This window comes from Mus musculus, chromosome 15 (assembly GCF_000001635.26).
Source record: "Mus musculus strain C57BL/6J chromosome 15, GRCm38.p6 C57BL/6J".
Classification (NCBI taxonomy): domain Eukaryota; kingdom Metazoa; phylum Chordata; class Mammalia; order Rodentia; family Muridae; genus Mus; species Mus musculus.
In genome coordinates, this window is record NC_000081.6 from 66,655,614 (window position 1) to 66,874,647 (window position 219,034).

The 219,034-nt window shown below is 44.8% G+C and overlaps 2 protein-coding genes across 8 annotated transcripts, besides 1 other annotated feature; one reads left to right on the forward strand and one right to left on the reverse strand.

Annotated features, from left to right (window-relative positions):
- The first annotated feature begins 15,140 nt into the window (after positions 1-15,140).
- On the forward strand, positions 15,141-195,108 carry Tg (thyroglobulin). 2 transcript variants are annotated; one of them, XM_006520745.3, is made up of 48 exons: positions 15,141-15,248; positions 15,696-15,804; positions 16,750-16,847; positions 17,762-17,965; positions 18,299-18,458; positions 22,419-22,525; positions 23,158-23,301; positions 23,499-23,684; positions 26,203-27,300; positions 28,024-28,611; positions 29,643-29,882; positions 33,182-33,319; positions 33,660-33,737; positions 34,276-34,388; positions 36,672-36,774; positions 37,634-37,834; positions 39,129-39,338; positions 40,483-40,637; positions 40,855-41,011; positions 42,827-43,042; positions 49,592-49,741; positions 52,260-52,430; positions 59,458-59,574; positions 61,515-61,630; positions 64,037-64,145; positions 69,477-69,668; positions 73,903-74,070; positions 78,937-79,002; positions 79,610-79,684; positions 80,637-80,774; positions 81,800-81,976; positions 83,486-83,597; positions 85,091-85,170; positions 85,873-86,016; positions 93,118-93,183; positions 102,258-102,392; positions 103,805-103,969; positions 108,652-108,874; positions 110,506-110,599; positions 112,923-113,082; positions 117,666-117,868; positions 171,650-171,814; positions 172,786-172,953; positions 182,329-182,510; positions 183,672-183,779; positions 191,443-191,577; positions 193,828-194,018; positions 194,876-195,108. In XM_006520745.3, the coding sequence occupies exons 1-48, from the start codon at positions 15,179-15,181 to the stop codon at positions 194,992-194,994; spliced, it is 8,304 nt and encodes a 2,767-aa protein (XP_006520808.2). In that variant the 5' UTR covers positions 15,141-15,178; the 3' UTR covers positions 194,995-195,108. The 2 variants fall into 2 exon arrangements, with proteins under 2 accessions (XP_006520808.2, NP_033401.2); NM_009375.2 differs by having other exon boundaries at positions 15,157-15,248; positions 193,828-194,015.
- Sla (src-like adaptor) lies at positions 125,206-176,216 on the reverse strand. Of its 6 annotated transcripts, NM_009192.3 has the most exons (9): positions 175,957-176,216; positions 156,916-157,184; positions 145,818-145,915; positions 138,068-138,167; positions 136,612-136,698; positions 134,069-134,172; positions 131,424-131,555; positions 127,996-128,143; positions 125,206-127,142 (listed from the first exon to the last, which is right to left on the reverse strand). In NM_009192.3, exons 3-9 carry the CDS (start codon positions 145,876-145,878, stop codon positions 126,929-126,931), a joined length of 846 nt encoding a protein of 281 aa, NP_033218.1. In that variant the 5' UTR covers positions 145,879-145,915; positions 156,916-157,184; positions 175,957-176,216; the 3' UTR covers positions 125,206-126,928. The 6 variants fall into 6 exon arrangements, with proteins under 6 accessions (NP_033218.1, NP_001025012.1, XP_006520731.1 ...); NM_001029841.4 differs by lacking the exon at positions 156,916-157,184; XM_006520668.3 differs by lacking the exon at positions 145,818-145,915 and having other exon boundaries at positions 125,251-127,142; positions 175,957-176,176.
- Positions 168,688-171,549: an enhancer, noted in NCBI's record as "VISTA enhancer mm104". NCBI's record gives its function as "enhancer in: heart[7/7] | melanocytes[5/7] | liver[3/7]" and the evidence as "EXISTENCE:transgenic organism evidence [ECO:0001131][PMID:17130149]".
- Positions 195,109-219,034: the final 23,926 nt, after the last annotated feature.

A 219,034-nucleotide genomic window follows, 5' to 3' on the forward strand; every position in this document is an offset into this window, starting at 1 on the left:
TAGAAGTCCTTAAAGAAAAAACAGGAAAACACATCCAAACAGGTGATGGAAATGAACAAAACCGTACTAGAACTAAAAAAGGAAGTAGACACAATAAAGAAAACCCAAAGCGAGCAATGCTGGAGATAGAAACCCTAGGAAAGAGATCTGGAACCATAAATGTGAGCATCAGCAACAGAATACAAAAAATGGAAGAGAGAATCTCAGGTGCAGAAGATTCCATAGAGAACATCGGCACAACAATCAAAGAAAATACAAAATACAAAAGGATCCTAACTCAAACCATCCAGGAAATCCAGGACACAATGAGAAGACCAAACCTACGGATAATAGGAGTTGATGAGAATGAAGATTTTCAACTTAAAGAGCCCTCAAATATCTTCAACAAAATAATAGAAGAAAATTTCCCAAACATAAAGAACTTTATATGCCCCAGTACAGGGGAACGCCAGGGCCAAAAAGGGGGAGTGGGTGGGTAGGGGAGTGGGGGTGGGTGGGTATGGGGGACTTTTGGTATAGCATTGGAAATGTAAATGAGCTAAATACCTAATAAAAAATGGAAAAAAAAAAAAAGAAAGAGATGCCCATGATCATACAAGAAGCCTACAGAACTCCAAATAGACTGGACCAGAAAAGAAATTCCTCCCGACACATAATAATCAGAACAACAAATGCACGAAATAAAGATAGAATATTAAAAGCAGTAAGGGAGAAAGGTCAAGTAACATATAAAGGCAGGCCTATCAGAATTACACCAGACTTTTCACCAGAGACTATGAAAGCCAGAAGAGCCTGGACAGATGTTATACAGACACTAAGAGATCACAAATGCCAGCCCAGGCTACTATACCCGGCCAAACTCTCAACTACCATAGATGGAGAAACCAAAGTATTCCACGACAAAACCAAATTCACACAATATCTTTCCACGAATCCAGCCCTTCAAAGGATAATAACAGAAAAGAAGCAATACAAGGACGGAAATTACGCCCTAGAAAAAGCAAGAAAGTAATCCCTCAACGAACCAAAAAGAAGACAGCCACAAGAACAGAATGCCAACTCTAACAACAAAAATAAAAGGAAGCAACAATTACTTTTCCTTAATATCTCTTAATATCAATGGACTCAATTCCCCAATAAAAAGACATAGACTAACAGACTGGCTACACAAACAGGACCCAACATTCTGCTGCTTACAGGAAACCCATCTCAGGGAAAAACACAGACACTACCTCAGAGTGAAAGGCTGGAAAAAAATTTTCCAAGCAAATGGTTTGAAGAAACAAGCTGGAGTAGCCATTCTGATATCTAATAAAATCGACTTCCAACCCAAAGTTCTCAAAAAAGACAAGGAGGGACACTTCATACTCATCAAAGGTAAAATTCTCCAAGAGGAACTCTCAATTCTGAATATCTATGCCCCCAAATGCAAGGGCAGCCACATTCATTAAAGACACCTTAGTAAAGCTCAAAGCACACATTGCACCTCACACAATAATAGTGGGAGACTTCAACACACCACTTTCATCAATAGACAGATCGTGGAAACAGAAACTAAACAGGGACACAGTGAAACTAACAGAAGTTATTAAACAAATGGACTTAACAGATATCTACAGAACATTTTATCCTAAAACAAAAGGATATACCTTCTTCTCAGCACCTCACGGGACCTTCTCCAAAATTGACCATATAATTGGTCATAAAACAGGCCTCAAAAATACAAAAATATTGAAATTGTCTCATGCATCCTATCAGACCTCCATGGATTAAGGCTGATCTTCAATAACAACATAAATAATGGAAAGCCAACTTTCATGTGGAAACTGAATAACACTCTTCTCAATGATACCTTGGTCAAGGATGGAATAAAGAAAGAAATTAAAGACTTTTTAGAGTTTAATGAAAATGAAGCCACAACATACCCAAACCTATGGGACACAATGAAAGCATTTCTAAGAGGGAAACTCATAGCTCTGAGTGCCTCCAAGAAGAAACTGGAGAGAGCACACACTAGCAGCTTGACAACACATCTAAAAGCTCTAGAAAAAAAGGAAGAAAATTCACCCAAGAGGAGTAGACGGCAGGAAATAATCAAACTCAGGGGTGAAATCAACCAAGTGGAAACAAGAAGAACTATTCAAAGAATTAACCAAACGAGGAGTTGGTTCTTTGAGAAAATCAACAAGATAGATAAACCCTTAGCTAGACTCACTAGAGGGCACAGGGACAAAATCCTTATTAACAAAATCAGAACTGAAAAGGGAGACATAACAACAGATCCTGAAGAAATCCAAAACACCATCAGATCCTTCTACAAAAGGCTATACTCAACAAAACTGGAAAACCTGGACGAAATGGACAAATTTCTGGACAGATACTGGGTACCAAAGTTAAATCAGGATCAAGTTAACAATCTAAACAGTCACATATCCCCTAAAGAAATAGAAGCAGTTATTAATAGTCTCCCAGCCAAAAAAAGCCCAGGACCAGATGGGTTTAGTGCAGAGTTCTATCAGACCTTCAAAGAAGATCTAATTCCAGTTCTGCACAAAATATTTCACAAAATAGAAGTAGAAGGTACTCTACCCAACTCATTTTATGAAGCCACAATTACTCTGATACCTATACCACAGAAAGATCCAACAAAGATAGAGAACTTCAGACCAATTTCTCTTATGAATATCAATGCAAAAATACTCAATAAAATTCTCGCTAACCGAATCCAAGAATACATTAAAGCAATCATCCATCCTGACCAAGTAGGTTTTGTTCCAGGGATGCAGGGATGGTTTAATATACGAAAATCCATCAATGTAATCCATTATATAAACAAACTCAAAGACAAAAACCACATGATCATCTCGTTAGATGCAGAAAAAGCATTTGACAAGATCCAACACCCATTCATGATAAAAGTCTTGGAAAGATCAGGAATTCAAGGCCCATACCTAAACATGATAAAAGCAATCCACAGCAAACCAATAGCCAACATCAAAGTAAATGGAGAGAAGCTGGAAGCAATCCCACTAAAATCAGGGACTAGACAAGGCTGCCCACTTTCTCCCTACCTCTTCAACATAGTACTTGAAGTATTAGCCAGAGCAATTCGACAAAAAAGGAGATCAAGGGGATACAAATTGGAAAAGAGGAAGTCAAAATATCACTTTTTGCAGATGATATGATAGTATATATAAGTGACCCTAAAAATTCCACCAGAGAACTCCTAAACCTGATAAACAGCTTCGGTGAAGAAGCTGGATATAAAATTAACTCAAACAAGTCAATGGCCTTTCTCTACACAAAGAATAAACTGGCTGAGAAAGAAATTAGGGAAACAACACCCTTCTCAATAGTCACAAATATTATAAAATATCTTGGTGTGACTCTAACTAAGGAAGTGAAAAATCTGTATGATAAAAACTTCAAGTCCCTGAAGAAAGAAATTAAAGAAGATCTCAGAAGATGGAAAGATCTCCCATGCTCATGGATTGGCAGGACCAACATTGTAAAAATGGCTATCTTGCCAAAAGCAATCTACAGATTCAATGCAATCCGCATCAAAATTCCAACTCAATTCTTCAAGGAATTAGAAAGAGCAATCTGCAAATTCATCTGGAATAACAAAAAACCTAGGATAGCAAAAACTCTTCTCAAGGATAAAAGAACCTCTGGTGGAATCACCATGCCTGACCTAAAGCTTTACTACAGAGCAATTGTGATAAAATCTGCATGGTACTGGTATACTGACAGACAAGTAGACCAATGGAATAGAATTGAAGACCCAGAAGTGAACCCATACACCTATGGTCACTTGATCTTCGACAAGGGAGCTAAAACCATCCAGTCGAAGAGAGACAGCATTTTCAACAAATGGTGCTGGCACAACTGGTTGTTATCATGTAGAAGAATGCGAATCGATCCATACCTATCTCCTCGTACTAAGGTCAAATCTAAGTGGATCAAGGAACTTCACATAAAACCAGAGAAACTGAAACTTATAGAGGAGAAAGTGGGGAAAAGCCTTGAAGATATGGGCACAGGGGAAAAATTCCTGAATAGAACAGCAATGGCTTGTGCTGTAAGATCGAGAATTGACAAATGGGACCTCATGAAACTCCAAGGCAAAAGACACAGTCAATAAGACAAAAAGACCACCAACAGATTGGGAAAGGATCTTTACCTATCCTAAATCAGATTGGGGACTAATATCCAACATATATAAAGAACTCAAGAAGGTGGACTTCAGAAAATCAAATAACCCCATTAAAAAATGGGGCTCAGAACTGAACAAAGAATTCTCACCTGAGGAATACCGAATGGTAGAGAAGCACATGAAAAAATGTTCAACATCCTTAATCATCAGGGAAATGCAAATCAAAACAACCCTGAGATTCCACCTCACACCAGTCAGAATGGCTAAGATCAAAAATTCAGGTGACAGCAGATGCTGGCGAGGATGTGGAGAAAGAGGAACACTCCTCCATTGTTGGTGGGATTGCAAGCTTGTACAACCACTCTGGAAATCAGTCTGGTGGTTCCTCAGAAAATTGGACATAGTACTACCGGAGGATCCCGCAATACCTCTCCTGGGCATATATCCAGAAGATGTCCCAACCGGTAAGAAGGACACATGCTCCACTATGTTCATAGCAGCCTTATTTATAATAGCCAGAAGCTGGAAAGAACCCAGATGCCCCTCAACAGAGGAATGGATACAGAAAATGTGGTACATTTACACAATGGAGTACTACTCAGCTATTAAAAAGAATGAATTTATGGAATTCCTAGGCAAATGGATGGACCTGGAGGGCATCATCCTGAGTGAGGTAACCCAACCACAAAGGAACTCACACAATATGTACTCACTGATAAGTGGATATTAGCCCAAAACCTAGGATACCCAAGATATAAAGATACAATTTGCTAAACACATGAAACTCAAGAAGAATGAAGACTGAAGTGTGGACACTATGCCCCTCCTTAGAATTGGGAACAAAACACCCTTGGAAGGAGTTACAGCGACAATGTTTGGAGCTGAGACGAAAAGATGGACCATCTAGAGACTGCCATATCCAGGGATCCACCCCATAATCAGCTTCCAAACGCTGACACCATTGCATACACTAGCAAGATTTTATCGAAAGGACCCAGATGTAGCTGTCTCTTGTGAGACTATGCCGGGGCCTAGCAAACACAGAAGTGGATGCTCACAGTCAGCAAATGGATGGATCACAGGGCTCCCAATGGAGGAGCTAGAGAAAGTACCCAAGGAGCTAAAGGGATCTGCAACCCTATAGGTGGATCAACATTATGAACTAACCAGTACCCCGGAGCTCTGGACTCTAGCTGCATATGTATCAAAAGATGGCCTAGTCGGCCATCACTGGAAAGAGAGGCCCATTGGACACGCAAACTGTATATGCCCCAGTACAGGGGAATGCCAGGGCCAAAAAAAATGGGAATGGGTGGGTAGGGAAGTGGGGGGGAGCGTATGGGGGACTGTTGGTATAGCATTGGAAATGTAATTGAGGAAAATATGTAATAAAAAATATTTTTAAAAAATAGTTGCTGCCAGAGTGTGTGAAGACAAGAAGCCATATAGTTAAAGAGAAAAATCTTGCTCTCCACATTTCCACACTAGGAAATGTGCAAGACCTCAGAAAAGGCTCTAACTTATAAACACAGAAACTTATTTAAAAGGAAAAAACCCAAACAGAGAAAATAACTGAATGGGTCCCTTGATCCCTCAGAGCAAAATCCCAGGGAGGTGTTTCCTAGAGTCAGCACACAGATGCTGATAGACCTGTTGTTCAAGGAGTCTCTCCGATGGACCACTGCATGAGGCTGTGAAGGAAAGATAATGGAGACCCCAGGATTGTGAAGATTCCAGGGCTGTGGGATCTTGTACTGAGGAAAGATTCGGGTATGGAGTAAACTTGCCCAAGAGAGATGTTATGTGTGCTAGAAGCAGCAAAGCTAGAGGCCCCGTTGGAACCTACATAACTACATCATGAGCCTCAGGTGCTGGTTATGGATCTTCATAATTTAGTTTTTTGCCTGGTAAATTTGAATATTGCTATTGGTCTGACCATTCCTTGTTTGTCTTCAACACCCCCTTTTGGAATAGTAATGTTTCCTTTTTACAATTATATATTAGAATTTTGTAATTTGGTTTTTCATTGTACTGGGGTTAACAGTTAAAATAGTGCTTTTGGTCTCAGAAGAAACTTTAGATATTTAAATTGTGTTGGAACCATTACAGATTGTTGGGACTTTTGAAATTTGATGCAATGCATTTTCCATTATGAGATGGCCATGAACCTAAGTGAACAAAAGATAGAAGGTATGACCTAAATGTGGATTGTTTGAGTGTCAACTTGACAGTGAGGTGGCTTGCAATAATTTATGCTGTCACCATGACAAGACCAAGAATGACTGGAAAGAAACCTCTGGGTATATGTTTGAGGGATCCTTTTGATTAGGTTAGTTTCAGGTTGGGCCCTAGACTAGTTAAAGGGGGAAAAGGGAATTGATCAACAGTATGCATTTATTTGTCCACTTCCTGATTATGACACAGTTTTAACAACTGACAAATATTTCTCCCACCAAGACTTCCCTATCCCAATGGACTTCCTCTCAAACTGTAAGTGAAACTAAACCCTCTATCCTTTTATCAGGTTTATTTTTATTAGGTTATTTTATCATAGCAATGGTAAAACCAATGCTATTGTTCATTCCTGATTATGTAGTTTTTGAAATTATTCTCTTATTTCCAATTTTAAAGATTTCACTACTAGGAGTAACCTAGTAACATTGCTGAAATTGCCCATAAACCACAGGTTAGTTATGTGTACCCTAAAATTTACACAGTACATTTTCTCTTACTAATGTATATACAATTAGTGACTTAGCATAGGCAAAAATATCCAGTTATGGATGAAGATGGGAAGAGTGGACATCCTTGGTTTCTTTCTTGCAGGCAAAACGTTAGTCTTGCACCACTGAGTGAGATATCCGAAAGTTTTGGTATGTGCCTTTTTAAAACTAGGATTTGAAACATTTCTTTTACTTCTTACTTTGGTGAGAATGTTTTATTATGAAAGTTGGATTTATGTAGTTGGACTATTTTGATGTTGAATTTCAAAAACTGTCCATGCTTGTCTTTATTCTCATGTAAATGGTCATATCTATTTGCCTTTCATCATGATGTATTTTATGTTGTAATACTTTTAGAGGTTAAACCAACTTTGCACTCTCAGAATCAATTCTACTTGGTTATTATATATAGTTTAGTTTATAGAGTCCTTTTTAATTATACTACTAAGAATAATGATTCTATAATAATGAGAAATGTTGTCTTCCTTATGTGTTTAGCCTTAATAACAGGAATTAACATTAGATGAAATATCCCCTTTTCCTCTGCCAGTGCCTGACAAATAGAGATGGCTCACAGCCATCCATTGGACAGAGCATAGGTCTCCAGTGAAGGACAGAGAAGTGGATGCTCATAGCCATCCATTGTACAGAGCACAGCATCTCCAATGAAGGAGCTAGAGAAAGTACACAAGGAGCTGAAGGTGTTTGCAGCCCCATAGGAGGAACAACAATATGAACTAAACAGTACCTCCAGATCTCCCTGGGACTAAACCACCAACCAAAGAAAACACATGGTGGGACTTATGGCTCTAGCTGTATATGTAGCAGAGAATGGGCTAGTCAGTCAATGTGAGGAGAGGCCCTTGGTCCTGTGAAGGTTATATGCCCCAGTATAAGGGAATGCCAGGGCCATGAAGTTGGAGTGGGTGGATTGAGGAGCAGGGGGAGGGGGCGGGGACAGGGAGTCTTCGGAGGGGAAGCTAGAAAAGGGGATAACATTTGAAATGTAATAAAGAAAATATCTAATAAAAAAGAAGATAAAGAAAAAGAGAAATATTCCCTTTTCTATTTTCTGGAAGACTTTAAAGCCCATCTTATTTCTTTCTTAAATGTTTAGTAGAAGTCACTAGTGAAGCTGTTAGGATTTCTTTTTTTATTTTTTTTTTTTCCTTTTTTTTTTCTTTTTTTTTTTCCATTTTTTATTAGGTATTTAGCTCATTTACATTTCCAATGCTATACCAAAAGTCCCCCATACCCACCCACCCCGACTCCCCTACCCACCCACTCCCCCTTTTTGGCCCTGGCGTTCCCCTGTACTGGGGCATATAAAGTTTGCGTGTCCAATGGGCCTCTCTTTGCAGTGATGGCCGACTAGGCCATCTTTTGATACATATGCAGCTAGAGTCAAGAGCTCTGGGGTACTGGTTAGTTCATAATGTTGTTCCACCTATAGGGTTTCAGGTCCCTTTAGCTCCTTGGGTACTTTCTCTAGCTCCTCCATTGGGAGCCCTGTGATCCATCTATTAGCTGACTGTGAGCATCCACTTCTGTGTTTGCTAGGCCCCGGCATAGTCTCTCTTTTTTTATTTTATGAAGAGTTTTAAAATGTTAGTTCAGTTTTATTGGTATGCATCTATTCAAAGTTCCAATTTCTTCTTTCCAAACATATTTTACTTTTACTTGTCTATACATGTGTAAGTCTGTGTGTGAGTTATGCATGCATAAGTGCTAGTGCCAGCTGAGGCCAGGAGAGGGCATCTAAAACTGGAATTATCGGAAGTTATGAGCTGCCAGAATTCCGATGCTGAGGCATCTCTCCAGCCCTATAATCTCTTCTTTGAGTTTGAATTTGAAGTTTGTATCATTCTATAAATTTATACATCCTACCTGGTTGTCTGCATAGCTACCTTAATAGTTTTTATGAATGTACTTTATAACTACTTTAGTTTAAACCTATCCTTCTTATGTAGTGATGTCCTTTTTTTGTGCTTGATTTTGTATCAAGCTGTGTCTTCCTTTTTCAATAGTCTTAGATGACCCCTGTAAAATGATTATTCCACCCCAGAAGAAGTTGAGATGAGACCCACAGACTGAGAACCACTGGACCTAGACACTTCTCAAGGTTGTTTTGTTGTTTTTGTTTTTTTGTATGTTTGTTTGTTTGGTTGGTTAGCTTTTGTCTTAGTCAGGGTTTCTATTCCTGGAAAAAAACCATCATGACCAAGAAGCAAGTTGGGGAGGAAAGGGTTTATTCAGCTTACACTTCCATACTGCTGTTCATCACCAAGGAAGTCAGGACTGGAACTCAAGCAGGTCAGAAAGCAGGAGGTGATGCAGAGGCCATGGAAGGATGTTACTGGCTTGCTTCCCCTGGCTTCCTCAGGCTGCTCTCTTATAGAACCAAGACTACCAGCCCAGAGATGGCACCACCCACAAGGGGACCTCCCCCCTTGATCACTAGTTGAGGAAATGCCTTGTAGCTGGATCTCGTGGAGGCATTTCCCCAACTGAAGCTCCTTTCTCTGTGATAACTCCAGCGGTGTCAAGTTGACACAAAACTAGCCAGTACAGCTTTTTTAAAGGAGATCTGCAACCTTGTAGGTGCAACAACATTATGAACTAACCAGTACCCCGGAGCTCTTGACTCTAGCTGCATATGTATCAGAAGATGGCCTAGTCGGCCATCACTGGAAAGAGAGGCCCATTGGACATGCAAACTTTATATGCCCCAGTACAGGGGAATGCCAGGGCCAAAAAAATGGGAATGGGTGGGTAGGGAAGTGGGGGGGGGGAGGGTATGGTGGACTTTTGGGATAGCATTCTAAATGTAATTGGGGAAAATACATAATAATAAAAAATATTTTTAAAAGAAGCTGGTTATTTATTCTATTTTTTCTGTTGTTTTCCATTTATTTTTTCTCTGCTATTTTTTTTCTTTTTCATGGCATTCATTGATATCCTCTTTTTTTAACCCTTTGAGGTAGAAGCTGTGGTAACCAACTTTAGCTCTTAATTCCTTCTATTTTAGGCACTTAAAGCTATGAATTTCCTTTTAAGCTCTGACTGACTTGACCACATACCACAATTTTTATAAATCACATCGTCATGTCAGATAGAGACGGACGCTTCTTCCATCCTTTTGGAATAGGAATGGAAACTTACAGTATGGTGAATTTAAAGTGAGGAACACTAATGTGAGACCACAGAGAGACCCATAGAAGCAAAGGAGGCAGCACCCACATCTGCACTGTTGGCAGACAACTGTGGTGGACCATGACTCAGCCATCAGATTGGATCCCCTGTCAGAAAATAAATGACTGCTTGTGCTCAGTTTGCTTTCTCCTTTTTATTCAGCCTGGATCTTCAGCCCATGGAATGGTGCCGACCACATTTAGGGAGGGAGGTTTTCTCAACCCAGTTAACCCAATCCCCTTCACAGATATCTCCAGAGCTCCGCTTCCATGATGATTTTTAATCTCATCAAGTTGACAACCAAGGTATCCACAACAGAGTTAGGAGGCTACTTAAATTACTAGAGCACAGGCCAAGTCTTCTCAAAAGTCAAAGGAACCGTAATGAAAAATAACATGTCAGAGCCACAGCCATCTCCTGCAGAGAGTAATGGAGCAAAACAAATGTTATAGACCTAAAATGACTGACCAAGGTTGAAGAACTCCATCTTCAAGAGCATCAAACATTTGTCTTCAGAGTCTCTTTGATCTGAGAGTGACAGTCCTACGTAAAACACTCGGGAACACGTAGCAGGATTCCTGAGGTTAAGGTCTATAAGAGTTGTAAAAACATCAGAGCCATATAGTCCAAGGTAACAGCTAACATGGAGCATGGATTCAGATGGTTACCCATGGAGCTAGTGAGAGAAAAATTGCTAAGTACGCTCATTTTCACTCTAGCTCATGGTGTTCTGAGAGGAAACAGAAATCAAAATGCTGGAGGCAAGGAAATTAACCTTTAATCACACTGATTTGGGAGGTTGTTACCACTAAAACCTCTATATTTGCAGGAAATGTATTAATTAATTTATAATCATATCATCATAAGAGATTATTGAAATAGTGCCAGCGTATGGTCATTGTATGTTTAATTTTTAAATTCAAATTAAGATATTCCTGGTTCTTGGTACAATGAACTTTTTTTTTATTCCTAGTCTATGTGGTCTTGCAGAAAATGAATCACTTAACTCTTTGTGAGCAGGACTCCTCCATCCTTGTAGTGGGGAAGGGCACAGCCTCTCTACTGTCTGGTGAGATTGAAATTTCTTGTTCCAGTATTCAGTGATCTGGCAGAGTTGAGCATGGGAATTCAGTCTTCCTCTGCCCTCTGTTAATGCCCCCCGGTAGGACACTCAAGAGTGTTCTCCACATGGTCCTGGCTGGCACCATAAGGAGATGTCCTGGATATTTCAGGGTGTGGAAAGGTCTTGATACTCCTCTAGACCCCTTCTGATACCACCCTGGTGGAAGGTGAGAGTGACATCAGTCCCCTGAGGACTCCACTGATACTAGAGAGAGGGGAGTTCTGACTGCTGGCTGGGTGAACATTCTGACTCCTCCTGTGTACTCAGACCCAACTATAAAGAGCTTTGGGGAACTTCTCACAGAGTAGCAAGGGTGGAACCAAGAAGTACTCCTGACCCCACACTTGGCTTTTGATGGCTCAGGGCCAGGGTAGCTGAGTGTAGTTTTTCTGTGATGGATATTGTTGCCAAGAGCTTAATTTCTACAAGTCACTTGCCAGACTGGCTCCTATTCTTGAGATCTTGGTTTTTGGAGTTTTTTCTGATTGGTTGTTCAGATTTTATCTGTGTCCAATGACATTGGTAATTTGCAAGATTTTCATGTGAGATTGAAATTAAAACCAAGGGGTTTGCTCCCACATGCTCCTCTGGTTGTAAGGTAGGTGGCTCGTCTTCTTCCTCGATCCCTCCTCTTTTCTGTGTCCTCTTATGTTTGTTCACAGGTGATGTCCACAGCTTAAGACACTCTTAGGAAGGATAGAGAAAACCATTTCTACCCCATCTCTCTGGATATAGAAATTGAGTGCAAAAAAGTTTTATTTCCCAGGTGACTCAAGAGAAGGAAAGATGTGGCTTTGAGAACAGTGTGGATGCATGAGAAAGAAGTAAAAGCTGTCCTAGAGGAAGCATAGGCCCAGCAATATCAATATTGTGGCAGACTGAAGTAGGAAATAGAGGGCTAGTAAGCAGTTCCCTATGAGGGTTACAGGCATCAGTGGACTCAGAAGTGAAGGTGTGTGATGTGCCATTTGTAATATCTCCCCATGTACCATGACTGCATTTTCCTTATATCTTCAGCATATCTGATTATGCACAGAGGCTCTGTATTATGGAAGGAATGAAACAAAAAATGTAAACTAATCTGTGGCATTCAGCACCAAGGAGTTCCTGTGCCAGTGAGGAGGAGCCCTCTACTAGAGTGATGGAGGTCTTAGTCGTACATGGAAGCTGATGGAGTTACTGTGGAAGCCATGTTCTGAGTCTCAGTGGAGAAAGGTACAGCAGAGGTGAGGAGCTGAGTCATTGTGAGGAGACAGCTTCACATGGGGGATACTGAAACTCCTGTTCCACTCTACTGCTTAGGTAGAGAGAAGCCCTCTTCTAGTGGGGCAGACTGAAGCCCACACTGTTCCATCCAATACTGAGCTCACACTACCCACTTCAGTGGTCTGCCAAGTGAGTCTGGGTGGAGAGCACCTGTCTCTCTCCCCCAGATCCTCTTTATTCATGGGCTGTGCCCAAAGGTCCTAAAGCCCCAGATCCAGTGGGGCAAAGACACCTCAGCAAGGAACAGGCCCTACACTCCACTGCTTCCCAGGATGAAAGCCAGGCACAGTGACTAAGCATTCAGCCTGCCTTAGCTAACCTGGGGCATGGTGAGAAGCAGGGGGAGCAGTGGGTCTGTGACAAACCCCCTCACCACTATATTCAACTTTCGAAGCTATCTGGTTTGAAAAATCCACAAATGGAGTCATGCTGGACTTCCCAGAGTTGTGCTGCTCTAACAGAAAAGGCGCTGGTGGCCATCTGAACAAGGGGTCGTCAGGGTTCTTACAGCATGGGCAGCAGACTCTGGGTGTGGGGAGTTCTTCCTCCTGAGTTTCAGGATGTACAACGCATCTCCTTAAAACATCTTTGTTAGAAAACTGTCTTAGGTAGTTGTTCTCCCTCCAACTTTCCCGGGTGACAGACCTTCCTGCACTGGGGTTTCCTGAGCACCTGAGAGTGAGTCTCTATGCTTGGTAGTGAGGTTTGAATTTTCTGACATTTTCTAGGGCTGTCTCTGAAGCTGGTAAAGGAGATTCCATGAGCTTCTGGCAGCTGCTCTTCTGCTTTGCAAGACTACAGCTGTGAGGATCCAGAGATGAAGAAAGGGGAGCATGCAGGGAACAAAGTAGGGTGGGGGCTGCCTGTTAGGATTTCAAGGAATGGCCATGAAGAAGAAAACTAGGAAGGATCTCAGGCTGGCAAGCACAGCTAAACCATCAGTGTGGAAAGTTAAACAAGAATGGTCCAGGGAAAGGGGACCTGACCCCCGTGGAGGAGACCTGCATGGAGGCTAGGGAATGATGGGGGAAACCCCAAAAGTGCCGTTACCTAGGAAGGTGGCAAGGAGCAGGGTTTCTTACCTGACTTAACTGTATACTCAGTTTGTCTCATGACCAGAGCATGTTTAGGTATTTTGGAGTGATTTGTGAGCCCCAACTTCAAATTCCTATGTTAAGCCTTCCTTCTGCCACTATTTGGAGACAGGGTCTTGACACAACAATTAAACTAAAATAAGGATCTTTAAGGTAGTCCACAACCTAATGTTTCTGGTGTTTTCAGGAGTAGAGGCTGGGACGCAGACATACAGAAGGGAAATGCCACAACGAAGACAGAGATTGCCTGGCACCCATAAGCCACAGAGAGGAGACTCAGAAACAAACCCTGACACCTTCCTTTCAGTCTTCCAGTCCCCAGAGCTCTGAGGAGAACCTTGGCCATTGTGTAAGCCACTAAATCCACAATACTCTGTGATGGCAGCCCAAACCAGCTCGAATGGTTGACAATTTGGGGCATTTATGTCAAGCTGTGAAAGCCATAGTTAACCTGCCTGGTCTCTCCAACATCCCCTCTTGGTCTCTATCCAGTGCAGTGTGAGCCCTTGGTGTCTTCCCAGTGGGAGACAGGATCTCTTCCCACAATGCTGCTTCCTTTTCTTAAGGATACCATTATTCAGACTCTGTGCCCCTCCTCCACTCCACCCTTGAGACATCATTCACTGGCCTCTGCCCTTTGTCCTGCCCTGTGTTCTGTGTATTTGTCGTTGCCCCGCATAATGATGCCCTTTGCACATTGAGAAAGTAATAACAGCAATGGTGATGGTATGGACGAGCCGCCTTCCTCAATTCTTTGTTTGCTCCCTTGAAGAGAGCCTGCAGACAAGTAGGTATGCATGGCCACTATCTTCTCAGCTTCGTTTAGAAGAAGGACACCTCCTTCTTCTCAGGAATAATGGTCATTTTCATACATTACACAGGGGCAGCTGAGAAGGAGAGAAGCTGATCCTGACAGTGCATGGACATATGGGCCTTATGTGTGAAAGAATCCCACTGCCTGCCTCTGCTAGCTTGGCTTGGCAGGGTTAAGTCCTCAGAAAAGGGGGACTAGAGAAAGGTGTGCACATATACATGTGTGCTCATGCATGCAAGAGGTATACTTGGATTCCTTCAGTACGATTCTGAATTCAATATTAATGACAACAGAATTGTCCTGTTTTGTTTTCTGCCATGGCTTCATTTTCTACAGTATTACCTACAGATATTAGGCTTTAAACAGAAGGAAGGAAGGAAGGAAGGAAGGAAGGAAGGAAGGAAGGAAGGAAGGAAGGAAGGAAAGAAGGGGAGAGAAGGAGGAGACAGTGAGGGAATCAGGAGGAAGAGGAGGTATTTTATCTTCCACAGTTTTATGATCGAACTTCTGTCACTCCTAAGGGTACAGAACCCTGGCATTTGCCTGTAAAAAAAAGTTTTAATGCCAACCTCACATTTCTTGTCCCCATAGACTGGAGTGGTCACCCTACTGACCACTTGAGTATTCTTAGTGGGACCATACTCAAGAAGAAGGAGTTCCTGTGACTGGCAGAGAAAACAAAGTGAGCCACTGCCCTGTCAAGTGTCCTTGAACAGGAGAGCACTGCTTGCCACTGTGCTATAAAGGCTCCCTGATGAGTAGACTCAGATGGGACATTGCTCCTACCCCTTCATCCCAGTAGGGGACAGGATGACGGCCCTGGTCTTGTGGGTCTCTACTTTGTTGAGCTCAGTCTGCCTGGTAGCAGCCAACATCTTTGGTAAGTTTGCTAATGCTGAGGCTATGAGTTTGAGGAGGGAGGTTTCAGTCATATGGTTCAGCTAGGCTCTGGCCAGGGCCCTTAAGCATGCCTGATCTCATCTAACCTCACAAATGCCCAGAGGCTAGATATTTGCTCTTTGCTGCTCAGATGAAAGAGGTTCAGAGAGATGAGCTGAATCGCCTGAGGTCCCAGAGCTGGATATTGAGAGTAGTGATAAAAAGCTAGGAGAATGAAGACATTCCCATCACCTCCCAGGAAAGCACAAATGATTAAATGAGCTAAAAGTATCCTGGGGATGGAAATAATGGTTTCCAGTAAGACTGGGAAGGTGAAGACTGTAAAGTAAAGGTGTCTGTGTCAGGGGTGGGAGTGGGGTACGGGTGTAGGACTGGGAGGAAAGGGGCAGACCTGTACCCTTCTCACATATCACTTCCCTTCACACAGAGTACCAGGTAGATGCACAGCCACTCCGCCCCTGTGAGCTACAAAGAGAGAAGGCCTTTCTGAAGCAGGCTGAATATGTTCCCCAGTGCTCTGAAGATGGAAGTTTCCAGTAAGAGTGGCTATATTAGGAGCTCCAGGGTCCTAAAATACCCTGGAGAACCTCTCACATCTTATCCCTGTTATCCCCAATTGTATGGATAAGGTCCTCAGACTCCTGGCCTATGTTGTCATTTTCCGGGGGGAGGAGCTCCTTCTCTATCCTCCCATCTAGGTATTTTGTTGGAGAGACTCTCCATTGAGGGGCTCTCCCCCAATTCTTGCTGAAACTTTATCATAATTGCTTTACAACATAGTGTGTATGGCTTTTCATGAGAAAGCCCAGATAGAGGCAAGGGTGCTCAAGGCCCCCAACCCCCAATTCTCTGGTAGGGCAAAACAGCAACTGCCCCTTACTTGGGCAACCCAGTTTTCATACCTTGCCTGGGCTGCTAGGCCATTTCCCTCCAGGGAACTCTTCTTTGAAAGGAGCTTTTGCAGGTACCCAGACAAATCAGAGGTCCTGGGACTGTATTCCTCCCTGTAGATGAGACTATCGTCTAAATTCCTCTTCTCTATGGTGCAAGAGACCTTATTCCCCTCTGCTGTGGAGTTACATGCAGAGTCCTCACCTCTAGCTATGGAATACTCTTCCTGCTTCTGTATCTTACTCAAGCTTCCTATAGGCCCAATCTGCTGGCTAATGCTAGTCAGAACCACTGAGGATTCAAGATTGTGAGGGAGGAGTTAAGAAGTATGTACGCCTCCCTTTTTTGCCAGCGTTGTGTATGTTTCTCTCTGAAGTTTCAGGCCTGCCTTGTCCCCAGGAGGATCTTTTGTCTCCCTAACCACCTTCTACCCCAAGCCACCCTGCAACTCGCATTGCTGCCTCTCCTGCCTTGTGTGATCACAACTCTGACTTTCCTGTATGACTTGCTAGACTTTGGCCTCACTGAGCTGGAGCCAAAATGTGGCTTCAGAAAGGCTATATGGTATCACATGATATTTCTCTCTTCAGGACAGTCCAATGCCAAAATGATGGTCAATCTTGCTGGTGTGTGGATTCTGATGGCAGAGAAGTACCTGGCAGCAGGCAGCTGGGGAGGCCAACAGTTTGTACGTAACAAAGGAGGCACCTAATGGAAAAGGGCTCATTATACTGGGGCACCTCACATCTAGGGACAAAAACTAGACTTAAGTAAGTGAGTTGGGCAGTCGCCCTAAGGGCTGCTAGCTTCTCATCATTGAATATGTAGAAGGTCCAGTTTCCTAAAGACCACTATAAAAACCATATGAGACACTTGAGCCTAGCCAGTAGCTAGCAAGTACTTCCCATGAGCCAGCCACTGTGTCCAGCACTGAGTCAATTATGACCTGTAGTTGTTGAAGGGTTCCAAGCAAGATCAGCTCTCAGCAAAGTTTTATCCTATGGTGAAAGCCAGGCTTAAGGGGATGCTCTTTTTCAGTGGGTAGGTGATAGCTCTATCTGAGTCTTTGGTTTTATGTGACCAACAGAGTTGATTTGGGGTCCCAAATGGCCCTTCACACTCTAACATCATGATCTTAACCAAAGTCACCTGTTCTCTCTGATTCACACACAACCAACCCCAATCTGCAGATTGAACAGAGACCCTGACTCGCCCACGTTAGGATTTGCAATATGATAAGCTCGGTACGTGGTAACTATTGCATATGAGCAAACACAGAGTAGCTTTTCCTCCCACCTCTAGAGGGAGGCAGCTGCCTTCTCACTGGTAGAAAGGGTGAGAAGTGTTGAGTAGTGAAGCAACTTTTCAGGCCACACAGGCAGCCCACCCAGAAATCCTGATTCAGATGCTCGGTTAACCCTACAGTGCCGGGGCACTAGTGAGAGCCATTCCACTCTGACTCAGGTATCAAGATGGCAGAACCTTCTGAATGTCTGGCCGAGTGCTCCTCAGGGAGAAAGGGTCCCCCTGGGCTCAATCCTGATCCTGCAATCCTTCGTGCTCCCGAACAGCCCTCCTCAGATGCTTCTCTTTGTGCCCCAGGTCTGTCCTTCTGCCAGCTACACAAGCAACGGATCCTGCTGGGCAGCTACATTAACAGCACCGATGCTCTCTACCTTCCTCAGTGCCAGGATTCAGGGAACTATGCACCAGTGCAGTGTGACCTGCAGAGAGTGCAATGCTGGTGTGTAGACACAGAGGGGATGGAAGTGTATGGCACCCGCCAGCAGGGCAGGCCAACTCGGTGTAAGTATCATTGTCATAGGCACTAGAATCTCTGGGTGGGCTACAGTTTGACACCCCACAAATCACATGCCTCACAGACACAGAGTGCCTGGCCTTTGATGGACAGGAAAAATGTCACAGAGGCAGTTGCATGACTTTTGGTCATCCCACAGATCATTGTTTGCTGGCTGACAACTGTAAGCCCAAACACAATGTCAACAAATGCTTGTGACCCTCCAGTAGCCTATTTGGGGCACTGGTGGGCTTTCATGGGTCACATGGGTGGTGGCATAAGTACCTATAATGTACCTATCCATGCGTAAGAACTGAACAGCTTTGCATGAAAATGTTTAGGTCCAAGGAGCTGTGAGATAAGAAACCGGCGTCTCCTCCATGGAGTAGGAGACAGGTCACCACCCCAGTGCACTGCAGATGGGGAGTTTATGCCTGTCCAGTGCAAGTTTGTCAATACCACAGACATGATGATTTTTGATCTGATCCACAACTACAACAGGTAAAAGGGGACTGCTTGCTGAGGGGAGGGTCACTTGGGGGGGGCATTGGGTCTTCAAGATTATGTTTGCATCAGGATCTGGGAGTGTCATGTGTCACATGCACCCTTGCCCTCATTTGTCATTGATGGGAACGTTCAGCCTGTTGGCAGCACTGTTAACAAAGCCACCTGGGAATGGCTATTGAAATTACAATTACATGCTCTCAGTCAGTGTTCTATTGCTGTGAAGAGGCATCATGACCATGGCAACTCTTATAAAGGAAGGCATTTAATTGGGGGCTTGCTTATGGTTTCAGAGGTTTAGTTCATTTTAATCATGGTAGGAAGAATGGTGGCATGTAGGCAGGTGCTGGAGCAGTAACTGAGAGATATATACTGATGCATAGTCAGAGAGAGAGAGAGAGAGAGAGAGAGAGAGAGAGAGAGAGAGAGAGAGAGAGAGAGACTGAGAGAGAGAGAGACAGAGAGAGACAGAGAGAGAGAGAGAGAGAGAGAGAGAGAGAGAGAGAGAGAGAGAGAGACTGAGAGAGAGAGAGACAGAGAGAGACAGAGAGAGAGAGAGAGAGAGAGAGAGAGAGAGAGAGAGAGAGAGAGAGAGAGAGAGAGAGACTGAGAGACTGAGAGTCTGGGCTTGGCAGAGGCTTTTAAATCCCCAAAGCCCACTTCCAGTGATCCACTTCCTCCAACAAGGCCACTTCTCCTAATCCTTTAATAATGCCATTCCCTGGTGATCAAATCTATGAGCCTATGGGAGCCATTCTCTCTCAAACCACCACATAAGTGTACTCTGTGCCTCACCAGCCCATCAAGCAATGAAAACACGAGAGTGCAGAGAACTACATATCTGGGTATTGGCTGTGTTGTTCTCCATCCTAGCAGAGAGCTGAGGAGAAAAGTGACCACTCATCAAACAGGGAGAACAGCTGATTAAAAGTAATATACCATAAACATTTGTATAGCTGCTCAAATAAGGCACCAAAGCTGGATAAGTTGCCTTGAACAGGGTTCCAAAGTCTGTCATACTAATCCAAACCAAATGGGCAGTGCAAGGGTAGAATTTAGTTATTTTTTAAAAAGGTAGCAAAAAGGTTTTTTATATGTACACACATGTGATCCTATGATCAGATGAACATGTGATCCTATGATCAGATGAACATGTGATCCTATGATCAGATGAACATGTGATCCTATGATCAGATGAGTACGCTAGGTCTGGGTAAAACCAAAAGCAGAGATTAATGTGAAGGACAGCGCAGTTGTTGAGGGCCACTTGGAGATAGGGGCTGCAGTGGAAGAGTGGACAGAAAGAGAATCCTGTCAAAGGGGAAAGAACCTATTAAAAAGCATGGTGTGATGATATGCATGCACTTCTGTAAGTTCAATATTGTGTGCATTTTTTAAGGACTTTACTGTTTAAATAACAAATATAAAAGAAATATCTATATACTTTGACCCAAAATGATATTTGGCTACCCTAGAGTACCCAATGATTGTGAAGGGCCATGCAGCCTTTAAATGACATTAGATCATTTTGGAGAGAGAGACGGGGGGGGGGGAGAGAGAGAGAGAGCGAGAGAGTGAGAGAGCACTAGCTTGTATGAACACTGCTGTGGATTCTTTGGGAGAACCTGAGCCTCCATGTGGCTGCCTTCCAGAACAGCCAGTTTCTGAGTGAGAAAGAATGTTCCCATGTGTTGTGCCAGAAGGGTCACAGACCATGCCCCAAGTGCTGGTCCCACAGACAAACTTGATCTGAGTTGCATAATACCTTAGAAGCCTGGCGTTTTCATTAGATCATATCCTGAAAGGTTTTCACAGAGCTCAGTATCAGTGATCTCATACATTCAACCTAAACACAAAATGCAGAGTATGGCTATAAATACTGAGGCTAGAGGTGTATGAATTTGTTTATGTGGTCAAGAAGCCAGTCTTTAGCTACCTGCTTTGTACCAAACCCTCCTGTGTCCTAGGTCCCTGGGAGTTTGGCTATCCCACTCCTGCCAATTTTGTCTGTTCCCAGTACAATCCTGCCCCATAGCCTTTGCCTCTGCCACCTGCAGTCTTCATCTGCCACTACTTTGCAAGGTGACCTGGTCATTTATCTTCCCAGAGCCTCTTCAGTGTTCTCTGCTGGGAAATGGAAGTTTGTGCTCTATTTACTAGGCCAAGATTAAGCTCTCCTGAGACTTCACTTATGAAACCACTGAGAATATGTATCATCCCAACGTGATCATCTGCAAGGAATTCTCGTGCTTCACCCAGTTTTAGAACATGTAGGTTAGATTCCCCCCACCACCTGGCGACTACAGATTAACTTAACTGGGAGCACGGACCATCAGGCAGCCCGAATCACCAAATGCTCCTCTACTCTGTGCAATCCAGGCATCTTCAGTTCACATCCAACTGAATGCTAACTGTATCCAAGGAGTTTTAGAGATTTCAGCTTTAATACAGACATAATTAGAAAGTGTAGTTTGGAAGACTTTAAAGAGCTCACCCTGGGAAGCATGGTAGGCTTTAGAGGTGTCTAAAAAATTGTTGCTTGTTTGTTTCATTTGATTCATTTCTCTTTTCACACAGCATAAGGCACAGAGTCTTCCACACCCTAAGTTTACAACCCCAGTTTAGAGATTTGATGGATGCATCAAAGACCTTTACAGGGGGGCAAATTGAGATTGAGGCTCAGTTCACAGTTAATGCCACAAGAGGGCAGTCTAGTTAAATAAATGTTGAGAATCAAGTATTCATTGCTAATGCAAACAAAAGCACTCAATTCTGAAATAGGATCCCAATCTCTCTCTCTCTCTCTCTCTCTCTCTCTCTCTCTCTCTCTCTCTCTCTCTCTCTCTCTCTCTCTCTCTCTCTCATCTTTGAACAAATTCTGCCCTAGAAAGGTCATGGGAACGATTGGGTGGTTGATTATCAAAAGCCCAGGGGTAATCAGGAATTTTCTGTTACTATGTAGATCTGGCTGCCCCAGGTCCAGTGACTCCTTTGAACCAGTGGAAGGAGCTGTGAAATGCACATGGAATAGGTCCAGATTACCCAGGTTGACAGATATAGTACGGGACAGCCGGTTGCAGCTGGGCTTCAGCTGCGCAATTTTGTTCTGTATGTCCTTGACATTGCCTCAAATATTTGAAGGCCTGGATGTAGAGTGAGGATTCGCGTTGGTAGGGCATTGCATAAACACCACCAGATGCCTGCACTTTAGAAAGGGTTACCTGGGCTAGGAAAGGGCAGCGTGGGTCGTGGGGTTGCACCCTGAGTTCCAAGTTCTGAGGGAGATGACAGTGGCTCCACATAGAGGAGGGGATAGCACTTAGGAGGTGGAGCTGTATTGGAGGCATGTCTATCACACAGAACTTTGGAATGTGGAGAAGAAATGTCTAGAAGAGCAGAAGAGTAGAGTCAGGGATGACTCCTTTCCGAGTAGATGGTTGAAAATGTACTTGGGAGGGAAAGCTTTGCAGACTTATTTCCAGGGGTCTTAGAGATCCGGGGACCCAGGGGCAGTCAGTCCTTCCCAATCCCCTGTGAGGTCTTAATATGCAGTGCGATGATTTGTGCTATCTGCAGACTGGCTTTATAGACCAGGCTGGCCTCAAACTCACAGAATTCCGCCTCTGCCTCTGCCTCCACTTAAGGTGTGTGCCACCACTGCCTAGAGAACTTTTAAAAATTATATAGCCCCTATATGTGGGGACAAGACAGATGTTTTCGTTTCTACTTTTGCTTATGATAGCACTAATTTCCACACAAATCCACAGCCTGCAATAACGGACAAGCAATATGGCTAGTTGGTAGGTGACAGCTAAGCATGGTCTAGCCTTGCTTTGGCTAAGTAAAACCAGAGCTGGAAAGAGCTGAACATGCAGCTGAGGACTCTGCTACACTGGCTTCAATTGAAGATGACTTGTATTTTATGAAACAGTGACCACGCATCTTCCTCTCTGACAGGTTTCCAGATGCATTTGTGACCTTCAGTTCCTTCCGGGGCAGGTTCCCTGAAGTGTCTGGGTACTGTTACTGTGCTGACAGCCAGGGGCGGGAGCTGGCTGAGACAGGTAATCAGCCACACTTCTGGCAATGTGAAGGGATCAAGTGTTATTCTTTGACTCTGGTGCCTAAGGCAGAAACTGCACTGGAGTTCTACATCCTTGCTAGGTTGCTATGGGTGTGAAAGAAGACACAGCTTAGCCAGCTTTCATCTGCTGCACACTGTTGAAGCTTCTGCTTGCTTGTATGGTGCCGTTGCCGGCTGAAAGAGGTGCCCACCTTGCTATGTGGCAAGTGGAAGACAGGTCATGCCATCAGACTCATTCTCTAGGTAGCTTTCATCTGTGCTGTCAGACCAGCACAGCTACGACAGCAGCGACTTTAGGAACTACTAGAGTATTATTCCAGGCATATCCAACCTATGGCCCAGGGGCTGCATCTAGCTTAGCAAAAGATATGACCCTACAAAAATCACAAACATATTTAACATGTTGTTGCTGTTTGCATTGTTATTATATGTGTTGCATGAACTTTGTAGGTGATGACAATTTGTAATGTCTAAAGAATGGCTATGGCTGGACCCATTGCATAATGCTGCTTATGTAGATTCTGACCTTTGACATCTGTCAGCTCAGCTAGGTTAGAGCTTTATTTCCTGAGGAGCCAATCCCTGAAATGCTATCTATCTACATTTGCTCAGGACTGGAATTGTTACTGGATGAAATTTATGACACCATTTTTGCTGGCTTGGACCAGGCCTCGACCTTCACTCAAAGCACCATGTACCGGATATTGCAGAGACGATTCCTGGCCATCCAATTAGTCATCTCTGGCAGATTTCGGTGTAAGTAACTAGCTAGCAAGAGGCATGTACTTCTACTGTGAAATCGAGTGAGGTTTTGGGGTTATTTTCATCTGCATGGCTGTTACATCAAAGTAAGTTTAGGGAGTTAGCTCTGAGGCAGCATACATTCATGCAGGCTGTGAACACACACACCTTAATCACTATGAATGCCTCCTTTGCTGTGTGGTCTCTTCTAGGCCCCACTAAGTGTGAAGTAGAACAGTTTGCTGCCACCAGATTTGGTCATTCTTACATCCCGAGATGCCACAGAGATGGTCACTACCAAACAGTACAGTGCCAGACAGAAGGGATGTGCTGGTGTGTGGATGCCCAGGGGAGAGAGGTCCCTGGCACTCGGCAGCAAGGGCAGCCTCCATCTTGCGGTAAGTTTCCTCTCAGGGGTAAACATTCTGCTCTCCTGAGAGCCTGTTACTGTCTCTGTTTCTTCACATCAGTCTCTCAGGAGCTCACTAATCAACTACTGACTGAATATCCCCCAGAGGTCCTTCAAACTGTGTATGAGTGAAGGCAGTCTGCTGCTATTAACTTGCAGTGAGCTTTTGGTCTTGTGTCAGATATAGTTACTTTCTCAAAAATCCTAAGGAATACCAGGGGACTCATAGATAACGGAAAAAAAAGAGAGCTGAGTTTTCATGTCCTCTGGATGGAGTGTGCACAGGCAGCCGACACGGCCCCAAGGGAAAGCTTGTTAGGTCTATTTGAAAACACTGAGGAAGGCTTCATGGGTGAGGGACAGTTGCAGAGAGTGCCTGTAACAAAGGCTCTTCCTATAGGCTCTGAATCTGCAAGGATGGTAGAGACAATGTTGGAGTACAGAGCACATGTTGTGACACGAGGGAAAGGCAGGATGGAGCCAGAATGTAGCCCTTCTCATTACCCAGGCTTGGGCTTCATGCTGGAGGGTGGTGAGGCTGATATGAGGCCCATTCTGGAGAAGCCTGTTGGACTGCATGTGGGATATACGCCTCCTGGCAGTGTGAGGGAGGAGCTGGCGGAAGCTTTGGATGTGAGATAAAGAAAAGTGTAAGGCCTTGCATTGGAAGTATCTGAAACCACCACCCAGTTACATCAAAACCTAGCGAATATTGAACCCCGAGGACCTTGGGTGAAAAGGAAGAGCCATGGCTTTCCCTTTCCGAGTCAAAGCAGGAACTGATGAATGCTTGGGTGGGTTTGGGGCTTTCACTCTTTCTCGCTGTCTGATTTAGTAGCAGCACTTAACAAATACGTAGAGGGGCTCAGTTCTCAGCATGGAAAGGGAAGTGAAGCTGAACACTCATTTCCTCAGTGCTCCTGTGATATCAACTACAGGACACAGTGGCCTTGCTGAGGGTCTGTTCAGCTTTATATGTGTGTGTGTGCACACGCACGCACACACACACACACACACACACCTCTACATGTTCCAGTTCTTTCCCTGTTGCTTGGTTACAGAGGGAAATTGGCTGGCTTCCTTTCTGGCATCTGTGTGAATCCAAAGGAAAGAATTATTTTTACAAGCTGAGAGTGGGGTGGCAGTTTAGAAGGTCTCCTAAGATTTGTGGGTTTGTGGAAGAGGATGGAGCTTGCTTACGTCCACCTATGTGAAAAGAGCCAGATGATGCCTGAGTTATTCTTTCTCCCAAGGACACTTACTCAGAATGTCTTGGCCATGCACAGTTGACTGAGTCGGTTAGGTTACCTTTTCACTAGCAAATCCACAGAAAGAACAAAGAAACACAAGGGGTGCTACAACAAGAGTGCCTGCCGGGTCAGCACTTTAGTGTTATAATATAGAAAAGAAGACAATACTGGAATATGCTGTGGTTTTCATGTTACACATCACCATAGAGAAAAATATCACTTATGTAAAGCACAGCTAGCATTGCTGGTACATGTCTCATTCTGAAAGAGACTATAAACTGGACACCAGAGGAACCAGAGAGTTGCAGGAAGAGCATATGGTGAAGCATTGAAGTCCATTGAGAGTTCCAGCAAGAGAAAGCTGGGAAGCAGAAGCCTAGCAACATAAATAGGACTTTGTTAGCAAACTGGGCTCCTAAGGCTGCCAGAACCAATCGCTATACAGTGGATGCCTGCAACAGCAGAAATTTGTTCTCTCACATACCGGAATTCTCATGCTGGAATTCAGAAGTCAAGGAGGGGACAGGGCCATCCACACTCCGTTTGGATATTGTGGTTGGCAGTTTCTGGGATTCCTTGGCTTCATGGCTGCATCTATCATGCTAGTCTGTGTGTCTTGACCCTCATGTGGCCTCTTTGCTGTGGCTCTTCTTACAGAGTCACCAAACATTGGATTTCTAGCCCACCCTAGTCTAGACATCATCTTAATTTGATTATGTCTACCAAGACCTTGCTTTCAATTCACATTTAGGGACACCCCCCAGTAGAAAATGTCCTTAGGGGACACTATTCAGACCAACACAAGTGTGGCCAGCTTTTCAAAAAGTGGGCTGGTATCTCATAGGCTTGCTGTAGGAAAGCATCAGTCTGGTTTGAGGTAGCCAAGTGGTCATGGGGACAGAAATACTTACCCTCAGAACTAGCCTCAAGGGGTAGCACAAGGGAGAAGGGAAGGCATATGTGAATACAGAAAAGGCATGATCCAGGTGGTAATGGCCCACGCTTTTATTCCCAGCATTTGGGAGGCAGAAGTACGTGGATCTCTGAGTTCCAGGTCAGCCTTGTCTACAGAGTTCTAGGACAGCCAAGGCTACACAGAAAAACAAACCAAAACAAACAAACAAACAGAAAAGCAAATGGTCCACAATGTAGGTGTGAAACATTGAAATCTTCTTACCAGAGGCATGTGGACATGGTGGAGGAAGGGTCCGGAGAACTACTTGTTCCGCTAACTATGGTTTTAACTGTTTCATGCAGCTGCAGATCAGTCATGTGCCTTGGAAAGGCAGCAGGCCTTGTCTAGGTTCTACTTTGAAACCCCAGACTACTTCAGTCCGCAGGACCTTTTGTCTTCAGAGGACAGGCTCGCTCCTGTGAGTGGTGTCAGATCGGACACATCCTGCCCACCCAGAATCAAGGAACTCTTTGTTGACTCTGGACTCCTGCGTTCGATAGCTGTGGAGCACTACCAACGGCTTTCTGAATCCAGAAGTCTACTAAGAGAAGCCATCAGAGCAGTTTTCCCCTCCCGGGAGCTGGCAGGGCTTGCCCTTCAGTTCACCACCAACCCCAAGCGACTCCAGCAGAACCTGTTTGGAGGGACATTTTTGGCGAATGCTGCCCAGTTTAACTTGTCAGGAGCCCTTGGTACAAGAAGCACATTTAACTTCAGTCAGTTTTTCCAGCAGTTTGGTCTCCCAGGCTTCCTGAATAGAGACAGAGTTACTACTCTTGCCAAACTACTCCCTGTGAGATTGGACTCCAGTTCTACCCCAGAAACTCTCCGTGTGTCTGAGAAGACAGTTGCTATGAATAAACGAGTTGTGGGTAACTTTGGCTTCAAAGTCAACCTACAAGAGAACCAAGATGCCTTAAAATTTCTCGTTTCTCTCCTGGAACTTCCAGAATTCCTTGTCTTCTTGCAGCGTGCTGTTTCTGTGCCGGAAGATATAGCGAGAGATTTAGGAGATGTGATGGAAATGGTGTTCAGTGCTCAAGCCTGTAAACAGATGCCTGGGAAGTTCTTTGTCCCATCATGCACTGCTGGAGGAAGCTATGAGGATATACAGTGCTATGCTGGAGAATGCTGGTGTGTAGATTCCCGAGGCAAAGAACTTGATGGCTCGAGAGTCAGAGGTGGACGCCCAAGATGTCCCACCAAGTGTGAAAAGCAGAGAGCTCAGATGCAAAGCCTCGCAAGCGCTCAGCCCGCCGGCTCCAGCTTTTTTGTTCCTACTTGTACTAGAGAGGGATATTTTCTGCCTGTCCAGTGCTTCAACTCAGAATGTTACTGTGTGGATACTGAAGGCCAGGTTATTCCTGGGACTCAAAGTACAGTTGGAGAAGCCAAGCAGTGTAAGTCTGCTGGGTATTTAACTTAAAGGTACTTGTGTTTTTGTTTAGACTAGAACTTGATACATTGTAAGAAACTGAGTTTGCTTATGACTAAAGAGCAAACCAGGTAACAGGAAAGGTACTTTAGCTAAACATTATCCACAGAAACCTGGACAGTATTAGCCATTATAATGAGCAGATAAAGATATTTGCTTGTTATTAAGAAAGTGCATATACATACCTGGGCTGGGAAGATGACTCAGCTGGTAAAGTGCCCGCTGCACAAGCATATGGACCTGAGGTTGCATCCTCCTTAAATCTCATCGAACCGTGTGCATCTGAAACGCCAGTGCTGTGCTCAGGCGGATGGCAGAAACAGGTAGAGCTGGAGCTTACTGGCCAGCCAGGCTGTCTTAATTGGAAAGCTCCAGGCTTAGTGAAAGATCCTGTCTAAAACAGTAAGATATAGAGTGACGGAGGAAGACATCAGCCTCTGCCCTCTACATATTCACACACCTGCTGAAACACACACATACACAAATATATAACATACATGTAACGGAAAGTGCCACATAAACATTTCTGCAGTACTGGCCGTGATGGTAACTGGGGTAGTCACCAGATTGGATGCCTGCCATTCATTCATTTAGGCCTTTAAGGTTGCTCAGACTGGCAGTCAAGCAGTCACTTTGATCTTTCTGTCTTATTCAATTTATTAAATATCTGTCCCTTGTTCTCCACCAGGTCCCAGTGTCTGCCAATTACAGGCTGAACAAGCTTTCCTTGGGGTAGTAGGGGTTCTGCTCTCGAACTCCAGCATGGTGCCCTCCATCTCCAATGTCTACATCCCTCAGTGCAGTGCCAGTGGCCAGTGGAGGCATGTGCAGTGTGATGGGCCCCATGAGCAGGTCTTTGAGTGGTATGAACGATGGAAGACTCAGAACGGTGATGGCCAGGAACTGACCCCAGCCGCACTGCTAATGAAGATCGTGAGCTACAGAGAAGTAGCTTCCAGAAACTTCAGCCTCTTTCTTCAAAGTCTCTATGATGCTGGCCAGCAAAGAATCTTTCCAGTGCTAGCACAGTACCCATCTCTTCAAGATGTTCCACAGGTAGTGTTGGAGGGAGCCACAACTCCGCCTGGGGAGAACATTTTCCTGGATCCGTACATCTTTTGGCAGATCCTAAATGGTCAGCTCAGCCAATACCCAGGTCCCTACTCAGACTTTAACATGCCTTTGGAACACTTCAACCTCAGGAGCTGTTGGTGTGTGGATGAGGCTGGCCAGAAACTGGATGGTACTCAGACTAAGCCAGGCGAGATCCCAGCATGTGAGTTAACTCATGTAGAGTCCCAATTTCATGTTTGCTTTGAAAAAGCTTTCTTGTGGGAAAACCTTGGTAAAACCAGGGCATTTCTGGGAGTCATCTCAACACTTATCTGTCCATTCATCCTTCAGTCCATTCACACCTATCCACCCAAGCACCCATCTAACTATCAATTTGTCCATCCATCCATCCATCCATCCATCCATCCATCCACCTACCAACCCACCTACCTTTCTCTATCTGTCCATCCAAGAGATAGGTGATCCAGATCAGTATTTGTAGGATGAGACTGTCTAGCAATTCTGAAAAAAACTGTTTAGTGAGGAACTTGCTCAACTATTATGACTTCTGCAGGCCTCAGTTTCTCATTTATATTTTGGTGTCAAAGTTAGTTTTAATTGTCAATTTGGGGAGTTATCTGGGAAGACAATATCACTTGAGAATATTTGTAGATCATATTGGCCCATAGATAAGTCTTTGGAAGTATTTGCTTGATTACTAATTGGTATAGTATAACCCAGCCCACTGTAGACAGTACCATTCCCTTGGCAAGTAATACTAAACTATTAGAAAACTAGCTAAGCATAAAGTGCTTGCTATCTAGCAAACAAAATCCTCCATGGCTCCTGTTGCATCTCTTTGGCTCTGAAGGAAGTTCTTTGGTCTGAGGCAATGCCATGTGAAATATCTGGGCTTCCTTCATGTTCCTGTTTTAACTTCCTCTAATGATGGGCTGTGGCCTAAAATGGTAACCAATTTAACCCTTTCTTCCTTATGTTGTTCTTTGGTAAAGAGAGTGTGTTAACAGAAATGAAACTTGGACTTGTGGGACCAAGGGTCTTCTTAAACTGGTACCCAGATTAAGTTAGATCCTATGAATATACTCAAACTGAGTCTGGCATGGTGTGAACATTGCATATAACCAGTCTTCTGCAGGTTTCCCTATGCATACTGAGTGAATGAGGTCCAAGAAGACAAAGCAAAGAGACCTGGACTTGGTACTGAATCTACCTATGCTCTTTGTATTATCTTAGGTCCTGGCCCATGTGAGGAAGTGAAACTTCGTGTCCTGAAATTTATTAAGGAAACAGAAGAGATTGTCTCAGCCTCCAATGCTTCTTCATTTCCACTGGGAGAGAGTTTCTTAGTGGCCAAGGGAATCCAGCTGACCAGTGAGGAGCTTGACCTTCCTCCCCAATTCCCATCCCGGGATGCTTTCTCTGAGAAGTTTCTACGTGGGGGTGAATATGCCATTCGCTTGGCTGCTCAGTCCAGTGAGTGTTGCACTGAAGATTCTCTCAGCATCTTTTTGGGGGGAAGCAATAGCTTGCATCTGCCTTTCCAGGACTTCATTTGGTTTCCATGAGCAGTCAGGTTCCTGGAATGGCAGAATGGTTCTGTGACTCTAGCCAAAGCGTTACATAAAGGATTCATGATCCTTCAGCAAAGCCCATGCGGGGCTTTACATTGTGTACCCCAGATGGCACGTGCAGTCCACGTAAAACCTTAGTCTTGTTAAAAGGTCCCATGTGCTCTTAACCCTTGACCTGTTTTAAAGTTACCTTTCACTCCCAAGTGTACAGGGAAGGAGAAAGAACATGACCCTCTTTACTGAGAACCCATTGCTCCTTTGACCTCAGGGAATTATGAGAGCAGGTCCCAAAGGTTTGTATCACAGTCCTCTGGTTTAGCAACAACCACACAGTGTTTTAACCTAGCCCATGACCAGGTAACTTGCATGCCAAATACATAATTGGGTCATTGTGTTAATTCTGTTAACATTTCAGAAGAACAAAGATATAATACTACCCATGATCCCTTACGCAGAGAAGTTGAACCCTGCCTTAGTCACTTGCCCAGGTTTACTCCTCTACTTGCTGTGGAAACTGGGTCAGGAAATCTAGTAGTCTAGCTCATACAGCTAGTGTCCTGTGCCCTGTCCACCAAATATGAAGTCAGTGCGGAGACCTAGCTCAACTGAGTGGTATCCTTCCTCTGTCTACAGCCTGCTCTTGCAAGAGGCTCTGACCTGATGAGTTTTCACTGACCCCACCGCAACAGAATCTGAGATTCATCTCTCTCTGAGCCTTGTCTGAGCCCCCATCCTTCTCAGTTGTCTCTGGGGTTCTGGGCTGCACCCTCCTTGCCTGACAACTTTTATGTGGCATCAGAGTGAATTCCCTTCAACAAGCTGGAACCTCCCTGTCTTCCCTAGTGGTACCTGCTGCTGGCTTGGGAATGGTATCTTTCTTCTAACCTCAGAGGATCTCACAAGTCAGTCTGTTGCTGCCACTCTCCCTCATGCCAACATCTCATGCCTTCCTCACCTTCCTTTACACTGTGCCCTGCTCATCTCTCACACTGCTGCTCTTTCTCTCTCCTTCAGGAGCCTGGGGGATTCTCCTTTTCAAAGGAAAGCAGTTATTTAAATCCTGGGCCTGGGTTGAGTCTGATATACTCAGGAGGAGAAATGATTCTGCCACTTCTGTAGTTTGGATCACTTTGATCAGCACAAAATGCAGAGGAGCTGCTGCTGCCATAAATTATCTCTGTGTGACATGGTGACATTTTTCTTTAGCAGAGACCAGTCTCAGGAAGCTCAGAAAGTCCCCCCCCCCCCGCCCCCGTTAGTTTCATAGTCTGGCTCTGCAGGCCTTACGCTAAAAAGAGGAAGACTCTAGAAACAGGTAGTCAAACTGTTCTTTGCCTGGAAGTTTGGGGATTTTGGTCCCAGACCAAGGCAAGATTAGGGGGCCACAAAGCACATTTGGCTGGTAGAACAGGGTGACAGTGTCTATAAAATGATGAGCCAGGAAGGGATATGGGCGACAACACAACGCATGTCATCTACCACCTATTTTATTATAGTATAATACATACCCTGGTCAGCACTGACTACATTTTACTGATGAGCAAGTGCTGCATCAGGGAGGTAAAGTAAGCTGCTCCTGATCATACAGCCAAGAGGAATGGTACCAGGATTTACATAGAAACTTACCAGCTTTGATAGCTCCATGCACAGCACCAGGCTGCTTCAAATGTACATCCTGTCTATATGCTGCATGTCTGTCTCTTCCCGGAACCATGAAGACCATTTGTGATATGCAACAGGTCGGGAGGAACTTCCCAAGCATGCAGAAAACTACAAAGGCTACACACAAGAGGTGGTAATTCTCTGGGTACCCAGGAAAGGCCACAACCTGGTTATTTGTACTAGAAAGGTTAGAAGCCAGACAGGGAAAGTGGTTGGGAGAGAAATCACAGCACTGTCGGAGGGTGGCAGGAACCTAGGGTGAGAAACTGGGAGACCCAGACTCAGTGGCTTTGGGCTCTGGCCACTACTTACTTTTCTTTGCCCTTCCTCTCATGCATGTATACATGGCAACATTTACTTCAAACCCTTCTCTTCCTTCTCCCTTTCTTTCCTTCAATTGCTCACTTTTTCCTACTTGTATATATACTAGGGCCTTATATATATTAGGCAAATCCTATTCCACTGAGCCACATACCCAGTTCTTTTTACAATTAAAAACAAACAAAATTTGAGACTGTATTTTATTAACTTTCCCATACTGCCCTTGAGTTCACTCTGTAGCATAGCTCTGGCTGGCCTCCAACTCACGATCCTCTTGCCTTTGTTATCCCAGCAGCTAGGATTACAAGTGTGTCCCATCATGCTTGATCACTTCTTTCTTCAGCATACATTATGAGCCAGGTTCTGGGGTTTTTTTTTTGTTTTTTTGTTTTGTTTTGTTTTTTTTGCATGTAAAATAAGCATGACTATCTGTACCAAGGATCCTAAATGTGATCTCAGAAGAGGAACACACATACGAACTAGATCAGTACATGTGTGATGTACTGAATGGTGGTAAATGCTGAGCAGAGGAGCCATGCAAGGATAGGAGAGATGCGGTGTGTCAGCCTCTGGGGTCAAAGCCTGCCCCCCATGTCTTCTTGGGAGATCTTGGCCAAGTAGTCATCTGTTTGCCTCAGTTTTGCCACTGGTCAGATGGGATGCTGATACCTCACAGGGCCATGGGAAGGGATTAGTTAGTCCTTTCCAGGTCATGTCCAGTCAGCAGCTCTGAAAGGCCACATGTATCCCCAGATAACTAAGGGACCCAACACAAAACCATAAGGCTACTCAAAGCATTATGAGACACATGTGACTTTTATTTTTGTAACTCAAGTGTGTAGTTCTTGAGACTGAACTTTGTAGATGACAATCTAGTGTCCCAGTGTCACAAGGTTGACACACTTGGTATACAGCATACTTTTAGATGCTGATGATTCTTTTCTAGAGTAAAGTGAATCCCAAGGGCGTGAAGTCATTTACCAGCCTAATCAACTCTCTATGAAATTACCACGCAGAGCAGTAGCGAATTCATTGCAGCCTAGAGATAATTTTTACAGGATGATCTTCTGAGTGTCTACCCGAGAGGAACACTTGTCAGGTTATAAGAAGGCTGTTTTATATGGGTACGAGGGTATATTCAGGGGCATTCTCAGTGCATCTCAGGACAGAGCCCACAAGGCAGCTATCATACTGTCCTTTTTCTCTCCGTGGCTCTAGCCTTGACTTTCTATCAGAGTCTCCGTGCTTCCCTGGGAAAGTCCGATGGAGCAGCCAGTCTTCTGTGGTCAGGGCCCTACATGCCACAATGCAATATGATTGGAGGCTGGGAACCTGTGCAGTGCCATGCTGGGACAGGTAAGGAGACTTTGGGAGGGCACATGAATATTTAGAGGAAAGATCCCATCAGCGGGAGGCAAGTGGTCCAGATTATTGATCTTCTTTAGCAACTTGGACAAGCCCTTGCCTTCTCAACTACTAGCTCTCTCCCCTGTGTTATGGAAGCAGGGGCCTTCACCTTGAAAGTGAAATTCCCATTTGCTGGAAATATTAGATGCTAAGTCCTATGATAGTGGACAGTGTAAGGCAGGGGGCTGGGCCAGACAGGCTACCTTGGCGGCATTGCTATGAACGCAAAACAAGTTTTGGGAAAGTCCCCAGCATCTTCCTGCACTTATAGTTTATGGCTCTTTTCCAGGACAGTGTTGGTGTGTGGATGGAAGGGGAGAGTTCATTCCAGGCTCGCTGATGTCACGCTCCTCACAGATGCCCCAGTGTAAGGAAAGCCCATGGGAGTTTTCAATCTAACCTCTAGAATGGAGTCATTGATCCTGGACCCAGCTTGGTCATGCAACTGAGAGGGACTCTAGGGTCTAGTCCTTCAGACCAGTTTCTGAGAATACCTTGGATACATTGTTTTAAGTCCCCAGGTCTGGAGCTCGGGATGACTTCAGACCTTCCATTGTAGTACTCTCTCAGAGGGTATATCAGTATGGGCCAAAACTGGTGACAGAGATTGGCTCTAATCCCTGTGTTCTGGCTCCTAGCAGCTCCAACTGTAATTATATGACTATTTCATGTGTATTCTGGCAGCCTAGCCTCTCACTGAGGGTCAATCTTGGATTATCAATGGCCCACTTGATACCTCAAAGCCAACAATATACCCCACATCTGTCCCTGAACTTCAACCTGCTTTTCCTGAGGTTGGAGCTTTGTGGAACACAAACCTACTGGTCTGAAGTCTGTCATTAGCTAAGGCTGTCCACCTCCTCTTAGCTTTACAGCCACTTGTTCAGAGGTCCTCTCATCCACAGGTCCCACAAACTGTGAGCTATCCAGAGCAAGTGGGTTGATTTCTGCATGGAAACAGGCTGGACCCCAAAGAAATCCAGGCCCGGGAGATCTGTTCATACCAGTCTGCCTCCAGGTAAGCCCCTGTGTATTCAGGAAGGATCCAAGGGGGAAAGGGGGCACTGACACTGGCCTCCTCTGGCTGAGCTGAGGGTAGACTTTGAAGAGTTCTGGTTTATTCTCCTTAGTCCAAAACTTACAGGGAGTCATGGCTGTCCTGGTTCTTCTAGACATGGATGTGGGCCACTGGATAGTTTGCTTAACTTCCTAGTCCCAGTTATGTTTGGTTTTAAACAAAGGCCTGGGCAACATTCTTCTTTTATCTAGTTCTTGGATTATCTTGAGACTCGGAGGACAAATCCATCACCAAATCCTTTAAGGCTGATTAGTACATGTTTCCCTATGCCACCATGCTTGCTCCATTGGTTCACAACTTAAAAGAAGGTATCACCCTTGTGGCTCCGAGCTCCTCTGCTGGCAGTTCATTGACTTGCTAACATAAAACCCCCAGGGAATGAATTTGTGTTAGTTATCAAGTGAATAACATCCTCATGTCTGTATTCTCTCCCTACAAATGGGTTGGTGACCCTGCCACTTGCCCTAGTTAGCTCCCAGGAACTTTGTGAATAGCAGATGAAACTGGCAGTGTAGAAACTCACGGAGACATGTGGTGTGGCTATCACGAGGGTCCATGCATGTGCTCCTCATAGTAACTGGTAGAGAAATTTGCCATTACAGTTCAGTATTTTATATTGGTTGACAAACCACCTTTCCCTAGAGACAAGCCTGCCCAATGTCCTCGGTATGGCTCTTCTCTGGAAAAAGAAGATGCAGGGCTGTAACTTCTGAGGGCAGGGAGGATGAGTCTGGCATGTGACCCAGGGGTTCACAGCTTGTATAGCTTCCTGCCAGCTATGATACTGATAAACAACAGTCAAGACCCTCACTACCCAAACTGCTATCTGTATCTCTGGCCTCCCTTTACCTCCAAAGATTGGTAGCTGACAGCTAGACTCAATTTGGGTGTCAATCAATGAAGAGTGGCATTCTCGATTTTAACTTTCTCTCATAAAGTTCCCTCAGAACTTCACTTGAGTTTGAATATTACCTCTGCAACTGACCAGTTGTGTGGCCAGGGACTGACATCTGATCCCTCTTTCTCTATGTAGAATGATGAGGGCAGCAGATTCCCCCCACCACCTTTCTGAGTGCTTGTGGATTCTGTGACTCAACGGGGGTGAAGGTGTTTGTGAGCATCCTAGAAATGTTGGGTAAATCTCATTGTTTTCAGACAAGCTGTAGCATAGCATAAAGCTAACAAGTATCAGCTAATAAGGCAGCACTCAACACACTCAGATCGAGCTCAGGGCTTTGTGTTGCAGAAGTAGGACAGGGGACTTAATTGCCAAAGGAGTTCCTAGAGTGAGTTATTGTATAAAGTGCTTGCCTTACATACACAAAGACCTTTTCTTCATCCCCAGAACCCGTCTAGCCAAAGCTGAACATATAGTACTGTACTTATAACACTAGTTATAAGCAGATAAGCAGATACCCAGGGTCCCTGGTCAGCTAGCCTAACCTACTTGGTGAGTTCTAGGTCAATGTATAATCTAAAATAGTAGGTGAATGGCTCTTGAGGAACAACTGAGGCTGTCCTTTGACCTCCATGCACACACAGATACATCTTATGCATATCTACACTCATGTACGTACACACACACACACACACACACACACACACACACACAGAGAGAGAGAGAGAGAGAGAGAGAGAGAGAGAGAGAGAGAAACAATCTAGCTCCAGTTTCCTGACCTTTAGGTGGGGAAACCGAGGCCTAGATTGTTGAATTGTCAGGCTATAAACCCTGCTGACACAGGACAGGTCAGGAGACGATGAGCCAACATTGATAGCTCCTGTTTATGGGTCCCCAACAATAGGTGGGGGTTGGCTAACAATCGAGGGGCATACCTGCATTACTAATTACAGGTACTTAGGGCTTTTTATATGTTCCATATTAGAAGTCCTTCTTAGAATTTGTGGAGCTGGTTCTGGTCAGTGTGGAGTTAGATAGTGTGGGCATGCTGCAGCTCTGCTACTGTCTAGCTCTGGGACATTGCTCCACCCCTCCCATCTCATAAGACCCAGTTTCATCTGATCTCAAATGGCAAAACTTGTCCTTGCTTGGTGGCCAACATTCCAGAGAGTGAGACAGTGACCTCTTCATGAACAACTTTCTTTGTCTGGAGAAATTGTCACCACTTGTTTATGAAGGAATATTTTTGAAAGACCTTCTTCTAGCAATAAGTGAGAGGTAAAATCTGGCTTATACTGAGAGGAAGGATCATGGTTTTATTGCAGACGGGAGAGTATGTCAGGAAGCAGACATCAGGGACAGGAACATGGTGTGTGGATCCAGCCTCAGGAGAAGGGATGCCAGTGAACACAAATGGCAGTGCTCAGTGTGAGTAACCATTTCTCCTCCTTGTTGCCCTAAAGCCTCCCAGGTGAGTACTGGTCACAGTCCCAGCTCTGCCACCCCCAGAGCTAGGACACAGCTCCTGATCCAAATGTGACCCGGTTTTTCCCATCTAGAGCACAGGCACTCTTCCTACCTTGAAGCATCTCAGAATAATCAGTATGGCCAGGAGTCTGCTGTGCTCTATAGCCAAGAATCACTAGTGGCTATCATTATCCAGCATCTGTCCCTGCCAAAAGAGGCATTGGCACTTTGAGGGACACTGGCTGTGCAGCTCTGAGGCACTGCATGCTCTGCCTGGCTCTATAGTTCAGTGTCATGTGCTCATGTTCCCAAGACCAACCCTGGGCTCTTTACCGTGGCTCAGGGTTCCCACATTAGACTCCTGTGGGTGTGGCCTTTTGGAGTCCTCTCACACTGTTATTGCTTGCACCTGAGATCTTGTAGCTAACTGTAGTTAGCACTTAAAGAGAGGGCATATTTCCAGACTTTTGTTCAGTGTGACCCAAATGCCTAGAAGTTATCTACCTTTCCCCACGCTTCTTTAACTGATTCTCGAAGACCTCCAGCAGTGTGCTGGAAGGTTTCACAGGGTTCTGGTTGCTGATTCAGGACTGCCCCATGGCTCCATATTGCACCCTTATCACCCTTCTCTCCAGTGGCTCATCTCTGAAATCTCCTGAGAGGGTCTGAGGCCTTCCAGGGTAGGCAATGGGAGAAACAGAGCACAGGTACCTTACAAGCAGCTGCCTAGTAGGGCAGGGGTAGCAGAAAGGCGTGTGACAGCTGCTCCTGGGCTGGGACCAAGAGCAGGGCATGATCTCCTTTTCTTGCCTCTGGACAGGTCCTGGCCTCTGTGATGTCCTCAAGAGCAGAGCCCTGTCCAGGAAAGTGGGTCTTGGCTACTCTCCAGTCTGTGAGGCACTGGATGGAGCCTTCTCCCCAGTGCAATGTGACTTGGCCCAGGGCAGTTGTTGGTGTGTCCTGGGAAGTGGAGAGGAAGTGCCAGGGACCCGTGTGGTAGGCACCCAGCCTGCCTGTGAAAGTAAGTCTTGAACTGCTGGAGGTACTGTAGGCCGAAAGCCTCAAGCTGTCCTAGGGGGTCTCTGAGACCCTGGACTGATGGAACGAGAGTGGGCAGGATATTAAGACGATTGATGTGGTGGGGAAACTAGTGTGTGCACTTCCAAAAATCATAGCCTGGCCTGGAAAGTGAGAAGATCCCCAGGAATCTATTGTGGTAGCTCAGTAGAGTCTGGCCTGGTTTTCTCTATTGTCCCCAATCATGTGATGCATAATCTTTATTTATAATTCAGGATGTTACTTGAATATCAAGTACTGACTTATCCATCACATGAGCACATGTAAAAATAAGAAAATGTATTATTATATTTTATAATAAACTCAATAAAATCCTGCCATGGAGGCAATGCCTGTGAGCCCAGCACACCCTGGCAGGTGGATCACCAGTTTGAGTCCCATTTGGGTGAAAAAAAAAAAAAAGCAGTGCTGTACCTAAAACAAAATAAAACCCAACCAAACGAAACCAAAATATAAAAAACAAAAACGAAAACAAAACAAACAACAACAACCCCCCCCCCCAAAAAAAACCAAATCGATGTTCTAGCCAAGGACACAAAGCTAAGAGCTTAACAGTCACCTTGATGACTGAGGTGTCCTTCTACTCTGGGCTGTGGGTCTATACTAGGAATCTTTGGAGAGCCAAAGTTCTCACCAGACCCACAAGCCCATCTGTATCTCATACAGGGGCAGACTGCTTGGGAAATATCCTGAAAGGAGGTGACATCTTCATACCCCTGTAGGAATGGGAGGACTTTGGGGAACTCTTAGTGACTGAGTATAGATGGGGACTAGAAACTGCCCAAGTTATCAGAGAATCCCGAAGTGCTCTGGAAATCTAACTCTTGATTAGGTGCTAGGAAACACTGCTCATTCAAACCCAGCGGAGGGGAGCAAACTTGGAACCTTCATGTCATGAGGCCTGAAGTTGGCCAGGCTCAGTTCTGAGTGTTAAAGTGGGAGTTGTAGTGGACAACAGCTGAACTGTGAGCCCTGAGGTACAGAGGATGGTGGTCCCTGGATTTGTAATGTAGCTGGAGGTGCTGCTTACGACTCACCTTTTCTGCCTGTCTGGTGAAACTGAGAGACAGTGGACTTATCCAGTGAGGAGTCATAGAAGGAGGGAAAAGAACTAGGCCCTGACAGAGCAGGACACAATGAGAAAGGGCTTGGGGAACAATCAAGGGAAGCAGATGGGTAGGCAGAGCTGGGTTTAAGTCTGGGAGGTACCCATGCCTCTTCTCCATCGCTGCTCCTAGGCCCACAGTGTCCACTGCCATTCTCTGGGTCAGATGTGGCTGATGGAGTGATCTTCTGCGAGACAGCCTCTAGCTCAGGAGTGACGACTGTTCAGCAGTGCCAGCTGCTGTGCCGCCAGGGCCTCCGGAGTGCGTTTTCACCAGGGCCACTGATTTGTAGCCTGGAGAGTCAGCACTGGGTGACACTGCCACCACCCCGAGCCTGTCAAAGTGAGTAGCACTGGGGAGACTCATCCTTCACTCTCAGGGCTATTGTTAGAGACTTCCTGCCACTCAAGTACAGCCTTTTCACGTCAGGTGATCAGGGTTGGAGAGCTGGTCACATGGAGCACTGCTTCTAGACAGAGCAGACTAGATTTTATTGGTGGCTCCATGAGCCAAATGACATATGGGAAAGTTGACATTTTTCTAGGTTCCTTGTGGTTACTTGGACTGGGAACATATTCAGCTGGTGGCTGCCCCTGCTGCTGAGTTAGGGACCATATATAATGTGCTCTGAGCTTCCTGTGTACCTACAGTGAGCCCTAACCTCTCCCCACATTCACCTTGCTCTCCGTGGAGAATGCCTGGTAGGGGAGAGGTCCAAGACCTCTGCCAGGTGAGCATCAGTATCTCGAGTAAATGCAGGACTCTTCCTATGTGCAGTTTCTTCTGTTGTCACAGAGAACCCAGTCAACTCAAGTAAAGACAAGCCCACCTACACATGTAGTAGTGTTGCGGTAGCATGGGACATAGCATAGCCAAGTCAGACTGTGAGTAGCCCCAGATGAACTAGACAGCTGGCACCTTATACTTGACCTTCCTGGGGTCAGTGGTAGGAAAGGTATCTGACGTGGAGACCCACATTCTGGGACTGACCTACATCACAAGACTGTAGCTGACTGCCAGAGTGCCCAGGATAGAATTAGGGTTATAGAGGATTCTCATACAGAAAACGTTTATGATGTGGTTTGAACAAATATGTGGCCTGCCCCTTGATTATGACAGAGTGGTCCCAGCTGAAATTAAGACCAAGTCAACCTTCATTCAACACTGAGCAGCATTAGAGAGCATCCACTCCTATCCTGCTGAATTATGTGAGGTGATGGTATTTATACGCAAAGAAGTATGGGAGACTTTCCAGGGAGAATGTCAGAATCCCTATGAAGAGGCAACTTGATTCAGAGAGAGGAGCAGCTCTCAGCTTGCTGTGAGGAGGCTCAGTGATTCAGAGTTAAAGCAGTGAACCAGAAAGCCAAGGTTTATGTGCTTATGCTAACTTAGGAGGGACTATGCAGAAGGGAAAATAAATCCCCAGGAAGAAATCCTACAGACCTATTGCCCCAGCCCACTGACCTCTTGTGCTTGGCTGCAGGGCCTCAGCTGTGGCAGACCATGCAAACTCAAGCACACTTCCAGCTCCTGCTCCCACCAGGAAAGATGTGCAGTGTTGACTACTCCGGCTTGCTGCAGGCCTTCCAGGTCTTCATACTGGATGAGCTGATAGCCCGTGGCTTCTGCCAGATCCAGGTATGGGCCAGCCTTTCAATCACTGAGGGCTTGGTCTAAACTCAGCATCATTGTCAGGGAGCCTCAGATTGGGAAGAGGCTTTTTAGTACCCACTCTTCAGGAGCAGGACGGTGGAAGATTGCAGGAAGTAACATAAGCCTGGCACTCCTCACACATACGTGATATCAGCAGCTTCTTGTTCTATGTTCCTAAACCACGATGTCTCTCTCCATGCAGGTAAAGACATTTGGGACCCTGGTTTCCAGCACTGTCTGTGACAACTCCTCAATACAGGTGGGGTGTCTGACTGCAGAGCGTTTAGGAGTAAATGTCACGTGGAAGTTACAGCTTGAGGACATCTCAGTGGGCTCACTTCCAGATTTGTACAGCATTGGTAAGTTTACCTGAACTGCTGCCTTGAAGATGTTGGGCAGCCTCATCAAGCCTCTGGCTCCCCCTACAATGAAACTGAGGAAGGCCTAGTCTATTCTCATAATAACACAAGGAGAATTCTGTTTAGCCCTTGTAAAGAGCTAGTTGCATATGAAAAAGTATGTAAAAGTTAGATTGCCTGGTACTGGAATCACAGGTGGTTGTGAGCCACTCATTATGGGTGCTGGAATTTGAACTCTGGTCCGCTGCAAGAGCAATCTGTACCCTGAATCCACTGATCCATCTCACATGGGCAGCACAAACAAACTAGTTTAATAGATAATTACTAGATAATCAATAGATTACTAGAAAAAACAGAAGACATGAAACTGGGGAAGTGGGTGGATGGTGTGGGTGTTGGGTTAATCTGTGAAGAGTTAGGAGGAAGAGTTGTGGATGATATGATCAAATTATATTGTATGAACATCTTATAGAGTTAGTAACCATATATATACATGTATATGTATATATATGTGATATATATATATATATATATATATATATATATATATATATATATATGCCAGTGGAGTTCTGGTCAATAGGGCTAGATAGCACCATAAACAACAGAAAGCCTAAAGACTTTTATATAGAGGTGAGGTGGATAGATAGAGTATGAAGGGAGACTGGTGGAGAAAGGAGTCCTCATTGGCTTACAATTTATATACCACCCACTTCTACTGAGAAAATGTCTCAGCATATTGCCCCTTTAACTTTGACAGTGTGATAGAGACAAATTGAGTGACCACAAATGCCTAAAAAGAAAGGGCAAAGTGAACTGTGTGAGAGCTACCATGAGTGTGTGCCTGTTTTCTCTGAGCTTTCTGGTAGGGTGGGGAATAACCCACACATCTCTAAGTAGGGTCTGGAATTAGCTCCTGCCTCTCCTCTGTCATTCAGTGGCCAGACACCCAGTAGTAACCCAGACTACCTGGTACGTGACCTCTGTTCTATGAGTTCTAAAACAAAAAACAAAAAACCAGAAAAAAACATGTCTGGAGAAGAATCTGGGAGGCTACAAGTCTGTCATTCTATTGACTTTCTGATGTCACCTTGACAATAATACACTTAGCATTTTGGATCAGTGGTTTCCATTTGGGTCAGCCTTCCTCTGAAAAGGCCTGGATAATTTGGGAGTGTTTGCCCTTGTAAAAGCATGCGATGTCTGTCCCAGCTTCAGTGTGAGAGCAGTGATGACTGTGGCATCAGGCCAAGCCCAGTTTGCCAGTGGGAGGTTGCAGCATGGATGATTTCTGCACACAGAGGTCTGCCCCAGCTCCTTACAAGGCATTCTTCTGCTTTCCCCCTTGGGACTCCATAGCCTTCCACATATTTAGCAGAATAGTAAAAGCTACATTCCCAACAGAAGGGTATGCCTTTCTTGTGCATGGTCCTTCCACATACACTACCCTTTGGGATCCTTCCCACCTGCAAACAAAGCATTCCTAGGTCTTTCAAGCAAAGGCGCACACTGAGACTCAGAGGTGTGGTGTGGATTACCTGAATAGTGCACCCCAGATCATGGTAATGCGTATTCTGAACCAAGAGGGGTCACTTTGGTGCCACAAAACCTGAGACTTAGGTTAGAGTTTTACTTGTGTGTGTGGCTTTGAGCCATCCGTTCACATTCTCTAAGCCCAGTCTGTCCTAAAGAAAGAATTTGTGATGTTCATGTGTCCTTTCTGTCAAGCCATTCTAGGCAGCCACACAGCAGCTATTCCCTGTGCCGCTCAGGAGACGATGAGATTATGCTCTCTGACTGGTCTCTGTCTTACAGAAAGGGCGGTAACGGGCCAGGATCTCCTTGGGCGCTTTGCAGATCTGATCCAAAGTGGCAGGTTCCAGCTTCATCTGGACTCCAAGACATTCTCAGCGGACACCACCTTGTATTTTCTCAATGGTGACAGCTTTGTCACCTCTCCCAGGACTCAGCTTGGATGTATGGAAGGGTTCTACAGAGTCCCAACCACCAGACAGGATGCTCTGGGCTGTGGTAGGTATTAACTTCCCTCTAGACTAAGGTATAGAACCTCAGGAGGCTTCAGGAAAGGCCACTCTACTCTGGGGGAATCATCAATGCATTAGTCAATAAGTATTTTTCTGTCCAGTTTTCAAGGGAATCAACTCATTAGCCGTCACTGTATCAAGGAAGGAAGGAAGGAAGGAAGGAAGGAAGGAAGGAAGGAAGGAAGGAAGGAAGGAAAAGAAGCCAGTGTATGACATTTTCTGTTAGTTCTTCCTCAGCTTGAATATGGTACTGGGATCCTTGTGAGAAGAAAGCCCATGTCTCCCCTATACCCTGGCGTGACATTTCTTGGTTTTATTTTGGCAAGATGTCATCTCTCTCAACCTTTACATAACCATTTGACATCCCACTCTACTCTCATGGAGATGAGACCTGCTACAGGTTGACTTGACAGGTCTTGCTCTTGCCCATGAGCATCTTTGAAGACCATTTTCATGGGACTGCAGCTACAAAGAAAATGGAAGATGTGTCAGCTTCCTGTCACTCTCTTTATTATCACTCCTGACTCAGTTTTTTTTAAGTAGTTCAGGAAGTTGAATTGTAACATGGGTCTCCTTGGCTAAAAGATTTCAAGATATCTTCAGGATTTGTTCTTCCTAAAGGCCCTGAAGGGATCTGATTCCATCAATTTCTCAAAGTCAGACACATTCTTTGGCTGTAGAATCCCTCTTTCATTGTCAAGGACAATGTGCCATTTAAGAGCAATTTTAATGACCTACAGCTGGATACTCCAGGAAACTTCCACAGCTGTGTGGTCCATCTATTTTTATTTAAATTCCACCTATAATTTTAATTCCTGTTGGCCACATAGCTAATATAACAGCTTCCAAGGATAGGGATGTGGTGGTGTGTGGGTAAGGTGGCAGGATCATTGTTCCATCATGAAAAGATTCAAAGGTTTTATGATGGGATGGAAGCTTACCTCCTACATGGAGTGAATTGGAGAGTTTTTATTGAGCTGAGAAGAGAATGCTTTCTGTTATTTCCCTCCTAGTTATATTAGTTGCAAGACAAAGCTAGACTTTCTAAAATCCCTGCCAAGTGAATTTGAGCTACATCCTAATCCCAGCACAGAGTACAGAAGCATTGCCACTCCCAATTGGTATTTACTGCAGATATTACACTCTACATTGTGAGTTTGCAAGTATCTATTTCACAGGACGCCCTGATGGCAGGGCCTTTCCCCACCAGACAGTCAGAAATAGAGGATCTGTTAAATGGACTTGTACAGCTTGAACAAGCTGCTTCCCAAAAGGGGCTTGAAGTCACCATATCCAGTATCAATGGGTGAGGAATTGTAGCTTGTCTTGGGACAGAACGCGTATTTTGTCTTTCCATCTACTTAGAGCTACCCAGACAGGAAGATGAGAAGTGAGAGAAAGAGTGGATGGTGGCATCTGCTAAATGGAGTCCCAGAGAGGGCATCTCATACATGCCAGCCACGGGGTTCTCAGATTTGACTATGCAGTGTCCTTAGCTACCTGGATGAACACCATCGAGTTGGTGTGTGGATATATATATATGAGGGAAACTGAGAATCCAATTGCAAGTTTCTTCTGGAGTGCTTAGTCAATAGTGACTCTAAGCTCCTATCACCAGGAGATTGGGGGTTAGATAGGATGGCTTTGCCTAAAGGAAAAACTCTGTGTGGATCATGTGAGGACCTGATATCAGAGTAAGAAGGGCTTCAGCAAGCCCTCTTGAAAAATCCAGAATGGTGCCTGGGGAAGAGGTCTAAGATCAGGCTTTGCCCTATGCTTTCTTACAGCCCTTTTCTGTAAAGGTCCAGAACTTGTGGCTTTCTGGGACATTCAGCCAGGTCTCAATAGTTGAATTTAGTCACTGTGGAGAGTACAATGTGATTCAATTCTAATAACCATGGATCTACTGAAGCAGAAGGCCAGCCTCATTTGCTCTACATTCTGCAGTTGAGCAGCTTCACTTCAGCTCTGTCTATATTCTATCTCTCGATGGCTGTGCCTCCTTCCCTTGTCACAAAGGATTTCCCACCCCACCATCTAAGCTTCCAACTTTCTTCAGACTGAAAGACCCAGAATGAATTTACAAAGGCTGCACGAAAAGACTTGGGTTTTCTGCAGTATCTGTGCGTCTGTGATTATGTCTGAGAAGCCCCAGTGAATTTCTTGTATGTATGGAAACTTGCTGACGTTTCTGTAGAGCTGGGTGTTTCCCCCACTCCCTCCTGTGAGCAAGCTTTGGAAGCTGAGGCATACAGCTCTATATACACTTAGGACATGGCCTTTAGAATCAGACGTGCCTGGACTTGAGTCCTGGCACCAGCAGCTTTTTGTCCCTGGAACCACGGAGGTCATTTGTCCTCCCCTAAAAATCCTGAACTCCACGATGTAGAGTACACCGCTCTGCCTGTGACCAACCCTCAGTGAGTACCCCTGATTTTAGTTGGCAGTGCAGACATGTGATCTTGGCTCTATCTGCTTCCAGAGCTTTGGTCCCACCCTGTGCATCACACCTCTCCCTTCTCAAAAGGGGAGTGCTAGTGAAATCATACCATCTAAGATTCAGGCTTCTCCTTCTTGGCTTTTCTCCTTCTAAAACACATCTGGAACACAGCTGTGAAAGCTGTGGAGCTACAAGGCAGAACATTGTCCTGGGGAGATGAAGCAGGTTTTTTTCTCTGTCATCTCTGAGGTCTGATGTAAGTGATTCTTGGTTGTGCAGTGGCTTGGGTGAGAGGAGCTTCCCTTTCTTGTAAATTGTATGGACATGGTCATTCTGACCCTGGGAACTGGTGCTGCTAGGGATAACAGGAGAAGAAGCTTTGCTGTGGTTTTCTCAGGACATGTCTGTTCACTCTCTTGTCTCTCTATATTTTGTGGCTCCTGTGGAATTCCCTGCTGGAAGCTTCCATTAGAAGGGATTACAGAAAGATTGTCAAGATTTTTCATTTTTCCTCGGTCTGACATTAATTTCCACTTACCTACAATAAGTTCATTTTCCCCCTCTCTACAAATTCTCATAATAGAACTCGTTCCCTGTGGACTTTCTTATCTGGCAGATATGTCATGTCTTTCCCTTCATCCTTTCCTCCCTTACCCCTTTTCATTCATCTGTCATCCACCCACCTAAGCTTTAAAAATCTAGTTATGTACAAACCCCATACCACAAGTGCAGAGCAGCAAAAATTTTCATGGTACCACACATGACTGGACCATAGGACTGTGGTATAAAGTGCTGTTTAAGGCAGGCAGAGATACATGTTAGTGCAGCAGGTGCTGTGTGGGGTCTGAAAAAGTGAGCAGGAATTGGTGTTAAGATAGGCAGATGGGATCAGGCTCTCTGTCTCTGTCTTTTTCTCTCTGTCTGTCTCTGTCTGTCTCTGTCTGTCTCTGTCTCTCTGTCTCTCTGTCTCTCTGTCTCTCTGTCTCTCTGTCTCTGTCTCTGTCTCTCTCTCTCTCTCTCTCTCTCTCTCTCTCTCTCTGTGTGTGTGTGTGTGTGTGTGTGTGTGCATTTATGTGTTAGGAGCACCAAAATGAAGGCTATTGCAGAAACTGGATGGAATAGTAAAAAAGCAATGAGTGTAAAAGCCCACTGGCTTTATGAGACAATGCCATGATTTCTATTGCTGAATAGAGTCTGTAGGGGAACATGGCAGGAGGTGACCCATCAAGAAAGATAGGATTCTGAGAAGTATAGACACAAGTTTGAACCATCAACAGAGCACCACAGAAGAATTTTGAGCTGGAGAGTGACAGAACCAGAAAGACTTGACAGGACTTATATGAACTTCTTAAAAGGTGAAGTATTCTGATGTCTCCCAAAGATACTTTTCCTCTTTGCAAAAGTATGACCTGTCACTGCTGGGGTTGAAAGAAAGATTGGCGGGAAGAACAACAAAACTCAAAGCCTTGAAAGCTCTAAACTCAAATGATCAACTCTTGTATTAAATAGAGGAGGCACTTGTCACAGCTATTAGTAATTCTGGCTGGTGGATTGGAAGGTGAAAGTGAGCATGCAGGGGCCGTGGAACACGTACACTTTCTGGTCTTGAGAGGAGCCACGTGCTCAGGAAAGGATGATGGTCATCAAGGTGCTGCCTCATTATAATCTACAAAAGTACCCTTTAGATGGAAAATCTCTTTACATCAGGGGCAGTCACAGTGGTGAAGGAGCATGCGTAACTTCTCAGACTGACAGGAGCCTGTGGTTTGATAGCATCTCTCCAGGTCTCACTTTCCTGTCTTCATCGGGACTCTGAATAAAGATAGCAGAGCCGATTACATTGGCCAGGAAGCATTAGTTTCCTTTGGCCCCAAATTTACAGATACTTACTTGAAAAAAAAAATTGTCCCAACCAATCATTATCAATCTGACTCAAAGAAGTAGTGGAACTGGTGCTCAGAGAAGGATACTCACTGATAGCGTAGACTGGAAAGTACTACACAGTTTCCAAGATGTGGCTGAGTTTCTGATTTACTCTGAGATAGCAAGAATGCATGCAGACCAAGGATAGTAACTCCCAGAGCATTGGCTCCATCTCACTGTGTTCCACCTTGCTGTGGTGACTTTTTTTTATCTTGCTGCTAAGTCAGAAAAGATGCCCTTCTCATAGGGCTGTGAGACAACACATGAAAACAGCTGGTGCTGTGCCTGCCACATGTCATAATTTCACCCTCTCCCCTTCCAGGAGAGTGCTGTAGCAAGTGATGGCTGAGCACTCCAGGCCCAACCTTCTCACCAGTAAGATGGGAATAGATACTCATTCTTAGTGGTAATCATAGAGGAATTTAAGTCCACCAATTTTGCTACTCTGGCAAGGGACCACATCCAAAGGTCTAGGCTGTGTGATCTGGCTTGAATGCCTACATGTCTTTACTGCATAGCTTCAATCCCAAACAATGAAGGTAAAGTTAGTTTGTATAAGGATCTCCCATTTTATAGGGTAAAACTCAGTTGTTGAAATTATTTGACAAATTATTATGACTACAACCGTGACTAAGAAGGGAAAGGGAATAGATCCTCTATGTTTTTCAGAGCCAACAGAGTCAGGGTGACCAATTCATGCATTGCTCTACAATGGATCTCCTGAGGGCTTTAATTTTAATACCTTGTAAGATATATATCTTTGTAGTTGGAATTCTGGTTTCCTAGAATCCCACTGCCCAATTAACGTGTATACCCAGTAAATACCTATTATTTTTACTTTTAGTGAAGTCCTTCCTTGTAGCCACAATCAACAAGAGAAATTAGAAGGGACTGAAGATGTTAGAGCAACAGAAAGCACTTGATACCAGCAGATCAGCAGTGTAACAGTAAGATGCTGACATCCAGCAGGGCAGTGGTGGTGCATGCCTTTAATCCCAGCACTTGGGAGGCAGAGGCAGGTGAATTTCTGAGTTCGAGGCCAGCCTGGTCTACAGAGAGAGTTCCAGGACAGGCAAGACTACACAGAGAAACCATGTCTTGGAAAAAATAAAATGAAATAAAATAAAATAAAATAAAATAAAATAAAATAAACTATGCTGACATTTAGCATGACAAATTAATGAGAGATTTTATCCTCAGAATTTGGGCTTTCTGAGTCAATTAGAAACCAAAAGGTCCAATAGCAAGAACCACTTTTAATGTAGTCTGCTGGGTGCTTAATTTGCCCATCCTTGTCCAGTATAAGTAGCACTGTTAGTGACTGACCCACAGGGACATTGGCCATAGCAGTCAAATGAGATGGCACTAAGTTTTAGAATTACTGGGATTGACTCATTGAGAAAGTAGCATTTGCACAGAGTTGGCTACAAAGAAGGATGACCTTAAAAGTAAAAGTAATTGTTACTTGCTGAGGGCACGCATGAGTCTGGCAGTAGGTTAGATTCTGTATGTGTATGACTACTATCCCCCAATAAGTACTGTGGACTCCATTTCACACAGGATAAAAAATAAAAATGACTTTAGGGGACCCTAAGAACTATACAGAAAGTGGGACTTCACTCAATCTACCTACACTTTCAACTCTTCATCACATCCTTAGATTTGGGAAGCTATGTTTGGGCCTCATTTGTCTCCAGAAAAATCCCACTGTCTCCAGATTCATCTTCTGTCATGCTCATCTCCTTTGCAATCTCAGCTCTGGCTTGATTTGGCCTTTCTCTTGCCATTACACCTTTGTACTTGCTGTCTATACTGTTTGGTGCTTGGCTCCCTTTGCCACTCGAGTCTCTAGTGTTAACTTCTCAGAGGCTGTTTCTTTTTAATGCGCTCCTAGCTTGTCTCCTATTTTATTGGATCCATCCACATGTAAAGATTTTGTGATGATTGCTACACAAGTCCTTAGCTTCTGAAGAGAAGACCCTACCTGCTTTCTTCTCAGCTAGCTCCTTAACTTTTGAGCCCAAGGCTGCCCACTTTTCATTAATTTCTAGGCTGATTTTTTTCTCATATAAAAATCCTAGGCTGATTCTGGAGTTCTATAAATACTCTAAACCCTGTCTTTGGCCATAACACTAGTTCTCACTCTGTTGTCATCTTTCTTTGTGCCCCTAGTGAAATGCCCTGAAGGAAGCTTCTCTCAGGATGGGCGATGCACTCCCTGTCCTGCTGGCACCTACCAAGAACAGGCAGGCAGCTCAGCCTGCATCCCATGCCCAAGGGGCAGAACAACCATCACCACTGGAGCTTTCAGCAAGACCCATTGTAAGTTCTTCTTGGACCACTCTGAAGGAGAAGCCTTCCCCACACAGAGGGCTGTAGCACAGCTGCTCAGCATCAGTGCCAGAGATGTTTGAAGATATATCTCTCTTCACTCTAGAAACTATCTTACAGCAGCTGGATGCTGGATAACATCTATACATACCCCACATCTGCCAGAAAACAACAACAGCCTCTACTCCAAGTTGTGACAACCAAACAGTTGTGACAACCAAACTTGACTTCAAGCATTACTGTTTCTTGGGTGGTGGTGGTGGGGAGCAAGACTTTCCAGTGTTGGGAACCACTAGGTGATCAAAGGCCGTTTTCTGTGAAGGCCAAGCTCCTGCCAGGCTCCAGGCCAGGCATGTTACCTGCAAAATCTCTTTCACTCATCCCAACTCCTCTTTCAGGTAGATAGCAAGACCCACTTTTTTTACAGATAAGATGAAGGCTCAGATAAGTGAGATTACTTAGCTGGAGCATTGAAGCTACCTCAGCTGACTTTTGACCTTAGTTTTGCCTGATTTTGAAACTTCTGACTTTTGTAAATTAACCTTATCAGAACCAGAAGTGGAAGACGTTCCCCAACCCTACTCATAACCACTGTGTAACTCATGGTCAGTCTTTTCTGACCCTGTGCTGGCCACACACACATCTGCTCTAGAAAGGATCCATGCTTTGTGATAAATCTTTTTATATGAGTTTGTAATTATGTCAACACAAAGAAAATTTTTATTGTTTATAATGTGAATAGCTCCAAAATTTGTAAAGAAGTGATCAAAGGAAAGGAAGTCACGTTCTTTGATAAGGGAGGTTTCCTGGGAAAGGAGGGTCATGCCAACAGGATGGTAATTATTCCAGGTTCAGAATCACAGGGCTTTCCTAGGTAGGAGTTAACAGAGTCTTCGGCATGCAATGTCCTTGACATCAGAGTACTATTTCCCCTGAAATACTCCATCCATGGTGGAGGTGACCTAGCATGCCGTCCCTATGACAAAGCAGCACTTCCTTAAAAGGGCATTTGTGTCATGGCCCGCCACTCGTTGTGAAGGGACCAAGATAGAAATGGAGGGAGCAACAGACCATGGTTGAAGCTTGTAGCAACCAGAGCCAACTTGTTTCCTCTCTCCCCTTGCTAGCATGGTGGCTGAAATCAAGCAGCTTTCCTTCTGTGAGTGTCAGTCTGTCCTCTATGAAACAGGTCGATGGTGCCACATTCCTAGTATACCATATGATGCAGGGTGGTATAGCAATAGAGCGACAAGCATTGATTTCTCCTGGTTCTCATGATTCAAAATCAGAGTGCCAACACGGCAGAGGTGGGGATATGGGGTAGGAGGAATAGAGCTATCAAGATCAGTTCTCTCTAGCTGCTTATTTCATAGGCCTTTGAGTATTGCTTGCACAGAGACTGAGACCTTCAGGTCCCCTTTTTGCTTAAGGACAAATTCATTCCATCATGTTCTACACTCCTGACCTCATCTTCCCATAATTGCATCCAAAGATCCTACTGTCGAATTCTCACATGAAAGACTGGGGCTTCAGCGTATGACTCAGAACAGACACAATGTCAAGTTCATAGCAAGCATAGGAGAAATATTTAAAGTATACTAACACCTTCCTACAAACACACACACACACACACACACACACACACACACACACACACACACACTACGTGAGGTACTGTGATGATATTTCTTTGTAGCTGTAGAGGGTTGGGCAACAACATTAACATTCCTCATTATTCCTCCTGAGTCAAAAGCACTATTGGTGGACTGATCTGTAGACTATGGGCCAGGTGAAGAAAGGACTTCCAGGGTGAGAAAGAAACTTGAACACAGGGATAGAGAAGTGTTCATTTCTAGATCCACCTCATACTCAAATTCCTGGATGTTGAGAGGGGGGGTTTCCATTTAGATACTGGGCAATGCAATGAGATACAGGTCCTGCCTTCATAGAGCTTCCATCAAATAGGATGCACTAAGTACCTAATCACAGGGAAATAGAAACACTGACCAAACTTACCCTTGTGAAGGAGAGGTTTCAATTCCAGGAAAAACTGTAGCATTGGACAAGACCAAGTTGGGGGTTTGGAGATGTTGTAGTCTATTCAGGCAGCTATTTCAAACTATCATAAGCTGGGTGGATTTTACAGGCAACAGAACTCTGTTTCTCACTATTCTGGAATCTGGAAGCTCAAGATCAAATTACCATCAACTGAAAATACCACAGATGGTGACTTTCTAAGTGTCCTTATATCTTAGAAGGCCTCACCTCCTACTATGATCACTGATGACTCCAAAATTTGGGTTTGTGAGCCATTATGAAAGGTGCTCTATGGGCGACATGGGGTCTCAGTGGTGTTCTTTGCTGGAGGTGGTTACACTACAAGCTTTCAGCCAGAATGTCTGTGTTACCCATGTAACTTAGTCATCACCATAGGGATCCTGGGAGTTGGAAGAGAAAGAGGGAGTTACAGAGACCTGTAACTCATTGCTGTGTCCATCTCTTGTCCTAGGTGTCACTGACTGTCAGAAGAATGAGGCTGGCCTACAGTGTGACCAGAATGGTCAGTACCAAGCCAGCCAGAAGAACAGGGACAGTGGGGAAGTTTTCTGCGTGGACAGCGAGGGGCGGAAACTACAGTGGTTACAGACAGAGGCTGGACTCTCAGAATCTCAGTGTCTGAGTATGTACTGGTTATTATATCCACTGTGATTGCTGGGACCAGGGTCTTTGGGACCTACAGAAAGGGATTACACACAGATGCCATTACTCTCCTCCTTTATTCCAAAAGTTTTTAGCCTACAAGGAAGTTGTTAGAACAGTGAAATGGAAAGATCTCCTTCACTTATACCTGTTAATATTTTGTGCTTTCTTTTTATGTTGAATCATTTTTCAATAAGTTTCAGGAATCCTATGAACATTACCCCTGAGTAATTTAGCAAGAGAAAGATGAATTTTCATGAAAGTTGACCTGCTGAGGCCTCTTCTCTTGTAGGAAGCTTGCCTCTGTTAGTCTGGGTAGCATTGCTCTCTCAGCTGGATGCTGGGGAACTACTGGTTATCTCTCCTTACTCCATCATCTCCTTATGGGGTGACTTAGGATGAATTGCTCATCCTGTCTTATCATCAATGTCTCTAGTCTGTTTTCTCAGATAGTACGAGAATCAGCATCATCTTGTAATGTCAACAAATACTTATAAAGCAGTACTTTAGGTTCTCATGGAGGTAGTGAATGAGAAGGTTCCAGGAATGCCATCAAGTTCTCCCACACATGGTGTGATAAATGTCTGCAGAGCAGAGAAAGGTGTGGTGTCAGAGTGGATTAGTCCCCAACGTCCCCTTGCTGTTGGTGTAGTCCTGGATACTCAATCACTCTGAACAATTTCCTCATTTTCAATATGAGGAACTAAGTGGGGTACCAAGTACAGTAGCTCACCATGTCCAGTGCATCTGACAATCTGACAGATACTTGAGCGAGCTGGGGCTCAGAGGCTGTTGCCAGCAGCTCCTCCTCTCTTCCTGAAGAGGTTTGGAGGGCAGGGAGCTGAATGGGCAAGGTCTCTTTGTGTTGGCCTCTCCTTTGGTCCTTAGGATTCAACTCTTTCTTTACCTATGTTCTCCCATTACTTGAGGCCCTGCTCCTTGCTTTCCTTTCCCAGTGGACCAGCTGGGGTTGGGTGAATCCTGCTGGCCGGACTTACAAACTGTGCAAGAAGAGGGTTGGCATATGTGAGCTCACTATGTGCCAGGCTTTTACATATTCACTACATTGTACTTGTGGTCTACTAAGGGGAGAGATTATTTTCTTCAATATTTTAGCTGAAGACAAAGAAACATGGAATGTTAAAGTGCTTCTCTCTAACCTAAAGCTGAGATACAACCTAACTAGATTTAATCTAAGATGTGCCTCACTCTCTAAACCCCGTGCTCCTAGTTGTTCGATCTGTGCTTCTATTCAGATTCATGCATTTCCTCAGTACACAGGTGTGCATGTGTGTGTGGGCAAAAGTGCATATACATACTCTCACTTATTTACACACACACACACACACACACACACACACACACATACACACGTGCCTTTTCTGTCCTCTGGTGAAGATGGATCAGCACAGACAATCTGAGAAGTGATTGCTTCCTAAGGCTCAAAGCCATTATTCCTCTTCTCCAGCAAAATAATAACAAATTTCAAACATTTTTGGAGGGGGGGTGTGTACACCCTGTAAAATCCAACAGAACTCTTCTTTCTCTAATATTTTTAATGTGTGTACATGCATTCATACCACTGCATCTGTGTGTAGGTCAAGAATCAAATCAGTTTGCATCCTTTCATCAAGTAAGCTCAGGAATTGAATGAGGTAATTGGGTAACATAGATGAGCCATCTCACCAGTCCAGAAACATTTTTTTTTCCTCAGTTCCATTTCTTGTGGGCAGGGCTAACACCACAGGAGTTAAATGGAACTTGCAGATTCCTTAAGAGACTAGGAGGTGGCTTCTTCCCAGGACCCTGCAGAGTCCACAGAAGTGGTGCCACATGCACTGCAGCCCTACTGCTCATTGGCTACTCCGGGATTATTGCCTAGCTGCTTTGAGACCTCTTTGTCCCTGCCATTGTTCAATGTGAAAATAACCACACAATTTGTGAGGCATTTGCAGCTTGTTCTACCCCGGGTTCAGAAGGAAAATGATGCTTTCATCAGCAGTATAAGAAGTGTTCAGGAGTCACAGCTCAGCTGGCAGCTAGAGAGGATGTACCCAAGGCACTAACTTCTGTACAGTTTTCAGGGCATCTTCAGCTTTGTTGGCAAAGCTGTGAGATTATTTTCTGGGGGTGCAAGGTATTTCTGTGTTAACAAACAGCTCTCCTTGGGCAGTATGTCCCTTCTTAGCTCAGAGAGCTTCCTTCTGGGAGGGAAAGTGTAGTCTCCTGTTGTATTTTTTTCTAACAGAAAACACACAGGCTTTAGAGTCCAGCCTCCCCATTTTCTCAGTGTCTCCTTGGGTGCTTTTATTCTCTATTCACCTCGCTTCCTCTGCTCAGGTCTGTGTGTTACCTTCCTACACACCAGGTCGGCCATGCCTTCCTCTCTCATCCTCCTGTTCAGTCCAGTGATTTCTCTCTGAAGTTTCTACTATGGTTATTGTAAGAATGAATTCTCCTCACACTATGTCTCATAAGTCTTTGTGGCCATACATCCCTCAGGAAAAAGGGGAGCACAAAATGGCACCAAAACTCTGGGTTCCAGCCTCATAAATGTGTGTGTCCTTTTGACATCACTCTGACTTGATGTATTCCAGAGCAATATGTATGTGATGACAAAACAGATAAAGCCCTCTTAGCTGGACTTCTACAAAACTGTGCCCTACAGGTCTGCCAGGAAGGAGAGTCCCTATGGCTTGAGTTCCTGTGGCCAGTTTCATAAGCCCTGTTACTTAGGAGTCCTCATAGAGGACAAACTTTTTACCCAGAGGTCAGTTCTTCCATGACATTTATTGAATTCTTATAACCAAGACACTGGGGTTCTACAAGGCTATAAGTGTGCTTGAGGTCATAGAGCTAGTGAGAAAATGTGACATCAGGATGTGAGCTGAGGTCTGGCTCCAGAGCTAGTATGCTTTGTCCCGTGGCCTAGTGTCTCTGTGTCTTCAGTGCCTACAGATGCCAAACTTGAGGATTTGATTTCTCTGTGAAGACTTGGCCAGTCTGCTGCCTACATTGCCGTGGTTTATTCAGAGAACTCACCTGAGCCTGATCAGGGGCCAGTTAGTCAAGTTTATCTTCTCTGAGCTTTAGATCCAGTCCTAATTATGTCCTTGCTGACCCATGCTGTGCTTCTGTGAACCATACCAGATATCTAAATAGATTTTACAATCTTGACACACTGTCCTAATTCCCCAGGGCTAGACATCCAGCTATTCATCTACCCATCTCTGAATCTCTGTCACTGTGCCAGATTAAGGGTTACATATGATGGGTGCATTCCCCTTACCCTGGAGGGCAATAGGCACATGCATAGCCATTGTCAGATACATGCTGTTTTAACATTAACCCTCAGGCTTCCTTTACAACATTCTAAAACTCTGAATTGATACATAGAAAGTATACCAGCAGAACATCTGAATCCCCAAATTAATTTTTACTTGCCCCTCTGCTCTGCTGGCAGTGAACTTCTTCATGACGACCCCAGCGCTGTTAAGATCCCCATCATCAGGAATCCTTCGAATAGACTCTAAACAGAGATAAATGTGCCACACGTTTAGTAGACTTTACTAGAAATGGAAGGACATGTAAAGTTTAGTTTAATCTAGAACATGAACATGTAGTCCATATCAGCCCAACCTCGATCACACTGGAAGGATCCTGCTGTGGTATTTGCTAGACTGGCACTTTTGGAGTATAAACTAAGTAAGAAGGAGTGGAAAATGGAAAGAGAGGCAGGATTATAAGGAGCAAGGCTGAGTATGGGCTGAGCCCAGGGACCTGGCAACTTCAGCAACCAGAAGGGTCATTTTATTTATTTATTTATTTGTTTGTTTGTTTGTTTGTTTATTTTCACTTTAAAAATATTTTTATTAGGTATTTTCCTCATTTACATTTCCAATGCTATCTCAAAAGTCCCCCATACCCTCCCCCCTACTCCCCTACTCACCCACTCCCACTTTTTGGCCCTGGCATTCCCCTGTACTGGGGCATATAAAGTTTGCAAGTCCAATGGGCCTCTCTTTCCAGTGATGGCCGACTAGGCCATCTTCTGATACATATGCAGCTAGAGTCAAGAGCTCCGGGGTACTGGTTAGTTCATAATGTTGTTCCACATATAGGTTGCAGATCCCTTTAGCTCCTTGGGTACTTTCTTTAGCTTCTCCATTGGGGGCCCTGTGTTCCATCCAATAGCTGACGGTGAGCATCCACTTCTGTGTTTGCTAGGCCCCGGCCTAGTCTCACAAGAGAGAGCTCTATCTGGGTCCTTTCAGCAAAATCTTGCTAGTGTGTGCAATGGTGTCAGCGTTTGGAAGCTGATTATGGGATGGATCCCTGGATATGGCAGTCTCTAGATGGTCCATCCTTTCATCACAGCTCCAAACTTTGTCTCTGTAACTCCTTCCATGGGTGTTTTGTTCCCAATTCTAAGAAGGAGCAAAGTGTCCACACTTTGATCTTTGTTCTTCTTGAGTTTCATGTGTTTAGCAAATTGTATCTTATATCTTGGGTATCCTAAGTTTCTGGGCTAATATCCACTTATCAGTGAGTATATATTGTGTGAGTTCCTTTGTGATTGGGTTACCTCACTCAGGATGATGCCCTCCAGGTCAATTTCATAAATTCATTCTTTTTAATAGCTGAGTGCCACATTTTCTGTATTCATTCCTCTGTTGAGGAACATCAAGGTCCTTTCCAGCTTCTGGCTATTATAAATAAGGTTGCGATGAACATAGTGGAGCATGTGTCCTTCTTACCAGTGCGAACATCTTCTGGGTATATGCCCAGGAGAGGTATTGCAGGATCCTCTGGTAGTACTATGTCCAACTTTCTGAGGAACCGCCAGACTGATTTCCAGAGTGGTTGTACAAGCTTGCAACCCCACCAACAATGGAGGAGTGTTCCTCTTTCTCCACATCCTCGCCAGCATCTGCTGTCACCTGAATTTTTGATCTTAGCCATTCTGACTGGTGTGAGGTGGAATCTCAGGGTTGTTTTGATTTGCATTTCCCTGATGATTAAGGATGTTGAACATTTTTTCAGGTGCTTCTCTGCCATTCGGTATTCCTCAGGTGAGAATTCTTTGTTCAGCTCTGAGCCCCATTTTTTAATGGGGTTATTTGATTTTCTGGTGTCCACCTTCTTGAGTTCTTTATATATATTGGATATTAGTCCCCTATCTGATTTATTTATTTATTTTTAATTTTGTTCTTTTTATTAGGTATTTATTTCATTTATATTTCCAATGCTATCCCAAAAGTCCCCCACCCACTCCCCCACCCACTCCCCCACCCACCCACTCCCCCACCCACCCACTCCCACTTCTTGGCCCTGGCGTTCCCCTGTACTGAGGCAGATAAAGTTTGCACGACCAGTGGGCCTCTCTTTCTACTGATGGCCAACTAGGCCATCTTCTGATACATATGCAGCTAGAGACATGAGCTCTGGGGGGTACTGGGTAGTTCATATTGTTGTTCCACATATAGGGTTGCAAATCCCTTTAGCTCCTTGGTTACTTTCTTGTGCTCCTCCATTGGGGGACCTGTGATCCATCCAATAGCTGACTGTGAGCATCCACTTCTGTGTTTGTTAGGTCCTGGCATAGTCTCACAAGAGACAGCTATATCTGGGTCCTTTCAGCAAAATCTTGCTAGTGTGTGCAATGGTGTCAGCGTTTGGAGGCTGATTATGGGATGGATCCCCGGATATGGCATTCTCTAGATGGTCCATCCTTTTGTCTCAGCTCCAAACTGTGTCTCTGTAACTCCTTCCATGGGTGTTTTGTTCCCAATTCTAAGAAGGGGCAAAGTGTCCACACTTTGGTCAAACTCAGCAGATGTTTTATTTCTTCAGTTTTAAGAGTTTTCATACAACTACATATTACTCACAAGCAAACACCCCTTGTCTCCTGCTTTCCCTTTTCTCTTCCTTGACGCTTCCAGTTAATCCCTTTTGTTTGTCTTGATGACAGTTCCACAGACTGCTTTCTACAGCAAAGCATGAGAACATCTAAGGCGTGTTGTTTCTATAGTATCACTTCAACAGTTTTATGTTTTACACATGAAAGCTTAGAGAAGACTACTCAGTGTATCCTCTATTTTTTCTGCTTCTGAATTTAAAACATGGATGTATTGCCCTGTGCAGAGAGCTATGTAGATACAAGACACGTTTATAATGGCTTGGGTCTATAAGATAACGAACACCTATATTCAGGTTTGTAATGATGACTGATTGTGCTTAAGGAGCAATAAATAACATTTCTGTTTTGGTAGAGACATGCAGTCTATGCACCAGGTGCTTCTGTGGTTTGGAAGTCTCTTTCCCTGACTGTCATTCTCATTTTTCTACCCTTTGTGAGGAATGTGTTCCAAGCCATAAAGCTGAGGAATTTCAGGATTTTTCCCCCTCACTCTACTAGTTCCATGAGCAGGTGGCTCTGTGAATCTCACCAAATGGACCTCAAGTGTGTTGATGGTAGCTAGAGAAACAGATGATAACCTATCACTGAAATACAGCCTGAACAATTCGGGAGCCATGTGACACATCTTGAAATTTGCAAATACTCACATGCACATGTTTGATTTGTCTTATGAAAATAGCTTGTCTCACTTCAGAAAGAATTCAGATTGTTTTAGGGGAATATATTTTTGATGTAATCATTATGCAGCATAATTAGCATTTAAAGACGGAAAGAGATGCTTAGATAGAAAAAAAAATTGCTAACTATGAGAAGATCTGAGAAGAAAGATCCAATCTAATGCTAGATCTTCCCTTTACTTCCTGAGAACAGGATAGGAGATGCAGAGAGTTACACTGCCGAGTCTGAAGGTGAGGCAGGAGACTGGAGCTCCCACCAATGGCAATTGCTCCTTCAGAGACACTTATGTGACCAAGTGTGAGGATGGGTCCAGTGATAGTAACAGAACTTTCTATCCTGACCTGATAATCACATGCAAATGTCCTAAACACACTTCAGGCTTTGATCTCACAGGTCTGCTTAATTCCAGTGATACGGAAATTTGACAAAGCTCCAGAATCGAAGGTTATCTTTGATGCTAATTCTCCTGTGATAGTCAAGTCCAGTGTCCCCAGTGCTGACTCCCCGCTGGTGCAGTGCTTGACAGGTAAGTGAGTTGAGGAAATGCATACATGGGGAGACAGAACAAACTCCACTATTCAATATGATGAAAAATTTAATTAGTCAAGAACACAATAAGCAACTTGATTTATGAAATATTTGTGCAATTCCTAACTTCTTTGCAGTTTATGTCATATCTACTAACTGCCAAGTGTTGGACTGAGTGTTAGGAGATTGAAATCAAGCCACTTGCGTATTATTGTGCACCTGGGTAATCTGTGTAATGAGAGGTGGGATTAGCCCACTGAGCCCTCCTCTCTATGGGGATTATCTATGAATTCCATAACCACCCCCTTGTGTTTCGTGAGGGACACACGAGAAGAGAAGAAGGTGTTGGGAGTGTGAAATGTTTGACATGGAGTTAACAAGTGACAGGTCTTAAATTCAAACCCAGGCTAGCAGATGTCAAAGCCTGCAAGAATGATCATGTGCCTCTTTTAATGGCACATTGAATAAGGATCTGCTTTGGATAATGTCTCTGTCTAGGCTAAGCTTATGCTCTTGTTTATATTGCAAACATAACACAAGGCAGGAAGTAGGGACTTAACTAAATTATCTGTATAACAAATGGTATGTGTGGTATCTGGGTAGACGGTGCCAAGGGGAAAGTTGGGCAGACATGAGGGAGCAGCCCCAGGACAGCTGACTTGTGTGAACCTATGAGGATGACTTCTTTGTGCCCAGGGTATTACACTTACACCATCACCCTCTCTAACACAGCCTGCTTTGGGAAGCAAGCAGCAGGGAGAGATGGAAAGGAGGTGTAGAATTGCGGAGTGAGGCTAGCAGAAAGTACAAGGCCTTTTGCTGGGACCAGGAGATACTTTATTCAAGTAGGTGAAATTCAGTGCCTAAGGCAAGGGGACAACAACAGACAGAAGTTAGAGTGAGAATACCACGTCAGAAGTGTCTGGCAAGATAGAGTCTTACAGAGAAATAAGAGCAGTCTATCTCACTCATAGGCAGGCAGGATGTATAAATCAGTGGAGTTTAGATAGATTCAATCAGGAAACTTATTTCCCACGACTTTAGACACTGGAGCCCTGAAAACAAGGGGTTCATAGCACTGGACTGTCTTCAGTGTCTCAATGGCCATCTTATTGCTTTGTCTTCACACAGACTCCCCCGTGTATTGTCCTGGTTTCTTCTCTCTATTAGGACATAGACTATAACCTCATTTCACATTATTTAATTACCTCTTTACAGACCCTAACTCTAAATAAATTATAGTCATATTCTCATGTAGTGGTGGTTATGGTTGAACATAGGAATGGGAGGCATAAATGTTCCCATAATAAGTATCAAGAGGCTGCTGTAGGTCTCATTGCCATTTAGGAGGAGGGACCATGAAATGGCTGTGCCAGGGAGTAGTATGGGTACCACTGATTAGAGAAAAGAAAGCCATGTGCCACAGAGAACAGAAGAGAAGGGTGGAGAAGAAAAGGAAGAAGTGGGTTAAAGGGGCACTGGGACAGTGTGTTCTTGGGACATAGCAGCAGAGCTGGGACTAGGTCAGCACAAATTAACCTGATAGTTCTGAGAGTGATCCAGAATGGTTGTTGCTTTGACTGACCTCATCCCTGAGCCTGAAGTAGGGTCTTGCTTGCAGTGAAAATCAAGTTAATTTGGTAGAAGGGCAGGAGTCTGTTAGGACTAGGGACATGTTAGACTAATATCAATCTTCTTTTTTTTGAGTTCTAATGAGACTAGCCATTTGTTGGTTGAAAGTCACTGCTTTCTAGTGCCCAGTTAATGTGGGGCATCATGAAAGGAAGTGTGTGTGTGTGTGTGTGTGTGTGTGTGTGTGTGTGTGTGTGTGTGAATAGCAGGGATATGTACATGATGAGGGTAAGGACAGGCTGTGGGTTTGCCCTACCCTCGGCATCACCTGAGAGCTCAGAGGTGGCTCTACTGTGATACTTGCAGATTGTGCAAATGATGAGGCCTGCAGCTTCCTTACAGTGTCCACAATGGAGTCAGAGGTTTCATGTGACTTTTATTCTTGGACAAGGGACAACTTTGCCTGCGTGACTTCTGACCAGGTAAGCCAAAACAGATTCCTGTTCCTGTGGAATCAATCTGGTGGCCTCTGTGCCTGCAGATTTTGAATTTGGGAATGGCAGTTGTGGTGGGCCAGAGCCACAAAGGGTCAGTGTAGCATCTGATCATCAGGATGGTGCCTTAGTGTGGAGTAGCCTCATTGTCCTCTGCCATTACTTACCTCATAAGGCAGCTTGGTTCCTCATGCTAAGGGGCTATTGTCCAGAGCCCAGAGAACCATTTGACTCCTAAGTTCTGAGCACCTGCATTGCTTTCATTGTAAAAGTCAAGTGTAGTAGGGGTTTGCAACCCCATAGGAAGAACAACAATATCAACAAACCAGAACCCCCAGAGCTCCCAGGGACTAATCCACCAACCGAAGAGTACACATGGGGGGCCCATGGCTCTAGCCACATAGCATATGTAGCAGGGGATGGCCTTATCTGGCACCAATGGGAGGAGAGGCCCTTGGTCCTGTGCAGGCTTGATGCCCCAGTGTAGGGGAATGCCAGGGTGAGGAGGAGGGAGTGGGTGGGTTGGTGGGGAAGTACCCTCATAGAATCAGGTAAAGGGGGGATGGGACAGAGGGGTTGTGGGGAAAACAGGAAGGGGGATAGCATTTGAAATGTAAATAAATAAAATACTCCTCCCAAAAGAAAAGAAAAGAAAATCCTTGTAGAACATTAAAAAACAAAAACAAAAACAAACAAAAATACCCACCACCATTCCATTAGAATAGGAGGCCATCCAGCCAAAATCAGTTCCTGGGTCCCAGGGTCCCTAATGGCTGATCTTGCAAGTTTCCTTCTTCTGTGTCCATTTAAATTCTTCTGTGTCCTCTTAGAAAAATGTCTATGTATTGAAGCCTCTTTTAGGTTTTGTGTGTGTTAACATAATAAATCTTTTCTTCCTAAGGACTTTTGCATATCTGTACCATTTTAGTGTGGTAGCCAGTCCACACTAAGGTGCATGGTACTTTTAAGACATCACCTACACTGGGAATTGCACATGCCTGTTCTCTGAACACATGTGTCAGAGTGTTCATGCCTTGCAAGATGTAATGGAGAGGGCTCCCCCAGAGTTTTAGCAGCTTATTAGATGTAAATGAAATACTGGCAGGACACAGATGCAAACAAATATCAGTGCCTACCACTCACTTCCTGCTTTTTAGCTCCCAGGTCCTTCAGATAACCCACATAGCAACACATCACGGGGCGATTGTGGGGATTGAAGAACCCCTTTAGAAAAAAAATTACAGGACAATTTCTGCTATGAATATTACTATAATAGATATCACCTGTGTCAATGTTATTCCCCTCCCCAATCTCTAACTAGGTCAACAGGAAGTTTCACAGGAAGTCTTGCATAGAACTTTGTTAAGGTTCCTCCCAAGGCCCTGGGCTATCAGTGCAGTAATGCAGGGGTGGGGCTTGGATGTTGGTTACTTATAATTGGTCCACCTTGTTCCAGTCTAGGACCCCATTCCCAACAGTTCTCATAGCCTCCCTGGCTCTTTGGCTCCAACTCCTTTGAGATTCTGGAGCTGCAGTGCAGGAATTCAGTCTGCTAAGTTTAGTAATTCCCCCTGCATCTTATGGTTCCAGCCCAATCAGGATGCAACCAGAAGGGATAAGAGAGGAACTTTCACTGCTCTGGGTTTGTATTTCAATCCTTTTCAGGCATTCACACCTCCTTCTTTTAATGGTTTTTGTGGCCCTTCATTCCATCCTCCATCTCTTCAGTAAAGAAAGCATGAAGAGCCAGTGCCTTCAAGTAGCCTGTATTTAAATCTTTGCCCTCTGTAAAGCCCTCATAAGAAACGTCATGGCTAGCAACTCTGAGGAGGGGCAAATACTATATGATAAGCAGGGATGAGTATGCTAGTTTTGTCCTACCCACTCACCCGTGGAACTGATGAGAGCAAATCAGAAGAGTGCCAAGGTGACCAAGAACGGCAAGGTGCTCTGCAGGTTGAGCTGAGGTTTCTAAGCTTCAAATCTGCCTGTGGGCAGAACACCTGCAAGGCCTCCCCAAGCTGACTCCTCCCTCCTCCCCTCTCTGGCCATTACCCATTTCACTGGACAAAATTCTGGTCTTCAATTAGAGCCCCATCCACATTCAGTATTATTGGGAAGCTCTCCTCAGTTCTCCTTCTCCATAGAATTAATCACTGTCACCCCTGTAACAGACTCCAGTTGCACAGCTATGTGCAGCGACCATCACTGTTGATGGGAGTTTACTGCTCACATGTGTGCCCTTCTAATAGGCTAGGAAAGCTAGAACCAGAAGTCCTCACGAATTTTCCTTGCATCTTCTTGATAACTGTGGTCAGAGTTTGGTAAGTATGTGTTGAATTGCTTTGAACTAATGGAAATACTGGATGATAACGGGGCCCTTTCCACTTCCAGGAACAAGATGCTATGGGCAGCCTGAAGGCAACCAGTTTCGGGAGCCTCAGGTGCCAGGTGAAAGTGAGAAATAGTGGCAAGGATTCTCTGGCTGTGTATGTGAAGAAAGGTAGGTTGGCGATGCTGGAGCATCCCTTGATTGTGTTTAGAGTGGTTTCAGAATGATGTGTCTGTGAGGAGGAGATTGACCCCTCACCTCACTGCATGCATGAGACCCTCTTCTCCCTGATCCCACCTGAAGCAGGCTCAACCCACCTGCCTTCTGCAGACAGACAGTGTCCTCCCAGCAGCTACAAAAGGATTTCTGTAACATTCATCTGAGCCATCAGTTCTGGTTTTTATCCCGGTCTGCTGGGGCTGTGAGTCTCATACAGCAGGAACCAAGGAGCCAATGGAAACACAGACACAGTGCAGACAGGGACCCAGCCAGCTTGGCCTATGTGCATGCAACAGAATGCAGACATGTACCCAGCCAGCTTGGCTTATATGCATGCAACAGAGTGCAGACATGCACCCAGCCAGCTTGGCCTAGGTGCATGCAACAGAATGCAGACATGCACCCAGCCAGCTTGGCTTATATGCATGCAACAGAGTGCAGACATGCACCCAGCCAGCTTGGCCTAGGTGCATGCGTACCAAGGCCTTCACCCTGCTTACATCTGGCATTCCAGCAGATCCTGGCTTAGCTCCCTGCAGCCATGTCTCCCAGACCTTCTAGCTCCTTTGTCTTTTCTCTTTTTGCTGAACATCACAGCCAACCCTCCACCCCCATCTTGACTAAAGGGCATTCTAGTCCATCTCTATGCTCATGGGACCCTCTCTGGTGGCACTATGCATATATGTCACCTGGGAGATGGTAGATTTTGAGGCTGTTGATGAGTTAGCTAAGATATCAAGGTCTTTTTTTCTTTTTAAATGTTTGCTAATTGACCTGGTATTTCTTTTGTTGTTTTGTTTTTCCTTTTATTGAAATTAGATTTTCTTCTCATGTGATGTAATATATTTTATTATCCCTTAGACTCCTTTTTGTTTTCTCTTTTTCCTTTTTTCCATTAATTTATTTATACTCACTTTACGTTCCATTTGCAGCCCTCCTTTTCCCCAGTCCCCCCCTCACACAGCCCCTTCCCTTCATCTCTGAGAAGAGGGAGGTCCCTCCCAGGAAACCAACCCACCTTGGCACCTCAAGTCACTGCAGGATTAGATACATCTTCTCCCACTGAGGCCAGACAAGACAGCTCAGTTAGGGGTACAAGATCCATGGGCAGGCAACAGAGTCAGGGTAAGCCCCTGCTCCAGTTGTTGGAGGACCTGCATGAAGACCAAGCTGCACATCTGCCGCATATGCACAAAGGGCCTAGGTCTAGCCCTTGTATGCTGCCTGTTAGTTTTCTAATGAGAGACAGAAAGGGAGTGGATCTGGATGGGAGAGGAGGGGGGTATATAAAGTTCTTAATAACTCTCAAGGTCTGAGACAACATGAGTTGTCTCATCTCAGTATTCCATGTCTGCTTTCTTTTGCCTTAAAAATACAGGCTCTCTTTAATACTCCACGTGACTTTAAAACAAACAAACAAACAATCTATCTATCTATCTATCTATCTATCTATCTACTTTCTAGCATCTATCTATGTGTATTCATGATTTTGCATACATATACCAGAGCATGCATGTGGAAGTCAATGAACAACTTGAAGTAATTCCACTCCTTCTACAATGCAGGTTCTAGACATCAAATTCAGGTTGTCAGCCTTGGCAGCAAGAGACTTTACATATTGAGCCATCTTGCCAGTCCTTTCATAGTGTTTCTGTTGGTTCCTGAAGAACTAGGCTGGGACCTCAGCATTCTCAAAGTAATACAGGAATAACAGGGAGAGAATCTGGCTTCCTGGCAGTATGTGCAAGTGAACAGCAAATGTCTTTAGTCTCATGTGGCCTATATCCCTGTGTCCTGCCTTGCCTGCCTCCTGCTTGCACATCACCTACGGGGCAGTGAGGTGCCAACAATGTGAAGCTCTGTTCTGTGTCCTGTGGCTCCTTCCACTGTCCTGAACTGTGACTTTCTAGTGAAAGAGGATGTTCTGCCTCGAAGACAGCCATGTGGCCAGAACTACCACAATGCTGGCTCTTTGAGTTCTGGAATCTTCCCAGATACTGTGGACTTTAATGTTCATACCAGTGAAGTAGTGGTCCTGTGTGAATCTGGGAGTCAGGAATGTGGAATTGGGTAGCTCCTGTTACCCCGCAAACCCCTCCTGGTAAGTACTGGGAGAGTGAGACTTTCTACAGCTATCTTCTTATGAAGTTTTCTGTTGGTCAAAGACCAGAAGATAGCTAATGAAGGCAAGACCTGGGATGTTAGGGTTGGAGTAAAGAGGAGTGAAATGGTGTTTTCTGAGGCCTGCAGCTCTAGGCACATGCAGGTAGATGCTGCAGCCTTGGCCTTGAGCTAGAAACAGCTGGTGTTAGTGGGCAAGCCACAGACTCAGCTGACCCTGCCACATCCTTCAACCTCTGCAGGGACAAGTACCGAGCTTGTTCCCTCACATCCCCGTCCCAGTGGGCCAGAGTGTATGTAGGGTACCAGTGTTAAGTTTCTCTGATCTATAGCCAAGGCTGCTATGACTTCTGCTTCAATGCCCAATTGTTTCTACCATCCACTTTTAAGCATAGCAAAGCTTAGGGATTGTTTTCTAAAAATAAAAGCCAAAACAAATAAAGTGACACCAGCCAAAAATGTCCCTTAAAAACTGTAATTTAGCCTTTTATCACACTTAAGAATACAATTGCATCGAAATGTTTGTTGTCTCATGCCTACTCCTGTCTCCTGGAAGTTTATATTTGGATTACAAGGGAAAGTGAGAACCTTGTTGCTGCCAAACTAAACCAAGGGCAGAAATTGGCTTGCAGCTTTATTTTGCTTTCTGGATGTTTAAAGCCAAGATATGTTCCCACTGTAGTGGAAGGAAAAGGTGGCTGTACTCAGCCTTCTGTGTTTTTTTCTATTGATGGTCAGATTTTTTTCTCACCTCTGCTTTAACCTCAGTCCTTTCTCTTACATGGTAATAATATATTACAAATGGAAAGAACAGAGTTTCTGAACACCCCTCACCCCCTAAGGGCAGTCATGTCCAGTTTCACCCCTCACCCTGAGCGGCTTGTAAGATAGGACCATGAAATTGGAAGGGGCAACATAGACCTCCAGCTTGCTATGATGTCTGGTACCACCTTCTCTCTTTGTCCAGCTGAGGTCTATGGTCCTAGAACCTGTGAGAGGAGCATGTGCTCCTTAGCATCATAAGAAAACAATGTTGAGAAGCTCCTCTGTGAGGATGGGCTATCTCAGCTCCCAGCTGAAAGATAAGATATGGACAGGGGAAGCATTCTGTTACCCACTACATCCATGTGAAACTTCCTCTAAATATGATCACTGTGACCTTTGCCAGTGTAGAGAACATGACAGCCATGTAGGGCACACAGCCTTGGAACGTCCTTAACTCTTCACTAGGCATCACAGGACTATAAGGACTCTAGTGGCCTGGAGGCTAATGCTGTGAACAGAACAAATCACTGAGTGGCAAAAGAATGAGTTGGATGTTGAAAATGTTTTGCAGGATGTGAAGTGCTCAGATTAAAATGAAGAGGGGAGATGGAACAAAAGTGAACCTGAGCTGCTTTAGCAATTAGGGCAGGAACCCTAGAAGAGATGGCATTACAAGTGATACTTGAAGGATGGGAAGGATCCTCCCGCATGACAATTTCAGGGTCCTCTGTGGCACTTGTGCTATGTGAAGGACATCCCAGTCAGCCTTGACTCTGGCCTTGACATCAGGCAGCACTGTCCAATAGAACTACAGTCTGAGAACTGATGCAATGAAAATAAACGACAGTCAACAGTCACACAGTATTACTATGCACTCAAATGGCTGTGGCAGTCAAGCTCTACTCAATGCAATCATTGTTCAGATAGTGACATTTGACTGATGACTGCTGATGCACATATTTAGGAGCTGCTGTGTAGATATTCTCTCACATAGTTTAAATACAGAGGGAGGGGGATGGGACCTTCTCTAAAGGCCCAAGCAGAAAGTGATTAAGAGTTAGGGAAAGAGTGACAAATTTTATGACAACTTAAAACAGTTCCTCAAAGGGGAACTGGGCACTACTGCAGGGTTGGTGGCAGCTTTCCAAGCCCATCCAGGCAGGTGGTGCTGAAGGCATCCCTGCTTGAAATGAAGAGATGCTGCCATTTTGTAGTGTGTGAAGCACCAGTTGGGCATAAGCTAGTGCTGGGATCATTGTATAGCTGTTTTTCATGTAGTTTGTCTCTTTTCAACATCCATGAAGAGAATAGTTCTCAGGCATGAAAGTAGTTAAGGAGGCATAGGGCCAGCAGATCCAGGCACTTGTGTAGGAGGGAACCTTTAGGGTCTGCTCTAAAGGTTTTCAGAATCTGAGGTTGTACCATGAGGCTTTGCAGTGTCTATAGGAATGAGAGTCCATGCAGGCCTGAATCACCACTGACCTAATGTATGTCATGGCGGGGAAGGCATGGGCTCCGAGTCTCCCCTACTACCTACCTACTGGAGACCAGGGAAGCCAGGTCATATCACAGACCAAGGCTCTTTCCTCAGAATAACACAAACACAAGAATAAAGCTACATGTGAGTATATTGTTTGTAGATTGATGCTCTAAGTGGAACCAGAATTAAGAACAGGGGAACAGGTGAACCCCAAAGCAAGCCACTTTTCACCAGAGGGATAGCAAAGAAAATATTACCCTGCCAAACCTGCTGGTTTGAGTTCCTAAGAAATGGCTGCTATAGACAGTGTAGAATATGGCATGAAAAGCAGGTGTCAGCAGGAGCTGAGTGATGAAGACAGGTCACATAGTGAAGGTTTATATGGCAATGATTTGAAAGGTAGATCCTCAACCAGGCTGAAAGTGAGAGATTGGACCACTCAGCTGTGCAGCTCCCTTGTCTACTCTAAGTTCTTTTCTGTTATCTGGTGTAATAAGATGGGGGAAATAGCATCCATTGTGACTTCTGAATGATGGTGTTTCCTTGTCTGCCGCATGTTCAGACTTATCTATGCTACATACATGAAGCAATAAACATGAAGTGCAATGCTGTGTGGTGCATGCCCATGAAGATGGGACATTGTTGTCCCATAGGAATAATCAAAAGAACAGCACATGCAATTTTCTAGGTGTTCAGCTTAGATACCCAAAGGTATTATGGGTTTAAGATCTCTGGTAGTCACATCCTCTCCATGCATAGTCAAGTATAGAGGTTTCATGCCCAGAGATAATCTTGTGTTGGCCCCCCATACTACCCCAGCACACATGGAGCAAAATCAGAAGACATGACTACGATCAGGGAGCTCCTATCCCAGAGGGTTTTGAGGTCTTTTCAGCCTTTCTTCTTTCTTTCCTTAGGCTATGAATCTACTGCAGCTGGTCAGAAGAGCTTCGAACCAACGGGTTTTCAAAATGTGCTCTCTGGGTTATATAGCCCTGTGGTGTTCTCAGCCTCAGGAGCCAATCTGACAGATACACACACCTACTGTCTGCTTGCCTGTGACAATGATTCCTGCTGTGATGGCTTCATCATCACACAGGTTAAAGGAGGTATGGCCAATAGGACGGCTGGGCCTAACTAGGGATATGAGGCATTTGGAGACTCAGAAAGCACAGAGCCTGCCACTGGAATTTGCTAGCATAATATTACTATGCTCAAATTGAAGATGATCTTTACACAAAAAGGCAGGGGCAAATCCTGGTCTCTTTCCCATGTTAAGATTGTACCATATTTTATGTCATAAAACTAGCTTATTAGAGCTGTCTTCAATATTACAAACCAAAACAGGAGCTCTGAGAATTGAAATCATTTATCAGTGTTATGCAGCCTCTGATGGGACATGGTGGTATTTGACCCAAGGTGTGTTTTTCCCAATATCTTACTGTTAGCTGAGAATCCTGGCAAGGTCACATTCAGACAAATCACCTGAGCTGACTCCTCTGCTCCTGATAACTATAAAGATAATCTGCCTATTCTATCTCTGCCCCTCAATCATTCTCAGTGGCTGTTCAACAGCATATATCTCTGCATTTTATAGAAGCAAACCCAGGCACTTAGTAGGTTAGGTTAGGAGGGGATGTTGGCATTCAGTGGCTTTCTGGGAAGGCAGAGGCTGATCCACGCTCTGTTGGGGTAAAGAAGCACTTAGATGAGATGAGAAACCCAGGGCAATGCGAGAGTGTGCATTGCTTGGCTAGAGGCTGGGAGACTCCCATCTGTTGTAAGGATTACTAGCGGACTAAGTAAGATTGTCAGCATGGTGAGTGGATGGCTGAAAAATAGCTCACACTTTTTTCCTGCCTACTGTCCTTCCCCACCCCCTGATAAAATTATTGAGAGAGAAAAGGATAATTGGTAATTACTAGGTCCTAAAAGAACATTAAATACAACTTTGGAAACCTATGGTAAGTGTTTTGTCCTATTCAGAGAGAGAAAAATGAAGTTTTCTTGGGTCTCAGACAGAGTGTAGACTTTTATGTGGTGCCATGAAGAGAGATGGTAGTCCTGGGCAGAGGAGGAAGACTACCGAAAGTAAGTGCAAGATAAAGAGAAGGAACACTGAGTTAGCTGGATTCCCAGGGTAAGGAGAACTAGCAGAGGGTGGTCTTATCTTAGGAAGGAGCAGGAGGGAGAGGTTTCATCAGGGTTTTTTTCAGCAGCATTAACCAGCATTTTCATCTTGAGAACACCTGGAAGCCATGGAAGTTTTGAGCATGACCTGAGCCTTCTTTTGTTTACGGCAAAAAAAGAGGGGGGGGGCTTAGACAGGATCTAATGTATCCTAGGCAGACCCTCTAATTCAATAATCTGGAACTTCATATCCTTCTTCCTCCACCTCCTTAGTTGTAGGATTACAGGTGTGGACCTCCAAACCTGGCTTTCTGTGGTGCTGGAATGGTATTATGCCAGGATCACGGTCACAGTTGCATTTGAAGTCAGCACTCTGGCTGGAGTGTAGAACGGAGCAGATGAGGCTGACTTGGGTATGGAGTGGTCAAGACAGTGAGAAGTCATGCAGGAGACCTGGTGGCCTGGGCTATTGTGGTGACAGTGGCATGAGGAAAAGGAGACAAATTCAAAAGGACTCTGGATGTGGGTAGTAAGAAAGAAGGAGACATGTGGCTGGCTCACATGGTAGGAGTCTGCTCTCTGGTAAGTCATGCATAGCAGAGACGCCAGGTTATCTATTGCATGACACCAGAGGGAGAGTTGGGGAGTCTTCTCTGGGTACAGTAAGTTTGAAACACTTTTGAGACATTTATAAAACATGCCTCACTTTGGATGAAAAGCTTCAGAGTCTGGAGGGGCAGAGTGGATGAAAGACAGAAAGCACTGGATGGGAAGTAGCATCCAGAGTCATCAGAGAGGACACATGGAGAGAAGACAGCAACCAGTGGGGCAGCCTCAGTGCTTGGTCGCATCAGAAGTAGTAGGATAGGGCCAAGGAAGCAGCTCAGTTGGTAGAATGCTTGCTGTATATGCCTGTGGCTCTTGGATCCATCTCCAGCACCACAGAAAGCCAGGTTTGGAGGTGCACACTGTATAACTACTACTAAGGAGGTCAGGGAAAGAGGATAAGAAGTTCAAAGTCATCACATCAGAGGGCTGCCTAGCGTACATTAGACCCTGTCTTCATTTGTTTTAAAATAGAAGAATGTTTGAGTGCAAGTGAGGATTCTGGGGGCAGGGGTGGCCATCGGTGATGGGTGAGAGGGTGAGGAATGAGTGGGTCATAGCCCAGTGACTACCTGAAAGAAAGGTAGAACCACTAAGCAAGGAGAAAGAAACCCAGGGCAGCTTAAAGTAACCAAGTGAGGGAGGGTAGTATGTGCAGGGGGCTTGAGAGTCCCTCATGCTGCTGACAGCTCAAGGGGACTAATGTTGGAAGATGCCCAGCCCAGCTCTCTGCATCAGTAGTGGTAAAAAGGAAATGGGTTGGGTTTTGTTGTTGTTTTTATTGAAACACTATCTTTCTTATCCTGTTAGAATTTACTATGTACCCAAGGATGGCTTTAAACTTGTAACCTTCCTCTTTCTGCCTCTTCAGTGCTATTATTATAGACATGTTCCATCATGCCAGGTTTATGTGGTATTAGGGATTGAACCTGGGCTTTATGTATGCAAAGCAAGCACTGTACCAATGAAGCTACATCCTCTACCCCAGAATGAGATTGTTTAGTTAAAAGATGGTTAGAACAACTTGATTCTTAATCATCCTTTTGGTTTCAGCCGTATACAGTGTGGGTTCCTATTAGTATTTAGATGGGCAAATTATCAACTGTCCCTCGCTTGTGCATCAACACATGTCTTTCTCCATACCCAAGTTTAGAAAGTCTGTCTTCAGAGACAGGATGCCTCCTTGAACTAAACATATATTCTGCGGGCGCGACTGTTTCTCCAGATGCTGTGTTACTCAGCAGACCATGTGATGCTTCCATGGAAACACTGACTTCATTTTCCCTGGGATCATATATGAAGGATCATTTTGTTCCATGGGGGCAGTGAGCCTTCCAAGCCCTTCTTTCCACAACACTGTGGTTGGCAGCCTGCTTTCTATTCCTTCCAAGTCTAACTTGTCATCAGTGAATTGCCCAGCACTTACCCACCCCTACCCTCACATGCAGTGTCAGAATTTGGGCCCTTGTGACATGGCTAAAAACATCTGGCTGTCCTTCCCAACTCATCTGGTACAGGGGGTAGTTAGGAGTTTTAATTCAGGGGGCTTTGGCTGGACTTGCTGAGATCTGGGGACAAAATCCTGTTACACCCTTTATTTACCACAGCATTCAAAACCTTTAGTTTCTTTAAAATTCCTCCTTTCCCTTACCCCTCCTAGCCATCCCTCACAAAAGCTGCAGCTGCCTCTAGCCTCCTCTGACTACCTTCCTCTAAATCCCAATGGATGGGTTATATTTTCAATGAGGAGTAGTTAGTGATAACTCCTGAGGGTCCAAACCTGCATTGTAGTGGAGGCTACTGGAAAGAGGGACTCTAAGGAACTCCCATGCCTTAAGGTTTACATAAGTGTCACTGAAACTAAAGGATGTGATTAGCAAGTAACTGGTCCCTATCTTAGAAACATGAGGAAAATGTGTGGCTTCTTATCTGGGGGTCAGGGTCAAGGGCACCAATTCTGAATTAAATATGTTACTATTCCCCCCTCTCTCCCTACTTCCCTCCTTCTCTCCCTCCCCTCCTGCCTGGTTTTTCCTTTCCCCCTTACACTCTTGATCACTTTTTCTCTCACATAAACCATGGTGCTCAGACTTCTTTTGAGCTCCCACATTTTTATTGTACCCAGACTGCTCTGCGGTTCTACAGCCAGCTCAATCTGCTCCTCAACGCAGCGGCTGCTGCCTCCACCCTTTCACTATTGCTCAGACACTAGAAAAACCCACTTCTCCTTTTGTAGTGTCTCAGTCTCACAGTCCGTGATATGAGGATATCTAATGAGGCCTGGACTCTTGAGCCAGGCTGTACTGCAGAGTCTTCTGTGTGCTCATTGTGGACATTAACTCCCCAATAGCATCTCAACCCTCATGTGACAACATGACAAAGTCCACAGCTGGTGCCAGCAACTGAACATGTCCACAATCCTCCCTGTGTAGTACATTAGTGCCACATAAGAGGACGGCTAAGGCTATCTTTGAAAAGTGAGTTGAAAGCAGGCTTTGGTGCCCCAGTGTCCCTGTCCCATCCTCAGGCAGCCCAGGCTCTCAGAGTAAAGGACAGCTGTGCATGGCCCTCATGGTTTCCCTCACACTGGCCTATTCCCTTTGGCAGGGCCCACCATCTGTGGACTTCTCAGTTCTCCTGACATTCTGCTTTGCCACATCAATGACTGGAGGGATACCTCTGCTACTCAGGCCAATGCTACATGTGCTGGGGTGACATATGACCAGGGGAGCCGCCAGATGACCTTGAGTCTGGGAGGCCAAGAGTTCCTGCAGGGTAAGTAAGCCTCTATATTTCACCATGCTTCTAAGTTCCTCTTCCCACCAGTGAGGGCTCTGTTAACTTCTTAGATGCAGGTCTACATCCTGAGAGCTTGTACCCCTATTCAGCTTCAAAATTACCAGGTACAGATACATCCTCATCACACTGACCTCACCCTCCAGGCTCCGCAGGTTCCATTTATAGTATAGAAGGAAATGGCACCCATGAAGCTGCACAGGAAGCTAATGGCATGCATATATGTATATGTATATATATATATATATATATATATATATATATATATATATGTCTATCATCAAAACATTAAGTTGATTTATTTGATTTAGCTTTCAAAGCTTCAGCTAGCTGGGTCCAAGGTCCCTTAGGACTCTAACATGTCCAGCTGCTGGTCCATTATCCTTGGGCCAACTGGGGCTGGTCCTGCTCCGGCTGGTTTCCTCCTCACTGGGAATGAGTGTACTCTTTTCCAGCAGGTGGCAGAGGCAGGACAGAATAAGGAAGAAGTGCAAGGCTTCTGAAAGTCTATAGACACTCATCTCTGCCTCATTTTTTTGGTGCATAAATAAACCGCATGGGGAAACCAGAAGCCAAAAGACAGGAAATACTGTTCCATTAGTAGGAGGCATTGCAAAGTCTCATGTAAAATGCCTGCAGAGAAGTAAGGGTGGAAGACTATTGCAAGCGACCCTGGCTGTTCCCCTGGGAAGTTAATGCACCCCCTCTTCTAACCACAGGGGTACAGGGACAGGCCTGTTAGAGATGATGGTGATGTACAGCAGGCAGAGAGAACTGCAGAGCCCGAGAGCAGGCCTGCCCTTCAGCTCACAGAGAAGGGTACTGAGTTTCCAAGGCCTCTGACCTCCCTGTGACAGTCAGGCCTCCTTTTTGCCTTCTTTCCGGCCTACCCCTCTTAGCATGCTCAGTAAAGAGGACAGGCTTTCCTTTCTGTCCTAAGATGCCATTGGCCAGGCCAGTGCTGTTCACAAGGTTAGCCACACTGGGGCCAGTATCGCCCACAACTGGTAAGACATGCTACGTCTCAGGCCACCATGCCCAATAGGACCAGGAATCTGTGTTCTGAGAAGCAGTTCCAATAATTCTTAAACCAGTTGCCTGCTAGGTTGGAAGAGAGGATAGCAATATCGGTTGTCATAGAAACAAAATACCTCCTAGGACTGTTAGGTCAGATAGCACCAAGGCTGAGACCTGCACCTACACAGTGATTCAAGGACAAGGGATGCACTGTCATTGTAATCATTCTCATCTTACAGCTGATGGGAAACAGGCACACAGGAGTTAGGTCACTCCTAAGGAGGCACCTGGGCCTAAAACCAGGCTCTGGAAGTCTTAGCCACTCTCGTACTCTCAGATATGCAGAGAGAATTTTGGATGATATTGTATTATTTTTAAAAAACTCCTGCTGATACCCAGAGCAATATAGTATGCATGTTATTCTTTGAAGAATTATATATGCCTTACTAAATTTTGGACTAGTGACAGAGAGTTTAAAATCTAGTGTAGAAAACACATAGGCAATCTGCGTGGCACACCCAACCAAAGCCTGGAAATACACTGCAGAATCTGGCAGAATTCCAGGGAGCTGAAGTAGCTTCTTTTGGTGGTAAACAGAATCAAACAGCTTATTTATGGGATGGCTGCCTCACAGATGGTCTTCATTATTCTGAGAGGCACGCAGGGTGAAAACAGGCATTTCAGGAAAGACGTGATAAGTTGGCAGCAGTAAGTCACTGAACTGCTTATGCTGAGCGTGTGCTTGCTGTGTGTGTTCAAGGAATGTGCCCTGGCTTGGCCTCCCTGCAACGGAGTCACAACGAAAGGCCTTTGAAGGATTTAGGCCTTTCATCTGCTCATCTGGCTCATCTGTTCCTCTGTGTGTGTGTGTGTGTGTGTGTGTGTGTGTGTGTGTGTGTGTGTGTCTGTGTGTGTGTGTCTGTGTGTGTCTGTGTGTGTGTGTGTCTGTGTGTGTGTGTGTCTGTGTGTGTGTGTGTGTGTGTGTGTGTGTTTATCAGTAGACAACGTTTTTGGGTATCATTCCCTAGTGCCTTCCAGTTTTTGTTTGCGACAGGGTCTCTCATTGGCCAGGGGTTTCACTGAGGCTAGCATAGCCGGACAATAAAGTTCCCAAGGATCTGCTTATCGCTACCTTACATTTCACCATCGCTGGAATTACAAGCATTTGCCTAGCTTATTGAATGGGCTTAATGGAACAAACTCAGGTCCTCACATTTGTGAGGCAAGAGTTTGCCAACTGAACAATCTCTCTAGCCCAAGCTTTGGGTTTTCAATTCAGTCGTGTGTGTGTGTGTGTGTGCTATGCATATATGCTACATGTATGTTTCTGTGTGTGTGCTATGTGTATGTATATGGTGTGTGTGTGGTATCATATATATAGTGTTTGTGTGTTGTGTATGTATGTAGGCATGAATGTGTGTGTGTGTGTATGTGTGTGTGTGTGTGATGTGTGTGTGTGTGATGTTCTATGTGTATGTTTGTGTGGTGTTGGAGATATGTGTGTGGGGTCTGTGATATATATATACACACACACACACATATGTGTGTGTGCGTGTGCATGTGTATATATATGTGTGTGTGTGATGTTGTATGTGTGGTATCTGTGTATGTATATATGTGGTGTATGTGAGTATGTATATATATATATATATATATATATATATATATATATATATATCTGATGTGTGTGTGTGTGTGTGTGTGTGTGTGTGTGTGAGTGTATGTTCTAAACTGGGGATTTTTTTTTCCAAGTTCCAACTATCTGGTCATTCACTTGTATGTCCCATGGCAATCCTCAGTAGGGTGCATTTCTTTTGTTTATCAGCTAGCTACTAATGTCACAGTTGAATAAAGCAGAGACCTGGACCAAGGTTATCCAGGCTTAGATCTGATATCGAAAGCTAATGTGGGTAGGGTCCTAGTTTAGGAATCTACAACTCAGTAGACTCCACTTCCTTTAAACAGGAAGCACACCAAAGTCTGCTTTTCAGTGTTATTTTCATGATCCTTTGGACCACCTGCTGAGGCAAACAACCCAGGGAATGCAGGTCAAACTCCTGAAAGCAGAAAATGCTTTCAAGTCATCTGTGGTTATTGCAGCAAATTGCTTGGCATCTCTGACACTTTGGAATTCCATTCCTCAGATGTCACTGCATTCCTCACTTCTGGACTTGGTCTGAATGCCAGCTCATAGCAAATTCCACTTCAAAGATGGCAAAGGAGAGATGTCAAAAGGCTACTGGAGAGAGGACCAGAGGGTTGAAGGAGGGGTGGTGTGGCCAGCCATGACTTAGTAGTGGTCCTCACGTGATATAACCACAACCTTGGGATATGTCCTCTACCACAAAGCACAACCTACCAGGCAGATGGGAGGCATCAGTCCAGGTGCTGAGTGCAAAAGTTGCAAAGCTTTCCATCACCGAGGCCAAGGTGTTCCCCAGCTAGCTGAGGTGATAGATGTGGGCATCACCAAAGCAAAATAAGCCTGCATTTCGTCACCTTCATAGAGTCAAGGGATTGTAGGGCTCCTATGCTCAGTTTCTAGAAACTAGCTAAGTTCTATCTAAGATCACTTACCCCATCCAGGGCTGATTTCTGGTGCCCACATCAAATGAATATCCCTACCACTAACCCTACAGAACACCAAGAAATGGTTTTATACAATCTGAGCCCATGGCAGATATTTTTCCCCTCAAACTACCAGGGGTGTGTGCTGTATGAGAGTGTTCATTGAGAGTGCTGGGTTTCTGTTTAGATTATGAGTCTGAGACTGAACAGAGAAAAAAATGAGGAGTGTTTACCACCAAGAGGAGAGGGTGGAAGAAATCTAATTTTAGCCAGTGTGGCACCAGAGGATGAGAACTTGCCAGAAAATAGAGAAGCCTCTAGCTTTAGTGGGAGGGGAGAGTAGTGGGGGAAAGGAGAGGATATGAGGCATTATCATGGTCAAAGTACATGATAAATGTCAATGAAAATTTTCTTATAAAGTCCATCATTACATATAGTGACTATATGTCAATACAAATTTTAAAGAACCATTAATAACATCAGCAATAAGTCAAATAAGAAAATCTGCCAACAACTGGATATGTATCAAATGGGAAGGATCCAGAAGGTAACACTGTGAAGTATTGCTATCATTTAATTGCTAGCTCCAATTAGTTTTTACAATTAATGATTTATGTATTTGGTGTGTGTGTGTGTATGTGTGTGCATGTACATGTGTATGTGCATGCTCGTGTGTGTGTATGTTTGTGTGTGCATGTGTGTGTATGTGTGTGTATGTGTGTGGGTGTAGCCTGAACATACATGGCACCATGAGCATGTGAAGTCATAGGACAACTTGATTAAGTCAATTCTCTCTTTCTAACATGTGGGATCTGGTGATCAAAGTTAGGACATCAACTTTGATGGCATGTAATCTTACTTACATCCTCTTGGTCCCAGCTTCATTAAGGATATCAGAATCTCGGCAGTGTTTGATATCAGGAAATCCACACAATGAGACCGCCTAAAAACCTTGTTGTTTTTGTCGTTGTCGTTGTCTTTGTTGCTGTTGTTAACCGTTTTGGTTATCTTCCAGTGACATAGGCTTGTGACCCTTCCCATATTAGTCTGTTTTGTTTTGAGTTAGATCCCTGAAGTCTAGCCAGCTCTGGTTTTACACCCAAGTGTTGGAGTGGTACTTCACGAGACTTTGAGAGATCCTGTATAGAAAGCAGTGTTCTCAAGCCAAGAGGATCTTAAGAGGATTACAGGGCAATTGTAAAGGTTGGTAACCAGTGAGAACAAGCACAAACAGGCTCACCAAATGGCAATCTTCTGCAGGTCTGGCACTCTTGGAAGGAACTCAAGACAGCTTTACCAGCTTCCAGCAGGTCTACCTCTGGAAAGGTGAGCTCCAAGGTGGGAAAGCAGGGGTGACAGTAGAGTGACTTCCTGAGTTTAGCCTCAGTTTCCATCTACAAGGTATTCTGCTTCCCATGGAGGGAGGAGTGGGATGCAGACTTATGTTCTGTGGGCGTGCTTTTGATGGAAGCAGAAGGCTCTCACTGCTCATCAGAGGAGGCACATAGTCCTGATATAGCTGTCTCTTGTGAGGCTATGCCAGTGCCTGGCAAACAGGGAAGTGGATGCTCACAGTCAGCTATTGGATGGAACACAGGGCCCCCAATGGAGAAGCTAGAGAAAGCACCCAAGGAGCTGAAGGGGTCTGCAACCCCATAGGTGGAACAACAATATAAACTAACCAGTACCCCCAGAGCTCGTGTCTCTAGCTGCATATGTAGCAGAAGATGGCCTAGTCGGCCATCATTGGGAAGAAAGACCCCTTGGTCTTAGTTCTACCCTGAAAGACTTCCCAATGTTTGGTACAGGACTGAGCCTGCTCATCTGGGTGGCTGGATCTATCCTTCCCTTGGATTTTGTTGCTGGTTGTAGGACATGAATGTTGTTATTTCGCTGCCTCAATAGTACCAGTGATCTTACTTCTTCTTCCTAGATTCTGACATGGGGTCTCGGCCGGAGTCTATGGGATGTGAAAGGGGAATGGTGCCAAGGTCAGACTTTCCAGGAGGTATGGTATTGACTTGGAAGAGTTTATATAGCTGAGTCCAGGCTGCAGAGACAATATGGTGGTACCCAAGGTCTAATCAATGGATGAGCCTTTTATTTTACTCCATTCTGAAACATTGGAACCTCACAAAGCATCAAATTATGTCTTGAGTCTAATTATCCACCCATAAACACAGAGATTCCTGCAGTGGGCAGTCAGAACAGAATGTAAAGTGGCTTCATTGCCAATTCCCACTGTTGCTGAAACAGAAACAAACACAATAAATATAGCAGGAGAAATTTGGTGCTTAAAGAGAAGAACTTAACTGAGCATGTCCAGGACTCCACTCATGCCAACCCTGTAGGGCCTAGAAAAGTGTTTGGCTCTTAACTGTGAAGGCTGGCAAATCCAGGATTGAAAGCCTGCATGTAGTGAGGGCCTTCTGCTATGCAATAACATAGTAGAAGCCATCAAAAGGGTTCAAGAGTGTAAGAGGGAAGCCAGTTTGCTTTTATCACCCGCCCTGCTGTACAGCAACCTGCCCACCATGCATTAACCTCTGAACCTGGATTCCAACATGACTTAGCTAACAGGAGTATGGCTTGCTGAAACTTTCAAACAGAGGAATCTGCTGATATGGTGTTTTGGTTGGCAGAGCTATGTTATCTGAGACCACCCAGAAACAGGCTGAAATCTTAGAGGGACCCCCTGCCTGAGGTAGAAAGGAGAACCAGAGGGCTCAGCTTTCATCCAAACCAAAAATCTGGGCTTACAACGGAATGGTTTCTAAAAAGTTCTAGTACCTTCTGAACCCCTTTGCCTGACCAGATCGATACCCTGTCATTTCTAGCCCTGCTCTGGCCTCAGGTCATGTAAGAATGCTTGTCTCTATCTCTGCTCTGTCCCCAAGTATCTTCTCTCTGTTCCATGCTTGCTAGGTAGGTATAGAGCTCACCCTTTCCTTCTTTTGCAGATATGGCAACAGAACTTTTTTCCCCTGTGGACATTACCCAGGTCATTGTCAACACAAGCCATTCATTGCCCAGCCAGCAGTACTGGCTCTTCACACACCTGTTTTCAGCAGAGCAGGCAAACCTGTGGTGCCTTTCTCGTGAGTATCCTTAGCCTACAGGTTTTCTTCAGGTCATGTTTCACCAACAAGTAGAGAATTTTAAATGCATTCTTATAACTAAATGATCACTTCATTCTTAGCCTAAAAGTGGGGCTTACTCCCAGATTTTAGAAAGCTCACATTGAATGTCATTTCTGCTCAGCAACCAGAACCTACCTTTCATCCATCCATCCATCTATCCATCCATCCATCCATCCATCCAATATTAAATATGCATTATGTTCTAGGACTTACCTTTGACTGTGTGGATAAGAACCAAACCAGAATCAGCCATGCCTTTTCCATAAAGGAGGTATCTTTGGCGAGACTGACATATATAGGGAATAGAGTGCTCATGTACAAATCCCTGGTCGCTGCTCTTCTGACTGTTAGTGCCTCTGAGAAGCCATAAATAGAGACACTGAGTTTCCACCATGTTGTCTCCTGTGTTGCTGTGTTTGTGTCTGACTTCTCATCTCACTTTGGCTATGCCTACACTTAAGCAACCATATCATATTTCCCCACTTCAAAGATTCCAAGTGTTTTTGTTTAGGCTTTTATGGCTATCATGGGTGTACTGGTATTTTTGCCAACTTGACACAAGATAGGGTCAGCTAGCTTAAGAAAATTCCTCCATCAGATTGGTTCTATGAGACATGTTCCTAGTTAATGAATGATGTGAAAGAACCTATTCCACGGTGAGCAATACCATCCCTGAGTTGGTGATCCTGGGTTGTATATGAAGACAGGCAGAATAAGGTATGGAGAGTAAGTCAGTAAGAAGCATTCATACTTAGCCTCTGCATCAGCTCTTACCTCTAGGTTGCTGCCTTGAGTCCCTTCGTGATAGACAGTTAGCTGTAAGGTGGAATAGAACCTTTCCTTCTCAGGTCACATATGGTGTTTATCTCTGCAGTAGAAAAGTAAACTAATGCAGTAGGTCTCTCCCTTGAAAGAGTCTCTGGATGATTCTATCTACCCCAGGCTTGTCATGAACTAAACACCAACTGTCCTCTTGCCTTTAGGGTGTGCCCAGGAGCCCATTTTCTGTCAACTTGCAGACATAACAAAAAGTTCATCTTTGTATTTCACCTGCTTCCTATACCCAGAAGCTCAGGTCTGTGACAATGTCATGGAATCTAATGCCAAGAACTGCAGTCAGATTCTGCCCCACCAACCAACGGCCCTCTTCCGGAGGAAAGGTAGGAACTCTGGTCTTTATAATCTGGGTGGTTAATGGGCCATCACTCTGTGTGGTCAGAAATGGTACAATTCACTTCTGTTCCCTTTAAATTAATATTACACACACACACACACACACACACACACACACACACACAAATAAAATGTGACTATGAATGTCTTAAAGACAGCAAAGAGGGATACATGGGACTGATTGGAAGGAGGAAAGGGAAGGGGAATATGATATAATGATATTATAATCTTGAAAAACTAATATATATGTGTGCATGTGTGTGTGTGTGTACTATTTATATATTAATAAATATATAGGGATAGATAGGTAGATAAATAGATAGCTAATAGTAAGATTATCCATGGTCCTTCAGAGATATGACGCCATTAAAAAGGGCATCAGGCTGACACTTTAGAGTGGTCTACTCTGCTCTGGGGTCTCATCTTACTTGCACCAGAATTTCATGCTACTGTGTGTACAGAGATTACAGAAACAGTGTCTTTTTACACCATCACAGTTGCTTTCCTCTCTTCAAGGGCAGCAATTATGTCATTTTGTCGTCATGATGGTGATGTCATTTCTTTCACCCTGTTGTCCCAGCAGTTTGTTCTTCTATCTTTTTTGCCAGGGCCCTTCTCATGTTTGGAGGCCCTCAGTTTCTCCTCAAATGTCAAGAGGCCACAAAGCTGTGGAGCAGCTCTAATTATTTTATGAGAACTTCTTGACTATGGGTTTCTCTTAAGTATACTCTGGTGCAGTCACTTTTGGTGGGCTTGCCCATATCAATACTCCTAGGATCTTTGACAGAGGAGTCTCATAGTGCTTGGTCTGAGTATACACACTAGCAAGGTAGAAGAGTATTTGGCCTCTGGGAAGCCTAGATCATGCTCTCAAATTCATTGTGGGGTTTATGTATCTACTATCCAGGGCTGCTAAGAGACTGTCTCTTCTGGGTCTTGGGAAAAACTCAGAATAAATCTCCCATCTTTGCCCTGTGGGAAGGACACTTAGTCTACCCTTTCCCCTGGAGATGCAGGAGTGCAAAGGCAAATACAATCCTTGTTGCTTCATACAGAGGAGCAGAAGCTGCTTTCTTGTTCATTCCTCCACAGGCTTCCTAGATTCTGAGATTGTATGTTCAATCTCTCTCTGATTCTCATTTCCCATAGGCTAGATCCTTTTCAAGAGTTCCCAGCATGAAGGCCTGGGTTCTATTCCAAGCACTGGTAGTGGTTCATATCTGTAATTCTAGAACTCAGTAGGTAGAGGCTGGGGAATCAGAAGACCAAAGATATCCTTGGCTAAATATCAAATTCAAGGCTAGCTTAGCTTACACAACAACCTATCTCAAAAATTAACCAACCAAATAGAATCTTCTGAGTTTTCGTCTAGTAAGATTTGGAGAGCAAATGTGTGAGTTTAATTTGCCATCTTCCTAGAAGTTCAGTTTGGGGTCTACTCATTATACTGTACTTTCAAAAGTATAATAATTTTTATTTGTTTTTCCTCTGTGCAGTTGTGCTGAATGATAGAGTGAAGAACTTTTATACTCGCCTGCCATTCCAAAAGCTCACAGGGATTTCCATCAGAGACAAAGTCCCCATGTCTGGAAAACTCATTTCCAATGGGTAAGCGGCCACGTGCTACCTCTAAGCTTATTATTAAGACTCCTTAGGTTCCACAAAAAGGTCGAGCAATGATAACAACAACACAATCCAAAGCTAAGGGAATAGGAGATAACCAGATCAGAAAGCCTTGGTGAAGGCACAGGACATTAAATACTACATTTTGAGCCTGGAGTTTGCTGAGGGAGCAGATGTCCTGAGCAGTCTTGTCAGTTAATAAACATGATGAGGATTGTCATAAACTTCATCCTCGGAGCCCTTCAGTGTTGTGTTCAGCGTCTATAAAGCAAGCACAGTTTTTTAACAGAGTCGTAGCTTATAGGACTGCTTACTTCTTACCTCTACAACCTCTTGTTTACTGGAAGCGGTCATTTCTTGACTGGCTTTTGGCTATTGTTACAACTGAGGGTGAATGAGGTCCTCTCAGCACACTTTGCTCACCTCACTTTTCAGAATCCCCAAGCATGCTCTTGCCTATTCGCATCCCTGGACTTTCCCTGGTCCTCCCAAATTTGAGGTTCTGGGAGGAGACTCATGAATCAAGATTTTAAGGAAAATCCCCAGGGAGTCTTTTGTATTTTAGTAGTCACTGATCCATGAACTGCTAATCTGTGAAGTGCTGTTGAGTTATGGAATTGCATCATGTTGCTGGCAACTGAGTGCTATTTCTGAGAATGGATCTCAAAAGATGGCACGAGTTTCTTTGTCTTGAGATCCAGCTGGATTCCGCCTTATTAAGGGAGGGTATAGAAGCTAGATGTCATCATGCTGAGATGACGGAATAGAAACCAGATAGTTTTGTTGGATATCACCATGCTGATCTTGGTACTGGGACGGGAACTGGTGGGACAGAACTAATGATAAACTACAAAAACCTATAGTCCAGGCTGGAGATTAACGGTGGGCTTTTAAAAGAAGGGGGAAGCAATAGGTGGGCAGGTAGGTAACTGGGTAGGGATCTAGGGAAGAGAAAGTCAGGGAGATGACTTAACATTTTCTGGGCAGAGATTCACTGGAAAAATTACCAAGCAGACACAAGGTTCAACACTGGGATATGACTTGGATTTAGGAGAGAAGAGCACAAATGAGGTAGGATCCTCATACCAGAAAGGAGCGAGAGGTTAAGCAAGCTCTCAGGAGTTAGGGGTGATTGATAAATCAAGGCGTAGGAGTAAGGTAGGGGAATATTCAGAACTGGGAACCAGAACAATGGCTAAACGTGCTAGAGCCCTTCTGCCATGAAGCTGCAGGCCGGATCTTGCAGCTATACTAGTTGGATGAACAAGGATGGTCCTGGAGAGGGACTGACTGAGGGAGTAAATTATTGTAGGACCTGAAGATAATGTTCCTGAGAAAAGAGTGAAAATTTAGAATGTTAGCCACATCTTATGTGCTTATGAAGAAATCTGATTCCTTAAGTTCGAGTGATTCCATTCCTTCTGCACAGCAGGATCTGGACGCCCACAGGAAGCCTCACTTATGCCTTCTCACTGCAGGTTCTTTGAGTGTGAGCGGCTCTGTGACAGGGACCCTTGCTGCACTGGCTTTGGTTTTCTAAATGTCTCCCAGCTGCAAGGTAAGACTAATGAAGGAGGCAGTCCCCAATCCCAGGCATGCACCTCAGTCTAGAAACACTCATGTTTATGATCCTATATGGACCTTAGCATCTCCTCATGACAAGGAGAATGTGAGCCTCATATGCAGAAAGGAACCCGACTGGGGGAAGCAAGTGGTTCATTATTATGAAATTAACACTGTGGCTGACCTGGTCTATCTGCCCACTTCATATACAACAGGTCTGTCTGATCCCAAGGACTGTTCCTCCTTGTTTTTATACTTTATTTATATATCTTCTACTGTATTTTCAGAGCTGTCCAGGCAGCATGGTTGGCTGAACTTTAGATACATCACATGATCCATATTGAACACTCACTCAGTCACTTACTAATGGTGTGATTCTGGACAATTCACTTATAATCTAACCAGGCCTTAGTTAGCATCTTCACCTGTAAACCAGGTCCAGTGAAATGATACTTACAAATACAGATCACCTCTTCTATGCATGATCAACAGGTATTCTGTTAGGAGCAGCTACTTCCTTTTCTGGACTCATAGGCTTATAAATAGTGGATCTGGGGCTGTTGGGATGGTCAAGTCCCCACCTAGAATATAGTACAGAAGTCCCAGCATCTGTTGAGCAATGGCTTACAGAATTCTTCCCACTTAGTTCATATTTCTCACTGCCCCACCTTTTTGGACTCCTGTGTTCTCCCTCCAGGAGGAGAGGTGACCTGTCTGACTCTGAACAGCATGGGGATTCAAACATGCAATGAGGAGAGTGGAGCAACCTGGCGCATTTTGGACTGTGGCTCTGAGGACACAGAAGTCCACACCTATCCCTTTGGGTGGTACCAGAAGCCTGGTGAGGAACCTGCTACTGGCACATGTGTCTGCTGTTGACCATATCCCAAGCCTGCACTAGGATGATGTCTTAGGATCAGGAAGAAGATTAGTCAGAATTCCCTGGAGACCAATGATAGAAATGGATTCTATTTAATTTAAGAAGAAAAGACATGCCTTGGAGACTGCTCATTAACTTAAAGGAAAAAAAACTTAAAGGAAAGATTACCAATTAGATCTCAGGAAAGATGGAACAATATCAGGTTCACAGGTATAGTTAGCTAGGGTACATAGCAGCTTCTTCAATTTGCTACTTGCACTTGCTTTAGAGGGGCTGCTCATGGTATACTTTAGAAGCCTTTTATTCAGGATCAAATTGCCCAGCATAGTCTAGAAATACCCCACTGCTGGAGGGAGAAAGCAATAGCATTAGTGGAGGCCTCAGAAAATACAGAAGTATTAGGAGAAAGAAAGCTTAACCTCCTTAGGTCCTGTTGCTGGACAAACAGCAAAGTCAACAGTTGTCCACTCTGATCCCTTGGTCTCCCTGCTGTGCCAATTTTTACCGTCAGCCGGAATGATGTTCTATATGCAGTGTCAGGGAAGGAAGGGAACAGCCTGCGTAGGTTTTTAAGCATTTAAGTTAGGATTTCAGGAAAGGACAGCCTGTATGGGTCATGAAGGCAAATGGCTGCATTATCTAAGACTCATTTCCAGGTCTGTTTTAGGAGAACAATCTGAAATCAATGAAGAAAGGAGTGGATATTTCTGTATGTGCTTAGATAAAACTATACTCAGAATCTTCCCTCTATAGGACAGGCTGGTCTTTGTAAGACTCATAGTACCCCTTAGCTTCTGTCAGTAGGACAAGTGACTGAGGCTCACTGGTCCCATACACTTAGATACTGGGTGTCTATGGTATTAGTATAGACAATTGCATGGAAACTAGAAGAGACTAGCCATCAGATTGTGTCTCAGGAGCAAACTCATGAAGATGTCTTAGAGACAAAAGTATTGTCTCAGGAAGTAACAGAGAAGCAGAGCAGAGGATCGATCAGTGTCTCCAACCTGACACATAGGTCACTTCCTTCTCAATTCATTTTCTGAGCGAATCTGGAGAGTACTGGACGTTCTTGACACTTCCCTAGAAACTAGGGTTATGTAATTATTGCTGCAACTGAAGTCTTAGAGAAGTAGAACTTTGGTCTCCATATTCTTCATACTGGAAAACCACCATTTCCCTACCTAGTTTGGGCAATGAGAGAAAACAGACATTCTTCCTGTGCCTGTTGTGTATCAGAAACATGCTAGGTCTACGTGAGCCTTGATATTTAGCATTATGGGAGCTCAGTGGAGTAACTTACAAGCAACTGATTTATCAACTAGAAAAGGTTAACATGATAGCAGACCAGCTGCTCCTGGTGTGGTCTTTTTGTCCAAGCCATGTTGAAACTAAAGGGTACAGTTTGGATTTCTAGGGCAGAGATCCCTTAGCCTTGCTATGTACCTAAATGTTCTTCAGCTTTGAGGCAGTTAGTATGGGCATGATTACTTCCAGACTAATCCCTTGATCTGTCATGATTGGAGGTTGCTCTGTTGGGTTTTTCTTTTCTTTCAACAGCTTGAATTGTTTTAAGAAGAAAAAAAAAGGGAGTTGTATAATGAAACTGCCACTGTGGACTTATATTTCCATACAGAGAAATCTCTAGGGCTAGAGACATACAGAGATATCTTGAGGGCAAGGGAGGAGAGGAGCATGCTTGCCTAATACATTAGTTCTATATGACTCCATGGACAGCTTCAAGACTTAAGCTACCTCAGAGCTAGGCTCACCTCAGGTCATTCTCGTCTATCCTCTCACCTTTTCACCCTGCCAGCATCTGGAAAATGCCACTTTCCATTTTCATTTGACTATGGAAGAGCTGGACAGAAAAAAAAAAACTTAAGCAGTAATTTATTTGTTCAGAATGTGATGGAAGTCACGCCAAGCTATTTCAACACCCTGACAGGCTGGCAAGGATAAGAACCCAAGGTACTCCTGGTTCCAACAGGTTCCAGCTGCTCGGGTCCTTTTCATCTGACAACCTGGAGTGCTAGTGTCTTCCAACACATATTCTGTGCCTCAGGGTAGGGACTCAAGAGTCCTGACCAGAAGCCACGTGGCAGACAATGAAAAGCCTTATCAGTACTGTCACTCAACAGTAAGGACTGCCATGTAAAGAACACTGTGCTGTAACAGCCTGGCCTCTGTTCATGAGGCTTTCATGCTGGAGGCCAGCACTTTGGGAGCACTATCGCATTAAATCCTCGTTCCCCTGTCAGTAGAAGCAAGAGAGGCAGGAGGCTCAAGGGTGCATAGAAAATGGGTGATAGACCTGGAACCTAGTTAATTTTACCTCTTAAGTTGCTATGTCACATGGCAGAGTGAGAGTGATCCTGCTTTCCTGACCTCCAGGAACTCTCAGTCTTAAAGCAAGCGACAGGTGCTGAGGAGATAAACACTTGTTGCTGGCATTCTCACCTTTGGGCTGGACCCTTCCGAAGTTCACTGGGTGTTTGTACTGACGTGCAGTGCTGGTCATTGAGGAACGGGAGAAGAGCAGAATGTTGCTGTTTTTCATAGGCGTATCCTAGAGAGGCCAGAGTGAGCATGTGTGAATAACTACAACATAGCAGGCACAGCCTACAGGAAGTCTGATTGCCAGAAGTATTGACAAAAAAGAAAGAAATGACGCGCTTTTCTAGTCTTTGTCTTTGTATCAACTAATCTGTACAAGGCTAAGGAAGGTGCCACACACATGGGCAACTCTGAGCCTTGACCTTGAAGGGTGGGTCTCTCCTAACAGCCTTCCCTTAGTCAGTTCTTGGACAAGAGACATACTTTCAACTGAGGAACTCTGATAGGTAAAAGCTGTAGGGGACTGGACCTGCTATAATCACAAAGAAAAATAGCTCTTCCTAAACACTGGCTGTCTGCAGACACGATTCTGGGTGTGCATATGGTATCAGGACAGTCTCTGTGGAAAAAATTCCTTTCCTGTCCCCCATGGAAGACATGCACTCCCTGGCCAGAGAATTAAATCACAGCAATGTCACTGGTGTTGCCAAGTCCAGTCCTCTGGATGGAGAGGTAGCAGACTATAAAAGGGAAGGAAGAACTGCTCTTTCACAGGGATCATGCCAAAGAGACTTCAGCAAAAAGTGAGCCTGAGATAAAAGGTAGAAGGCAGAAGATCAGAGAGTTGAGACTCTCCTCCCTACCTCACAGCTTCAGCAAAGAGGGCTGCACACCAGCCATTGCATCCTGACTTCTTTATCCTCACTGTTCTCACAGAGGATGAAACAAAGCTGAGTCCTCCCATGTCCAGGAAAAAAAAATACTGGAAAAACAGAAGCATCAAAGCAGATTCCCACAGATCCTGTGGTAATGGGCTTGCTGATGCTGCTGTCCTCAATTTCATGCAATGTCTGGTGTTTCTTAGCACAGAAATACAGAAGTTCTGGCCAACTTTATGAATGCAAGTGAGTTGTTTGTAGTCCTCCCCAACAGCAGTACCTAGAAAAGAAATCTTGGTGTCTAGAAGACCAGGTGTATGTGTGCAGAACACAGGGGTTACTCAGGTCCATATATCATAAACTCAGGCCTTCCTGCATAGGTAGAAACAGGCCCTGATAGCCCCTGCATCTTAAAGAAGATTGCTTCCCCCACCGCATTCGTATGTGCACGACATGGGCTTCAGTGAGGCCTCACTTGGCTTTGTTCACTAAGTCAAATGTGTCTTCTTGAAATGACAATCACAGCTCTGGGTCCTTTTATCTTCTAGGCAAGGTCCCTTAAAAACTGTTGAAGTTACAGACACAAAAGAGACATTAGTAAGGGATTGTCGATTTCTTCTAGTTTCCTTGAGATCCACACAGATGGCACCACATTCACAGAGCAGTTAGTATATCCTCCCTCCTCCTTCCCCTCATACCAACACTCTCACACTTCCCAGGCACTATGTGTTCCTATCGTTGGCTAGCAGCCAGGATTCCCTCACTGTAGTGCCTTCTTTCTACTCACAAGCCAGTGAGGTAAGGCTTATTCTATTTCTTATGCCCAGACAAGATGAGATTGGAGCTTTTTTCTCCAGCACTTCTGACACAAAATGTGTAGTCCCATCTGCAACCAAGATCCCAATTCTCTAGACATAAGTTGGGTGTTTACTGATTCTTTCAGTTCTGATGCAAAATACCTGAAGTTTAAGTCAGAACTAAGAACCTGTGCAAAGGGTAGAATCTTACAAGCTTCCCCACTACCTGCTAACTGTGAGCTCATGGCCTTCTGTCCTTCCAAGCAACTGACTGTAAGTTAAGAATTTCCATTTCTCCTTGGGTTGTTCAATAGCTTGCCAGAATAATTCAAGGAATACAGAGAAACCATTAGCTACTATTCATAGTTTATTAGGATAGATTCAACTGGGACTGGGCTAGGGTGTAGCTCAGAAGTAGAGTGCTTTTCTGGCATATGTAAGCCTTGGGTTCCATCTCTACCAAGGCAAGCAAACAAAAACCAACTCCTTACAATTCAATAGCCATTTGGAAGACAATGTGGAAAGTGGGGTAGACGGTTCCCGGGCCTATCCTGGCTATGTGCTCACTCACTGTGGACTTTTGCAAACCCAGCAGCTGAGGAGCTCTGTGTCAGAAAATAGAATGAGGTCCTGATCTTACTACATGCCAGTGTCATAAATGTTTGCTATATCACCTGAGGTCAATCCTCAGACTGACCATGGTGTGTTTCATGCCACTAGATTACAGCCGCAGGGAGATCTACGAAGCAGTGTATACAAATGGGTGCTGGGAGCTTTGTCTGAGTCACCTGTCCTCAGTTCATGTTTCAGTTGTCCCTAGATTTTCATTAGAAACACACACAATACAAACAGAGCTCTCTGTGGATTTCAACATAGATTTCTTGAACAGTGTACCCAGATAACAGGAAGTACACATTTAGATAAACACCCTCAGCAGATGGCCAGACTGTTCCCTAATGACTCTGCTCTTGGGTTCCCTATTCTGGGAAGGGACAACAAAACAGGGTGTGGCTGGAGTCTAGATACAGGCCTGCTACAAAGGAGTGTAGGGGGGAAGTTGTTAGCAATTATGGACATTCTGTGTGATGCTTTCAGTATGGGGGTGTGTAACCTCAGCTCAGATGTCGGTATCAGGAAACCTATTGGGAATATCAACTCTCAGGCCAATCCCTGGCCCCTGAAGTTGGACCCTTGGAAGATGGGTCTCAGCACAGTATTACCTGTTGTTACCAACCCCTGAGGCAGATTTAATGTCAGCTGAAATTTGGCAGTTGATGTCTTTAAATGATAGCAAGAGGCGCCTCCATGAAAGTGAAATGAAGGGAGGGAAGAGACTGTGGCTGAAGCTCTGGAGCCTTGAGAGGCCAGGGCTCTTAGTTCAGTTTATGTGGTTACCACAGAGCAGGGTGACTTATTTTTTTTTTATTCTTTACTTTTGTTATAATTTATTTTATTTTATTTTTTATGGATGAATTAATTTATTTTTAATTAGGTATTTTCTTCATTTACATTTCAAATGCTATCCCAAAAGTCCTCCATACTCCCCCCACTCCCCTACCCACCCACTCCTACTTCTTGGCCCTGGCATTCCCCTGTACTGAGGCATATAAAGTTTGCAAGACCAAGGGGCCTCTCTTTCCAATGATGGCCAACTATGCCATCTTCTGATACATATGCAGCTAGAGACACGAGCTCCGGGGGGTACTGGTTAGTTCATATTGTTGCTGCAGGGCTACTTATAAGGAAATACCTCTCACAGTTTTGGCAGTAGACAAGCCAGTTAATGCCAACATGCTGGCATCTGGAGAGGGCCTTCTCCAATTGTAACAGGGTAGAGGCAATGCATGGTAAGGAACAAGGTGAGAAGAAAAGCAACAGTGGAGATGGCAGCTTTTCAAACAGGACTCTTCCCAGGATCAGATCTAGAAGCTACACAGACCTCCACAACCCCTCATCCTCACCACGCTATTTATCTAGTCATGAAGATGGGAGCCCACAGCCCTGACCACCATTTAAAACTTCCACCTATGGATGGCCATAGAGGCAAATGAACTTCCACAAGAGTTTTGAAGGAAGCATTCAAGTCATGGCATGGTGTTTTGCACACCAGACAAAAGGGAGTAAGATAAGAGATAGAAATATGGGGAAGCCATGCAGAACTTTTGGAACCAGCATAGAAACACACTCTGACCCGAGGGACAAGAGACTATGACATGAATGTGCCATTATGAGGGGGAAATCCTCTGAGTGGATAATGCCCGAATTTGTTGATTGCTCACTGTATTTCCTAAGCTGCAATGCCAGCCCCTATGAGGGAAAGGAGTTCTGGGCTTGGTCCTCTTTACATCATTGGAAGGAGGAATAATAAGGAGGCTTTGAAGATTTGGATGTGTTCAGTGAAGGGAGCAGAAGGGAAGAGGCTAGAGCATTTCTGTGGCATCTACAGGATATGCAGTTCCTCATTGAGTTCTTATATCATCTTCACTATACAAATACCAAGGCCAGGCACCAAAACCAGATGACCTGTCCTTGTGCACTTCTTCCTCGTGATATATCATGTTCAAAGACAAGTCTGTCTTTCCCCAAAGTCCAGATATCCCCACTCGTGTAACTTGCTATTTATCATTGCCGTTTATTAATCTTTTGTGCCCTGTTTCTGTGGCACACATTATATATTAGGTCACTTCTTGTAGTCCCACAGTGACCTTGGTGATAGGTAGTGTCATCTTCATAGTACAGATGTGGAAACTGAGGTTACAGCAGCAGGCTTTTGTGGTATGACTAATGACATATGAATGAACAATGCAAGCTACTCCTGGATGGAAGCTGTCAGGCAGTATGAAGTATACTGAAACCTCTTTACTCTGTGTGGTGCTAACTCAAGCATGGTTTTGGACAGAGGCTTCCCAGTCCAGGGTCATAAGAGAAGAAGTCATCATGGAGCTCCACCCCTGACTCATACTGACTTGCACAGACCTCTAGTTTCCACCACTGCCCTGCACCTCTGCTGTTGTCTCTGTAGCTAAAATCCCGCCTTTTCTTCTTTCCAGCTGTATGGAGTGACACTCCTAGCTTCTGCCCTTCTGCTGCCCTGCAATCCCTCACTGAGGAGAAGGGTAAGTTCATTGTCTACCTGATCATTCTTGGGAGAAATACCATCTCTCTCCACTTCCTATTTTTTCCTGTTCCTTTGTGCAATGACTTAGCTTTTAAGGCATGACACTGTTACATTTATAAATTCCAGATTTTGTGGATGAAACACACTTGCAGGTATGCTAGACATCAGCAATGTGCCCTTTCCGTAGATATAAATGACAGGAGTGCAGGCATAACAGCTCACAAGATCAGATGGCTTTTAAGCCTGATGTTCTCCTTGTCCTGTCTTAAGTTTGCATAACTCTCCCAGATATTCTCTAGACTCATACAGTCACAGGCAAGGCCAGGAGGGTGGTGTTGTGGTCTCAACGTCAAAAGGCAATTGTTTGTCTATTGGGACAAGCCAGCTGTAGCTTAGAGCTACTGTTCAGAGAGTACACTAGATACTGAAGCTATGGTCCCACACCCAGGAATTCAACCAAGACTGAGGCAGACCCTTCTTATGTTCTGCTGCAACTTGTTTCAGCTGGTTGCAAGGTAGCAGGGAAAGCAGGAGTGTGAGGGCTGGGGATGCTCCGTGCTCTAGGGTGAGGTGAACTAGTCTGGCCAGTATGGGGTAAGCCTTCTGCATTGCCCTTTCTTCTAGTTCTCCCTGTCAGGAAAGGAGAAACATAGTAGGTCCCAGGTGCCACTCAGCTAAGAGGACACATTCCATTAATCCCTGTCCTATGGCATGATGCCTGTGAAGTTTGAGATACCTATCATTATGTCCCTATTTGAGGAGCTAGAAAGGGGTTATTTGACACCAAGGCTATGGGTGAATTCTAAAAATGTTAACCTGTGTCATCAGCCTGCTTCCCATGGTCAAAACAGCTTGCTGAAAATCACAAAGCAAGCATACATAGATTTTTTTTTTCTCAGCATCCTGTTTTGGGTGTCTAATACACACTTGATCATGTGTCAGTTCCCTGAAGTACTATGAAGCAGGTGTCATTATTGGTATGTCATAGGTTATAAGGGTGTAACCTCAAACTGATGACACCCAAATCCTCACTGAAGATTCATGACTAAACCAAAATTTATTCTGAATTGTGTCAGGGTAGTATATAAACATTGTTGGGATAGTCAAAGTGTCCCAAAGATTTGTGGTCACACACACACACACACACACACACACACCTATGTCACCTTTGTTCTACTTGCCTTTTTCATGCTGGAGGTCACCACTTTGAATTCTTGTTACTCTTGTCTCTGCATTTTTAAGTTACATACAGATCCACTTGCTACTCAGTTTGTCCATTTTAGAACCACTCCCATCCCCAGCCCCACCCCACCCCCTGCAAAGCAAGAGCTAGCCGACACATTGCCTGGCATATTCTAGTTTTATGCTGCTCTGTGTGTCTTGACATAATGCTATTTTCTCTATCATAACGTTGCAAATCCTCGTTGCATAAACATTGTGGTGTGTGCATATTTCCACACTGCTGCTTAGCTCTTTAAAGCACACATCGTCATGCAAGTCTCTGTGTGGTCATCTGCTTACTCTTTGCTCTCATGTGCCAGCTTTTGTGACAGCCACAGTTAGTGGTGGACAAATAGTTGAAGAAAGTATTGTGTTGACACTGGTGGTTGTCCTATTATCCCCGAGTTTGCTAATGTCTCTCTGGTTTGGCATATTTGGTTTTTATGAATCTTCATCCTCATAAAAACACTGGGATGAATGAGCACTCAGAGCTCGTTCTGAAGGCCAAACTGTTTACAGAGCTGATTCTCCAAAGAGGAATTTACACCAGAAAAAAGAAGTGATATTTTAAGATTTGGCTCACATTGCCTAATTGTTCTTAAATACTTGCTCCTAGATTTTGGCTGTGAATTAAAGTATTTTTCTTCATATTACATACTCATCATTCTTAAATATTATCATATCAAAATAGCAAATTTGTAGAAAAACAGTGGTTGGGTGAATAGATGTCAAATCTAGCTACAGATGTACAAATCAAACCATAGTGAGGTGTATAATGCTTGTTCTGTTTGTGTTATTGAGACTTAACACACCCACAAGAGAAAACAATGAAAGTAATCCAGTACTGAGTGTCTTGCTCTACATAGTCCACAGATCTGAGATGTTTCCAAGGCAGAGTTGCTGTCACAATAGTTTTAAATGTGCCTTCAATGAGACAGATTCAAAAGTCATCTGGGCCAAGAGTCCTCCATCAGCATGCAGAGTGCAGAGTTTGGGATTAGTACATTAATATGGATCACAGACAGGGGTTGATTCTGCCTTCAGTGTTTTAGCTTGCCATTGTTTTTGTCTGATTCAGATGTGTGTGTGTGTGTGTGTGTGTGTGTGTGTGTGTGTGTGTGTGGTGTACCATGCACATTTAAGAGTCTCATCCTTATGTATTTTCTGTTCTGGAAGAAAAAGAAATACCAAGCATTTACAAATCACTTGATCACCACCAGGAAGATAGATGGTAACATGGTTCATTTTCAAATGAGGAAACTGGGGGTCTAATGGGTTAATGACTGAGCTATGAGCCCATACCATCTGGCTTGTCCCGGAGGTAGAAGAGATTTACTTTGATTGCATTTCTGGAGCAGGTTAACAGAGGTTAATTCTTAAGTCTAGCTCCCTGTAGAGGTCTTATCTCTTATCTTCCTGTCTCGGTTGTGTTTATTTCTGTTCAATGTTGACATTTCAATCATGGACCACCTCGGATTAAAATGGAAGTAAAACTTGAAACCCAGATCCCAAGTAAAGCCATCATGAACTAAGATGGTGACTTTTCCGCTGGGAAAAATATATCTTACAAAAAGTGTATGGTGTCAGTTTGATGGGGCAGTGACCATAGAAATGGAGCGGAGTGGAGTGTACCTGTAGGAAGACTGACAGTTGGGTACTTAACATTCAAAACTACGTATCTGGGGAGTTAATGGAAGTGCTCATGGCTAGGAAGTTTCTTCTGTTATCAATAGTAAAGAATCATCCTCACACCAGGAGCACCTGCAGCAAATGGAAGGCATGTTTCTGTGGAGACACACTAAAGACGATCTCAATGGTTTCAGGTGAACCTCTCAGTGACCACACAATAAGAAGGTGCCTTCTTCCCCTCTTGCTTTTAGAGGAATACCTGGTTTTTCACAAATGATATTAAGTGGGAAAACCACATAATATACCTGTGACATGATTCTCAATAGCATAGGGTCACGTATAAGAACCAATAAGACACTGAGCAGTGGCTTCTGTCACTGTGTGACAGGACAAAAATGTTTGACACTGAATTCTTCCTTCCCTGAAGAGGCCATTGGGGTTCATCAGCGCTTCAAAGGCAGCATTATCTGTTCTGCTCCATGAAGAATAGAGAATGGGGCCTTGGCTTTGGCTGCCAGGAAGCCTGGCTTGGCTGCTAAGCTGGTGTAGTGGTACTTTCCTGTGAATCTGACTTCAGGGAGGGAGGGTGAGGTGGGTGTGAGACCACCTGTGTCACAGAAGTGAAATGGCAGTACTAAAGTCCCATATTACAAAAGACTTTGCCATTTGCCTCACACAGCAGGAGGGGTATAGGGCACACACCCCAGCCTCCCTTACAGCTCCTCTACAGTTGGAATGAGAACTCAGAAAGGTTGAGGAGCCAAAGGACTCCTAGCTCTTATTGCAAGAGTAATAATGAGGCCCCCTGCACAACCTGAGCACCTCAGGTGCATGCATGCTAACCTACTATTCTGCATTTGTGACCTCTTAGTTGAAAAAAATGTCCTGTGATTTCTGGGAAGAGCACCCACCATACTAAATGGTGCTTTTTCACATGAGAAAGGTAAGGGTTAGGACAAAAGTCAGACTGGCCAGGGCCTTTGCTGTGTTGATACAGCACTGCAGTACTAGGACCTTTATTTGGAAGAATTTTTTAATGCTTGAAAATGTTCTGAGCTCTGTGATCTCCCATTTTTTCTTGGAGTTGACCTGAAATGAGGAAACTAGGGTAGTTTAAAATGGTCTCCTGTCAGTACATAAGGAGCATCTTCAAATGTATTCTAGTCTAGCTTTTTAAAAGCATAGTCAACATTAGGAAGAAAAGACATGAGGAACGAGTAAATCAACACAATTAGCATATTCATGACTCCATTCTCTTATAACAGATTTTGAGGAGAATGTTTGAAATTTATTCTGTTATGCCAGGCATCGTGCACATGCATGTAATGCAAGCACCTGAGAGACAGAGGAAGAAAGAGCAAGAATTTCTAGGTCAATCTAGACTATAGAGTAAGAACCTTTCTCAATAAATCATAGTACTATTGATGATGATGATAAGAAGAAATTCTTTTTTTTTTTTTTTTTTTTTTGAGACAGGGTTTCTCTCTATAGTCCTGGCTGTCCTGGAACTCACTTTGTAGACCAGGCTGGCCTCGAACTCAGAAATTCGCCTGCCTCTGCCTCCCAAGTGCTGGGATTAAAGGCATGCGCCACCATGCCCGGCTCAAGAAGAAATTCTTATTCTTAGCAATTTGAAGCTCACCACATTGTACAGTAACTCTGCAGAACCTCTTTCTTCTACATTATACACGTGTCCTAATGTCACACGATCCATCAACATATATGGCTGTAATTGCCAAGGTACAGTCAAAGGAGACTTGAGGAAGGCATGAAAGTGCCTCACCTACCTGTGCCTGGGGCAGCCCAGGGAGACCCAGCTTGCTCTGTCCTCTCTACTAGTCCCTGCTTTCTGCTCTGTCCATCGCTTCAAAGGTTCTATGGTCTTTAGAAGGACATACTGCTATGAAATATCCTAGATGCAAATATTTTCCACCTAAATGCTGTTTGGCCTTGGGAAAATCTGTCTTCATGTGGCAGTGGCATGTTTGAATCCTGAGTTTGGATAGTGTTGCTGTCTAGCTGATGTTGCTAGGTTGAGGTGGGACCTGCTCTGTCACCAGCTCATGGAGGAGGCTCCAGATCATAATGAGGCAGAGCCAAAAGAGCACAATCCTTTGCCAGCTCTGCCAAGCTCTACCCTGTGACCTGGATTGGAACCTCTATAACATCTACATATCCCATGTTCTTTCCCATCCTCAGCCCCTCATATTATAAGTAGGATTGGTTTAAATTAAAGAAATTCTGTTAGCTTCCCTTTGTTCCTGTTCCTGAGACTTATGTAGAACAGGAAAGTATGGATGCCTAGACCCAGATCATAGGCTTAGGAGAGACTCATGAATTTGCAAACCTAGACCCAGATCATAGACTTGGGAGAGAGTCATGCATCTCCAAACCTCAGGGGACCCTCCTTGCCAGCCACAGGCTTCTTTCTGGGGGATATCTGGCATGGAGTGCTAAAGTTATATTTATATTTTGTAGCAGTCAATGGTTACAGTGTAAGAATGACCACAGATAGTCAAGACTGGCAGCAAGAAGGCCCTCCTTAAGTCTATGAGGGACATTCTCCAGTCAGACTAGAAGGTAGATTGGACATAGGAGCTGATAAGAAAAGGTAAGAGAAAGGCCTCGTCTGGGAATTACTGGATCTATTTGCCCCGGCTACAACTTTGCTATAGTGTACTGTCTGTTTGGAATGGAAGGAGGCTTGAACTGGTAAGCTGTCCATCACTGGGACTAAGGTAGCTGGGAAAACCATCCTTTAGGAGGAAGGATTGATTTCAGCTCACCATATCAACCTGTTATCATTTGGCTTCACTAAATTCTGGCCTGTGGTGAGATAGAAAGGAATGTAAGGACATTTTTCCTTTATGCCAACAGTGGCCAATTTAAAAATAAAAGGAAAACCACATTTTTCTTTTTAACAGTATCATGCATTAATCTTCATAACATTCAAACTAGGAAATAAATACAGAATTTTAAGATCATTACCCATGATCACTGAAGGAGTACTCCTGAAACGTGACAGGGAGTCTTCAAATTTAATCCAGAGTAAATAACTAAGAATGTTTTTTAGGAATCAAAATAATGTACAAAGACTGCTAAAACAGATGGTAAAATGTGAAATAAGATGGTCTTGTTTTAAGTTGTGTGGAAATAAACCCAAAATTCAACAAAAGATACTTGACAAAGAAGAGGTACCTGCCACTGCAGTAACTGATGCACAGTATTTAACTTTACAACACACCACACACACACACACACACACACACACAAACACACACACACACACACACACACAAACACACACACACACACACACCACATTGTGGTAGAGTGTATTTTGTCTCAAATGGCTCTGGCATCATAGTTATAAATAAATATAGGGGAATCAACAGGCATCATGTACTATGTAGAAGAACCCCTCCCCACCTGTCAATCCCCACATGGCTGCTACATCCTCATTACCTGGAAAGGAGGTCACCTAGGCTAGACCTCGACTCCTGAGTTTGGAGATTAGGCTCCACCCAAGCTAGCAACACCACTTGATTGGTTAGCATCATAGGCTCAGAAAATGATGTATTATTGAGCTCTTATGCTCTCCAATACGTGATAGTACAATGGTGTTGTGACTTCCTGACTGATAGTAAATTGAAAAGCTACCAGGATCTTCAGCCTTGCTGCTTCAGCATGCCTCTGTGTCCTCAAAAGCCTTGTTGTTAGAATGACTACAGGAAGTCTATGACCCCCAGATGCTGGCCTCTCTTGACCACAAAGGCTCACTCAGGAGACATCCTGTAGGCTTAGAAGAGTGTAGGTAGGAGTATTGGCAGGAACTTGGTCTCAGACCCTGGGGCATAACACAGGAGTGTGCTCTCACTTGGGGATGGAATTTACTCTTTAATTACAGAGACAGAGCCTAAACATGGAATATGGACAAGGTTTCCATCTTCGGGCCATAATTGGCCACTGTGGTTCTGAAACCCATGATCACTTGTCTCTGAAATTTCAGCTTCCCACCATCTAAGAACATTGAAGACTTACCACATCACAAAGATGCTATTTGAGTTGTCTGTGAAAATAACAGCATGAAGAGCAGGCTTAAGAAAATGAAAGCCCAGAAGAGGCTGACTGGCAACAGCTGAGCAAAGAAGGGCCCAGGTCCTGACTCCTCTGTCTCAAGAATGGTGTTAGAAGGCAGGGCATGGGGGATGAGTGGATTGAGCAATGGATCCCTCCTCATGGCATTAGTGTTTTTCCCAGAGAGATTGGGAGAGCGTGCTTGTTTTATGCTCTGCCATTTGAGTATATGACAAGAAATCAGCCATTCATGAACCAGGAAAAGGGATCAAAAACCCAGTCTCATTGGTACTTAGATTACAAGCTTTAAGTGCACAGAACTGAGAAAAACCACTGTTGAGAGAAACCACTGTTGCTATTTAAAGTGCTCAGTCTGCTGAATTGTATTACAGAGGGGTAGCAGAGAGCACTTGGGGGTAAGGCTGTCTCATGGCTTTATTTACCATGCTAACTTTAGTGGCATCTCACCCACCAGGACTGGTGTTAAAGACAGGTTAGAGATAGAAATTACAGGCTCTCCTTATAGCTTGCAGCCTGTGCTAACAAAGCAAAGACACTCGCATACCTTGGAACAGAGCTCAGTAAAGTGACCTTGGAACCGTGACCTCAGAAGCCTTATTCTCATCTGACTTGGCCATTTTCTGGCTTGTTTTTCTTGATGAACTCATTCACCTTTACACCATGTTTATGAGGAAGCATTAGACCACTAGCCCTTGCCACACTTGTGGTACTGGAAGCTCAAAGCTGATAATGTAGACATACGTACAGAACAACACCCAAGACTGTCAGGAAGCTCTGCCAGCCTAAAGTCCATACTCATGCGTATAAGAACAATAAACTGCTGTGATCCTTGAAAGCAAAGAGAGATACAGGGAAGGAGGCAACAACTCTCTTTACTAACTCTCCAGTGCTATCTCTGCTGGGCTGGGCTTTTCTAGAGTCAGCAACCTTGAATGAACATGAAGCCCATACCAGGATTGGGCAGTGCTGAGCTCTTTAATGTTATTTCTGGACACTGACTTATAGGTACAGCCTTTCATCAGAGAGACAGCCTCACCCCACTGCTCAGCCATGTCATTATTCTCCCATGGCCTATCTTTACCCACAGCTTTGGTGCCAATGAGACAGGCTCCAACAGACCTGTCTGTCCATACACAAGCCTTCTGTCTGGCCAGTAGCTTTTTGTTCCTGTTCCTTGTATTACAGGCCATGTACAGAACTTGGAGGTATCAGAAGACAGCCATTGTCAGACATGGGCTTCATAGCTGTGAAGAGTCTCCACACACTGGCAAGGGTGTCAGTATCCCTGAGTCTCGGGTTCTTTATGTTTAAAAACAGATGTAATGACTGTCTTCCAAGAAACAGACTGTGAGATAGACACTTGCATGAGCTGATCCTTAAACACAGAGTGCTGTTGGCCATGTTTATTCATGGAGTACTCTATGGGTTAGCACCACAGGGAGAATGGCCAGGACAGCTCAGGCCTGAGAAGATGTCATGGCAGAGAGCCAAACAATGGCCCAACCCATCTTTCTAGCAGCAACAGTCAGATCAGCTTTTCTTGAGGTCAGGGAAGACTTCAAGTCTCTCCTCATGCATTAGCTTCCAGATACAAGCTTTAAACAGAGGATCAATGGTAAAAAATGGCTTAGTTTGGACAGCAAATCCTAAGTGGACATGAGAACTTCACTTCTGTAGGGACTTAGGTAGCCTATCAGGGTGATATCATAAGCAATAGGCTCATGAAGACAGATAGGTGGAATGTCTTTGGGAGTGCCTGGCACCACATCCTGATGGCTGTCTTGTGGTGTTCTGACCTGCACTGTGTCACTATGTCACTGTTGCCTTGTCTCCACTTCCTCCTCTACGTTTGTCTTAATTTATAGACAAGGACGTGCAATCAGTTACTTGCCTAATTTTCAACCTATGAGCTTAATTCCAGAGTTTTCCCCATAGAAAAACTTAAGTGCTTACAGAATAGAGGTATAAAGGCATAGTGTCACACAATAGAAAGGACAAAGACATAGGGTCACACAATGGAAATCTCACAGAGGCCAATGAGGTACCTCTTGCAGTAGTCTTCCACAGTCTTCATTCTATTCCTGGTGCTAACTATATGTGGTTGTCCCCTGTTTTGTCTCTCAGTTACTTCGGACTCTTGGCAGACCCTGGCCCTGTCTTCAGTGATTGTAGATCCATCCATCAAGCACTTTGATGTTGCCCACATCAGCACTGCAGCCACCAGTAACTTCTCCATGGCCCAAGACTTCTGCTTACAGCGTAAGGGAATCCCTCAGAGAGAGAGAGAGAGAGTATGGCAGGGTCTTAGCCAAGTACTGCCCTGTGCAGCAACCAAAGACAGACAGGAGATTCAATATGGCCTTGGAGTACCTGACAGGAAACTACTAACAGAGAAGGGAAGACATAAGACTCTCTCCACTCCTCACTGGGCGCTCTACAGTTAGTTTGCAACAGACAGCCGGCCTTGAGCCAGTACAGAAGATCATCAGAAAAGAAATGGGACTGTTGTGAGGGAAAGAAAACGAGAGGTACATGGGTTCAGGTAGATGCCCTTAGAAAGCAGGTGGGCTCTCATTGTGAGAAAGTGTGTGCACCCTGGACAGGCTCCTGGAACTCAGCCAAGATCTATGGTTAAACAATAACTTATAAGAAATGCTTTTAAAGCAATTTAAAGAGTGATCTATTGGCACAATTATTCCCAGATGCAACTTTCTTTAGAGTTTCTAGTCATTGGCGATATCTAAATAATAACTAGGTGACCATACAATTCTAATATTCCACAAAGATTTTCCCTTCCTAAGTGTGGCTGAGTTCAGTTGACTTCTGAAGACCAAGTTCTGAATACTAATGACATATAAAGATGGTGAAGATATCACTTTCTCCATAGGACTGGATATTTATCATGACGACTATACTGCCATGTGCAAGTTGTGTGCTACACAGCTCTGAACAGTGTCATTCATAAACTAGGCTTTGTATAAAGGGCACAACTTATACAACTCAGTCAGTCCAGTGAAGCTGCCCCATTTCCAGAGCCATTCTCAGTATTAAATGTTACAAAGTAGGTTAAACTGTGTTGAAAAGCATATGGCTGTATAAGAAAAGACATAGTTCAAGACAGACCCTGATGAGTACATCACAGGCTAAGGAAGCATGAGAGGAGGCCATAGGTGACAGATCTGCAGAAGGTGCCAGGAAATGGAACATACAGAGTTATGTTAAATATGAAGCCCATGGGAAGCTGTGGAACTTTCTTTTAAAAAGTGGATGAGAAGAACTCATTTATGAGATGTGTGAACAAACAAAAACTGGTGATTTTGTGTAAAATATCTTGATGGAGGGTTTGGTTTCTACCACCACTATTTTATTCTCAGCCCTGGCCCAGGGTACAGAATTTATGAATGATATCTTCTATAATGGATGGAAGAGTAGATAGATAGTGGAAGGATAGACATACAAGTTGATGGATGGATGGTGGGATAGGATGGGTGGATGGTGGATGACTTTGTGGATGAATTAATAGGATGGATGTTTGGGTACGTGGATAGCTGGGTGCATGGATAGATGGGTGCATGGATAGATGGGTGCATGCTTGAAAGTAGCAATACATGGTTGCATGATCGAGGTGGTGGCTCTGAGTCTAAGACTCTCTTTCTCTGTGTCTTCTCTAGAATGTTCCCGTCACCAGGACTGCCTTGTCACTACCCTGCAGATCCAGCCTGGGGTTGTGAGATGTGTGTTCTACCCTGATATACAGAACTGCATACACAGTCTACGGAGCCACACGTGCTGGCTTCTGCTCCATGAAGAGGCTACCTACATCTACCGGAAGTCTGGTGAGTGTCAGACTGAGCCTCTGCAGCCATATCTGGGGGCTGGAGATGCCAGGGAAGGATATTTTCTTGGTGGATTGGAGGACAGTGGCTTTGCAACTCGTAAGGGGGACATGGCCAAAGGTTGCTGGCTAGGTAGCATTCTCCTGGGTGAATTAAGGCCAGTTGGATAAATTTCCGTTTTTGTATCACATTTATTCTTTGATCACATAAATTCTTTGAATTTCATAATTAAATGTGTTGTATTTTATTAATGCTGTGTGGTTAGGAAAGCGCTTGCTTCATACCTTAGTTTGCCTACAGAACTGGTATCTTCTCCTCTGGAGATCAGCACTCTGTGGTACAAAGAAGTTGGTGACTTCTCTGACTTCACACAGCTAGTGATGGCAGAAGGGGGGAAAGCTAGGGATAGATCTGTCTCCCACTTCCAGCCTCTCTCTCAGACTCATCCTGCCTAACAAGTAGATCATAAATGCTAAAGGGAACTAGTTTCAGCTCACTTGAGTTTAAAATAATCCAGAATTAAAGCTGTAGCTTAGTAGTAGGATGCTTATCTAGAATGCACAAGGCCCTGAGATCTACCCCAAACACTGCATATAAACAAATTATTCACAGATCACTCACAGTGTATGACAAGCATTTATGACACAGCCAAAGTGAGAGATGCTTATAAATCTATCACCAAGGAAACCCATAAAGAGCTAAGATCCAGGAAAGATGAGCCAGAGACTGTGCAGAAGCCCTGCCCTACTAAACACACTGGGGAAGTGAATGGCTACTGAGGTGTTGGCTGTACCTATCATTCTGGAGCAGAATTGCACATTTTCTCTAGAAAGGGTCATATGAAAAATATAATGGGCTTCATAACTATATACTGTTATTAAATATATTCAACTGCATTTGTAGGCCCTTGGTCTTATCTTCTATCTGGACATTGATATTATAGAGTTGAGCTGGCTAAAGTTTTAACAAGATATTCAACCAACAGTGTAGCTAATCTAAGTGGGAGTTCCAATCAGAAATTAAGGTTGTATTTTAAGAAACAAATTAGATTACTCCCTGTTACTTCAGGAAGTTCTGTGGATATTCATCTGCTCCTGCAAAACCCAGACTATTCTCACTAGTCAAGGTGGTCACATGAGTCAACACATGGCATTTGGGACAAATCCACTATGTCTGCAAGAGTTCACTATGTCTGCAAGGGAGCACTACCAATCTGGCATGCTTCCTGAGTTTATGCATGCAGACAGCCTGAGCAGGCAGCACCAAACAGCCAGCAGTGGGAAGCATGCTTGATGCCCAGCTGAGGTGGTGTTTACAATCTTGCTCCTGCCCTAGCATATGTCCAGCCCATGACATACAGCTGTTTCCAATGAGGCAGAAGAAATATTGTTCACATTAGCAGCAGTCCTAGGCAAATTCCTAAGAGCCTTGATTACAGTTGCTAGGAATAACTTCAGTCATGATTGTGCTCTAGGCCCTACTAGAACACAACTGTCTCCATACTACAGTAGGTTTATTTTTTTTTTCCATTTTTTATTAGGTATTTAGCTCATTTACATTTCCAATGCTATACCAAAAGTCCCCCTTACCCACCCACCCCCACTCCCCTACCCACCCACTCCCCCCCTTTGGCCCTGGCGTTCCCCTGTACCGGGGCACACAAAGTCTGCGTGTCCAATGGGCCTCTCTTTCCAGTGATGGCCGACTAGGCCATCTTTTGATACATATGCAGCTAGAGTCAAGAGCTCAGGGGTACTGGTTAGTTCATAATGTTGTTCCACCTATAGGGTTGAAGATCCCTTTAGCTCCTTGGGTACTTTCTCTAGCTCCTCCATTGGGAGCCCTGTGATCCATCCATTAGCTGACTGTGAGCATCCACTTCTGTGTTTGCTAGGCCCCGGCATAGTCTCACAAGAGACAGCTACATCTGGGTCCTTTCAGTAAAATCTTGCTAGTGTATGCAATGGTGTCAGCATTTGGAAGCTGATTATGGGGTGGATCCCTGGATATGGCAGTCTCTACATGGTCCATCCTTTCATCTCAGCTCCATACTTTGTTTCTGTAACTCCTTCCATGGGTGTTTTGTTCCCACTTCTAAGGAGGGGCATAGTGTCCACACTTCAGTCTTCATTTTTCTTGAGTTTCATGTGTTTAGCAAATTGTATCTTATATCTTGGGTATCCTAGGTTTTGGGCTAATATCCACTTATCAGTGAGTACGTATTGTGTGAGTTCCTTTGTGAATGTGTTACCTCACTCAGGATGATGCCCTCCAGGTCCATCCATTTGGCTAGGAATTTCATAAATTCATTCTTTTTAATTACAGTTGCTAGGAATAACTTCAGTCATGATTGTGCTCTAGGCCCTACTAGAACACAACTGTCTCCATACTACAGTAGGTTTATTAATGACGAGCTTTCCTTTCTCTATCCCTCCTCTGTTCTTTAGTTCTCCTCTTTCTCTCTTTATCTTTTCCTATATCACTTGCTTATTCCTTCCATTCATTTACCTGCTCATTTATTTGCCTGTCCTCCATCCTTCTGTTTTCTCCCCCGCATCTCTATCTCCTTTGTCCATTCCTATCCCTTCACCTTGCTTAGTCATGAATACATCCTTCCTCCATCCTCCCAAATCTCCTTCCAGTCGTCTGTCTTTCTCTCCTTCTGTCTCTCTATCCACATGTGGAGTTTCTTCTGTTGGCCATGCACTAGGTTTAAAACACACCCTCTGTTGCCATTCATTTTTGATACTATTGTGTGACAGAAAGGCTACCATTCTTGTTTCACACGAGGAAGTTTGAGGGTCAGACCCATCACAAACTTTGGGAAATTCATCAGTTCTGTCTATGAGGGTGAGGTGTGCTCCCAGAGTATTACAGGTTCTGCTTCACACTCCGTTGAGCCTTATGGCCAGGTCACCAACAGATATCACAACAGGTTTTTTTCCTCAAAATCATAGCCCTCTTATGTATCTGCTATGGACTTTTTTGTTGAGTATAATATTTTGTTTTGTCTACTATAGGATATATATACTCTCCAGCTAGATATTAGTCACAGCTCTCCATAACCTAGTGATAACTCAAAATGTCTCTAGATATGATCAGTATTTCCTCTGGTTATGAACAAACTTTACAGCAAAGTTCTTCAGGCATGAATACACTTCTGTTTACCAGCCTTCCCTCTTGCACTTCTGTTTGCCATTGCTATCATAGACACAGTTTTATAAAGTGAGCAGTGTAAAAAAATAGAACGGCTTTGTTTTCTGTCAAAAAAAAAAAAAAAAGCTCAGAGCAGAGCAAGCCTATCTTAGGATAGTAAAACTTCTTAGAAACATACATGCAAATTTTTATATTTATAGTTTTCTTTGTACAAGGCCAAAGTGTTGTGAGGAACCATCACAAGAAGTTATGGCATTGAGCCTGGGACCCACTAATGTTTACTGAATCAATTAATGAAAGGAAAGAGAGTTAGGAGGGGAAATAAATAGGGTAGGTCCCAGTTAAGTGATTAATGTGGTGGCATGGCATTGGAGAACCTCTAGTACACTGAACAAGACTAAGCAGCACCAGATATAGTGATCTTATGAACAAAGACTTGGAAAATGAACCTCACTAGTGATGGCCTAGCAGAGGAGACGTGGAGTGATAAATCAATAGCAAGGGGGAGAGCTGACCAGACCCAACTTGTGTGAACAGGAATGGTTGGGCTAGGGCAGAAGGGATAGCTCTGAGTCCTGAATTATCTATAATAACCTGGCTTCACCCTAGAACTATAAGCCCTTTAGTTACAGGACTGAAAGAAAAAATGTTCTAGTAGTTTTTTCAAAGAAATACTCTGACTGGAAGCAGGCCCCCTGCACATATGAGGTAGCTGTGCAGCTTGGTCTTCACATGGTTCCTTAACAACTGAAGCAGGGGCTATTCCCAAAACTCTTGCCTGTCTGTGGGATAGGATCTTCGGGGGGAGGTGGGGGTGGCGGGCTGCCTTGTCTGGCCTCAGTGGGAGAAGATGTGCCTAGCCCTGCAGAGACTTGATGTACCAGGGTGGGGAAATACCAAAGTGTGTGGTTCTCCACCCTTTCAGAGGACGGGGGGGGGGGGAGGACAGGGGAGACAGGGTGATAGCAATCAGGATGTAAAGTGAATAAATAAAAACCAAATGAATGAAAAGTAAATTGTGGGCAGACTTTCTTGTTGTCCCAAATCTGTGCTAGCTGACTGGAGAAATACCTTTATCCATCTCTCAGTATGAGTGGACCAGACATTCCACCTCAGGAATAAGAGAATAAGACTCATGCTTGATGATAGGTTCTAGTCCAGACTCCTGGCTGATGGACCATCTCTTACTATAGGCCCCAGTGTCCCTTTTCTAGGCTCCCAGGTGTGGATTAGCACCTACTCTTTTGGGAATATCAGAAGAATGCAGGAGACAGTTCATAAACAGTAATCAAAAAGCCCTTGAATATACTTTGTGCCTCATGGAACAGCTTCTGCTATTACTAGTCATACTTGGTGCTGTTAACATTGGATGTTAACCTTTGCCAATTCTTAACTCTGGATGAAAATGAACCACTGACATTTTAAATCTCTCTCAAGCTACAGGAATATTTGTCTTCTTGTTAAACGCCATCTGGAATGCAAGTTCTTACTGTCTGTCCACCCCTCTGCCCTTGCCTTCTCACCAGGAATCCCTTTGGTCCAATCTGATGTAACATCCACACCTTCTGTACGCATTGATTCCTTTGGCCAGCTTCAGGGTGGGTCCCAGGTCATCAAGGTGGGCACTGCCTGGAAGCAAGTATACCGGTTCCTTGGAGTTCCATATGCTGCCCCACCCTTGGCAGACAACCGCTTCCGGGCACCAGAGGTCTTGAATTGGACAGGTTCATGGGATGCTACCAAGCCAAGGTATGGAACAAGCGGCACCATTTTTTTGAATACTCAAAGAATGCCTATCTAATCTATCATGGTATAGCCTATATTCTAGTTAAAACAAAATATAGGAATGCATTCCATTAAATAATATTAGGGTGATACATGTGCCCAGTTTCAATGGATCAGTGCTACTGTACTTAGAGGCAGGCCATTTGAAGAAGAGCTTGGGTCTTCTGTTCCAGGTGGTGATTCTGGAACCCAGGCCAAGGAGGTGCTGCATTTACCATCATGGCTCCTCTTAAGTCTCCTTGAGGATTTTTTTTTTCAGACACGTGAGACTATGGGAGACTCTCTAGTAGGTTCATATGGGGCAGGTCTGAAGTATCCACATGCATCACACCAGTCTTGTAGTTGTCAAAGCTAACAACATCTGATGAACTAAAGGTGCTTTCTCTTTCTTTTTTCTTTTCTTTTCTTCACCTTCTTTCCTTCCCCTATTCATTTTTTCCCTCCCTTTCTAAGATAGGACCTCACTATGTAGTTCCAGGCTGACCATGAACTTGAGTTCTTCCTACCTCAGCCTCCTGAGTATTTGAGACTATGTATGTATTGCCTGGCCAGACATGTAACTTAATGGAATTGAAAATTCAGCATGGGGGAGAAGATGAATGAGTTAATGAAAACAAATTTAAGATTAGGCCTCCCAACTAGAACAGTATAAGGAGCTCTCTTTCCCCTTACCTTTTTTTGAGCTCATCACTCAGATCTTATCATTTCTATTAATCAATCCTTTCATGTTAAACATTGACATATGATGAATAATTCTGTAGTATTTTGTGAGAGAAGTAGCTTAGTTCTGTAGGGTGTAGGCACTAGGCGCCTCTGCCACCTATGTTCTTCCTTGGGCCCCATGGCTCTGTCCTCAAGAGAAGTGTTTTCTGTACACTGTATGGCTCTGGCTGCTGAGCAAGCACCTATTCCTAGAAGTATAGGATGAAGACTTCTGAAGCCTGGTGGTAAAGATGATGAGGATAACCTGAGTGGAATGGCAAAGGGGAGTGTGGTAGAGTTGAGTTGATCCCCATTAGGAAACCTCAAACCCAGAGGCACTAATTAGAGAGCCTTTCTATACTAGGATGTATAGAGAGGCAGAAGAGGTAGGTGGTCACCCAGATGCTGGGGAGACAGTAGTTAGAGAGCCCAGCATTGGCAACTCTTGGGAGATGAGTCCAGTGGCCTTGGGTAGTTGATACTTATGTGATCATTAGGAGAAGACCAAGATGAACCCTTAGACAAGGGGACAATCCTCTTCCCTGATGTGGAAGGTGGGTCTGACATCTCTTTTGAGGGCAGAGTTTGTGCAATGCGTCAAGGAAAGACCAAGGTCCTGGCAGCTCTCCATCTCCTTCTCTGGCCTTGGTCTCTGGCAGGCATGTTTACCTCTGGATGGCAAGTTTCTCCACAGGCCTATGGCCAAAGAAGGCCATAGACATGCTGCTACTCCTACTTTCTGGCCGTATCAATGACCTGGAGCTTCCTCAGTGCTCCAGAGCTACAGAAAAACCAGGCCTTTCACTCTGGCCACAAGAATGGTTTTGGAGGAGAGGGAAAGATAGCAACCCCCCTTGCTATTTCTCTGAAAATCCTGTGCCTTATTTCTGCAGGGCCAGCTGCTGGCAGCCAGGTACCCGTACCCCCACACCTCCACAAATCAATGAAGACTGCTTATATCTCAATGTGTTTGTCCCTGAGAACCTGGTAAGTTAAGAATCAGGATGTGTTGTCTGGTGAATAGCTCCCTTTGGAAATCCTTTTCCCACCTTCCCTGGGCTCTATGGGACCTGTGCTCCCACAGTATTATCCTTAGGGACACTGAGCTCCCTTTGTGAGGGCCAAAAGTGAATGGGGGCGGCCCTCGGAGCTTTCCAGGAAGACTCCCATGTAAGATGTATGAAGATGAAGTGTTAGATTATGATCTAACTTCCTGTATCGGCTTAAAGAGCCATTGCTGTCTTAGGGCTGAGTGATTGGAGGGCCATAACTCATGAGAGGAAAGGGAAGCAGGAACACTGGTAACAACATCCAGGGAACTCGTTGTGACTGCCAGCCCTGGTCCCTCTGGCTTAGTGGTTGTAAAATAAACTGTACCTTGGATCAGACATAGCCTGCTGATCTCAGTGACCACTGGCATGAATGCTCTCATTGGCCACAGTGCAGTATTTTGGAGCCCTGAATGTGATACGGTTCTTTTCTGTGCAGAGCTGGTTATACTACACACCTACCATGCTGAATTAAATCTGGGAAATAGCATTCCTTTCAGCTTCCCTTCCTTCAGTGTCTTAGAGAAGGCAACTCAGGTTCTATGAGCCCAAGGTAGCAGCTTTGAGAAAGGGAAGAGAAGTAGCATGGCATCAGCTCTCCAAGCTCCTGTGAGAATTACATCTTCAAAGGTTAGCACTGCTCTGAGACTTTATGGGACAGTGACTCCTGAGTGGACCTTGGGAGTAGCAGTAGAGCTGGGGTGGTAGAATGGCATGGCGAGCTGGCATGGTAAGACCACAGTTGAAGAAACCAGATACTCAGACTGGAAGTGAAGAGGAATGATGGCCAGTGGGCATAGATACTGACAGGGTAGAAAAGGGATACTCAGGGGAAGTGGTGGTCTGTCTGCAGTGTGACTGCAGGCCTCCTAGCCCCTCTCAGAAAGCTTAATCAGTCTCACAGATGAGAAGACTGGTGGCTCAATCTGGAACATTACCAGGTCCCTCAGCAGAATAATTACAGTAGACTGCTTGGGGCTAGAGTATAGTTGTTTGTGGCTTATAAGAACATTTTGTACTTATGACCTCAACCATGAGAAGATAAAACACAGGTGGATTCTCCCTCTTTAAGCTAATGAGAGCTAGCTCATGTAAGGACATGAGGGCCACTGGACAGAGTGGAGAATAAGCCTTATTTCTTGACTCTGAATCTAGTGCTTCCTCTCCCACCTACCCTGTGGGTATTTGACTTATTATCTTAGGCCATTTTTATAGCCCCATCATGGCCTTCAGGAAGAGAAGTTGTTCTCAGCAATGTTGGACCTGCGCACACAATTGACAGGTTCTGGAGAAGAGGCCCTAGTCCATGGATACTTTGAACTGCAATGTCCACAGTGGCTGAATGGACCCCTTGTATTATCAATAGTGGATAACTACAGCCAACTGTCTCATCCCTTCCTGGCCTGTTACCAGTACAGCTATCAGTAGCTTTGGGGTGTGGAGGACTGCGGTTACTCTGCCCTATTCCACAGACCCTGAGACAATGAGGCTGAGTGTCAAAGCTAGGCTTCTATGATGTCTAAAAAATGCCTGCCTAGAGAATCCATACTCTCACATAGTAGGGATCTTGGGATAGAGTTTCACCAATGTAAATGCCTCAGAGTATGATGGAGGAGAGATGAGACCTGAGATTTAGGACTTGTCACAAGGACCAGGAAGTCTTCTGAAATAGACTAGGATCAAAGCAGGGAGGAAATAGATTCCCAGGTCTGTATTGAGTGTGGTTCCTACCCCTGCTCACTGTGAAACATTTGCAGCGCATCCTTACTTCAATGAGCCTCCATTCTTCTACCCATGGAATGGGCAACAGTAACTACTTAGAGGTGACATCATAGACTTTCACAGCTTCAGCCATACATACTTGCTTTCCTCACATTCTTGAAGTTCAAGATCAAAGGCCATGGGGATGACCCCCACCCTGTTACTTATCTTCTTAGTGTGCACTTGGCACACTTCTCTCTTGTGTATGTCTGTGTACAAATTCCTTCTCCTCAAAATGATGCTGTTTTTATGAGATCAGAGTTTATATAGAGATCCACAATCAGGTCTCCAAAGAAAGTATGATGACTTTCTGAGCTATGGGTTTAGACATCAGTGTGTGAATATTGAGGAAAACAATCATCCCCTTGGATAGTGTTAAATGTGTATCAAGGCAGAGCCAGCAAGAGGACTAGTGTGGGCTCAGAGTCTGTTTTCAAGAATGGCAGTTGTCCCTCCCACAAGCTCAACTTCAACCTTTTCTATTTCTATAATCCCTTCAGGTCTCCAATGCATCAGTTCTGGTGTTTTTCCACAATACCATGGAGATGGAAGGCAGTGGTGGTCAGCTGACCATTGATGGCTCCATCCTGGCTGCAGTTGGCAACTTCATCGTAGTCACTGCTAACTACAGACTGGGGGTCTTCGGCTTCCTGAGTTCAGGTGAATTGTTGGTGTTGGTGACAGGGAAATCAGTCTTCCATCACCATAAGAGATAACTAAGACTATTTGCTTAAAAGAGGAAGTACTGGCTCTCATAACCAGTATGACCTTACATCACCCTCACTTTCTCAGTGTATGAGATCCCTCTTCTTTAAGTAGGGATGGCTTTCCTCTTCTTTCAGAGCTAAGCATTTAAAGTCCTTGAGTATAAGGGCTGAGCATCATCACTGATATCCAAGGATCTCCTTTGAGTCCTGGGAAGACAGGGGAAAGGCAGAAGGACCAGAAAGAATGTGGGTGCTCCGGAGGGGTGAGCTAGGGGGGAACATTTGGTGTGATGTTTTTAAAAAGTGCTAGGCTGGCCTACACAGCAGGCAGTAGTTAGTGCAGAGCATCTTATACCTGATGGAGATACTAATGAAAGGCAGCTGTAGGTTTAGGTTTGGAGCAATGAGTTCAGCTGAAGCCATGGGTATAAATGGAATCTTTATTCTCCATCTGGACAGATGCTGGGTAGTGTGCGATGTGAAGGTTGTATATGGTACTGGAATGTTGTGCAAGTTTCTCTGCAGTGTAGTTATTAACTTTCTCTTTTAAAAAGGAAAAAATCCTGTTGGGTTTTCTGTCCTCTAGGCAAACACAAGCTGTTTCTCAGGAACTTTAAGTGATATTCAGGGCTGAGCTGACCGAAGCTGGCCTCAGAGAGCTCTTTCCAGACACAGCTAACTTTGGCTTAAGGCTTCTTTAGACAGCAGAATGACTTTCCATATGTCCTCCATCATGAGGGGGAATTAGGATTTCAGGGAGTGAAATCTTCTTTAGAATTCATATCCTTCTTGACAAGCAAACACTTTGACCTCTGAAGGTCAAAGGTCACTGAAGGAAGGTCACTGAAGCTTCCAGAACACCCAGTCTTTTCTGACTTACATCATTTGGAGGAAAAAAAAAACTAAAAAGCCATCAGTTGGAGGGCAAGCGTTACATACACTTGACAGGACTTGTGTTTATTAGCCATTCTGACTGATTCCCTCAGTCCTGAGGCAGTACTAACGCCTGTCTGCCATGCCATTTTTTTTCAAGAGGAAAATCAAGGCTCAGAGAGGTCGGGTGGTTGCAGTTCATCTGCAGACAGTGGCAGCCTGAGCTTTAACTTGGCTCTCTGCTGCTCAGATGGCAGCAAAGAGGAACCTTGGCTTCTTAGAGTGGCTTCTCAGCTGTTTAGAAAATACTCTGGACACCGTGTCCATCAGGCTTCCTAGTGTGCTTTCATTTAGCCCGGGAGACAGACCCTTGTGCTTTGTTCACTTCACCCCTGGTTGCAGGGTACCTCCCTCATTCCAGAGCTTCTGGGTCTGCTATACTTTGCTTCCCGGCAACTCTGCCCAGGGAGAGAAGAATTGGAAGTACATAAGGGAAACCCATTTCCTCCGCTCTGAATCCTATTGCCTTCTCTTCTGGTAAAGAACCCAGCCAGAGCCCTTGAGTACTGAGTACAGGGAAGAGGGAGGCAGGGTAGACAATGGGCCGCCAGGCCCTTGGTAGTGTAGGAACACAGTGGTTATGCTCTGAGTCAGGAGCCAGACGGAAGACCATCTGCCATAGTAACCACACACTGACATGACCTCAGTCAGCAGGTACTCTGGGCCTGTTAGAAGGTCTTGTATCTTCTCTTGCCAGTAAAATAGTCTCATAGCCTACGATACGTACCCCCTCACTGCAGCTATTTCTGCTCTGAAGATAAAGCTGGCCCTGCTAAAAGCACTGGTGAGATGCTTTCTAGGTCTCAACATGTTCAATTGTATTTCAGAATAAAAGCATAACTTTGATGCCTACTACAGGGTAGTCCTATTGCCTTTATAGACATTAAGTTGGTCATCAGCAGCACTGAATGAAGCTTGTTCTACAACCACCCTTACTTTACACATGGAGAGAATCAAAATGCATGGAGAATAAGTAGCCTTCCCAGGGCCCCTGTTTGAGGCAAGTATTGGAGCCAGGATTTCATCAAGGCCCACGCCTTTCCACTTCCACTGGAGTCTATGGACACTACTAGGTCCCACTGGGGCACTCTATAGTTGTTGAAGAAACAGAAGAGAGCCATTTATGTAATGAAGGGACAGGTTGATATATATACTGGGTGGTCCTATCCAGAAGGCTGGGCACCTGGAGGTATGGGAACAGGGAAAGAAGCACAAACATAATAACAGCATGATATCCAGCATATCTCCACTTGCATTGGTCTCCCTCTGTGAACCAGTTCTGGGGAGTGTGTGTGTGTGTGTGTGTGTGTGTGTGTACATGTAAGGAAGGATCAGGATCCTCAGGGCAAGGGCTTGGCCCCACAGGACTACAAGGAAGCATCACAGATGTGCGGAGCAGGAGTTGGCACTGCTGGAGCTGACTGACTGAGTAGGAGGCAGGCCTTGAGGGCCTACAGTCAGGAGATTGGATGTGGTGGCAACGAGTGGGTGAGGGTTCTGGAAACCAGCACTTGCACTCTGTAATGCTTGTCATAAAATTCTCAGAGGTGTTTATAGAGTTGGATTGACTTTTAAGACAAAGAGTTCTAATTGTGAGTTAGGATTTGAGTTCCAACTCAATCTCACATTTGCTTCTTGCATCTAGACAAGTTTTTATACTTCAAACAAGTGAAAGCCAAGGTTGAACCAGACCCTTCACAGCTCCGTGACCTATCCCCTGCCTTATTGTGCCTGTGGAGAATATGCCCTGGGAGATATAGACCAAAGTGTTTGTACATTGGGAAGTGTAAACACAGAAAATTTGGGAACTGTGCCCCAGGACTACTTTCTGCTTTCAGCAATTCCTGGCACAGCCCCTGGCACAGAAGGAAGCCAGATTTATCCTTGATGGATGAAGGTCTTACTGAAGAACCCTAGTTCTTATTTCCCAAGAATCTAAAGACTTCCTAATGGCTATGTTAATCCTCATCACAAGGAGGGAAGCTGACTACACAGGCAGCAAGAGTCAGGAAGAGTCCTCTCACACTATTCCTGATGATGCAGGCTATGGATGTCACTTCCTAGATTCACTTTGCTCTTACTCACTCAACACCCTGTTCTCCTGGACTCCCAGAGGTCCAGAGGAAAGAAACACATTGGTCTTGACAAATGGAACTCAGGAGCAATCCAGAAAAGGCCACATCAAGGGCAGCTTTTGCCAATAGCTTCACCAGACCCAGAACATGAAAAGCATTTTAAGAGAAGAGAAAAGCCCACAGCTGGAAGAGTACTTTCTGTTATTTATGTACTCCAGGCTGCTGTTCTCTTCAGCTTTTCAAATACTGGGTCAGGCAACCAGAATGTAAGATTTTCCTACCTTTTCTATTTAGGAATATGGGGTCTTTCTGATACTTTCTTGTTCTATATGGAATCCCTTCAATCATAGCGGTACCTGTGAAATCTCATGAAGAATTGCAAATGAAGCTTGAGGGAGATGTGGGCTGTGTATATATCTGCATGCAGATGGTGATGGGAGTTGCAGAGTGCATGTTCTTTCCTTTTCTCTTTGCTGTGACAATATATCTGACAAGAGTACTTTAAGGAAGCTGGAGTTTCCTCTGGCTCACTCTCACATTTTGAGAGTATATCTGATCATGATTGCAAGAACTTATAGTAGCTGATAGCATGGTCCTCGCCCTCAGGACTCAGAGAGGCATGAGCACTGGTGCTCTGATCATTTTCTCCTTTTCACTCAGCTCAGCAGCCCAGCTCATGGGATAATACCTCTCTCATTCAGTGTTGGTCCTCCTACCTCAAGTCAGCCAGCCTAGAAACTTGCTCACAGTTGTACCCAGAGACTACTGTACTAGGTGATCCCAGAGCATGCCAATCTGATGGCTTCTAAGGGCAGATTCTGAGAAGCCAATATGTGTATGAACTTAGGATGATACCAGAGTGAAGCCTGGTATTCACAGTCTGATATTGGAAGACTAAACAGTACAGTAAACCAACAGGGAGGCTCTGTTATTACAACATGAAACAACCAAAGAACACTGTAGTGTCTGAAAAGAGCTAAGGAGATGTATACATTTTTTTTGTTATTTTGTGTGTATGTATGTGGGTAATTTCATTTAATATGGTGCTGCATCTTCAACAAATAGTTATTAAATTCTATGATATAGGAAAGAGACATGGGTTCAGTGGCACACTTCTAAAGCCACAGAAGATTAGACATAAGAAAGATTGTTCTCCCTTGCCTGGCATGGTCTAGCCTCTGTTTGATGGATCCACCCGTAGTGGAATCTAAGCCATCAAGTGGGAATCATGGCCTTGTCTGGGCTAGAACTAAACATGCATAGCCTCTGCTCTGCCATGGCTCAGAGAGCAGAGATGTTTCCAGTCTCCTGACTAGTCAGTCCAAAGCTGAAAGACAAGTCAAATTAAGTTTGATTCCAAAGCCCACATTCTTCACAATGTCCCAACCTGTGTTTGTAGCTTATGGTACTGGCCTGAGTGGACAAGAACCCAATTCCCCACAAGGAGCCTTGTGTCTCACATAGCACTGTGATTGGAACATCTAAAGCTGTTAGGACACACATGCTAATGACATCCCTCTTTTTGCAGGCTCTGATGAAGTAGCTGGCAACTGGGGGCTGCTGGACCAAGTGGCAGCTCTAACGTGGGTGCAGTCCCACATTGGAGCATTTGGTGGGGACCCTCAGCGTGTGACACTGGCAGCAGACCGTAGTGGGGCTGATGTGGCCAGCATACACCTTCTCATCAGCAGGCCTACAAGGCTCCAGCTCTTCAGGAAGGCACTGCTTATGGTGAGTTGCACAGCTTGTTTTCAGTACTACTCAACAATCTCCCTGACTTTGGAGACTGGCTGGCTGTGGTTGTTGTTGGTCTTCTGTCATTCCTCATGCTATCATTGTTCTTGCTCAAACTATCACTCCAGGCATGAGTGGTGCAGGAGGCTAAAAGGCTTCCTGACTGCTTTCCTCTCGGGTGGAAGATTCTACATGCCTGGGTATCTCTATCCCCTGGATTCTTATTGGGGTTAAATGTTCTTGTCAGTGAAGAAAACTCACTACTCACGAGTTTGCCTAGTGGGCTGAGATGCCAGCTAAGTGGGAATGCTGCTGCTGTTGCTGCTGCTGCTTTTGCTAATGGTTCACTGATGTTGATGGTGACAAGAAGGAAGAAATTATCTAATTGGATAAATCAGGAGCTATTCTGCCACAGACTAGCTTCTGCTTGTATAGAGAATCTGGCTGGTCAGCAGCTCTGTGTTAGATGCTCGAGTTCCATGATAAATCAGACACACGTTACTTCACAGGAGGCTGTGGGTTCCAAGGCAGGACACACAACATGCATAAGGCAGATATTTTTAAAGGATAGTAAGACGTTTAAAAAGAGGCCCCTGACAAGGATACTGGATGGTAACAGTGTGAAGGGTCACGGCCCTGCAGGGAATATCTGAGTGAATTGCTAAAGGCTGTGGAAGCATTGACCACCGGCAGAGCTTTGGTGACAGTGACAGTGTGTGGACAGTGTTTGCAGTAGTGCCTGACTGGTGCATGCATAGAAACTACCCAGGGGGTTTGCTTGTGCATTTGTCCAGATATTTGCTTGTCTCTTCTTATGATCCTAGCCATTTGTAAGAGTCTGATCAGTGGCACTAAGGACATTCCAGAACTTGGTCTTGCCAAGTAAGCTAGGCTGGCCGGTGAGACTCAGGGATGGAGCTGTCTCCTCCTCCCCAGTACTGGGAGTATAAGCATATACTGGCATATTCAACTTTTTTACGTGATTCAGATTTTACAAATTTTTAAATACATGTTCTGAAGTGTGGGTGACCGTTATTGCTATCTGGTGCCAGAACTATTTTTATCTTCTCATGTACTCAAAATCCACTGAATGGGAGCCCTGTACTTTCTTATCCACAAAGCCACAGCAAGTCTGTCTTCTCCTTCCTTCTGATTTTCTCTAATCTAGGACTTCATGTTGCTAAAAACACGGGGTGTTCATTATTTCTGTATTTCATGTAGCATACCATCTCTAAGGTTCACCAAGAATATACTAATTTTATAAATGTACTCTAGATATGAAAAATATCCCATAGTAAGGATTGACCAGTGTGTGTATACATCTGCTCATCTGTGATAGATACCCATTATTTTCCTTTTGGCTACAGTACTTCTAAGAGCAAGGGGTACATCTGAGGCTTTTAAAGAAGCCAGGAAAGTGGCTTGAGATCCCATCTTGGAAAGATTCCCTTAGAACTGAATAAGAAGAAAGTTTGTGACATGAGTATTACAGGCATAGAAATAGTGAGGAGGCCTCCAGTAATGCAAGCTAAGGAAACATCGAGGTATTTGGGGAAATGACTCAGCCAATAAACTTCAGAACATGTGTTTAGAAATTCATAAAATATGGATCATGTAAATAAGTTGGATATGGTAGTGTATGCTTATATTCCCAGCACTGGGGAGGAGAAGACAATTCCATTTCTGAGTCTCACTGGCCAGCCTAGCTTACTAGACAAAACCAAGCTAGAGTAATACCCTATGTCAAACAATTACAATACACAACAACAGCTAATGATTTCTGCTTAAGGACTGACATCCATGGTTCTCCTCTGGCTTCCACATGTGCAGGAGCACAATTGTGCCTACACATATAGTTACTCACATATATGCACATGTACATGCACATGCACACACAGAAACAAGAGAAGACGAGGAGCATTTAAACCAAAACCTTGAGCCTAATACTGCATAGACCTGCTTTTGCCAGTAATTCTAAACCAGGTAACTATATACTCTAGCCTCATTTAACCCTTCTGAGACCCATACCTTTGATTATGAGGGAGGAGAATGTCACTGCTTGGCCAAAACTGATGCTTGATGGTACTGTCACTGTCCTTGACAGAGAGAAGAGCCACTTGCCTCTCTGTTTCCCTCTTTGAGCTGCAGGGGATTTTTCTATTCCTTGGACTTTTCTATACCTGTGCATATGTTTTCATTCACAAAGAACACCCCCATCCTTTTCCCCTGCCCATTCATCATTTAAAAATTCCTTCCAGACTTTTGTCTCAGAACTAAGCTCTTTCTATGGTGTGTGTTACCCAAATATTTCCTGTACAGCACCTGTCCTGATTTCCACAAGAAACTGATTACTTTCAGGGCCAAGTCAGCCTCTGCTACATATCCTATATCTGAAGAAGAATAGCTAGTGTACCTTTTCCCCCAGGTGCCTGGCTCAGCACACCTAGCAGTAAGCAAGTGCTATGCAGTGGACACAGGCAGCCAGTGTGCAAGTGAATAAACAGGTAATCTGGTGTTCTCAGGGACCCAGGGATCCCAGTGTGCCACATTCTTCCTGGCATATGCTTTCTTATGCTTCTTGCAGCTTGGTTCCATTTTGAAGTAGATCCAAGTGATGAGAGCTTGGAGCATGAGGATCTTCCAGTTCTTAGTGTTAAACTCAGTCTTTTGTGCTCTAGGCTGATCCTGGAGGTATTCCTCTCAGCCCCTGTTAGCAACCAGACCCCTTTTAGGACCTAGAGATGCTTAAATACCTTCACTGGGTCCAGAAGGCAGACTTTTCTTTGTGGAGTTTTAAGTGTTTGAGGAATGTCAGAAACAAATGGCAGTGCATTTAAAAATAACCCCTCCGTCTGCTTTACACATTTGGAAGCAGCTTTTACAACCACTCCCAGAAGTCCTTGGGATCGGGTGAGCTTATTTGGAACTGAGCAAATAGAAATGCTTCAATACATTCATGGCTCTTGCAGTGTTCTTTACCAACCGATGTCTGGGGAAAGGGTGGAAGCTGCTGGCTTATGCCTAAGATCTAGTGCTCTCTGTGAACCCTGGTTTGGGGACTGTTGACACAATCATCCAGAGAAGCTGCTGTGCTGGTAATTAATAAGCTATATTTAGTGTCCTGTACTTGGCAAAATTTTCATTATCTTATATCAGATGCTTCCCACTGACTGGCACAGGCTCTTTATTTTGCTTTCTAGCTTGAGATGAGAAATGTGAGGCTTAGAGAATTTCACCAACTTAACAAAGTACACGTAGCAGAGAAGAGACTTCATGAGGGATCAAGACCTAAGTCCAGGTCACCTGTTGTTCCTCATTATGAAGCTGCTCTTCCGGTGACAGAGTTCTCTCTTAATGAGGTCGTACACGCCTTTAACCCCAGCACTCGGGAGGCAGACGCAGGTGGATCTCTGTGAGTTTGAGGCCAGCCTGGTATACAGAGTGAGTTCCAGGATAAGCAGGCTACACAGTAAAAAGATGTCTCAAAAGCAAAAAAACAAACAAACAAGATGTACTTTAAAAGTGGTCAAACTATGACTAGGTAAGCCTAGATAATGATCCTTTGGCAAAACCCTTCACCTAGAATTTTTTAGCATAAAATTAGTATATTTAATTCTACTGCCCAATACATTAAGAAACTGATGTGGCTAAGGCTTCGAAGCTGCTATCCATGCTAGAAATTTGAGCCTCTTACTACCTCCAATTCCAAAGGAATCCACGTCTTCAATTGAAAAAGTCCCAGGATAGCGTATCTGCCCTGGGCCAGGTTCAAAAAGAAATTAGCTTGGCATAGCAACACATCTGACAGAGCTGAGTTAGGCCAGCTTTCCAGGGAGAGTCAAGGCTGTTAACCCAGAACTGTCTGTTGTTCTCCCGGTCAGCTGCAGCCTCTGGAATTCAGCTGAATCTGTACCCATCCTTCCCTGCTCCATTCCCATGTGACCATGGCCATCACAAACCCTGGAAAGTGCCCTGCGGTGCCAAATCTCAAGCCTATAGGCTATATATGTCCCAGGATAGCTATGGAAATGGCCCAGAATCTTTGTAGATGGCATCATGGACTAATCAAAAGATCAGACACCCCTCTGGGCATATTTATCCTCAGTGGACAGTGTATGTTAGGTCCCTGGAAATCTCTTTCCCAAGGCTCCGAGCCTTGCCCATTCCCCCAGTGTAGGGAGAAGTTTCCACTAGCAACAAGATAACATAGTTATCGGCTTTGAGGAATTCTGCCTGATTTTTTAAAAAATTACTGTTTTATGTATATGGGTATTTTGCCTATGTGCATGGTGCCTGCAGAGGTCAGAGAGGGTATTGGAACACCTAGAATTAGAGTTACAGATGACTGTGAGCCAGGGCATAAGGGTTGAAAATGGACCCCAGGTTCTTTGGAAGAGCACCCACTGTTCCTAACCACTGAGCCATCTCTTCAGCCTCCTGCCTGACTTTACATTGTTATTCGCCTAACAAGAGTGATTCTCATTCTACCATATCCAAATATAGCCATTCTTTCAGGATTTTAATTATCTTATCAGGTTCTTAGCACTCAGCATTGCCTCTGGTTTGTAATCCACAGCCAATACCCAGGAGGGTGAGAGAATTCTGACATGGTCTCACAAACTGTTGCCTATGATTGATGCCTGTAACATAGTGGGAGTGTTCTCCTCTAGCTCGTCTCCTTCTAAATTGTTCTGGCCAGTCTTGAGCACAAATATTTCTGTACAGATTTTATAATGACTTTATTGATGTTTTTCTAATAATTCTCCTGGGAATTTGAGTATAACTTCACAGAATTTTTAATCTATTGATTTTATGGGTAGGTCTATGTCATTATAATGTCTAGTCTTGGTCCATGAATTAAGCTGATAACAGAATGGTGAATACAATATTTGAGTGTCCTTGGATTGTTTCATAGAGTTTTAGATAGTTTTTCCATGGAAGTCTTTGTAATCATGAGTTGAGACCCTTAGCATGCCATAATTTGGTTGGTGTGAATGGCATATTAGTTTTTATGGTGTTTTCCAGTTGGTTGATACTTGTGTTCAGAAACAAGCTGATTCAGAAAGTTTCCTACCTCTAGCGTTAATTTGAATGTCTTGTCTGCTGGGTACATGAACTAGCTTCGTTCTATACTGCTGGAGCAGCCTCAGATGGAGTGACTTAGAGACCCAGCACCAAAGCAGCTCAGAGGATAGAGCCAATACCTTCTAATTACAGAGCATTTCATAAGATGAGAAGCTGAGTGCCTGTGATAGTTTGAATGAAAACTCCTCCGATAAGTTCACAGGAAGTAGCATTGTTTGACAGGACTAGGAGGTGTAGCTTTGTTGGAGAAGATACAGCATTTTTGGAGAAAGTGTGTCACTGAGGGTTGGTTTTGAGGTTTCAGAAGTGAGCCAACGCTCATTCTTCCTTCTGCCTGTGGTTCTAGATATAGAATTCTCAGTTCCTCGCCAATACCATGTCTGCTTGCATGCTGCCATGATTCCCACTGTGATGATAAACAACAAATTTCTGAACTGTAATCTAGCCCCATTTAAATGTTTCCATTTTTAAGAGTTGCCATGGTCATGGTATCTTTTCACAGTAATAGAAACCTTAACAGGACAGTTTCTGTATTATACCCAGGGCACTGGTTTCTTGTAGAAGCTTCTCTACCACCCCAACATGAACTAATCCTCTTCAGTAGGGCTGAGTTTGAGTAGTGGAGGGTGAAGGTATCAGAAGGATGGAGAGGAAGGAAGGACCCTATTGATCCACAACTTGTGCTAAAGGTCCTTAGTAGATCTCTTCTCACCCTCAAGACTCACTGGACTCATCTTTTTTCTCCATCTTTTTTGATTGGGTTGGTAAGGCTTTGCATATTCATCTCCTTCATTACGTGTTACCTATTAAATTTCTCTATAAAATCTACATTATGCCTATACTTAAAAGTACTTTTCTGACACTGGTTCTGTGCTTTACTGTGCTTGATGTGAACTGTCATCTTCTCTTAGCTCTCCAGCACCCAGCTGAGTTCATTGTGTCTCTGTCTTTGTTTCTGAGACATCATTCTGTACTGAGGCAATAAGATCCCCTCTTGCTGTCTTATCGGCAGTGCCTCATACATTTTGGAATGGAGACAGTGCTGTTCTCTCCAAGCTCTCCATTTTCTGGACAGTGTTTCTATTTACTCAAGAATCCTTTAAGAATTTAGATTCATGGAATTTTTTCTCAACCTCTTTCAAGGTGGCCACAATGCACCTTTAATGGTTGTTTGAAATAGTGCAAAAAAAAAAGTGTCATTTTCAGAATGTAAGCTGTCTCCCTTCTCCCTAGACTGCTTTTCCTGTAGTATCATGTAATTGATTCTCATCTTACATTTCCTTCTGCTTCAACATGTAGCAAAAATTTCCCTTGCATTCATTTCTCTCCATGAAAATATTTCCGCACGTTCATCAAGATCACCTGAATCCCATGATAGAGAATGTCTCATAAATGCACCTGTGTCTCCCTCCACAGAATTTCTTCTACACAGGGATACACCTTCCACAGCCTCCCTTCCAAGTAGAGTGTGGGCCTGGGCCTGGACAAAGTGTGCCCTTTCTTGGGGACCTTCTTTATTTTTAAGCTATACACCCTTAGAACTATGTCTCAATTTGATGCTGGAATTTCCAACATTCAACTTCCACCTAGCGTCCACAACCTAGTAAACAGTTATCACTCTTCTACATTCATCCTTCCCAAGCTGCTTTTCTCCCACATCCAAGCTTAGCTCCACCTCTTCAGGGCTTACAGACTCCGCCCTCTGGATGATGCTTCTATTGCTGAAGACCCTCAGGTTCAGCCATTCCGCTCTTTGATCTCTTGGAGGCTGACTTGCTCAGGCCTACAGGACCTGCCCGCTGACCTGTGGCCTGGACTGTGCTTCCTAAATCTTTGTGTAGCTATCTGCTGCTCCTGCCTCGGCACCCATGTAAAGAGTCGCAGCTGCACAAAAGCCCCTATTTTACACATCCCTCTCTTCCTCAGAAAGTGGATCTTTGTTAATGGCATCCTCCTCCATCTGTGACATTGGAGACCTCCACAGCCACAAGCCTCAGTGGTTAAGATGAACAGGTGTCCAGATAACATTTGTGGAAAGAAATTCTCAGGAGACTGAGTAGCTCAAATACCAGAAATAATAGGAAGATAGTTATCATGATGATCTCAAGAAATCCATGCTCCCTCTTGATCCCTTCTCTCTCTACTCACAGGAAGTGAGATGGGGACCCTGAGTCAGAACAGTATCTCTTGCTGACCTTTGTGTGTGTCCTTCCAGTTGACCTCTTCATTGAAAACCAACAACTTTATACTCCTGAGAGGCATATTCATGATTCTCAACCCATAGGTCACTTATCCAAGGTTAAATAAGTATTAGTTTTACTTTAATCAGGAATAAATACATGATTTGGCAAAGTGTAATGCTTCCCACTTAGAAGTACCCCCAAATACTACTCAAAGTTCCAATCACATTGACCACAACAGAAAACAGCACAGAAGATAGTGAACAGAGATACATCAGGAGCCAGAGATCATGGCCTCATAGCAGAAGTTACTGACCTTGTGTGACATTTGTTTCTCACACACTGACGAGTATCTTTGAAATAGCCATTTTGAAAGACCTCAGAGAACACCCATGCCTCTAGGTGTAAAAACACCAGATCTGACGATATGTCACGTCATGTCAAGGCGTATGCTTGTACCATCTGCAGGCTGAGCCCAGGTATATGGAATGCACATGATGGGTGACAAATCCCTCCTGTATTTCTCTTACCAAGAATCCTTGTGATAGACAGGGATGAATAGCCATGACTATCCTGTCTCCCATTCCAGCAGGATATAGGTGTGAGAGAGAATGAAGGCTTCTCTTTCCTTAGTGCCCTGTGGGTTTTCTCTCACCTCTCACAATCATCTATGGCAGCATTCAGCTTCTCCAGTTCCCCTTTCCCAGAAAGGGGCATTCTTATTCATGCAGACGCCAGCCCTTCTTACAGGAAAATATACAGGATAAATTAATTCTCTAAAGCTAACCAGCTTCCTTATAGAATAAAACAAAACAGCAACAAACAAACAAACACTAAGCATTCTAATCTACTTGGTCCAACAAGCCTTGTATTCCTTGTAGATCCATGGGAATAAGAGCACCTGGATAACCCTCACTCCTCCTCAGTTCATTGTAACTGTGAAGGTTCCTCCTGTTTCACATTCAGGGTTACATCATGTTGTTCTCCTTATCTCTCTGCTCCAGCCGGAATCCCAGCATTAAGGAATTCCACTCATACCTCATTTATTCCCATTTGACCTCAGCACAGTATTTCACCCAGGCATCTTCCTATGGGCATGAGGAATGGGGGTTCTAAAACATAGAACCCCAACAACTGGATGAGTCAAAACTGTCTATCTGAGAAGTTTTTCCAGTAGAGCTGCCTCCTCCCTCTCCTGTTTTCTCCCTCACTACCCTATACTTTCCTGTGGCTTAGCATGGCCATCTAATGCCCACGTGACTTCAATACCCCTGAGTGCTAAAGATTCCATTCGGCTCAGAGATTTAATCCCTTCGGAATATTTTTTTAGTGTCACTGGTCCTTTAGAAAGAGAAGAGACATAACCCAAAAGTCTCACTGGACCTATAAAGGTAGTTTGGCTCCAGGTAGAGGTCATTCTGGAGCTAGGAAGTCATCTTCCCCATGTTCTTTCTCAGATGGATGCTTTCCACATGGTCTCAGAGAAGGGCCATTTGGATTTCGAGTTGGAGTCAGTCTCCAAGTACTCTTGCAAAAGTGTTCTGTTCTACATACACACACAGTTCTTTGACGCACTGCCCCATTTCATCATGATTTAAACATGATGTGACTCCACAATACTGATCAGACATCAGGGAAGAGTTCCTCTGATCAGTGTGTAAAGGCAGTCTCTGTGTGGTTTCCCTTGATTCCTGGAAGACCTGAGGTAACCAAGGAGGAATGCTGGCCTCCGTAAGACCCCAGGTGACAGTCAAAGCCTTTGTTTTTTTGTGTGTGTGTACAAGCCAGGTCATTAATCTTCAAAGTACTGGGGTGCTGAAAAAAAGGAACTCTTGCGTTTGCTGCCAGTGTACATTAGGGAGAGACTCTTCTTCTTCCGGTCGAAGGAGCTGCTGTCATCCCCTGTCAGGGACAGGTAAGAGGCAATGCTTTCCCGAAGACCATAGCTGAAAAGGGATTCGTCCACTCTGAGTGGGTTCTCTGCTCCCTCTGAACCTTCTTGCAATCTGTGTGTCAAAAGATTCAGACAGAGAAAGTGGAGAAGAGAGGGATGTTGGACATAGTAGGTTGTGGAGACGAGGAATGAAAGGATGGGAAAGACAGAAGAGGAAGGGGAGGAAGAAGGAAAGGAGGTTAGATTTTTGTAGCTGTTTTTAATTTCATTTCTTGCAATGGTGGGCTGTATGTTTCTTTGTGTGGTTTAAACTTTCCATGAATATTCTTAATGTATATTTTTATGGTGTTTTAAAGAACTGGCTGTTTATTTCATGTCTCAGAAAATTCTTATCTCTGATTTGCTTTAAATTAACTGATGAGGTATGTAGACCCATGACCAATTAATGAGATACCCACTGATTACAGCCCACATATACACACCTGGAAAGTCAATAGCTCCTGATGAAGTAAATAGAAAAATTAGTGGAAGTATTTTTCCCTTTCTCAGAGAGAATGAGTTACCTTAAGATTTGAGTAGAATGTTTAAGCTTTGTAAATAGATTCTAAATATTAAATTTATTCTAGATTTATTTATGTGTTTCTGCTTGAGATTCTAATAATCAGAAAGAGCAGGGTGATATGTCTTGTTAAAAAATAAAATGGTGTTTCCATTGAAAACAAACTTTGGCAATGTTGGAGGCTCCTGAAAACTATAGACACTATATGCTAAGTGACACCAAGGCTGTGTTCACCGAATTCGGAAGTTGCCCTTGCTCATGGTTCCACAGAGGCAACAGTAGTGCCAGGTACTTGCTCATAAATTTTCTTGTTCCAGGATCACCCACAATCTGGTGCTCATATATGTTTATGAGGGGTACATGTGTGCACACACACACATGCACATATGCACACACAAACACATACCTGGATACCCTCTTCCAGTCAAAGGTCTTCTGGCGCAAGGTGACAGGTGAACCAGGGCTGGTGCAAGGTGATGGGTGGGATGTTGGAGCAGGTATGTTCTGTGCCAGACAGGGTGTGGTGAGCACACAGCATAGACCATCAGCCACTTCTATGAATGGAAGTACACAACAGTCAGGGATCCAGGCATGCTATAGGCAATATGGGGAACAAAACAGAGATCCAGAACAGTATAGGCCTCTGGTTGTTGGTATGGGAAAAATGAGGCCAAGATGCTAAAGGGCCACAGGGGTTCACCAATGTTGCTATTTACTGAAGGATATGAACTTTAGTCTTATTTGTGGACAGAACACAGATATGGGATCAGAGTTAACCAAACTTGGGCATGTGTTATTGCTTTGATCTGATGGTGCGTTACGTCAAGCATCTCTGAGCCTTGTTCTTCCAAGTTGCAAAAGGGAGGGAAGGAGAAGACTGAAGAGTATAGCAGGCAGAGAGCCATTTGAGAGCAGAGACATTATATTAGGGATACGTTCATGTAACTGTACCTGGATGGGTCAGAGAATGAAGCCATGGATTATAGCACAGGCACCTCCAAAGCATATGTACTGTTCACAGCAGGAAAAAAATGAAGCAAGAACAAAAGAAGGAGAGGGAGAAGGAGGAAAAGGTTGAGAGAATGGAATAAAGGAGGAGACAGGTGAAAAAGCAGAAACAATATAAAAGAAATAGGACGGGGAGGAGAAAGCAAAAGCCAAAGGGCAAGACAGAGAAAGGGGGTAATGTAAGACTAGGAAAAACCTCTGACCCTGCATACTCTGTAGGAGCAAAATAAAAATGAGATAAGCCTACTGTTTCACCACCACCACCTCCACCACTGGCCTTGTAGGAATTCATCTCTCCTGGAGCAGCAGGATATGACTCCCATAAGTTTCAAGCTTTTCTGGCCCATGCATCATGAGAAACACAGATACTATTGTCCCAGGTACCTCAGGACTAAGGAGTGGTGCCACTTTATTCAGGTCAAAGGTCTCAGCCCTGTCTTCAGCCTGGGAAGACGCAGAGGCATCTCCAGCAGGACACGGTTATCTTTGCTTTGGTTCACCTATCCTCAGACTTTAGAGATCATTTCTGGTGGCCTATTTTCATTTGTTCTGTGCATCTCTGAGTTGTCATTGTCCAATAATAAAAGGAAACTGTCTGAGGAAGCATCTGGAACAGTGCCTTGTTGGGCTAGATGTTCAATGGATTCTCAGAGAGTGAGGGAGGACACACCACAGACATAAAACATAGAGACCCTGCAGCTCTACTACATGGCAAGATGGATCCTGAGAATGCTGGGCTTTAGATCTATATACACACATTGCATGACACGGAGTCAACAAAGCCACCAAGTCAACATGACCCAGAGGCTGAGTGCTCTCTCCCAGTTTATCTCATCAAGCATTTGTCTAAACTTTATGTAGTTAGTAGCTTTATACTTGGGATATGGAACAAAAAAACACCATGTAAATGGGAGCAAGAGTCCTGAATCACTGACTTGGAACCAATAGCACATGCCAAAAGCAGTGTATGGCTTTGAATAGAAAATGCATAACCCTGTCCTGCCTGTTGGCTGTTGTCCACTATCTCATTCACCCTGGTCCCAGCAACTCTGTTTTGATCCCATTTTTCCAGTGAGATCTGAGACAAGATACAAGAAGCATTTGGGTCCCTAGGCCCTCTCCAGTTTGGCAGCAGTGAGCCTCTGACTGTAGCCCTTCAATCCACATGATCATCAGAAGTGTCTTTCAGGAAGGTACTAGCTTAATGCCACTTGAGACACTGCACCAGCTTACTGTCCTAGCTGCAGTCCAGAAGCTCAGGTGGAGGTGGGTATGCCTAGCTCAGCAGTATGTGGTTTCCTGATGATGAGAGCTCTAGTAAGTGACATCAGCCTTATGTTTGCTATTGTCTATGCAAAATTTATGGTCAGTGCACTCCTCATATGATCGTTATTAAGAGTCAAATACCACAAACAACCTTTAAACATAGGCAGTTGAAGTCCAGGACTCCCTTCCTCTTTCATTTTTAACAAGCTACTAGCTTTAAGAAGTGATACTTGAAATTATTTTGCACCCATCAGAATGCTAGACATGGCACAAGGACCATTGTGTTTAGCAGTCATAAAATGCCCCACAAAAGGCTGTACCTACCACCTTTATGGAGCAAGAGGTCAAGGCCTTACCTAATATCCCTCACCACCTAGTTTGAGCACACATCTGCCTATGCCAGCAGCCATTGCTCAATACGTGCTGTTTCTTGTAGGTCAGAGGTGTCATCCTACCTCCTTGAAATGCCCTTTGCTTCTTCAGCTAAAGACCCCAAATCCTAAAGTTTGTAAATGAGGTTCCCAGTACAAGGTCAAGCAACTTGAAGGGGCAGGGAGATGTTAGCAAAACAATGCCATTTTTGCCTCCCTCCAACTGGGCAATGAAGCTGAGGAGGAAGGGGCTGAAGGAAAGCAGTTGCCATTCTGTAGGTGCTCATGGCCAAGTGGCAGGCAAAAGGGTTCAACACTTTCCATATTCCAGCCCTACAAATTCTCACGGTGCCTCTGAAAGGTTGAAACAATTAGCATCCTCTTTGCACAGGAAGAAAGTGAGACAGAAAGAATCACAGAGCCCCAGGTCCACAACTGCCACCCGGTAGACATGAGATATAGAACAGGGTTTCTATATCCCATCCAAAGAGTCCATCTTTGAAAAGCTAGTTAACTGCTAATCCCTCTTGTCCATGGACCATAATTCTAACAAGAAGGCTGGTATTTGGGGCTCCTCAGTCTAATGCCTCTCCCATTAACAGCACTTTATTCTCACAAGTCATATGATGCTCTAGCTTCTTGGTGATTCTCCCCATCTTGGTCAGCCTAGGAGACATATTCTCTTCTGGGAGCTTGTTCTCAAACACAGACAAGACCACAATTAACTGAAGTGATAAGGAGAGAAAGGCAGCAGTGTACTTTGGAAATAGGAAAATGGGTGCCGATTCTACTGCTATGGTTACCTCAGAGAAGTGGGGAGAGATTGACATTGGAGGTTGAAAAGGTTTTAAATGCAGCAAAGGGGAAATGAGTGGTATTATCAGAACAACACCCTAGAGTGTCCCTGTACAGACAAACACCTTAAAGAGAGGCAAAGTGTCTACAGTATATGGCTGTGGTTGTGAACACAGAACATCCTGGTATGCGTTCTTTATGCAAAGAGGACATTCTGCTATCCAAGCAGGATGCTCATGTGATCTTGTTTAGCTGAGGAAATGAGCTAGCATATGAAGATGACAACACAGGTACGATAAAGTCAATGGCTTTTCTCAGGGACCTGTGCCACTAACCAAATACTGTCATGCAGTAGAACACAGGCCTCACCCCACTGACCTTCACTATCTCTTACCAGAATAATGAGTCACCAGGTCCTCCAGGCATTGGAAGGTGAGCCTTGGTGAGATGTAGTACCAGTTGTTGGGAAGACGGAAGATTCGATAATGCTTCACCTGCCTGTGTCTCACAGACAGCGAATAGAAACCTGCAAAGGAGATAGCAGGAATCAGGGGTAGCCATAGAGTTCCACATAAGGGTAACAGGCTGCTTCAGACCCATCTTTTAGGTTAGTTCACTATGGAGCTTCTACATGTGACTTGGCCAGCCCAGAGGGGATCTTGCCCTATTTGAGGTAAACTCTGAGATTCTGTGCATTTGGTTAGGAAAGATACAGTGTCGGTAGCCCTGGAGTCCTTTCCAAATGCATACTGAGATGTTTTAACTACTGTCTTTCCAGCCTGTGTATCCCCAGTATCACCACACCATGTGCTAGGAAAGGGAGCCCATCGTTCTTCACCCTTCATGCTCCCTGTTCCTCAGTTTAAGCCAGATTTTCTTAGAAACATGGAGCAGGTGGGTTGTGTTCTAAGTCACTGAGAAATTTGTGAAAGAATGATTTCTCCGTCAGCATCATCATTAAAATAGAATGCGCTGGCAGGTACCATCACCTCTTGGAGCCTTGGTGTCCCCAAGTAGAAAGTAAGACCTGCTCGAACTCAGTCTGTGCTGTCAGTTAAGACCTGGAAGAGACCGTTCTTGAATATTGTATAGAGGCAGACATGGAGGCTCAGATGCCTACACTCAGATGGGTCCAGAGTCATCTCACTGGAGATGGCATCCCTGAGTACAGGCCTCGGTTTCAGATTCCTGACTACCATGAGAGTCATGTGAATCTAGTTGCTCTTCAGTCCTAGTTTTGGAATCACTCATTATGTGACTTCTTGTCACATTGACAAGAACTAGAAGTGTGGCAAACAGGTCTGAATTGGCAAGCAGAAACTAATCAGAACTGTGCATAGCCAATGGGAGGGGTCTTCTACCTGGTTCTACCCTCTGCAGGACTGAATATGGGGTGATTTGGGCATGAACTGTGACACCCTGGGCCCTCTATCTCCTTGGTCATGTCAACCCTGGATCCTTTGAGTACTCTGTGTATGGAGAACCTTGGAACCTAAGTAAGGCTTCTTTCTCTGTATTGCTCTTAGCTATGCAGGCTTTGGTGAGAAAAGTTGCTCTGGGACCTCTATGGTTACATATTACAGCCCCTGCTGCCCCAGAGTAGAGTGAAATCCCTAGTATCATGTGGCTCTATTCCTTAATAGGTCCTGGGAAAACTCACAGAGACTGTGTTTTCTGTCTTGTGAGTGAGAAACAAGCTGAGAAGTTGAATATGCTTCCTCTAAAAAGGCTTCAACCCTAGACAAAGAAATACAGGCAACTAAAGAGTGCTAGGTATGGGAGAAAGAATCTCCCCCAGCAAAATTATCCAATACTAAGTGGTCATCCCTAAAAGCATATATACAAGTAATGTGATACAGTGTGAGCAGGTTGTACTTAGGTATTTAGGAATATATGTGTACACACATATATGTAAATATGGCAACAATTACTAAAAAGGGGACCATAAATTTGAAAAAGACCAAGTTGATGATGCATGTGAGGGTTTGGAGGGAAAAAAAGGGAAGGAGAAATAATGTAATTACATGATAATCTAAAAAAGAAACCTAAAAAATTTTTTAAATATCAAAATAATAATGAGAAACAAGCAGTTCAGTTATCCACATCTAGTCTATAATATATTATATATAATATATGTGTTATGTATAAGTATATATACAAAATATATGAGATACATATATATTATATCCCTAAACTCTACAACAGACTTTCTTCTGGTAGCTATTTATGAGTCATTCTTATCCATTTATATACCATAATTTTTTTCTATGAAGTACTTCTTTACAGTGGGTACCTTGAGTTGGAAAAAAAGGAGTGTACTGCGCATGAGAGGGTACTGTGAAGTGTTTGGGTCCTGTATCTTAAAAACCTGGGAGCATACAGGCAAAGTGATAAGTACTTTCTCAGACTAATACCCTACCTAACATGGTAAAGGATCCAGGCTCATAGAGAGGCAGCCTCCTAGCAATTTAGGCCTGCCACTAGCCCCAGGCTTGAAGGGTGACAAGGACTTTGTTGTTTCTCTTTTTAGTGACACAGGAAATCATAGTGATAAAGATCACTGTGAGTTGACAAGCTCACACCTGCTTGCCCTTATTCTCTGAGATGCCCCATTTTACCCCAGCCCAGAAGTAACTGCTGTTGAGGGCCTGTGCACAGGAAAACTGCAAGAATACCATGTGCACACCACTTGAGTCTCACTATGACTTCACAAATAAGCAAACTGAGTTCAGAGAAGAAAACAATCAGCCCAGAAACAGAGTACAGGCCAGACCAGTCCTAATGCCACAATCTGTATGTCAAGATGCTGCCCAGGCCTGTTATTCATGTATGCTCTCAGTTGAGGGAACTATGGCTTGCCCTATCCTTATCTTCCTGTCTCAGGGAAGGCATGACACCAGGGAGCTTACCGCAGGCCACAGTCTCTACATGCATGTGGGAGAAGAGGAATAGATCTATAGCAAGGTAGTTGAGAGCAACGTGGGCTATGTGGCCATATGTTAATAAAACAAAAACCAAAAAACAAGAAACAAGGCTCACCTTTCTTTGTTTCACTCTCTCGAATCATGAAGCTACCAATCTTTGTATCTGGCAGCTGCAGCAGTTCCTCAGCCTTGTCCCTGCCCAGTCCTTCAAACAGCCAGCTAAGAGTAAAGAGAACAGCCTTAAGTGACCACAAGAAGTCAAGACTTGCTAACTCTAAAGTAAACACAATATCAAAAGCCAGTTACTAGAAAGCTGCCAAAATTACACAGATGAGGGAAGTCAACTGTTGTTTCATTCATTCACTCTGCATTCTTTCAAACAAAGTGCTCTGAGTAGCCATTTGTGCCCAGTGTTGCATAAGGAATGACTGAGAATATGTACTATACATGGTATTTCTTGCCCTGTTTCTTGGCACTGACTAGAGCAGGACCTGATCTTATTTCATCAGGTTGGTACACTATGTGGGCCTTTCCTGTACACTCTGCCAAGGCAACAACACTCCAAACAATGCACTATTGTGTTCTCTTATGGTATCTAAGGCATCTCGGGTGTCCTTGGTGGAGGTTTGGGAATGGCAGAGTGGACATGGGGAAGGACCGAAGTGCAGTGTGGTTCTGCTCCTGAGGAAGTGACACTCTTTCATGAGGATGCTCTTTGTGTTTAAGCATAATCGTTATTGTATGTTTGTATGTTTCTCCCTGTTTTCACCTAGCAATGGGAAAAGATAACTGCTGTGCTACACAGTGGCCCAACACAGCTGGGAGGACCACTTTCACAGAACAGTGACATACAAGGTACTCATAGTAGGACACTTTGTACCAAAGCAACCTGAGTCCAAACGCTATGGCCTCTGCTTCCTTTGCATGCTGAGCTCTGCCTGCCTCCTGCCAAGGGGTAGGTGTGTTGTTAACAGCTGCTGTATTCTAGAGAAAGGACATTGGCTGTTAATCCCCAGGCCTAACTCAGGCTGTGGAGAACAGTAGAACTTCCATCTCACTCCCTGCATTATTTGTAAAGGCACATACACGCTGAGGTTGAAGCACACAGGCTGAGCCCTCCTGAGCACCAGGATCCAGGACACCACAGGTACAAAAGTGGTTCCATTTACCTGTGGCTCCACATCCTGATCACTTTCTTGCTAGAACCAGGATATGCCCTACTTACAAATTATCCAGTTATTCCCAAGCACGACAAAATACACAATGTATTAGTTTTAATGTATATAGAAAATATTTGTACACCTAAGCCCTTCATAAAGTCCTATTCATAACTGTGAAAATAAAACAGTATCAAGACCCATGTGGGGATGTGAATTGTCTTAGCATATTGCTAGTGTGTTAAGCATGTAAAGGCAAATGCTTACCTAGATATCCTACACAGGCAAAACTTCCCCAGGCTCAGAAGAGAAGCCTGAGCATCAGACTCATTAAGTAATTTCTCCAAGTTACCACCAGTTGAGAGGCTAAAATTGTGCATTCTGAGGGGATATGCAATTCCTTAAACATTCTAGTGTCTAGTGTCTAGCTTTCTTTTTTCCATCTATTTGATGGGCTGACCGATAGGGCCAGGATTATGTTAGTCATCTGGCATCTCACCGCCTCAGCTCCTACAATTGCCCTATGCCTTCCGTATGAAGGGACATGTTGGTATGGGAAGCTGAGGAATGAGCAAGTCTCTGGTTTTAAGCAGTTTCTAACTCCAGTCTCATTGGACATGACTCCCATAGCAACCACCTCTGGTCACCTTCCCCATTGTAGCACAAGTGATTAAGATTACCCATAGTGAATCCAAGAGCTCAAATGCTTTCTTCCCAGTGGAAGCTAATGGAGTCTGTCAGGTGCTTTATCACTTGAACAGTGGCAGTTGTTAGCTTCATGTTTCCTCCCTGCTGTGCATGACCTAGCTCAGGTTTTGCCTTGGTATCTTGACAGAAGAGGAGCCTGCAGCTTGGCAAGGCTAAGTCATATTCCCAAGGCCCCTCCATGACAGAAGGGAAGCCTGAGTGTTAGTTTGGTAGTGTCAAAGCCTCACAGGAGTCCCCTGCCTGGCTGCAAAGAACCTAGAGTGCTGGCTTCTCCTCTGCCAGTGGCTGCCTTTACGGAGGGAACACAGCCAACGCTTACAGAAGTGTGATCGCTGTACTGCCCAGCACCACCTCATTTTTCTGGAACCTCCACTTCAGCAGTGTAAGTCTGTACCATTCCCCCATCATCCTACGCTGTGCTCTCTGCTGAACAACTGAGGATACACGGGGCTGAGAAGCTTGCCCGTTATCTCATGGTCTGGAAGTGACAGAAGCTAGACTTGAACTTACAAAGACTGACTTTTAGCCCCTGAATTAGGCTGCTTCCTAGACATGGTCCTAGAGTGCTCAGGTATGGTAGGAATACTATGTCTGAGTAAGAAGTCCCAACTTGCTTCATTTTACTGCTGGGGAATCAAGTCCTAGAAAGTGGGAAATATTACCCCAAGGATGGGGTAAAACCATCCCTTTAAGCAATGCTTTCTTTCCACTGTACAGTGCTAGAGCTTTTTTTAATCACCTGAGTCACCCATACACATCATGGCTGAATGGTACTTTTAAGATGTATACTCACCCATGGTACACTCTGGCCACACATATCCCTGGAATATAACTTTCCCGGCCAGTGCTGAGAGAAATGGCTTTCCACCAGCCCCCTTCACTGTCAGGACAAAGCAGAAAAGGAAATATGCATGTGTAAATGGTAAAGCCAAAGATGTAGTCATCAAACTAGCTCATTGCCCCTTGGGACACACCTCTTTCATGATCTGTCATCACCTCTTAGACCTGAATTTCTCCCGTTGAAAATTTAGATTTCCTGTGTGTGTGTGTGTGTGTGTGTGTGTGTGTGTGTGTGTGTGTGAGAGAGAGAGAGAGAGAGAGAGAGAGAGAGAGATGGTATGTTGGGATTGTCACATGTGTGCATGTGAATGCCAAAAGTGAATCTTGGTTGTCATTTCTAGGGATACTGTCCACCTTGTTTTATTTTCAAATCATTGAATGTATTCATCTGTGTGTGTGTGTGTGTGTGTGTGTGTGTGTGTGTGTGTGTGTACATTTCTGCATGTGAATGATGTTCAGGATGGGGCAAATGCTTACCATAATATGCATAGAGAAATAAAAGGACAACTCTATGTAGTTATTCCTCTCCTTTCATCTTTACATGGGTCTGGAGGATCAAACTTAGGTCACCAGGCTTGTGCACCTAGCACCTTTACGTGCTGAGCCATGTAGCTGGCCCCATCTTTGTTTTAGTGATAGCACCTCTCACTAGCTTGGAAGTTGTTAAGCAGGCTAGACTGGCTGGCCAGCAGTAAGGCTTATTTTTTCTTCTCAACACTGAGATTATAGGTGTATATGCTATCATGTCCAACTTTTGGAGGGGGCGTTCCAAGGGTTAACCTCAGGTCCTCATGCTAACTCAGCAAGCATTTTACCAATAGAACTATTTTCCCAGCCACAAAATTTAGCTTTTAAAGCCTATATATACCCGGCAGACATCCCTCACCACAAGTTACGTGTTCACAGGGGAACCTGTTCACATGCTGACAGTGCCACCCCTGGGGGACCAACAGTTCATTTCCTCAGCTGATATGCATGATTGAAGAGTTTCAAAAACAAAAACTTCCTGTACTCGTTTATTCCCTCAAGTATAACCAAACATCCATTTGCTTGTCTAGATCAATTAGACTCTTAATTGAAGTACACAGAGCCCTTAGCGTGTGTTATAGGCAGTTTAAACCTATACTTAAAGACAATGGCAGGAACACAGGCACTGCTGTTATCATATACAATGCTCTTGGATTCTGCTTCTCCTCCCAGCATGCCCTAGTGAATAACATCACCCCATATATTCAAAGGGTGCCACTGGAGGCTGTAAGGTCCTGGGAGGGCAGGCCACAGCAGGGACTAAATTTCTCACCTCACAGTAGGACCAGCACCTGTGTAGAACTGGACAACTGACTAGATCTGGAACTCTGATGGGTTAGTCATGTTTAGGGGATCATACTTGTTTTGAGAGGCTCACTCACTCAGAAATTACACGCAGTTTCTCTCCTCTCCGGAATATTGGGGGGCTAATGTCAGGAGATGGGTAGTCAGTCAGCACAGCCAGGAAGTCACTTTCAAGTCCTAGGAAGCAAAGAGGAGGGTTTTCACTGACCAGGTACAGGAGGCAATTGGGAATAAAGAGAGACAAAGCTGTGGGGGAGGGGAGGGGAGGGGGTGCCTCTGAAACAGTGGTTCTCACGTGTGGGTCTTGACCCCTTGGTGAGTCACATATCAGATATCTTGCATGTCAGATATTTACATTATGATTCATTACAGTATCAAAATTACAGTTAAGAAAAAACAACAAAGTAGTTTTGTGGATGCTAGTCCCCATAGCATGAGGAACTGTATTAAAGGGTTGCAGCTTTAGGAAAGTTGAGAAGCACTGCTCTGGAGCCTCCTAGCTTGTGTCTGTGAAACTCTACTCCCAGTCGCCCAGTGTCCCAGGCCTCTTCCCCAAGAAGATAGCCTTCAGGCAGGTCTTGTGGCCACAGATCTTGCTTCTATCACAGCCCTACCTTGATCCCAGTGTTCCCATCTGAAAAAAAAGGAGGGGGGTCGCGAGATCTAAAAACTAGGGTCACTTCATCTGGCTTTATTTCAGGGTCTGCCCTGTGTCTACAGGCCTCAGCATCTTAAAAATGGGATGACAGATAAAAGAACCTTACCCCAGAAGGCTATGAAAAGACTCCTTCTTAGAGGGATTTACAGGGCACTACTACTCCTTGAAGTGCTACTGACAGTTAATGAGTTAATGGTGTGGGCAGTGAGGAGTTGTGTGAATATTCCTTCCCATCCATGCACAGACAAGCAATTTCAGTTAAACTAGGAGAGCAACAATAGTCAGATAGATGGAGGGAGGGAGGGAGGGAGAGAGAGAGAGAGAGAGAAAGAGAGAGAGAGAGAGAGAGAGAGAGAGAGAGAGAGAAACAGATAAGGAGAGAGACTAGTTGTAAAGAAGGTATCCAACATGAAGAGTAAAAAAGTGAATCTGATCAAAACACACCATACACATATATAATTATAATTTTAAAAATTCTTAGTACTATTTCTTCAGGTGCCCTCTTTAGGCCCTGTGTGTCCCACATCTGTGGTACTTGGAGGAAAGTGTCAGGCTAATCAATTGTGAGGATCCTCCAGGGATCCTCAGGCTCTGTGTTTAAAAATACAAAACAACAACAACAAACACACACACACACACACACACACACACACACACACCCTTCTTCCTTGGAGTGGATGAGCACTGCGTCATACCTCTAATCAGTAGGGGTTTTAGTGGGGTTGAGACTGTGCATAAAATGTGAGTACTTTCTGTTGTAGGTATGTTAAAATTTAAATCCTTTAGGTTGACATCTGACACTCTACATGACCTACATTCTGCCTCCCCTTAATATGAGCTCATGTATGTATGTATGTATGTATGTATGTATGAGATTTTAACGACATTTGCACTGGGAAGTGTGCTCTTCGGTTCATGTGAGTCCAGTTGGCTAAAGAGATGCAATGATAAGATGCAAATCTCCTTCCTAATGCCTAGCAACATTTGCTCCCATTCTTAGTGATTTTCCATAACCCATATGTGTTGATGCAGATTAGTATTAGGGTACGTTTGAGGGAAACAGCACACTTACAAAGCAGCAAAGATAGTTACTACTGTACCGGTTGGCTGGGCATCAGAACCCTTTCTTCTGGATTACATCTTATACTTACTCATTTAGTGACTCCTCATTGGGGCCCAACCCTGAGCCCAGCAGCAATGAGTAAGCCTACCTCTTCCTCCTTTACCGAAGGCTACATTCTAGGTCCTATGATCATAAGAGCCATTGCGTATGCCTTGGCTTCAGAAAGTTCAGTAGAACCCTGGTACTTAGCTGTGCAGGCTGGCTCCCTAGCAAGCCACTTTCTGTGGTGTAGTGACCTGTACTGATAACTCCAGCTCTGACTTCTCACAGTCTAAAAGTCCTACAGGCCAACTTTTAAATCTTTTGTGCAGTCTGAGCTGAGAGAGATCAGGAGTCAGCTAAGTGCTGATTGGTGAATGAAGCAGAAATCAGTTATCACCATGGAATAGCACACGCAAATGTGTTGTTCATTTTGGGAAACTGAGTCATGAGCAATAAACGATGTAAATGTTTACAAGAGGAAACCAAAAGTAAGTGTTCTAATGAGTCATTGGAAAGGAATACAGGTTCCCAAGAAACAGCTGGGTCAGAACAGAGAGGTTAGCTCTGTAAGACTGCTGGCCTGAGCCAGTGACTGAATGATTCTAACACTGCCCTAACAAAACTTTTCAAAAAGAGGCTCTTCTCTTTGTGGCCCAGATACAACCCCACAAATGAGAAGCAGCACTCAAGTTGGATTAGGTTTGAAGAAAGAAGTTCTGAGTTCTGATAAGGGTAGAGCCAGCCTCTGGGGCAGGAACCTTAAGCAATCTTGGAGGTTACCATAAGTAAAAGTACCAATGCAGAGTGAGGTACAGGTCAACAGGGAAGGCCAGGCCATCAAGGAGCCCAAGATAAATCTTCCCTGAAAGTCTACCCAGCTGCTGGGGCTGCCATTCAAGAGTCTGGGTGCCTGAGGGTATGCCGCCTTTCATGCCCACCCAAACTAAGAACTTCCTATTCTGTAACCATGATGGGCAGGGGATGCTCCTGATACAGAAACACATGGTTCCTGGCCTGATGTACCTACCCAACTAGGAAACAGCCGCTTACTCCCTCAGCTCCCTCAGCTGAGAGCGACAGGTCTTTCCCAGACCTAGGAGCCTCAGCATGAGCTGTCCCTCTGCCTAGTCACACTGGATCTCTCCTCACCTCTGCTACCCTCAGCAACTCCAGCCTCTGGAAGAGACTCTGTGCTTTGCTAGCCTTTACTTGAAGTTTTCCTTTGAAGCAGTGTCTGAAAGTTGCCCTGGCACATCCATATGACTGTCAGAGGATGCCCTTACCTGGCTGTGAGCCCCTAGAAAACTGAGCACGGGGGGTATTCAGTGTCAGGCAGCCCTGGGCACAGCCTGGAGCTTGCCAGACACTCTAGGCATATGTGTGGGAAACAAAATGGAGCTGACTCTATGTTAGGGTTCTCTGTGCTGTCCCCAGAGAATTCCAGGCAGAGAAAAACTGATTGGTGTATCCCCATATGAAAAACTGTTAAAATGACTCCTAAAATACAATATCTATGACAAGAATAGACCCTTTAATTAGAGCCTGTGCTCACCATGGTGTTCGTGGCTTGATGTGGTCACATTGTACACTCCAGATTAAAACTGTGAAACATTACAAAGCCACCGTTTATAGTGTAAGAACAAAAGGAAACAGAAATAAAGAAAACACAAAAGTCCATTGTGCATGCAGGCATTCCAGGGGAAAAAAACAGAGGGATTCTGGGGGCTACAGATTCACAGTTGCAGAGGCAGATTCTCATGGAGCTTTTTTAACAGCCATGTTTTCACAGTTATGACAGTGAACTCTCGCCGGGACAGCCTTGTACTTGGTTTTCTGCCAAAGGGTTTCAGGAACATTAAATGTGTTCCTTCTCCTTATCACCAAAGGACAAACCAATAGAAGACACAGAGCCTGGCTTAAACCTCCAGGGAACATCAGTGTGGCCATAGTGAGCAAATTTGGCTTTAGGGCCCCACTGTCTTCCCTGAACTCTGATCTCTACAGGGAAATAAATATCTGAGGTGGGATTACAGGTTTTCTTCTCAGAGACATCTTCAAGCCTTCTCAGAGCCATGGGTTTATAAAAAATTGCATGTGTGGTTTTTTTATTTATTTAAAAAGAGACTAAACTTTTTGACAAACTGTATGGCAGACATTTTGACAAACGTTTAAGCTACCTGTTTAGGCAGACTTATACATGTAGCATGTAATGTGGAAGCAAAATGAGAGGATGGTACAAACCCATTAGGACTTTACCTTGTATACAAAGTAGAATTTCATTCCTTTTTCAGAAATCTAAACATTTAGATACTGCCATATAATGAACGAGGCAGGAAAGAGGCTAAGGAAGGAGGGCCATGGTCAGTAATGAGAGTCACAGAGTACATCTGTGCTGGCCATGAGGAACTCAGAGCATTTGAAATCAGCTGGGCTGACCCACACACCACCACTTTAGAGATCTGTGATTTGAAGCAAGGCTTCTTTTAACTAACTAGAGCTTGGCTCATTCACATATTAAAACAGAATATATCAAAATCTGCCTTGTGGTGGATTATGTGGACTTCATGACTCAAAGGAACATTCCCACAGAGGATAAGCACACTCTTTCCCAATCAAGACCAGCTCCAGCTGGACCATCTCAGTGTTACTGACACAAAGGAGAGGCAATGTGAGGCTTTCTTACTACCTTTGGCCCATCTAAATACAAACTCCACTTGGTAAGAGGAGAAAAGGAAAATCCAAATATTTGCTGATACCTGGGGAATGAGTAGGGATGGAGAAGTGAATATACAAATGTATCATGTAAGGACAGGAACCCAGACAGAGGTTACTGGCCACATGTTACCTAGCTCGAAGAGCAGGCCTTTGTGGCCTGTTTTTTCTTTAGCATGCCACAGCCACTTCATTTCTAAAGTTAGCACCTGCTCAGTAGCCCCATTGGTGTCTGTAGTAGAAACTGTACCCATCCCTTCTTTCTCATATTCTCCCCAGCCCTGTGGGTCACCCATTCTTACTTGGGGGATAGAATGAGCAAAGCTGGAGAGTTGATGGCATGTCCACAGAACAGCATGAGACTACAGGCCTATGGTCACTTCATTTAGCTCTTTTTGCACCTTGGGTCTAGGCTCTCCTCAATCAACAATCCATCCCCCACAGATAAAGACCAGATAGATCCAAGTGAGCATTCAGAGCTCATGCAGGCAACACCTGTGGCTAGTGGGTGCAGGGCTAAATGGCTGCATTATTTCAACTTCTGCTTTCATCCTGTTTTGACTCATATCCAAACACATTGCCTCTGAAAGGTCACCTTTAGGCCTGACTTTCAGTAAGTTTATCAGTAAGCAAAGCAGCACATATGAACATAGCCAACCAGATGGAGCTGCAGGCTGGCTTGGAGGAAGGCCTACGAAGTTCTGCTGATGCATGGAAGCCAGGTCTGTGGGTCCTACCATCTACAGGTATGGATTTGATAGGTTACCTACTTGTATTTTATATTCTTTAAGGGTAAAATGACTCAGAAGTCAAATATCCTTCCACTTAAAGCCACCCCATGCTCCAGGAATGGGTTAGTGATATAGAAATGAGGACCTAAGCTAAGATCTGACTGGTACTTCATTTATAAGTTCTTGCAATGGCCCAAGAGTTTTTGTGTCATTGAATCTGTTAACTGGGCATAATTCCTTACTCCTGGCATATCCTCTCTCTGAGCACAGTCTACCCTGGGATTATGATGGAGTTCTTTTGTTTTTGTTTTTGTTTTTTAAAGACAGGGGAGGACTCTGACCACTACACTCAGTTAATCTGCTTGTTTCTCCTCTCACATCCCTGATGAGCTGGAGGACATTAGGCATGGCCTATGACATGCCCTCAGTTTCCTCGACTGCAAATTGAAGAGTGTGATAGTGATAATGTGGTTGGACTATTATAAAAATTAGGAGCTGCTTTGAAGGAATTTTCACGTGAGATGCTATTCTTATGTGATATGCATATGTATATCCAATGGCTCACATCATATGCATAAAGCTCTTAGAGCCATGTGTGGCACACCTCAGGCACCAAGCCACACTACAATTATCACTGTCATAAAAATGAGAACTGAGGAGACACCATGATGACCTGGCTAGTCAGCTCGTGATTGTCTTAGATATGAAAGCACAACTAGCACTGGCCTGGGATCTGCTAGCTTTAGGGGCGTAAGACCTTCCAGGGCCTGGTTGGAAACACAGCTCGCTGATATCCACCTTCCACCCGCCATCACAGTTCTGCTGGGCCTTCAGATTTACTTGTTTCCTTCCTCTCCTTACCTTGCTCAGTCCTGTTTTTCACGGGTATCAACTCTGCAAGGGCATGTTGACTGGGTGTGATTTGATTTGTACCTGGGCACAGTGGCATGGGTTCTGAGCACAGCTGGTTTGCATGGTCAATTCAGACATGAGGTGTCACTGTAGGTCACAGTAATGCAGATGGAAGAAACCAATCGGCAGGAGTGGGGGAGGGGACTATTACAGCAGAGTAACTAGGTTGTCTTTATTGGGTGGAAATGTGTTTCCCCAACATCCTGGGAGGCCCCCGGTTTTTAATTAATTCTGTGCTGTATGCATGTGGCCCTCCCTGAGGAGGTGTCTGAAGTTTGTGTGGACTGGAAAATTCACTATTTGCAATTCTGTGAGAAAGTTCCTGGGGTTGCCAGTTCCACTGCATTCATACTTGAGGGATGTTCACACTTGAGGGAAGCTCACACTTGAGGGATGGTTATATAGATACAATCTACTGAGGTTAGCAGACCTCAAGTGGATCTCAAAGTGTTCCCACCCTACAACCAGGTCACTGCTCTTTGCTCTACTGTGGTGGCACAAGATCAAGGTTAAGTCCCTTAGGAAAGCCATAGAAGACTGGGGGTACTTCCCCAAGGTCACACAGCTTCTAAAGGACACCACTTGGGGGTCTTTTTCCTCTGAAATGTACACTATTCCCAACAGATTGACTACTTCTTTATGACATTAGTTCCTAGGAATCACCCTGATGAAGAACATACATGCCCAGGCATTCACTGTCCTGGCATGCTGAAGAAGGAGCTCTTAAAGGCCAAGAGAATTCTTTTGTCTTGAGATTCATAGGGCAGAACCTCCTGCCCTGAGCTTTTTGTCACCCAGGCTATCAGAGGAAGCCTCAGCAATTCAGGCAATGCCTGATTCGAGTCAATTAGAGTAGCAGTGACCTGGCAACTTCTCCCTCATTCAAATAGGTATGTGAAGAAAGATGAAGTAGAATCAGACCTGACAACAGAGGAAGCTTTTCAGGGTGGGACAATTGTGCGACTATCTGGAGTATACCCTGGTACAGGCCGGAGAAATTTTTCTAAACCAGCAGTCAGAGGGAGACCCCTGAACCTCCTTCTCAGATGCAGCCTCTTGCCCACATAGTGGAAAAAGAAAAAATTTTACTTTATGTCAATTAGCATTTTAAAAGTAAAAGCAAATGGGCAAGTCTTTTGAGGTTTGTTTTCATTAGACTTGCTCAAGCATAAAGGCCCTTCTGCCCCAGACTGTATTCCTAAAATTCAGAGAGAGAGGAAGGGAGGGAGGGAGGGAGAGGTGGAGGGAGAAAGGAGGAGAGAGAAAGGGAGGAAGGGAGGAAAGTTGGAAGCCTATGCTTTTCATGTAGGAAAACTACAGTGTATACAGATAGACAAACCGGAAGTCATGAGCTGAGGAGCGCTGAACTCCCTCTGCCTCCTCTCAGAGGCCTTGCTCTCAGTTCATGGCTCTTTCAAGAACACATGCACACAGGATTTGAGATTTTAAACTTTACAGTGGCTCAAAACCTGTATGTACTCTGTCAAAGGAGCCTACCAGTCTCAGAGTTCCCTCTAAAGATGACAACACTTTCACACCGCCAAGTATCTAACCCTTCCAAATGTTCATTCTTAACTATTTGAAGCACAAAGTGAGGGAATGATACAATGTCACACAGGTACCCACTGCCCAGTTTTAACAAGAGCCACCACCCACAGTGGGCTATTACAGGACTGAGTTAAATATCTCTCTAGAGAAGTCAGACTTACCCTCACTGCTGGATAACGGCCTCTCCGAAGGTGGAGATGTGGATTTCATGCTATTCCCCATCTCTTTCTCTCCTTGAGCTGTGGAAGGTACTCGAAGCCTGCAGTACGAGAGACACACATGCAGAGTGAAGCACACCCAGAGCTCCCTGAGTGGAGAGTGACCTAGTTCAGAGCACATGGTGCATCATTTCTCAAGCAGCCTGCTTCTTAAAAGGGGGCTGTTTTTTATGTTAAGATGCAGTTCATGAGTGTTGGTGACAGAGGCACAGCTCAAATTCTTTTATCAAGGGGATGACAGACAAAAACCACAGAGAAGGAAGTTGCTAGCAAATGCTGTTGGTGGCAAAAGTTTCCATTCCTCCAACACTATTGCTGAGCAGAGAAGGGGGTGCTGGAGAAGTTGAGTAGTATCTTAGGTAGCCCCAAAGAAGCTGTGCTCACAGACTCCAGTCAATAGATCTCATGGCCCAGGAATTCAGGACAGACCACATTTAGAAGGTAAAGGGCATAGTGGTCTGAAGGGGTAGGGACAGGGAGCAGGCCATGATAGGACATTTTGGCTTGATTCTTTCTTGTCCGAATTTTCACACCCATGTTAAAGGCTTGCAAAGCCAGCTTCATGGCTGAACCCTTGGCTTGGTTGAACTATGCTTTCCAGGCTGACAAACACATTCACCTCTACTCTAGCCCTGATGATTGCAAACCCCTTAAGAAAACAAAGCCAAAATAGGAAATGACTGGTCCCATGACACATACAGGTAAAGGAGAGGCTATCTCATTTGCTTCATGGTGGGCTGCCCCTCCAAGAGCCACACAGAGACTACTATGCTAGCTCTCCCTCATGAACTGATATCCCCTGACAAGCTCTCGATGTCTTCTTGCCTGCTAAGGGAAGCTCATTGGACTGCTTTTGGGTAGTTGCCACAAAGCTGAGTTAAAGCAGGTAAAACACAGAGCATAGGCTGGCTGGACATTATCATGACAAACATTCAAATCCAGGGACTTTGGACAAGTGCTTTGAAAAGAAAGTCTTACAGACGCTGTGTCTTCCAGGATAACGGAAGCACAGAGAACATGGCCATAAATATGGATAGAGGTTTTCCCATTTCCAGGAACAAGTTGAAGAAACTGGCCAATCTCTAGGCTGACCGGAAGCACATACTCCAAACAGAAACATTCTACCTGTGCTGAGTGTACAAGATCACATGAGTCTGCGACTCTCGCTTCAGATCACATTTCTATACTCTGTGTGTAAAGCCAGTCTGTAGCCATGGAGCTAGCTCCTCAAATGCCCCTCATATGCTGAGAATATCATAAGTCAAAATTGTATTTTAGACCAAACCCAGACCATAAAAGTTCAGCAACACAGCATCCAGTACAATATGAGGTATTTCTCCTTGTGACCAGGCAGATTACGGGAACCTTGGCTCTAGCCTGGTGTGCATCATTAAGAGAAAAGGCTGAACACAGATATGAGACTGGGGAAAATCAGAATTTAAAATTCAGAGGACAACCTCTACTGAGTACATATGGCTTTTGTGCCACTGTTAAGATCAATATCTCAAGTCCTACGTGCACACATTCTGAAAAGAACCCTGCTCTGAGAGCAAGGCCTCTAAAAGGAGGTAGAGGGGCTCTGCTCTACATCCTAATTTTCAAGAAGGGGAAACAGGAGTTGGAATTCCTCATCTATTATGAAGAAAAGAGAATGATGGCATCCAATGGCAAGGAGTCAGCCTTGAGACCATATATCCCCAAAACAAAAATGGACCTAACAGTTTGTATTTATATATATTTGTACATTTACATCTATGATTATTTACTTCTATTTTACTTGCTAATTGAAATAAGGGATATATGTGATTTTGTTGCACCTATATTTCCCCCACTTGGAAAAGAATGTATATGCCACATAACAAAGTGAAAACAGTGAAATTTCTAAGATTTTACAATGTCATAAAGTTTTTTTTTTCTCTTTGGGGGAAAAAAAGTTCTCAATGTTTACATGGATAGTGAGTGTATGGCTTTACTCTAAAAAAAAAAAAAAGTTTTTAAATACAAAATGGGTAATGAAGTAACCTCTCCCCTGCCAGCCGAGGACACACCTAACCCACACCTGACCCTGAGCCAAGGGCTTGAGAAAGGCAGGACATACCAACCAGAGTCGGTACATGTGCCTGGCATTCATACTTTTCCCAATTCCCTCTCAGTTCTGCTCAAGTGTTTGTGAGTCGTTTAAGGAACTGTTTTCCTAAAATTCAGAGAGAGAGGGAAACAGTGAAGAAGGGAGGGAGAGAGAGATGGAGGGAGAAAGGAGAAGAGGAGAAAGGGATGAAGGAAAAGAGGAAGGAAGGAAAGTTGGAAATGTGCATTTTTTCACATAGGAAAACTACAGTGCACACAGAGACAAACCCAAAATCATGAGCTGAGGAGCACAAGGTAAGAGGCCTGACCCCAGGCCTAGGGCCTAGCTCTTACCTCACTTCCCCGTTTCTGACGTGTTATCCTCTCCTGCCTTCTCCTGGCAAAAGGGCTGAAGATCCCCCTTGAACCACCACCAGCTTCGTGTCACCTCCACAGCTCCATAGCATTGCACCACATCACAGAGCCTCCAGGAAGGAGTTAAGTCACCACTGGCAAGCTTTTATTTGAGAAGAGTGACAAGACCCAGAAGGAGGAGAGCTGGGGCCTCCCCGAGGAAATAACCGAACAATTTGATTTAATCCGTGACAGTTTTCTATAGTAGCTAGAGGTGGAGAGAGGTGCAAGAGACTAATTGCTTCTAGGAACAATAAGAAAAGGGCAGAACAGAGCTGAGTTAATTAACACTGGCTCTGCCCATCTCTGCCTCTCCTCCCTACTTTCTCTGTGGAATGCTTCGTCCTCCAGGTCCAGGTGGAAGGACTGCAGTGGCTAGTCACCTCCCTCTAGTCTTGACATGAAAGCTATTTTCTGTGTGCCCTTTAGCCTCAGTTTCCACTTCTGAAAACTGAGATGAATAGGAGAGTAACTATCTCCAGAGAGAGAGCCTTGTCACCCACTTCATTCTAACAATCAAGACTCCGTGGCTTTTTGGAAGATTATTAATAAGAGAAAAGAGCCATCATCATTTTTACAAAATCCCACTGGAACGAGTACAAATTCTGTCCTTATATTCTTTGGAAAGGAGAGAAGGTAGGTGGCATATGCCAGGCTACCTTCTCGGCAGCATCTCTGAGAGAAGACACTTCCTTTTTTTTCTCCTAAGAGGAGCTGACCCAACTTCCTTGGGTTCCCGTGTAGAAACTCTATCTTTCTTGACTTCAGACAGCATGCCCTCTGCTGTGTCTATGCTGTCCTCTCGATGGCATTGGACAGTGCATGTCTACCCACTGTTTGAGTGATTTAGAGGGAAACATATCCCAGGTCTTTGGTGTAGCTGCCATAGGGAAAGTATCTATGTATCTAGCAGTCCTTCTCTGCAGGTCTTTTGCCTGCTTAGCTTCAGCCCCTTCTACTGTGGTTCTCCATCAGTGCAAGGGATCTGACAGCTCCCAAGCCTTCTACTCTGATGGTATAGCACAATAGAACTATGTGTGTTTCCTACATGGCACACTTACCACCCACGTCTGTCTGTGGATAGAGAGGTCATCTGTATCCTTTTCAAAACATCAAGAGAAAGAACATCAAGAACTTTAACCAGGAGCAAGGTGGGGGTACACCCTGGAAGTCACACAAGGAGGAGCCTTGGATACAGCAGGCATAAATGTAAAACTAAGAACCCGACGTTCCCTGTGGAGTACACTATCTCTTCTACAACATGACAGCTATAAATTCACTCCTGTGGCCATCTTCTAAGGTTTGGGAGCCAGAGGCCACTAGTCAGGAGCCTCAGTGTCCACTCAATATGTCACCTCTAACCACAACAATGACACATGAAACAGCCACCAAGCAGATTAGTTTTGCTCTGTTCTGCACAGGGATAAGTACTGTAATAACTATGCCTGACTGCTCACATCGTCTAAGCTAGCCACATGCTCTGAGGCTTCAAGACTAGGCAGAGGTAATGCAGAGGCCAAAGCAGGTCTACTGGCTCCAAAGCCCACACTCTTTCTAGCCTCCTATTCTTCTTCTCAGTCTGAGAAAACAACAGCAAAGGAATTCCTCAGTCATACAGCCAAATCATAAACACTGAGGGAACCATGTATTCATACAGGAGACATGAAGTCCAGGGGGCCTGTTGGATACAGCACAACCATGACAAGAAACCTAGGCCTGGAAACCCACTGTGTGAAGGAGAAAGGACAGAAGACCGATCAGTGAAGGCTTAATGTTACCTCAGGTTGGGGGTGGGGGGGAGATATGAAAATAATTCCAGACTTGCCAGCACTCAGAACTGCAGCACCATAGGTCAGAACAAAACAGAAAATGGTGGCCATCCTAATAGTATATGTGGTCTTGCAACATAGCCCAAGCTGGCTTAGAACATTTGATCCTTTGTCTGAGCCTGTGGAGTACTGGGATTATGGGCATTTATCACAGTGATCAACTTCATTAAAAAGAAACCAGCCTATGTATACACTGAGTATATCAACATGGCATGTGAAACTTTCTCAAGAGTTTCCAAGAGCGCTCTCTGCGTGTGAGTGATAGCATAGGCAGATGTATAAGTTTCTGTTATATACATCTCTGGAGTCTCCACACTTGCCTTATGTGCATGAATTTGTTTTGTGTGTCAAAGCTGATCCAGACTCCGAGAGCCTGACAGGAGGGTCTGCAGAGCAGGGTACCACTTATTCAGGTCCCCATTTGCTGGCTATTTGTCCTCAGGCCACTTCTTTCTCCTCTTCTGGGCCTCCACATTCTATTCTTTTTTCCAGATTTAAAAGTATGTTCCACAAAGTTGTTTAGGAAATAAATTGCTATGCACAAGTAAAGGAGGAATTGTTTGATAATTGGTAGCCAAAAATGCGCCAATGGCAGGCCTTTTGGTGTGACAGAGTGATTAACTCACTGTGCTAGCTGGGCAAATCACTTGCCCTTTCTGGGCCACATTACCTCATCTACCCCACCTCCACCCCCAAGGCATGACTGCTCTGTCTGACACTTGTTCAGTGATGCCTGGTGGTTTGACAATTTGCCTCAGGGAAAATAAGAGCTGTCACTGGGGCTTAGTGCCAGGCTCCTCTGAGAACCTGGCAGCATTTTCTGGGGCACCCCACCATATCCTGGCCTCAATTGTCAGGGATCTATCCCCGAATGAGTGTAGCAAGACTACCAAGGCAGCCTGCCTTGTGACCTCTCATTCCTTGTCCACTTCTCAGTCATGCTGTCCATTTCTGTTTCCTGCACACAGAGAGAGGGCTGGGCCAATACATTTGTCTCCTAGGGAACCAAGTAAGGTTAAAACCTATACAGCCGTGGTGGTACCTTGGGATCCAGCCACTGTGTGCCTAACTCACAGCCAGAGTATAAAATAACTGTTGGGAGAATGACTTGGGGTCCTTCCGTACATGTCAACCCATATCTCATGGGCTGCAGGAGGCCACAGACAGCTATGAAAGTAGTTAAAGCTTACTTAAAATATAACCCTTTCTTCTTGACTGTAGTATAGTTTTTGAGCATGATTATGGGCATTGCTTTACACAGTGCTTTATGTGTGAAGTATTGAACATGCCTAGTCCAATATGGTTCAAACCTATTGTTTTGGACATATTATTTTAAAGGAAGTTTTCCCAAGAGTTTAGTATACAAAGAAGATCAAAGCAAGTTGCTTTTGACTTCCCATCTCACATGGGAGCTTTGTGAAATGTAGGTCCAATTACAGGAGAAGGAGCCTGAGAGAGACATTCAGGGAGATGCTAACATGTGCACAGAAATCTGAACCCCAACACTAGCAAGGCTGTGATTTCTTCACTACATCACATTTCCCAGCAAAAGTTCCCTTGGCTTTTCATTCATACACGTGACTCACCAACATTACTCACAAACTCACCATCAAGATAGAAATCTGAGTACTGCTCAATGTAATATGCACAGATGATGACCCCTTCCTTGTGACTCATCCTGGTTAGGATCTCACGTCAAGTAGGACTCAGACAGATGCTCTCCCACAAGAGTCCAGGGTAACCATCACAGTTAAGGGTCTGCACTGGGCACTGCCTCACACTGGACAATGACTCTAAGCTGTTGGCTGAGTGTTGGGTGATGACTGTCCCATTTCTGAGTGATTTCTGCATTGTTTCTTCCTCTCTCAGCCCCAGAACATATTCTGCAAGGAGATCATAAGCTGATAAAGCAAAAGCTATGGGTGCCAGCCAGCCAGAGCCCCTTGCAGTGGCCTGGCCATCTTTAGCAATTAGTGCTGAAAAATTCTCTAGTTTGAAATGTTTGACAACTTCTGTGATATAAAATGCCATGCCATGATATCCTTGGATGTGTAAACTCAGTGAACCTCCCAGCAGTACCAGCTAGCTCTGAGCAGCTGAAACCAGCAGCCTATAAAAATGACAAAAAATTCATTATCATTTATTTCTTATACAGTGTGATTGGTTCATACTGCATCCATTGAAGTATATTACGTACTTTGACCATATTTACTTCTGTAACCTTCTCATTTTCCTTTCCAATGTCTTTTCCTTTCCTTTCTCCAATTTCTGTGCCCTCTACAGCTCTACATTCATGGCATGCAAATATGTATGGGTATACATATATACATCCATGTGTGGGCCTACATATATATGTGTGTGACAGGGAGAGGGAGATACACACACACACACACACACACACACACACACACACACACACACACACACATACACACACACACACAGAGGGAGAGGGAGAGGGAGAGGGAGAGGGAGAGGGAGAGGGAGAGGGAGAGGGAGAGGGAGAGGGAGAGGGAGAGGGAGAGGGAGAGGGAGAGGGAGGGAGAGGGAGAGGGAGAGGGAGAGGGAGAGGGAGAGGGAGAGGGAGAGGGAGAGGGAGAGGGAGAGATCTAGGTTCCACATAAGGGAAATATCGTAATACTTGTCTTTTTGAGTCTGTCTTATTTTGCTAATATACTAATCTCAAGTTCTATTTTCCAAAAATAGCATAATTTCATTCATCATTTATTCATAGCTGAATAAAACTATAGACTGCGTGAATGGATGGATGTACATGACATGTTCTTCACTGTTCTCTTGATGAATATCTAGGCTCATTCCTTGTCTTGACTATTGTGTATACTCCTGCAGTAAAGATGTATATGCAGATATCCATGCTGTTTGCTGACTTGGAGTCCTTAGGCCCACACTCAGGTATGGTGTAGTTCTACTTTTTTATTTTTTTTTTTTTTGAGAATGCTCCATATTGATTTGCATATCAGCTGGACAGTTTTACATTCCCACCAATGAATCAACAAATCTACCTCCAATCAGTCTATTTGGAAGCCCTCCTGCCTGCAGACACACTCCTTAGTTTTCAAAGGAAAGGAGACACTGAGCTCCACCACTTCATCTGCCCAGCACATATATCCAGCCCTCTAGCATGGCTGTAGGCCCACTGTATGGAAGGCCTCCATTGTGCTTAAAATACCCTGATTTATTCAATGCCCATGGAGTTCACCTGACAAATGAGGGACGTAAGTCAGGGGAGGGGCCAACTTTTAGGGCATACTTTTCTCACTCTTGACTCTAACTCTGTCAGTCATGTTGATCCCAGAAAAGGAGCATGCCGGTGCTTTGTAAGCTTGGTTTGCTTGAGATACCCTGCAGAAGGTACAGAGGTCTGCTGGGTCTAACCACTGAAAGCCAATTTGCACTGCCCAGTGCCTAACCAGAGATCTGCTTCTTGGACTCAGAGTATTGTAGACTCTGATGTGAAATCATTTAAAGGGTGACTGCAATCCTGTCATAAAGACGAATTAGACCAGTTTCCCCTAAATTTTACTTTCCACACATTACATCTTTAGCACCCTCAGTGGCCAGCTAGAGTGGGTGATGGGCAAGACACTATCCCTCCTTGAGAGGCCATCTGCTGCTTCATAAAAGTAGGCAGAGCAGATGGAGGGCACCCTGTGCTTATCACAGGCTGAGGCGGATGCTTCTGAGTTTCAGAGGCCTAACCCACAGCAAGAGTGGTAGTGGGCAAGAATGAACATAGGCTGGGGACTTCTGATGTCTCTTTATTCAAAATATCATCTCTCTTGACCGCCACAAATCCATGTGATGTTTTACTCAGACCTTTGCCATTTTTCAGGAAACTGAGACCAGAGAAATTGCTTAACTTATCTTGTACTAATGGGCTGCTCAGAAATTGGACCAGGTGGTAAACCCATACCTATGCCTCCAGAGCTAGCTGCCACTCTGATACCCTTGAGCATTAGGAAATGGCAGTTTTATGGCATGAAGCAATACCACCCCAGGGCAATAGATACAAGGAGGATAGATACAAGTTCTCAACTAAAAAGAAAAGTATGATCCTTCATGTGTCTGGTGCCTAATACATGCAAAATAATTAGGTATGATGAATGAAGATGTAAATTCTGCTAAAAATGTAAAATTCTTGGTCTGGTGTGAGAGATATCTGCTTTTAGGGTAGGGGAACCCCAACCAGAGTACAATTTCCACTTTCCTTTGAGATTCTCTGAGATTCCACCATCTGCCCAGCACATATATCCAGTCCTCTAGCATGGCTCTAGGCTGTCTGCTGCTTAGAGAATTGAGACTCCCCAAGGCTAGCAAGAGAAGTAAGACACTGTGCCCTTGAAGCCCCATATATAACTGTAGCTGTAGTTACTGTGGTCAGAAATGCTCCTTCCTGAGTGGCTCTGGGATGGGAAGAAGTGGTTGGGACATGATGTACTTAATTCCTTCTCAGAAGTTTGAGGTGAGAGAGGAAGGAAGTCAGCCACATGGTATGACTGTAGTATGTGTGTACTGAGGGAACAGATGTATATATAGATGGAAGGATGGGTGGCTGGCTGGCTGGATGATAGGGTAGGTGGGTTGACATATGAGTGGGTGAATGAATGGATGGGTAGAGGGATGGGTGGAAGGGAGGGAGGGAGGGAGGAAGGAAGGAAGGAAGGAAGGAAGGAAGGAAGGAAGGAAGATGGGTGAATGCATAGATGGATGGGTGGATGGAAAGATGGGTTGGTCAGTGGGTGGATTGGTAGATGATGGGTAGATGGACAGACAGAGACTTATAACAAGAAGTACTCATATGCCTACCCCTCAGGTGACTAGCAGATGGTTTGGTCTGATTTGCTGAAGACTCTTAATGAGACTTTCCAATCCAAATTCATGGGAGGACTGCAGTAAATAACTTTCTACTTAACAGGAAACAAAACATTACCATTCTGCCATCTCTATGAGTGCAGAAGATAGATAAAGGTAATCTGAAATAAGTAACCTATGAATTTAAGGACATTCTGTCATCCTTTCCCCAGCCCAGAGAGACAGAGAGGTTTCTCTCTGTTAGGAACACGTTCCACTTGTTGAGATAGATACCCATTGTTGAGGCTTCCTTCTGTCCACTGGAGCAACAGCAGAAATTTGTCTTCAGAAAAAAAAAAAGAGGGAGTTCCATGTCTTGACCTTGTAGTTTTACCTCACCATATTTAACACTGCTAGAAATTTTCTGCTGAGAATGTGTGTGTAATTAGGCAGGCTTTGCCTGGCTAGGAATGGTATTAAAACAGCCACTTAGCTACATGTTGCATATAATGTGCACTTCTTACAAATATCACAGAACTTAAGCTTCTTCTGATAAAGGAAAAAATAAGCAGACTTTCAGAGAGGCAAAGGAGTTTGCCCAGAGTAGCACAGTCCTTTGATGGCAAACCTGAATTTTTTTCCTAGGTACTCCAATCCTAGATCTGTTTAAAAGGGGGCTATCCAAGTAGATTTCAGTGTGTCTGTTCCACAAATTATCACTACACTTCTAGAGTATGCTAAGTATCATGAATAACATCCAGTAACTGGAAAATATATTCTATCAGAAGTTGCCAGAACTCCCATTCCTCCCACTGCCACACAGCTCAGTTGAATAGTCTTGCAACTCAGCATCTTCTAGCAACCCTTAAAAGGCAACAAGACCTTTGTCCGTCGTCCTTTGTACTCACCAAGACTCTTTCTTTCCCTGTGAAGGCCCTTAGAGCTCCAAGCTGCTCATATCTCCCAACCAGCTAGATGACTCAAATAAGTCAGTTAAACTTTCTGAGCCTCCCTTTCTACTAGTCAAAAGCAAAGAACAACTTGTAGACTTACAGTGATGTTCTCAAGATTGACTGAAAGTCACTTAGTAGTATGTTTAATGCAGTCACAGCAGGTATCTGTTCAGATCCAATTCAGAGTCCCCAGGTGGGCCACTCTGAAGGTTCAGCCCAGATTGTTCTGATGCCAGTTTCTCTCAATATGCAGCAGGTGCCCACTTAACAGGAACCGTGGCACATTTCTTATGAAGTTTTGAATTTCCAACATTTCTTTCATTTATAATATTTCATCATTTCAGAATTTATATGCAGTCCATGTTGGTCTTCTCTTTAGCCTTCCTTCTCCCAGCAGCCTACTTCAGGCTTAGATAATTGACAGTTAACTGTATCCCTTGCCCAGGAAGATTCTAGATACCAGCCTCCAAATGGCCCTGCTAATGTCACCCAAGGCCCTCTGCACCTTTAGACATATGGCTGGCTGACAGCCCTCACTGGGTACCTCCTGTGTTTCTGGGTCTACACTGGGCGTGTGCATATATTACTTCAGTTAATCTTACCAGCCTCTGTGTCATCTAGGCAGCACTGTTTCTATTCCATAGATGAAAACACAGAGGTCTACAGTGGTTTTAATTACTTGCTCAAGGTGACATAGCTGTCACATCCTAGCTGTTTCTTGAGTCAGACTTCCCCTGGCAGGAAAACAGGCTGCCCACCCACCTAGCACAGCACCTTGTCCTTTATAGGCAGCTCCTCAGATCCTCTGAGCATTCACTGTGCTGAGGCAGTTCTTCACCAGAACTTTTCCCTGCTCAATTTCAGGGGTCCTTTTCTAGCTCCCCAAAGCCCAGTCCTAACAGCTGTACCTCCAGAGGGCTCCTAAAGTCTCTCCTGTCCCTGTCCCAGCCACAGTTCTCTAAATACCTTTAGACGCAGACCATGGCCTCTCCTGGGAGTTGGCAGTAGAGAGTCAATGGGTACAGGGTCACCAGCTCTCCATCAGCTGCTGCTGCTCCAGGCTGAGTGGGTCACACAGGCTCCGGAGGGAGCGCAGGCAAAGCCCATGTTATCAAGCAGGCTGCAGAGTTGTAGTTGCTAAAGGGCCTCACACTTCCTCTGCTGAAACAAGGAAGGCAAAGGCTGGTAGGAGGGCAGGTTCCTGTTTTCTCTAACCGTGCAATGCAGACTTCTCTCTACAAGGACGATGGGGAAGAAAAGGGACATATTAATTCCTTTACAAAGCACTTGAGAATATAGCCAGCTTGATGGCAAATGGCCAGAGCTTATAGAAACACACTCTTTTTCCCTCTCTTTTTCTAATTAAAAGGCAGATGAAACTGACAATTTGCCCGTTTGTGTCCCCAGAGCTTACTGGTCCCAAGGAGGCTGAGGATAGCTCACTGCAGCTTTTCTTTGCCAGAGTTCCTTCATTTTTGCAGCTCTCTTGTGTCACTACAGAAGGAACCCAGAGGAGTCCCTGAAACTGTGCTCTGCTACAGGCCAGTTTCAGTTTCCAGGGACCAAAACCAGGGGATAGCTACTCCTATGCAGAACAGAGCTTCACAGGAGAGTTCCTGAGCACAAAACCTGCCTCCACTGAGGTACTGCTAGAAGAAAGCTTACCAGACAGACAAAAGGGAGTGATGGCAGGCTAGAGCAAGGCGTGATCCTTGGGGGTGGGGATGGGTGGGGGGGGGGCTGATTTAAGAAGAAAGAACTAGAAGCAACCAGGTTGCCCTGAAGAAGTCATTTTAACTGAAGGCCTCCATATTCTAATCTGTCAAATGGATGAGACACCCAGGCCCACACTGGACACAGATGATTGTCACAAGGAGATCAGTGTCCTACAACACAATGATGATAGACAGCCATGTGGAAGAAGTCTCTAGTTCCCAGGGAACATTTGTGCTGACATTTACGTAGGAGTGTATCATTCTAAAACAGTTCACTAAAACAAATATACTCAAGAGGAAGGGGGAGAGAGGATGGGGTTAGGCAACTTCCATGAGGACTCAGATGACTGGATGTGCACACATTGCTCTCTTTCAAATTTTCCCTTGGCTTGAAATTAGAATACCAAGTGACTTCATGTAATTTACTGTTATATATGCAGTAAATATCATTTCATAATGTGTCTGTCTGTAGCAGGGAAAGCTACGAGCATGCTGCTGGGTGAGAGAGAAGCCTATTTCTAACGAGAAAAATGGCAGGCAGTAGTGCCTACAAACTGCTCTCTGTCATTCCCATTTCCAAAGTTGAAAACCCCTCAGAGAGTTCAGTGATTTCCCCACAGTCCACACTTAGTCCGAACAGAGCCAGAACAGAGTCTGGGGCCTATGTCTCAAGGACCCCACCCAACAAGTCCAATGCAGAAACTCAAAACAGTCATTTAGAAACCTTGCTGGGTGTCCTTTGCAAACATGAATTACAAACAGTGGGGCAGAAGCTAAATTTAGTACTTGCTATGTAGTAGACAGATTCAGCTGGCTTGTAAAAAGCCAGCTCTGTGCAGAGCATGCTGGGAAGTTACAGGCAGATGGTGTAAGAACTTTGTAGAAGTTGCCTCAGTGAGGAAGAGCAAGCAAGTGGAATCAGCTGAAGTGGGGCTTTCCCCCACATGCACTGAGGAGTGACAGAGCTTTGGAGGAAGGGACATTCAGAGAGACATGAGTGGGGGGACAACTTTTTTTAGCACCTTTTGCAGAACCCCTCCTGCTTGAATGAATTCATTTCTCTCACTGGCATTCCTTCCCTTAACATGGCTGCCCATCCAGTCACTGGGATTCAGCCAGGATGTTAAGCCAGAGACAGTCCTGCCCTGCCTGAGCCTTGCTTACCAGAGCCAGTGGGTGGACCTAGAGGGCAGCCCACATTTGTGGTGCTGCTCTAAAGGAGACACAGTGAACTCTAGGGCAGAGGTCCACAGGCAGTGGTGGTTGGGGACAAGGTATACGTGGGGATCATTGAGTTGTTACTTTAGGGGTCAGATAGCTTCACAACAAGCCAGAGTAAGAGGTTCACATAGAAGAAACTACTGTTGTGACCATGGAAGTCCGAGGAACATCAATGGCAGAGGGAGACAAATAATGACTAGAATCCCAGTCCTGAACTCAGACTCCACAGGGTCAAAGCCTGTGAGAGGGCAGAGGTCCTACAGAGGAACACCATGTTAATTTGCCTCAAAGGTCTCTTTTCTGCTCTGGCAGTGCTCTGAATACCCTTCTGTGGTCCATCTTCCACCCTGTACTTCAGAAGTGTATCCACCATCTTCCCCTAGTCCACCGAGATTGAGAACACTATCATAGATTCAGGCATGTGTTTTGAGATTCATTCACTCATTCACCAGTCCCTTGTAGCACTCGATATGCACTGGGCACTGTTTGTGCTCAGCACTATGTACCACCAACATGAGGCCCTGTTCACAAGGGACACCCGGTAAAATGTTCTTTCCAATTGCCCAGATCTAGCACAAAATGGGTCACTCCCTGATGCTAAGCACTAGGTGGGACTGCAAACTTTTATGTCCATTCAGAGTGGACAGCAAGATGGCATAGATAGTTCTACTCATCTTTGTCCTTGAGATGTTTATAATCTAGTAAAGAAGACAGGGGCACCTGATAAAAATCTATAGACTAAAAGTAGATGTAAGTAGGTAGGGAGCTGGAGAACAACCCAGAAGACTCCTGGGCTCCAACGCTACAGTGCACTGAGGTTTAGCAGGATAGGGCTAGATTTCATCTATACGGTGTAGATTCCTTTAAGGTCCTTAATGCCTGGAGTCAGCACAAAAGCTAAAGATAGATGTTGGCCTTCCAGGAAGCCTCAAGATAAGTTTGTGGTCAGCCAGGCTGAACTGTATTAACAAATGACAACTACCTCTCAAAAGGTCACAATTTAGGTCCACAAAGACACTCAAGCCATCTGTGTCAGATTTCTAGAGGGCTTTGCAAATTAATTAGCTATCAGTTACACAGATAAACTGCCACAGGGAGACAGCAAGCTGTTAGCCACAAGTGAGCCAAGGATCACTCAGTGAAGTAGGGCACTGTGGTTTCTACCGTTGCTAAGGGGACAAGATCCCCTATCATGGGTCAGCTGCCACAATCCCCAGCTGGAACTGGCAACCCCCTAACTGAAACAATTCACAGCTCATTTCTTTGAATTTAGTTCTCCTGGAGGCTTTAAGCTCAGCGAGAGATATGCTGTAAAGCAATTTGGTGTTTCATGGCAGATATGTGAGGCTATCAGTAGGTCCCAAGTCTGGGAAGTTCAGGGTTTATTTTCCTTCTTTCTATATAAATGTTGGAAAAAAATAGATGATGAGAAATCCAAGCTTAAGAACCAGGTAGCATCCCTTGAGTGAAAAGAATCAGGTACTAGTGTACTTGGTTAGGCAGCTCTAATGCACTTAGATGCTTTTCCTACCTGTGAGGACATCCTGTCTCCTGCAGATGTATAACCAGAGCTCACCTATTCTCTGTAGATCTCAGAGCTCCCCTAACCAGAAGTGAAAACTCCCTCTTTGACACTCTTGGGAGCTGTATTTGCAACACAGGAGTCAAAGTCAAGAGACGGAGGCCAGATAGCTAAAGGCAGGGCTATATGGCCTTGTACAGATTTCCAAGTCTCTCACAGAGCATAATATAATACTTCTTGCTTGTGAGGACTCATGGGGAAATATACATGCATTTCCTAGTGTACTGTAAAACCATCAAACCCTCCATTTCTGTAAACCCTTGGTAAAACCATAGTGGATCTGATAAATGGCACAGGAGGTGGTGAGTCTAACATAGAGCCACTGAACCTACCCTGAAGAGGTGACCCACAAGTATCCACTGAATGAATGAAGAAAGAGACTGTGCCTGGGGAATAAGAGCATTTGTATTTATTTCCTCTTAGCCTGTCTTTCCCATGTAGAGACGAGTAGACAGTTCCATTCCTCAAGAAGTGCTAGTTCTGCTTTGGGATTGGCTTAGAGTTAGAGAAGTAGCCTGTGGGAAGATCTGAGTTTACCCACTGCAAACCGTTTCTAAACCGGCGTGTGTCATCAAGCACTGTCTTTGCAAGAAGACTCCTGGGACTGTAGTTCCTCAACAAAAGAAAAAAGTAGAAGCTCTTCCCCATGACCCCTTCTGCTCAGGAGGTTTGCAGAAGTACCAAGACTCACTAGAATCCTATTCAGTCCTTGCTCAATTAATCCCACTAATGTGCCTCCAGAGCCTGGGTGGTTCTCAGCTCCATATGAGTAATTTACTATCTTCCAGATATGTTAGCTTGATCGCCATTGTCTTTCCTGTTGAAATAGTTGTGATGGAGCCTCTGTGGGGTAGCAAATGGCAGAGATATGGGGAGACAGGGCTGCCACTTGATCTACCCTCTTGAGCTAACCTTGAATGGATGAAGGGACAAGAGAAAAGCAGGACAAGACAACGTGGTGGGGGCCCTGGTGCACAGGGACCCCAGAAAACGCATCTAGCAAGACTTTGGTGACCAAGACTGAGTAGGAGATCCTTAAAAGTTGCAGAATTTGATACAGCTAGACATCTGAGGGTCTCATGAGATGTTTGCTTCACACCTCTTTCTCAATTCCTGTTTTTGTAGGATGACTACATTTCTTGTCTTGTCTGGAGTTGATAGTGATGGCATTACTGGCCACTGACAGTCATCTTAGCTCTTTGACTCATTCTCTGTCCCTCTCAAATCTACCTAAACGGGCTAATAAATAATCCTGCATCCCCTCCTTCTGATACTATCCCTATTGTCCTGGGCACTTCATGGATACTCACCAGGGTGTTGTTGATCATGCCATGTGGCATCAGTAAGGATGAAGGATGGTAGGCATGGTGGTGGTGTCTGTCTGCAGATCAACAGTTGCCATAGTAATCTATACCTAAGGTCAAATGGTTTGCTGGCATGCCTCCTTCTATCAATAGAGCAGAACCCCTGGATGAAGGTATCCTCCTGGCTTCCATCTTTTACCCAGTGTCTCTTTATTGTTTGACTAGTCACTTCCTAACTCTTGATCATGTACTTACAGAAAAAAAAAGTTATTCTCAGGGTATTATTCATAGTCATAAACTGTTTCCATAAATAACACAGCAAATATGTACCTATAACTTACAGAAACTGAAAGAGTGACATTTCTTAAATAATATCTATAGACACATACTCTAGAACCTTCATGTGGAGCTTCAGTGGACTATCTGTGGGTATCCCATTTGGGAGATGATTACTGACAGATACCAAAGAGAAACTGGATTGTTTCTAAGCAGGAGTCTGAAAATGTTTTGAAATCATAAGAATCTCTTACAATGTCTTCCCATGAGTAGGGCATTCATGGTAAGGGAATGCTGTGGAGTTTTGCGCCTCACAGACAGCTTTTTTTTTTTTTTTTTTTTTTTTTTTTTTTTTTTTGAGACAGGGTTTCTCTGTATAGCTCTGGCTGTCCTGGAACTCACTTTGTAGACCAGGCTGGCCTCGAACTCAGAAATCCACCTGCCTCTGCCCCCAAGTGCTGGGACCAAAGGCGTGAGCCACCACGCCCGGCTCACAGACAGCATTTTTTAAGAGTGTCTAATGAGACCAGTCTTCAGCTCTGCAATCCTAACTTGCAGACACCATCAGTTCCAAGAGGCGGGGACAACAAGCAGTCAGTGTGATGCAATGTCTGTGTAGAACAAGTAGATGTTCATAGGGAGGAGGGAGCTGAGAAGACTGAGGGAATGAGTTTCAAACAGAGAGAAAAGAAGGCCCCTTCCCCTAAGATCTCTAAACACCTTAAGGCCTTAATCATGTTCTGCTGATTTGGATTCCCTGGGGCATCTTTGTGCAGAAGTTGCCGGAATTAGCCCTCTAATAGAGGAACTCACAGCAGCAACAAAGACCTATACTGGGAATCTAGAAACAGCTGGCTGCCTGGCTGGTGATAAGGCCACTGTGCTCAACTTCCTGACACTGTCCGAGGAAGACCTTGGCACCATTCTGCCCCAGCACCCTCATCGTGTGAGTAACCATGCCAAAGTAACTGGCGAGCCACCTCTGGGTATTTCAGACAGTGCAACATGAGGCTAAGATCCATAGCAAGATTGTTATCACACTCACTGAAACCCCACCTCATGCTCTCCCAGGATGCCTCCTCATGGCTGGATGCTCCACTTCCTCATGATAAGATTTTATTGTCAGAAGAAAAGCAAGCTTGAAGTTGACTTTGATGTTACTTAAGTCACTGACACGCAGTCAGAACCAGCTGGTTAGGTGTAAAACTATCAGTCAGGGTCAGCTCAGCATGCACTGATCCATGACTAATTGCACCAGCAAGGGGAGGCTGTGGAAAATGCCTTGGCTGAGATGAAACTCTAATGCTGATCTGTTAGTCTAGAGCAGCGGTTCTCAACCTAACACTTGTGACCATTTTACACAGTTCCTCATGCTGTGGTGGCCCCCAACCATAAAATTATTTTTGTTGATATCTCATAACTGTAATCTTGTTACTGTTATGAATCATAATGTAAATATCAGTCCTTAGCCTTAGCACAGACTTAGTCTTGGTCTTAGGCAAGCCCTATGAAAGCATCATTCGGCTCTCAATGTATCACAACATATAGGTTAAGAATCACTGGACTAGAGAATAGTCTACCATTTTAAAATTATAGTTTGAGCATCAATAGGAATATCAATAGTACATATTTATATGAAGAATTTTTTATAGATTACATCTTTTTATACCTGTGGTTTCATTTGATTTTCACAAGAATTCTCTGAATTACTGCTTAGGATATCTGAAAACACTGGTATTATTTTCAGGAAGCTTGGTACACATAAGAAGCCCTTTCATGCCGCCTTAAAATTCTTCCTAACAAATATATAAGTAAGGTATTTTTCTCACTCTTACTTAAACCAAAAACCTGAAGCCTCAGGACTTCAGGTTTAGCTTTTCTAAGGTTGTATAGCTTATCAGTGAGGATTGGACTTGGATTTTGGCTGATGGCCTCATAGCCCATGCTCTCAATGCTTCTCTAGTGACATTCTTATATACCCATTTAACAGATGAGGAAACTAATAAACAAAGAAAAAAGGTAATTGCTGTGCTATGAGAAGAATTTCACAAGAGCTTCCAACCTGAAATTCCATTTTCCAAATAATCTTCCTGTACTGGCTAGTTTTGTGTCAACTTGACACAGCTGGAGTTATCACAGAGAAAGGAGCTTCATTGAGGAAATGCCTCCATGAGACCCAACTGTAAGGTATTTTCTCAATTAGTGATCAAGGGGAAAGGCCCCTTGTGGGTGGGACCATCTCTGGGCTGGTAGTCTTGGTTCTATAAGAGAGCAGGCTGAGCAAGCCAGGGGAAGCAAGCCAGTAAAGAACATCCCTCCATGGCCTCTGCATCAGCTCCTGCTTCCTGACCTGCTTGAGTTCCAGTCCTGACTTCCTTGGTGATAAACAGCAGTATGGAATTGTAAGCTGAATAAACCCTTTCCTCCCCAACTTGCTTCTTGGTCATGATGTTTGTGCAGGAATAGAAACCCTAACTAAGACACTTCCTATATTTCTTCAAAATAACAATAATTTATACTTGCTTTCATCTGACAGATTTGAAGGTCATGATAGGAAATATACTTCAAAGATAGAACAAACATGGAGGTGCAAAAGTATGCATATTCTTCTTGTAGAGTCCATCATAACCTTAGCAAGAGACTGCAGGATTGCCCAGGGTAGCAACTGAAGTAAGGATCTGCTTGAGTGAGGAGCTCAGAAGCTGTCAGTGCCCTCATCCTGGTGGGAGCTGGGCTCAGACCATGAGATAAGGAAGTGAGCTGTGCCATGGAAGTGCCAAGTCCATCTGAACACATAGACTATGGGAACAGGATGTCTCAAACAGGAACTGGAAGCTACAGTCACAGGCTGCAATTCAGTGGCTCAACAGACAGCTGCGGAGATGAAAAGAGTCTCCCTCAAACATTCATTCTGTCTCCTGTAGCATGTAGAGACCCCTGTTAGAGCAATGTATTGTCTCTACCCACTCTAGCTAACTTCTGACTCTCTGTCCAGCATCACCTCCAGTGATGGCCATTGCAGATGTGAACTATTCTAACAGGTTCCCAGCTTCTTATTCTATATTCCCAAGGCCTATTTTCCCATCAAACCATGTTCTACATATATATTTCCTAGGGCAGGCTAGGTCTTGCATCTTGAACCATAGTGTTCAAGCAGCTCTCAGATCCAACTGTAAAACAAAGAAAATGTATGTCTTCTACAAAGCTACCCATAAGTGACATGAAGCTAGGCCTTCCTAGAAATGTATTAAAAACTGAAGAGTGACAGGAAGTGTTGAACCATAGTTTACCCTCTCCCCTGCCAGCTGTGGACCCAGCTGTCCCCTTCTCCCCATAGTCTCAGGGACCACTGGATGGCTGGTCTCAGGAATGAATGATAGGGACAAGCAAGTCCTCTTTACGATGGGGTGCCGACCCCACCTCAGCAATCATTAAGGTGGCATTTTTCAAGGGTGATACCTTGGTCTGGCAAGTTAGTAATTTTTAACTGCCATGCACTTAAATGGATTCTGACAGTCAGAAAGCAATGGAGTCAATTAAACATGACATATTTAACAGATGGCAAAAGGTGTTTTGTCAAGACTTTGAGACATAGAGAAAATGAGATAGGTGCAAATCCGTTCCAGAGGGGCAAAGCCCACACCAATCATGTCTATTTCCAAACAAAAGGAATGTCCAGGAAGGGGTCACTGGGGTCCTTGAGGTTTTTGTTGGAGACTGTCCCCTCACCCAGACCTTGCTCCTATGGGTTTTTGTTCCATCTCACTACTTGTTTCCCTGTGGAGTGGCCATCAATGGCCTTAGCCATACCATTTACTTGTGGCTTTATTCATGTGACATGTGCAAATGTCTGCTGTCCTATGGTAAGAATCAGTCATACTGTAGGGTAGAATCAGCTTTTAAAATATGTCCTAAATGCCTCTCTAATTGCAACTGCAATGACAGTTCATGAAGACAATGACACTGTTGAAATTATAAGGAGATGGTAAACTCTACAACTGGCCCTTTATAAGTGGTGGGAGCAGGGAGCTTTAGGAATTGACAAAGTTTAAATATCTATGTAATCTTGGGGTGTGGGCAGGTAATAGGGTGAAGAGTTGGAACAGACTGCCTATGAATCTCACCTGGATCCTGTCATTCATTGGAGCACTGCGTTGTCATGGAAAAGCACACTGGAATCAGAATACTTGGATCTCAGTCTCTTCTACTGGGTACCAGGAAGCTATTAAACATCTTTAATGTTCTTTCTGAATCTATGGAAATTTTACACACATATGCACACACAAACACACACATGCATACACACACACACACACACACACACAGAGTTGTTCTTCTTCTTTTTCTTTCCTTTACAATTTACCAAATTGCTGGGTGCTGATTTGTCTCACCTGGAAAAGCCTGCCCTTATCAATTTCTTATCTCTGTCTCTCCACCTGCCCTAAATTTCGTGGCTAGTCCCAACTAGCCCCTGTGAAACATCTCTAGCTGCCCTCCTGTAGTAGTGGCCACAGGCCCCAGCTCCTCTCGAGATCTCACATAGTTGCTGTGTTCTTCCTCCAAAGCATGGAAGAAAAACCCCTCTCCTTCCTTGCATCTTCCCTTTCCTCCTGGGACCAGAAAGTCCTAAGGAGGATCTGGGGTCTTTAGAAGAGGTTCTATAGCTAATGGAACTGAGCAGAGTACAGAGAGGTTGTAAACCATTGCCAAGAGACTTCACAGGACAGTGTTCTGTCCTTGTGTCCTTCCCAGTCTGCAGTCATGAATCTTCTTTACAGAGCCCCATGTAAGTCTGGCCTCCATCATTCACTCCTGATTGACACAGGGGAAGAAAGATCTCATATCATCTCCCCGCTCTCTGACAACCCCTGCAAGCCTCTTCCTTATTGGCTGCCACCTGTCAGCCATTCATAATGAGAATAAGAATTCATGAAGCTCTGTGCTAAGATGGGGCTGTTGTTAGTGGGAGGTGGTAGATCATGGGGGAAGCTAAAGGATTTATAACTTGGGCTGTTATTACAAGTCTCCAGATCTCACACACCTTGCCTCCTCCTTCTAAACTGTGTTCTCCCAATCTGAAAAGTGGGTAGGAGTTGCTAATATATAGAGGGTTGTTGTAGGGATCACAGAATAAGAATGTACATAAATTAATGCCCCAGCTCTTAAGAGGCCCCTTATAAAGGCTGAATGCCGTTCACTTTCCACGTGAATATGTGCATATGTACGCACACACATGTACATGTACACTTAGTCTCCTTCAGTTTCTACTTACAAAAGTGCCCTTGGTTTTGGCTTGTATCAGCTACCACTCTGTTCCACAGTAAATCGGTACCATCTGACAGGCAAAGGACACTGAGCAATAGCAAGCCACACCTTAATGCTACCCACCCAAGTTCCATAGCCTAAGTAAAACCAAGAACACTGATTCCAAAGAAGAAGAAAAGAGAAGTGGTCTATATGACTTTGTAGATTCTAGTTTCAAGATGGAAGTTACATTAACTATTGTCAGTACTCATGTTAAGATTTTTGCCAAGACTGAAATGCTTCAGACTTCAGTATGACTCATGGTCCCAGGGATCAAGCAAAGGGATGCCTCTTGGTTAAAGGCATACAAGAGAATGTTAACATTGGATAGGAACTACTTTTGAAAGTCTCTTTGCTACAGTTTCTAGGTCTGTCCCAGGTTCTTCTTGCCTCTCAGAAGCATGCTCAAATTCCAACGTCCATGGAATTCAGTGGCAGGCTCAGGTTTGAGTGTATTTCCAGGAAAAGAAGGATATGAAGCACTGGACACATTCTCTGGCTCTAATCTCTACTCAGAATCCCTGGACCACCCAGGAGTCTGGGCTGGGTTCCTGCCTCAGATGATCCCTCCAGCTCCTCCAGCTCCTCCAGCTCCTCCAGCTCCTCCAGCTCCTCCACCTCCTCTAGCACTAAGGCTATCAAGCAGAATTCTGCTCTTTGTCCCAGTTCACTTCTGCCCTACTCTATAGGCAATGGATGTTTTACATACGGCTGTAGCCCGTGGTATAAAAATCACTTCACTGCTCTGGCTTCAGTAGCCCACATCCCTGAGGCACTCATATTTGGTCATTGCTCAAAGGTCTGCCATGTGCTCAAGCCATTTCAGTCTGGCCAAAATCCCAGAGGACTTCCTGTAGCTATAGAAGCCTGGCCTGCACCCTAGGGCTCATTTGCTTATGGCAACCCCCTCTCACACGGCTGTCATTGACTTATCTTCTGATCTTACTTCTCAACATCTTCTATGCAGAGTTCTCTCCTCCTCCTAGAAAGCCTACTTATGTCCCCATCCATTCTGTTTGTTGGCTCCCTCCTTTAACACATATATAGCATTTTACAGGGATGCTGGGATCTTTAGACCCCAGGTTTTTCTTCAACATTCCTAACCTATCTGCCATCCTTGACACTCCCCAGGAGTAGTTACCTGCCAGTGCCCCTTTCTGCTCATTTTCTCAAAGTCCTCTCAGCTCCTGCCTCTCTGCAGAATTCTCCAGGCATACAGGAGCCCTGCATCCCCTCCCTGGAGTTCTCAGTGTATAAGAATTCTAGCCTTTGTCCTGGTCCCAATAGCAGAGGGTTATCACTCTGGTGTACAGTCTGTACTTCGAAAAACCTTGGATTTCTTCCACAGCTTGAGGACACAAGACTCTTTACATAAAATCAGACTCAAAACACTTTTAGGTGGATCCTTCTTGAAAAGCAAATGGTGGCTGAATTCACTGGAGACCATAACTCAGTGGGAGCTGTCAGTGCTCCTCAGGGTGTTGCACTGCTGTAGAGTCATATATCTGCTTCCTCCCAGCAGGGAGCTGGATCGCACATTGCATTGTGGGAAAGAAACCAATAGCTAATTCCACTCCTGATGATAATTAGCATTCACATACACTGTGTGCTGATTACAGTATAAGGTTTTTTTTGCATCATTGTCTTGTATCTTCTTTGGAGCAGTTGATCACAGGGTTCCATGCCAAGATGGGAACTGACAAAAATAGCAGACTGCACTGGAACCAAAACCTCAGTCTGTCTGTTTCTAAGACAGGGCCTTCCTACTGGATATTGGCCCTGCTTCTCACAGAGACAGGCAGGGACCAAGGCCACTGACAAGCCTGCTAGTGCATAGTGGGTAGAGTGTGATGCTGCAGGTGGCTGCCCGAGATGTGCCTCATGTTTGGCAGCTGTGAGACGTGGGGTGCACAGCTTCCAACTTCCTGACACCTCTAGAGTGAGGATTCATGGGCGGTTCTGATATGATACACAGAAGTGCTGCCTAACTCTTCTGCTCTTTGTCTCCCTCTGAGCTGAGACTGCCACAACCCATGCAACCTGGTGCTGACTGGTGAGGAGGCGGGTGTGGATTTCCCAGGTGTTCCTTCCCTGAGAAGTTAATACATTACAGCAAGAATGCAAGGAAAGGAGAACTAAGGCACAGGAAGGAAATAGAGCAGGCCTCTTGGGACTCTCTTCCTGCATAAGAATATTGATCCTGAAGTCAAGGCCATCAGGGCACGCGCGCACACACACACACACACACACACACACACACACACTATGTGCCTCTGTTGCCTTGCCAGATAATAATTTCCTCAAGAGCGGTGTGAGAGGGAGTCTTCCTGGGCACACTGAAGCCACGATTTCTGAACGGCCCCATCAGAGTGACAGGGTTGGAATGCTGGTCTGCTCCCTTTCCTCTAAGCTCAGGCTTTTTTCCCGGGCTCTGTCCGAGGACCACCAGCTGTAAGGCCTAACAAGTCCCCCCAAATGAGGACAGCCTACTTAACTGCTGACTTTCCACAAAGAACAAGGTTTCAGAAAGACTGATCACAACAAAAAGAGAGAGGAAAGTTCTCTAAGCTATCTTACAGTGTCAGTGAAACCCACGCCTTTACCCACTTCCTCCGAGTATCAAGAAGCCCAGCTATTTATAGCTAGCAGAGATATTGAAAACATCAGAGGCCCACCCTGAAATCCTCATGTTCTCAGGCGTTCCTGTAGGCTACTGGTTCTCAGTCTGTGGGTCATGACCTTTGGAGTGGGGGAGCAATCAAATGACCCTCTCACAGGGGTTGCCGAAAACATCTGCATAGCAGGTATTTACAGTGCACAACAATGGCAGAATTACAGTTATGAAGTAGCAATGTCAATACTTTTATAGCTGGGGGTTACTAAAGCAAGAGGAGCTGTATTAAGGAGTTGCAGCATTAAGAAAGTTGATAACTTCTGCTGGAGCCACTTACCACCACCCCACCCCCTGCACTTAGCAGCACAGAATGCTATGCCGCACTGTGAAGACCTCGAGTGTGAGTACCATTCTGTTACAGGAACATAGCAAGTGGTTTTTAAAAAAACAGGTGGTCACTTGGTGTTACAGAAATAAATCAAGGGTGTAAAACTCACATTCACGACAAGTCACCCACTATGTCACTCATTACCAATGTCACTACACTCCAGGCCCCGGCTGGATGCAAGTTTGATGTGCACCTCTCTTGATTCTCATGAGGAGCCTAGAGGGTCCTCTCTTGTTTGTAAGTGCAGATGCTTACACAAGTCTGTTTTGTATATCTTGCAGGAGGCACCAGCAGGCTGAATTTAGTATATAAAACACAGTAAAAGACAAAACCCCCTGTCTGCTACCTCACACTATCTTGTGTCTGCAGCCCAGGCTCTCTGGCCTTATCTGTACTGTTCAGAGATGTTGGAAAGGGCTTTGGTCATCAGGCTATATATAGCTACTAGGTTTTCAGCCCTCCTCCTGCTCACCCCCTGTGTACTTTCCTGTTCCTCGGATGGGCTTCCTACTGCTTGCTTGGCCTCAGGCTCTGGTCACAGGTCCCTCTAAAGACTAAAAACCAGACATCAATATGGGATAGGTATAACACTCTCCCATCAGGAGCCTCCCAGGTATGTGTGAGAGTCTGCCTCACTGTGGCTGAGTGCTCAGGCCCCTGATGCGCCTCTTATTAACAACAGGCTTTTCAGAGAAGTTGGCCGCTTCTACTAGAGAAATACTCCCAAGTGTACAGTCCTCACACTCATGCTAAGTAGCCTGCAGAGGTTCAGTGACAGGACTGCTGAGTTCTGGGTGCTCCATGTCTCACTGTATGTCTGACTAGGCACCAGCAACTTCTCTGTACCTTATATACCTCTTTGTAAGCTGAAATGATGGTGTCTTCCAGAGGGCCTCTATGTTCACATTCAACTACAACTTAGAATTAGGAAACCTTGCTACTTGAGCTCTCTGCAGAGGAGGTGGCTGTAGTTTGCATAGTGCTTTACCAGAAGTTTTCCAGTCCGCATTCAGAGCTATATCACCCTTGACCTCATTATACTTCTTTAGCTGAACAGCAAGACCGGCACCCTCTCTTCACAGATAAGGAAACCAAGGTTTGCACTGACCTAGTCAAGTTTACACAAGGATGCTGTTCTGTGTAGGTCAACCCTGACATTCATACATGTAGGATATCAAAGGTTCCCATGTGTTTGCGTATGGAAGAAACTATAGAACTCAGCTAAGACCTGAGGGTCCTAAGCAGCAGCCAAAGCTGTACAGACTGTTAGCCTGACCCCTGCTCTTTCTTTTCCAGGGAGGCTCTGCACTGTCCCCGGCTGCAATTATCAGCCCAGAGAGGGCCCAACAGCAAGCTGCAGCCTTGGCAAAGGAGGTTGGATGCCCTACTTCATCCATCCAGGAAGTGGTATCATGTCTCCGCCAGAAGCCTGCCAACATTCTCAATGATGCTCAGACCAAGGTAGGTGCTGGTGTACAGGTTAGGGAGGGACAATCTCTTGTCTTTACAAATGAAAGGCCCAGGTCTAACCAGATGTGATGATGGTCTCCACCAAGATACACACCCAGTGCATGACCAACTAAAGATAAACTTGTCTCCTGAGTCCTAGTCCTTGCAGGAGCCACAGGCTACAAAGAAACATACAAGGCTGCTGCTGAAAGATATGTTTCTCTGTCATTTGGATGTCTTATGTACAACGTGGAGCCTATAATGGAGACACAGTTGAGAGATGAAATGAAATAGAACTTGAGAAGGGTCACACCCCACTAGGACCATAGAGGCACAAGGTCAGGTCACAGACCCTTAGATCAATAGTGGGGCATCCCTTTCTACCAGTAAAGACCTTGCTCTCAGCTTGCAATTCTGGCTGCCTCTGACATTGGTAGAGGATGCAGAAGCAGGCTTGATCCTCATAACAAATCTGGACCCTACGATATGGACTAAGTCTTGTCCTCATCTGCACCTACATAGGCTACACTGTTTAGTGTCACCTGCCACAGACACTAACTTTAAGCCCTTCCTCTTCTTGCCGTTCTTCCTGGAAACCTCTTGTTGCTTCAGCCAACAGGTTCTGGGAGGGTCTCCTGGGGGTTAAGCATTGCTGAAGGGAGGTTTGTTGCCTAGCCACTGTCACTGTCATGAGATGTCCTGCTTGCCTGCTATCCTGTTCATTGACCCTTGCTTTCCATTAGGGCCCAGCTGGAGTTAGAGCACTGTGAGGCAGAATTATGGGGCTCCAGAGGTAAAGAAGGGCTAAGTTTCATCTTGCACAGTTCCTTTCACAGAGGCCTTCCTAGCCCCTGTCACTGGTCAGAACCATGAGTGCTTTGCTATGGTTGTCAACTTCAGCTGCACACTCAACACTAAGATTGTAGTTTTCTTAAAGGAAACTAAAGCACACGCAAGTAATAGCCTTCTTTCTCACCCTGCAGCTCCTGGCTGTGAGTGGCCCTTTCCACTACTGGGGCCCTGTGGTCGATGGCCAGTACCTCCGTGAACTTCCATCCAGACGGTTGAAGAGGCCTCTGCCAGTGAAGGTGGATCTACTCATAGGAGGGTCCCAGGATGATGGGCTTATCAATAGGGCAAAGGCTGTGAAGGTAGGTAAAGGGAGGCAGGGCGAGGCCTCTGCAGCCTCCTGCTGGATACTGGGTCGGGAACGACTCTTTCCGTGGCTGACAGAGGACTGTGTACCAAGGCTATAGAAGTCTGAAGATAGTCATGGGGGAAGCTGGGGTCAGAACTAGGACAGTTACAAGAGGCGACTAATACAGATATGCTCACAAATTGCAGCTGTGAATCAATCACTGTGAAAAGCTTGGAGTAGAAACTGAACAGGTTTCAGCCGCAAGGACACCTCGCCATAAGCAAAAAGTGCAGCTCTTCCACAACATGTGTGCAAGGATATTTTTCACAGTGTTAATTGTTGCAGGGAAAAGTGGGAAGAAATCCAGATGTCTGGCTGACTAAATTAAGATACACTCCAACTGCTAAATATTATGCAGCTATTAAAAACATGAGCCTGATCTCTCTGTGTGCTTGAGGGATTCTTGTGATAGGCTGCTAAGTAGAAAGCAAAAATGTAGAGAAAAATGGAATAGAGTTAGCACTAATGTTTAAAAAGCAAGTATATGCATGTATGCAAATGTATATATTTGTGTTTCTTCACGAAAGGATCATAGTGTGGACAGATACACCAAGCAGTTAACACTGACTGCCTCAGGAGTTATAAAATAGAATGGCTTAATCTCTGTTGCTGCTCTCTCCACAAACATGATAAATTACACAGAATATAACCTTTTCTTTGCAATATCTCTCTGTGAGAGAGGATATGTGATCTTCAGTTAAGAGACCCTGTCCTCGCGACGCTAGCTCTGGAAACGTGCTGAATACTCATGCTATCTCTCAGTCATGAAAGGAGGAAGAGGTCCTATCAAAGTCTCAGCTTAGGGTTCATCTCAGACCAGGACCATGTGGAGGTGAGGGCTACCCTAGCAGGTGCTTCCTATACCACCTCTAGTAGTCAAAGTTCCTCCACCAGTGACAGAGGTAGCCTCCTGATGTGGGCTATGATGGGTCAGAGATCAGCACAAGTCCAATTCCTCAATTATGCTAGCCAAGCATTAGAAGGCTGCTTGACTGTGTGGCTTCTGGGGGCTTGCCTTCCCTAGCACCATGCCAGTGGTGCTTTGGGAACTTTCTGTCATAGCCAACAGACTAGAGGAACAAGAATCCTTCCCCAGTGCAGTATTTCAATTCTCCTTGACTTAGCCAAGGTGTAGGTAAAATTCCCTTTGTTTACTCATAAAGGAACATGATGGCATATGGCAGGAGGCTCACCGCTAAACCAGCCCTGCTGGGAAGGTCTGCATGCCCCGAAGAGCAGTACAGAGAAGCCAGTGCACATGTTCATGCTTCTCCAGCCCCCACCCATTGGGAGCTAGGCCTTGGTACATTGCTCACTGGTCACCCATTTCTGTCTTTCTGGTCACCCATTTCTGACTTGCTGAGTTCTTGTGTACTCTTGTGTCTGGTGAGCACACCTGGTCACTGCTTACCTAGAAGACGGAATGGAATGGTGGAGCAGTGTTTGATAGAAAGCCAGAGCCCTGCTCTCTATACCAGTCCCTGATGTGAGGGAGCATACACCTCCAGCCTAGCTATCCATTCAGACTTTCCCCCACTTCAGCCCAGACTGCTTCCAGAGCCAACAGACTGCTGAGCATCTTCCCTTAGATGCCTGTAGCTCTCATTCTTAGTTCATAGGGAACTGCTGCGGCCACCTGTGTCCACACTCAAACTCACATACCCACCACAATCCTCCCAGTGCATGCATATTCTCAGGCTTAGCAATGGTGGCATCAGGATTCACCTCACTTTCTCTCGATCTACAAGTCTTCTATTAGCCAGTACTCTCTCCAGGAGTCAAAGCTGTATCCTGACAGTGACCCCCAGAGAGCTGTTTAATGCAATCTGAATTTACTCCCTTCTATTCCCTCCCTGGTCACCTTGAATGGGCATACCAATTCCATGTATTTGGTGTTCCTTAGCTAGGCTTAAGGGTGTAACATGTTCTGTTTCCTCTCCTAGAACATGTGCTGTTCTCTCTCCTTAAGCTTCACAGGTCTTATTTTATTTGGGGTTATTTCTGAGACCCTAAACCCAGGGAATCACCATGTCTAGCTGAGCAGGACACACAGCAGCACGAGTATATAATAGCACCTACTTGCTAATGACAGTGGATCAGTCACTTATGGTGTTCCAGGTGTAGGGCTGGCTATGGTGGACATGTCTACCAATTGAATTTCTGCCCTCTAAGAGGTAATGGCCAGATCAAAACAGATAATCAACAAGCCAAGCATACGGGAATGGATATATGCATGCTATGTGGAGAGGCGAGCATCACAGCCTGAAGACAAGAGGTAGGATGGGGATCAGTACCCGCAGTGGCACTGCAGCTGGGTGACAAGTGAGTGGGAATAGAACAGATCTCCTCCCATGGCCTTCTGTTAGAAAACCAGGAAAGCCCTCGGTGTCTTCTGACTGTAGTCCAAAGCCTTTGCATTTCCCAGAACCTGAGACTTAGTTTCTCTATCTGCAAATCGGGAGAACTTTCAGAGATCCTGCTAAATATGCCCAGAGACCATAAACATACTCCACTGTCAAGAAAAGAGTTGGACCTGAATAAATGATAGATATTTTTATACTTAACTCATTAGTAATATAGTTAATGGCCCTGGTACCAAGAAGAAATACAATGAACTTATAGCCACTGAATCATCTGACCTCAGGACAGTTTTCCAAATCACAGCATAAGTGCACATAGACACTGAAACAGACACACACATTTCTTCCTCATAGCAGCTGTGGAAATGGCAACTGGAGGCCAGCCCACAAATACACACCATCCAGGGAAGGAATAGGTGCCTCCTAGCCCTTGTTTAGACCTCAGGACCAGCCATCCCCTCAGCAGAGACCATCAAATTACCTTAGATGAAAAAGGGTGGGTAAGAAGGACTTCATCAAATCCTGGAGACTCTCACCCCTGCCACCCAGGCCACCATGGTCCACCCAAAGAGTCCTCATGACACCCAGAGACATACCTGCAGAGCATGGGGGTCACATGGATTCCTGGGAAGGTAGAAAGCCTCCGCTTGCTTAGAATGATCTTATTTCGGAAGTCGAAGCATTCTATTGAAATTCTTCACTGGTCTCTGAGATGAGGAGTTAGCCCCCTCCCTTCTCCTGACTGCTGAAGTTGACAGTCTGTCTGCATTAACCAGGACTAAATTTGCATTATCAAAAGCAGTTTTGTTCCAAGATTCACAGTTCTGCTTCCACTCCAAGCATCTCTGAATAAGACAAGAAAATCCCAAAGCTTAGTGTAGCTTTCTTGTGCCCTGGGCTTGGCTAGGAGTTGGCCTCATTCAAGAACAGGTGCATTGGGGGCCTGGGGGGGGGGTGTCTGAGAGTTGGAAAGCTGCACCTGGCAGCCAAGTCGCTGGCATGAGCCCTGGTGCAGCAGCATCAAATCCTTGCTAGCTGCTCACAGTAAGAGGCGGATGCAGGAATCCTTAGTGTGTGTGTGTGTGTGTGTGTGTGTGTGTGTGTGACAGAGAGATGAAGAGATGGAGAGAGAGAGAGAGAGAGAGAGAGAGAGAGAGAGAGAGAGAGAGAGAGAGAGAGAGAGAGATTTCTTAGAAAGGGGTGCCACTACCCCAAATTCTCATGCTGATCCCTGGTTTTGACCATGTGATCAAGACAAGTTGCTTAGCCAGTCAGAGCTGAGGATACCATAGCTTCTAGATAGCACAGTGAGCCCTGTCTACCTTCCACACATCTAAGAATGGAGACTGCTCCCACCAGGGAGGGACTCTGTGGGGCTCCAGCTCTAGGATGCCCTACCTAACATTCTGTGACCCTCCCCATCCTCACTGAGACCCAGAGCCTCAGAGCCCAACATCCCATGTTTCCTCATCTAGTGCTTCAGAGGCTCTCCCTAGAGCTAAGACAGGTGGACTCACTACCCTCAACATATTAAGAAAGTATTTTTTGAGTGATGACACAGAGTGCCAGTCAGGCTAGAATCACTAGTATATTGTCATCACAGCATCACAATCATATTTTCTCTTGCAATTTTTAAAAGAAAACAATAGCAGAATATTTTGTTACACACTTGACTCTAATTCTGCCTCATGTGATAGAAGGTTGGCCATGGTCTTGTATCTCTGTAGTAATTAATGAATAGTGGTTCATGTGTGACTCATGTATGCACCCTCAGGGGTTTATTAACTACCCCATTGCTGAGGTCTTTTTGGCTTTGGGAGAAAGTTCTGAGGACCCAGATAGAGCTCACTCGGATAGCAATGATGCGTAAGCAAATGCACTAAGCACTGCGGGTCTTGAGAAGCAAGCTAAGGAAAGCAGAGCCAGAGGGCTAAAAAGGAAGCAGGAGAAAGTGAGACATACCTTAGGAGTGGACAATGACAGCCTAGCAGAGGGATCTTTTGGGTTGAGACCTGCATGGGAAGAAGAGACAACCATAGAGTATGGACATCTAAGAATAAGGAGGAGATATAGAGGCCAGAATAGGAATGGAATGTCTGGCAGATGAGGAAGAATATGTCCTGGGAACCTGGAGAGTAGTAGAGGGTGCAGAGGAAGAAGGAGGGGGAGGAGGAGGAGGAGAGACAGAAACAGAGAGAGAGAGACAGAGAGAGAGAGACAGAGAGAGAGAGAGGCGCTGGCTGGGAGATTCCTGTGTATATCAATGCAGTGAATGCTTGTATTAACACACCCCTTGCAAAATAAAAACACAAGCCAATCAAGACCTCGATGGGGGTTGGGTAATAAGGAAGGAAGAGGCCAGACTATGCTGCCATGGACATGCAAGGAGCTCCTTGTCCTTTCAGGGAGAACTTGAGAGATCATCTGATCTTGGTACAGCTTGATTGGTATATGGGGCTCTGAGCTGTGAGTTCAAGAGAAACCCAGAAAATTTTCATGCCACAAAGGCCCAGAAAAAGGGCTTCCCCAAAAGAAGTGCAGGGCAAGTGGCAATGCTGCTGGAAGTGAAACTGCATAGTATCAGCCCTCAGTCACAGTGCTTGCCATGCGTGGATCCTGGGCCACTGGATAGAGGGCAGTCAGCTAAATGAAGGACAGGAAGGTTGAACAGAGGACATGCCTCTCTGCTTCCTGAAGCCACCCTGGACAGGACGCAGGAACCTGCTAGAGCACTTTGCTCATTTGTGAGTCTCTCCAACCTAACCGTGCTTGATCTCACAACAGGCTTATCTTGAATTTTCATTCTCTGACTAGTCTGTCATCAGGTTTTGTCCTCCCAATAGACAAAATATCCTTAAAAGGTCTAGAGCAGTGGTCACAACACCTTAGGGATGTACCCTTTCATAGGAGTTGCTTAAGACCATCAGAAAACACAAATAACCCACATTATGATTTATAGCAGTAGCAAAACTACAGTTATGAAGTAGCAATGAAAATAACTTTATGGTTGGGGTCACCAAAACCTGAGGAACTATATTAAAATGTCACTGCATTAGGAAGGTTGAGAACCACTGCTCTAGCAAACTGTGGGCACCTGAACCAAGGCATGCTCTGATGCCCTCCAGATTCTCCTGTAGGGACTCTACTGTGTTCTCTTACTCCTCAGACCTGCAGTGGCCTAACAGCCCTACAGAACCTTGTGAGGAGCCAGTGTACGAATAGATGTAGATTAAGTGCTTTCTGAGTCCTTCCCAACAGGAGAGTGTGGGATGCTGCATCGCCTTGGATGGGAGTAGGAACTGAAGAAGAGAGGAAGCACATAAGCCTTAGAATAACTGGCATATTGGACACAATTGGGAAGGGTTCAAGGCAGGAGGATGCAGATAGAGCCATCAAAGGATGAATCTGGTCTAGCACATTGAGATGAAAGCATGACAGGAAGATGCTGCCCCCAGATAAGCAAGAGTGTACGCAGAGAAGGACATGAATGGGATACTCATTGGTTGTGCATGGCTAGTGGCTTCCAGGAGGTGGGGACATCTGGATAAAAGGTCTGAGTCTTGGGCTGGAAGTAGACTTAAACCTTCCTAATTTGGTCCTTCTCCTCTGCAGCACAGTTAGGCTGAGTGTCTCAGCAAGAGTCTTCACAAATACATTATCAAGAGAAAGACACTTGCTTCATTGTGCACAGTACTCCCCTGCATGGCTGGTGGAACACAGGGGGTCCTGGTATCTGGAGCTCTCTGGGCTCCCTCATGTTAGGAAGTGGAAGTAAACCAAGCCTTCCAAGTGTCCAGGAATCCCACTGTGGTTGTACATCACCTAGGATCTCAGAACAAAGTCTTTTCCTCACCACCATTTCCACATCAGTTCAGGGGATGGCAAAACACAGACGCAGGGAATGACTTTCATGGTTTTCTCGATCCGTGCTCCTCACTGCCTGTGCTGAGGGCTGGGATCTGGGCCAACAGACCAGGGAATTGGATATTTGCCTCTGTTCAACCATCAATACTTTCATAGCCCTTCAGAGATTAATAGTATCCACACAAAGAAGTGAAGATAAATGCAAAACAGGAGCCTTGCTCCATGAAGCCAGACATACCAGGCTTTTTTGTATCCTTTGGTAGTATTGTGGTTTAGGGCCTTTAGGTTTTCTCCTTTAGTTTTCTCACTGAAGCTAGTGAAACTGACAGTTAATACAAGTTTGTCTCTAGTTTGTTAGACTCTAGTTAACACCAGTTTGTACATGAGGAACCTGCAGATTGATGAGGTTACAGGCCTAGCCAAAGTCATGACACCAGGGAATGAAAAGGATTGGGAACCAAGCTTGAGTTGCTGGCTCCAAGCGGGTCCTTGTGCTGGAACCTCTTAGGTGCTTGTAACCTACAGCACACAGACATACAATTTGGCCATGAGATACTCCAGGTGACTGCCCAGGTGCCTCAATCCTCCCAGAAGCAAAGCAGAGCTGGGACCGCACCATTCTCTGCACTTTAAAGATGTCAGGATCAGAAGAGGTGAAATTATTCTTCCTAGGCCTCTCTTATCTGGCAGTAGACACTTGAGCCTTCATATTGATTCCCAATTCAGTGTTGTTGTCACTTCCCTGGGCCATGCATCAATGTGTCAACTTCCTTCCATCTTTTTTTTTTTTGAAAATTTTTTATTAGGTATTTATTTCATTTACATTTCCAATGCTATCCCAAAAGTCCCCCACATGCTGACCCACCCACCCACTCCCACTTCTTGGCCCTAGCGTTCCCCTGTACTGAGGCATATAAAGTTTGCATGACCAATGGGCCTCTCTTTGCAGTGATGGCCAAGTAGACCACATCTTCTGATACATATGCAGCGAGAGACACGAGCTCTGGGGGGGGGGGGGGGTACTGGTTAGTTCATATTGTTGTTCCACCTATAGGGTTGCAGATCCCCCCAGCTCCTTGTGTACTTTCTCTAGCTCCTCCATTGGGGGCCCTGTGATCCATCCAATAGTTGACTGTGAGCATCCACTTGTATGTTTGCTAGGCCCTGGCATAGTCTCACAAGAGACAGCTATATTTGGGTCCTTTCAGCAAAATCTTGCTAGTGTATGCAATGGTGTCAGCATTTGGAAGCTGATTATGAGATGGATCCCCGGATATGGCAGTCTCTAGATGGGGTCCAGTGTTTTCAGTATAACTCTGGGTCATAGTTAAAGTCAGAGCTGCTGAAGAACCGACTTCCCCCATGCATGAGAAGGCCTGGGCTAAATACCAGTCCATGCTGGCCCTCTCTATGATGGCCCTAAGAGGCATAGACTCTCCTAAACTAGAATTGAAGCAGGAAGTAAGATGATGCCACACCGAGCCCTGGGCTCCTGGAATACTTTGGTGAGGCACTTGTGAAATACCTAACACCAAGCTGTAAGTGACAAGTTTAGTAGCCATTTTATTATGAGCTATTTCAGGCAATCAGAAGCAATGAGAATCTTTCAATTAAGTTACCCCCAGACCTGTGGAAACTTAGAAAATCATCATGATAGACAACAGGTGAATAGGTGAGAACCATTATTATTAGCCCAGAATAAATGAATGGTAACCCCCAGATAGCAAAGGTAAAAGCAAAGTGGGTGCACATTATTCATGTGTTTTATTTGGGCATCTGTGAAACAATGTGGATATATGGACAAGGCTTTTTTATTGTGATCTTTAGTTTTCTCTGGTCATGACCATGTGGAAGCTGTTTATGCCATGGATGCTCATGTACTCTTGCCATGCCTAGCTGATGCTGGTATTATTTCTTTCTAAAACATATGTTAAGATTAAAGAAATGTGGCCCTTTTGCATGCCTGCCCCTTTGGTCATCCTCACTGTCTCCTGATGTTGGTGTTATGTGACTGGGACGTCTTGGATCCGTCTTTACACAGATGGACATGCCAGGCTTCCCTATCAGCAGGGCTGGTCAGCTGTTCCACACGAAGGAACATAGGCATTTGCTCACCAATATACAGCTCCTCGTGCTCTGACCCTGGATCCCTATACTTGAAGGAGATTGTAGGGCAATGTAAACATACCAAGGTCTGCCAGTAAGTGGGGCCATGCTATACAGGAGCTCCTGGAAACATGGAAACTTGTACATTCAGAGCCTGTCCTGGAATCAGGCATCAACTTGGCCACATTCCCAGACCTGCATCTTGTGCCCTTTATCGCTAGAAAGAAGGAAACTAAGACCTGAAGCTGAGTTGCTCCCCATCCCACAGTGTACTCAACTGTAAGGCAAGGGCAGGGCAGGAAGTCTGAGAGGGAGAAGAAGGGATTGGGCAGATAGGTAGCCCTTCTGCCCAGTAATGTAGCTTCTCTGACTGTCCAGTCCCATTCTAAACCTGCTCTGAGAGGCTTTGGCCATCCATTTACACACCCCTGTCTCTACCCACCTATAACACAGCCCAGCAAACAGGAAGCTTGACCTTATGGTCCTAGCTTCCCAGGCCAAGCAGAGTTGGGCCAGAGGGAGAGTGTGTTCTTATGACAACACTTTCTGTTCATACTTTGAACCACTATGGTGATACATAGGATGGAGTAAAATGTCTAAATGAATTAAACCCAGCCAGATAGAACCAGAAAAAGACAGGTATGTGGCCCAGTATCAGCCATTCAGACTAAGATGAACCACACTTAAGTGGGATCTCCTGCATGTCCTTCTCCTAACCCTAATGTGAGCCACTCTCATTCCCAATGGGCAAAGGGACGGCCCAGGCAGGTAGAACCACTTGCTTAAGGTCACACAGTAAAAATGCAGGTGGGGCTGGAACAAGGATAAGTGCTTAATGCTGCGTTATGCTGCTTCTCGGAAAGAAAATCCTAGAATAATGTTTGACAAGCATAATGAGTACCTTTCAGGATATAATTGGGAAATTATATGTCGTTTTTCTATCTTCCCTCCCTTCTTCCCTCCCTCCCTCCCTCCCTCCCTCCCTCCCCCTTTCAAAGCAATTTGAAGAGAGCCAAGGCCGAACCAACAGCAAAACAGCCTTTTACCAGGCACTGCAGAATTCACTCGGTGGTGAGGACTCAGATGCCCGCATCCTTGCTGCTGCTGTATGGTATTACTCCTTGGAGCACTCCACAGACGACTATGCCTCCTTCTCTCGGGCACTGGAGAATGCCACCCGGTAAGCCAGGCCCACCAAGCAAGCCATGGACACTCAATAAACCAGTTCATGCAGGATGCAAATCCTCTGCCTGCTGTGGGTGAGGCTTCAGAGGCTGCTCAGATCCTGAAGGAGGCACCGAGGCCCCCAGGAGTTGGTGTTCCAGGTGTCCTCAGCACCTCTTTCTCAATCCATCACAGTAGCTATCCCTTGATGAGCTCCCAGAGCACATGGGAGAGAGGTGTGACAAGTCCCAGAAGTATAGGCATGTCTATAGCTCTGCATTCATCTCCACATATGACCAGAGTCCACTCTTGGGTGTGGGAATGGAGACCTACTAAGAAGGTTTTGTTTTTCTTCCCTGAGCAAGATGAGTCCAGGGCTCCCAATGCCTGTATGAGCCCTTTCCTTGGAGTGCTGTTGCCAACTGTTGATATGCCCCACCCTCATCTCCACTCATTCACTCCTCCTCCTTGTGAAGCATCCCTTGATCTCACCCCAGGAAAGTTAAAGACTTATGCCTTTAGGCTCCTCTGTCCCTAGCACTCCCTCTTATAGCACTGTAAAGAAAGGGATGCCACACACCATCCTCCTTTCTCTGTGATAATTAACTCACTGAAACCAAACACAAGTTTCCTTTTAATGACTGTTCATGTTTGTATGCAGGTACATGTGTGAGTGGACATGTATGTGCATGTATGCATATGCATGTGGAGGCCAGATGACAGCCTTAGGTGTCATCTTAAGGAATATCACCCACCCCCTTTGAAAGAGGATCCTCTCGTTGGTCTAGAGCTCACCAATTAGGCCAGGCAAGCTAGCTAGCTAGCCCTAGGGATCCTGCTGTCTCTATCTCCCTGGGCTTTCTAGCATATTTTGCTGGCAAACCTTTAATGTTTTGATGTTGATGTTCTGGAAAGAAGTTAAAACCTTACATGGGACTCTTGACATATGGGATACATCACCACGGTCATGTTGCAGACTGTGGACTGCCATAAACCAGAGCCACACATCTATAAGTGTGGCCAGTGGAGAGCTGGAGAGGGAGTCTCCCTGCAGGGATGAGCAGATCTTTGGGGTGAAAAGCCCTGTGGGTGATAACTGCCTATGGGAAACCCTTGCCTGGCACAACCCTCCCCCCAGAGCTATGTAACTAAATTTTCTTCTCTGTTCTTTCCCCAGGGACTACTTTATCATCTGTCCCATGGTCAACATGGCCAGCCTCTGGGCAAGGAGAACCCGTGGAAATGTCTTCATGTACCATGTCCCCGAAAGCTATGGCCATGGCAGGTAAGGGGATCATGTAGCTATGGCAAGTGTAGGTAAAGAAAGCTGTTTGCAAGGGTCCCTGTAACCACTGCAATCCACAAAGAAGATAAAGAAGGCTGAACAAGGCACAAGCTATTTCTCTGTGATGTGGATTGGGGCTTGGCTATGTTTTGCCTTGGCTTGATCATCTCAAATGAGGCAGCAGTAATGGGTACTTTACTCCACGGTATCCCTACCTAGAGAATGAAGTACAAAGTATATGAAGGTCTGTTCACCATGGAGAAATTGGAGCTCTGACTTCAGTTACTCCTTTGTTACCCTAGGCTTAGAGATAGCCTTTTTCTTTGCTAGTATCCTACATGTTTGTGTCTCTAAGAACTAAGCACATAAGAAATTACTTTCCATAGTAGGAAACGTATGTTTGTTATTTGTTTGTTTCTTTATTTTGGTTTTATATTTTCTTAAACTCTGTAGTTCAGGCTAGCCTAGAACTCACTATATAGACAAGGCTGGCTTTGGATTCTCATCAATGCTCCTGCTTCGGTCTCTCAAGCACTAGGATAGAAGCAGGCATGAGCTGTCAAGTCCTTCTGAAAGGTTTCTGTTTAGCCCAATTTCTCTATCATCCTTACTTGCAGAAGAGGTCTAAGCACCTGGTAATAAAATCCTCAGGCACAATAAGAGCATCAAAATAGGAGAAAGACATGAAAGACACAGTAGGAAAAAAACTGATGGAAAGAAGCAATCAGCTGCAGTAAAGATGCAAGGAGGAAAGATGAGGCCATGGATGTAAGGGTTTGGATGGAGGTCTGTGTGGCCCAGGCTCTACTTCTGCCATCTGTACATGTGGAAAGCCCGTTCCATCAGGAAATGAGATGTCTACATTAAATGGCATCTGAACAGTAACTTTACACAGAATTCCTTGGGTAAGATGACCTTGAAAGGTGAGGCACACTGGTGTCAGCCTTAGAGTCTTCGGAGAATGGGGTCCCATAGACTTATAGTCCTTCACCCAGTGAGACCAAAGCAGTAGTATGCCCAAACAGGTGGCTTGATTTTCATAGCACTCCATGGATACATATGGAATGCTTGTGAGGGCAACAGGTTGAAGCAGTGTCCCTGTTTTATAGATAGAGGGTATCTTGATCCAATCAGGCTGCTACCAAAAAGCACAACAGTTGTGGAGGATGAAGTCCAGATTTAAGACACCAGCTTCCCAACTGTCTATTGAGAAGTGATCCCCCTGCCTCACAGAAGGAACCTTACACAGGAAGGTGAATGAGCTTCCTGAGGCCTTGATAATTCTATTCATACTAACCTTGGAAATTAGTCCCAAAAAGCTCAACTCTTAAGACCAACACACTTGGGATTAGTCTTAAACTTGTGAGTCTTGGGAGATTGCAGACACCTCTGCCAGTGACTCTGAGGTCCAAGGTGTTCAATGTGTTCTCCCCTATTCCTAAGATGAGCAGCTGGGCCAGTGCATAGCAGTAGCTGTGTTTGCCCCTCCCAATCTAGAGATCGGCTTCCACTAGACCACGTGGTCTGTCTTCTTAGTGCTATTTATTGTCTCACTATACCGAGTCTTAGAGACAAACAGTGGCCTGGGGTTGAAGGAGGCTAAGTAGCCCACTGTAGCTCTAATGGAGGCACATGGAAGGAATGTTGATGGCACCTGGGGATATGGACACAGTAGATGTAGTCACTGTGCCCTGGAAGCCAGTCCCAGAACATGTTCCCTAGAATCAGCTTTGGCTGTACCTTGCAGTGCCAGGCCTTGGATTCAGGCTCTCTGACCAGAATTTGCCTTCTTCTCATGAAGTAGAAAGGCAATGAAAGGGTGTGGGCCCCCACACAAAGGAGCCTTAAGAAGTGTATACCTTTAGTATTTACAGTAGCAGAGAGAGGGGAGAAGGTGATACACAATGCAGCAAAGAGAGAGAATGAGGCACACAATGCCTCAAACAAAGGAAAACACTAGCATGCACACAGTTCTAGAAGAGCATCAAGAGTGTGGACTCTGTGTTAGTTTCAGAGGGGCCACAGGCTGCATGGCCTTGGAACAGCAGAAATGTATTGTCCCTAGTTTGGGAGGTCTGAAAGCTCAAGTGTAGATGTCAGCAGGGCTGAAATCCTCCACAGGTTTGGAAAGGGTATGCCTGGTCTTTCTAGTTTCTGGTTACCTCAGGGATTGCTTACCAGCAAAAGGCAGTCTTCTTTTTGTTTCTCATCATTTAGTAACCCTTGTGTGTGTTTGTCCATGTGTCCAAATCCCCCTTCTTGCAATGACATCAGTCCTGTTTGCTCAGAGTGCATCCTAACAACCTCAGGTTAGCTCAGTCTAAAGAAAGATTCTCCTCAAACATGGCCCCATTCTGAAGTACTGAGGTGAGAATTGCAATGTCTCTGCTGGAAGGGACACTCCAAGAGCATTGTCTTCCCATAGATCATAGAGTTCTGTACCGGAGGCTTCTGCTATCAAGGATCTGAACTAAATAGTCCTTCAGGGAAAGACTCAACTGCACCCTCTGTCTCCCAGGGTGGCCATAGCTTCTTTCTGCTGATTGACCTCTGTCTGTCCCACTGAGGACTTACAGACAGGTCCCTTGTGATGATCATGGGAACTTACATGCTGGGCCAGATTCTAAAAGGTCCTCATGGCTCTAAATACCTCAGTCTAAGACTCTGTGTTCAAGGAAGGACTTGATAGGTGCTCCCAACACTGAATGAAGCCAGAAGCCAAGCTGCTGCTCATGACAGGAGGGATACAAGCCTGCATTTCTAGTATATAGGCTGGTTCTGTTGTTTGGAGAAAATAAGTGGTGAGTCTGGAGGACAGCCTACCCTGGGATCCATGGAACTTGGATACCAGACCCCAGTGAGTTCAGTATTAGGTGGGCTCTCTCTTGGTCTACCCACAGTCTGAACTCTGTAATCCTCAATGTTGTCTCATCATTTCCAGAGGAAAGACACCGAGGCATCTGAGGTAAGGTGGCTACACACCACAGAAGCTTTTAGTGCCTGAGTGACAGGCAGGGACTCCAGATTCTACTTAGAAACATGCCCTTGTCTCTTATCAGCTAGTGACCTGAGACAAGCCACATGGGCTCCTTGGTGACTCAGTTTCTTCATCTGGACAAGGCGCACAGGAACAGAGCCTTTCTCAGGGCCACTTAGTAATAGGTCTGTGTATAGACCAGGACCTAGATAACTAGACCACAGGATCCCCACTATTCTTAGCTATCAGAACACATTCTTGACAATCTCCATGCTCCCCTGTCATGACAGTCACAATGTGGAACCATCAGTAGAGTAGTCACTGCATTTACTGAGCAGATCAACAAAAGGACACAATATTACTGGCAAGCTTTCTTTCTCTTTTTTCTGCTGCAAATCTCTTTCTCTCTCTCTCTCTCTCTCTCTCTCTCTCTCTCTCTCTCTCTCTCTCTCTCTCTCTCTCTCTCTGTGTGTGTGTGTGTATGTGTGTGTGTGTGTGTGTGTGTGTGTGTGTGTGTGAGAGAGAGAGAGAGAGAGAGAGAGAGAACGATCTTCTTTCTCTCTCAACCCCTCCCATTATCTTTGCCCCTCTCTCTCCATTTCCTTCCCTCCTCTCTGTCTGCCCTGGAGCTGTCTGTTCTCTCATTTTATTTCTGGCTTTGGTCTACACCCGCGTGTGTGTGTATGTGTGTGTGTGTGTGTGTGTGTGTGTGTGTGTGTGTGTTGCATTCCCTGCTGTCTGTCTCATGCCTCTGTTGAGTTAGCACACAGAAGCTTTCCTGGCAAGTGTAGTAAGCAGAAACCATGCCACCCCTTCCTTATAGAGCACTGCTCAGATGTCACAAAATGACAGTGTGACACTCTCATGCACTCATCATGGATAAGCTGTCCTGCCTGCTGAGGGCAGGAGAGTTGTACTGTTGGGGCAAGGGCAGAGAATTCAAAACCCTCAGAGTGATAAAAATGCCTCCTATCCAGAGTCAAAGATCAAAAGACATCTCTTAGGCCTTTATTTTGCCAGCATAGAATTAAAAGCCCAGGGAAGTGACTGGAAGAGTTCTTGTCACACAACCAGCAGCCTGGACCCTCACCCATCTTCAAGGTCTCTTCTGTTCTCTTTCAACTGCATCTACTTCAGCCAAAACTAGTGTGCATAGGTCTATACTATGCTAAGTCTATACTAGCTGTACAGCCTTGAACAACTCACTTAGCTTTTCTGGGCCTCCTGGGAATATCTGTGTCACAAAGATGCTGAGAGGGTGATGGAGACAGAACCTATGAAAAATTTGTTCTAAGGCTTTATATGTTCTGATGATGGGCATGCATACACACACACACACACACACACACACACACAGCAGATTTTGAGTGCCAAGACTGTAGATTGAGGCATATTCTCCATGGCTTTCGTGCTGTCTCTTCCTCTTTTTTGTCTGTTTTACCTGAGCAAGCTCACTTGCATTGATGTTCCCACCTGTGAAGTAGGTATTATTTTTTTCCAGTTTATCTTTGGAGTATGAGGACTATAGATAATATATGTTCAATATCCAGCCTCCTGCTGACCTTTAATGTTTAATAATTAGCATTAGTTTATTTTAAGGAATAAATAAAACTCTGCTAGGAAATAAAGTAAGTAGAAAGACTTGAGAAGGCACCCACATTCCTTTTTAGACACTGCCCAGCTGTGGGAAACAGAACTGTAAATCTCATCCTTGAGATGTTTTGAACATTTCTGGTCTGTATTCTAGACACTTCTGTGCATTCCAGTGGCCCTGCCCATTCCAGATTCAAAATGCAGTCTCTTCAGCTGGCTATGTTGGTGACTTTGCAAGAACTGACAAACCAAAGAAAAAAATTATAGGGCTGGATTCTTGAACTGGGTCCAGAGGCCCAGCCACATCCTGTGTGATCATTAAGATTATCTCTGAGGGTGGATGAAAGCCAGTCACTCCTGGCATTGCCCATCCCTTCCCATGATGTTCTGTTCACAATCCTCTTCAACACTGACAAGACAGATACCTGCCTGATAGCAGGCAGACAACACAGAGCATGCCCACCAGCAGTATGTGAGTTCAGGTAACTAAGTCAGCAGTGCCAGGAGGGAAGAGCACTAAGAGCCCTCAGCAGAGGAGAGGGCTTGATGGAGAGGGAGTAGTGCTAGTACAGTAGTGAACAGTGAGTCAATCTGCCTCCCCCCAAAAATGGTTGTCAAGTGCCAGGGCCTATGCATCTATGGATAAAGAAGGCTGGAAGCTGCAGTGTATTGAAGTTGAGGATACTGGATGGATGGGTGGGGAAGATAGACAGGTCTTATCATTTTCATAGGCATTTGTCCAGTGTGACAGAAATATCATCTAACTTGATGTTTTTTTCTTCAAAGACATGTCATCTAGAATGACCTTTCTATTCACACCTGAAAACATGGCTCACATAATGTAACAGAATAAAATTCCCATTTTCCAATATCGTATCGTGGTCAGTTAATCAGAAAGATCTGTACTAGGTGAGCTTGTGAGAAGCCATCAGAGCAGCTCAGATCTAAGGCATATATTTTCACTTTGAACCTGTGCATCTATTTTTATTTCTCTCTCTCTCTCTCTCTCTCTCTGGTTTTTTTTTTTTTTTTTTTTTGAGACAGGGTTTGTCTATGTAGTCCTCGCTGTCCTGGAACCCACTCTGTAGCCCAGGCTGGCCTCGAACTCAGAAATCTGCCTGCCTCTGCCTCCCAAGTGCTGGGATTAAAGGCATGCACAACTACTGCCCGGCCAATCCCTTCTTGCTCTATCTCAAAGTTAGAGAAAATGCTGTTTCAGGTCTCCCTCTGAATTTGCTGCAAAACTGTAAGTGTAACATGTCTTCCACAGTTTGATTCCTGGTCTGGGTCTCTTGAAAGTGGATTATGTACATGATAGACAATAAGTTTAGTGACCCTCTACAGTAGCTCTCGGCAGATACTGACCTAGTCTGAATGCAGAGAAAGTGTGTGGCCTGGACAGTTCTGCTTTGTACTGTTGACTCTTTATGGAAGGAGCCAGATATCCAGTTTAATCCAGCCAATCAGCTAGAAGCTGTGACTGTTCCACCAAAAAGTGTACCATCAGTTCTGCTGGGCTCTGGGGAAGTCAGAAACACTGCTGCACTGTGGGTAATTTCTGAGACACAGTTCCCTCCAGGGCACCGTGTCTGTAAGGACTTCCCCTGGGGAATGGATGGGACTGGAGTATGTGTGGTAAAAGGGAAGCTCAAATTTAATGGGCTGCGCAGGAACACATGTGGTCCGTGAGGCCCGTGGTGACATCTTGACCCCTTCAGCAGGAGAAGCTGTGCTTTCTTAGATCAGACTTGACCAAAAAGAGGCACTCACACCCTGGCAGGAGCTGAGTACTTGAAAAGTGTCTCAAAAGGAAGGAAAGAGGCCATGGAAGCAAGACTTCTACTCCTTCCTTTCTCTGGTTTCCTTCAGAGGAAGGTCAATAGTCTGGGGTATGCTTAATGGGTGTCAGGTCAACATGCTTTCTCTCACAGATGGAACGTCAAGATCTCTGCGGTCATAGACTCAGCCCTGAGCCTGTCACATGGTTAGGGTATAGTGGGCCCTTCCCTGTGTTGCCTCCTTACCCTGTCATCAGAAGGATGATGACTTGAGCACACAAACTGTCTGAAATGCCATCACTAGCTCCCCTTCACTCCCCTCTTGGCTGGATGAGAGCCCAGCTCAGCCACTTTCCAGCTGAGCCATTGTTTGGAGCTCTTTGGGGACAGCCCCTGATACTGCTTCCTGCTGAGCTGCGTGGGTTGTGACTCCTGGAAGTGGAGCTCATGTCTGAAGTCAGCAGTGGGCAGACCTTCAGTATGACCACACTTTGGCTCCCTGGAAGAGCTTGTGTTGAACAGGGCTGAATGGTAAAGTCAAAGGTCTCAAGTGAACAAAGCTGGATTCTCTCCTTACTGGACAGCAGTGTGGTGGCTTTACCTAAGCTCATGGCCATGGTCAAAGACTCTTTTTTTGGCTTGGACACAGCCCAAATTCCCCAGCTTTTCCTGATCTGTAATTCCGTACACAGATCTTATCTACTCTCAGGAGCCTGATGCACACCAGCAAGCCTGTCATCTGTGATGCTTTGGATTCTTCTAGAATAGGAAAATGGCTCCTTTTGATTCTCAACAAGGCACATTTGCAGTATGGGTCCAAGGCCTATGGGCATATTGCCTACTAGAGATGCACTTCAGTGACATGTATTTATTGAACATCTATCAAGTGTCAGGTGCTAGGGTGGACTACATAGACAAAAGTTAGCCTTGAGGATCTACAATGGTACAACTTACAGATAAAGGACCAGTGTACAAGAGAGACTTGAAGCACACCACTCTTTATGATGTTACTCATTGAATAACATACAAACATCCAGTGGAAATATAGGTATTGTTGCTGGAATAGGGTCAAAGCATCATTCTGAAATTTCTCAGGTCATCATTTCTCAGCAACAGGTGAACCTCAGCCACCACATGTGCCATAGGTCTGCCCAGACCAGGTTGTCCCCTAGATATAGGCCAAGTGGGAAGTCGCACTAAACAGGAATCCTACGCATGGTATGAAGTGTGAGGAGTCTGCTTTAGTTGGAGGACTGTTAGGTTTTGGCTTGGTTATCACCTCATACCTCTTGCCTCTCTTTCCCTGTTTCTTCAGCCTAGAATTGCTGGCAGATGTTCAATATGCTTTTGGACTGCCCTTCTACTCTGCCTACCAGGGCCAGTTTTCAACGGAGGAGCAGAGCCTGTCCCTGAAAGTCATGCAGTATTTCTCCAACTTCATCAGATCAGGGTATGTGGCCCACTGCTCTCCTGAACCCTATCACGTGTTCCCTCCTATTCCCATCCCTGAATACAAAGGTCACATTTTTTTCTTAACCAGTCAACTCACCTTGGCCACAAAAGCTGCCATTCTCTGCTACCTTTTCCTTGTCTTAGCCTCCCTGTTTCTAACCAAACAATGTGTAGATAAATTATAAAGAAAGCTTCCCGCTTGGGTCTTTCCTTGCTCAGACACACTGGTGTCACTAGGCCAAGTTTTTTTTGTTTTTTTTTTTTTTTTTTTTTTTTGCCTTTGTACTGTTACTTGGGGCCAGCTAAGTTATGTGTATGTGTGTATTCTGTAGGATGACTGACAGTGTTCCTGGACTCTGTCCACTGAATACCAACAGTTTCTATGCTGTTTACTTTACAAACAAAACTAAAGTACCTGGCAAACAGCTTATAGAAAGCAAGGCCTATTTGAGGTCCTAGTTCCAAATGGTTTACCCTTGGTTGCTTTCCATTCTGGACAGTACATCAGGGCAGCAGAGGTGTATGAGAGGAGATTCATTACCTCATGGGGGACAGGAAAGAGAGAGAAGGGGGGTCAGGAGGTACAAACCACCTAATCCTTCCTGAGTCCATTCCCACTGGATGATTTCTGCCATGATGCTTTACCTCCTGAAGATCCAAAATATTTCACGACAGTCCCACCATCTGGGAACCAAGCATCTGGGTAACATTTTAACATTCAAAACTGAACACCCAATCCTGTTCTAATTATAAAAATCAAAACTGTCTCTGGCAGCCAGGCATGACAGTATCACCTGTCATTCCAGCCCACAGGCTGATGCAGGAGGACTGGGATTTCCAGGCTAACCTGATCTACATGGGAAGACCCAGTCTCAAAAACTAAAATATTTTTAGAAAGTCTCCAAGCATTGCCCAGTGTCCCCAGGAGGGGAGACCAATGGGAGTAAAGCCATTCAGTGCCTCATGGATGTCAGCTGTGGTGTGCCATCTTGGCATTCTGGAACTCCTCTAGCTCCCACCTCCTCCCCAACAGCCTCTGACCCAGTCCCGTGATACTCCATTCCCCAGATATGAGGTTCTCCCCAACTCGTGGTAGTTTCTCTACTTCCTTGATCTCTTTGTATTTCCTAGAACTTTTAGTTCCTCAGGGAAGAGAGAACCATCCTGGCATAGCTACAAGCTAATAACAACCTCCCACGGTAAAAGCAAATGTGCTTCAAAGCAGAGCAAATAAAGATTTATGAAGTTTGCTGTGGACATTGAAGAGAAAGGAACATTTCTTCTTGTTAGTGTTTTAAAAACTGTTTTCCTAAGGGAGCAGCAATCATACCAGACCCTCAGGCCATTCAGATGAGCTAAGAGCAGTTACTCTGGTAAGTGGGCAATCTGAGCCAAGGCAGGTGGTGAGGATGTACTCTTGCTATGAGGGTGAGGGCTAGTGGGATGGGGCATCAGCTTTAGTGAGTAAAATGAACCATAATGAAGGCATCTGGAATACAGAGATAGCATAATGTCCTCAAGACACTTCAGGAAGAGTGAGCCAACAATGGACCTAATGAATTCCCATCCTTATTGGAAGCAGAGAAACTGCTACCTTGCTAGCTGATATTTGCCCTTGGGTTCATGCAGCCTAAAGAAAGGCACTCACTTTTCCCTGGAGAGCTTCATGGGAAGGTTGCTTTGAGGGGAAATGGCAGTTTTCTCCCCATGAGTAGAGAGTGATTCATGTTTTATATTCTCAACTCTGCTCTGAGATTCTGAGGCCAGATGACTGTTGACAAAACAAACTGCCATGGAGTCCTATGGCCTGAAGATAAATCTGCTGTTTTGATTTCTCTGGGAGGCTATGTTACCTCCTTCATGGGACCTTAGTGTAAGAATTGCAAGGTGCCTCTGATGCACCTTCTTATCCAGAGCGTGAATAAGCAAGGGCCTTTCAGAACCTAAGGATGTCATCCAAATCAAAGGATACCAGAGTAAAAGGGGGTAGCACTAAGCATTCAGAAAGATAGGGCCACGTTAGCTTCTGAGTAGTGCCAGTGAGTCATGAATTGGATATGATCTGTTAGTGGTGATTTCAGAGAGTTTTTGTGGCCCAGTGCTTTATAATACCCAGCTAAACTTCCCACTGGAAGCTGGACCAATGAGTTCCCATCTGGAACTCAAAGTTGGATGATTTGCCCTTGAAGACCATATGACATGATAACAAGTGTTTAAAAGAAAAATGTTTTTCTTCTCATTTCCCTAGAAATCCTAACTACCCACATGAGTTCTCAAGGAAGGCAGCTGAGTTTGCCACACCTTGGCCAGACTTTATTCCTGGAGCTGGAGGAGAGAGCTACAAGGAGCTCAGCGCCCAGCTTCCCAATCGGCAGGGCCTCAAACAAGCTGACTGCTCCTTCTGGTCCAAGTACATCCAGACTCTGAAGGATGCAGGTAGTAGTGCCCTGGGGACAAGAATTTGGGAGTGGTGTTGGATTCAGAACCTACTGATTAGCTTTGTGTTGGCTTACACTGTGTATATGGAGGCCACCAGGGCACTGGGTACTAGAGGCATAGCCCCTTTTCATGAGATGCTCACAGTCCAAGGCTTTTTTGCTGCCAAAAGCCTACTGTTATGATGTGAGGCCATGCATGAGGAGGAAGAGTGAGGCTCAAGGAAAGGACATTGGACAGGATGGAGGGGCAAGTGAAAGTTGAGTGATGAATGTCAGCCAGCTTCTAGTCAGTAGCACTGGTGCAGAAAGAGAAGCCCTTGCAGGGCTGAATGGAAAATCACAGAGAACAGGAAGTAGTGAGGTACAAGCCAGCATTCTCACCTCCTGCTGCTGGGCTTAAAGGATAAAATGGGCCACAGTGAGCCATGGAGAATATAAAAACAATAGGGCATCCTTAAGAAACTTCCAAGAGAATAAGGGAAAAAATGACGCAACCCAGTGAATGTCTTTCCTCCTTCCTGTCACTGGAGTGGATGGCTGTACCCATGGGCCTGAAGGGTTCCCAGAGGAGAGATGATTTGTGGAAGGGTCTAGAATGTCAGTTCATCAGGCAGAGAGGGAAAGACAGTATATCAGAGAAGAGACTTTTCTCTGAAGTGTTTAGACTATCAACTCTACTTTTAGGATCAAGACCAAGTAAGTGCCTTGACATCCACAAGTATTGCTATACCCTTAGCATATCCCTGCATCCTGGGAATGAATCTGATATCTCTGGGGAAATGCTAGGGAATGAATTTGGGCCTTTGACTCTTACCAAAGGATCAGTTCTTGACCAACTTGCCCTCCGTTCTGTTTCAGATGGAGCCAAGGATGCACAGTTAACCAAGAGTGAAGAGGAAGACTTGGAAGTTGGACCTGGATTAGAAGAAGACCTCTCAGGCTCACTGGAGCCTGTCCCCAAGAGCTACAGCAAATGACCAACCCTGAGACCTCCCATCTTCCCTGCCAGTTCCATCCTGAACTGCCTGTCATGGTGATTTTACTATATATAGCAACCATTTGCTTTCAATAAAGTATATGCATACAACAAAGCACTGATTATTCTGTGATGTGACACCAAAGCATTTCTTGGTGACACCACACCAGGTGCCAATGTAAATCTTCTTGACATTTGGATCCCAGGTTACTGGATTGTCATCAGTGAGAAAGCTAGGTTTCTGTCTGAGAGAGACAGTCAGGCGAATAGAAAACTGTGCCACAGAAAATGAGCTTCTGGCAAAGGCACAAACTCCACAGACAGTTGCATCTAAGGAAAGGCAAGTTCCAGAATGCAAACAGGAGAAAACTAGGTCTAGGGTAGCAGTATAGCAAGAGACAAGGTCTGAGCCTGTATGTGATAGTAGAGATGGTAGACTCTCTCTTCTCTCTTCTCTCTTCTCTCTCTCTCTCTCTCTCTCTTTCTCTCTCTCTCTCTCTCTCTCTCTCTCTCTCTCTCTCTCTCTCTCTCTTGCTCGCTCTCTCTCGCTCACACACACACACACACACACACACACACACACACACACACACCACACAGGCTAAGTTGGAACAGGTGGAATTCGTTAGCACTCTCTGTCATTTACATGGCACATCATAAAATGTGTTTACACCCATCATCTCACTTGAGTTGAGATCAAACTCAGTGATGCTTTGTAGATTGGATGGGGCTCAGCAAGGCTAGGGGAGTGTTTGGATTCATAAATGAATAGGGGAGGGAGATGGAGTATAACTAGTCCCCTGCCTTAAGTGGGACTCTGAAGCAGACAGCCCAACATGTTTAAATGGCTTAGGGCAAGTCCTTTGGCTAAATGGCTTCCAGCCTTGGCTTTTGTTAGACTTAACTGAGGACTTTTGCAACTCCAGGTACCCTCATTATACCAGGGCCACATCAGGGATGAATTACATAATTTTTAGGGGGTAGGCCCAGACATTCAGGGACATCAGTGTACTCGGGAGTGTCACTCTCTCTCACTCTCACTGACCTTTGGTTTCTTTGTCTGCACAATGAGTCACCAGAATACTTGTCACTTCAGATGTCAAAGAACAAAAACAAAAGCTGAATCCTAAGAACTGTGCATTATTCAGAAGCCAGCAAACTGAGGAGACAGTGGACTAACGTCATAAAAATCTGTCTTCTCTCATTTCCAGCCAGCAGGTTGTATAGGGAAAAGGGAGAGCTGGGGACAAAGGTAACCAATTGCTCTGGAGCTCAGTCCCCCTCCTTCAGGTGGTGAGCCACATCTCTGAGACTGCAGATGCCTATGTCTCCCTTGCCTGCTCTCTTCCTATTAGAGATTCATATCCATGTGAGGGTTCAGACACATCTTGAAATGTTCAGTTGGTTTCTGCTGGTATTAGCCTAGTTCTCTCTCAGGGGCATCTGGGCTCGGAGGGAAACTAAAACAAACCCTTAACAGGGAACCGCTAAGCCATGAATAATATGTATACGTGACTTCCTTTCTACAACATGAAGTACCCAAGGGAGACTTTCTGGGGCCTGTGCCCTTGATGGAGGCCTACTTTTTCTGTGCCACTGTCAACTGTTTACCTGGCTTTCTTTCCCAGAGAGATGAGACTCCACTTTCTCGAGTACTCAACACAGGTCCCAGTGCAGGATGGGTGTTCTTTATAACAGCAAATATGAAAGTTCTACCAGCAGATGAATCAATTACACTTATGGGGTGAACAATATTTACAAAGGTATAAAATGGAAGGACTTTTAATCTCCTCACTACTTTCCGTTTGCAATAAGGACTATAGTGTCCCCTCTGAGGCTGTGGCAGCCTGATCCCTGGAACTTAAGGCAGCATGTAGAGTTATAGTTGCTAATCAGCCAGCTTTAAATAGCTCAGAATCACTTTTGTGGATCCACTGTCGTCATTAAGAGTCATTCAAAGTAGGCTGAGAAGGCTAAGGAGGATCTGAGAGAACACGACATGGCAAGAACTTGCCTCTCAGCATCTCTAGTTTTTAAGATGTAAGGAAAGGGATGTGTACCAGGGAATGTGTGCAGTGCCTAGAGATTGGAAAAAGCAAGGGGATGATGACTCTCCACCAGAGCCTCTAGAATGGAGTCCACCCTGATAACACAGTTTCAGCCCATTGGATAATCATGTTGGGCTTCTCACCTATAGAATTATAAACCACTGGACCCAAAAGTTGGTAATAATTGGTATAGCAGCTATCAAAAGCTTACACATCATTAGGCCTGTTCAAATATATATCTTCTCCTGCCCTTGACCAAGACACAAGCATGGTTAGTGCATTGTTTTCCTGCTAATAAAAAGCCTTCCATAGCATTGCCCTTTGAAAATGGATGGCTCCAATCCTGCCACCTGGTTGGACTGAGGGATGGGCCACAAGGGTGACACTTTGATGCTGCTAATGAGCCCTGTATGTGTGTAGTGGGCACTGCAGAATGATATCTGCTATTGTGTTCCCATTCTTTACAACCTGAGGTAGAAAGCATTCTGCTACAGTAACAACGTCTGTTTGGCAGATTGTCCTGCTAATTGTAGGAATTATTTCATGGGACCAGGGAAGCATGACACAGTGTTTCTAGGTTCTTGATGTTAATAATAGATTTTGGCACCTCCTATGTACCAGTCCATGTGAAAAATAAAGAAGAGAGACTTTAAAAGACAGGCCATCAAATCTCTGTCCCATGGTGGCCCTGGAAAAACTTGAACAGCAAACATACAATAGTCAGGATGTTCGGGATACAGGGACCCAAGTCTCTGTAGAGAAAAGAGCCAGGCAGCGGACCACCCGGCATCTGGTCAACCTGCGGGAGCAGTTACAGAGCTAGGACCTCCAGACTCTGCATTCTGCAGTTTCTCAGAAACTGATGTCATGGAAGTTGTGTAACCCACCCCTATGAGCAAGAAGACAAGACTCAGCAAGGCAGGTGAATGTAGGGAAAGGCTTATCAAACTGTTACTCCACTTGACTTGAGCTATGAGCACACCCCTCTCAATGGGCCTAGCAACCTGCCATCAATACAGGTCCCACATTTGCCTAGGTACCTCCCTGGGTACCTGCTCTAAACCATGGAAAGAATCCGCTCCCCTCCACAAGCCCTCCCTGTTACTAGTGGAACATATACTGAAACATATTCCAGGAACTGACCTGGTATACGCAAGCAATAAGGCAAAGCTGTGTCCTCAACTGGTTAGAGAGACCGTCCTGTTCACCGTCTTATTATGGAGCATAATGGATGTATATATTACTAAAATCGAATGCATTCTGAAAGGAACATGTTCAATAAAGAAATTATTTCATGACCTGATCTGCAGAGAGCCAACCAAACTATCTCATCTCTCAGCAACCAAACCCCTGCCCCTCTTCAACATCGTAGAAGGAAAATTCAAACTTCATTTGAGGACCATTGTCACTCTTGATAATGTATTTTTGGACCTGTCCCATGGCTTTGCCTTTATGTAGTTTCTTACTTCTTTGCAATCTGTGTGGCCATTTATTCCATTCTTAAATAAAAGGCCATGAATCTGGAAATACCCAAGCCATCCCCTGGTCAGCTGAGCGCTGAAGGACTCTCAAACCCTGGTCTTTAGCTGAAATGGTCAGAGGGCAAGTCACAGAACAACCCCAGGTTAAGTTCACACAAAGGTCATGAAGTGAATGGGGAATCAGCTATGAAGAACTACAATGACCTTCAGGCTTTAGCTGGAGGGAAGTGTGGACATTTGCTGGAAGCCAGGTACAGTCCATTTCCTTCCGGAGAGAAGTACCATTAAGCAAGTGATCTTTTTTAACAAAATCAAGAGACATCCCTTGTAGGTGCCTTCTGTCCCTCCCCCAAAGAGGCAGTAGATGCGCAGCATCTAGGGGCTTCCTTTATCCTCACCAAATCTGGGAGGGGTGGCTCCTCTCAGGCTATCTTAGTCCAGTCTAGGACCAGGCTAAGCCTAAATGGCTCATTAAAAACAAGGATTCCTAAAGGGGCATTGTGATACCTATAATTGCAGCTCTGTAGGAAGCTGGCGCAGGAGGACCACAAGTTTACATGGGAATCATATATCTCCACTTCTGAATGAATAACATCTCTGGGTAGGTGACCTCTCAACAGCTATGCATCCAGCTTCCAGTGATCTCCTTCACCAGGTACCCACCTGATTCCTGTCACCCATTTCTCTCCATAGCACAAAAACCATGTCATCTGTCTCACTGGTTTCCTTCTAAGAAAGGTGAGGGTTCAGCCCGCCTCTTATGCCTCCACAAGTTGGGTAGCAGCAGAATTTCCTATTCTTCTTTGGGTTGCTTCTATAACTCTAAACAGTACGTTCTCTTAGCTCCTTGCTTTGCTAACAGTTTCCTGTGTAAAGATGAGTTGTTCAACTCCTTCAACCACAGCCCCGCCCTACCTCACTTATTTCCCGTCCCTTGCCTTGTCCCTAGCAACCCTCTCATTTTGACGAGCCACACTCTATTTGACCTTGTCCTAAAAATCTCAGCTAAGTCTTCCAGGGTCTGCCCATAAGATCCTACACCTAAAAACTAGTTAGCCCCACTGGCCCCAGCAAGACTTTGTATTGTCCATAGGCCAAACAACATGTGGGAATCATGTACCACATCACATTCTCATGGCCCATGTTTTAATTCTAGAGTCATTTTCTGTGTTGGCCATGTTATGGCAGAGTAAATGTTATTTAACATAACGTACTTCCCTCTTTTCTTCTTCCTTCCCTTAAGATCCTAACTCTACCCAACCAGATCTCTTCCTACCCAGGGCAAAACTGTAGTACCTCAAACTTGTGTTCAGTCTGAGGTCCAAGGGAGACATGCATCTCCAGAAAGCTCTGAATGTGGCTCAACGTATCCGTAGATGCAAACATCCTGATGAAATGTTACAAGGTTGAACACCTGTGGAAGTCACTCCCCTCTCTCTTGTTTCTGTGGGAACTGGTGCTCTGGCCTTCAGAGGGAAGAAAGCAAGTGACAGTCAGTAGAGAGAAACTATGGGAAGAGTCTTAGAAGCAAACAGGGGTGCAGCGGCAATTCTTGGTTTTTAAAAAAATTGTCACTGAGCCTGGGCTGCGTCCCTCACAAAGTGGAGTGGGGTCAGATGTCCTTCCAAACCCTTTGCTGGTCTTCCATAATAACCATTGGGATTTTTGCAGCCTTCTTGTATCTCACTGGATCTCTCTGACTAGAACTCAGGGTTCTCCCTTCCATGTTCTCTCATATTTGTATTCTAATATCCATTGAATATAATCATATGTCACCAGGCCAGATGTGGGTATCGTAGAGAAGAAAGAACTCGTATCTCTTCTTGGAGGATATGACTCCTCTGTGCCTCTGACTGACAAGATGCAGCCAGAGGAAATGCTGCTCTATGTGCGCAAATATCAATGAAAAAAATCAATCAAATTAGGAAGAGCCTGGTCTCAAGAGCAAGCAGACTGTGTAAGTCTATGCCATATGGCTCATCAGTAGGCAGCAGGTATGGCTACATGTATGTGCTGTCTACACCAGGTAGGTCCTAGAATATCAGAAGTAAGTAATGCTGAAACATCTGCTCAAGGTCCAAATATGCCAATTTCTCTCCCTATCCTTTGGATACCTCCCTCACTGTAGCCTTGACCCTAAAGCCAGAATTGTACCCTCCTGACTCTGTGTGTTAGAAGTCCTTGAAAGACATGCACCTCCACCCATCAGGAGTGATCTGAAAAGGAAAAAAACTTTCCCAGAGAAGTATGTGGAGGGGCTAACACGCTGTAGATGCTCTGGAGGAGCACTTAGGTCTGCATTGGGGGACTCTCCCAGGATGCAACATTTCCCACTGGAGTTTGTTGAGGTCAGCACTACCTCTCTTGTTTTCTCCAGCCATGTGCATGAAGGACTTCATTTATCCCAGGATCTCTGAAAGTTTATCGTCTGCAAAGTGAAGCCTACAGCTCATTGCCCTTTGAAGAACAAACTATAAATACACTAAATCATTAAAAAGAGGAAGGACTGCACCCGGACACCAAGAACATGTAAATTTGACCTGAATCGACCTCTGAGACCACAGTCTACTGGGCCCTCATGTCTCCTGACTTCTAAAAAACTCTAAGCCTCCAGAATGAAAACTGCAAGCCACCAGTGTCCCATGTAGTGACTCTGTATGTGTCTCCCTAGGAAGATCATAGCCTTAGACTGGGGTGAGTCACAAGGCCATGATCAACCTCCCTATCTGAAGAAAGAAATGCAATGACCTACAATGGGGAAGGACTAGAGGTGGCCTCAATAGTGAAGGACATCTTTGGAAGATGTGTCTGTCCATATGGACCTTTCCTGGATGAGAAATACGACTGTTATTACTGAAGTTACTTTAGGCAAGAGAGCATTATCATTCAAGACATCAGAGCCTGACTTGGCTCAGTGATGCAGAGGCACACACTATAATTCTGTAATTTAAAAGGATTTAGAAGAAAAACTGTGATACAGATCATGGCCATATTTTCTTTTCTTAAAAGCCATTGACAGCATAATATGTTGTATGCCAGTCACTTTTGTTCACACATGAAATGATTAGGTGACTAAAGAATAAATTTCTGAGTATCCCAAATCTGTGTGGACTCGAGGTGAAAAGGCTGAACCAAAAGAGATTTGAATTTCTTTTGCCCACTCCCCAAAGAGAGAAGCAGCCAGATAACAGATGTTTTCATTAGTAATGACTTTGCTTCCATATGCCTTTCTTGACATTGCATCATATACTTTAGGCAGATCTGAAGAGATTTCCTTAAGAGATCAAAATTTTGAGTCTGGCAAGACTTATTTGGGAATAGCAGAAAGGACTCTCCAAGTACTAGGCATGTGTGACAATGTGTCTCTCTTTTTGGCTTCTGTGCCTTTTGTCCTGTCAGATTCTGTCTCTATAACTAATTGTAGAAATCTCCACCCAAGCTATGTACTAAGTCCCCAGTGCTCAGAGGGATTCTTCCAGAGTGGTGGTGGCAAAGCGCAGAGGTTACACCACACCATTGACATTTCCCATTCTCCTAATTGCTAACAGAAGACAGAGCTATAGAAACTAATGATGCCACCTGGTAGGCAGGCTCATACCTGCAACTTCATCTGCTATCTGGTTGGGTTGCTCAAGCCAGTACCACGCAGAGCAGAATTTCCAGAAGCCTTCCTGTGCCTTCTGCAGAGAACTGTGTCATCTAGCCTCCAGGAAGGCAGCAATATCATGTGAGAGGCTCCAGAGCTGACTATTGGGCAGCTGGAAGGACTCAAGCCCAGGCACGCAGACCTCATCCCTCCCAAGTGTTCTCTCCTGCTTGTCTCCTGATACTCCACAATGGACATAAAGCCTAGGTCTACTATATCCATGGGATTTACAGGAGTATCTCAAGGTCTACCTTGACGATTCCCAGCAGCCCTTCATGCCTAGCCTTTGCTTTACTGCATTGCCAGGAAGAAACCTCAGCTTGGCACCACTCCTGGAACCAATACAAGTGTGTGGTTCCTGCCAGCCGGTCCTAAGAGAGCGTGTTCCCTGTCCCTCCTTACACCACAATAACATCTACATCAGATGCCTGGCACAGATGTTTGGCTACAGCTCTCAAACCAGATGCCCAAGCTCAAATCTTTCTCTCAGCAGTGTAGCCTTGGGCAGGAGTCCTCACTCTTTTGGAATTAGGTGAAATGCATGTTCCTTCAGCCATTTATGTGACAAGACAATGAACAATTGTAGGCAGAAGTCTGTCAAACAGCAATTGCCATGATTTGGCCCTGAGAGGATTTTGTTTACTGACGTGTCTAACCATTGACTCCCTGTTCTTTCCTGACTCTGAGATCTTCCCTTTGAAGACATCCTCGAATGCTCTGCCCACTTCGTCAGCATCAGCTGCTCTGTGGAAAAGAAAATGAGGACATTAAGAACAGGTTTGTGTTAGGGTCAGCTGAGTCTTATCTTCTTCCTGATGGCCTGGGTTTCAGCCTCAAAGGAAACCCTTTAAGGAAGAGGTAATGGAAACTAACCACCCTGTGTCGGTTATTGGACCATCTGATTGAGTTTGGACACAGCTCTGTCTATTCCATCATTGGTCTAAAGCTTTGACCTCCTTCCAAAGGAACACGAAAATAATGGCCTGTGCTAACTTTGAGGCACATAAAACCACAACCAGAATATTTGACCCTATCTTGGTTTTTTGGTTTTTTTTTTCTTTTTTTATGTAAGCTTAGAACAACCTCATCACTTCTACAGAAGCAGAGTTGGGGCTGATCTTTCCGATGAGCCAGGAGGACATCTAACCACAGGCTCAGAGGCTCAGGGACCTTTGTTCATTGTGCTGGTTAGTTTTAACTGTCAACTTGACATAATCTAGAATCACCTAGGAAGAGTCTCAGTGAGGAAATATGTAGATGTGGTTGGTCTGGAGGTGTTTCTGGGGAGATTGCCTGGATTGTTAATTGATATAAGAAGACTTCAGCTGATGATGGGCAACACCATTCCCTAAGCTGGTCTCTGAGCTGTATCAAAACGAAGAAAACTAAAGAAAAGTATACAAGTAAAGAAAGCAAGCAAGCGGCAAGCGAGCAAGCAAGCAGCAAGCAAGCTGCATGAATGTACTTAACTTCTTCCTGCTCTTGATTGTGGATGTTATGAGACTAGTTGCTTGAGGCATGTGAAACTGCTTGCGATGGAAACTCCTCTTGCATACCTGCTTATGTTGCTTTTGACAGGACATGTTATGACAGCAACAGAAATGAAACTAGAATACTCAACTACTGAGTACATGTGTCACTTCATATGGGAGCCTTCCTTTGAGAAGCCCTCTTATATTTGGAACATGGACAGCAAGGTGACAGCTGGATTGCATCAGTTTTGCTGGCCCTACAGGGACTTAGCTGATGCCATTTCCTTATCTAGCCCCAGCCACCTTCATCAACAACTTGCTCAGCTGAGCTCTGTCCTGAGGACAGCCAGTCTCTTGTGCACTAGCTGGCATATTTCCCACACCATCACCAGTCATCATTCAAGCATTAAAGACACAGAAATTGAATGGTGGTACATATCTTTCATCCCAACCCTTGCGAGGCAGAGGCAGGAGGACCTCTGTGAGGCTTAAAGCCATCCCGGTCTACATAATGAGTTCCAGGATAGCCACGACTACACAAAAAGACCTTGTCTCAAAAGCAAAATTAAACAAAGATACAGAAATCTCTCCAACTTGCCCACTACCATCCATTATTAAACCAGGAGAAGGCAGGAAAGGTATTTGGGCTGCTGAATGCCCAGAGCCAGCACATCTGACAATGACCTAAGGCATGTGTAGGAGGTGGGGGAGAAGGCACGTGCACATACGTGAGAGCACTCACCTTCTCCTCTGCCTGGCACTTCCTTCTTCTCACCTCCCTTTCCACCTTCATTGGTCCCTCTAGGGAGATAGGAATGTTCTACTCCTCCATAGACTGTCAGATTGTCATTTGTTGTCATTGACTACTTGGGTACTGGCTAGAAATCAGCTCCAAGTCTCCCTCCTCCAGAAAGCAGGCACTTTGTGAGGCATGCAAGACATCTTTGTTACTTCCCATGGCTCTGGGAGTCTATAGAATTAGTCCCCTGCCTGCCACTTTCTCATTCTTTCCTCTGGTGACATTGTCCTCTACTAGCATTTCACAGCTCCAGTTTCTGTCCTTCAAGACTTGAGAAGCTCATCTCCCTTCCCAAGAACTCTGGAGAAAGTAATGAGACAGGATGTCTGGCATCCTGGAAGCTCAGAGATCCCTTCCTAGCCAGAGGCCTGCCTCTGAGTAGTGTTCTCATTGGGCTAGACCCTCCAAGCAACCATCAGAAACTTCATCTTCTAGCAGGACAACCAGATTCCGCCACGGCAGCTGTCCACAATTCACACCGTGTATGCAGTCCTATCATGCCATTCCACTTTCACCATGATTCCGTAGGAGAATAGACTGGGTTACCCCCTTGGGGAGGACCCTGATGCCTATGTGACAGGAAGATGACCTCTATTCTTGTCAACACAGCTTTGGCAAGAAAACCAGCTCCCTGCCTGTAGCATTGCAATTCACCCCAAGACCTCACCGTGAAGGCCAAGCAATGGGCCTGGGGTGCCCTGCAGTAGTCCTAAGGTGTCCCATGAAGCTCCCCAAGTAAGTGTTCCTCATGTTCTCTCTCCCCCAGCATTTGCTGTTTTGAACTGAGCCTGCTCAGTCAACATCAGCCCCTGCATCTGCTGCCTTCTTCCTGGAAGGCCTTGCACTCACTGGTTTCTTCCCTCACCATCTGCTCAGACTTGCAGCTTAGGTAGAATTACTAAAGGCCGAGGTCATGAACACAGACCACAGAACATCAGGAAACCGCTGAATGTATACTAACTAGATCATTCTGATTTCTTGGCCATCCTCTCCTGTTCCGGCCTCAGGGTCCCATTGGCTTGTGAAATCTCGAGAGAACTAATCTGTACTCTCTCTCCGTCCAAGTCCTGAATCTGGCCTTTCTTTTGTTTTCAGCCCATTAGGAAAAAGAAAATATGAAATTCTTCTAACTCATCAGATAACCCAGCTAGTGTATTCTCGTGACCTGAGTAGGGCAAGCCAGAGATGTTTGGAAGTTTGCTTTTCCAACCTCAAAGGCCCATTAAGATGTTTTTCTCAAGAAACAACTATATAATTTCCACCTAGTTCCACCAGGAAGTTTCAGAGGGTTTGAGATGATAGCAATTCCTCAGTGTGCTTCGGTAAATTCCTATGCTAGTTTCCTGGTCCTCTTCCACTGTGATGTTGATAATGTGGGAGGCCCACGTACATGGGGAGTTTCCATAGCATGTAACTACACACTGATAGAACAGTACAGAGGAGAGTGTGAGGGAGCCAATACACTGCTTTAAAAGAAATCAAGTATGGCTCTCTCTCTCTCTCTCTCTCTTTCTCTCTCTCTGTCTCTCTCTCTCTCTTTCTCTGTATGTGTGTGTTTGTGTGTGTGCATATGTGTGTGTGTTGATGTGAATGTGTGTCCATGAGTGCATGTGTGTGTTGTGATGTGTTTATGCATGTGTATGTGCATGTGATGGGTGTATGTGTTGGGGTGTTTGTGTGTATGCATGCTTGTATGTGTGTATGCATGTGCGTATGTGTGTGTGCACGTGTTTGTGGATGTAGTCCTTGTGCTGGTGGGGATATGTGTGCATGTGGGCGCTTACATGTGCTGGGGTTGAGGTGGTATGTGGAGTGTTTATGCAGGCCAGAGCTAGAGGTCCTGTGGAGTGTGGGAGAGAGAGAAATTTGTGTATGATTTAAGATTTCTCAGCCTGTCTCTTGCCAAGTGGTTTCCTCTGAAGCTCAGACTCAGCCCATATGGCCTGGGGTGGAAAATACCACTGCAGGCAGCCAGTCCCTGACTCATTCCGAAAGCCTGCAGGCTGCTGCTTACTACTGTGTGTCCCACACTCAAATGTGATCGGCCCTGCCTCCAGACTGTTCCTTTGAGGATCCATATTCCTCTTGGAAAGCTTGGAAAGGAATGTGGAGACCCCGGAGTACACGTCTCACCTTGACTCCCTCTCTCCTGCCTGGTCTCTTCTATGGACCTACTCTGTAGTCAAAAATCTTACAACTACAAACTCCTTAACTAGTCCTAGGGGCCTATAGAATGTATCTTCAACGTCCCACAAGTCCTTTGGATCTCTCTGCTCTCTTTCTTCTATATCTCCCCTGCTTCCCATTCTACTTGCATAGCCTTGGGTGACACATCACTTTAAAGCCCTATAGAAATGACAGTATCACCTCTGGAGGCAAACGAAAATGAATGAATGAATGAATGAATGAATGAATCTTTGTGGAAGTGGGTATTGGTACTAGAAATGAACCCGTGGCCTGATGCCCAAGATTCTATCAATGAAACTGAAAGGATGTTCAATTCCCGGTAAAATTTGGAGATGCAGTGTACACTTTCACGAGGAGAGTTGTTCCTTCGTGGGCCTCAGCATGTAAGCTGTTCATTCCCTTCCTCAACTGATAGCAGTGCGGGAGAGCCCCCTCCAGGGGAGTTTCCCCACTGTTTCCATGCTGTGGGAGTATTTCCTGTGACACGGCACAGTGTGAATGAGTGGGGAAAGGAGCGGGCACACTTTCTCTGCTTCCAGGCTAAGGGTCTACATGAGTTGTTAACCCATGTGAGTACTTCAGGGTTGTAAAATATTTTTATTTTATAAAGGAACCATTCAATGCCTATACCTGAAGCGCTTCTACATCTGATCTTCCACCCATGGGGGAGGGTGGGCATGGAAGCAGATTCCCAAGGCTTGGACGCATTCATCCAATGTGATTCTCCATTTGCAGGTGGGTAGGTTGACTGTCTCACTGATAATCAACCTGTCTGTCTCCTTGTCTTCCATCTCACTGCATCTTATGGAGACTATAAAATGACTCCCTACACATAGGTTTGGCCTAGTGTTGGTGACCCTTGACATGCTGAGTATGTATCTTATCTTCAAGATTGTGTCCAGGGATCTGGGGCTTGCATTCACAGGGCACAGGTTCTGTGAGAGTTAGAATTATGGGCACTGATATCCTACTGAAATGGGGGCCAGCCACTGCCACATTTATAGCTGGCAGGAAAAGTGATGGGCTAGCACCTCCCGACTGGATGCTGCTTCTCCTTGTAGTTGCTGCTCTCCATGAGGGGAATCCTCCCACCTCCTCCCGCACACCCACATAGACACTATACACACTCACCATTGAATTCCCAATCCACTGCCCTGAGAAGCCCACAGCAAGAGGTTTCCTCCCTTTATGACAGTTTCTTCTAAGCAGAGTAAATGGCCATTTCTACCTATCACCCCCTCTTCTAGAATTTACCAGACTGTGAGCATATGCAAAGATAAACCTACTGCTGTTTTCTGTCACTGTGAGTGTCCCCTCTCATCTATCTGTTCTTCCTAGACCCTGGTCTCCCACCCACATTTGTCCCTGCGACAGCAAGAAACAAGTTTCCTGCTGGTTCTAGCAGTGCGTTGTGGAAGACTTAGGACAATTGATGATGCTCACCTCCCACACAGCCCTGCAAAACACCACTGCAGGATAAAGTTGGGCCCTGTGTGACAGGGGTGACCTCCTTTTCAGCTGCTGCTCATAAGTCCCAGAAGAAATTTCAGATGCATCATTAACACACTGGATCATGAATTATGCAGTCAGCCAATGAGCAGAGATTGAATGTGAAGTCTGTCTTACACTCCCTTTCCATCTTACCAGGTAATGGCTTGCATACATTTGGTGACAGCTGGAGTCACCACAGGTACATATCGAGCCTCTGAAGCAGAATCTCCCCGTCTTGTGTTCTAAGGTCACAGGATACAAATAGGACCTTAGTTTCTTTTCCTCTTGCTGGAGTAAAATATGCAAAGGAATGTGTTCAAAGCGGAGCTAGTTTATTCTGGCTCACAGATCAAGGTCCACAAGGTTAGGGAAGTCGAGGCACCAGAAGCTTGAAGCATCATGTCACGTTGTCAAATGCGGGGTGAACACACACTGCTCCTCACCATTTACACTGTCCAAAATCCCAAGCAGGGAATGGCCCCACCCACCATTAAAGCAGGTCTTATATTTATTAACATTGTCAAGATAATCCTCTCTAGCAGTGTTTCTCAACTTTCCTAATGCTGCGACCCTTTAATACATCTCCTCATGTTGTAATGACCCACCACCAAAATATTACTTCATTGCTAATTGATAACTGTGATTTTACTACTGTTATGAATCATGATACAAATATCTAATAAGCAGGATATCTGATATGTGACCCTTGTAAAAGGGATTTTGACCCCCAAAGGGATATAAGCCTTCAGGCTGAGCACCTCTGTTGTACAGGCCTGCCACATGTCTGTCTTCTAGATGATTCTAGATCCTATCAGGGTCACAGGTGTGAAGCCCATGAATTCCTTATGTCCCTATCCCCCATCCTTCACCAGTGACAGAACCTGGTGGCATCATGTCTTCTAGCAACTGACCTTCATGTGTTGGGATAGCAAGAGAGGACCACGTGTGCTGGACTCTCTCAGGGTGGGCAAAGGAAGAAATGGGCTGCAAGCCGGCTCTCTATCCTGAACCACCATTCTTCTCTGGGATGTTATAAGAAAATGAGTTAGAACTTGCTCAATTTGGAGTATACCCAAGAGGCTTTTATGTTCTATATACTGCACTCCTCAGTGGGATTCTGGGGGATTGCAGGAAGTTGCTGAGGAAGAAGGCTTTTCCTCCATGTGAGTAGTGGCTACCATTGGGTAGGAGTGGGAGCCCTGGAGGAGGTAGTCTGGGTGTGTTAGAAACAGTAGTTTCTTGGACTCGGGAAAATTGAGATGTGACCCATAAGCCTTCAAGGCTGGCTTGAGGACAACAGTATCACAACCATATATTATTGAAGGGCCTTATGTTTTCTTTAAACATGCTCATTGCTTTTTTTTTTTTTTTTTAACTGTAAAAGTCAGATAGTTCCGTATGGGAAGTGTTAAGCATAAAGAGAGTATGAATACAAAATATAGACCCACCAGACTGCTGTCAAATAAGCACTGTAAATATTGTAACATATGTTCTCCTGGCCTTTTGTCTCCTTGTGTGGGTGTATGTACGTTTATGAAACTTCGCTAATTCTTTACATACACTTTACATCCTCTCTTTGTTTGTTTTCTTACATCTGTTTCCATGGGCTGTTTCGATTTTCTACTAAGACGTCAATGAAGCCACCAATGAAGTTGAAACTGAAACTTTTTTAAAAGTGTATTTTTTTTTTTTACTCAAAAGACACATTGTGCAGGAGGCACTGAGTGATCAATATATTTTATCCCTTCTCTCTCTCAGAAGAAGGATGCTCTACTTCTCCTCTTATTTTCCAAATCAGGAAACAAATGTTTGGATAGATAGTGTAAATTGTTGAAATAAAAGTGGAACTGTTTGGGTCGGAAAGACATTCAGCAGTTACCGCTGTTGCAGAGAACGAGGTAGGTTTCGTTCCCTGCACTTACAGGATGGCTTACATTCACCTCAAGCTCTGGTTCAGGAGATCCACTGCCCCCTTCTGGCTGCTGTGGGCTCTTGTACATACATAAACTCACACAAAGGATAACACACACACACTCACACACACACACACACACACACACACTCACACACACACACACACACACACACACACACACACACACACACACAAATGTTACTGCCAGACATTACTTTAGAGTATAGCAACAGGCAAATGAAACATTCTCACAGTGTTCTTCTCTATTTAGAGTTGATGGGGCAAAATTAATAAGTGGATACAGAAATTTATAAGAGAAGGACAGAAAGCTTACTGTAAGTGGTTCCAAGTACTGTGAAGAATTAAAACAAAAACAAAAACAGGAAGTGGAAATGGGCTATCAACCAGCAGGGAAGTGCCTTGGAGGACCAGTGATAAAGACTAATGGCTGAAAGGTACTGAGGGTGTGGGCCATGCATGTGTTTATATGGATGGTGTTTGGATAGGAAGCACCTCACCCTCAGACTCCCGTGGTCCTGATATTCAGAAGTAGTTGGGTCACAAAGCCTCGGACTTCATCCACGGTTTAATCCAGGGATAGACCCATTGTGGGGAGCTAGTGGACGTGTAGTTTAGTTAGAGGAAGTAGGTTCCTGATAATATGGCTGGGAATGTGCTGGATAGGTTTTTGTGTGTCAACTTGACACAAACTAGAGTCCTTTGAAAGGAAGGAACCTCAATTGAGAAAATGGGTTCATAAGATTGTTTGTAAGCAAGCTTGAAGGGCATTTTTTTTTTTGCTGTTGTTTTTTGTTTTTGAGACAGGGTTTATTTGTGTAGCCCTGGCTGTCCTGGAACTCACTTTGTAGACCAGGCTGGCCTCGAACTCAGAAATCCACCTGCCTCTGCCTCCCAAGTGCTGGGATTAAAGGTGTGCACCACCACGCCCGGTGAAGGGCATTTTTAAAAATTAGTGATACATGGGAGAGGGCCCAGCCCACTGTATGTGGGGCCATCCTGGGCTGGTGATCCTGGGTTCTATAAGAAAGCAGGCTAAGCAAGCCATGAGAAGCAAGCCAGTAAGCAGCACTTCTTCAGGGCCTCTGCATTCACTCCTAATTCCAGTTCCAACACTGCTTGAGTTCCTGTCCTGACTTCCCCAGTGAGGGACTACGATCTGAAAGTGTAAGCCAAATAAACCTCCCTGAGTTTCTTTTGGTCATGGTATTTCATTGCAGCAATAGAAATCCTACCTAGGACAGAGTATATCGTCCTTGCCTCCTTTCTGCCTGTCTCTCTTTGCTGGCTGCCATGAGTTAAGGAGTGTGGCCCCACCACCATGGTGTTTGCCTTATCACAGGCCCACAATAGTTGATACAGTCAGCCATAAACTACAACCCTGAAAACATGAACCCAAATCAGCTCCTTGACATTTTCATGTCAGGCTTTCATCATAGAGACATAAGTCTGACTAACACAATGCAGAACACAGCAGAAACAAAGTCCCCAGGGCAGGAGGGTACTTGTTGTGTCTGAGAACTCAGAAACAACCAAATGGCTGGGGCACAGTAAGCTGGAGAGATGGGAAAAGGAAAGACTTGAGATTTGAGACAAGGAAGGGTCTTGTGACTTCCAATTTTGTAGGTGAGGCCAATTGAAGAGAAAGAAAAGTTCATACTAGTATGAAAGTCTTGTTCTGGTGTTTCGTGGCCCCGATCATTACAGAAACCAACATGGATACTACATATGGTTTAACAATGACCCTGATGAAGCAGTCCTCCACCAGGACAAAGTATTGAGCCTGCTGGTCAGAGTCTCCATCTTCTCCCTGGCCCACATGCTATGATTCTGAGTCATGGTCTGTGCCTTCTCCCAGATCTCCCAGGGGGAGAGGTCTCAGATACCTGTGGTTGACAACATTCTTAGATAACCCTGGAGGGTTTTCCCAGATCCCCAATACAAGTTACTGTCTCATTCCTGAAAAAAAATTCAGACAAAAGCAGATCCCCTAATACAAGCTACTGTGTCACTCCTGAAAAAAAAAAAAAAAAAATTCAGACAAAAGCAGTTTAAGGAAGGGAAGGTATATTTGGTTCAAGGTTTTTGGTTTCTGCGGATGCGTTCTATCATGGTGTAGAAGGCACAGCATCAGGAGAGTGAAGTAGCTTAGTCCCACTGTGCTCACAGTCAGGAAACAGAGTACCGAATGCTTGTCCTCAGCTCCTTTCCCCTACTATTCAGCTCATGGTATGGATTACATTTAGGGTGAGTTTTCACGCTCGGTTAACTTAATCTAGATAAGTGCTCACATGCCCAGAGATTTCTTTCCACTCTGATTACAAATCTCAACAAGTCCACAATCACACTCACCATCCAGATTACTCTAATCCCCGATGTGGGATGTCCGCATGGTTTTCCCACACACTTCCCCAAAATGTGAATCTTACCCCAAGGTTTCACGTGGAAAAACTCAGACATGGACAACTTGTGTGTCACTCCGGATGAGGTGGAGGATAGATGCATCCAGTGGAACTTCACACAGCCTGTGGTGTTTGGGGAGCACGTGCCTGGGTCAGTATGTGTGGCACACGTGGTCCCAGGCTCACATCCTGGTGGGGACTCATGTCTGAGTGGCAGCTCATCAATTTAAAACCAGAAAGGAAAAAGTAAGCAGCTCCTTGTGGAAACACTGGGCAAACAGAATGATGTCCTTTGCTTCCAGTCACTTGAGGAGTTTCTGAAATCCTGCCCCCTCCCCCACTGGATTGCTGGTGAGAGTGGAGGGGAGAAGATGAATCTCTTTTTGCTCTGTGGATTTCAGGATCTCTCTCTTCTACCTGACTCCCCTCTCTTCCTGAACCCCAGAAGGTCTGAATGGAAGATGCACTGTGGTGCTGAGAGGGAGGCTCTGGAGCTTCCAGGAAAAGCAGCAGTCCCCATCTCCACCCCAGCATGTGAACAGCAGGAAATTCACTGGAAAATGATGGGTCACTCAATGTCCCGTTCGTGTCACCTCTTTTCAAAACTTGACATCATGGGTGGGAGTACAGACCAAGAACTCTCAGTTGGGTAATATAATGGAAAGTGTGGGCTTGCCACCCACCTGGTTTAGTCCATGGCTAAGGCATTTAATGCTGTGAGGATGGGACTCTGGCTTGTGTAAAAGGAGGTGTGGCAGGTTGCCTCATACCCATGAAACCTCACTGCAGGTGATGTCAGGAGCCAGAAGAGGCATCTGAAAGAACAAACTTTACCAGACTCATTCAGGGTCAAGTCTGGTCTCTGCTATTCCTGCGTCCTTGGGAAGTAAGGAGCCCATTTGATCCTGTACATCTGCCCTCATTTAGTCTAAAAGGTAGCGTGCAGACATCCTGGTGGTTGACCTACAGGGTGTGCTTCATGATGTTTTCCCTCTGTTCTGCAGAGCCAGCTGCTTCCAAAAGAACTGAAGGGAAAGGGAGCAACTGCATAGGTAAAGAACTCACATTCACCTCAGCACAGCAGCAACGAGGTCAGGTGCCTTCCAGAAGGCGCTATCATCAGGCCATCATGAAGACAGTGGCATGTTCAAATGATGGAGTTACGAGGTACAGTTTAATATTTTGGGGAAAAAATGGTACTATAGGTGAAACACCACTCAAGCTGCTGGTCACAGGTCACAGGAGGGGTGCACTGAATGGTGACTAGTTAACAAATCACCTCTGATTTCCTGACAGAGCAGAGAAGGCTCAGGCCACAACAATGGCAATAGGAAGGGGAGCGATAACAAGATTAAGGCCCATTTAGGAGACAAAGCCAAGATGCTGGATTATAAGAAACGGTCCCATTTTTTCTGGCTTCAGTTCCATGAAGGATGCTAATAGCAGGTTTGACTTAATGATCTGGGTGCAGCCCTTTCCTAACCCCCATCACATGGCCCATGGCCAAGAGCGATGAGACTCAGAATTTAGTCATCTGGTTAAATGCTTGGAATATTGAATGTTCTAGGATATACAAGTGCTCATCTGAAGAAACTAAACAATGCTTATTTTATTTTTGTGATTATAGAAATAAAGGTTTGTTACAGAAAACTTATTGAAATACAAACCAGAATGAAAAAACTCACCCATAATGCCATCAAGCTTTGAGTATTTCTCCACTGCTTTGTTTTGTTTCTTGGCCTTTCTGTGTGTGAAGTAGCAGCCAACAGATGGTAAACCTTACAATATTAATTAATCAGCCTTTTCAAATGCCTGGATTACTTCATTTCCCAAACATTCTAGGGCTACACCCTGAATCATTCAATTGTCTACATTCTCACAGATTCTCTGATGCCAGTGGGCATCAAATCCCAGATGTGCCATGAGAGGAGACACGGTCTCATTATGTAACCTAGGCTGACCTGAAACTTACTCTGTGTCTTAGGCTGGTTTTGAAGTGACCATCCTCTTGTCTCTGCTTCCCAATTGCAAAATTACAGGTGTGCAATACCATATCTGGCTTTTTGTTTCATTCCTCAGAGTATTTGATATGGGGTCTTTACCCTCATTTTTTAGTTGAGGCTTAATCAAATTTTATTTAAAATACTATTTTAAAATATATGCATAAAGGCAAAAGATTCCATCTATGACTGGACAGTCTGAATTTACCTTGGGTTATGAAGTATGTCAAATTTTGGAGTTGGAGCTACAACTACTATTTGTTGGTAGTCTGATACCTTTGTAAACAAGGGCTAGAGTCTTCTGCTGTGGGCCCATCCTGACATATGTGTATAATCTATGCAAGGGGAAGAAAGATGGTCTGCTGTGAGAGACTCAGCAACCATAAGCCAGTTTGTGAGAATACTGGACTCAGTGGATTTAAGGACTTCTTGAAAACCCATGTTGTATGCTGTCTCATGGCATACACATGAACCTGTGATTTTTAGTAAATCTTTTAAAATAGTTTCTTATTTGAATAATAGAATTGATCCTAGATGCCTGGGGTGTCTATGGGTTGCTGGAGTGACCTCATTGGTGGGTAGAGTTGTGTATGGTGCAGGCTTCAGAGGGAAGAGATGGCAAAGAGGTATCCCATAGCTGTGTGCGAAGGTGAAGAGTGGCCAGGCAGTGGTAGTGCACACTTAATCCCAGCACTTGGGAGGCAGAGGCAGGTGGATTTCTGAGTTCAGGGCTAGCCTTGTCTACAAAGTGAGTTCCAGGACAGCCAGGGTTACACAGAGAAATCCTGTCTTGAAAAACTGAGAGAGAGAGAGAGAGAGAGAGAGAGAGAGAGAGAGAGAGAGAGAAAAGGTAAAGGGTGTGAGGTTATGACCCATACTCTATTTATCTCCAGGTTTCTATGATCTAACACAGAACATGAAACACACTCGTGTGTCAAGTACTCTTAGTGTGTCCATATACAATTGATAGGGAATAATTAACAAGTTCAATTTGAAAACAAAACTATCTACTAGGACTACAAAAGTTGTAATTAGCCTTATCCTTAATTACCAGTCCCTCTGGAGGATGCAGAAGGCCCACACGTTGCTTTCTTTTTTAATATTAGTACTCACAAGGTACATCACAGAATACTAGGTCTCCAGCTAAACTGACAAGGGTGACTTTTGAAACATAATGAACAAAGCATGGGTGGATTCTGTCCTGTGACTAATTAATGCCCAATGTGACCAGTAGTATGCAAAAAGTGGGCAACAGGGAGGAGAGCCTCAATCAGCAGTGTTAGGAGGCCTCTTGGGGGAGATCTGAAGGTAAGAGTGTAGCAAAAGGGGAAGAGCGTAAAGAAGGGTGATGCAGGAGCGATCTCAGGTGTGAGTTGGGCCTGTGGGGTGTCTATGTTCCCTGAGGTAAGGCAGGGGGAGATGGGAAGGAGGAAAGGCAGGTAGAGGGTAAGTTATCAACAACAGCAAGGACCGCTATCATCAGGCCATCATGAAGACAATGGTATGTTCAAATGATGGAGTTACGAGGTACAATTTAATATTTTGGGGAAAAAATGTTTTGAAACATAATGAACAAAGCATGGAAACATGGAAAGACAAGGGGAGACAGAGTTCTCCGGTCCTATCAAGACCTCAGTTTTGGACATGATGTCCCTAGGATGTCTACAAGAGGCCACAGGACATGTGAGTCTGGGGCTTGGAGGAGTCTAGGTGGGAAGAGCACGTGTAGACTGGCTTCCATGTAGTGAAACTGAAGCCACTGGAATGTATGAAGTCACTGAAGCAGAGAGAGAGAGACCCTCACAACACTCAAAAACAACTCAGCTACTCCAAACAAAATACCCAGATCCTGGAGGATTTTGAAGTAAATGACTTGGAAGAATTTCCTCTGTGGTGTGGGATTTCACAGTCATCTTTGGCTGCAGGAGGGATATTGCTGGCCTCAGGCTGTGGTCTAGCTGACAGGACTTGTATTAAACCAGTCTGGAAACCTTGCCTCCACCCACAGTCCCATGCCAGGCCCCGTGTTCCCACTGTATCCCTTTTCCCTCCTTTCATGCTGGCTCTGCATGTATACCAAAGCATTTAGGTCTTAAAGCTCTGAAAGGAGCCTCAGGGTTCTTACAAAGCTTGGCTTTCTTTCTCTTGTGCTAGAATGTTAACTATTATCAGCCACAGATGCCTGGTATGAATAGAAGTGTTGGTGGTGGGAGGTGGGGGTGGCGGGTGGGTTGCTGATGAATTTCATTTAGGAAAATCCAGACCCAGGATAAGGGGTGGTGGTCATAATGTCAGGCAGAATCTCTCCATGGGAAATGAAGCCAGAAAATCCATGTTAGTGTGAACATCTTTCTCAGGTGAATGGTGTCTGCAGAAAGCCAATTTGTCTTTACCTTGTCTCTCACATCCATCCATTCAACTCCAAATGTGTCACCAAATGTCAGCTTGCTATGACCACTCATCATCTCATGGCTTCTCACACTCATTTTGCTCCGGACAAGATTCTTGATATCTTTTTTTTCTCTACAATGTAAAGCCATTTATTTCATCTTCCTAATTTCTATTGACAATATCATTCATCAAATTGTGGTCACTCATTCTAATGACATGTCTTCCTCTGTTCCCTACTGCAGAATGGCAAAAGAATCTGCTATCTCTGTATCGTTGGTTCCTCCTACCTCACATCTTTTCTTTAATCTGTGTATCTCCTCCATCCCAGAAGCAAATAAAACCCCTACCAAAAATGGCGACGAGTTTATCTATTCCAGGTGGGGAGAGGACGTGTGTACATGTGAGCACACATGTGGAGGACAGAGATTGATGTCCAGAGTCACACTTAGTTGGGGATTAAAAAGGCAAACCTCTAAGGCTTTCATATTTCCTATCAGGACCAATAAGAGGCAAGCATACAGCCTGACATAGCTCCAGTTTGCTCACCTCCGGCCTCCATCCAATCAGGGGCAAGCATCCATCTTGATGTATTTCTTACCTATGTACCTCCCATGTACATGTGTAGGGGAGCAAAACCATGTGGCTTGTTATCTTACATAAACAATAGCTTCCACCATCTCAGGAAGTATCTGTCCACGGTCAAGGGGCTTGCAGGTTAGAGCATTTTTGCTTCATAGCTGTCTTAGGCGCAGTGATGAAAACTTAAAATGTAACTTTGGTTCTCACACAATCCTGTAGCTCCATGTCTGATATGAAAGGGCTTAGATGGCTCCACCCTTTGATCTTAGCTAATTCCACTCCATGTCTGCCCCTCTCCTTGGCAGATATCTCATGGCTCTGGCACCTGGAACATCTTGGGATCTCGAATGCAATCCAGGCTCCACTTCCTCGGTGTCATGCAATGGCTTTTCAGGGCCTCTTGCCTTCTCAGGGCCTTCATGGGGGCACTTCGCAGCCACACATTGCCTGGGTTCAGTGACTCTCCTTAGTAGTTGAGGAATATTCCATGACCCCATTACTTGTGTATCTATCATGACTCTGAAGTCGGAACCACATAGACAACAGTTCAAGTTCAGTCTTGTTTTTGAGATGGAGCCTGGTCCCAGTGAATCACATTTGCAGCAACTGTCACTTGTTGATTTTTAGGAGCAGAAATGTCCTTAGGTGCCTCCTTTCCCATTCCGGAAGCTTAGCTGGGTGGGTTCCAGGCCTGAGGGCATCGGTCCCTTTGTTCCAAAATGGATTGGGCCTCACCTTAATCTCCTCATCTATTTCAGCTTAAGCCTGGGCTCTCACATTAAATCTCTTGCTGCTCTTTCTCTCTCCAAATTGTCTATTTTGTGGTTCATTTCCCCCTATGGCTTTGTTTTTATTGTAGCCCTGAATAAGAGGGATTACTGACAACAAAATGGCAGAATCAATATTAGGCTGTCTTGAAAGTTCCTCCAAAAAAAAAAAAATTAGTCCATTACTTTCCCAATTTAGGCTCGAGAAAATTCTTAGGAAGTAGACAGAAGGAAGCCACAGTTTTATTTTGTCAAACCATCGTAAGAACAGTCTCTGGCCCAGATGTTGTTAAGGTCCTTACTTCCCCCTGAAGTCTCTTGAGCTGGGCCTCCACAGTTCACAGAGCTCTCAAGTCTATCTCCCAAGCTAACCTAAGACAAACCAATAAGCCCAGCTTGCAGCACCCAACCAGTTTCCAGAGTCCCAGATTCGTTCATATTCCTCCAAAGGACCACATGGCCAGATTTTTTCCATGAATAGCTCAGTCCTGGTACCAAGTTCAGCCTTAGTTACTTTTCTATTGCTTAGTTACTTTTCTATTTTCATAGGACACCATGATCAAGGCAACTTATAAGAGAAAGCTTTTAATTGTCCTTACAGTTTCAGAGGGTTACAGTCCGTGATGCAGGAGCCAAGGTATGATGTCAGGTAGCTAAAGAAACCATTGAGAGCTCACTTCTCACAGACAGGAGTCAAAAAGAGCCTGGTGAGACTGACAGGAGCTGACTGTGGCCTCAAAGCTGTCCCTGTGATATACCTCCTCTGACAAAGCCATAGCTCCTAGCATTTCCCAAACATTTCTACCAACAGGGGACCAAGTGTTAAAACATGTGCGGGGGCCATT

What these genes read in the sequence shown, in the direction of transcription:
- Tg (XM_006520745.3), top strand. Translation starts at nt 15,179, where the DNA reads ATGACGGCCCTGGTCTTGTGGGTCTCTACTTTGTTGAGCTCAGTCTGC. An exon ending in GCAGTGCCATGCTGGGACAG is followed by an intron (nt 33,320 to 33,659) that starts GTAAGGAGACTT and finishes GCTCTTTTCCAG; the next exon opens with GACAGTGTTGGTGTGTGGAT. An exon ending in GGCCCTCTTCCGGAGGAAAG is followed by an intron (nt 81,977 to 83,485) that starts GTAGGAACTCTG and finishes TCCTCTGTGCAG; the next exon opens with TTGTGCTGAATGATAGAGTG.
- Sla (XM_017316522.2), bottom strand. Translation starts at nt 145,995, where the DNA reads ATGTGCTCTGAACTAGGTCACTCTCCACTCAGGGAGCTCTGGGTGTGC. An exon ending in AGAGAGTGAAACAAAGAAAG is followed by an intron (nt 131,556 to 134,068) that starts GTGAGCCTTGTT and finishes TCTCCTTTGCAG; the next exon opens with GTTTCTATTCGCTGTCTGTG. An exon ending in CCTGGTGACTCATTATTCTG is followed by an intron (nt 128,144 to 131,423) that starts GTAAGAGATAGT and finishes TTCCATTCATAG; the next exon opens with AAGTGGCTGATGGTCTATGC.